Raw genomic sequence first — 288,358 nt, forward strand, 5'->3', positions numbered from 1 at the left:
TACATGAACATAGAAGCGTATGTTATAAAAAAAGTGTAATTTAACTGAATGATTTTCACATATTTATTATTTTGAATGTGAATAGTATGCGTTGTTTTATTGTTTGGTTAGTGTTTATAAAGCAGATGTTACGCCATTTCGGAATAGGACAGTCAGCTAGAAACGAAGCTTTATTTTCGGATATCTTAAGCTTCATGCTATTGCTTATCAAAAGATTTCGACACTCTTGAAAGTGTTTCATGAAGTGGTATGTTGTGTTTCAGTACCTGTGCCGAGCCCGAATCTCGTCCGACACAGAGCGGAATGAAACATCACTGTTTCGATACAATTAGTCCGTTGCAGGCGCAGGTGGACTGAAACAGTCTTATTTTGAAACAACGATACAGTTTCTGTGTCTAGCTCGAGATCCGAGACAGGGGCGGAATGAAACACCACTGTTTCGAAACAGTGAACCATAGCCGTTCCGAAACACTGAAACAGTTCCAGGTATCTATACACTGTATCGAAACATGAGAAACAGTGGCCAAGTCTATAGCGTACACACTGAAGTGCCACAGAAACTGGTATAGGCATGTGTATTCAAATACAGAGATGCGGAAGCAGACAATACGGCGCTGCGGTCGGCAACGCCTATATAAGACAAGTGTCTGGCGCTGTTGTTAGATCGGTTACTGCTGCTACAATGGCAGGTTATCAAGAGTTTGTCGGCGCACGAGCAATGGGACACAGCATCTCCGAGGTAGCGATGAAGTGGGGATTTCCCCACACGACCATTTTACGAGTGTACCGTGAATGTTAGGAATCCGGTAAAACATTAAATCTCCGACATCGCCGCGGCAAGGCAAGGCCAGGACCAACGACGACTGAAGAAAATAGTTCAACGTAACGGAAGTGCAACCCTTCCGCAAACTACTGCAGATTTCAATGTTGGGCGATCGGGCAGTTTCAGCGAGCGAACCATTCAGTTAAACATAATCGATATGGCCTTTCTGAGCCGAAGTCCAACTCGTGTACCCTCGACTAACCCCCTGTTATTTAATCCCTTCTCTGGCGGCCTTTAAGAGTACTGCTGTATCAGTGCTCAGGCGATTTCAGTTGTCTGTTTTTGTGTTTTTAAGATCGCTGAATTTTCTTGCGACAGTTGCTTTTGAAAATGGCAGCACAAGCAATAAGCAGATGGCGATTTTTAAATTTGGAAACATACATTGTCCCGCGCCGTTTTTGCAACTAAACACATTTCCCCAAAAACTTTCGACATCATCACCTGCAAGGCCATGTTGAGCAAAATCTGGCATAGCGTGAGCCCTCCACTCGTCATCGTTTTTGTATTTCCTCAAGCTTTTCGAGCACGGGAAATCGATTCACTATAGGCATCATTGTCCAATTTTTGAATTGTTGAGCTTCTGTGGGATCTACAACAGGTATGATAAATAGAGGATCTCAAAAGTCTTAACAATGCCCGACGTTGTATCAATACAAAAATATTGGCACGTTTTATAGAAATCTGTAATTGCTGAAAGGGGTCCATTTTCATCTTTTTTCAAACTTTCCATAGTCTCTGCAGCCTTCACACCAACTATATTCTCTATACCCACGAAATTTGCTGTATTTTTGAACTCAGCGTATAAAATGCTAATTTGCAGATAGCTTGCAATGTTTTCAAAAGCGTTTTTTTTTTTTTTGCTTAAATCTGCGAAGAAGTCAGGTTTCTGATTGAAACATGATATTGAAATCTGTTAGCAATGAAAGTACATAGGACATAAGTTACAAATATACCATAATAAAACGGTTGTTCTTTGTAGCCTGCATTTGGCAAATGGTTCAAATGGCTCTGAGCACTATGGGACTTAACATCTGTGGTCATCAGTCCCCTAGAACTTAGAACTACTTAAACCTAACTAACCTAAGGACATCACACACATCCATGCCCGAGGCAGGATTCGAACCTGCGACCGTAGCAGTCCCGCGGTTCCGGACTGAGCGCCTAGAACCGCTAGACCACCGAGCCTGCATTTCTTCGGCAGTTTTGAAGAATCGGCAAAGACAGATTCTGTCAGGTGGTCTTTTAATGGAATGCTCTAATACACGATACACACAAGCCTTCAACGTGAGTCATCGTGTGTGATCTGTTGCGAGAGTTTACTGTATATTCACTAGAAAAACAACTTCCAAAACTTCTTGAATTTCAGTTGTCGATGTGAACTTCTACTGAAGTGAGCTCCAATGGATCGCAAAAAATCTTCGACATTTCGTGGCAATTTGAGACAAGCTTTAAATCAAGATAGGTGCATCATATGACGTGCATTTTCGTTTGTAGTGGCTGAAGTAAATCCAACTATATTTTCAAAAGGTATGTGTTTTTTAAGGAGCATTTGTTTTAAACAATCATACAATCCAGATGCAGTTACTGATGACGCGCAACCGCCCATCCACTTTTAGGTTTTCCGTAATTTCCCTAAATCGCTTCAGGCAACTGATGGGATGCTTCCTTTGAAAGAATACGGCCGACTTCCTGTCCCATTCTTTCCTAATCCTATGGAACCGATGACCTCACTGTTCGCTTTTTTTTGCGCATGACGTCACTAAGGTACACTCGGCGCCGAAGCAGAGATTACGAGTGTCAACATTATCATTGCAAATACTTTAAATACAGTGTTCTGTTGCGTAATTTTAAGTAAGCGTTTGAAAATTCCTTATGCAGTGTCAAGGTATGCTATTAGAAGCTGTGGTTTCCACAATCGCTACCTAAGAATATTAAATAATGCTTCATGTCTTCACTTGCGATGCAAAAACTTGTGAAAGTTCAGTTCAATGTAGTCGCAACAAAAGTGCTTACGGCAAGGCAGACGCACATGCACTGCATACTTTCTCCTCGCAGTAATTCTTGTACCTTCAGAAATACCTGTTTCGACGGGACGTGAAACCATAACGTTCCTTTTCTCCCCAGAAATATGGTTTGAAACAGCGAGCAAATTCGAATTCATGTTGAAAAGATACATAAATGCAACAGTTAATTAGGAATATTTTTAAGAACTCGCGTACCTTACATATAGATCAGTTCCCCACAAATCACTGAGAAATAATAAAAAAAGGCGTCAAAATGCTAACATTCATCAATTTGTGTAACCTGTTGGAAAAAGAAAATGCGAAAAGCCGAGTAGCTCACTGTCAGTGAGCGAGGAAGTGATATTTTTCTTCGCAGTACTGAAGGGCTGAATAAAATTTGTAATATACGAAATGTGTGCGCGGTAATTTTGATTCATGATGCAATTGAATTGAAAGCTGTGTGTAATAGCGTTGTCAAAAGTATAATCTTCTACATTTCTCGGTATTATCTCATCTATACGAGTGGTTATGGCCAAGTTTTCCATAATTAACGCAGTGGATGTATGTTTACGAACAAGGAAAAATGGTATACGAACCAGCTTCGTTTCCTGGGAAGTAGCTTTCCACACAATGTTAAAGTCTTCTGCCGACCTTATTTCAATGTTAATAGTTGCCGTTTAAATGTAATTAGCTGTTTTGATTTTATGACTTTCATATTCTTCATACGTTCCGTGCTGTTTATTAGAGTAGTAACATGCGTTAAAAAACTTTTCAACACATGTGAAAAGCTGATGGTTTTCGTCGTGAACAACTATCGCAAACCATTGTCGCTGCAACATCGGAAATAAGCAGTACGATATCCTCAGTACACAGTGTACTGCTAATTAACTATACCATCTTAGGACAGTTGCCAAGTACTTTGAAAATGACACAATGAAAACGTGAACGTCTAAAAAGAAACTCGCGGCATTAAATGAAACCTAAATACCTGTGATTCCCAACAGTCCCACTTTTCAAATATGCCGACAAAGACCGAACATTGCCGTTTTAAAGGATGCCAGGATAGATTGTCTTCTGGTACATTACTGATGAGTGGGGCATAAACCTAAAATCTAATATGGCGTCCAGCAAAACAATAACAACAATAAACCTTTCACTGCCTTAATGAATAATGTAAAAATGGTTCAAATGGCTCTGAGCACTATGCGACTTAACTTCTGAGGTCATCAGTCGCCTAGAACTTAGAACTAATTAAACCTAACTAACCTAAGGACATCACACACATCCATGCCCAAGGCAGGATTCGAACCTGCGACGTAGCGGTCGCTCGGTTCCAGACTGTAGCGCCTAGAACCGCACAATGAATAATGTACCGTCACTTAATTGATACATGGTAAAAAGGCTGGCAGGAGTTGAAAAGTAGCAGACCAGAATACAGGCACAGGCGTTGTTAAAAAGTGAAGAAGCTGTATATGAGCTGCTAGAAGAACTCAGAAAAACTTAGTAATCTACCTAAGGCCGAGCGGTTCTAGGCGCTACAGTCCGGAACCGGACGACCGCTACGGTCGCAGGTTCGAATCCTGCCTCGGGCATGGATATGTGTGATGCCCTTGGGTTAAGTAGGTTTAAGTAGTTCTAAGTTCTAGGGGACTGATGACCTCAGAAGTTAAGTGCCATAGTGCTCTGAGCCATTTGAACCATTTTCTACCTAAGGATTAGTTTCTGCCTATGAAATCTACACCGTTTAAAATCATTTATCAATTTTTGCTCAAAATCATTATTATTTCCCAAGGAAAGAAAACAAAACATAAGCAGCTGAATTTATTAGAATACACATTATATGAGCTTAAATGTGGCGAGAGAGTACTGCCTATACTGTGTTCATCATAAGAGTAAACCTGCTGTAAACATTATGCCATGTATTCTTCCGCGTTTGCTTGAATTTTCATTGGATTTCGTTTCACGTGGAACGGAAGCCAAGCTGTGACCAGTACAGTTAAGTACGATCATAAGGATCTTTGTATGCTGTGATACATGGACATAGACTGCGCGATAATGCGGGACAACAGATTACCCGCGCATTAAACTTGGACAGTACTGGCCACCCCGCGGTCCAACTAACCTGAAATGATGTGAGCAGTTGCAGTTCAGAAGTAAAAACAGACGAGCAAAGAAACAATATAGCTTCTAACCTCATTTAATTTTTAAAGAGAGTGAAATAATATTCGGTAAAACTTCACCACTATGGCACGCTTCTTAGGTGACCAGAAAGCATAAAATGCTCTCGTTTCCACCTGAAATAGTATTCTAATTACGAACAAGAGTGGTGAGAAAATTCTTAACTTAAACATACAATAATTTTTCTCTGCAAGCTATGTGTCATGTAAAAGCATACACCAAGGATTTCACCGTCCTGTTAAATACTGAAGCCACTAAAGGTATTAATTACAGTCACTCGTCGTGTAATATGTTAGCTCCTTCCTTATCCGAATCCGAGAACTAAATTTGTTCTGGAACTGCCATCTGCTACGATGATAACGAGTTGATCAATAACAAAATCCACGAAGACAATCAGGCGCCGCATTTTCTCTTTTTATGAGGTGCCGTTCTATATCCCTCCAGCGTTACGCAGTGACATGTGAAAAAGCTGCGTGCGTTAGTTCCAGTACGTCTGGCAACTTAAGTCTGGTTGTTTCTCGGGCCAAATGCCCTAAATTGGCTCCAGATCAGTTCTGTTGGGTTCATCCTGTAATGGTACAGTGGAAAATGTAAAAATGCAGCATTTGTATAGTGTGCTCGATGCTGTGAAAATGATTGTTTTTCATGTTTCTACGCCATTAAATACATCTGTGTTACAAATTAATGGACATAGTCCACATAAAGAGTATTTGGTTTTTAATTTTTGCCTTAAAAATTAAGTTGTTGTGTTTTCTTAACTTAAACAACCCTTTTCATTAAATGTCTTTCATACATTATCGATAATTAAGACAGTGAAAACAGGAATTAAGCGTGTAATATGTAATTAGAAACAAGAAGACTTACATTATTCATAAAAATGATGATGAATTTTACAATTACGAGATGTAGGTATTTGAAATTGAACGAGGAAAAAAAATGACTCTCGGGAGACTTGAACCAGCGACCCAGCAGTTGGTTATCAATCTGACGCGATGCCGATTTTGTTATGCAGTTATAGCATGTATCTAAACTGCATGCAACACACTCTCTCGGAAAATTTCAAAGCCGATTATCTCTGTAAATTTAAGAAAAACATTAAGAACTCCTTATTTCTCGGCACTTTTTAACAGTGTTCCAGACGCATGTTTAACTAAGGAACATGAAGCAGCCTCAGCCATTTTCATACCGCGTATTAACAGCGCGACAATCAGAGCACAACAGTGCGGAGGCTGTGAATGTACACGATTTTTGAAATAAAAACTATTTATCTAAAGCGTGATTAAGAAACAGATTTGAATATCTTAAAGTTTCATATCACGTAACTTAGCAATAACGTATCAAATACCTAGGGTACTTCCAAGAGCGTAACAACACCAGTGTACGTGTGCCTATCGGTCGCGTTTGTGTTTGTTTATGTTGTTTGTTGTTGTGGTCTTCAGTCCTGAGACTGGTTTGATGCAGCTCTCCATGCTACTCTATCCTGTGCAAGCTTCTTCATCTCCCAGTATCTACTGCAACCTACATCCTTCTGAATCTGCTTAGTGTATTCATCTCTTGGTCTCCCTCTACGATTTTTACCCTCCACACTGCCCTCCAATGCTAAATTTGTGATCCCTTGATGCCTCAAAACATGTCCTACCAACCGATCCCTTCTTCTAGTCAAGTTGTGCCACAAACTTCTCTTCTCCCCAATCCTATTCAATACCTCCTCATTAGTTACGTGATCTACCCACCTATTTATATCAGGTTTATTCTTATGATGAACGGTGTGTAATAAACAGGGTGCAGAACGGGAACAATGCTTTGCTATACGCATGCGCTTGACAGGTTTTTTCACATGCGATCAACCATTGTTATGTTGTCATTTAAGTAACAGGTATCTGTATATAAAAGAGTATTTATCTACCCTCTTCATATGATATTGCTTGAAATCTTCTATTTGAAGCTCATTCTGATTTTAAGATCTTGAAAATCATTAGAATCAACACCTGCAACAAACTCACCAACCATCAAATTATCGCTGTTAATAAATAGCAAAGAGTTAAAATTCTTGCATATTCCTCACATAATGCCAATCCGCACAAAATCCCCAGTCGAATTGAAATCCCCCACAGATTGGTGAATTCCCCACAAATTGGCAACGCTGTGCTTGTGTGGGGCTCCTTGAGTTGCCAGCGGCAGTTAGTGGAGGGGGATGCGCAGAACGGGTGGAAAATGAGCAGCCATGCGACGCCACACCAACTGCAGTTACCAGCCGCAGTTATTGTGTTGATGTGATATGGGGTAGGTGGCCGTTTAAGCGTGAGAACGAACAGTGTGGCCGCTCCCGGTGATGCGCTCGCGATTGGCATTAAAAATGAATGTTTTGTGGTTTGTAATATAACCGAAGCAGCTTAAATGAATTGTTGTATATCTTTGCGTAAGTCTTTAATAACTAAAAGTGCCGCTGTGTTTCAATGATATCAAAATAACGGGGGTTAACAGCAACAAGTAGAGGAGGCATTGCCAACCTATCACTTATGAACCTACTACAGTGAGGTTGTGCGGACACCAGTTTGAAGTTGCAAAGACTGTACTGCATTTGGAGGCCGTCAGAAGATATTGTTCAGAAACTTCCACATTGTATCTGAGCAGTATGAAATGGTTAGGCCTGTTGCGTAAACGAAGTGTCACATCCTGTAAATTTTAGGCAAATGTAAAGGCAGTGTACGACATTTCCGTGGTAGTTGACTCACATTCCAATCAAAGTTTTCCTATCTTGTGTTTGTTCATCAACGAATCACATATGGAGTGGAAATTACTGTTGTGGTGGTAGGTTTCCAGATTGGTAGTGGATATCTTCCGCTTCGAAGGCCGTGTGTGGATATGTTAAAAGGAAATTTTAATGCCGCGTGATCAGGCTTGCGAGTTCTGGCCCCGCAATGAAACCTCGTCACTCTTGCTTGCACATGTGAGACCGCTACTTTTGTTCGCACATTTGCAGTTCCTCCATTGCGTGCAGTGTAATGTGTGTGAGAATCTACGTTTCATCTATTCACCACAGACCACTTTATGATGTTAAATTCTTCCGTAATAGCATTTGTACAGTTCTTCGTGAAAGCCTTTTTCTAACTACGTCCTCTCGTTCGCACGAGATAAAAACATTGATTCTCGCACATTTTTGTTCCATCTCTGGTAATTGGATAATACAGCATTCAATGGTTTTACGGGCGACTCAATGCCCCAAAGCTTTAGTTTGTAATTAATTGCAACATACTAAACGTTTCGTGTGAAAATCGGTTCATTGTTACGCAGTAACATACTTCCTGACATAAACACTTTTAGAGTAATTTAATGACGATTGTTAGTACACTGTGCATTTACAGAAACAAGATCACTAATTTCGTTTGTGTATAGTTCTAACATGTGACACCAGCTGTTTTCGCTCTCTGTCTTTAGCTGTAGAACACAAATGACCTTTTCCTTTCTTCTGCAGTATTATGGGTATCTGTTCTTGATTTTGAGGAACATTTGTTCCCTTGATTCCCAGAGGTGATGTTACGTTAACCGACAGATCCCATGGCAAATTTTTCTGTGGGCGTCGTTGCATGTGCGTTGAAGCAAGTATAAATCCAAGAATCTGTAGAAAATCTTCTCATCGATTGTTGTGATTTTTTACTCTGGGAAAAAAAGCGTCTGTCGCTCCTTGTACCCTTTGAAACGAAAGTATGCGTGTACCGTTCTGTCAACTTTTAAGTCTATGATCTCTGGTTTCTTTGTTGTCTGATCTACATAAATAGCACTATGCGTAATATTCGAAAGCACTACAGACTTTCCCTTATTAGGAGTGAAGGGCGCAAGTGTTTTTTCCTGGTGAAAAGTAAATTCCTGCAGTAGTATTTCCCTTCTTCTAGCGGGTAAGAAACTTTGTGGGATTTCTGCTGCCGTATTTTTACTCGTCATACCAACAGTAACTATTGCCAAGTAAAAATCTAGGAAAGGGCCAATGGCTACTTTCGTCTTTCATGCAGGAATGTCAGCGGATGCAGTGATTTATGATGGAAACTAGAGATCGCCAGAGTAGTTCCCTTTTAGAAAATTCTTCTTACTGAACTACTTCGAAGTAGTAGTTCAAGTGAATTACGTAGTTCATTTTTAACCCTCAAATACTAATAAATATGAACACATAGATAGTACCTGAACGTGTTGAATTAGAAGGCAAAATTTGATGACTTTTTTTTTTAAATGCAATATTTGGTAATTTCAAAGAGTGGTTGCCTATCGAAGCCACGGGACCCAACCATTTGGTATCCAACGAGCTATTCCAAGTAGGGATTGGCTACGATCGCGCTCGAGAAACACGCGACGCCAAGGTATTTTTCTCGAGAATGTCTCGGGTACGCTCGAGAAGTTGACAGAGCTGCGCTCTCTGAGAAATTGGCTAAACCTTCAGTACACGAAGCACTGAGCCGCAGCGGTCGTACTCGTACGTACGTGCACGGAAAACTTTGAAATTCTATGATTGATATCAACTGTACTACCGTTATTAATGTGTACTGAAGTATTAGTATATGTCTCATAAGACAAAAATCGTAGCATTGTTGTTTAAAACAAAAGCACAAAATTCGGATGAAACAGAAGCTTTATTCTTACAAAATAAATTACCTTGTACATTCTGCATGTATGCATGCATGCTTAAACGTAAAAGAGAAGTGCTATAGCCTTTTATATACAGAAACTGCGTACATGCGTTCACTTACTGAAGAAAGAAAGGAAACAAAAGCTGTTCAGCAAAAGGCATTTTTACATCCCATTGCTGCACTGCCGTCGATTTTTGTTTAGAAATATGATTTTATTAACCAATTGGCCTTTTAGTCTGCTTCTTTGTTTGTAAGTAGTCCTGTTTGCGAAAATATGCTTTCACTGGGAACAGAAGTTGCAGGTATTGCAAGATATTTTTTGGCGCGACAGCTAGACCTGGGTAACTGTTTTTTTCCGGTAGTGTAAAGGATTATCCGTTGTAGGTACGGTTCTTCCAAATGTCGTATCTCCAGGTCTATGTTATCACAACCGCTTTTCATTAGATTTTTATTGAAAACCCCTTCATCGAAAGAAGCCCATAAGGTAATACTGGCGTTTTGTACGAAATGCTACTCGTGGCTAGTGTCGTTAGCAGCCGAATGAGTAGATCGTACGGTCTCTACCACGTTTGTGCACTCTGCAATTAGGCTTGCAACGGCATTTTTTAAATGAATGGGATTCGTAAATGGTAACGTTTTGACTCTTGGGTCGAGAACTGTGGCAACGGCATGTATTTTGTTTCTATTAATCCTAGCCGGGCTATTAGTGAGTTGTGTAGATGTTGCTGTAGCTCTTGCGCTGTCGTGGTAGCCCACTTCCCACTGCATACGGTTAGGATTAGCTGTCTGATTATTGGAATAGCTTTCGAAAGAGAGGTATAGTTTTTAGTTGAGATTTCACTTGTTACCACCTCAGATGGCTCCAGTATACATAAATATTCGCTCAAAATTCGCCACTCGTCAGCTGTGAGGTTCTCTACCCCTTAATACAAAGATGATAAACAGGCTGCAATGCATTTTGCTGCACTAGACGTTGTAGCATATAAAACGTACTGTTCCATCGGGTTTCGGTTTCGTGAATCAATTTATGAACAGGTTTTTTCACTAGATCCTGGATCTCATGGAGTTTTTCATTAGCATTGCAACTTGTTTCAAAATAGCTAACAACTTTTCTGGCCTTTTCCCACATTATGCAGAGCTCACTGTTGCTGTTCAAAGAACTTTTCACAACTAAATTGATGGTGTGTGCTAAACAAGGCACACGTTGCATATCTATGTTGCCACTGTGAATAAGTTGTACGGCTGCTGTCATGTTAGTGGCGTTGTCAGTTGTGATGCTTACAACTTTATTTTTAATGTTCCGTTTTGAAATCACGTTATCTAACGCCTCACTAATATTTAGCGCCGTGTGCTTTTCCGGGAAACGGAATGTCTCGAGAGCTAAAGCTTTCAGACACCAATTAGTGTTAATGAAATGACCAGTTACAGCAATATATACCTCACTATTGAGTGAGATCCAAATATCGGCCGTTTAAGAAACACAAGTAGAGCCTTCCATGGCAAAGTTTACAGCCTCTTTCTGTTTATGGTAATCGTCCTCAATCATGAGGCGCAACTTTTCTCGATTTGGTATCTATTATTGTGGGTCCAACAGTGAAACAAAACTTCGAAAATCAGAGTCCTCGACGATTGAAAGCGGTTGAAAATCGTCTGTTGTCATGGCCACTAGTGCTTCATCTAGCTGCTGTTGCCGTTTACTTCCCTCTATGAAGAGGAACGTAAGATTTAGATCAGTGCTCCTGCAAGGGAATACGTTATGCTCGACAACGAGTCCAATAAAATGATATATCGTATCGTGCAAAAGCTAGGATAGTATAGGTTTGATTTTGGGGTATGTTTGTATATTATCGGAGTACGATTTAAAAAAATCAAATGTTTATTAAGCGTGGCGGACCGCTTCCGACACTATGAGAACTTTTGCACGGAATTCACCTTTTGTACGATATATACCTGGATATTTTGTCTGCCTCGTATTATTGGAAGAATGAGCCTCTGTATCCACGGACGTCACTGATTTATTGCTCCATAAATTGTGCCGTTTAAGATGTCTAATCATGCCCGTTGTATTTTTTGATACATTACGGAGATTTTTACGACAAATGTTGCAAGTAACGTTATCTCCATCCTCCGTAAAGTATTGCCAGCACCATGATGTTCATTTTCGAGTGTCCATATTGATTTGAATAACAACTTTACTCGAATGAAACCTGAGACATACTAGTTACGAGCACAGCGAGCGTGTTTGTCTAGTGGCGGCATTCAATTCATAAAACAGCGGCGCGACGTATGTTGCCGCAGCCAACTGGCGCGCAGCGGCACACGCGGCCGAATCTTTTCTCGTGAACTTCTCGAGAATTACTTGAGAAGTAGAGGCTCGAGGAATTCTCGGTGCGCTCGACTCTCCGCGCCTCGCCATTCTATCTCTGATTCCAAGTCGACCATGTGACTGCAGTGGTGGGAGTTATGAGCAGTGTTTACGGCATTCACTAAAGCAACAGAAAAAGAATGTTGCCTAAAATACTTGTAATTAGAAAGGAAATGAGTGACCTCACTCGTCATCGACGTTGTCGTCATTAGAAAGTCAGTCTGATGTTTTTGCCACAGAAACATTCTGGTTTGGCCTAACCTGGGTAGAATGCCCATGTCATGTAAAAATATAGGTAGAGGTCAGTTGCGTCAACCTTCCCTTGCAACCGCAAGTTTTGGAAATACAAATACTGAAACAAGTAGAGATGGTCTCTTTCTACTGGACGCCCTTCTGAATTAATGGAAGAGTTCACTGATATCCACAGGCGCTCGATGTTCTGCGTATGCACACTGGATTATCGGAAGACAAGAACTCTACCCAGTGGTTCATGAACTCATGATTGAATCCTTCTGTTTATAATGGCCTGTAGTATTGAGAGCCGTCTTTAATCACTTTGCTACCGGGCAGTATAAAGTGCTTTATGAAACCGACTAGTTAAACCGTCTCTCCGGAGAACACACTTGCCATAAAGCATTTCCGGGACTCTCGTTCTGTGCCACCGAATACCTAAGTGTGTTCAATTTCATTCTGTAAATGTCGTCCTCCTGGTTTTCCTTCCTGCTATGTGCAAATCGCCCACTTCAATAATTTTATTTGGTCAACCGATCTGTACACTGTCGTTCGTGAGTACTACATAAAGCTGGTATTACATGACGATCCGCCGCGAAAGGTACCGGTCTAGCGGTAGAACGGGCGAAACTATGAAAATTACCAGACCGTTATCCGTGCGCCAGAATAGAGTTGTTGTTGTGGTCTCCAGTCCAGAGACTGGTTTGATGCATCTCTCCATGCTACTCTATCCTGTGCAAGGTTCATCTCCCAGTACCTACTGCAACCAACATCCTTCTGAATCTGTTTTGTGTATTGGTCTCCCTCTACGATTCCTACCCTCTACGCTGCCCTCCAGTACTAAATTGGTGATCCCTCGATGTCTCAGAACATGTCCTACCAACCGATCCCTTCTTCTAGTCGAGTTGTGCCACAAATTTCTCTTCTCTCCAATTCCATTCAGTACCTCATCATTAGTTATGTGATCTACCCGTCTAATCTTGAGCATTCTTCTGTAGCGCCACATTTCGAAAGCTTCTATTCTCTTGTCTAAACTATTAATCGTCCATTTCACTTCCATACATGGCTACACTCCATACAAATACTTTCAGAAACGACTTCCTGACACTTAAATCTATACTCGATGTTAACAAATTTCTCTTCTTAAGAAACGCTTTCCTTGCCATTGCCAGTCTAAATTTTATATCCTCTCTACTCCGACCATCATCAGTTATTTTTCTCCCCAAATAGCAAAACCCCTTAACTACTTTAAGCGTCTCATTTCCTAATCTAATTCCCGCAACATCACCCGATTTTATTCGACTACATTCCATTATCCTCGTTTTGCTTTTGTTGATGTTCATCTTATATCCTCCTCTCAAGACACTGTGCATTCCGTTCAACTGCTCTTCCAGGTCCTTTGCTGTCTCTGACAGAATTACAATGTCATCGGCGAACCTCAACGTTTTTATTTCTTCTCCATGGATTTTAATTCCTACTCCGAATTTTTCTTTTGTTTCCTTTACTGCTTGCCCAATATACAGATTGAATAACATCGGGGAAAGGCTACAACTCTGTCTCGCTCCCCTCCCAACCACTACTTTCCTTTCATACCCTTCGACTCTTATAACTGCCATCTAGTTTCTGTACAAATTGGAAATAGCCTTTTGCTCCCTGTATTTTACCCCTGCCACCTTCAGAATTTGAAGGAGAGTGTTCCACTCAACATTGTGAAAAGCTTTCTCTAAGTCTACAAATGCTAGAAACGTAGGTTTGCCTTTCATTAATCGAAGATAAGTCGTAGGGTCAGTATTGCCTCACGTGTTCCAACATTAATACGGATTCCAAACTTATCTTCCCCGAGGACGGCTTCTACCAGTTTTTCCATTCGTCTGTAAAGAATTCGTGTTAGTATTTTGCAGCCTTGGCTTATTAAACAGATAGTTCAGTAATTTTCACATCTGTCAACACCTGCTTTATTTGGGATTGGAATTATTGTATTCTTCTTTAAGTCTGAGGGTATTTCGCCTGTCTCATACATCTTGCTCACCAGATGGTAGAGTTTCGGCAGGCTTGGCTCTCCCAAGGCTGTCAGTAGTCGTAATGGAATGTTGTCTACTCCCGGGGCCTTGTTTCGACTCAGGTCTTTCAGTGCTCTGTCAAACTCTTCACGCAGTATCATATCTCCTATTTCATCATCTACATTCTCTTCCACTTCTATAATATTGTCCTCAAGAACATATCCCTTGTATAGACCCTCTTCCACCTTTCTGCTTTCCCTTCTTTGCTTAGAACTGGGTTTCCATCTGAACACTTGATATTCATGCAAGTGGTCCTGTTTTCTCCAAAGGTCTCTTTAATTTTCCTGTAGAAGGTAATGCCTTAGCTTATGAATGTTCATGTTTGTTTTGATTGCATCTCTTGTTTAATTCAGCATCACAGAAAAGAAAAACTGGTAGTGATTGGCGAAAAAGTCCGTGTAGTTTCTCCCTGTGCGATAGACGAGGGCTGAAAAACTCTGAGTAGCACTTATATACCGTATATTCAAAACTTGGACAAATAACACAAGTACATCTTTAATTATTCGTCCTTTAAAGTGCTAGAAATTGCAGTGCATGCACCCACAACTTTTGAAATGGTGGGCAGTGCTACTCTGTGGCTAAAAGCCACTCTTACGATCCCCCATTCGCCAGGAAACGTAATATTGCAACCAATCTGCAACATAACAGGGCGTTTATCGGTATTTTATCTGTGATCTAGGCTGGCATGACAACAAAACGTGTAAACTTATAATTCTGACCTTTGAGAAGGTGAGACAATCTCCCGTATGACTGTGTCACTTTCTGATTCCATGTTGTATAATAGACTGCAGCTTCTCGGAACAGACCATGTCCATTCTAACGAAGTTCCGATATTCTTGTGGGTCTTGGGGCCTCAGTTCTTTCCTTAACTGTGAATATCCCTGCCTTCGTTCTTTCTTTTTAGCCTGGTTGGAACCCAACAACGTCTGGTTCAAATGGCTCTGAGCACTATGTGACTTAACATCTGAGGTCATCAGCCCCCTAGACTTAGAACTACTTAAACCTAACTAACCTAAGGACATTACACACAGCCATGCCCGAGGCACGATTCGAACCTGCGACCGTAGCAGTCATGCGGTTCCAGACTGAAGCGCCTAGAACCGCTCGGCCACCGCGGACGGCAACAACGTCTGGCTTCTCGTTTTCGTTGCCGTTCTGCCCTAATCCGAAGTTTTACTGTCACTGTCGGGGCAATAGATCCAAAAACAAGTCGATCCTCTTTGTACAACATGCTGTATAAATGTAAGTTTCGATATACATATACCTGTGTAAATAAGCGTCTCAATATAAAAGTGTTGAGTCTGTAATGCAGAACAGTACTAACCTACACAAGAGAAAAACAATTACTCAATAAATAATGGTAAAAAAATTCTTATGAAATAGGAACCTTGAATTCACAGAAATAATTTGAACGTTTGATGTTCCAGTGTCTCATACAGTCACCCTTGAGTTGTGCGAGGTAGAACGAACAACTTTACTAGACTTTCGTGTATTGTCAGCTGCTGCGCATGCGTGCTAGGTATATCCCGCGTGGATTGTGTAATAGGTCGGAGTGAACCAGTTTGTAGTTACAGGTATGCACGTTAGTGGCACTGGTGCATATGTGTACGGTTTAGGTGCATCGTGTAACACGAGCTTAAGACTTCCTTGCCAAACCCGAAGTAGTCGCACACGGTATAGGTAGATAAGTCAGTTTCTGATGCTGTCGCTTGCAGGGTGTACACTCTTAATGCAGCAGGGTACAAGAATTATGCTGGTCTGGATCGATAAGTTCGAATATTTTTCCTGATAGGCGTTCTTTTACCAGTGTTTCCACAAGGAAATTGGAAAGGTATTTCACTATCAGAACGCACTTTCATAGACTTCGCCCACCACAATCTACACAATCCCTCCTGTCGTCATCCGGTGTTAGCCCATACTTCGACAAAAATTCAAACAATTCCCTACATTAGATAAGGATAGAATTATTCTTCCACGTCAGGCAATCGACCGAATAAACGTCTTAAGACACCAAACATCTCAGTACCGAAAAATTTGTATAGATTTCCGTAGCAACACACAAATAATTTATCATAACTCCCGCCACCTCAGTCTCGTGGTCAATTTACAATCACAAGTTCGTTATCTATCGTCTGGGGTCCGAGCTGCGGTAGGCAGACACTCATGGAAATTACCCAATATGTTATTGAAAGGGGCAGCAGGAATCACTAAGAGCGTTTATCTGCTTCCTGCCTCTTTTTCATATCTGATGCAACCTGGAGGAAGGAATAATGGTTCAAATGGCTCTGAGCACTATGGGACTTAACATCTTAGGTCATCAGTCCCCTAGAACTTAGAACCACTTAAACCTAACTAACCTAAGGACTTCACACATATCCATGCTCGAGGCAGGATTCGAACCTGCGACCGTAGCAGTCCCACAGTTCCGGACTGCAGGGCCTAGAGCCGCACTTCCACAGCGGCCGGCAGGAAGGAATAACACGTTCGTATTTAATAGGTCACAAAAATTTATTCTTAAGATGGGAAAGAAATATTTATATATAAAGAGTAGCCTACACAACTGTGTTGGAAGGACAACAAATATTTATTCAGAATAATGTTTCAATTATAGTACTTTCTTTTAGTGAAATATCTAAACTCAAAGTATTAACCATTATATTGTAGAAAAATTATATAATTAGATATCTCGTTTGTGAGCAACCTATTCCTATTCTCCGTCATTATTTGATCAGCTTTTGAAAAAAAAACTATGGCAAGGAACTGAGGCAGCTGGTAAGCACAACCTTTTCATTGCAATTTGGTGCAAGTAAAGGTATATTAATTTTCTTTGTTCCCACCAAAACAACAGGTCACGCAATCTGTAACAGTAGTTCAGCTAAGTATCTGTTTATGCGATATTAGCGTCTTTTGGGTTTTGTTGTGGAGGAAGCCATTGTTCCTCTATAGAATTTCTCTCAGATCTTTGACGAGCTTAGTGCACGCAGGGATGACGAAATTTGAGGTTGGGTGGGGTATGGAATATCATTCTGTTTTTGTTACATATTATTTCTTGAACTTTGGCCCCTAAACGGGTGTAGACTGCTTCTTACTCTCTACTATGTTTGAAAGCATACTTTTTAAAATTTGGGTCAACGAACGTTGATTTAGGAATTAATTCATGTTCATTTGATGTCTGCTTATCAGTGATTTCCTTTAGCAACTTATCGCACACTTGTTTTAACACTTGAGGGAAATTTGGGGCTTTTGATACGTTGACAAAAGTCGCACAAATTTCTGGACAAAACCGTTGTTTTAGACGGCGTGACACTTCTTGCAGCGCCCATTTTCGTGGTTACGTAGTAAAAAATTTCTTATTTATTTATGGTGTGTTCTGTAATAATCGTCTGTTGTCAGTACATCGTGCTTTAAAAACTGTCGTATAACCTGAGAACTCTTTTGAGCTCCTTCACCCCGTTGGTGTTCCGGGCGCTAACATGCCATTTAACATCATTCAAACCTTAAATACTCACTGTAGCTCAGAAAGATAGCGAAGCTACCCCTCTGAAGGTTTTATTTCGCGGCAAATTTTTCTATGTTCAGATGCCTTATCTTAATGGTTCTTGGCCTGACGTGAAGATAAACCAGTTTGCGATGCATTTGGGGAAACTTGGACTTGGTTGTAGAAATCATAGCCGGCCGGTGTGGCCGTGCGGTTAAAGGCGCTTCAGTCTGGAACCGCGTGACCGCTCCGGTCGCAGGTTCGAATCCTACCTCGGGCATGGGTGTGTGTGATGTCCTTAGGTTAGTTAGGTTTAAGTAGTTCTAAGTTCTAGGGGACTGATGACCACAGATGTTAAGTCCCATAGTGCTCAGAGCCATTTGAACCATTAGAAATCATATTTTGCGTCACTCGGTCACACTTTGCAACATGTCGCCCATAAAAACTACAAAATGTCATTTCAATCACGTTTATTTTATTGAACCAGGCAACTGAAGGAAAATGAACCCACTTCTGGAGATTGCGGAGATACACTTATTACCCGTGATATAATCTGAATCCGGTTACGGAGATACAGTTATTACCTGAGATGTAATCTGAATCCAGAAGTTTGTCTGAGCCTGAACCCAAGGAAACTGTCAATGTAAGACAGGGGCGGGCAGGAATCCTGCATGTGTGCGGTGCACTTGCACGCGTGCAGTTAACAGGTGTTCTGCGTGCACAAAGGGGCAAGCTGGCCACCTGCTTACCTCCCCTCCCAACCATACCTTCTGTCCACTCCTTCCTCTGTAATGCGTTTTGTTTTTCTAGCTTGCGTTATTGAATGATGGAATAAGGTTAGCAGGAGTGCTTGAAATAAATCATTGTTTGAAAGAGTACCTATTAACTACGATGCGTTTTATTTAATTATCACAGGTGGAATTTACAATACGTTTAATATCTGGAACAAAATTTCTACATACAGACAAACGCAAACAGTTACGTAAATTTTCATCACTTATGTTTGCTCTTAACCGAGGCTTATTAATTCAGCAAATGATTTTCCAGCTCTCACTATATTAAGCGCAATTTTATAGCTTGCACGTACCGCTGGGCTATTATTGTTGTCGTCCTGAAAAATTGAAAACAGTGCTTCATAAAATGTTAAATCAGTTAGATGAGACATGACGAAAGAAAGTCGCATATCTCTCGTGACAACGGCAACTAGGACAGATGCATCTAATATCGTCAGGTCGCTCTTCTTAAGCTTAGTCAGTTTCCCCATCCGCTCAGAATCCGACAATAAATTGTACTCGTCCTTGTGAAATTTATTATAATGGCCTTCAATACTAAACTTCCGCTGACCAGCGAGAATACTGCCACATATTAAACATTTCGAATTTTCACGTTTTTGCACAAAGAAAAAATGATTCTCCCAGTACTTTTTAAAAGATAGCAAATCACGTCTCCGTTTCCTTGACTCACTCTGCATTTTCCGGTTCTTGAAATACAACGTTCACTACGTAGTGGTCGCTTCGCATCAACGTCCGCGGCATGGCCTTGTACTACACTGCCGCAACCTGCCGGCTGTCGCCACTGCCCCATTCGACGATTGCACGCGAGCAGCACACGTGGAGCGTTGTGCGCTCACGAGCCGCGTGCAACGTCTGCCCGCCCCTGATGTAAGAGAATATGGCGTAGTGTGAAACAGTCCAATTTGTTGTTTTATTGCAGTAGAAAACTGGCAATTGATTCTAAGTAATGAAAACGTGAAGTCAACCACATGAGCACTAAAAGGAATCTGTTAAATTTCGGTTTCACAATAAATCACACAAATCTGAAGGCTGCGGTTCCAATTAAATGCTTAGAAAAGGCAACAGCTCTACTAAAAACACAGCTTACACTACGTTTGTCTGCTCTGCTCTGCTCTGCTCTGGAGTACTGCTATGTTGTGTGCGATCCGCATCAGACAGGATTGACAGAGGACATCCAAAACTTCAAAGAACGGCAGCTCGTTTTCTATTATCGCGAAACAGAGGGGGGAGTGCCAAGAATATGATACGCGATTTAGGGTGGCAATGATTGAAAGAAAGGCGTTTTTCGTTGCGGTAGGATCTTCTCATGAAATGCAAATCACTATTTTTCTCTTTCGAACACGAAAATATTGTTTAGGGCGCACCTGCATAGGAAGAAATGATCATCCTAATGAAATAAGAGAAATGAGAACTGCAACGGAAAGATTTAAATGTTTGTCATTCCCGCACGCTGTTTCAAAGTCGGTCTCGTAAACTGACTTCCGGCCGGGAGAACTATGTGCTGAACACATGTCCCTCCAATCTTGGGCCTTCGTGGCCTATTCGGCCGGAGTTTAGTTTTTTTTGTTTGTTTGTTGGATAGTGGAATGGTAGAGAAATAGTTTGTAGGTGGTTCGACGAACCATTTACAGGGTACTTACATGCGAATGCAGAGTAGTCGTTGGACATAGAAGCAGCACATCTGTTTACTTCCACAACATATTTCGAGTACTTGGCTTGCAGGACCTGTGACTTTTCTTCAAAGCATAGTTTTGTCTCCTCAGCAGTTATATCTCGACTTTTAATCTGTACGTTTCCTGTCTAGTAGTAACATCTGGGTCAAGAACTACCTTTGTGCTCGTCGACTGATCTAATTCAATTTTCTTCGGAGATAAAAGCTTCTGAAGCAGACAGCGTACTCTTACCTTTTTTCATCGGCGATCTCTATAAAAACAATATGGGAATAATTCCAAATTCTTAGGAGGATGGATGTCTTGCAATTATATGTACTTTGTCGTTGCTGGTTCTCGTAATAACTGGATGTATCTCCATGTCAGTTTGGAACTTTGAGATGGCAGCAGTCTCCCTTTAAGTATCTTCTCAAAGTAAACCCCAAAAGTTCCTTGTTTAAGTCCCGCCCATAATCTTCTAAAAGGAAATTATCTCAACAAATCCTTGCATTGTCTACATTAACAGAATCAGTTCTTTCACAGCGTGACATCAATGTTCACTGTAGCTGTCCTGTCTTTTGGAAATCGATGGAAAACTACATCTGCAGTTTTATATCAAGAATTTTTGCATTCAGAAATAGCACAGTGATTTCTAATTTTGCTCATAGTATTACAGCTCGACCAGCAAGACGAATAGCTAATAGGCAGATGCATTTTATTTATTTCAACGCCGGGATTTGGGAATTTGCTTGAATTTGTGGGGGCATAATAAGTTAAATTGGCAATACTTAACTTTGCCTTCTTATAAAAAGGTTTCGAAAGCAATTGTCGACATGCAAATAATCAACGTCCTTCGAAATATAAAATTTCCATGCAAGCAGTCAGTCAAGTTCATAAGTCACTGCTATAGAGTTTGTATCACAGCTCCTCGTCTAGTGCGGCTGTGTGCGACCGAGGCTAGCTGGAGCGGCGCTTACACTGTCTTCGTATAGGTGCCGCTCCTGTCGTGCTGCGGTCCTGTAGTCAGTGTTCTATTGGCTGACGTCTCACAGCCTTCTCCGCGGTTACGTTCTGAGCCGACGTGCTGGCGCTTGATGTTACGCCCGAACAAAATTAACAGTGCACTTGTAGTGTTCTCGATTCTCGCTTCCTGTATTCTTAACGACGCCACGTCGTGTCATTAGCAATCACGTCGGGAAGCAAATATGGCATGCAGCGCGCACACCACCCTTTCCATGGGTGCGCTTTTGCCAACTCAACACAGGGGTACTTTCCTATAGCTCCTCCAGCACGTTTGTTAAAGTACGATCTATCGGTTCTATATGTTGACAAGTACCAACACAATAATTTCACAATTACATTATCCCCCTGCGGGTTCGGGGGTAAGAATAGGCCCGCGGTATTCCTGCCTGTCGTAAGAGGCGACAAAAAGGAGTCTCAAACGTTTCGGCGTTATGTGATGGTCCCCTGTTGGGTTTGACCTCCATATCTCAAAATTCTGCCGAAGAACGAGCCGAATGGGGAAGGGCGCCTTACTTGGTGCATTGTGTCCATCTTGTGATCAGACCTTTCACCAGCTTATTTGTCATTGCATTGCAGTTCTGCCCGCTCTCCATCTTTTGGGCGTGGGTACGTTCCTGCGTGCACTTTCCACCGTGCGCTGTGCAGTGCCACTTTTTGCACAGACGACGACCGTGGACCACATTTCACCTAACATCCAGCATGGTAGCCAGTCCGTTGTGGTGGGGCCACCATTTACCCTGTTGGTTGTAGCCCCCTGACAACACAGGGATCGCTCTACGGATGCCTGCGCCGTTAACTCCCCACGTATGTCAAGGAGTAGATGCCCATCTCCCTGGGGCATTGGGACTCCTGGCAATGGCCGTCCTGCTAGGTGGCCCTTGCTGAGCCTGGGTGGCGCCCATGGGTAGGGCCCTTGGTCGGAGTGGGTGGCATCAGGGAGGATGACCCACAATGAAGCATGGTATATCATCTCTCGCTGGCGGCCAGCCGCCAAGAATCTCTAAGCGTTCCAAAGCTCACTTTAAGGCTAATGTGTATGACCCCAAATAGTTTCCCTCCCTGGCCACACCATGGGAGGAACGAAAGGCTATGAATGACAGCGAAAGGTATTCGCCCCGGTATCTCGTCGGTACCAGAGCTGACGGGGAATCGTTTGTGTCTGTGAAGCCTCAGTTCTTCGTAGAACATTTAGAGGACAAGGTCGGGGAGGTGGAGGGCTTGTCCAAAATGCGGTCAGGGTCAGTCTTAATAAAAACAGCATCCTCTGTCAAGTCACCAGCCTTGCTCGCTTGTACGCAGCTGGGGGATGTTTCTGTTACTATCACCCTGCATAAAAGCTTAAATATGGTCCAGGGCATTATTTTACACAGAGATCTTCTTTTACAGTCCGATGACGAGCTGCGCGCCAACTTAGAGCGACGAGGTGTCCATTTCGTCAGGCGCGTCCGCCGGGGTCGGAGGGATCATCAAGTTGCCACCGGTGCCTTCATCTTGGCCTTACCTGAGAAGGTCAAGGTGATGGTCTACCATTGTGATGTGAAACCCTATATCCCTCCCCCGATGGGGTGCTTCAAGTGTTGGAAGTTTGGCCATATGTCTTCTCACTGTGCTTCCACCTTCATCTGTCGCGATTGTGGTCGACCATCCCATCCTGATACTCCATGTGCCCCGCCTTCCATCTGTGTCAACTGTGGAGACCACCATACCTCTTGCTCGCCGGACTGTAAGATTCTCCAGAAGGAGCGGAAAATAATGGAATACAAGACCCTGGATAGGCTGACTTACACTGAGGCTAAGTGTAAGTGAGAACGACTGCATGCAGTATGCATGGCGTCCACTTATGCCGCCACTGTCGCTCCTGGTACAGTTCCCATAGCTGCACCATACACCGTTAGCCCTCAGAGCCAGAGAACCACACCTGCCCCCTTGATGGTGGGGGGCACTTCCTGTTGCTCCTACTCCATCTACTTCAGGAGCAATGCCCCCCCCCCCCCTCCATCGGGGACATCAGTTCCCCCTTCCCAGCCAGAGAAGCGTAAGACTTCTTTGGCTCCTCTCGCCAGGAAGGGGTCCGTTGGGGACCTACCTTCGCAATTTCTGACCGGTACAACAGCGGACACCTGCAAGTGGCTCAAACGACAACCGGTCCCTGGTCGTAGCGCCTCACGGTCGTCGTCCGTCCCTGAGACTGAACCAATGAAGCCCTCCCAGCCTGAACCACCGAAGGCTCAGCGATAAAAGCTGAAAAAGAAAAAGGTACCCAAGAATCCCGACATTGCGGTGGCACCCATCCCACCGCTTCCTACAAGCTCAGTGTCTGAGGACGAGGTCGAGATTCTGGCGTCTGCTGAAGACATGGATCTCGCCGGTCCCTCAAACGCCATGGGTATCACTCACGCGGGTACTGAATCAGTGGCAGCGAGGGAACAAGCAGCGTAAATTGCCTTCCCAGACCCTTCACGCCTTTCTCAGCCATGGACACTATCATCCTCCAGAGGAACTGCAGCGGTTTCTTCCACCATCTAGCTGAGCTCTGACAATTTATCAGCCTTCACCCTTTCTTCTGCATTGCTCTTCAGCAAACTTGGTTTCCAGCAATGCGAACCCCCGCCCTCCGTGGCTATCGGGGCAGCTTATGAAAGGGTGTCTGGTGGCGTCTGCATCTATGTCCTTCAGTCTCTGCACAGCGAGTCTGTCCCTCTACGAACACCTTTAGAGGCTGTCGCTGTACGGGTGTGGACGCCACAGGCTGTTACCGTCTGCAATCTTTACCTTCCACCAGATGATGTCTCGCAGCATGTCCTGGCTGCGCTGATAGCCCAATTGCCGCAACCTTTCTTGTTACTGGGCGACTTCAACGCCCATAATCCTCTGTGGGTGGGTCAGTGGCAACAGGTCGAGGCGCCACCATTGAGCATTTATTGGACAAGCTTGATATTTCCATTTTAAATGATGGTGCCATCACACACTTCAGTGTGGCGCATGGCACGTACTCCGCCATCGACCTATCGATCTGCAGCCCTAGCCTCTTACCTTCTGTCCAATGGTGAGTGCATGTCGACCTTTGTGGTAGTGACCACTTTCCGATCTTTCTGTCACTGCCACAGCGTCACTCTTCTGGGCGCCCTAGCAGATGGGCTATGAATAAGGCTGACTGGGACTTGTTCTCCTCCATTGCCGCTATTGAGCCTCTCTCTCTCATGACGCCATTGATGGGGTGGTTCACTCGGTCACCACCAGCATCGTTACTGCCGCAGAATCTGCCATTCCCCGTTCTTCTGGGTCCTCTCGGCGGAGGACTGTGCCTTGGTGGTCGCCTGAGATCGCTGAGGCGATTTAAGATCGCCAGGCGCTACTGCGTCACAAGCGACATCCCTCCATTGAACACCTCATCACCTTCAAATGGCTGCGTGTGCCCGCCCGCCGCCTATTCCGCCAACGCAAGCAGGAGTTCTGGGAGCGGTATGTGTCCACCATTGGTCTCCATGTCTCTCCATCGCAGGTCTGGGCCAAGATCAGACGCCTCTATGGCTATCGGACCCCTGTCAGCGTCCCTGCACTCTCCTTGAATGGAGCAGTTTGTACAGACTCCGACGAAATTGCCAACAGCTTGGCAGAGCATTTTGCTCTTAGTTCCGCTTCTTCCAATTACCCACTGGCCTTCCGCTCCATTAAAGAGCGGATGGAACGTTGGCGCCTTTCTTTTCGCATCCACCAACCTGACTCCTAGAATGTTCCATTCAGTGAGTGGGAATTTCACAGTGCCCTCGCCGCTTGTCCTGATACCGCTCCTGGGCCAGATCGCGTCCACTGTCAAATGCTGAAACGCCTTTCAGTGGACTGCCAGTGACGTCTCCTCGACCTTTACAGCCGTATTTGGGTCGAGGGGGAGTTTCCGTCGCATTGGCGGGAAAGCGTTGTCATCCCCGTTTTGAAACCGGGCAAGAGCTCTTTGGAGGTGGACAGCAACCGTCCCATTAGCCTCACCAAAGTTTTTGCTGGTTGCTTGAACGGATGGTGAGCCGGCGCTTGAATTGGGTACTGGAGTCTCGGGGCCTTCTGGCTCTGTCTCAGGGTGGGTTCCGTAAAGGCCGCTCCGCTGCTGACAATCTGGTGAGCCTGGAATCAGCTGTCCGTACTGCCTTTGCCCGCCGTCAGCACCTGGTCGCTGTCATTTTCGACATGCGGAAGGCATACGATACGACATGGCATCATCACATCCTTTCTATACTTAATGAATTGGGTCTTTGGGGTCCACTGCCGATTTTCATCCGAAATGTTCTGTCGCATCGAACCTTCCGCATGCAAGTCGCGGCCTCATGTAGTTCCTCCCGTGTCCAGGAGAACAGGGTACCACAGGGATCTGTCCTAAGTGTCTGCCTGTTTTTAATTGCAATCAATGGGCTCGCTGCAGCAGTGGGAAATTCTGCCTCCGCTTCCCTGTATGCTGACGACTTCTGCCTCTACTATAGCTCCATTGGCATTGCAGCTGCTTAATGTCAGCTGCAGGGCGCTATCCACAAGGCGCATTCTTGGGCTGTAGCACATTGTTTCCAGTTTTCAGCTGCCAAGACCTGCATTATGCATTTGTGCCGGCGCCGAACAGTCCACCCTGACCCGCGGCTTTATCTTCCCAGCGAACTTCTTGCTGTGGTGGAGACACACAGATTTTTGGGAGTTGTTTTTGTTGCCCGTTTGACTTGGCTGCCTCATATTCGACAGCTTAAACAGACGTGTTGGCGGCATCTAAGTGCTCTGCGATGCTTGAGCCACACTAGCTGGGGCGCTGATCGATCTACCCTCTTACGGCTTAACCAGGCGTTAATCCAGTCCCGCCTGGATTATGGGAGTCTGGCTTATGGTTCAGCATCCCCATCTGCGTTGTGGGTGCTGGACCCAATACTACACAGCAGGATACGACTTGCCACTGTTGCCTTCCGGACCAGCCCCGTTGACAGCATACTTGTGGAGGCAGGTGTCCCTCCACTGTGGTTGTGGCGCCAACATTTACTGGCCGGTTATGTTGCCCATGTTTTTAGATTGCCCCGGCATCCAAATTATCTTCTAACCTAACCTAACCTAACCTAACCTAACCAAAGTTCCCGCAATCGGTCGTCCATCTGCCAGAACGTCGGCCCCGGTCAGGTTGTATGTGTCTAAGAGCTACTCTCTGGGCTTGGGATTTTCCCTGTTCCACCTCCTTTCCGGGCCACTTTGCGTACACCACCATGGTGTGTTCCTCGCCCTTGCCTTCGGCTGGACTTGGCACAGTGCCCGAAGGACTCAGTCCCTCCGGAGGACTTCCGCCGCTGCTTTTATTACATACTACCCACGTATCAGGGCTCTGGTGTTGTATACACTGATGGTTCGATGGTTGATGGTCGAGTCGGTTATGCTCTAACTCTAGGGGACCACTACGAACAACGATCCTTGCCGGCTGGCTGCAGCGTTTTTACTGCTGAGCTGGTCGCCATCTTTCGTGCCCTAGAGTATATCCGATCCTGCTTAGGTGAGGCCTTCGTTATCTGTGGCGATTCCTTGAGTGGTTTACAAGCTATCGACCAGTGTTTCCCTCGTTCACGTCTGGTGATGGCTATCCAGGCGTCCCTGCATACTCTTGCCCATTGCAGCCGCTCTGTGGTCTTTGTGTGGACCCTCGGTCATGTCGGTATCCCAGGCAATGAACATGTTGACCGCCTGGTGAAAGAGGCCACCAGTAAACCATCTCTGGACGTTGGCCTCCCGGAGACTGATTTGAGGGCAGTCTTATGCCACAAAGTTTTTGCGCTATGGGACGATGAATGGCGCGAACTGACCACACGTAATAAACTCCGTGCTGTCAAGGAGACGACAGCTGTGTGGCGGGCATCCCTGCGAGTCACTCACACGGACTCAGTAGTCCTTTGCCGGCTCCGCATTGGCCACTCTCGGCTGACACAGTTATTTACTGCGCTGGGAGGACCCTCCTCTATGTCGCTGCGGGGCAGCTTTGACAGTGGCCCACATTTTGTTGGCCTGCCCCCTTTTAGCTGTGGTCAGGCAGACACTTGCGCTGCCTGTTACGCTCCCTGCCCTTTTAACTGATGACCCTGCTATGGCTGACTTAGTTTTACGTTTTATTCGGGCGCGGGGTTTTTATCGTTTAATCCTAGTGTGTGTTATGTTATTTTGTTGATTCTGGCCTTTGGTCTAAGATTTTAGACTGAGTTTTTGATGTCTCTCGGTGGTTGGCTTTTCCCTTTTTTTTTCTCTATGGTCAGCCAACCATCGCCATACTCCGTGTGATTTTAATTTTTGTCTGTTCTTTGTCTGAATTTTTCTTGTCCTGTGTCTTGTGTTGTCTCTATTATTCGTTTTTTACTCTGTGTGGGTGTTTTTAAGTTTTGGAACAAAGGACCGATGACCGTAGCAGTCTGGTCCCTTTAATCCTACAAACCAACCAATCAACCAACAATTACATTACATGTACAGAAATGCCTCACATTTAACAGAGAATGAGAAATAAAGATAACCAGTAACGTAAATACATGAATGTAGGTAAAACATCTAGCACTTTAATCACTATTACAGAGCCGAGTACCGTCAGCGACCTGCATAACTAACGGCTTCTAGGGACAATAAAAATTTGATTTTCAATACTCGACCAAATTTAAAATGTCGGCATAATACATTAGTTAAGAGTATATTCTTATGTTAACAGTTCAACACAATCAGACAAGTGTGACAGGTAGACTGTGTGTTTGTCTTGAGGCTGCAAATGAGAGCAAGTCTTCCAGCAGACTTTAACACACACACCGAGTTGACACTCGGTGTATAGGCTAACGGGAGCCAAGGCAGCTACAGTCAGATATGCCATTCTGAGGGGTCACGCTGCTATTGTCTTACACATATGAGGTCATTGGCAATGCTTCTGACCTGAGACAGACGTTCCCACCGATAAAGTGAGCATGGTGTGGATATGATGGCGTCATGTCATATTGTACGTCTTCCACATGTCAAGAAAGATGGTAACCAGATGCTGACGGCAGGCAAAGGCTATACAGATTGCAGACTCCAGGCACACCAGATTACCAGTGGCAGACCTGCCCTTAGGACACCCACCTTGGGACGGAGCTAGAAGGCCCCAAGACTCAAGTATCCAACTCAGCCTCTGGCTCACCATGCATTCGAGCAACTAGCAAAGAACGTTGGTGAGGCTAATGGGATGGTAGCTCTCCACCTCCAGTGGGTTCTTGCCAGGTTTCAACATGGGGATTATGATGCTTTCCTGTTATTGAGACGGAAACTCACCCTCAACCCAGATACAGTTGAAAAGGTCTACGAGGCCTCGCTGGCAGGACCTGACGGTGGATGCAGGGTTATTATAAGAACCGGGCAACTTATGAAAGGGTGTCTGGTGGCGTCTGCATTTATGTTCTTCACTCTCTTCACAGCGAGTCTGTCCCTCTACAAACACCTTTAGAGGCTGTCCCTGTTCGGGTGTGGACGCCACAGGCTGTTACTGTCTGCAGTCTCTATCTTCCACCGGATGATTATGTCCCTCAGTGTGTCCTGGCGGCGCTGATAGCCCAATTGCCGCCACCTTTCTTGTTACTGGGCGACTTCAACGTCCATAACCCTCTGTGGGGTGGGTCAGTGGCAACAGGTCGAGGCGCCACTGTTGAGAACATATTGGCACAGTTCGACCTCTCCCTTTTAAACGACGCTGCCTTCATGCATTTCAGTGTGGCTCATGGCACGTACTCCACCATCGACCTTTCGATCTGTAGCCCTCGCCTCTTACCGTCTGTTCAATGGAGTGTGCATGACGACCTGTGTGGTAGTGACCACTTTCCGATCTTCCTGTCACTGCCACAGCGTCACTCTCCTGGGCGCCCTTGCAGGTGGGCTATGAATAAGGCTGACTGGGGTTTGTTCTCCTCTACTGCCGCTATTGAACCTGTTTCTCATAAAGCCATAGATGCCGTGGTTCAGTCTGTCACCGACGGCATCGTTACTGCCGCAGAATCTGCCATTCCACGTTCTTCTGGGTCCCCTCGGCGGAGGACTGTGCCGTGGTGGTCGCCTGAGATCGCTGAAGCTATTAAAGATCGCCGGCGGGCGCTCCAGAACACAAGCGACATCCGTCTTTCGAAAACCTCGTCCCCCCCCCCCCCTGCAGGTCCGGGGGTTAGAATAGGCCCGAGGTATTCCTGCCTGTCGTAAGAGGCGACTAAAAGGAGTCCCTCCCCTTCAAGGGGGTAGTTTGCGCCTGCATCCAGAGACGGATGGTTCCACGACTTCTATTTGTGGTCATTTTGGTTTTTCACTTATTCGTGTTTCTTCCTTCCTTTGTTTGGTTCCTTTCTTTGTCCTTCTCCCTCTCATTGTCTTCCTTTTTTTTTCCCTCGCCTTCGTCTCCTCGCCTTCGTCTCCTCGCCTTCGTCTCCTCGCCTTCGTCTCCTCGCCTTCGTCTCCTCGCCTTCGTCTCCTCGCCTTCGTCTCCTCGCCTTCGTCTCCTCGCCTTCGTCTCCTCGCCTTCGTCTCCTCGCCTTCGTCTCCTCGCCTTCGTCTCCTCGCCTTCGTCTCCTCGCCTTCGTCTCCTCGCCTTCGTCTCCTCGCCTTCGTCTCCTCGCCTTCGTCTCCTCGCCTTCGTCTCCTCGCCTTCGTCTCCTCGCCTTCGTCTCCTCGCCTTCGTCTCCTCGCCTTCGTCTCCTCGCCTTCGTCTCCTCGCCTTCGTCTCCTCGCCTTCGTCTCCTCGCCTTCGTCTCCTCGCCTTCGTCTCCTCGCCTTCGTCTCCTCGCCTTCGTCTCCTCGCCTTCGTCTCCTCGCCTTCGTCTCCTCGCCTTCGTCTCCTCGCCTTCGTCTCCTCGCCTTCGTCTCCTCGCCTTCGTCTCCTCGCCTTCGTCTCCTCGCCTTCGTCTCCTCGCCTTCGTCTCCTCGCCTTCGTCTCCTCGCCTTCGTCTCCTCGCCTTCGTCTCCTCGCCTTCGTCTCCTCGCCTTCGTCTCCTCGCCTTCGTCTCCTCGCCTTCGTCTCCTCGCCTTCGTCTCCTCGCCTTCGTCTCCTCGCCTTCGTCTCCTCGCCTTCGTCTCCTCGCCTTCGTCTCCTCGCCTTCGTCTCCTCGCCTTCGTCTCCTCGCCTTCGTCTCCTCGCCTTCGTCTCCTCGCCTTCGTCTCCTCGCCTTCGTCTCCTCGCCTTCGTCTCCTCGCCTTCGTCTCCTCGCCTTCGTCTCCTCGCCTTCGTCTCCTCGCCTTCGTCTCCTCGCCTTCGTCTCCTCGCCTTCGTCTCCTCGCCTTCGTCTCCTCGCCTTCGTCTCCTCGCCTTCGTCTCCTCGCCTTCGTCTCCTCGCCTTCGTCTCCTCGCCTTCGTCTCCTCGCCTTCGTCTCCTCGCCTTCGTCTCCTCGCCTTCGTCTCCTCGCCTTCGTCTCCTCGCCTTCGTCTCCTCGCCTTCGTCTCCTCGCCTTCGTCTCCTCGCCTTCGTCTCCTCGCCTTCGTCTCCTCGCCTTCGTCTCCTCGCCTTCGTCTCCTCGCCTTCGTCTCCTCGCCTTCGTCTCCTCGCCTTCGTCTCCTCGCCTTCGTCTCCTCGCCTTCGTCTCCTCGCCTTCGTCTCCTCGCCTTCGTCTCCTCGCCTTCGTCTCCTCGCCTTCGTCTCCTCGCCTTCGTCTCCTCGCCTTCGTCTCCTCGCCTTCGTCTCCTCGCCTTCGTCTCCTCGCCTTCGTCTCCTCGCCTTCGTCTCCTCGCCTTCGTCTCCTCGCCTTCGTCTCCTCGCCTTCGTCTCCTCGCCTTCGTCTCCTCGCCTTCGTCTCCTCGCCTTCGTCTCCTCGCCTTCGTCTCCTCGCCTTCGTCTCCTCGCCTTCGTCTCCTCGCCTTCGTCTCCTCGCCTTCGTCTCCTCGCCTTCGTCTCCTCGCCTTCGTCTCCTCGCCTTCGTCTCCTCGCCTTCGTCTCCTCGCCTTCGTCTCCTCGCCTTCGTCTCCTCGCCTTCGTCTCCTCGCCTTCGTCTCCTCGCCTTCGTCTCCTCGCCTTCGTCTCCTCGCCTTCGTCTCCTCGCCTTCGTCTCCTCGCCTTCGTCTCCTCGCCTTCGTCTCCTCGCCTTCGTCTCCTCGCCTTCGTCTCCTCGCCTTCGTCTCCTCGCCTTCGTCTCCTCGCCTTCGTCTCCTCGCCTTCGTCTCCTCGCCTTCGTCTCCTCGCCTTCGTCTCCTCGCCTTCGTCTCCTCGCCTTCGTCTCCTCGCCTTCGTCTCCTCGCCTTCGTCTCCTCGCCTTCGTCTCCTCGCCTTCGTCTCCTCGCCTTCGTCTCCTCGCCTTCGTCTCCTCGCCTTCGTCTCCTCGCCTTCGTCTCCTCGCCTTCGTCTCCTCGCCTTCGTCTCCTCGCCTTCGTCTCCTCGCCTTCGTCTCCTCGCCTTCGTCTCCTCGCCTTCGTCTCCTCGCCTTCGTCTCCTCGCCTTCGTCTCCTCGCCTTCGTCTCCTCGCCTTCGTCTCCTCGCCTTCGTCTCCTCGCCTTCGTCTCCTCGCCTTCGTCTCCTCGCCTTCGTCTCCTCGCCTTCGTCTCCTCGCCTTCGTCTCCTCGCCTTCGTCTCCTCGCCTTCGTCTCCTCGCCTTCGTCTCCTCGCCTTCGTCTCCTCGCCTTCGTCTCCTCGCCTTCGCGTTTGAGACAGTCTGTCCTTTCTCTCCCTATCTGCCTCCTTTTTCCTCTTCTTCTTTCCTCCGTGTGCGTGCCTGAAGGCCGACCCACGCGTTCGCACGCGTAGTTGGTGACGGGGTAACGCGTAATTCCCCGCCCTGGGTAGACAAGTAAGGCACACACGTACCCCCTGGTAAAGGCCAGGCCCAGGGAGGGGTGATTGCCTGAGCTGACGTCTTCCGACCATGCGGATTGGTCCCTCCGTCCGTTCCTCGGGAGGTGTGACCTGAGGTGTAAACATTCACCTAAGGCAGGAGTGCCCTCTGAGAGGGTCCCCACAAGGAAGGAGCGCGCCATCGGTGACGCTGGCAATCATGGGGGATTCCTCCGCAATGGATTTCTCTTCTTCTCTCTCAACTTCTGCCCAAAAACAGAAACTTGACCAGCCACCAGTGACAAAAGTACTGCCACCTGCCCCAAAGTTCCTCGTAGTTTCTCGATCTGAGGACGGAAAGGATTTTTCATCTGTCAACCCTTTAGTTATCCAGAAGGGCGTAGATGCCATAGCCAGATCTGTCAAGGCTTGTATCAGGATGCGTAACGGTACCTTGTTACTAGAAACTGGGAGTGCCTTTCAGGCAGAAAAACTGCTTCGGGCCACACTCCTGTACACGTTCCCTGTCCGGGTGGAGGCTCACCACACTTTGAATTCGTTGCGTGGTGTGGTATATACTAGAACACTCGACGGATTGACTGACGAGGAGATTCAGTCCTTCCTCGCTGAGCAGGGCATGACGGCTGTCCGTAGGGTCATGAAAAAGGTCAACAATGACCTTGTACCGACCCGGACACTTTTCTTAACCTTTGATAGTGTTCACTGCCGTCGCGGCATCAAAGCGGGCTACGCGGTTGTTTTTGTTCGCCCCTATGTCCCGTCACCTACGCGCTTCTACCAGTGTCAGCGTTTTAATCACACTCGCCAGTCTTGTTCTAATGCGGTTAAAGGTGTCACTTGTGGCAGAGATGCCCATGAGGGTGACTGTCCACCTCCGTCTCCTCATTGTGTGAGCTGTCAGGGTGACCATGCAGCGTCCTCCCACGACTGCCCCATCTACACGGAAGGCGCTGTATACAGGAAATTCGCGTCAAAGAGAAAGTGTCCACCTCGGCTGCTCGCAAGCTATTTGCTAGTAGGAAGCCCACGCTGCTCCCAGCGGGGAAATACAGTACTGTCCTCGACTCGACTCGCCTCGCCTCTCCTCGGACTACCAGGGAGGTGGCGACGCAGACATGCGATCTGACCTTCAGCACCACGGTCGTCCGTTCGGCCAGTGCTAAGATCGCGCGGTCGACGTCTCCTCTTCCTCCCATCACCCCACAGACACAAGCCCCTTCATCAGCTTCTGCTAAGACGAAGACCCAGAAGTCAGATGCACGGGCCTTGAAGAATGAACCGTCCCGTGCAAACTTCCTACGTACCTCGACCTCCCAGCCATCGACCAGTACTTCCACCAAACGACCTTCCAAGAAGGCTCATAGGAAGCACAGTTCTCCTTCTCCGCCACGGCGCATTTCTTCTCCTGCGCCACCCAGCGGTTGCCGCCCCAGGCCGTCATCCGTTTCGCCTGGCCGCACCGCTGGTAGCCGCACATCTGGCCGTTCACCGGCGGAGAAAGCGCCCCCTCCCGGCCATCTTAACGATATGGCCGATGAACCTATTGAACCAATGGACGATGACTCTCCGCCTATTGATAGCGGCGGCAGTGCTCGCTCGAAGCCAAGCCCTCGGCGGCCTTCGAGGTGACCGCTTCTTGCTTCTCCTTTTTCTTTTTCTTCTCCTGATGGCACTTCTTCTTAAGTTACTGCTTAAAGTTACTGCTACGCTTGTACTGTCCGCTCGTCGTAGCCCTCCAGGAAACGAAGCTACGCCCATGCGATCAAATTGACTAGGGACACTGTGCCCCTGTATGTTTTGACCTACCCCTGTGGCAGGTATTCCGGCTCATGGAGGGGTTATGTTGCTGGTCCGGGATGATATTTACTACGATCCCGTCACATTGCACACCGGCCTGCAGGCAGTTGCCGTCCGAAATACTTTCCCCACTTTTACATTTTCCATTTGTACCGTTTTCACTCCATCGTCATCAGCCGTTACCAGGGCAGACATGATGCAAATTATTGCTCAGCTACCTGCACCATTTTTGTTAACTGGAGAATTTAATGCCCACCACCCCCTTTGGGGCTCTTTAGCATACTGCCTGAGGGGCTCCCTGTTAGCAGACCTTTTCAACCAGCTCAATCTTGTCTGCCTCAATACTGGCGCCCCTACTTTTCTTTTGGACACATCTCACACCTATTCCCATTTAGACCTCTCTATATGTTCTACCCAACTTGCACGCCGGTTTGAGTGGTATGAACTTTCTGATACGTATTCAAGCAACCACTTCCCTGCGTCATACCCACTCTCCGTGCTCAACTAGTTGCAACATCTCCAAAGCACACTGGGGGCTCTTCTCTTCCAGGGCGACCTTTCAGGATCAAACCTTCGCAAGCTGCGATAGTCAGGTCGCACACCTCACGGAAGTCATTCTCACTGTTGCTGAATATTCCATCCCTTACACTACTTCTTCTCCACGTCGCGTACCGGTCCCCTGGTGGACCGCAGCATGTAGAGACGCTTTACGTGCTCGTCGACGTACTTTACGCACCTTTAAACGCCACCCTAAGGAGGCGAATTGTGTCAATTATAAATGATTACGTGCGCAGTGTCGTCGTGTTATTAAAGAAAGCAAGAAAGCCAGCTGGGCTGCTTTCACAAGCACCTTCAACAGTTTTACTCCTGTTGTCTGGGGTAGCCTGCGCCGGCTATCTGGCACTAAGGTCCACTCACCAGTTTCTGGCTTGACGGTCGCGAATGACGTCCTTGTGGCCTCTGAGGATGTCTCCAATGCCTTCGGCCGCTTTTTCGCAGAGGTTTCGAGCTCCGCTCATTACCACCCTGCCTTCGTCCCCCGAAAACAGGCAGAGGAGGCTAGGCCACCTAACTTCCGCTCCTCGAATCATGAAAGTTATAATGCACCATTCACCATGCGGGAACTCGAAAACGCACTTGCCTGGTCACGGTCCTCCGCTCCAGGGCCTGATTCTATTCATATTCAGATGCTGAAGAACCTTCCTCCTGCGGGTAAAGGTTTCCTTCTTCGTACTTACAATCGCATCTGGATTGAGGGACATGTTCCCACATGCTGGCGCGAGTCTATTGTCCCGATTCCTAAGCCGGGGAAGGACAAGCACTTGCCTTCCAGTTATCGACCCATCTCGCTTATCAGCTGTGTCTGTAAAGTGATGGAGCGAATGGTTCACTCTCGTTTGGTTTGGCTGCTCGAGTCTCGACACCTCCTTACCAATGTACAATGTGGATTTCGTAGGGGCCGCTCTGCTGTTGACCATGTGGTTACCTTGTCGACCTTCATTATGAATAACTTCTTGCGGAAGCGCCCGACCGCGGCTGTGTTCTTTGACTTGGAGAAGGCTTACGACACCTGTTGGAGGGCGGGCATTCTCCGCACCACCACCATGCTTAAGATCCTACTCGCCGGTCATCTTCAGTCTTCAGGAAACAAAGCTGCGTCCCCATGACCGCTTTGTTCTCCCTCATTTTCAGTCCGTCCGATATGATCTCCCCTCTGTTGAAGGCTCTCCAGCCCATGGAGGACTCATGATTCTTCTCCATGATACCCTCCATTATCACCCAATCCCCTTAAACACTTCCTTCCAAGCTGTCGCCGTCCGTCTTTCCCTTTCCGGATACACGTTCTCTCTTTGTACTGTATACATTCCATCGTCCACACCAATGGCACGAGCTGATCTCCTTCATCTTCTTGGTCAGCTTCCACCCCCCTATTTGCTGGTTGGGGACTTCAATGCCCACCACCCACTTTGGGGATCTCCACATCCTTGTCCACGTGGCTCCATATTGCTAGACGTCTTCCACCAAGCGGATCTAGTTTGCCTCAACACTGGGGTCCCCACATTTTTGTCTGCCTCCACGACAAATTTATCTCATTTGGACCTTGCGGTCGGTACTGTTCCGCTAGCTCGGCGCTTCGAATGGTTCGCCCTTGATGATACACACTCGAGTGACCACTTTCCATGTGTCCTTAGACTGCAGCCTCAACTGCCATATATGCGCCCGCGACGCTGGAAGTTTGCCCAAGCCGATTGGACACTTTTTTCGTCTCTCGCGACATTCGATGACCGTCGCTTTCCCAACGTCGACGATGAGGTCACACATATTACCGACGTTATCCTTACAGCTGCGGAACGTTCAATACCACGCACCTCCGAATTGCCCCGGCGCCCCCCAGTTCCTTGGTGGAACTAGGCATGCCGTGATGCAATACGTGAGCGGCGGCGTGCTCTTCGCATTTTCCGTCACCATCCTACTTTGGCCAACTGTATCCGCTATAAGCAGCTCCGTGCGCGATGCCGTCGCGTCATCCACGATAGCAAGAAGGGAAGCTGGAAATTCTTTATTAGCTCATTTAACACCTTCACTCCCTCCTCGGAAGTTTGGAGTCGGCTTCGACGGTTCTCAGGCGCGCCTAGTTTCTCCCCGGTCTCTGGGCTCACTGTCGCGCATGATACCTTAGTGGACCCCGTCGCAATTTCTAACTCGTTTGGTCAGCACTTTGCTGAGATTTCGAGCTCTTCAAATTACCCGCCAGCGTTTCTCCCGAAGAAACGTGCAGCGGAAGTGCGACCTCTTGCTTTCTCCTCTCAAAATCACGAAAGCTACAATACTGTTTTCTCCATGCGGGAACTCCAACATGCCCTCTCATCTTCTCGCTCCTCCGCCCCAGGACCGGATGGTATCCATGTCCAAATGTTGCTGCATTTATCAACCCCTAGTCTGCGTTACCTCCTTCGCCTATATAATCGAATTTGGACCGACAGTACCTTTCCCAAACGGTGGCGGAAAGCTATCGTCGTTCCTGTTCCAAAACCTGGAAAGGACAAACATCTCCCCTCTAGCTATCGCCCCATTTCTCTCACGAGTAGTGTCTGTAAGGTTTTGGAGCGTATGGTGAATTGCCGGTTAGCTTGGTGGCTGGAATCCCGCAGTCTTTCAACACCAGCCCAATGCGGATTTCGGAAGCATCGTTCTGCAGTTGACCATCTTGTTGCTCTCTCCACTTATATCATGAACAATTTTCTCCGGAAACGCCAAACGGTAGCAATATTTTTCGATCTGGAGAGAGCATACGATACCTGTTGGAGGACAGGCATCCTCCGCACACTGTTCTCTTGGGGCTTTCGAGGCCGGCTGCCCCTTTTTCTTCGCGAATTTATGGCAGAGCGCACTTTCAGGGTGCGGGTGAACACTACTCTCTCCCGTACTTTCTCCCAAGAAAACGGGGTACCCCAGGGATCCGTGCTGAGTGTTGTACTGTTTGCCATCGCCATAAATCCAATTATGGATTGTCTCCTTCCTGATGTCTCGGGCTCCCTCTTTGTGGACGATTTTGCGATCTACTACAGCTCTCAACGGACCAGCCTTCTTGAACGACGTCTTCAAGGATGTCTCGATCGCCTCCACTCGTGGAGCATCGAAACCGGCTTCCGTTTCTCACCCAGTAAGACCGTTTGTGTCAATTTTTGGCGACGTAAGGAGTTTCTTCCGCCCTCCTTACATCTAGGTCCTGTCAACCTTCCGTTTTCAGACGTCGCTAAATTCTTGGGTCTTATGTTTGACAGAAAACTGTGCTGGTCCTCCCACGTTTCCTATCTTTCGGCTCGCTGTCTGCGATCGCTTAACACCCTCCGTGTCCTGAATGGTACCTCCTGGGGAGCGGACCGAGTGGTCCTTCTCCGCCTCTATCGCGCCTTAGTGCGCTCAAAATTGGATTACGGAAGCATAGTCTACTCCTCTGCTCGGCCGTCTATTCTTCGGCGTCTCGACTCTATCCACCACCGTGGATTACGTTTAGTGTCTGGAGCTTTTTACACTAGCCCTGTGGAAAGCCTTTATGCTGAGGCTGCTGAACCTCCGCTGTCCAATCGGCGAGCAGTCCTCCTGAGTCGTTATGCTAGCCATCTGTCTTCCATGCCTGCTAATCCAGCCCATGACCTTTTTTTCGACGCCTCCTTTGATGTAGGGTATGCAGGCCGCTCCTCCTCCCTACTACCCCCGGGAGTCCGCTTCCGTCAATTGCTCCATTCTCTTTCCTGCCGCTTTCCGAAAACCTTCTTGACAACTTGGGGTACAGCACCGCCTTGGCTCCGTCCCCGGATCTGCCTGCTCCGTGACCTTTGTCAATTTCCCAAGGATGGTACCCCTACACTTGTTTATCGTCGGGCATTTGCTGCTCTATGTGCACAAATGACGGACGCCACGTTTATTTACACCGACGGCTCGAAAACATCATTAGGTGTAGGGAGTGCCTATATTGTTGGCGACACCCCAAATCGCTTTAGACTTCCCGACCAGTGTTCGGTTTATACTGCGGAGCTTTACGCTGTTCTCCAGGCTGTCCACTACATCCGCCGCCATCAGCGGATACAGTACGTTATCTGCTCAGATTCTCTCAGCTCTCTCCTCAGTCTCCAAGCTCTTTACCCTGTGCACCCTCTGGTCCACCGGATTCAGGACTGTCTGCGCTTGCTCCACCTGGGGGGCGTCTCGGTGGCGTTCCTCTGGCTCCCGGGACACGCTGGTATCTGTGGGAATGAGGCGGCCGATATGGCGGCCAAGGCTGCAGTCTCTCTTCCTCGGCCAGCTATTCAGTCGCTTCCCTTCACCGATCTACGGAGCGGTTTATGTCGCCAAGTTGCTCATTTATGGCATGCGCATTGGTCAACACTTCCCCGTAATAAATTGCGGGAAGTGAAAGCCCTTCCTTGCGCTTGGACCTCTTCCTCCCGAACGCGTCGTCGGGAGGAGGTAATTTTAGCTAGACTCCGGATAGGGCACTGTCTTTTTAGCCATAGACATCTTTTAAGCGGTGATCCTCCTCCACTCTGTCCCCACTGCTCTCAGCCGTGAACGGTCAGACACCTTTTAATTGAATGCCCCTATTTTAATCCGTTACGCTCCCGTCTACAGCTATCGCCTGATCTATCGTCGAGTTTAGCAGATGACACGCGCTCAGCCGACCGCGTTCTCCAGTTTATTAGTGACAGTGAAATGACGTCAGTCATTTGAAGTTTTTTTTTGGGGACAACCACCCCCTGTCTGTAGTGGATTTTTAAGCATTCTTTCTACTTTTAGTTTCTCCAATTTTATGAGTTTGTTCCCATTGCTGCTGGTTTTCAATTTCGGTTTTTTACTGTCTTAAGTCACGGGCTGGGCGCTAATGACCATAGAAGTTTTGCGCCCTAAAACCACAAAAAAAAAGAAAAGAAATCTCCGCACCATGCATACATGAGGCTTACGCGGTCGCCTCGCTCTTTTTATTCGTGCCTTTTTAATGGACCGACAGTTCAGAGTACGTGTGGGTTCTGTCCTGTCCGACGCCTTTCGCCAGGAAAATGGGGTGCCACAAGGCTCAGTTTTGAGCGTCGCTCTCTTCACCATAGCGATCAATCCAATAATGGATTGCCTTCCAGCTGATGTATCAGGCTCCCTTTTCGTGGACGATTTTACCATCTATGCAGCGCGCAGCGTACATGTTTCCTGGAGCGCTGTCTTCAGCGTTGTCTTGACAGTCTTTACTCCTGGAGTGTCGCCAATGGCTTCCGTTTTTCTGCCGAGAAGACAGTCTGTATTAACTTCTGGCGCTACAAAGAGTTTCTCCCACCGTCCTTACGACTCGGTCCCGTTGCTCTCCCATTCGTGGAGACAACAAAATTTTTAGGTCTTACATTTGACAGGAAACTTAGCTGGTCTCCACATGTCATATTTGGCTGCCCGTTGTACCCGTTCTCTAAATGTCCTCCGTGTTCTCAGTTGTATGTCGTGGGGAGCGGATCGAACCGTCCTACTTCGTCTATATCGGTCGATCGTCCGCTCCAAGCTGGATTATGGGAGCTTCGTATACTCCTCTGCACGGCCATCCATCTTACGCCGCCTCAACTCCATACAAAATCGGGGTTTACGTCTAGCGTTCGGAGCGTTTTATACTAGTCCCGTCGAGAGTCTTCATGCCGAAGCCGGTGAATTGTCACTAACCTACCGGCGCGATACACTGCTTTGTCGGTATGCCTGTCGGCTGTTGTCAATGCCCGACCACCCGTCCTATCGTTCCTTTTTTGACGACTCTCCCGACCGTCAATAAGGGTTGTATGTCTCTGCCCTGCTACCCCCTGGAGTCCGCTTTCGTCGCCTCCTTCAGCACCTTGATTTTTCACTGCCTCCAACCCTTCGAGTGGGCGACAGCCAAACGCCACCTTGGTTCCAGGCTCAGGTTCGCGTTCACCTTGACCTCAGCTCGCTCCCAAAGGAGGTTACCCCCAGTTCGGTATACCGCTCCCGTTTTGTCGAACTTCGTTCGAAGTTGATTAATATGACCTTCATTTATACAGACAGCTCTAAGACCAATGACGGTGTCGGGTGTTCTTTTATTGTTGGGGCACACAGTTTCAAATACCGGCCCCATGGCCATTGTTCGGTCTTCACAGCTGAGCTATTTGCCCTCTACCAGGCTGTTCTTTACATCTGCCGCCACCGACATTCTGCTTATGTCATCTGCTCCGATTCCCTGATCGCCATCCAGTGCCTCAGTGATCCGTATCCGGTTCACCCTTTCGTGCACTGGATCCAACGCTCTCTTCCCCCCCTGCGGGTTCGGGTGATAGAATAGGCCCGCGGTATTCCTGCCTGTCGTAAGAGGCGACTACAAGGAGTCCATCCCCCTCACGGGGGTAGTTAGCGCCTGCGTCCGGAGACGGACGGTTCCTTGACCTATAATTGTGGTCTTTTTGGTTTTTCACTTCTCGTCTCTTCCTTCCTTTGGTTGGTTGCTTTCTTTGTTCTTCTCCATCTCACTGTCTTCCTTACTCTTTCCCTTGCCTTCTTCTCCTTGCCTTCTTCTCCTTGCCTTCTCTGGTCTCCGCCTCGGCGTTTGAGACAGTCTGTCCTCTCTCTCTTCCTTTTCCTCTTCTTCCTTCCTCCCTGTGCGCGCCTGAAGGCCGACCCACGCGTTCGCACGCGTAGCCGGTGAGGGGGTAACGCGTAATTCCACGCCCTGGGTAGAAAAGTAAGGCACGCACGTACCCCCTGGTAAAGGCCAGGCCCAGGGAGGGGTGATTGCCTGAGCTGATACCTTCTAACCATGCCAATTGGTCCCTCCGTCTGTTTCTCGGGAGGTGTGACCTGAGGTGTAAACATTCACCTAAGGCGGGAGTGCCCTCTGAGAGGGTCCCCATAAGGAAGGAGTGCGCCATCGGAGACGCTGGCAATCATGGAGGATTCCTCCGCAATGGAATTCTCTTCTTCTCTCTCGACTTCTGCCCACAAACGGAAACATGACCAGCCACCAGTGACAAAGGTACTACCGCCTGCCCCACAGTTCCTCGTAGTTTCTCGATCTGAGGATGGAAAGGATTTTTCCTCTGTCAACCCTTTCGTTATCCAGAAGGGCGTAGATGCCATAGCTGGTACTGTTAAGTCTTGTACAAGGTTGCGTAATGGTACCTTGCTACTAGAAACTGAGAGCGCCTTTCAGGCACAGAAACTGCTTCGAGCCACACTCCTGTACACGTTCCCTGTCCGGGTGGAGGCTCACCGAACTTTGAATTCGTCTCGTGGTGTGGTCTATACTAGATCTCTCGACGGATTGACTGACGAGGAGATTCAGTCGTTCCTCGCTGAGCAGGGCGTGACGGCTGTCCGTAGGGTCATGAAAAAGGTCAACAATGACCTTGTACCGACCCGGACGCTTTTCTTGACCTTTGATAGTGTTCAGCTGCCATCGCGCATCAAAGCGGACTACGAGGTTATTTCTGTTCGCCCCTATGTCCCGACACCTACGCGCTGCTACCAGTGTCAGTGTTTTCCCCCCAGGGGGTCCACAACTCTTTTGTGGATACGTGCGTAGCGAGCACGGGACCCCGAGCTAATGTGGCCTTCCTTCCTTTCCGGGCTGCATACCTTCCCATTCCGCATCCTTCCCCATCCCTATCTTCGCCCCTCCTCCCCTCACCTCTGGCTCTTTCCTTCCCTTTCTCCCCATCTGGGAGTATGGTTTGTGCCTACGTCCGGAGACGGACGCTCGTAAATGTACTGCATTCTTCGTCTTTCTTGCTTTTATGTCTTCTTCCTTCCTTTGTCCTTCCCTTTGTCCTTCCCTTTTTCCTTACCTCTTCTCTTTCCCTTTTCTCCGCTGCGGCGTTTGAGACCTCTCTTCTTTCCTTTCCCTTTCTCTTTCTTCCTCCCTGTGCGTGTCTGAAGGCCGACCCACGCCCTTCGTGCGTAGCCGGTGACGGGGTAACGCGTAATTCCCCGCCCCGGGTAGACAGGTAGGACACGTACGTACCCCCTGGTAACGGCCAGGCCCAGGGAGGGGTGATTACCCGAGCTGATACCTTCCGAAAATGCCGATTGGTCCCTCCGTCCGTTTGTCGGGAGGTTTGACCTGAGGTGTGAACAATCACCTAAGGCGGGAGTGCCCTCAGAGAGGGCCCCCACAAGGGAGGAGCGCGCCATCGGAGACGCCGGTAATCATGGGGATTCTTCCGCAATGGTTTCCTCACCTTCCACTATGTCTGCTCACAAACGTAAGTATACTGAGTCTCAGCCACAGACGATTCTTCCATCGTTGCCACAGTTCCTTGTTGTTTCTCGGACTGATGAAGGTCACGACTTCTCCACGGTCAACCCTTTCATTATTCAGAAAGGTGTCGACGCAATTGCAGGTCCTGTAAAGTCTTGTCCCAGATTACGGAATGGCACCCTGTTGTTAGAAACACACAGTGCCCTCCAGGCACAAAAATTGCTGCGTACTTCTCTGCTCCACACCTTTCCTATCCGGGTGGAACCGCACCGAACCTTAAATTCCTCGCGTGGAGTCGTTTATACACGCTCCCTTGATGGATTGTCTGACGAAGAAATTCAGCACTATCTGTCTGACCAGGGCGTAACGGCAGTTCATAGAGTAATGAAACGGGTTGACACGAACATCATTCCAACCCGCACTGTCTTCTTGACATTTGACACAGTTCAACTCGCATCGAAAATCAAAGCTGGCTATGAGATAATTTCCGTTCGCCCTTACGTCCCAAACACTACGCGTTGCTATCGATGTCGGCGGTTCAATCACACCAGCCAGTCCTGTTCCAATCCAGCCAAATGTTACGTGTGGCAAGGATGCCCATGAGGGTGCTTGTCCACCTCCATCCCCTCGCTGCATCAACTGTATGGGTGACCACGCTGCTTCCTCTCGAGATTGCCCCGTTTTTAAGGACGAAAAGCTCATCCAGGAAATAAGAGTGAAGGAAAAGGTGTCGACCTTTGCTGCTCGAAAATTATTCGCCAGTCGCAAGCCCACCGTGCCTCAGACAGGAAAATATAGCACTGTCCTTGCTTCTCCTCGGCCAACAAAGGAGGCGGCCACGCAGACTTGCGACCTCACCTTTAGTGCCACGGTCGTCAGATCGGCCGCCCCCTGCGGGTTCGGGGGTTAGAATAGGCCCGCGGTATTCCTGCCTGTCGTAAGAGGCGACTAAAAGGAGTCTCACATGTTTCGGCCTTATGTGATGGTCCCCTTTCGGGTTTGACCTCCATCTTTCTAAATTATTCCGAAGAGCGAGCCAATTGGGGAAGGGCGCCTTACGTGGTGCACTGTATCCGTCGTGCATTGAGACCTTTAGCCGGCTTTTTCGTCGTTGCAATGGTGTCCCGCTCGTTTTCCATCTCTTGGGCGAGGATACGTCCCTGTGTGCGATTCCCACGCTGCACTCTGCAGTGTTTCTTTTAACTGCGACGACGACCTTGAACAGTTTTGCACCTAAGATCCAGCACGGTAGCCAGTCCGTTGTGGTGGGGCCGCCATGTACCCTCTTGGTTGTAGCCCCCTGACAACACAGGGATCGCTCTACTGATGCCTGCGCCGTTAACTCCCCACGTATGCCAAGGAGTAGATGCCCGTCTCCCTGGGGCATCAGGACTCCCGGCAATGGCCATCCTGCCAGGTGGCTATTGCTGCGGCTGGGTGGCGCCCGTGGGGAGGGCCCTTGGTCGGAGTAGGTGGCATCAGGGCGGATGACCCGCAATGAAGCGTGGTACATCATCTCTCGCTGGCGGCCAGCCGCCAGCAGTCTCTAAGCGTTCTCGGGCTCACTTTAATGCTGAAAAGTACAATCCGAAAACGTTCCCCTCTCTGGCCACGCCGTGGGAGGAGCGTAAATCTCAGGATGGAGGTAATAGTTATTCGCCCCGATTTTTAGTTTGTACGAGAGCCGATGGGGAGTCTTTCCTCTCCACAAAGCCTCAGTTCTTCGTCGAGCATTTAGAGGACAAGTTTGGGGAGGTGGAGGGCTTGTCAAAAATGCGCTCTGGATCGGTCCTGATCCAAACGGCATCCTCTGCCCAGTCACGACGGTTGCTTGCTTGTGACAAGCTGGGGGATGTTGCTGTTACGATCACGCCGCATAAGAGTTTAAATATGGTTCAGGGAGTTATTTACCATAAGGACCTTCTTTTGCAGTCTGATGACGAGCTGCGCGCCAACTTAGAGCGCAGGGGTGTACATTTCGTCCGGCGCGTTTATCGGGGTCCGAAGGAAAATCAGATAGCTACCGGTGCCTTCATCTTGGCCTTCGAGGGTGATACGTTACCGGAAAAGGTCAAGGTGATGGTCTACCGATGTGACGTCAGGCCCTATATTCCTCCCCCGATGCGGTGCTTCAAGTGCTGGAAGTTCGGCCATATGTCTTCCCGCTGCACTTCCAGCCTCACATGTCGAGATTGCGGACGCCCGTCTCATCCCGATACTCCATGTGCTCCGCCTCCCATCTGTGTCAACTGCGGGGAGCACCATTCACCTTGCTCGCCTGACTGCCAAGTCTTTCAGAAAGAGCGCAAAATTATGGAATATAAGACCCTGGACCGGCTGACCTATACTGAGGCCAAAAGGAAATATGACAGACTCCATCCTGTGAGAATGACATATTCTTATGCAGCTGCTACGACAACTGTGCCCCCTCCATTAGTTCCGAGACTTCCAGCCAGCTCGATAAGCAGTAAGACTCCTCCTGCCCCCTTGCCTGTGGGGGGCTCTACCCAACCGGTTGCTCCTGCACCACCTACCTCAGGAGCAACCTCCTCCCACCCGTCGGGGACGTCCGTCCCCGCTTCTCAGCCGGAGAAGCGTCTAACTTCTTCGGCTACTCTCGCCCGTAAGTGTTCCCTTGGGACCCTCCCTTCCCAGGGTTCCACCAGCGGGAAGGATGACGGCCGCCAGTGGCATAAGTCCGCACCAGCGGCCGGGCGTAGGGCTTCGCGATCCTCCTCTGTCCCAGAGACTGAATCGGTGAAGCCTTCCCAGCCAGTGCAACCCAAGGTTCAGCGAGAGAAGTCCAAGAGAAAGACCTCTAAGGCCAAAGAACTTGCGGTGGCGCCAACCCCACCGCCCCTTTCGCGCTCTGCGTCTGAGGATGCAGTCGAGATTCTAGCGTCCGCTGAGGACCTTGATCTCGCTGGTCCCTCAGACGCCATGGATGCCTCTCGTACGGGTACTGAATCGGTGGCAGTGAGTGAACAAGCGGCGTAAATTGCCTTCCCAGTCCTTTCACGCCTTTCTCAGCCATGGACAATATCATCCTCCAGTGGAACTGCGGCGGTTTTTTCCACCATCTAGCTGAGCTCCAACAACTTATCAGCCTTCACCCTTTCTTCTGCATTGCTCTTCAGGAAACTTGGTTTCCAGCAATGCGTACCCCCGCCCTCCGTGGCTATCGGGGTTATTATAAGAACCGGGCTGCATATGAAAGGGTGTCGGGTGGCGTCTGCCTCTATGTCCTTCACACCCTGCACAGCGAGTCTGTCCCTCTCCACACACCTTTAGAGGCTGTCGCTGTTCGGGTGTGGACGCCACAGGCTGTTACCGTCTGCAGTCTTTACCTTCCACCGGATGGTGATGTCTCGCAGCATGTCCTGGCTGCGCTGATAGCCCAATTGCCGCCACCTTTCTTGCTATTGGGCGACTTCAACGCCCATAACCCTCTGTGGGGTGGGTCAGTGGCAACAGGTCGAGGCGCCATCGTTGAGCATTTATTGTCGCACCTCGATCTCTCGATTTTAAATGATGGTGCCTTCACACACTTCAGTGTGGCGCATGGCACATACTCCGCCATTGACCTTTCAATATGTAGCCCTAGCCTCTTACCGTCTGTCCAATGGAGTGTGCATGACGACCTGTGTGGTAGTGACCACTTTCCGATCTTTCTGTCACTACCACAGCGTCACTCTTCTGGGCGCCCTAGCAGATGGGCTATGAATAAGGCTGACTGGGACTTGTTCTCCTCCACTGCCGCTCTTGAGTCTCTCTCTAATGCCGACATTGATGCGGTGGTTCAATCGGTCACCACCGGCATCGTTACTGCCGCCGAATCTGCCATTCCCCGTTCTTCTGGGTCCCCTCGGCGGAAGGCTGTCCCTTGGTGGTCGCCTGAGATCGCTGAAGCGATTAAAGATCGCCGGCGGGCGCTCCAGCGTCACAAGCGACATCCCTCCTTAGACCACCTTATCGCCTTCAAACGGCTGCGTGCGCGGGCCCGCCTCCTTATCCGCCAAGGTAAGAAGGAGTGCTGGGAGCGGTATGTGTCCACCATTGGCCTCCATGTCACTCCTTCGCAGGTCTGGGCCAAGATTCGACGCGTCTACGGCTATCGGACACCTGCCAGCGTCCCTGCGCTCTCACTGAATGGAGCAATTTGTACTGACTCCGACGTCATTGCCAATCGCTTAGCAGAGCATTTTGCTATGAGTTCCGCTTCTGCGAATTACCCCCAGGCCTTCCGCTCCGTTAAAGAGCGGATGGAACGTCGGAGCCTTTCGTTTCGCACCAACCACCCAGAATCTTACAATGCTCCATTCAGTGAGTGGGAATTTCGCAGTGCCCTAGCTGCTTGCCCTGATACCGCTCCTGGGCCAGATGGCATCCACTGTCAGATGCTGAAACACCTTTCAGTGGACTGCCAGCGGCGCCTTCTCGATCTTTACAACCGTCTTTGGGTCGAGGGGGAGTTTCCGTCGCAATGGCGGGAAGGTGTTGTCATCCCCGTTTTGAAACCTGGCAAGACCCCTTTGGAGGTGGACAGCTACCGCCCCATTAGCCTCACCAACGTTCTTTGTAAGCTTCTCGAACGGATGGTGAGCCGGCGCTTGAATTGGGTACTGGAGTCTCGGGGCCTTCTGGCTCCGTCTCAGGGTGGGTTCCGGAAAGGCCGCTCCGCCGCCGACAATCTGGTGAGCCTGGAGTCGGCCATCCGTACTGCCTTTGCCCGCCGTCAGCACCTGGTCGCTGTCTTTTTCGACATGCGGAAGGCGTACGATACGACATGGCGTCATCACATCCTTTCTACGCTTCATGGATGGGGTCTTCGGGGCCCTCTGCCGATCTTTATCCGCAATTTCCTGTCGTATCGTACCTTCCGCGTGCAAGTCGCAGCCTCCTATAGTTCCACCCACGTCCAGGAGAACGGTGTGCCACAGGGTTCTGTTTTAAGTGTCTGCCTGTTTTTAATAGCCATTAACGGGCTCGTTGCGGCCGTGGGAACTTCTGTCTCTGCTTCCCTGTATGCTGACGACTTCTGCCTTTATTACAGCTCTACTGGCATTGCAGCTGTTGAACGTCAGCTACAGGGAGCTATCCATAAGGCGCAGTCTTGGGCTGTAGCGCATGGGTTTCAGTTTTCGGCAGCCAAGACCCGCGTTATGCATTTCTGCCGGCGCCGAACAGTCCATCCTGAGCCGCGGCTTTATCTTGGCGACGAACTCCTTGCTGTGGTGGAGACCCACAGGTTTTTGGGGGTGGTTTTCGATGCCCGGTTGACTTGGCTGCCTCATATCCGGCAGCTTAAACAGACATGTTGGCGGCATCTAAACGCTCTGAGATGCTTGAGCCACACCCGCTGGGGCGCCGACCGCTCTACCCTGTTGCGGCTCTACCGGGCGTTAATCCAGTCCCGTCTGGATTATGGGAGCCTGGCTTATGGCTCAGCATCCCCATCTGTGTTACGGGTGCTGGACCCAATTCTCCACAGCGGGATACGCCTTGCCACTGGTGCTTTCCGCACCAGCCCTGTGGACAGCGTACTAGTGGAGGCAGGTGTACCTCCACTGCGGTTCCGGCGCCAACGTTTGCTGGCCGCTTATGCTGCCCATGTTCTAAGTCTGCCCGGGCATCCAAATTATCGTGTCCTGTTCCCGCAGTCAGTCGTCCATCTGCCAGACCGTCGGCCCCGGTCGGGTTGTCCGATCGCCGTACGCGTCAAGGAGCTTCTCTGCGGGCTTGGGTTTTTCCCTGTTCCACCTCCTTTCCGGGCGCCTCTGCGTACACCCCCGTGGTGTGTTCCTCGCCCTTGCCTTCGGCTCGACTTGGCACAGGGCTCGAAGGACTCGGTCCCTCCAGAGGCCTTCCGCCGCCGCTTTTATTCCATCCTGGCCACGTATCAGGGCTCTGGAATTGTTTACACCGACGGTTCGATGGTTGCTGGTCGTGTCGGGTATGCGCTAACTCTAGGGGACCATTCCGAACAACGGTCCTTGGCGGCTGGCTGCAGCGTTTACACTGCTGAGCTCGTCGCCATCTTTCGAGCCCTAGAGTATATCCGCTCCTGCCCAGGTGAGTCCTTCGTTATCTGTAGCGATTCCCTGAGCGGTTTACGAGCTCTCGACCAGTGTTTTCCTCGTTCTCGTCTGGTGATGGCTATCCATGAGTCCCTGCATACTCTGGCGCGTTGCGGCCGCTCTGTGGTCTTTGTGTGGACCCCCGGTCATGTCGGTATCCCGAGCAATGAACATGTTGACCGCCTGGCGAAAGAGGCCACGAGACAACCGTCTCTGGATGTTGGCCTCCCAGAGGCTGATTTGCGGGCAGTCCTCCGCCGAAAAGTTTTTGCGTTTTGGGACGCTGAATGGCGCGATCGGATTACACCCAATAAACTCCGTGCCATTAAGGAGACGACGACTGTGTGGCGGTCCTCCATGCGAGCCAACCGCAGGGACTCAGTCGTCCTTTGTCGGCTCCGCATTGGCCACTCCCGGCTAACACACAGTTATTTACTGCGCCGGGAGGACCCTCCTGTATGTCGCTGCGGGGCGGCTTTGACAGTGGCCCACATTCTGTTGGCCTGCCCCCTTTTAGCTGTGGTCAGGCAGACATTTGCGCTGCCTGATACGCTCCCTGCCGTTTTATCTGATGACCCTGTTATGGCTGCCTTAGTTTTACGTTTTATTAGGGCAGGGAGTTTTTATTCTTTCATCTGAGTGTTTGTTTTATTTTATTTTTTGTGCTGATTCTGGCCTTTGGCCTATGATTTTAAACTGATCTTTTAAGGTGTTTCTATGTGGTTGGCTTTTCCTTTTTTATTTCTATGGTCGGCCAACCACTGGCACACACTGTGTGGTTTTAGTTCGTTTTGTCTTGTCCCTGGCTCCGTTTCTTCTGTTCTGTATCGTCTGTGATCTATTCTGTTCCTTTTTTATTCTCTGTGTGTGCTCTTTGTCTTTGGAAAAAGGGACCGATGACCGTAGCAGTCTGGTCCCTTTCATCCCCCAAACCAACCAACCAACCGTCAGATCGGCCAGCGCAAAGATCGCTCGTTCAACCTCACCACTTTCGCCTGCCCACTCTATGGCTCACCCTTCGTCGGTTCTGCTAAATCTCGAGCCCAAAAGTCGGACGCCAAGTCTTCGAAAAAAGAGCATACTCGTGAAGAGTTTTTACGTACCGCAACTTCCCAACCATCGGTTCCTCCATCTAAACATCATTCTTCCAAGAAGGCTACAAAGAAACCCAGTTCCTCTCCTTCTCCGCCAAGGCGTGTCCCATCTACAGCACCACCTGGCGGAAATCGCCCTCGGCCGTCTTCTGTGTCGCCGAGGCGCACTGCTGGTGGCCGGTCAACCGGCCGATCGCTGGTGGCAGGAGCTGCTCCTGACCAACCTATGGATCAGGATCTTCTGCCTTCGGCTGACTGCCATTCCATGCTGTCGGTCGCTAGCTCTGAGCAGTCTTTGACTTGACAGCAACTTTGGTCACAGTCCTCCATTTTCTGTTCACCCCATGTCCATTATCCACTGGAATATCCGCGGCATTCGAGCCAATAGGGATGAATTGTCGATCCTCTTAAGATCCTACTCGCCGGTCATCTTCTGTCTTCAGGAAACGAAGCTGCGTCCCCATGACCGCTTTGTTCTCCCTCATTTTCAGTCCATCCGATATGATCTCCCCTCTGTTGAATGCTCTCCAGCCCATGGAGGACTCATGATTCTTCTCCATGATACTCTCCATTATCACCTAATCCCCTTAAACACTTCCTTCCAAGCTGTCGCCGTCCGTCTTTCCCTTTCCGGATACACGCTCTCTCTTTGTACTGTATACATTCCATCGTCCACACCAATGGCACGAGCTGATCTCCTTCATCTTCTTGGTCAGCTTCCACCCCCCTATTTGCTGGTTGGGGACTTCAATGCCCACCACCCGCTTTGGGGATCTCCACATCCTTGTCCACGTGGCTCCATATTGCTAGACGTCTTCCACCAAGCGGATCTAGTTTGCCTCAACACTGGGGTCCCCACATTTTTGTCTGCCTCCACTACAACCTTATCTCATTTGGACCTTGTGGTCGGTACTGTTCCGCTAGCTCGGCGCTTCGAATGGTTCGCCCTTGATGATACACACTCGAGTGACCACTTTCCATGTGTCCTTAGACTGCAGCCTCAACTGCCATATATGCGCCCGCGACGCTGGAAGTTTGCCCAAGCCGATTGGACACTTTTTTCGTCTCTCGCGACATTCGATGACCGTCGCTTTCCCAGCGTCGACGATGAGGACCACACATATTACCGACGTTATCCTTACAGCTGCGGAACGTTCAATACCACGCACCTCCGAATTGCCCCGGCGCCCCCCAGTTCCTTGGTGGAACGAGGCATGCCGTGATGCAATACGTGAGCGGCGACGTGCTCTTCGCATTTTCCGTCACCATCCTACTTTGGCCAACTGTATCCACTATAAGCAGCTCCGTGCGCGATGCCGTCGCGTCATCCGCGATAGCAAGAAGGCAAGCTGGAAATTCTTTATTAGCTCATTTAACACCTTCACTCCCTCCTCGGAAGTTTGGAGTCGGCTTCGACGGTTCTCAGGCGCGCCTAGTTTCTCCCCGGTCTCTGGGCTCACTGTCGCGCATGATACCTTAGTGGACCCCATCGCAATTTCTAACTCGTTGGGTCAGCACTTTGCTGAGATTTCGAGGTCTTCAAATTACCCGCCAGCGTTTCTCCCGAAGAAACGTGCAGCGGAAGTGCGACCTCTTGCTTTCTCCTCTCAAAATCACGAAAGCTACAATACTGTTTTCTCCATGCGGGAACTCCAACATGCCCTCTCATCTTCTCGCTCCTCCGCCCCAGGACCGGATGGTATCCATGTCCAAATGTTGCTGCATTTATCAACCCCTAGTCTGCGTTACCTCCTTCGCCTATATAATCGAATTTGGACCGACAGTACCTTTCCCAAACGGTGGCGGAAAGCTATCGTCGTTCCTGTTCCAAAACCTGGAAAGGACAAACATCTCCCCTCTAGCTATCGCCCCATTTCTCTCACGAGTAGTGTCTGTAAGGTTTTGGAGCGTATGGTGAATTGCCGTTTAGCTTGGTGGCTGGAATCCCGCAGTCTTTCAACACCAGCCCAATGCGGATTTCGGAAGCATCGTTCTGCAGTTGACCATCTTGTTGCTCTCTCCACTTATATCATGAACAATTTTCTCCGGAAACGCCAAACGGTAGCAATATTTTTCGATCTGGAGAGAGCATACGATACCTGTTGGAGGACAGGCATCCTCCGCACACTGTTCTCTTGGGGCTTTCGAGGCCGGCTGCCCCTTTTTCTTCGCGAATTTATGGCAGAGCGCACTTTTAGGGTGCGGGTGAACACTACTCTCTCCCGTACTTTCTTCCAAGAAAACGGGGTACCCCAGGGATCCGTGCTGAGTGTTTTACTGTTTGCCATCGCCATAAATCCAATTATGGATTGTCTCCTTCCTGATGTCTCGGGCTCCCTCTTTGTGGACGATTTTGCGATCTACTACAGCTCTCAACGGACCAGCCTTCTTGAACGACGTCTTCAAGGATGTCTCGATCGCCTCCACTCGTGGAGCATCGAAACCGGCTTCCGTTTCTCACCCAGTAAGACCGTTTGTGTCAATTTTTGGCGACGTAAGGAGTTTCTTCCGCCCTCCTTACATCTAGGTCCTGTCAACCTTCCGTTTTCAGACGTCGCTAAATTCTTGGGTCTTATGTTTGACAGAAAACTGTGCTGGTCCTCCCACGTTTCCTATCTTTCGGCTCGCTGTCTGCGATCGCTTAACACCCTCCGTGTCCTGAATGGTACCTCCTGGGGAGCGGACCGAGTGGTCCTTCTCCGCCTCTATCGCGCCTTAGTGCGCTCAAAATTGGATTACGGAAGCATAGTCTACTCCTCTGCTCGGCCGTCTATTCTTCGGCGTCTCGACTCTATCCACCACCGTGGATTACATTTAGTGTCTGGAGCTTTTTACACTAGCCCTGTGGAAAGCCTTTATGCTGAGACTGCTGAACCTCCGCTGTCCAATCGGCGAGCAGTCCTCCTGAGTCGTTATGCTAGCCATCTGTCTTCCATGCCTGCTAATCCAGCCCATGACCTTTTTTTCGACGCCTCCTTTGATGTAGGGTATGCAGGCCGCTCCTCCTCCCTACTACCCCCGGGAGTCCGCTTCCGTCAATTGCTCCATTCTCTTTCCTGCCGCTTTCCGAAAACCTTTTTGACAACTTGGGGTACAGCACCGCCTTGGCTCCGTCCCCGGACACGCTGGTATCTGTGGGAATGAGGCGGCCGATATGGCGGCCAAGGCTGCAGTCTCTCTTCCTCGGCCAGCTATTCAGTCGCTTCCCTTCACCGATCTACGGAGCGGTTTATGTCGCCATGTTGCTCATTTATGGCATGCGCATTGGTCAACACTTCCCCGTAATAAATTGCGGGAAGTGAAAGCCCTTCCTTGCGCTTGGACTTCTTCCTCCCGAACGCGTCGTCGGGAGGAGGTAATTTTAGCTAGACTCCGGATAGGGCACTGTCTTTTTAGCCATAGACATCTTTTAAGCGGTGATCCTCCTCCACTCTGTCCCCACTGCTCTCAGCCGTGGACGGTCAGACACCTTTTAATTGAATGCCCCTATTTTAATCCGTTACGCTCCCGTCTACAGCTATCGCCTGATCTATCGTCGAGTTTAGCAGATGACACGCGCTCAGCCGACCGCGTTCTCCAGTTTATTAGTGACAGTGAAATGACGTCAGTCATTTGAAGTTTTTTTTGGGGACAACCACCCCCTGTCTGTAGTGGATTTTTAAGCATTCTTTCTACTTTTAGTTTCTCCAATTTTATGAGTTTGTTTCCATTGCTGCTGGTTTTCAATTTCGGTTTTTTACTGTCTTAAGTCACGGGCTGGGCGCTAATGACCATAGCAGTTTTGCGCCCTAAAAAACCACAACAAAAAAAAAAAGTGTCAGCGTTTTAATCACACTCACCAGTCTTGTTCCAATGCGCCTAATGTGTCACTTGTGGCAGGGACGCCCATGAGGGTGACTGTCCACCTCCGTCTCCTCGTTGTGTGAACAGTCAGGGTGACCATGCAGCGTCCTCCCGCGACTGTCCCATCTATAAGGAAGAGCGATGTATCCAAGAAATTCGGGTCAAAGAGAAAGTGTCCACCTTGGCTGCTCGCAAGCTATTTGCTAGTAGGAAGCTCACGCTGCTCCCAGCGGGCAAATTTAGTACTGTCCTCGCCTCTCCGCGGACTACCAGGGAGGTGGCAACCCAGACGTGCGATCTGACCTTCAGCACCACGGTCGTCCGTTCGGCCAGTGCTAAGATCGCGCGGTCGACGTCTCCTCTTCCTCCCATCACCCCACAGACACAAGCCCCTTCATCAGCTTCTGCTAAGACGAAGACCCAGAAGTCAGATGCACGGGCCTTGAAGAATGAACCGTCCCGTGCAAACTTCCTACGTACCTCGACCTCCCAGCCATCGACCAGTACTTCCACCAAACGACCTTCCAAGAAGGCTCATAGGAAGCACAGTTCTCCTTCTCCGCCACGGCGCATTTCTTCTCCTGCGCCACCCAGCGGTTGCCGCCCCAGGCCGTCATCCGTTTCGCCTGGCCGCACCGCTGGTAGCCGCACATCTGGCCGTTCACCGGCGGAGAAAGCGCCCCCTCCCGGCCATCTTAACGATATGGCCGATGAACCTATTGAACCAATGGACGATGACTCTCCGCCTATTGATAGCGGCGGCAGTGCTCGCTCGAAGCCAAGCCCTCGGCGGCCTTCGAGGTGACCGCTTCTTGCTTCTCCTTTTTCTTTTTCTTCTCCTGATGGCACTTCTTCTTAAGTTACTGCTTAAAGTTACTGCTACGCTTGTACTGTCCGCTCGTCGTAGCCCTCCAGGAAACGAAGCTACGCCCATGCGATCAAATTGACTAGGGACACTGTGCCCCTGTATGTTTTGACCTACCCCTGTGGCAGGTATTCCGGCTCATGGAGGGGTTATGTTGCTGGTCCGGGATGATATTTACTACGATCCCGTCACATTGCACACCGGCCTGCAGGCAGTTGCCGTCCGAATTACTTTCCCCACTCTTACATTTTCCATTTGTACCGTTTTCACTCCATCGTCATCAGCCGTTACCAGGGCAGACATGATGCAAATTATTGCTCAGCTACCTGCACCATTTTTGTTAACTGGAGACTTCAATGCCCACCATCCCCTTTGGGGCTCTCCAGCATCCTGCCCGTGGGGCTCCCTGTTGGCAGACCTTTTCAACCACCTCAATCTTGTCTGCCTCAATACTGGCGCCCCTACTTTTCTTTCGGACACATCTCACACCTATTCCCATTTAGACCTCTCTATATGTACTACCGAACATGCACGCCGGTTTGAGTGGTATGCACTTTCTGATACATATTCGAGCGACCACTTCCCGTGTGTTATCCATCTCCTGCAGCATACCCTATCTCCGTGCTCATCTAGTTGGAACATCTCCAAAGCAGACTGGGGGCTCTTCTCTTCCAGGGCGACCTTTCAGGATCAAACCTTCACAAGCTGCGATCGTCAGGTCGCACACCTCACGGAAGTCATTCTCACTGCTGCTGAATATTCCATCCCTCACCCTACTCCTTCTCCACGTCGCGTACCGGTCCCCTGGTGGACCGCAGCATGTAGAGACGCTTTACGTGCTCGTCGACGTGCTTTACGCACCTTTAAACGCCACCCTAAGGAGGCGAATTGTATCAATTATAAACGATTACGTGCACAGTGTCGTCGTATTACTAAAGAAAGCAAGAAAGCCAGCTGGGCTGCTTTCACAAGCACCTTCAACAGTTTTACTCCTTCTGTTGTCTGGGGTAGCCTGCGCCGGCTATCTGGCACTAAGGTCCACTCACCAGTTTCTGGCTTGACGGTCGCGAATGACGTCCTTGTGGCCTCTGAGGATGTCTCCAATGCCTTCGGCCGCTTTTTCGCAGAGGTTTCGAGCTCCGCTCATTACCACCCTGCCTTCGTCCCCAGAAAACAGGCAGAGGAGGCTAGGCCACCTAACTTCCGCTCCTCGAATCATGAAAGTTATAATGCACCATTCACCATGCGGGAACTCGAAAACGCACTTGCCTGGTCACGGTCCTCCGCTCCAGGGCCTGATTCTATTCATATTCAGATGCTGAAGAACCTTCCTCCTGCGGGTAAAGGTTTCCTTCTTCGTACTTACAATCGCATCTGGATTGAGGGAAATGTTCCCGCATGCTGGCGCGAGTCTATTGTCCCGATTCCTAAGCCGGGGAAGGACAAGCACTTGCCTTCCAGTTATCGACCCATCTCGCTTATCAGCTGTGTCTGTAAAGTGATGGAGCGAATGGTTCACTCTCGTTTGGTTTGGCTGCTCGAGTCTCGACACCTCCTTACCAATGTACAATGTGGATTTCGTAGGCGCCGCTCTGCTGTAGAACATCTGGTTACCTTGTCGACCTTCATCATGAATAACTTCTTGCGGAAGCGCCCGACCGCGGCTGTGTTCTTTGACTTGGAGAAGGCTTAAGACACCTGTTGGAGGGCGGGCATTCTCCGCACCATGCATACATGGGGCCTTCGCGGTCGCCTTCCTCTTTTTATTCGTTCCTTTTTAATGGATCGGCAGTTCAGGGTACGTGTGGGTTCTGTCCTGTCAGACACCTTTCGCCAGGAGAATGGGGTGCCACAGGGCTCAGTTTTGTGCGTCGCTCTCTTCGCCATAGCGATCAATCCAATAATGGATTGCCTCCCAGCTGATGTATCGGGCTCCCTTTTCGTGGACGATTTTACCATCTATTGCAGCGCTCAGCGTACATGTATCCTGGAGCGCTGTCTTCAGCGTTCTCTTGACCGTCTTTACTCTTGGAGTGTCGCCAATGGCTTCCGTTTTTCTGCCGAGAAGACGGTCTGTAGTAACTTCTGGCGTTACAAAGAGTTTCTCCCACCGTCCTTACGACTCGGTCCCGTTGCTCTCCCAATCGTGGAGACAACAAAATTTTTAGGTCTTACATTTGACAGGAAACTTAGCTGGTCTCCACATGTCATATTTGGCTGCCCGTTGTACCCGTTCTCTAAATGTCCTCCGTGTTCTCAGTTGTATGTTGTGGGGAGCGGATCGAACCGTCCTACTTCGTCTATATCGGTCGATCGTCCGCTCCAAGCTGGATTATGGGAGCTTCGTATACTCCTCTGCACGGCCATCCATCTTACGCCGCCTCAACTCCATACAACATCGGGGTTTACGTTTTGCGATCGGAGCGTTTTATACTAGTCCCGTCGAGAGTCTTCATGCTGACGCTGGTGAATTGCCACTCACCTACCGGCGCGATATACTGCTTTGTCGGTATGCCTGTCGGCTGTTGTCAATGCCCGACCACCCGTCTTATCGTTCCTTTTTTGACGACTCGCTCGACCGTCAATACGGGTTGTATGTCTCTGCCCTGCTACCCCCTGGAGTTCGCTTTCGTCGCCTCCTTCAACACCTTAATTTTTCACTCCCTGCAACCTTTCGAGTGAGCCCCTCCAGGGGCTCAGCATTCATTTGCTGAGTACGGGCTTGGCGACCCTCGGGTCCTGAGCTGGGGACTGGTCAGCGCCGCCAGTTTCCTGTCACCGTAACCCCCGGACATGCTTCAGCGACCACCGTATGGCGCGGCGGTGGAATGTTGTGTGCTGCAGGGAATGCTAATCTTGGCTTGACCGCCTGGATTGCGATGAAGGACAACCTCTATAAAAACCCTTCAATCTTCCGGTGTGCTCCGCGCCTATGAGATGCATGGCTGTTGGGGTGGAACAGTCGCAAGCGGGCAACCTCTGGGGCACCTGCCGCACCCCAGTTGTGTAAGGCTTACTCAGGCACGCGGGGCTCTGTCTGAGCGGACCTTTAGTTCCCTAGCTGCTCGTGGGACGCACATGGCAACCACGTATTTCCCTTCACCAACTTCGCAATCAGTCAAGCGCATGAGGGAGGCTAGTCCTCCAGATATGCAGATGGAAAAGAGTAACAGGGCTCATGGAGTCGTAAATGACAATCTTTCATCGTGATTAAGAGGAAGGAGGGCTCATTTGAAAAAGTGTCTCCTTTCTACATACCTAAAGGTTTAGAAGGACTCGCAGGTACACTGAAATCTGTCAAACGCCTGCGGAATGGTACCCTGTTAGTTGAGACTACTAGGGCAAAGCAAGTGGAGCTGCTTCGAAAGTCAACCAAGTTAGGCGAGTATGATATTACTGTCGAGTTGCACAATTCCCTCAACTCCAGTAAAGGCGTTGTCACCTGCCGTGATTTAATGGATATCGATGTCGACGAGCTGAAGCAAGAATGGGCAACACAGGGGATTGTAGACGTGGAACAAAGGACACGTAGGAATAATGGAGTTACTGAGAAATCTGCCACCTTCATTGTGACTTTCAATTCGCCTGTCATACCTGAATACGTTCTGGCTGGTTTCCTCCGACTTAGGGTTCTGCCTTATATACCTAACCCTATGCGGTGTTTCAAATGTCAGCGATTTGGCAATACGACACTGAGTTGTGGGGGTGAACCAACCTGCGGTATATGTGGCAAGGCAGCTCATGAAGCTGGGACCAACTGCACATCTCCAGCGCTGTGTATCAACTGCTCTGGGAGCCATCCCGTCTGGAGCAGAGACTGCCCCGTCTTTGCGGAAGAACGAAAAATTTAGGAGATCAAGGTGACAAAGAGGCTACCTTATGTGGAAGCCAAAAAAGAGTGTAGGGCTACAAAACCCCCTGTCTTTGCTACATCCTATGCCTCCTTGGTGCACAACCGTGCGTCGCAAGTAGACGCTTCGACGCAGACCATGTCCAGTATCCTCCACCAATACCTGTACCTGCGTTTGTACCTGCCAGAGCCCTCCCAATAACGATATAGCTATTCAGGCTGCTCCGCCTGCACCAACCGCTATTGCAGAGAAAGCTACAGTGAAGCCTTCGAAGGCCTTCCAGAAACAGTGCCTCTCCACTTCCCCCATCCCCGACTTCCACAAAGAAAACGGGACCAGGGAAAGGGGCACGGCGTTTGACGTCAAACCTGCCAAAGGCACCATCGGATGTCGTCTTGACATCCCTGACTGATGAGGAGGAAATCGTCATGGATTTTGATACCTCTTCCCCAGAACCTGGCAGCCCCTCTGCTGCCACTCGCTCTACAAGTGCCTCACCAGCGCGGCGCAAAGACAGGGGGAAATCTAAACCGAAACGCTGATATAGCTCCCATACTTCAGTGGAATCTGAATGGAGTCAGACCTCGCTTTGCAGAATTGCGGCTGTTAGTACAGGAAAACCCCTTTTGCATCTCTTTGCAAGAGACACATTTTAAAGAGACTGACACGCCTGTACTTACAGGATATCACATGTACAGGAAAGACGACCTGACTGGTAATAGGGCTCAGGGTGGGGTGGCAGTGTTCATTAAGGACACATTCCACTCCTCACCTGTGACCTTAACCACAACGCTACAAGCGGCTGCAGCTCGGATCCTGGCCCAGGTTAATGTCACAGTGTGCTCCTTGTATTTACCACCCGCTGAGCTCATTGACAGTGAAGCCCTCGCACGGCTCATTGATCAGCTACCCCGTCCCTTTCTCATTTTAGGAGACTTTAATGCTCATAATGCATTATGGGGTTCCAACAAAACCTGCGCCAGAGGCCAGATGATTGAGCAGTTGATCAGGACTTCCGACATCATACTGCTGAACACATGTCGGGCCACGCATTTGAGCACCGCTTCAGGTTCGTCTTCTGCCATAGACATCTCTATTTGTTCGCCTGTGCTTGCGGACATTGCTCAGTGGGACCTTTATGGCAGCGACCATTATCCTATCTGGCTCCATCTGCCAGTTGAAATGGGTCGTGTCGCACGGCCGCCGAAATGGTTGTTCCGGAAGGGCAACTGGACGCTCTACCGGCAGTTGGCTATTTTTGAACGGTGTGAAGGCGTCTAGGATTGGGTGGATCACATTACGGCGGTGATGCACCATGCCGCTGATGTATCCATACCAAAGTCAAAGGGAACACCTGTGAGGCAGCCTTTCCCTTGGTGGAATGACGACTGTCGTGCCGCCATCAGAGACAGACGGGCGGCTTTGAGAAGATTCCGTCGGTGCCCCACTGCTGCGCATCTGACAACTTTCCGAATAGCACGGGCGCGGGCGAGAAGAATCGTTAGGGAGAGTAAACGGAGGTCTTGGCGTGAGTTCCTGAACTCCATCAATAGATCCACATCTTCAAGCAAAGTATGGGAAGCCGTTAGGAGGATCTCAAGGCGATACTCTCGACCGCCAATAGCAGCTATACGTGAGCGGGGGTGTCTCCTAACTTCTCCCAGAGACATCGCCCGGGCGTTGGCAGAATCTTTTCAAACTATTACGGCCGATTCTAGCCAGGCCCCAGAATTTATGCGCTATCGGGGTACACAGGAGAGGACTGGTTTTGATTTCCGTTCAAAGAACGCTGAGGAATACAACCAGCCTTCCTCTTTGTGGGAGTTGGACTCTGCACCGTCCGTATCTCGGGATACCGCACCTGGTCCAGACCTGATATCGTATAGCATGCTGCAGCAGTTGGACCTGCGGTCAAAGGAAGTCCTCCTTCAACTTATTAATGAAATTTGGAAGACAGGTGACTTTCCTAGTTCGTGGAAAGAATCGATTTTAATTCCCCTTTTAAAACCAGGGAAGGATCGGACCGAACCCAGTAGCTACCGTAGCATTAGTCTCACGAGCTGCGTCGGAAAGACATTTGAGCGTATGGTCAATAGGCGGCTGGTGTGGGTTCTCGAATCCAGATCCTTACTTACCCGCTGCCAGTGTGGGTTCAGGAGGTATCATTCCACCCTAGATAACCTGATCCTACTCGAAACAGCGATACAAGATGCTTTCCTACGTAAGCAACACCTTATCGGGGTTTTCTTCGACCTGGAGAAGGCGTACGATACTACCTGGAGGCATACCATTTTGCGGCAGCTTTATGAGTGGGGTTTCCGTGGGCGTTTACTCACACTCATCAGATCCTTTCTGTCGGACAGGTATTTTAAGTATAAGGTTGGGAATGTCCTGTCTGACCGTTTTAAGCAGGAGAACGGTGTCCCTCAAGGAAGTGTCCTTAGTGTGACAGCTTTCGCAATTGCCATCAATAGTATTGCGTCCACAGTACGACGGCCCGTGCAGTGCTCCTTGTTTGTGGACGATTTCTCCATTTTCTGTGCGTCTTCCTCCCTCACAGCTGCTACACGCCAATTACAGCTGACACTCGTGCGATTGGAGGAATGGTCTAAGACCACGGGCTTTAAATTCTGTTTGTAGAAGACCGTTTGTGTAGATTTTAACCGTTCCCGTTCTCTTTTTAATCTCCCTGTTTTAAAACTAGGAGACACTGTTCTCCCCTTTATGGAAAAAGTGAAATATCTCGGGCTTATTTTTGATGAGAGGCTCACATGGTTGCCACACTTAAAGGATCTAAAAGTCCGCTGTTTCAAGGCTTTAAACGTCCTTAAATGCGTCGGTCATAGATCCTGGGGCGCTGACAGGGCACGTCTGCTCCAACTTTATAAGGCCTTTGTGCGACCTCGACTGGAATACGGATGTCAAGCTTATGGATCTGCAAGATCTTCCTACCTCAAAATGTTGGATGTGATTCACCATGAGGGTATTAGGCTTTCAACGGGGGCTTATCGCACGAGTGCAGTTGCTAGTCTGTGTGTCGAGGCGGGAGAGCCTCCGCTGTCCATTCGGCGTCTTCTCCTCGTGGTACGTCACGCGTACAGGGCCAAGTCCACTCCTCTTTCATTGGCGTCCAACACTTTTTCCCAGCCTGCACTGGCAAGTCTCTTCCGCCACCGTCCGGCGGCAACAAAGCCGTTTGGCATCCGTGCAAAGGAGAGTCTTGAGTCAGTACACCTGGAGGGCATTAAGGTACTCCACCAGGGATGGAGTAGGGGATCTCCCTGGCGACTACAAAGGCCAAGATTACTTCTTGATCTGGCTGCTTACACTAAGTATTGTACCCCGGACCACCTTTTTAAAATTAAACTTACTGAGATTTTAGAACGCCATTCCGATTTTATTACTGTTTACACGGATGGGTCTAAACAGGGGGATTTGATGGGCTGCTCTGCTGTGTTTCCCGATATTGTTCATCGGATAGGGCTCCCAGAGCAGTTCTCAGTTTACTATGCAGAACTGTTTGCCATTCTGCAAGCATTAGAGCATATGCGCCGACATCATGGCACGAAATTCATCATCTGCTCTGATTCCCAAAGTGCTCTACACGCTCTTGAACAGATGTACCCAGCAGATCGGATGGTGCAAGAGGTGCAGGACGCACTCCTGCTCTTGCAACAGCAGGGTAAGGATGTAATTTTCTGCTGGGTTTCAGGGCACATAGGGATTCCTGGAAATGAACTTGCAGATGCGGCTGCCAAGGAGGCTTGCTCCATCCCACCTCCTGCTCGCTGTTCCGTCCCCCTGCAGGCCATTACGTCTTTCGTGACTCGGAAGGTCATGCGTTGGTGGGAGGCTCAGTGGCTGGACGTGAGGGATAATAAGTTGCGAGCGGTGAAGGATTCTGTCCGACCGTGGCTCACCTGCTTGCGACAACGACGCGCTGAGGAAGTAGCCCTTACACGGCTTAGAATAGGACATTGTCCTTTGACACATGGTTTTCTGTTACGTCGTGAGGAGCCACCAACGTGTCAGACATGTGGGACACAGCTGTCGATACGACATATTTTAACTGAGTGTGTTTTATATGTAGGTTTGAGGGAAGATTTAAATTTACCACCAGACCTGCCCTCTATTTTAACTAATAATGAGGCGAGTGTCGCTAGAGTTTTACGTTTTTGTGTGATGTCTGGCCTTCTTCCCAAAATATTGGGATTGAAGCCTTAATGTGCTGTCCAGTGGTTTGGTCACCCATTATTTGTAAGTGGTCACTCAGCCACCGTTAATTATTTTTACCTGTTTGTACTGCTATTTTATTTTTAGTTTTATCTCCCTGTTTTGATGTGCTGTGTCCAATCTTGCCATTGAACGATACCAATTCCCTCGCCATTTGGCTCTGAATTGAACTTTTGGGAACGGGCGCTGATAACCTCGCTGTTGTGCGCCCTAAAACACCAATCATCATCATCATCATCATCATCATCATCATCTTTCGAGTGGGCGAGAGCCACACGCCACCTTGGCTCCAGGCTCAGGTTCGCGTTCACCTTGACCTCAGCTCGCTCCCAAAGGAGGTTACCCCCAGTTCGGTATACCGCTCCCGTTTTGTCGAACTTCGTTCGAAGTTCATTAATATGACCTTCATTTATACAGACAGCTCTAAGACCAATGACGGTGTCGGGTGTTCTTTTATTGTTGGGGCACACAGTTTCAAATACCGGCCCCATGGCCATTGTTCGGTCTTCACAGCTGAGCTATTTGCCCTCTACCAGGCTGTTCTTTACATCTGCCGCCACCGACATTCTGCTTATGTCATCTGCTCCGATTCCCTGAGCGCCATCCAGAGCCTCAGTGATCCGTATCCGGTCCACCCTTTCGTGCACCGGATCCAACGCTCTCTTCAGCAGCTGGTGGACGTCGGTTCTCCGGTTAGCTTTATGTGGGTTCCTGGCCATGTCGGTATCTCTGGGAACGAAGCTGCAGATGCAGCGGCCAAGGCTGCGGTCCTCCAGCCTCGGACAGCTTCTTGTTGTGTCCCTTCGTCAGATTGTAGCAGGGTCATTTGTCGGCGCATTTTATCGCTGTGGCATGCCGATTGGGCTGCACTTACGGACAACAAGCTTCGGGCCTTAAACCTCTTCCCGCGGCTTGGACGACCTCTTCACGCCCTTCTCGGCGGGAGGAGGTCGTTTTGCCCGGTCACGAATTGGACACTGCCGGTTCAGCCATCACCATCTACTGACGGCTGCGCCGGCGCCGTTCTGCTAATGTGGGCAATTGCTGCCTGTACGCCACAGTTTAACGTCCTGTCCCTCTTTTAATAAACTGCGCGTTGATCTTGATCTGTCATGTACTCTGGATGCCATTTTAGTGGATGACCCAGGAGCAGCTGCTCGCATTCTTCGTTTTATAAACTTGACAAACCTGTCTAAGGACATTTGATTATGTGGTTCTTTTTTAATCCTTTGCCTGTTAATATGTCTTTTATAGTGTTGTCCCTTTTCGTTGCTGTTTTAACATTGTGCCTCGCTGTGCATTCCTAATTTAGTCTGGGCGCTAATGACCATTGTAGTTGTGCACCCTAAAAACCACAAAACAAAACAAGAAAACCTCATCGCCTTTAAACGGCTCCGTGCGCGGGCCCGCCGCATCGTTCGTCAACCCAAGCAGGAGTGCTGGGAGCGGTATGTTTCCACCATCGGCCTCCATGTCTCTCCATAGCAGGTCTGGGCAAAGATTAGACGCCTCTATGGCTATCGGCCCCTGTCGGCGTCCCTGCACTCTCACTGAATGGAGCAATTTGTACTGACTCCGACATCATTGCCAACCGCTTAGCAGACCATTTTGCTCTCAGTTCCGCATCTGTGAATTACCCACTGGCTTTCCGCTCCATTAAAGAGCGGTTGGAACATTGGAGCCTTTCATTTCATACGCGCCTTCCTGAATCCTACAATGTCCCATTCAATGAGTGGGAATTCCTCAGTGCCCTCACCGCTTGTCCTGATACAGCTTCCGGGCCAGATCGCATCCACTGTCAAATGCTGAAACACCTCTCAGTGGACTGCCAGCGGCGCCTCCTCGACCTTTACAACCGTATTTGGGTTGAGGGGGTGTTTCCGTCAAATGACGGGAAAGTATTGTTATCTCCGTTTTGAAACCTGGCAAGAACCCATTGGAGGTGGACAGCTACCGCCCCATTAGCCTCACCAACGTTCTTTGCAAGTTGCTCGAACGCATGGTGAGCCAGCGGTTGAGATGGGTACTCGAGTCTCGGGGCCTTCTAGCTCCGTATCAGGGTGGGTTCCGTAAAGGCCGCTTTGCCGCCGACAATCTAGTGAGCCTGGAGTCAGCTATCCGTACGGTCTTTGCCCGCCGTCAGCACCTCGTCGCTGTCTTTTTTGACATGCGGAAGGCATACGATACGACTTGGCGCCATCACATCCTCGCTACGCTTCATGTTTGGGGTCTTCGGGGTCGACTGCCGATTTTCATCCGAAATGTTCTGTCGCATCGAACCTACCGCGTGCGAGGGTACGTGGTGCCACAGGGACCTGTTTTAAGTGTCTACCTGTTTTTAATTGCAATTAACGGGCTCGTTGCGGCGGTGGGAACGTCTGTCTCAGCGTCCTTGTATGCTGACGACTTCTGCCTCTACTATAGCTCCATTGGCATTGCAGCTGCTGAACGCCAGCTGCAGGGCACTATCCGTAAGGCGCAGTCTTGGGCTGTCGCGCATGGCTTCCAATTTTCGTCTGCCAAGACCTGCGTTATGCATTTCTGCCGGCGACGAACAGTTCACCTTGAGCCGCAGCTTTATCTTGCCGACGAACTTCTTGCTGTGGTGGAGAGACATCGGTTTTTGGGTGTGGTTTTTGATGCCCGGTTGACTTGGCTCCCACATATTCTGCAGCTTAAGCAGATGTGTTGGCAGCATCTTAATGCTTTGCGATGCTTGAGCCACACTAGCTGGGGCGCAGACCGCTCTACCCTCTTACGGCTCTACCAGGCGTTAATCCAGTCCCGTCTGGATTATGGGAGCCTGGCTTATGGTCACCATCCCCATCTGCGTTGCGGATGCCGGATCCAATTTTTCACAGCGGGATCCGACTTGCCATCGTTGCTTTCCGGACCAGCCCTGTGAACAGCATACTTGTGGAGGCAGGTGTCCCACTGCGGTTACGGTGCCAACGTTTACTCTCCGCTTATGCTACGCATGTTTGTAGATTGCCTGGGCATCCTAACTATCGTCTTCTGTTCCCACATTCAGTCGTCTATCTCCCAGAACGTCGGCCCCGGTTGGGTTGTACGATCGCGGTCCGCGTCGGAGCGCTTCTCTCCGGGGTTGGGTTTTCCCTCTTCCACCTCCATTCCGGACCCCTCTGCGTACACCTCCGTGGTGTGTGCCCCGCCCTTGCCTTTGGCTGGAATTGGCACAGGGCCCGAAGGACTCAGTCCCTCCGGCGGCCTTCCGCCGCCGCTTTTATTCCATCCTAGCCACGTATCAGGGCTCTGGCGTGTTTTACACTGACAGTTCGATGGTAGCTGGTCGTGTCGATTATGCTCTAACTGTAGGGGACCATTCCGAACAACGCTCCTTCCCGGCTGGCTGTAGCGTTTTCACTACTGAGCTGGTCGCCATCTTTCGTGCCCTAGAGTATATCCGCTCTTGCTCAGGTTAGTTCTTCGTTATCTGTCTCGACTCCCTGAGCAAAGTACGAGTTATCAACCAGTGTTTCCCTCGCTCTCGTCTGGTGATGGCTGTCCAGGAGTCCCTTCTTGCTCCTGCCCGTTGCGGCCGCTTTGTGGTCTTTGTGTGGACCCCAGGCCATGTTGGGATACCCGGCAATGAAAATGTTGACCGCCTGGCCAAACAGGCCACCAATGTACTGGCTCTGGACATTGGCCTCCCGGAGACTGATTTGCGAGCAGTCATCTGCCGCAAAGTTTTTGCGCTTTGGGACGGTGAATGGCGCGATCTGACCACGCCCAATAAACTCCGGGCTAGCAAGGAGACGACGACTGTGTGGCGGTGATCCATGCGGGTCTCTCGCAAGGAGTCTGTTGTCCTCTTCTGGCTGCGCATTGGGCACATATGGATGACGCACGGCCACTTATTGCGCCGTGAGGACCCCTCTCTATGTTGCTGCGGCTCCGTTTTGCCTGTGGTCCACATTTTGTTGGAGTGTCGCCTTCTAGCTGTGCTCAGGCAGACGTTCGCGCCTCAGGCAGACGTTCGCGCTGCCTGGCACGCTCCCTGCCCTTTTAACTCTGCTATGGCAGGCTTAGTTTTGAGTTTTATTCGGGCAGGGGGCTTTTATCACTTAATGTGTTTATGTCCTTTTTGTTTTGAGTCTGGCGTTTGGCCTACGATTTTAGACCTAGTTTTAGTGTGTTTCTCGGTGGTTGGCGTTTCCTTTTTTATGTCTATGGTCGACCAACCACTGTCACACTCTGTGTGATTTTAATTCGTTTTGTCTGATCTGTGTCTGCGTCTTTCTTGTCCTGTGTCGTCTGTTGTCTCCGTTCTTCGTTTTTATTGTGTGTGGGTGTTTGCAGTTCTGGAAAAGGGGCCAATGACCGTAGCAGTCTGGTCCCTTTACAAAAAAAAATATTATTTACTATGAACACTTTAAGCCAAAGTTTTGAAAATAATTACTTTTGAGACTAACAGCAAATTGATTTAATGCCTGTCTTTATTATCTCAGTCATTTACTTTGAAACCAATGAGTAAATTTATGCTTTTGAAAGCCCACAGAACTTCAAAAAGAGCTTTTTCAATTACTGAGATACTTTCACAAAGCTGCATTTAATATCGCCCACAAGTTTTTCAAATTGTTATTGAATTTAGGTACTTTATGGTTACTGTATTTAAGTGGTATTATTCAATTAATGACTTTACTTTGATATTTTCACTTTCGCAACTAGGACACTCGGTAAGCATGGTTAATAAGGAAAGGACCCTGAGTGGTTATGTGATTTGGGATGATTCAAGGAGAGTTTTCAGAAATTGTTAAAAAATTTCCATTGCAGTGATTACACAATGTGGTGGCGAGTACATCTTGGCAGGTGGATTTGCAATCGGTAATGTTGAGCTTTATCATTTCTTGGTGGCGATGAACCTCAGATTATTAAATACATTTTCCAGAACAGAGCCAGCTAATTGATCCACCCATCCCAATGCTTTGGCACAGTGGAAAGTAGCACAAAAAGCCTCTCTCGGCACCAGCACAATACACTGTTTTAACAGAAGCTGTTGGCGGGTCGTTTAGCTCATCTACGACTAACTCTTGGTTCAACCTTTCTATCCCTGCCAATCACATTTTGTGCCCGCTGCAACTTTTAGTTCCAGAGGGGAACCACCTTGTCCTCTTACAATAAACTGAACGCCATCGGTGAAGGTCAGTAATTACATAGCAGCAACCAAACATTTTAAATATAACTGAACATTTGCACATACTGACATTTCTACAAAAATTTAACTAGTAAAGACAATACATTGCATAGGATTAAACCAGGACATCATAGTTTTTACAAAGAAAAACACTCTTACGATATCAATTCAATCAAACAATATTTACAATAGCTTAATGGCAGAATGTTCAATAAACAAAAGGCAAAATACACTCCTGGAAATTGAAATAAGAACACCGTGAATTCATTGTCCCAGGAAGGGGAAACTTTATTGACACATTTCTGGGGTCAGATACATCACATGATCACACTGACAGAACCACAGTGCAGGCTGCTATTCTCCCATGGAGACGATCGTAGAGATGCTGGATGTAGTCCTGTGGAACGGCTTGCCATGCCATTTCCACCTGGCGCCTCAGTTGGACCAGCGTTCGTGCTGGACGTGCAGACCGCGTGAGACGACGCTTCATCCAGTCCCAAACATGCTCAATGGGGACAGATCTGGAGATCTTGCTGGCCAGGGTAGTTGACTTACACCTTCTAGAGCACGTTGGGTGGCACGGGATACATGCGGACGTGCATTGTCCTGTTGGAACAGCAAGTTCCCTTGCCGGTCTAGGAATGGTAGAACGATGGGTTCGATGACGGTTTGGATGTACCGTGCACTATTCAGTGTCCCCTCGACGATCACCAGTGGTGTACGGCCAGTGTAGGAGATCGCTCCCCACACCATGATGCCGGGTGTTGGCCCTGTGTGCCTCGGTCGTATGAAGTCCTGATTGTGGCGCTCACCTGCACGGCGCCAAACACGCATACGACCATCATTGGCACCAAGCCAGAAGCGACTCTCATCGCTGAAGACGACACGTCTCCATTCGTCCCTCCATTCACGCCTGTCGCGACACCACTGGAGGCGGGCTGCACGATGTTGGGGCGTGAGCGGAAGACGGCCTAACGGTGTGCGGGACCGTAGCCCAGCTTCATGGAGACGGTTGCGAATGGTCCTCGCCGATACCCCAGGAGCAACAGTGTCCCTAATTTGCTGGGAAGTGGCGGTGCGGTCCCCTACGGCACTGCGTAGGATCCTACGGTCTTGGCGTGCATCCGTGCGTCGCTGCGGTCCGGTCCCAGGTCGACGGGCACGTGCACCTTCCGCCGACCACTGGCGACAACATCGATGTACTGTGGAGACCTCACGCCCCACGTGTTGAGCAATTCGGCGGTACGTCCACCCGGCCTCCCGCATGCCCACTATACGCCCTCGCTCAAAGTCCGTCAACTGCACATACGGTTCACGTCCACGCTGTCGCGGCATGCTACCAGTGTTAAAGACTGCGATGGAGCTCCGTATGCCACGGCAAACTGGCTGACACTGACGGCGGCGGTGCACAAATGCTGCGCAGCTTGCGCCATTCGACGGCCAACACCGCGGTTCCTGGTGTGTCCGCTGTGCCGTGCGTGTGATCATTGCTTGTACAGCCCTCTCGCAGTGTCCGGAGCAAGTATAGTGGGTCTGACACACCGGTGTCAATGTGTTCTTTTTTCCATTTCCAGGAGTGTAAATCGTTAGAGCCTTAGAGCTCTGGTGTTACACATGCCCTATGTTTCGTTGATGTTTACCATAAGGGATACTTCAAGGAATCATCTATAACACCTAAGTGATTTTGGCAAAAAAAAAAAAAAAATAATCAGCCAACGTCAGTTAGGAGGAAAAAAAATACACATTACAGACATACAATATATACATTACAAAAGAGAAACAATCTGTATATTTCTTTTACATTGTTTTTACAAAAGGTAACCATTTCTGTATTAACTCTCATACAAATAATATTCAGTATCCTTAAATTTTTTACACATGTTTTAAACAATTTTAAATCTACAAAGAAAAGCTTGCATCCAGTATTAGAACAACGATACTTACAAATTAATTCAAACTGGAAATTCAGGAACAAGAAAAATTTCATCATATTACTCATAAACATTCATTTCTCCTTATTTTTCTCCTTTCTGATTCTACTTGGATTTTATCTAAAAGGGAGTCAGTTCTGAATGAAAAAGAGGGAGGCTGACAACATGAAAAGAAATAGCAGTGTTGGCAACAACTGGGGTACCTGGTGCTCATCAAACACCTGACAATGCAAAGAGTTCATGTCCCCCGAGGGTTCAACATTTCATTAATTATTGGTTCCTGTGGACATACAAATTCAGGTTAACAGTATTTCTAACTCCCAAAGGTTTTCTTGATCTAGGGTATACAAGAAAATAAACATTTGCATATGGAGTTCCTTGCGCTTCATAAGGCCCATTGTAAATATATTTGCATTTAGAATTTTTTTTGTTAATCTCACTAGATTTTTCATGGGTTTTCACTAACACATAGGCACCAATTTTAAATTTATTTGTTTTGAGGTTCTTATCATGCCTTTCAGATCCAGCAGTCGCTTTGTCTTTCATCCTCTTCCTAACGAACTTTTTTTTTCTCACACAAATTCTTTCCTACAACAGGTGGGAATTACAAGATTTCTTTTACAATGCTTTTGCTTTTATGGTTGAACAGAATTTATTCAGGGGTAAAACCCGTGGTTTCATGGTATAGGGTGGTCATAGTTTTTACAAAGTCAGTCACAAATCTGCCCCAAGCCTTATGATTATCGTGACAGTAGGTTCTGCCCAACCTTCCTAATTCATGCATGTACCTTTCGACAGGGTTACTTGCCAGGTGGTAGGTTGAAATATATTTAACTTGTATATTATGTTTCCTGATGCCTTCCTTCGAAATTTTAGAAATAAATTGTGGTCCATTATTAGATAAACCAGGAAATCATAGTTTTTACAAAGAAAAAAAAACACTTATGATATCAATACAATCAAACAATATTTACAACAGCTTAACGACAGAATGTTGAAAACAAAAGGCAAAATAAATCGGTAGAGCCTTAGAGCTCTAATGTTACAAGCTCCCCATACGACTGCAAGAGGAGGTCACAATGGAAAATAAGACCCTAGACCATGTTAATGCTTTTATGGGAAGTAAATGAGACGAGGTTATCACGCAGCTTGTCACAGGCGAGCAGCTCTAGTGACTGGGCTGGGGAGGCCGCCTGGATCAAAAGCGCCCCGCTACGAAACTTAAACTTCGTCAAACCTATTAGTTGCCTGAAAGGTCTCTCCATCAGTCCTGCTGCAAACCAGGTACCGAGGCAAATACAGGTCTTGAGACCTGGTCGCCCTACGGTCCTCCCAAGGTGTAGCCAGGGAGGGGAACGATCGAGAATCATATGTCATGACATCAATATCATTTCTAAAACGCTTGGAGACTGCTGGAACCGAGCGACCTCCAGCCTGATTCGATTTAACCCGCTGCATTGAGGGTCATCCGCCGTGATGCCACCCACTCCGACCAGGGGCTCTCCCCTTCGGCGCCACTCAGCCTCGGCAAGGGCCACCTGGCGGGATGGCCATTGCCTGGAGTCCTGGTGCCCCAGAAGGATGGGCACCTACTCCTTAGTATACATGGGGAGATCTCAGCTCGGGCATCAGCAGTGCGATCCCTATGTTGTCATGGGGCTACAACCAAGAGGGTACATGACGACCCTACCATGATGGACTGGCTACTGCGCTGGACTTTTGGTGTCAAAATGGTCCAGAATTGTCGTGGGCGCTAAGGATGGGGCTTCGTAGGAGACGTTGGGTGCAAAGCCTGCCACACGACAATAAGTAGCATGCAAGATCTTGGTGCATGATCGACAAATTAATTTCTCTATGAAATTGGCTCTGAGCACTATGGGACTTAATCTCTATGAAATTCTTTAAGTGATTTGTCTAATGGATTTACAGTCACCTGCCTATCTTGGCAAAGTTTCAGAAAAGCAGAATAATTAAATTTTGCTTACTTTCCTGTTGTTCCCTAACATAACTTTACAAATAAATACAAGGTGTATCATTTAAAACCTTTTCATAAGCGTTCAATATGCCCCCCTCGAGATGCACGGCATATGTCAATGTGGTACTGAAATTGTTGCTATTATAGCAGCGAGCGAGTGAGCGGTGCACGGCAGAGAATGGAGAAGCGAAGCCGCCAGGCGGGATAGCTGCTGGAGGTATCGCTAACAACAAGCAGACAGGACAAACAAACGAGTAGGGGATGGCAGACACTATGACCGACCAGGACACAACGCGAGGCAAACAAGCAAGAGCTGAGGTGATGAACAAGTCGAGACAATAATGCAGCAACACTCCAAACGACGACAGTATCTCGACACACGTAACTGGAACGCAGTACGGCCGAGATGAACACGCGAACTACGGCGAGTACTAAACTGCCGTGGTAGCGCCGCACAGCCGCCTAAATCCGAGTGTCACTCCAAAAGAAATGAACACGATTTTTGTAAAAATACAGTTTTCATTCTGCATGTGTGAAAGTTTTACAGTGTATAGATACATCCTTCCCACTAGTTTTCAAACTTAGTTCAACCTGTTCCCGCGAGTGGCGCCGTCACAGCATGTCTTCAAGATGGCTGCTACACTTGACGATCGTCAGAAACAACGTGCTGTCATTGAATTCCTGTGCTGTGAAAACGAGACAGTGGGAGACATCCGCAAGAGGTTGAAAAAGGTGTATGAAGATGCTGCTGTCGATCGCAGTACAGTTACTCGGTGGGGAAGCAGGTTACGTGATGAAAGCGGGCACGGCAATATTGAGAATTGTCCTCGCAGCGGCAGGCCTCGTACTGCACTACACACACCCCAGACAATGTGCAGAGAGTTAACGAATTGGTGACTGCTGACAGACGCATCACAGTGAACGAATTGTCACGCTACGTTGGGATAGGGGAAGGAAGTGTTAGCAAAATACTGAAAGTATTGGCGTTAAAGTTTTGTGCCAGGTGGGTTCCCAGGATGTTGACAGTGGCTCACAAAGAAACAAGAAAAACGGTATGCAGCGAACTTTTGGAACAGTACGAGAATGGTGGAGATGAATTTCTTGGAAGAATTGTGACAGGTGGTGAAACGTGGTTCCATCATTTTTCACCAGAGACGAAGAGGCAATCAATGGAGTGGCATCATGCAAATTCACCCAAGAAAAAAAAAATTCAAAATCACACCTTCTGCTGGAAAAGTTATGGCTACGGTGTTTTTCAATTTCCGAACATGTGGACATGTGGACATCATGCCAAGTGGAACCGCCATAAATTCTGATGCATATGTGAGGACACTGAAGAAACTTCAAGCTCGAATGAGTCCTGTTCAATCACATCGGCAAAGGCAGGATGTTTTGCTGTTGCACGACAATGCACGGCTACATGTCAGTCAAAAAACCATGGAAGCGATCACAAAACTCGGATGGACAACACTGAAACACCTGCTTTATAGTCCTGACCTGGCTCCATGTGACTACCATCTCTTTGGGAAACTGAAAGACTCTCTCCGTGGAACGAGGTTTGAAGATGATGACTCCCTTGTGCACGCTGCCAAACAGTGGCTCCAACAGTTTGGTCCAGAATTTTACCGTGCGGGTATACAGGCGCTGGTTCCAAGATGGCGTAAGGAAGTTGAGAGGGATGGAAATTATGTGGAGAAATGAAAATATTGTTCCTAAAGGATGTATCTACACACTGCAAGACTTTCAAACATGTAGGATAAAAGGTGGATTTTTAAAAAAAATAGTGTGCATGTCTTTTGGAGTGACCCTCGTACATGACCGCGGGAAGCGCGATTGGCCACGGACTCCCCGTGGTACGATGAATGGCGCACTCCCATGGCGAGGCTCGTGGCGCAAGTGCGCGCCGGAGCACAGAAACCCCTAGTTGGTATCCAGGTCCATCACCTCAGGCGCGCATTCGACTTTTGCGCCTTCCGACACCAGAGTTCCCACACTGTAGCTGGCATGTCTTGAGTTACAGGTTCCACAGCTACTGATATGCGGTGTCTTAGTTCATTCATTGTTGTTGATAACGGAGACACACAAACAGAATCCCTTATAAACCCCCACAAGAATTAATCACATGCAGTCAGGTCCGATGACCTTGGAGGTCAGTAATGTCAAGCTGAATCATTTGGTCCAGTGCGGCTGATCCATCGTTCAGTAACATTTGATTTAAAAATTCCCGTACTGGCAGATGCCAGTGTGGCGGTGCCCCATCCTGATGGTAAATGAAGTCGTTCGAATCAATCTCCATCTGTGGCAGAAGAAAGTGCTCAAGCACATAGAGATATGTGTTTATTGTAAAAATGTTCTCGGCAAAGAAAAGTGGACCGTACACCTTTCCCCACGAAACCGCACGAAACAACTTAAATTTTGCAGAGTCCGTCTCATGTTGTACAACTTCATGTGGCTGTTCTGTACCTCGTATTCTCACATTAGGACAGTTCATTTTTCCATTTAAATGGAATGTTGCCTTGTCGCTAAACACTATGCATGGAAGAAAACTGACATCTCCATCCTACTAGAACTGAAGTGGGCGCACACTGCTGCTACCTAGCGGAACCATGTAAAACTCGAGAGTAGGCTGTTCACGCACGTAATTCAAATAACATCATTATATGATTTTGTAAACTCAGAAGATTCATTTTGCTACACCCTGTTCATAACTTTTCAGGATATGGCTTTGAGAAAGACAGGAATCTTTTAGCTAATGCACCCACATACATAGGAACTTTTGATCTAGAAAAGCCACGAATTTTTAGTCATCACTATGTGCTAAAAGAATTTGGCCAGGGGGGGGGTGCCGACTTCTATGTATCCAATTTTTTTTAGACACTAGCAAATTAAATATTTCAGTATTCTAATGGCGTCCGCAGCTCGTGGTTTTGTGATAACATTCTCGCTTCCCGTACACGGGGCCCCGGGTTCGATTCTCGGCGGGTCAGGGATTTTCCCTGCCTCGAGATGACTGGGTGTTCTGTCGTCTTCATCATCATCATTTATCCCCAGTACGGTTGGAGGAAGGCATGGCAAACCACCTGAAACTGAAGAATCAATTTATGTCCAAGTTGTAACAGGGAAATTGAGTACGTCGTACACACATTCGTTTGTCTAGAGGAAGGTCCAGAATAGGTTTTTCCGTCGGTTTGGTGGACATAGTTCATCACATATGCATTGAAAGTCCTCTACTGACTGTGGTATGGGGAGGTTTGTTGTTACAAGTGGCAGGTAGAAAGCGCTCTAAGTCACACAGAACACGCTACTGTATGAGAGTCGAACGCATGTTGCACCAAATAACGTAAACAGCCAGAGATTGCAACAAAAAATGGCTAAATGTGCGATAAATGACCCGCCACAGCTCCCTCTCTACAGAACGCTTCATCAGTGTACCACTAAATACTACCTCCTACAACCCTTCTCCATTCATTTTCGATCATCCTTCAACCCAGATCCATGCCAGTTCAGAGGCAAATTGTTCTCTTTTCTAGGAAAATATCCAAGACAGCAGTCAACTTTCATGTATTCCTATAACTTCATTTGACATATTCCAGAGCAGCAACTGTTCTGTAAGGTATTTGTTAGGTGGCACCGCATGGCTGTGGTTGGTGGCGAGTATAGAGAAGCACGTTGTAAATACTGTTTATTAGAGTTTGGAACATGTAAAGTCTTGCACAGGGTCAAACACGCGATCCATTCGATAATTGGACGCTACAGTCCCCAAGCTGGTAATACAGTGCTGTTTAGCTGAGGACGTAAGGTTTACCATAGACGCATGTCGGGGCACTTTATAAAAATCTATAACGTGGTTGTCGACAACTCAGGTCGCACCTGGGCCTGTGATCCGATATATACACTCCTGGAAATTGAAATAAGAACACCGTGAATTCATTGTCCCAGGAAGGGGAAACTTTATTGACACATTCCTGGGGTCAGATACATCACATGATCACACTGACAGAACCACAGGCACATAGACACAGGCAACAGAGCATGCACAATGTCGGCACTAGTACCGTGTATATCCACCTTTCGCAGCAATGCAGGCTGCTATTCTCCCATGGAGACGATCGTAGAGATGCTGGATGTAGTCCTGTGGCACGGCTTGCCATGCCATTTCCACCTGGCGCCTCAGTTGGACCAGCGTTCGTGCTGGACGTGCAGACCGCGTGAGACGACGCTTCATCCAGTCCCAAACATGCTCAATGGGGGACAGATCCGGTGATCTTGCTGGCCAGGGTAGTTGACTTACACCTTCTAGAGCACGTTGGGTGGCACGGGATACATGCGGACGTGCATTGTCCTGTTGGAACAGCAAGTTCCCTTGGCGGACTACGAATGATAGAACGATGGGTTCGATGACGGTTTGGATGTACCGTGCACTATTCAGTGTCCCCTCGACGATCACCAGTGGTGTACGGCCAGTGTAAGAGATCGCTCCCCACACCATGATGCCGGGTGTTGGCCCTGTGTGCCTCGGTCGTATGCAGTCCTGATTGCGGCGCTCACCTGCACGGCGCCAAACACGCATACGACCATCATCGGCACCAAGGCAGAAGCGACTCTCATCGCTGAAGACGACACGTCTCCATTCGTCCCTCCATTCACGCCTGTCGCGACACCACTGGAGGCGGGCTGCACGATGTTGGGGCGTGAGCGGAAGACGGCCTAACGGTGTGCGGGACCGTAGCCCAGCTTCATGGAGACGTTTGCGAATGGTCCTCGCCGATACCCCAGGAGCAACAGTGTCCCTAATTTGCTGGGAAGTGGCGGTGCGGTCCCCTACGGCACTGCGTAGGATCCTACGGTCTTGGCGTGCATCCGTGCGTCGCTGCGGTCCGGTCCCAGGTCGACGGGCACGTGCACCTTCCGCCGACCACTGGCGACAACATCGATGTACTGTGGAGACCTCACGCCCCACGTGTTGAGCAATTCGGCGGTACGTCCACCCGGCCTCCCGCATGCCCACTATACGCCCTCGCTCAAAGTCCGTCAACTGCACATACGGTTCACGTCCACGCTGTCGCGGCATGCTACCAGTGTTAAAGACTGCGATGGAGCTCCGTATGCCACGGCAAACTGGCTGACACTGACGGCGGCGGTGCACAAATGCTGCGCAGCTAGCGCCATTCGACGGCCAACACCGCGGTTCCTGGTGTGTCCGCTGTGCCGTGCGTGTGATCATTGCTTGTACAGCCCTCTCGCAGTGTCCGGAGCAAGTATGGTGGGTCTGACACACCGGTGTCAATGTGTTCTTTTTTCCATTTCCAGGAGTATATATATATATATATCGTACTCTGTTTTGAAAACAGTTTGTCCTACAGTAAGAAATCTACGTTTTGTAAAAGTTTTTGTACATCGTCTGGTAAATTTTTCGCACGCAGACTTCACTTCAGATACGTCTGTCTGAATAGTTACCACGTGAGCTAAGCTTTCATCTGCGTTTCGTAAACTATCGTGCGCCGTTGCAAGTTCCTGTCTTGATGTGCACTTTTACTTCGAACTTCACTCATACTTGAGTTTTATATCTAGCTGATTCTACATGTTATAAATTCTCACCTCTCAACAGTGTGTTCAATTTAGTAAGCGAATTTTCGGCGTCGTTCGAAAGTGTCGTAACTTTTTGGTCTAAGGTAATGAGAATTTGATCTAAATTGCTGAGATCAGTGGGCTCGTTTGTGATTTTTGTGCTCAATTTTTTTTTTTCCATTTTTGTACTAGCACTGTGAAGATCTTTCACGATCGGAACCGGTAGTGAATAAATGTGTTGTAAGACAGCACAGTGTGTGTCATGCATTTCTACAAGTTTTCTTGTTGGGTTGGATAAGAGTGCTCGCCAGCGGTCCACCAGATCCACTGGGAACGGGTTTAAAGATTTAATGGGGTCCATAGGAGTCTCACGAACAGCTGGGGTAACGGGTGTACCCAGACAGGGGCACGTTTGCGTGGTTAAGCCTTGTACATTTAAGGTGCGACACTTTGTCCAAAGGTCGCCCGTCAACGTCTGTTCCACCTCAACAGCCATGCACCCCGTCGGCGCGCAGCACACCTTAAAATTGATGAGTTTATTATAGAGGTACCGTCCTCGCGACCCAGATGGTTAAGCCGAGATCCCTCTTCCCTACGACACACAACGTTCCACCGCCGCGCTGTACAGTAGTCGCTGAAGTATGCCCAGAAGCTATGGTGACAGAGGACTGGCGGCGCTCACCAGTCCCCAGCTCAGGAAACACGGGTACACCAGTCTCGTACTCAACAAACGAATGCTGAGCTCCCTGAAGTGCTCGCCACGTGCTAGGACGTTGCGGGGCACACATGTGGCATGTCGAGTACCGGTACCACGGATGCAGCAATCTTAGTACGGCTAGCTGTCAGCTGTCACAGTTCCGCTGCTTCTCTGCTTAATTTCCTTCAACTCTCTAGATACCTTAAAATATCAGAGTATTAATATTTTGTTTCTGAACTTACTTCTCTCCGTCAGACAATAACAACGGCAGTAGCAGTTAATTAACATTGTATAATCTGATTGTAATAAGAAATGCAACACAAGTATTTATTCGTAATTCAGTTTCTGTTAACATAAAATTTTTCGTAGCTGGATTCTAAAATTGTAAAAAGTTCCTCTGAACTTCTTCTACAGAACAAGGAAACTTTAGTCCCATTTATTCCAGAAGCTCGTGTTTCTTTGTCTTGTCTCTCTATTCGCTTCCACAAGAATTTATTTTCCTCATAAAGTCGTATTAGTTCCATAATTTGTTCGCGTGTACATTGTTTCGACATCGTACACCGTACAACTATCAGACAGCGGTTCTCGGAATTCGAACGCTTCTCGTATTTGGCGAGCTGCTCTCAGACAGAGTAGGCGCGCCCTGTCCATCTGAGCTACTCGCGGTTCGGCCGTGTCTCTGGCAGCTGGACGTAAAATTGGGTGAGGTACTATAAAAAAAACCCTCACTGTCCCACTTGTGAATTTTTCCCGAGGAGGACTTTCGGGAGCATCTCGCCGAATTTTACTATCAAGTGGACACGCACCTTCCTGGGCCCATTGTCAGGAAATGAAACGGTAGTGACAGTGAATCGACTACCAATTGTGGCGCCGTGGAGAGCACCATTAGTTCCCCTGTAACATATGTACCAGGTTCTACAAAGAAAATAAGTAATTCTGTGTGTCAAAGGACTAGGAATTCATGTCCCCCTCTTTGCAACCAGTGATTGTGTTCAGAATGGTAACCTGCGATGAAATCATACATTACACCTTAAAAAGCACTGAGAGAGCAAATTTCCCAGAACTGTGTTGAGCAAGGTGAGAGCGCATGTGACGTAGAAAAATCAGATGAAGCACCGCTGCATTCCTTTTTGAAGGAGGTCAACAATGTTTTGTGCCAGATACAGGAGAGACTACAGAAAGTCTTATTGGCCGGCCGCTGTGACCGAGCGGTTATAGGCGCTTCAGTCCGAAACCACCCAGCAGGTTTGAATCCTGCCTCGGGCATGGATGTGTGTGATGTCCTTAGGTTAGTCAGGTTTAAGTAGTTCGAAGTCTAGGGGACTGATGACCTCAGATGTTAAGTCCCATAGTGCTTAGAGCCAAAGTCTTAGTGTAGGAAAAGGTTTCTGAAATGTGATGCGGCGTCTTGTGGAAATCAAGATACGGGCGATCATATGAACAAAAGAGACCAGAATTTAAAAAGCCAAGAAAGTATGTGCAAGACAGAATGCCAGAATGAAGCAGCAAAGTTGCCTGACCCAGATGTGGCGCAGGACAGTATGACAACCCGGGCGCTGATGACCACGATGTTGAGCGCCCCACAATCCAACATCATCATCAATATGACAACCAGTCAATGGAAGGAAGGATCTGATCATTAGAGGGAACTGAGTACGGGGGAACTCTAAGGGTGGGTTCTTTCACAACTGTGTGAGCTCCTCTGTTTACAATGTCGGCCTCTGATGAAATGAATTCGAGAAGGTAGAGAGCGAGTTGTTGACAGTGGAAGTAGCCAAACCAAGGAAAACTTACCGCAAAAGAACAAATTATTTTATTTTCGGCTCATTGTTGCGCAAAAACAATAAAATTTACACAATTTTACTGCCATCGTGAATAAGCACCAATACTTAAGAGTTAATTAAATGCTGCACCATTATTTATACAAATCTTATAAGAACGTGATTTATGTAGCCAATATACAATAAGGATCTGGCCGCTACCGCCAAGGTAGGACGTGTACACCGTCTGCCAAATGATGGAACAAATAAAATGTACACAATGAGAACATATGTAAACAGACAATAAAAACGCTTTGAAAAATCTAAATAAATTTTGTAGATCCATAAAGCTGGTAATAAGAAACAAAGAAATCATTACCTTTATATAGAAACATACGAGGGTAATCCCAAAAGTAAGGTCTATTTTTTTATAAGTACATAGATATGTTTATTTCTACAACTGTTTACATCAGTTTACATCTTGAAGATTTAGCTATTTTTCGACATTTTCACCATTTCTGTCGATGCATTTTTGCAAACGTTGTGGCAGATTTTGTATGCCCATGCCATACCAGCTCGCCGGAGCTGAATCGCTGGGACCACAATTAACGCTAACAGGTACTGTGAGACTCTGAAAAAACTCAAACGGGCAATTCAGACCTGGAGAAGAGGAATGTTGAGCAAGAGCGTACACATTCTTCGTGACAACGCTCGCCCACACATCGCTTGGCAAACCGTTGCTCTCCTGCAACAGTTTCAGTGGAACATAATCACCCACCCACCCACCCTATAGTCCTGACTTGGCGCCCAGTGAATATCACCTGTTCCCTAGGTTAAAAGAACATCTGGCCGGAAAGCGATTCAGCTCCGACGACGAGGTGAAAGAAGAGATTCATAACTTTCTGAACAGCATGGTGGTGAGCTGGTATGATGACATACAAAAACTGCCACAGCGTCTACAAAAATGGATCGACAGAAATGGTGATTATGTCGAAAAATAGCCAAATCTTCAAGCTGTAAACTGATGTAAACCATTGTAGAAATAAACAGGTCTATATACTTACAAAAAATAGGACACCTTAATTTTGGGATTACCCTCGTAGTTCTTACACCAAATGGTAGTGATTTACTGTATTTTCTCACTCTGGCAGGGAAGCTCTAATTCTTACTGAAAAACACAACCAGAGCCAGACTGCACTACCACGTCACTGAAGGGGCAAGTGAAGCTCGATACTCGTCTAGCAGCGAACGTACATGCAAATACACAATTTACCCTGCTGTGGTACACAGGAAAGCTGTAAGCGAGTTTTTTTAAAAGGAGCCGGCCGGTGTGGCCGAGCGGTTCCAGGCGCTACAGTCTGGAACCGCGCGACCGCTACGGTCGCAGGTTCGAATCCTGCCTCGGTCATGGGTGTGTGTGTGATGTCCTTAGGTTGGTTAGGTTTAAGTAGTTCTAAGTTCTAGGGGACTGATGACCTCAGATGTTAAGTCCCATAGTGCTCAGAGCTATTTGAACCACTTGATTTTTTAAAAGAATCCCCACCGAATTAATTTTCTTCGCTGCTCTGCTGGCGGTGCAGTAAACGGGCAACAGTTAGGTCTTACGTTAGGCGCAGCTGGCCTCGGTCTTACATTAGCTAGAACATGCAGATTATGATATATGCAGGCCGCAATCTTCTAAGACTCAACTGGCTGACTTCGTCTTCTCCAAAGGAGATAGCCTGGACAGTCCGGCGCACCGCAGCGGAACAGCATACTATTGAGAAAAATATTACTTACATGAACTGTATTGGAGTAAATATTGCATACAACAAATTGAGTGCATTATTGCAGCTTGCAGTAAATAAATTGCAAGTTGTGTAAACATTATAAAAAACTAAACGTAAAACTAAAATGTATGTTATTGTTTATAGGTGCTACTGTACAGTGACTTTTGTACGATTTAGGACAAAGGAGAAACGATGATGGCCAAAGTAGAGAGGATATAAAATGTAGTCTGGAGATGACAAGAGTATCGTTTCTGACGAAGCGAAATTTGTTAACATTAGAATATACACTGTAAAAGATACAAATTGAGATAATACGGAAAACATACATTGACATTAGATAAAGTAGATATTCTACTTCCAGAATGGTGATTTGCGTTTAGAGTTGGTTGACATCATAAAGATTGCCTTTATCGGCATATTCTTTCGTATTAGTAAGGTGTACGACACTTACTTGGATATACAGTATTGTCACACAACTGCATCAATGTTCATGGCCTTCCAACGTTTAAGTGTAACCCTCTTTGCCATAGTCATTAACAGTATCATATCAATTGTAATATGTCCTGTACAGTGCTCCTTATTTGTGGACTTTTTTTAAATAGTTCTTCTTGTATTTTTAATTTACTTGATTTGCCTGTGAGGGACACCATTCTACACTTTACACACTCAGTGAGGTTTATGGGCCTCATTTTTCACTCCAAATTGTCGTGGTTGCCATACCTGAGAGACCTGAAAGCTAGAACCCTCACGCACTGAACATCATTAAGTGCCTTAGCCAGAGGTCTTGGGGAGCGGACAGGTCGCGTCTGCTCCAGTTTTATAGGTCTTTCGTGCGGTTTGGTGAACGGTGTATGACTCAACGAGGCCTTTTAACCTGAAGATCATTGACGCTGTCCACCGTGAGGGTATTAGGCTGGCCACTGGTGCTTATAGGGCCAGCTCCATACCCAGCTGAGACTGGTGAACCGCCACTTACGATTCGACAGCAACTCCTCATGGTGACTGGCATATAAGTTGGTCACAGCACTGAATTAACCCACATACCATGCTGTTGCTCGTCCCCCTCTGGAACACCTCTTCTCCCATTGTCCTTGAGCAACAAGGCCATTTGGGATCCGTGTGCAGCTTTTGCTGTAATCATTTGTAGTGGAGCAGGTCCAACCTCTCCACGGTTTTAACCCTCTGCCACCCTGGTTGGCGCAGAGGCCCAGGGTTATTTTAGATTTAGTGCAGTACAGGAGACATTGCACTCCTGCTTCTGTGTCTGATGCGCTATTTTCTGGTATACTGTCTAAACATCACAACTATGTAGCTCTCTGCTGTCTTTACAGATGGGTCGAAAGTGGCGGACTCGGTTGGTCCCCCCCCCCCCCCCCCTCGTGGGTGTGGGGGTTAGAATAGGCCTGAGGTATTCCTGCCTGCCATAAGAGCCGACTAAAAGGAGTTTCATACATTTCAGCTCCTACGTGACGGTCCCCTGTAGGGTTTGACCTCCATTCTTCAAAATTTTCCCGAAAGATCGAGCCAATTGGGGAAGGGCGCCTTACATGGTGCATCATGTCCATCGTGCATTGAGATCTTTAGCACACTTTCTCGTCGTCGCATTGCAGTCTCGCCCATTCTCCATCTCTTGGGCGAGGATGCGTTTTCCACCATGCACTATGCAGTGTCGTATCTGCGTCGACGATGACCCAGCACGGTAGCCAGTCCATTGTGGGGCCACCATGTACCCTGTTGGTTGTAGCCCCCTGACCACACAGGGATCGCTCTGCTGATGCCTGCGCTGTCCACTCCCCACGTATGCCAAGAGGTAGATACCTATGGGGCATTGGGTCTCCTGGCAATCGTCATCCTGCCAGGTGGCCTTTGCTGTGGCTGGGTGGCACCCATGCGGAGGGCCCCTGGTCGGAGTGGGTGGCTTCAGGCTGGATGACACGTGATGAAGAGTATTCCATCATCTCTTGCTGGTGGTGAAACACCAGCAGTCTCTAAGCGATCACGATCTCAATTCAATGCACAGAAGTACGACCCCAAATCGTTACCCTCGCTGGCCACACTATGGGAGGAACGTCAGGCTAAGGATGGCAGCGGAGCATACTCGCCCCGGTACCTTGTATGTTCGAGAGCTGATGGGGAATCTTTCATGACGATGAAACCTCACTTAGAGAAAGTGTAAGGCTTGTCCAAAATGAGATCTGGGTCAGTCTTGATCAAAACAGCATCCTCTGCCCCGTCACAGGGCTTTAAGTTCGACCATATGGCTTCATGCTATACTTCAAGCGTCACATGCCGAGATTGTGGACGCCCATCACATCCATGTGCCCCGCCTCCCATCTGTATCAACTGTGGAGAGCACAATTCTCCTTGCTCGCCAGACTGCAGGATTCTCCAGAAAGCAAGCAAAATCATGGAGTACAAGATCCTGGACCAACTGACCTACACTGAGGCTACGAGAAAATTTGAACGCCTGCATCATGATATCTCTTACGCCGCCGCTACAACAGTTGTGGCACCATCAGCTCTGCCAGCCCAAGTCATCTCTCAGAACCGGAAGACTACATCTGCTACCTTGATTGGGGGCGGGCGGCATTTCCCTCCCTGTTGCTCCTCACCACCTACTTTGGGAGCAACACCCCCACAACCATTGGGGACGTCTGTCCCCACTTCTAAGCCAGATAAGCGTAAGTCTTCCTCGGATTCTCTCGCTAGGAAGGGATCCTTTGGGTCACTCCCTTCCCAGGTTTCTGTTAGTGGGAAAGGCGACACACGCCAGTGGCTGAAGAGCCCAAAAGCAACTGGTTGTAGGACTTCACGCTTATCTTCAGTCCCGGAGACAGCCAGTGAACCCCTCCCAGCTAGGGAAACCCAAGAAGCAGCTAGAGAAATCCAAAAATAAAACCCATAAGACCAAGGAAATTGCAGTGGCACGCACACCACCGCTACCTAAAAGCTCTGTGTCTGAGTGGATGAGGTGAAAATTTTGGCGTTCGCTGAGGACCTAGATCTCGCCAGACCCTCAGACACAATGGATGTAGACTGTTCAGGCAATAAGTCAGTGGCAGCAGGTGACTCTGAAGCGTAAACTACCTCAGGCGTAAATTGCGTCATTCAATGTTCTATGCCTTCCCAGTCTCAAGATGTCAGCCTCCAGTGGACTTCCGGCGGTTTTTTCCACCGACTGGCTGAGCTTCGGCAACTGCTAAGCTTTACACCTGCTATCTGCATTGCCCTCCAGGAAACCTGGTTCCAGCAACGCGGACCCCTGCCCTCCGTGGCTGAAAGCAATATTGCAGGAACCGTAGCGACTATAATCGAGTGTCAGGCGGAGTTTGCGTTAATGTCCTAAACTCAGTGTGTAGTGAACATGTGCCCCTTCAAACCCCTCTTGAAGCTGTGGCTGTCAGAATAAGGATGAGGCAGGAAATAACTGTCTGCAATGTATATCTTCCTCCAGATGGTGCAGTACCCCTACATGTATTAGCTGCACTGATTGATCAACTCCCTAAACCTTTCCTACTTTTGGGAGATTTTAATGCCTATAGCCCCTTGTGGGGTGGTACCATACTTAATGGCTGGGGCAGAGATGTCGAAACTTTACTATCACAGTTCGACCTCTTCCTCCTAAACACTGGGGCTGCCACGCATTTCAGTGTGGCTCATGGTAGTTTCTCGGCCATTGATGTATCAGTTTGCATCCCAGGATTTCTCCCATCTATCCACTGGAGAGCACATGACCTGTGTGGTAGTGACCACTTCCTCATCTTCCTGTCACTGCCCCAGCGTCAGGCCCACGGACGCCTGTCGAGATAGGCTTTAAACAAGGCGAACTGGGAAACTTGCACCTCTGCTGTCACCATTGAATCTCCCCCGACACGTAACATCGATGTGATGGTTGACAGGTGACTACAACAATTGTTTCTGCAGCAGAAAACGCGATCCCTCGCTCTTTAGGGTGCCTGAGGCATAAGGCAGTCCATTTGTGGTCGCCGGAAGTCGCTGAAGCAATTAAGGACCGCCGATGAACTCTACAGCGATATAAGCGGCACCCTTCCCTGGAGCACCTCATAGCATTTAAACAGCTCCGTGCCTGTGTTCGCCACCTTATCAAACGACGGAAACAGGAGTGGTGGGAGAGATATGTCTCGACTGTAGGGTGCCATACGTCACCTTCCCAAGTCTGGACGAAGATCAGACGTCTTTTTGGGTACCAGACCCCAACAGGTGTCGCTGGTGTTACCATCAATGGTGTGCTATATACTGACGCAAACGTGATTGCCAAGCAGTTTGCTGTACACTTTTCTCGAGCCTCTGCGTCGCAGAATTACCCCCCCCCCCCCCCCCAGCCTTTCACACACTCAAACGGCGGCTGGAATGGAAAATATTCTCATTCACTACATACCGCAGTGAATCCTAAAACGCCCCATTTACAGAGTGGGAGCTCCTCAGTGCCCTTGCACATATTGCCCCGACTCGACCTTACTAGCCCTCGTGGTCTAGTATTGGAGAGCCTGCTGACGTGTCAAGAGCTGTGCATTCTTAACACTGGTACTCTGACTCATTTCTGTGCTGCTACTGGGTTATTCCCGGCAATCGACCTATCTCTCTGCTCTCTAGCCCTCGCTAACTCTGTTCACTGGGAGGTCATTAAGACCTTCATTCTGGCAACTACTTCCCAATCCGCATTCACCTACTGGATGGTAAGTTGTTGGAACAGAAGCCACCAACATGGATGACTGGCCAGGCTAACTGGACGCTGTTCAACCAGTTGGCTGTGTTTGAGCAGCGTGACAGCGTCTAGGAATGAGTGGACTACATTATGCATGTGATCCATCATGCCGCTGACCTATCCATACCAAAGTCTTTCGGCCCTCTTAGGAGGCGATCTGTACCTTGGTGGACAGAAGAGTACCATTCAGCCAGATGGGACAACCACACAGCCTTTCGAATCGCGAGAGCCAAGGCTCGCCAGTTCATTAAGGAGAGCAAAAAACGGTCATGGCAAGAGTTCTGGACTCCATTAATCGTTCCACTTGTTCTACAAAAGTATGGGAAGCCATCCAAAGGATGTCCGGTAAATACAATCGCTTACCAATAGCAGCAGTGCTGAAACATGGGCATCTCTAAACGACGCCCAGAGCCATCGCTCAGATGCTGACCAAATATTTTGCAAATACTACAGTGGATGCATGCCAGGACCCGGCATTTAGTGCCTACCGTGCAACTGTCGAGAAGGACAAGTTCGACTTCAGATCCAACTGTTCTGAGGCCTACAACTCTCCTTTCTCCATGTGTTAGTTCAAATTGCCACTGTCTGAGACTCGTGATACTGCACCCACTCACGAGCGAATCCGGTACTGCATTCTTCGCCATTTGCCAGTGGCGTCAAAGGTAATCCTCCTCAACTGTTTTAATCTTATATGGCAGACATGCAACTTCTCAAACTCGTAGGGGGGGGGCGGTTCTGATATCTCTCCTAAACTCATTAAACGACCGTATGTGTCGCAGTAGTTACAGGAGTATTGCCTCAACGAGCTGCATAGGAAAGACCATAGAGCGAATGGTTAACCGTCGTCTGGTCTGGTTTTTAAGAGACCAGACAACTCCTTAGCCTTTCAGTGTGGCTTCCGAAGATTTCGGTGCACTGTCGACAACCTGAGCCTGCTAGAGGGGGCTATTCATTAGTCCTTCCTACGCAACCATCACTGTATCGGTAAATTCTTTAATATATGTAAGGCATATGATACTACTAGGAGATATTGCATTCTCACACAACTACATAATCTGGGCTTTCGTGCCCACCTCCCATCTTCGCACTTGTCTTTCCCGTCTCGCCAGTTTTTTAGGATCTGTGTTGGTGCCTCGCTGTCAGATTAATTTGAATAGGAGAATGGTGTCTCTCAGGGCAGTGTTACCCTCTTTGCCATAGCCGTCAACAGCATTTCGTCTACGTTAAGAAGTGCTGTACAGTGCCCCTTATTGGTGGAAGATGTTGCTGTTTTCAGTTCCTCCTCCAGTGTTACAGCAGCAAACCGCTAGTTGAAATTTACAGTGCGGCAGTTACAGGAATGGGCTGCAAAGAGGGTTTTCAGTTTTCTGCGGATATGTATGCCTGTGTTCATTTTAATCGTTCTCTTCGTATTTTTAATTTATCTGCCTTGTATATGGGGACTCAATGAGGTTTCTGTACCTCTTTTTTGACTCGAGGTTGTCGTGTTTGCCACACCCGAGAGACGTGAAAGACAGAACCCTGAAGGCACTGACCATCATAAAGTGCTTTGGCTAGCCACAAGTCTTGGGGAGTAGACAGAGTGCGTCTCCTCCAGTTTCATAGAGGTTTCGTGCATTCGCGGCTGGACTATGGGTGTATGGTGTATGGGCAAGCGAGGTCTTCTTAGTCCTGAGGTGGTGGAACTGCAACTTACCATCCGGCGCCAGCTCCTCGTGGTGCATCAGGCGTATAAGCTCCTCACAAATCAAATTTCAGCTGCACACCATACTGTTGTTCGTCCACCTCTGTAGCGCCTTTTTTCCAACCGTCCATGGGTCACACCCCTGCAGGTTTGGGGGTTAGAATTGGCGTGCAGTAAACCTGCCTATCGTAAGAGGCGACTAAAAGGAGTCTCCAACTTTTCTGCTTTTCTGTGATGGTCACCTCTCGGGTTTCACCTCCACGTTTTCCAAATTTCTGTTGATAGTGCATGCCAATTGGGGAAGGACGCCTTATGTGGTATTATTGTTTGTCCATCGTGCACTAATATCTTGTATGCTACTTATTGTTGTGTAGTGGGCTTTGCATCCACCATCTTCTGGGTTGCCCACTTCTTGTCTCCTGCTCCGTCCCATCCTTTGCGCCCACAGCAGTTCCGGACCATTTCAGCACCCAACATCCAGTGCGGTAGCCAGTCCGTCATGGTGGGGTTGTAATGTACCCTTTTGGTGTTAGCCCCATAACCACACAGGGATCGAACTGCTGATGCCAGAGCTGAGACCTCCCCACGCATGCCAAGGACTAGGTGCCCATCTTTTCTGGGGCACCAGGACTCCCGGCAGCAGTGGCCATCCCACCAGATGGCCCTTGCTGAGGCTGGGTGGTGCCCGTGGGGAGAGCCCCTGGTCGGAGTGGGTGGCACCAGGGTGGATAACCCGCAATGAAACGAGTTAAATTCAATCAAACTAGTGGTCGCTCGGACCCAGCAGTCTCCAAACATATAGAATGAGTTTGCTACTATGACCTATGATTCCTAATCGTTTCCCTCCCTGGCCACACCTTGGGAGGACTGTCGGGCGGCCAGGTCTCATGAGCCACATTCGCCTCAGTACCCCTCAGAGGATTCAGCATTCATTTGCTGGGTACGGGCTTGGCGACCCCGGGGTCCCCGAGCTGTCGACTGGTGTGCGCCACCAGTCCTCTGACACCGTAAGCTCTGGGCGTGTCGCAGGGACCTGGGATCTTGGCTTGATTGCCTGGAGCCGGCCGGTGTGGCCGTGCGGTTAAAAGCGCTTCAGTCTGGAACCGCGTGACCGCTACGGTCGCAGTGTGTGATGTCCTTAGGTTAGTTAGATTTAATTAGTTCTAAGTTCTAGGCGACTGATGACCTCAGAAGTTAAGTCGCATAGTGCTCAGAGCCATTTGAACCATTTGATTGCCTGGATCGCGAGGGTGGTACATACCTCTATAGAAAACCGTTCAATCTTAAGGTGTGCTGCGCGCCGTTAAGATGCATGGCCGTTGAGGTGGAACAGTCGCTAGCGGGCGACCTCTGAGGAACCTGCCGCACCTCAGTTGTATAAGGCTTACCCAGGCATGCGGAGCTCTGTCTGAGCGGACGTTTAGTTCCCTAGCTTCTCGTTGGACACACTTGGCAACCACGTATTTCCCTTCAGCAACTTCACAATCAGTGAAGCGCATGAGGGAGGCTAGTCCTCCAGATCAGCGGATAGAACTGAGTAACAGGGCTCATGGAGTCATAAATGACAATCTTTACATCGTGATTAAGAGGAAGGAGGACTCATTTGAAAAAGTGTCTCCTTTCTATATAGATAAAGGTTTAGAAGGACTCGCAGGTACACTGAAATCTATCAAACGCCTGAGGAATGGTACCCTGTTAGTTGAGACTACTAGGGCAAAGCAAGTGGAGCTGCTTCGAAAGTCAACCAAGTTAGGCGAGTATGATATTACTGCCGAGTTGCACAATTCCCTCAACTCCAGTAAAGGCGTTGTCATCTGCCATGATTTAATGGATATTGAGGTAGAAGAGCTGAAGCAAGAATGGGCAACACAGGGGATTGTAGACGTGGAACAATGAACACGTAGGAATAATGGAGTTGTTGAGAAATCTGCCACCTTCATTGTGACTTTCAATTCGCCTGTCTTGCCTGAATACGTTCTGGCTGGTTTCCTCCGACTTAGGGTTAGGCCTTATATACCTAACCCTATGCGATGTTTCAAATGTCAACGATTTGGCCATACAACGATGAGTTGTGGGGGTGAACCGACCTGCGGTATATGTGGCAAGGCAGCTCATGAAGCTGGGACCAACTGCACATCTCCAGCGCTGTGTATCAACTGCTCTGGGAGCCATCCTGTCTGGAGCAGAGACTGCCCCATCTTTGCGGAGGAAAGAAAAATTCAGGAGATCAAGGTGACAAAGAGGATACCTTATGTGGAAGCCAAAAAAGAGAATAAGGCGACAAAACCCGCCGTCTTTGCCACATCCTATGCATCCTTGGTGCAAAAAAGTGCGTCAAAAGTAGACGCTTCGACGCAGACCATGTCCAGCGTAGCAGTATCCTCTACCAATACCTGTACCTGCGTTTGTACCTGCCAGGGCACAACCAATAAAGATATAGCTATTCAGGCTGCTCTGACTGAACCAAACGCTATTGCGGAGAAAGCTACAGTGAAGAGTTCGAAGGCCCTCCAGAAACCGAGTGCCTCTCCACTTTCCCCATCCCCGACTTCCACCAAGAAAAAGGGACCAGCGGAAGGGGCACGAGTTCAGTGGAATCTGAATGGAGACAGAACTCACTTCGAATAATTGTGGCTGTTAGTACAAGAAAACCCCTTCTGCATCTCTTTGCAAGAGACACATTTTAAAGAGACTGACACGCCTGTACTTACAGGATATCACTTGTACAGGAAAGACGACCTGACTGGTAATAAAGCGCAGGGTGGGGTGGAAGTGTTCATTAAGGACACATTCCACTCCTCACCTGTGCCCTTAACCACAACGCTACAAGCGGTTGCAGCTCGGATCCTGGCCCATGTCAATGCCACAGTGTGTTCCTTGTATTTACCACCCGCTAAGCTCATTGACAGTGAAGCCCTCGCACAGCCCATTGATCAGCTACCCCGTCCCTTTCTCATTTTAGGGGATTTTAATGCTCATATTGCATTATGGGGTTCAAACAAAACCTGCCCCAGAGGCCAGATGATTGAGCAGTCGATCAGGACTTCCGACATCTTACTGCTTAACACAGGTCAGGCCACGCATTTTAGCACCGCTTCAGGTTCGTCCTCTGCCATAGACCTCTCTATTTGTTCTCCAGTGCTTGCAGACGACCTTCATGGCAGCGACCATTATGCTATCTGGCTCCATCTGCCAGTTGAAATGGGTCGTGTCGAAAAGCCGCCGAAATGGTTGTTCCGGAAGGGAAACTGGACGCTTTACAGGCAGTTGGCTGTTTTTGAACAGTGTGAAGGCGTCCAGAATTGGGTGGATCACATTACGGCAGTGATGCACCATGCCGCTGATGTATCCATACCAAAGTCAGAGGGAACACCTGTGAGGCAGCCTGTCCCTTGGTGGAATGACGACTGTCGTACCGCAATCAGAGACAGAAGGGCGGCTTTGAGAAGATTCCATGGGTGTCCTACTGATGCGAATCTGGCAACTTTCCGAATAGCACGGGCGCGGGCGAGAAGAATTATTAAAGTAAACGGAGGTCTTGGCGAGAGTTCCTGAACTCCATCAATAGGTCCACATCTTCAAGCAAAGTATGGGAAGCCATTAGGAGGATCTCGAGGCGATACTCTCGACCGCCAATAGCAGCTATATGTGAGCGGGGGTGTTTCCTAACATCTCCAAGAGACATCGCCCCGGCAATGGCAGAATCATGTCAAACTATTACGGCCGATTCTAGCCAGGACCCAGAATTGCATCGCTATCGGGGTACACAGGAGAGGGCTGGTTTTGATTTCCGTTCAAACAACACTGAGGAATACAACCAGCCTTTCTCTTTGTGGGAGTTGGGCTCTGCACTGTCAGTATCTCGGGATACTGCTCCTGGTACAGACCTGATATCGTATAGCATGCTGCAGCAGTTGGATCTGCGGTCAAAGGAAGTCCTCCTTCAACTTTTTAATGAAATTTGGAAGACAGGTGACTTTCCTAGTTCGTGGAAAGAATCGATTTTAATTCCACTTTTAAAACCAGGGAAGGATCAGACCGATCCCAGTAGTTATCGTAGCGTTAGTCTCACGAGCTGCGTAGGAAAGACATTTGAACGTATGGTCAATAGGCGCATGGTGTGGGTTCTCGAATCCAGATCCTTATTTACCGCTGCCAGTGTGGGTAGAAGAGGTATCATTCCACCATAGATAACCTGATCCTACTCGAAACAGCGATACAAGATGCTTTCCTACGTAAGCAACACCTTATCGGGGTTTTCTTCGACCTGGAGAAGGCGTACGATACTACCTGGAGGCATAACATTTTGCGGCATCTTTATGAGTGGAGTTTCCGTGGGCGTTTACCCACAGTCATCAGATCCTTTCTGTTGGACAGGTATTTTAGGTATAAGGTTGGGAATGTCCTGTCTGACCGTTTTAAGCAGGAGAACGGTGTCCCTCAAGGAAGTGTACTCAGTTTGACAGCTTTCGCAATTGCCATCAATAGTATTGTGCCCCCCCCCCCCCCCCCTGCGGGTCCGGGGGTTAGAATAAGCCCGCAGTATTCCTGCCTGTCGTAAGAGGCGACTAAAAGGAGTCTCACATGTTTCGGCCTTATGTGATGGTTCCCTCTCGGGTTTGACCTCCATCTTTCTAAATTATTCCGAAGAGCGAGCCAATTGGGGAAGGGCGCCTTACATGGTGCACTGCATCCGTCGTGCATTGAGACCTTTAGCCGGCTTTTTCGTCGTTGCAATGGTGTCCCGTTCGTTTTCCATCTCTTGGGCGAGGATACGTCCCTGGGTGCGATTACCACACTGCACTCTGCAGTGTTGATTTTAACTGCGACTACGACCTTGGACATTTTTGCACCTAAGATCCAGCACGGTAGCCAGTCCGTTGCGGTGGGGCCGCCATGTACCCTGTTGGTTGTGGTGGTGGTTGTAGCCCCCTGACAACACAGTGATCGCTCTACTGATGCCTGCGCCGTTAACTCCCCCGTATGCCAAGGAGTAGATGCCCATCTCCCTGGGGCATCGGGACTCCCGGCAATGGCCATCCTGCCAGGTGGCTATTGCTGCGGCTGGGTGGCGCCCGTGGGGAGGTCCCTTGGTCGGAGTAGGTGGCATCAGGGCGGATGACCCGCAATGAAGCGTGGTACATCTTCTCTCGCTGGTGGGCCTCCACCAGCAGTCTGTAAGCGATCGAGGTCTAACCTCAACGGCAGGAAATACGAACCACGATCATTTCCCTCCCTGGCCACTCCATGGGAGGAACGTATGGCAAAAGAAGGCAATGGAGAATATTCACCCCGGTTCCTTGTGTGTACGCGAGTTGATGGGGAATCGTTTATGTCAACCAAGCCCCAGTTTTTTGTGGAGCATTTAGAGGACAAGTTCGGGGAGGTGGAGGGCTTGTCCAAAATGCGCTCTGGTTCCGTACTCATCCAAACAGCATCCTCTGCCCAGTCACGGAGGTTGCTCAATTGTGACAAGTCCGACGATGAATTACGCGCCAACCTCGAACGACGAGGTGTTCACTTCGTCCGGCGCGTCCATTGGGGTCCGAGGGATAATCAGGTAGCCACCGGTGCCTTCATCTTGGCCTTCGAGGGTGATGTCTTACCCGAAAAGGTTAAGGTGATGGTTTACCGTTGTGATGTGAAGCCATATATCCCTCCTTCGATATGGTGTTTTAAATGCTGGAAGTTCGGACACATGTCATCCCACTGTACTTCCAGCATGACCTGTCGGGATTGTGGCCGTCCTACCCATCCCGATAGTCCATGTGCCCCACCTCCTATATGTGTTAACTGCGGAGAACACCATTCCCCCTGCTCACCGGACTGTAGGATCTTCCAGAAGGAAAGGAAGATAATGGAATATGACTCTGGACCACCTGACCTACACTGAGGCAAGGCGGAAATATGAGCGGCTACATCCTGTGCCCATGATATCAACCTATGCCGCTGCTGCAACAGCGGTCCGATTGTCTCCCATGTCGTCACGTACTGTTGCCTCTCAGCTATGTCAGGATGAACCAGCCCCCTTGGTTGTGGGGGGCACTTCCCCCTCTGTTGCTCCATCTACTCCAGGAGCACCACCACCCCAACCATCGGGGACATTCGTCCCCCCTTCCCAGCCGGAGAAGTGTGTGAGGCTTCTTCGACTACTCTAGCTAGGAAGGGGTCCCTTGGGGCCCTCCCTTCCCAGGCTTTGCCCAGTGCCAAAGCGGACACCCACACATTCATGAAACAACAACCGGTTGCTGGTCATAGGGCTTCCCGCTCGTCGTCAGTCCCTGAGACTGACCCAGTGGGGCCCTCCCAGCCAGACCCTCCAAAGGCACAGCGTGCAAAGCAGTTGAAGAAAAAGGCTCCCAAGCATCCTAACATTGCGGTGGCACCGGTCCCACCGCAACCTTCAAACACTGCGTCTGAGGATGAGGTGGAGATCCTGGCGTCCGCTGAGGACCACGATCTCGCCGGTCCCTCCGACGCCATGGGAAGCACTAGCACAGGTGCTCAATCGGAGGCAGCAGGTGACCCAGAGGCGTAATCTGCCTTCCCCATCCCGTCACGCCTTTCCCAGCCATGGACAACACCATCCTCCAGTGGAACTGCAGCGGTTTCTTCCACAATCTCGCTGAGCTCCGACAGCTTATCAGCCTTCACCCTTTCTTCTGCATAGCTCTTCAGGAAACTTGGTTTCCAGCAATGCGCACTCCCGCCCTCGGTGGCTATCGGGGTTATTATAAAAACCGGGTAGCTTATGAAAGGGTGTCTGTTGGCGTCTGCATCTATGTCCTTAACTCTCTCCACAGCGAGTCTGTGGCTGGCCGAAGTGGCCGCGCGGTTCTGGCGCTGCAGTCTGGAACCACGAGACCGCTACGGTCGCAGATTCGAATCCTGCCTCGGGCATGGATGTGTGTGATGTCCTTAGGTTAGTTACGTTTAACTAATTCTAAGTTCTAGGGGACTAATGACCTCAGCAGTTGAGTCCCGTAGTGCTCAGAGCTATTTGAACCATTTAAAAAATAAAAAAATAAAAAAAAAGCGAGTCTGTCCCTCTACATACAACTTTAGAGGCTGTCGCTGTTCGAGTGTGGACGCCACAGGCTGTTACTGTCTGCAGTCTTTACCTTCCACCGGAGGGTGATGTCCCGCAGCATGTCCTGGCTGCGCTGATAGCCCAATTGCCGCCACCTTTCTTGTTACTGGGCGACTTCAACGCCCATAACCCTCTGTGGGGTGGGTCAGTGGCAACAGGTCGAGGCGCCGCTATTGAGCATTTATTGGCGCAGCTCGATCTCTCGATCTTAAATGACGGTGCCTCCACACACTTCAGTGTGGCGCATGGCACATACTCCGCCATTGACCTATCGCTCTGTAGCCCTAGCCTCTTGCCGTCTGTCCAGTGGGGTGTGCATGACGACCTGTGTGGTAGTGACCATTTTCCAATCTTTCTGTCACTGCCACGGCGCCACTCTCCTGGGCGCCCCAGCAGATGGGCTATGAATAAGGCTGACTGGGACTTGTTTTCCTCCACTGCCGCTATTGAGCCTCTCTCTCGTGATGACATTGATGCGGTGGTTCAATCGGTCACCACCGGCATCGTTACTGCCGCCGAATCTGTCATTCCCCGTTCTTATGGGTCCCCTCGGCGGAGGGCTGTGCCTTGGTGGTCGCCTGAGATCGCTGAGGCGATTAAAGATCGCCGGCGGGCGCTGCAGCGTCACAAGGGACATCCCTCCATCGACCACCTTATCGCTTTCAAACGGCTGCGTGCGCGGGCCCGCCTCCTTATCCGCCAAGGCAAGAAGGAGTGCTGGGAGCGGTATGTGTCCACCATTGGCCTCCATGTCACTCCATCGCAGGTCTGGGCGAAGATTCGACGCGTCTACGGCTATCGGACCCCTGCCAGCGTCCCTGCGCTCTCACTGAATGGAGCAGTTTATACAGACTCCGACGTCTTTGCAAGCCGCTTGGCAGAGCATTTTGCTACGAGTTCCGCTTCTGCGAATTACCCCCTGGCCTTCCGCTCCATTAAAGAGCGGATGGAACGTCGGAGACTTTCGTTTCGTACCCACCATCCAGAATCGTACAATGTTCCATTCAGTGAGTGGGAATTCCGCAGTGCCCTTGCCGCTTGTCCTGATACCGCTCCTGGACCGGATAGCATCCACTGCCAGATGCTGAAACACCTCTCAGTGGACTGCCAGCGACGGCTCCTCGATCTTTACAACCGTATTTGGGTCGAGGGTGAGTTTCCGTCGCAATGGCGGGCAAGTATCGTTATCCCCATTCTGAAACCAGGCAAGAACCCTTTGGAGGTGGACAGCTACCGCCCCATTAGCCTCACCAACGTTCTTTGCAAGCTTCTCGAACGGATGGTGAGCCGGCGCTTGAATTGGGTACTGGAGTCTCGGGGCCTTCTGGCTCCGTCTCGGGGTGCTTTCCGGAGGGGCTGCTCCGCCGCCGACAATCTGGTGAGCCTGGAGTCGGCCATCCGTACTGCCTTTGCCCGCCGTCAGCACCTGGTCGCTGTCTTTTTCGACATGCGGAAGGCGTACGATACGACATGGCGTCATCACATCCTTTCTACGCTTCATGAATGGGGTCTTCGGGGCCCTCTGCCGATCTTTATGAGAAATTTTCTGTCGTATCGTACCTTCCGCGTGCAAGCCGCAGCTTCATATAGTTCCACCCACGTCCAGGAGAACGGTGTGCCACAGGGTTCTGTTTTAAGTGTCTGGCTGTTTTTAATAGCCATTAACTGGCTCGCTGCGGCCGTGGGAAATTCTGTCTCTGCTTCCCTGTATGCTGACGACTTCTGCCTTTATTACAGCTCTACTGGCATTGCAGCCGTTGAACGTCAGCTACAGGGTGCTATCCGCAAGGCGCAGTCTTGGGCTGTAGCTCATGGGTTCCAGTTTTCGGCAGCCAAGACCTGCGTTATGCATTTCTGCCGGCGACGCACTGTCCACCCGGAGCCGCGGCTTTATCTAGCCGGCGACCTTCTTTCAGTGGTGGAATCACACAGGTTTTTGGGGGTGGTTTTCAATGCCCGGTTGACTTGGCTGCCTCATATCCGGCAGCTCAAACAGGCGTGTTGGCGGCATCTCAATGCTCTGCGATGTTTGAGCCACACCCGCTGGGGCGCCGACCGATCTACCCTGTTGCGGCTCTACCAGGCGTTAATCCAGTCTCGCCTGGATTGTGGGAGCCTAGCCTATGGCTCAGCATCCCCATCTGCATTGCGGGTGCTGGACCCAATCCTCCATAGCGGGATACGCCTTGCCACTGGTGCTTTTCGGACCAGCCCTGTGGACAGCATACTGGTGGAGGCAGGTGTCCCTCCACTGCGTTTACGACGCAAACAATTACTGGCCGCTTATGCTGTCCATGTTTTTAGCTTGCCCGGGCATCCAAATTACCGTGTCTTGTTCCCGCAGTCTGTCGTCCATCTGCCAGACCGTCGGCCCCGGTCGGGTTGTCCGATCGCCATGCGCGTCAAAGAGCTTCTCTCCGGGATTAGGGTTTTCACTGTTCCACCTCCTTTCCGGGCCCCTTTGCGTACACCCCCATGGTGTGTTCCTCGCCCTTGTCTTCGGCTCGACTTGGCACATGGCCCGAAGGACTCAGTCCCTCCAGAGGCCTTCCGCCGCCGCTTTTCTTCTATCCTGGCCATGTATCAGGGCTCTGGCATTGTTTACACTGACGGTTCGATGGTTGCTGGTCGTGTCGGGTATGCATTAACTCTAGGGGACCATTTCGAACAACGTTCGTTGCCGGATGGCTGCAGCGTTTACACTGCTGAGCTGGTCGCCATCTTTCGTGCCCTAGAGTATATCCGCTCCTGCTCAGGTGAGTCCTTCGTTAACTGTAGCGATTCCCTGAGCGTTTTACGAGCTCTCGACCAGTGTGTTCCTCATTCTCGTCTGTTGATGGCTATCCATGAGTCCCTGCATACTCTTGCGCGTTGCGGCCGCTCTGTGGTCTTTGTGTGGACCCCCGGTCATGTCGGTATCCCGAGCAATGAACATGTTGACCGCCTGGCGAAAGAGGCCACGAGACAACCGTCTCTGGATGTTGGCCTCCCAGAGGCTGATTTGCGGGCAGTCCTCCGCCGAAAAGTTTTTGCGTTTTGGGACGCTGAATGGCGCGATCGGATTACACCCAATAAACTCTGTGCCATTAAGGAGACGACGACTGTGTGGCGGTCATCCATGCGAGCCAACCGCAGGAACTCAGTCGTCCTTTGTCGGCTCCGCATTGGCCACTCCCGGCTGACACAGTTATTTACTGCGCCGGGAGGACCCTCCTGTATGTCGCTGCAGGGTGGCTTTGACAGTGGCCCACATTTTGTTGGCCTGCCCCCTTTTGGCTGGTGTCAGGCAGACATTTGCGCTGCCTGATACGCTCCCTGCCCTTTTATCTGATGACCCTGTTGTGGCTGACTTAGTTTTACGTTTTATTTGGGCAGGGGGTTTTTATTCTTTAATCTGAGTGTTTCTGTTTTATTGTTTGGTGTTGATTCTGGCCTTTGGCCTACGGTTTTAAACTAAGTTTTTAATGTGTTTTCGGTGGTTGGCTTTTCCTTTTTTTGTTCCTCTGGTCGGCCAACTACTGTCACACTCCGTGTGATTTTATTTCGTTTTGTCTGGTCCTTGTCTCATACTTTTGTTCTGTGTCCTCTGTCTCCTATTCTGTTGAACTTTTTTTATTCTCTGTGGGTATTTTTTTAGTATTTTGGAAAAAGGGACCGATGACCTCTGCAGTTTGGTCCCTTTAATCCTTTAAGCAACCAACCAACCATCGAATGGGAACCGAAAGCATTTGATTGCAAGGTCATAGGTCAACCGATTCCTCCACAGGAAATCAAGTCTGATATATTCTATGCGACACTGGTGACGGCATGTGCGTCACATGACAGGAATATGTTGTCGACCCACCTAACTTGTACACGTGGCGAATGGGTAAAAAGATTCTTCTACCTTGCCCGATTTAGGTTTTCTTGTGGATGTGATAATCACTCCCAAAAAAGTGATGAAAACATGAGTTTGTCACATAAACTGCAACAAATGAATGCAACAGTTTCACAGTAGCACAGTTTTCTCTGTGCTCTGTCAAAACATATGTTTTTAACGTTTTCAAATTTTTCCGTGTGTAGACCGTCAAATCCTGCATATGTCCAAGCAAATCTGAACATGTCCTGGAATTTTGGAGAGCGAAGTTTATTATTTGTGAGTGCCTGAACTCTGATAATTATCTGAAAATAAAAATTTCATTCGAGGGAAGACTTGAACCAAGGACCTCTCGTTCTGCAGCTGCTAACTCTTAACCACGGGACCACGGCGCTCCTGATCTCACATCGTCCTTGATGTTGCCTATGTTGCCCGTAGACTACTCGACTACTCAGTTTGTATATTTTGCTTATTTTTTCATAGTTCCACACAACTTCTTCCTGTTTTCTCGATTGATCTGTGTTCAGTTTTTCAAGGCCTATCCACTGTGCCAAATTATAACTAAATCTGAGGGGGGTGCGATGGGGAGGTTCACTTGTGAGGATGAGGTGGAGATTCTGGCATCTGCTGAGGACCTAGATCTCGCCGGACCCTCAGACACAATGGATATCGATTCCTCAAGAAATCAGGTGGTGGCAGCAGGTGACCCTGAGACATAAACAACCTCATTGAATGGCCAGTGCCTTCCCAGCCTCACGATCATATTATCCTTCAGTGGAATTGCGGCGGCTTTTGTCACCACTTTGCAGAGCTCCGACAATTTACCAGCCTTCACCCTTTCTTCTGCATTGATCTCCAGGAAACTTGGTCTCCGGCGATGTGAACCCCCACCCTCTGTGGATATCGGGGTTATTGTAAGAATGAGGCAGCTAATGCGAAGGTATCAGGTGAAGTCTGCATCTACATCCTTAACTCTCTTTACACCGAGTGTGTACCTCTTCAAACACCATTAGAGGCAGTCGCTTTTAGGGTGTGGACACCTCAGGCTGTTACTGTGTGCAGTATCTATCTTCCACCGGATGGTGATGTCTCGCAGCATTTAGTGGCAGCGCTGATAGCTCAACTGCCGCCACCTTTTCTGTTACTGGGCGACTTTAACGACCATAACCCTTTGTGTGGTAGATTGATGGCAGCAGGCTGAGGCACTGTCATTGAGCTAGGGTTGGCACAGCTCTACCTTTCTCTTAAATAATGGTGCCTCCACACATTTCAGTGTGGCGCATGGTGCGTACTCACCTATCGACCTTTCAATTTGCAGCCCTGGCCTTCTACCATCTGTCCAATGGACAACTTGTGCGGTAGTGACCACTTTCCAATCTTTCTGTCACTGTCATAGCGTCAATCTTTTGGGCGCCTCCCCAGATAGGCGTTGAATAAGGCCTCCTTTGCCACTATTGAGCCTCTTTCTCATGAGGCCATTGATGTGGTGGTTCACACGATAACTACCAGCATAGTTTCTGGAGCGGAGTCTGCAATTCCCTGTTCTTCCGGGTCCCCTCGGCGGAAGACTGTGTTCTCTTGGTAGCCACGAGAGATAGCTGTGGCGGTTAGAGGTCACAAGTGGGCCCTCCAGCATCATAAGTGGCACCCATCCCTAGAATACCTCATTGCCTTTAAACGGCTCCATGCCCAAGCTCGACACCTTATTCGCTTACTGAAGCAGGAGCGCAGAAAAAGGTATATCTCCACCATTGGCATCTGTACCTCTCCATCGCAGGTTTGGGCAAAGATTAGGCGATTCTATGTATATCTGACCCCCGTCAGCGTACTTGGGCTTTCCTTTAACGGAGCACTCTGTACTGAATCAGATACAATTGTAGAACTTTAAGTAGCGCATTATGCTCAGAGTTCCGCTTGTGCAAATTACCTGCTGGCCTTCCACTCCCTGAAAGGGCGGTTGGAACGTCGAAACCTTTCATTCCATATGCTCCACCTCGAATCGTACAATATTCCATTCAGTGAGTTGGGATTCCAAAATGCCCTAGCTGCTTGCCTTAAACAGCTCCCTGGCCAGATCACATCCACTATCAGATGCTCAAATACCTGTTGGTGGCCAGCGACACCTCTTTGACCTTTTCAACTATATCTGGAATGAGGGTGAGTTCCCATCATAATGGCGGGAAAGCATTGTCATACCAGTGTTGAAACCTGGCAAGAACCCACTAGAGGTGGACACATACTGCCCCATTAGCCTCACTGACATTCTGTGCAAGTATATGCAACGCATGGTGAGCTGGAGGTTCAGTTGGCTACTTGAGTCTCGGGGCCTTCTGGGTCCGCCTCAAGGTGGGTTGCGTAAGGGTCGCTTTGCCACCGATAATCTGGTCTGCCATCCGTACAGCATTTGCCCGCCATCAGCATCTGGTTGCCATGTTTTTTGACTTGCAGCAGGCATACAATACAACATAGCGATATCACATCCTCACCACGCTTCATGGGAGGGGCATTATGAGCCCGCTCCCGATTTTTATTCAAAATTTTCTGTCTGTTCGTTCTTTCCGCATGCAAGTTGGTACCTCCCAAATTTCCTCCAGAGTCCAGGAGAATGGGATCCCGCAAGTATCTGTCTTGACTGTCTGCCTCTTTTTAGTTGCTATAAGTGAGCTAGCTGCATCTGTGGGAACGTACTTATCAGTTTCTTTGTATGCTGATGACTTTTGCCTGCACGTGGCTTCCAGTTTTCGGCTGCCAAGACTTGCTTTATGCATTTCTGTTGCGTCGCACAGTTCACCCTGAGCCACAGCTTTATCTTGACGGGAACCCCTTGCTGTGGTGGAGACACATCGGTTTTTGGAATTGCTTGTTGATACCCAGTTGACTTGGCTCCCTCATATATTCGGTGGCTTAAACGTGCTGGAGGCATCTTAATGCCCTTCGTTGCTTGGGTCACACCAGCTGGGATGCTGATCGGTCTACCCTCATAAGACAGTATCAGATGTTGATTCAGTCCTGTCTGGATTCTGGGAGCCTGGCTTATGGTTCAGCATCGCCTTCAACGTTGCATTTGCTTGCCCCATACTTCACTGTGGGATCCGACTCGCAAATGGAGCGTTCCGCACAAGCCCCGTAAACAGCCTATTTGTGGAGGCTAGTGTCCCTCCTTTGCGAATCTGGCGCCAACGACTACAGGCCACTTACGCTGCACATGTTTGTAGCTTGCCGGGGCATCCAGGTTACCATCTCCTGTTCCCCAACTTGGTCGTCCATCTTCCAGAATGGCAGCCTCGGTCAGGGTGTCTGATTGCGATTCGCGTCGAGTCTCTTCTCTCTGGGCTTGAGTTTTTTCCCTCTGCCACCTCTTTTCCAGGCACATTTACGAATACCCCCGTTGCGTGTGCCCTGCCCATGCCTTCAGCTGGATTTGGCACAAGGCCTGAAATACTCATTCTCTCCTGAGGCCCTCTGCTGATGCTTTCTTTCCATTCTTGCCGTGTTTTTACGGCTCTGGTCAATACCGACGGTTCGATGGTTGCTGGTCGACTTGGTTATGATTTTACTCTTGGGAATCGATGTGAGCAACGCTCAATGCTGGTTGGCTGCAGTGTTTTCACTGCAGAGCTGGTAGCCATCTCTCAGGCCCTAGAGTATATCCGCTCCTGTTCAGGTGAGTCCTTCATTAACTGTAGTGACTCCCTGAGCAGTTTACGAGCTATCAAACAGTGTTTTCCTCGCTCTCGCCTGGTAATGGCTATCCAGGTGGTCATCCATACTCTGCCTGTTGCGGCCGCTCTGTGGTTCTTACGTGGATCCCAGATCATGTCGACATCCCGGGTAATGAACGTGTTGACAGGCTGGCCAAACAGGCTATCAGTGAAGCTGCCCTTGAAATTAGCCTTTCGGAATGTGATCTCCAGTCTGTATTGCGGACGAAAGTCCGTGGTACCTGGGGTGATGAATGGCGCACACTGCCTTCACCTAACACACTTCAGGTCATCAAGGAGACTACACAGGTGTGTGGCGCTCCTCCATACGAGCATCTCGTAAGGACTCTGTTGTTCTCTGCCGGCTACACATTGGCCATAGCTGACGCACGGTCATCTATTCAGTCGCGAGAACCCACATTTATGTGCCTGTGATAGACTGTCAGGTGAAGTTTGTATCTTTGTCCTTACATCTCTCTGTAGTGAACCCATGCCTCTTCAAAGACATTTACAAGCTGTGGGTGTTATGGTGAAGACAATGCAGGAGATTACCATCTGTAACATCTCTCTCCTTCCAGATGGTGACACACCACCCTATATATTGACTGCACTCATTTCGCAATGTATTGGCTGCACTCATTTCGCAACTCCCCACACCTTTTCTATGTCTGGCTGATTTTAACGCCCATAACCCTCTGTGGGGTGGAACCTAGGTTACTGGCCGTGGCAGAGATGTTGAGGACCTTGGAACTCAACTCGACTTTGCCTCCTAAATACAGGTGCCCCCACACATATCAGTGTTGCACATGCCGCATACTCGGCCATTGATCTGTCGGTTTGCAGTCCTGGCCTCCTCCCATCTATCCACTGGAGAGCACTTGACAACGTGTGTGGTAGTGACCACTTTCCACTCGTCCTGTCCCTACCTCAGCATCCCTCATCTCGATGCTTGCCCAGGTGGGCTCTTCCCAAGGCTGACCCTTGTTCCTCCCAGCGGAAGTCAGTGCCTTGGAGATCCTCGGAAATTGCTGTGGACATTGGAAACTGTAGGTGGGCCTCCAACGTCATAAGCGCAACCTCTCTATGAAAAATCTTATTTCCTTCAAATGGCTGTGTGCCTAGGCTCGCCTCCTCATCAAACAGAGAAGCAGGGGTGTTGGGAATGCTATTCCTAAACCATTGGAACACGAACAGGAACCTCCCCCTCCCAGGTTTGGACCAAGCTCCGCTCGCTTTATGGCTGTCAGACCCCTGCAGGTGTCCCTGGAATTTTCACAAATGGAGCTGTATCTGCTGATCCAGATGTAATTGCAGAGCATTGTGCTTAGCATTATACTCGCATCTCTGCATCTGAGAATTATCACCCCACCTTTCGTCTCCTTAAAAAGATGGTGGAATGACAACACCTCTATTTTGCTCCATGCTACCATGGGCCACATAATGCTCCCTTCAGTGGGTGGGAATTTCTCAGTGCTCTTGCCAACTGTCCTGACACATCCCCTGGCCCAGACGGCTTCCATTAACAATTCCTGAAACATCTGTCAGTTGATTCCCAGCGCCATATCCTTGCCGTAGTCAACTGCATCTGGAGCGATGGCGAATTCCCGTCGCAATGGCGGGAAAGTATCATCGTCCCAGTGTAAAGCCTGCTAAGATCCCAGTAGATGCTGACAGCTATCGTCCTATCAGCCTCACCAATGATCTGTGCAAGCTACTCGGATGTATAGTCAGCCTGCATTTGTGTTGGCTCCTTGAGTCTTGGGGTCTGATGGCTGTATCCCATTGCAGTTTTCGCCACGGACGCTCCATCATCGGTAACTTGATGCATCTGGAGCCCTATTGTTTCTTTCCGCCATTTTGCTCATCCTCTCGGTACATGAGCGCACCGAACGGTCTTGGTTTCGAAGGAGAGCCCCTGAATTATTCAGTATGCATTTCGGAAGTGATACTGTATGGTCCTAGGGAACCGACGCACTTTTGATTGGCTTGCACTATGCTACCAGAATCGAGCAGCTGTTCCCCCCTGCGAGTTCGGGGGTAAGAATAGGCCCGTGGTATACCTGCCTGTCGCAAGAGGCTACTAAAAGTAGTCTCAACTGTTTCGATCTTTAATGAGATGGTCCCCTAAGGGGTTTGACCACTCCATTTGGGGAAGGACGCCTTACGTAGTGCATTATACACTCCTGGAAATTGAAATAAGAACACCGTGAATTCATTGTCCCAGGAAGGGGAAACTTTATTGACACATTCCTGGGGTCAGATACATCACATGATCACACTGACAGAACCACAGGCACATAGACACAGGCAACAGAGCATGCACAATGTCGGCACTAGTACAGTGTATATCCACCTTTCGCAGCAATGCAGGCTGCTATTCTCTCATGGAGACGATCGTAGAGATGCTGGATGTATGTAGTCCTGTGGAACGGCTTGCCATGCCATTTCCAACTGGCACCTCAGTTGGACCAGCGTTCGTGCTGGACGTGCAGACCGCGTGAGACGACGCTTCATCCAGTCCCAAACATGCTCAATGGGGGACAGATCCGGAGATCTTGCTGGCCAGGGTAGTTGACTTACACCTTCTACAGCACGTTGGGTGGCACGGGATACATGCGGACGTGCATTGTCCTGTTGGAACAGCAAGTTCCCTTGCCGGTCTAGGAATGGTAGAACGATGGGTTCGATGACGGTTTGGATGTACCGTGCACTATTCAGTGTCCCCTCGACGATCACCAGTGGTGTACGGCCAGTGTAGGAGATCGCTCCCCACACCATGATGCCGGGTGTTGGCCCTGTGTGCCTCGGTCGTATGCAGTCCTGATTGTGGCGCTCACCTGCACGGCGCCAAACACGCATACGACCATCATTGGCACCAAGGCAGAAGCGACTCTCATCGCTGAAGACGACACGTCTCCATTCGTCCCTCCATTCACGCCTGTCGCGACACCACTGGAGGCGGGCTGCACGATGTTGGGGCGTGAGCGGAAGACGGCCTAACGGTGTGCGGGACCGTAGCCCAGCTTCATGGAGACGGTTGCGAATGGTCCTCGCCGATACCCCAGGAGCAACAGTGTCCCTAATTTGCTGGGAAGTGGCGGTGCGGTCCCCTACAGCACTGCGTAGGATCCTACGGTCTTGGCGTGCATCCGTGCGTCGCTGCGGTCCGGTCCCAGGTCGACGGGCACGTGCACCTTCCGCCGACCACTGGCGACAACATCGATGTACTGTGGAGACCTCACGCCCCACGTGTTGAGCAATTCGGCGGTACGTCCACCCGGCCTCCCGCATGCCCACTATACGCCCTCGCTCAAAGTCCGTCAACTGCACATACGGTTCACGTCCACGCTGTCGCGGCATGCTACCAGTGTTAAAGACTGCGATGGAGCTCCGTATGCCACGGCAAACTGGCTGACACTGACGGCGGCGGTGCACAAATGCTGCGCAGCTAGCGCCATTCGACGGCCAACACCGCGGTTCCTGGTGTGTCCGCTGTGCCGTGCGTGTGATCATTGCTTGTACAGCCCTCTCGCAGTGTCTGGAGCAAGTATGGTGGGTCTGACACACCGGTGTCAATGTGTTCTTTTTTCCATTTCCAGGAGTGTATATGCATCTTGCCCTCAGATCTGGCACACCCAATATAGGCATGGAGTTGGACTTCCATCGAGCTTCCGGCCACATCAGCTGCAGTGTATTCCAGGTAGCATACATTGCCACCATTGTGCACTTCCATCATTGCCCTCATGATATCCATGGATATTCAACACCTGACATCCAGCACGGTAGCCAGTCTGTTGTGGTGGGGTCGTCATGTACCCTCTTGGTGGTAGCCCCCTGACCACACAGGGATTGCACAGCTGATGCCTGAGCTGCTACCTCCCCACGTATGCCGAGGAGTAGATGCCTATCCTTCTGGGGCATCAGGCCTCCCGGTAAAAGCCATCCTGCCAGGTGGTCTTTACTGTGGCTGGGTGGCGCCCGTGGAGAGAGGACCTGGTCGGAGTGGGTGGCATCAGGGCGGATGACCTGCAATGAAGCATGGTACATCATCTCTCGCTGGTGGGCGTCCACCAGCAGTCTCTAAGCGATCTCGGTCTAACCTCAACAGGAAGAAATTTGATCCGAGATCATTTCCCTCCCGGGCCACTCCATGGGATGTACGTATGGCTAAAGAAGGCACTGCAGATTATTCACCCTGGTACCTAGTCTGTACGTGAGTTGATGGTGAATCATTTATGTCAAACAAGCCCCAGTTTTTTGTGGAGCATATAGAGGACAAGTTCGGGGAGGTGGAAAGCTTGTCCAAAATGCGCTCTGGGTAAGTTCTAATGAAGACAGCATCCTCTGCCCAGTCACGGAGGTTGCTCACTTGCGATAAGTTAGGGGATGTTTCAGTCAGCATCACACCCGATAAGAGTTAAAACATGGTCCAGGGTATTATATTCCACAGGGATCTTCTTCTGCAGTCAGATGATGAACTACGCGCCAACCTGGAATGACGAGGTGTTCACTTAGTCCGGCGCGTCCATCAGGGTCCGAGGGATAATCAGGTAACCACCGGTGCCTTCATCTTGGCCTTAGAGGGTGATATCTTACTCGAAAAGGTCGAGGTGATGGTTTACCGCTGTGATGTGAAATCATATATCCCTCCTCCAATGCGGTGTTTTAAATGCTGTAAGTTTGGGCATATGTCTTCCCGATGTACTTCCGGCATCACGTGTCGAGATTGTGGACGTCCTTCGCATCCCAATACTCCATGTGCTCCCCATCCCATCTGTGTTACTTCGGAGAAAACCATTCCTCCTGCTCGCTGGACTGTATGATATTCCAGAAAGAAAAGAAGATAATGGAATGTATGACCCTGGACCACCTGACCTACTCCGAGGCTAGGCAGATATATGAGGGGCTCCATCCTATGCCAATGACGTCGACCTACGCCGCTGCTGCAATGACAGTTCTCCCTTCTCCCGTGTCGTCACGTACGATTAGCTCTATGATCGGACAGAATCCACCAGCCCCCTTGATTGTGGGGGGCACTTCACTCCCTGTTGCTCCTGCTCCATCTACTTAAGGAGCAACAACCCCCCCCCCCCCCAACCATCGGGGACATCAGTTCCCGCTTCCTAACTGGAGACGAGTAAGACTTGTTTGGCTACTCTCGCCAGTAAGGGGTCCCTTGGGGACTTCCCTTCGCAAGTTCCGACCAGCGGGAAAGCGGACACCTGCAAGTGGCTGAAACAGCTACCAGTCGCTGGTTGTAGGACCTCACAGTCGTCGTCCATATCTGAAACTGTCCCAGTGAAGCCCTCCCAGCCTGACCCACCGAAGACACAGCGAGTGAGGCAGAAAAAGAAGAAAGTCCCCAAGAATCGCGACATTACGGTGGCACCTGTCCCACCCCTTCCTACAAGCTCTGCGTCTCAGGACGAGGTGGAGATTCTGGCGTCCGCTGAGGACCTCGCTCTCGCCGGTCCCTCAGACACCATGGATAGCAGTAGCATAGGTGCTCAATCGGAGGCAGCAGGTGACCCAGCGGCATAATCTGCCTTCCCAGTCCCTTCACGCCTTTCTCAGCCATGGGCAGTATCATCCTCCAGTGGACTTCCATCATCTAGCTAAGCTCCGACAACTTACCAGCCTTCACCCCCGCCATCCGTGGCTATCGGGGTTACTATAAGAACCGGGCAGCTTATGAAAGGGTGTCTGGTGGCGTCTGCATCTATGTCCTCCACTCTCTTCACAGCGAGTCTGTCCCTCTATAGACAGCTTTAGAGGCTGTCACTGTTCGGGTGTGGACGCCACAGGCTGTTACCGTCTGCAGTCTTTACCTTCCATCGGATGGTGATGTCCCACAGCATGTCCTGGCTGCGCTGATAGCTCAATTGCCGCCACCTTTCTTGTCACTGGACGACTTTTAACGCCCATAACCCCCTGTGGGGTGGGTCAGTGGCAACAGGTCGAGGCGCCACCATAGATCATTTATTGGCACAACTCGATCTTAAGCTTTTAAATGATGGTGCCTTGCCGGCCGAAGTGGCCATGCGGTTAAAGGTGCTGCAGTCTGGAACCGCAAGACCGCTACGGTCGCAGGTTAGAATCCTGCCTTGGGCATGGATGTTTGTGATGTCCTTAGGTTAGTTCGGTTTACCTAGTTCTAAGTTCTAGGGGACTAATGACCTCAGCAGTTGAGTCCCATAGTGCTCAGAGCCATTTTTTTGATGGTGCCTTCACACACTTCAGTGTGGCACATGGCACGTGTTCCATTCAGTGACTGGGAATTTCGCAGTGCCCTCGCCGCTTGTCCCGATACCGCTCCTGGGCCAGATCTCATCCACTGTCAGATGGTTTCAGTGGACTGCATGCGACGCCTCCTCGACCTTTACAACTGTATTTGGGTTTAGGGTGAGATTCCGTCGCAATGGCGGGAAAGTATTGTTATCCCCGTTATGAAACCTAGCAAGAACCCTTTGGAGGTGGACAGCTACTGTCCCATTAGCCTCACCAACGTTCTTTGCAGTTTGCTTGAACGGATGGTGAGCTGGCGTTTGAATTGGGTACTGGAGTCTCGGGGCCTTCTGGCTCCGTCTCAGGTGGATCCGTAAAGGCCGCTCCGCCGCCGACAATCTGGTGAGCCTGGAGTCAGCCATCCGTACTGCCTTTGCCCGCCGTCAGCACCTGGTCGCTGCCTTTTTCGACATGCGGAAGGTGTACGATACGACATGGCGTCATCACATCCTTTCTACACTTCATGATTGGGGTCTTCGGGGTGCGCTGCCGATTTTTATACGCAATTTTCTGGTGCATCGTAGCTTCCGCAAGTCGCGGCCTCTCATAGTTCCTCCCGAGTTCAGGAGAATGGGGAGTCACAGGGATCTGTCCTAAGTGTCTGTTTTTAATAGCAATTAACGGGCTCGCTGCGGCGGTGGGAACGTCTGTCTCAGCGACCTTGTATGCTGACGACTTCTGCCTTTACTATAGCTCTCATGGCATTGCAGCAGCTGAACGTCAGCTGCAGGGTGCTATCCACAAGGCGCAGTCTTGGGCTGTAGCGCATGGCTTTCAGTTTTCGGCTGCCAAGACCTGCGTTATGCATTTCTGCCGGCGACGCACTGGTCATCCCGAGCCGCGGCTTTACCTTGATGGCGAACTTCTTGCTGTGGTGGAGACACATAGGTTTTTGGGTGTGGTTTTTGATGACCGGTTGACTTGGCTACCTCATTATTCGGCAGCTTGAACAGATGTGTTGGCGGCATCTAAATGTTCTGTGCTGCTTGAGCCAAACCAGGTGGGGCGCCGACCGATCTACCCTGTTACGGCTCTACCAGGCGTTAATCCAGTCCCGTCTGGATTATGGGAGCCTGGTTTATGGCTCAGCATCCCCATCTGTGTTGCGGGTGCTGGACCCAATCCTACACAGCGGGATACGCCTTGCCACTGGTGCTTTCCGGATCAGCCCTGTGGACAGCATACTTGTGGAGGCAAGTGTCCCTCTACTGCAGTTACAGCGCGAACGTTTACTGGCCGCTTATGCTGCCCACGTTTTTAGCTTGCCCGGGCATCCAAATTATCGTCTTTTGTTCCTGCAATCAGTCGTCCATCTGCCAGAACGTCAGCCCCGGTCAGGTTATACGATCGTGATCTGCGTCAAAGAGCTTCTGTCCGGGCTTGGGGTTTTCCCTGTTCCACCTCCTTTCTGGGCCCCTTTGCGTACACCCTCGAGGTGTGTGCCTCACCCTTGCCTTCGGCTCAAATTGGCACAGGGCCTGAAGGACTCAGTCCCTGTGGAGGCCTTCCACCGCCGCTTTTATTTCATCCTAGCCACGTATCAGAGCTCTGGCGTTGTATACACTGACGGTTCGATTGTTGCTGGTTGGCTTGGTTATGCTCTAACTCTAGGGGACCATTACGAACAACGATCCTTGCCGGCTGGCTGCAGCGTTTTCACTGCTGAGCTGGTCGCCATCTGTCGTGTCCTAGAGTATATCCGCTCCTGCTCAGGTGAGTCCTTCGTTATCTGTAGCGACTCCCTGGGCAGTTTACGAGCTCTTGACGAGTGTTTCCCTCGCTCTCGTCTGGTGATGGCTATCCAGGAGTCCCTACATATTCTTGCCCGTTGCAGCCACTCTGTGGTCTTTGTGTGGACCCTCAGTCATGTCGGTATCCCTGGCAATGAACATGTTGACTGCCTGGCCAAATAGGCCACCAGTGAACTAACCCTGGACATTGGCCTCCCGGAGACTGATTTGCGAGCAGTCTTACGCCGCAAAGTTTTTGCGCTATGGGACACTGAATGGCGCGGTCTGACCACCCCTAACAAACTCCGTGCCGTCAAGGAGACGACGACTGTGTGGCAGTCTTCCCTGCGAGCCATTCGCAGAGACCCTGTAGTCCTTTGCCGGCTCCGCATTGGCCACACCTGCTTGACACACAGGTTTATACTGCGGCATGAGGAACCGCCTCTATGTCGATGCGGGTCGGCTTTGACGGTGGTCCACGTTTTGTTGGACTGTCCACTTTTAAGTGTGCTGAGGCAGACGTCTGCGCTGCCTGACACGCTCTCTGCCCTTTTAACAGATGAATTTTCCATGGTGGACTTAGTTTTGCGTTTTATTCGGGCAGGGGGTTTTTATCATTTAATCTGAGTGTTTATTTTTTTTGTGTTGATTCTGGCCATTGGCCTACGATTTTAAACTGAGTTTTTAATGTGCTCTCGGTGGTTGGCTTTTCCTTTTTTATCTCTATGGTCGACCAACCACCGTCACACTCAGTGTCATTTTAATTTGTTTTGTCTGATCTCCGTCTGAGTCTCTCTTGTCCTGTGTCGTCTGCCGTCTTTTCTGTTGTTCGTTTTTAATTCTCTGTGGGTGATTTTAGTATTTGGAAAAAGGGACCGCTGACCGTCGCAGACTGGTCCCTTTAACCCCGACAAACCAACCAATCAAAGAAATAGACGAATATGGCTGAAACATGGTGGAGTCCTTTTCAAATACGCTACTAGGTAAACATGAACTCGATATGCGCCGGTGGTGCCATGTCTCAGACTTTGCATGGACTTCTCAAATCTCCCCCATATCCAGTACCTTCGCATAATGCGAAACCAATCTTCTCGTCTTTCGGGAATGGGGACGCCAACCCTCAAATCTGCAGGCACATTAAGAGCTTTCACGACTCCCTCAATGCACTTTGAAAAGCTTGGCTGACTCATGGGAGCTTAATTGTCAGCTGTGATGTCCTTCTGATCAGATCCATGTCCTAAGAAGTGAAGAGTTGTCAAAACCCAGAAAAAAATAATGATTGTATTTGATGACTGAAAGGACATGCTTAACTGATAATGATCATTTAAGGACTTGGTAAACAAATGTACCTTCAGGAGCAGAGGAATGGCTGTAGTTCTCTGTTACGCCCTCATGTACAGCCGCAATTCTTCAACCAAATTACGGGCCGCCTCCTTGTTTTTGATTTTATGTTTCGGAAAATGAGTTAGGAATAGTGTGTAGTACCACATTGTACTAAAACATCTATAAAAACTGCCGAAAAATTGTTTCTGAGAGTTTGAACAGACTCTGGTTGCAACTCGATCCTAGAGATCCAAATTATTTAAGTAACCTGCTTCTCTATATGATACATGAACGATTTATGTCTTAAAAACAAAATTAAAAACGCGTTTTCGAGAGCTCCTGCAGTTCGTCGAAGCTTATAACATGTGTCTCATGAATGAAAATGTTTCATACATGGTGGTAGTCTAAAAATATTATGGCGGAGATCTTTCGTTTCTGTCTACTATTGTTAAGGATTCGATCGCAAGTAAATACTTGTGACAAGCAAGATTATGAAGATGACTGCTGCTAGTTTCATTCACAGTAATGTGCTCTTAGAATCCTGTCTAACCGCATACTCGGAAATCGCTACATATTCGGAAAAAAATGTTGAATTGTTTCTGACAAGAAAAAAATGTAAATTTTAGTGTCGGTTGTTTCACTCACAGAAATTTCATCTTCAGGAATTTCATATTTCGTTTTTTAAACATACAGAAATCATGAAATTGTTACTGAGGAAGTGCGCTTTTACATATAATTAACAACGAATATTGCAGAAAAATACTTAACGTACACGAGTAACAGAGTCTCAGAATGTGTTGCTGACATCAAGAGGAAAAAAAAAAAAAATGCACCCATCCATGTGCGAACCTTCGTCCTTTCGCATCGCATTCCCGCCCGCTAACTACTTCTTTTTCACTCATTTTGTTCTTTATTGTTCGTTCGGGGTGGACGTCCCGTGACACTTGTTTAAGTTAATCATTGATCCATTAACTCAGTTTTTTATTACAGAGAGCAGCTAACCCCCTGACCGAACACGCAGAGCTACCGTAACGGCAATTTAATGATCTTTTAACTCTTAATTGCGTAAAAATAACCGTTATTTTGAGAGAATATTGACCGAAAAAGTTTTTTTATGTTGTAATCATTCACAGTAACAGCAATAAAAACTGTGCTTTTAAGAAAGGAGGTACGTCTATTATGAACTTACTTTCTAACTGGACGCGTCCTGTGGTGATTCTTTAGTAACACAGTCACTAAATCCGTTCTTTAGTAACACAGTCACTAAATCCGAAGCTAAAACCGCTCAATGTGTTTAAAATAACAAATTATAGGTGTAAATAAACCACAGCTCAGAAGCTTACTGAATAGGAACTCCGAATAAAGAACCGAAAATGACGTCACTACCGAGGCTAACCTACTGCGCCGGTCGGTGTGAACGGTACAGAATAGGGCCCCTGGAATCTGCAATTCGATCAGCCGTTTCCTGGTGACAACACGTTGTTGCTGTCTTTTTCGACCTGAAGAAGGCCTGCAGTACCACGCGGCGACACTACATCCTCGCTACTTTGCATGAATGGGTTCTCTGGGGCCCACTCCCGATTTTTATACAGAAGACTTTGTTGCTCCGCACTTAGAGTTCGCTCAGTGCTTCCTAAAGTGCACCCCATATGAAAGAGAATGAGGTCCCGCAGGGCCCAGTCTTCCTAATTACCATCAGTGGTCTCGCATTAGCAGTAGAGTCATCAGTATCTCCCATCCTATGTGATGACGATTTTTGTATTTCTTTCTGCTCCTCTTCTATTGTTGTGGCTGAGCGCCAGCTGCAGGGAGCTATAAGGAAGGCGCAGTCGTTGACCCACTCTCACGGCTTTCAGTTTTCGGCCGCCAAGACTTGCGTCGTGCACTTCTGTCGTCGCCGTACTGTCCATTCCCCTCCAGAACGTTACTTTGACGACAAACTACTAGATGTAATAGAGACTTACCGCTTTTTGTGACTCATATTCGACCCCCATTTTAACTTGGCTTCTCCATCTTCGTCAGCTTATGGACAAGTGCTGGCGGCACCTTAATATTATTCGATGCCTGAGCCACACTGACTGGGGTGCTGATCGTCCTACACGACTGGAGCTGTACAAAACCCTTGTACAGTCTTGTATTGAATATTGAAGCTTGGTGTATAGTTCAGCATCGCCCTGTGCACTTGTTTGCGTTAGGAAAAAGGGACTCATGACACTGTAGTTTGATTCCTTTATATCCCAAACCAACGAATCAACCAATTTCTTCACTGGATCTATCCACCACTGAGGAGTTTGGCTCACTACGGGAGCTTTCCAAACGATCCCAGTGAACAGCCTCCTCGTGGAAGCTGGCATTCCTCCATTGCGACTCCGGCGACGACTGTTGCTTGCAAATTATAACACCCACGTTCATAGTTCGCCTCGCCATCCAAACTACCGTCTCCTTTTCCCTAACATGGCGATCCATTTCCTGCAACAGCGGCCCATAACTGGGAATACCCTTGCCATCCATGTCTGGTCGCTTCTTACTGAACTCGACGCTTCCTCTCTTCCACCTGTCCTGTGGGTCCACTAACATAAACCTCCATGGTCCATACCTCGGCCACAGCTTTGGCTGGACCTATCACAAGGCTCAAAAGACTCAGTTCCACCTGAGGCCCTCTGTCGAAAATTTTTCTTTCTCGGGATTTCGAGGGCTCAGAAACAGTGTACACCGATAAGTCAATTGTCGATGGTCTTGTTGGCTTCACTTACGTTCACGTTGTGAACAGCACTCCTTGCAGGATGGCTGCAATGTTTTCACTGCAGAGTTGGTAGCCATCTATCGCACTCTTCAGCGCGGGCAGCCTACAAGCTCTCGACCAGTGCTTCCCTCGACATCCTCGGTTAATGACTATCCAGGAGTCTCTTTATGCCCTTGGTAACAGTGGACCGTCAGCGACCTTCATTTAGACACCAGGACCTGTTGCGATACCGGGCAATGAACTAGCTGACAGCCTGGCCAAACAGGCAACTGGTAAACCAACTCTGGAGATCGGCCTGTCTCAGAGACTGATCTCCAATCGGTCTTCCGCCGCAAAGTTTTCGCGATCTGAGGTACTGAATGGCGCACCCTTTGTACCCCAAACAAACTGCACGTTATCAAGGAAATTACGAATGTGTGACGGTCATCCATACGAGCCACTCTTCGGGGCTCTGTTGTCCTTTGCCGGCTCCACATCGGTCATACTTGGCTAACACACGGTCACCGCCTCTGTCGCGAGGACCCGCCTCGGTTTCACTGTTGCTCCTGTATGACTGTCGTCCACCTGTTGTCGGACTGCCCAATTTTAGCCGCTCTGCGACGGACTTTTTAATCTTCCCAGCACCCTACCTACGTTGTTGGGCGACAGTGCAACATCGGCTGGTTTAGTTTTACATTTTATTCGTGAGGGGGGGTTTTCACCACATATTCTAACGGTGGTCGTCTGATTTTTGTCTCCCAGGCGTCACCCTCCCTCCATTTGATCTTTTCGTCACTCTTTCTCCGCGTTTCGTTTTGCTTCGTGTTCGTCTTTTCTCTGTGTGTGTTCATCTGGCCTTGTCGTTTACGCTCATCCGTATTTATTCTTGTGATCAACTAGCCCAGGCCATCTGCTCCATGATTTTAATACCTTCCTCTGCTTTGCCTTTTACTGTAAGTTTCCCCATTTGGTTCTGTTCCTTCGTTTCCCCTTTCGATGAGGTTCCCTGTTAGTTTTATCCCCTTTACTTTCCGAAATTCCTTTTGAGAATTATTTTACCTTACAACTTGTTTGCATGAGGAGAAAGGAACTGATGACCCTGTAGTTTAGTCCAATTATATCGCACACCAACCAACCTCCATGGTCGACGCCTTGGCCTGGAACTGGCGCAGGATGTCTTTTGCGAATGTAGTCACTGTGATGCCGCTCCCCCAGTCTGCAGCGAACCAAAATGCGGCCATCATTTTCAAAGAACCAGAATCTGGATTCGTCCAGAAGCACTATCCTAAGCCATTCCAGTCCCAAGTAACGTCGTTCCATTCACAATTGTCACCTACCATGTTTCTGTACATTCGTCGACGGTAGGCGGAGAAGTGGACTAACGGCGACGGACCGTCACCAATGATAGTGTACCATGTGTTAAACTGTTCCAATGTTTCGCCAGAGCCAAGGAGAATGCAGATCTGTCCTGCAATGCCATTGGGATGAGGCCTCAGTCTCCTCAAGGTGTAATTTGAATGGTGCGACCTGACGGGTCTCGTAGTCGTCGTGCTCTAGTCTTCCGTGAACCATTCTGCACACACCCGCTGCACTGCCGAAACACTTCGTTCCGCACGAGCCGCAGTTTCCCGGATGGATGCATCACATTCTCTCACGCTAATAACGCGCCCTCTTTCAAACTCACTGATTTGACGGTAGGGTTCGTCCATTCTACACCTTCGGTTTATAGCGACAGTGAGAGCTGCAGGCACATTTTCACGATAGGTAGTGTTGCACTGCGATATCAACGTTGTTCTTGAACCCGCGGGCCGATATTTTTCAAATGTTAATCATTTTTGCGGAACATATTAATGTACATGTCCTGTCAATATGAACGTCCTATGCCTAGTCGTTCTAGGTGTTTTGTTTTTTCTGAACATGAATATGTATTGTGACGGAGGAAGAGAATAAAGTGCTGTATTGTTTGACGCTCAATTATTTGAAGAAGATAACATCGAAGGCGGCTGCACAAGTTCATTATTTCTACCTCCACTAATGACAGAGCTTGAAAAGGCTGACATCTGGTCCTATGCTGGTAACTATGAGGCATATTTTTAGTCAGCTGATAAATATTAACTAAAAAATTGTGAAACAAGTGTTAACTAAAAGTAAATCAGTACTTAACCATCATTCAAATTCAAATCCTTTGCCATATCAATCCAGACCCAATTCTTGAGTTTTACTGTCATGTAGTCTGCATGTTTAGCATCATAAAGCTCTGCGTTCCCTCACTGCCTCTATTGACTTTTCTTCTGCAAGTGTTGAAAGTAAACTATTCATTCACTGCACAATACGATGGTCTGTATACTGTCAGTAGTTGAGATCCATGCGGGTTACAGGAATGCCGAAGCTGGCCGGGTGACCTTTGACCCTATGCTTGTAACTATGAGGCATGTTTTTAGTCACCTGGTACATAGATATGAAAAAATTGTAAAGAGGGTCATCTGTGATAAAGTTTGACTCCAATGCTTTTCCTTCTTCTGCCCTTTGTCGTGCTCTTTTCTCAGGCTGTTGCACAGATTGTTTTAGTAAAACTACGGGAGCTGTAGTAGCGGCGTGATGTGTTATGCATTCTGTTCCTGTGCTCCTACTAGATGCATTGTTATCGTCGTCGTTATTAATAACCTGACAGTGCTTGCTCTCCCCGTTGTCGAGTGAGCTGTTATCTTCTACTTCCACGGTTTCCATTATACCACTTCTCACCAACGTTGTAGCTAGTGAGCTGTAATCGCTTTCATCACTTAGATTACCATCACATGGACAAGCTGACCTAAAAGATTCAAGAAATGACAACTCGGTTTGAAATCTTCATTGCTTGATACTCTCATCAGGAGCTCCGCTTTTCAGATACTTCAGCTGTCGTCGTCGTGTATCTGTACGGCTGCCTTTAACTTAAACCACAAAGTTTTTCTCTCTTCCCCTGCAATAATTAACTACGTATAGCTGATAAGGAATTAAAATTGTTCCATATAGACAGACATACTAAAAATAATCTATGTTAGAGTGTTTGGATTGGGACACACATTTGCAATTTCATGTTATCGTTCCACAGTCACAATTTAATTTCGTTTTGTTTCAGAAATTTAGCCTCTGGAGAAGCTACAAAACTATTACTTATAGCTACCTCTTGGGAGATCGAATCGTCTGTAGTACTGTAAAAGAAGTAGCTATTGCTGTATGGAAAAAAAAATGCAGCCTACGTATTTAAGCCATAGACACAACACACACAAGCCCCCAGGGGCTCAGCATTCATTTGCTGAGTACGGGCTTGGCGACCCCGGGGTCCAGAGCTGGGGACTGGTCAGCGCCGCCAGTCTCCTGTCACCGTAACCCCCGGACTTGCTTCAGCGACCACCGTATGGTGCGGCGGTGGAATGTTGTGTGCTGCGGGAAACGGTAATCTTGGCATGACCGCCTGGATTGCGAGGAAGGCCAATCTCTATAGAAACCCCTCAATCTTTCGTTGTGCTCCGCGCCTATAAGATGCATGGCTGTTGGGGTGGAACAGTCGCAAGCGGGTAACCTCTGGGGCTAAATGGACTACCACGGATAAAATTTAAAACGTTGTCAGCCATGGGGGCATCGTCGCATAAAACCAAAGGCAAAGTGTCCGGGAGATTAAAAGACTGCCGGAGGGTGCGCAGTCGGGGACACTCCAACAAAATGTGGGCGACCGTCAGCCGGGAATCACACCGAGATAGGGGGGGATCCTTCTAATGCAAAAGATGGTCGTGCGTCAGGTAGGTATGGCCGATGCGGAGCCGACTCAGGACGACAGTCCCTGCGAGAAGCCCGCAGGGAGGACCGCCACGCATCGGTCATCTCCTTAACAGTCCGCAGTTTATTCGGGGATGTCAGGCCATGCCGCTCATCATTCCACATCCCAAGCACAGACTCCTGAATAAAGGATACCAGACGAGAAGAGGTATAGCAGTGGTCTATAGCCTGGAGGCTGCTCAGGGAGTCACTGCAGATGACGAAGGACGTACCTGAGCAGGAACGCATATGCTCAAGAGCGCGCCATATGGCCACCAGCTCTGCAGTAAAAATACTGCAGCCAGCCAGCAAGGAGCGCTGTTCAACATGGGCAGCGTGAGCAAAAGCGTAGGCAGTGCGACCATCAACCAGGGAACCGTCAGTGTAGACAGGCTCACAGCCCGGAAATGATTCGAGGAGCGCAAGAAAACGGCGACGGAGGGCCACAGGCGGAACCGAGTCCTTAGATCCCTGTGCCAAATCCAGACGGACGGACGGCCGGGACAAACACCAGGGAGGCGTAGGTGTACAGACCCGGAAGGGAGGCAGAAGAGGGAACGACCCCAGTTCTGACAGCAGGGACTGGACACGGACAGCTACGGAAAGCCCAGACCTAGGTCGCCGTTCGGGCAGATGGAGGACCATGGCAGGGAAAAGCAGGCGACAATTGGGATGGCCCGGCGAGCAATACACGTGGACAGCATAGTCGGCGAGCAGACGATGGCGGCGAATCCGCAGCGGGGGAACCCCGGCCTCGACCAGGAGACTATCCACGGGGCTGGTGCGAAAAGCGCCAGTTGCAAGCCGAACCCCACAGTGGTGTATGGGGTCTAACAACTGCAACACTGAGGGTGACGCAGACCCATAGGCCAGGCTCCCATAATCAAGCCGGGACTGCACAAGGGCTCTGTACAATTGCAGCAACGTGCAGCGATCTGCACCCCAATATGTGTGGCTAAGGCAGCGGAGGGCGTTGAGGTGCCGCCAGCATTTTTGCTTCAGCTGAGTAACATGAGGAACCCATGTGAGCCGGGCATCAAACACGAGTCTCAAGAAGCGGCAAGTGTCCACCACGTCAAGCAGGTGGCCATCGAGGTAAAGTTTAGGATGAGGGTGGACCGTCCGACGCCTGCAGAAGTGCATAACTCGAGTCTTGGCAGCAGAGAACTGAAAACCATGAGTCAGGGCCCATGATGCTGCCTTGCGAACGGCAACTTGCAGCCTGCATTCGGCGACTCCCGTAGTCGTTGAGCTAAATGAGATGCAGAAGTCGTCGGCATACAAAGGAGACACCGACCACCCCACGGCTGCAGCCAGAACATTCATGGCCACTAGAAATAAGGAGACACTCAACACCGAGCCCTGTGGGACCCCATTTTCCTGTATATAAGATGAACTAGAGGTGGCACCGACTTGCACCTGGAAAGAGTGGCGCAATAAAAAGGTTTGAAGAAAAGCCGGGAGCTGACCACAAAGACCTCACTCATGCAACGTAGCAAGGATGTGATGCCTCCATGTGGTGTCATACGCCTTCCGCAGATCAAAAAATACAGCAACGAGATGCTGACGTCGGGCAAAGGCCGTACGGATAGCAGATTCCAGCCGCACCAAATTATCTGCAGCAGACCGGCCCCGACGGAAGCCACCCTGGGATGGAGCGAGGAGACCGCACTGCTCAAGGACCCAACACAAACGCCGTCCCACCATACGTTCGAGCAATTTGCGCGAAACGTTGGTGGGGGTAATGGGACGATAGCTGTTCACCGCCAGTGGGTCCGCACCGGGTTTCAAGATGGGGACAATAAAGACCCTCTCGCCATTGCGACGGGAAAATGCCCTCGCTCCAAATGCGGTTAAAGATGGTGAGGATGTGTCTCTGGCAGTCCCTGGAGAGATGCTTCAGCATCTGTGCGTGGATGCAGTTTGGTCCTGGTGCTGTATCAGGGAAATCGGCGAGGAATTCCCTCACACTGAAAGGTCAGAACGATGCGTGTGGAATGAGAACGGCGTCTGCTCAGCTCGCTCCTTTAGAGAGCGAAAGGCGAGGGGGGGGGTAAGTTGACCTCATAGCAAAGTGCGTGGCAAGGTGGTCAGCAATGGCGGCAGCGTCCGTGGAGACAGCGCCGTCCAGGGAGATCCCAGGGACACCCATAGGGTTCTGGTATCCATAAATCCGCCGGATCCGGGACCACACGAGCGAGGGGGAAACATGGGAGCCCAAGAATGAGACATACCTCTCCCAGCATTCCTGCTTACTCCGTGCAATAAGACGACGGGCCAAGGCACGGAGCCTCTTACAGGCGATGAGGGTCTCCAGAGACGAGTGCCGCCTATGACGCTGGAGAGCCCGCCTACGGTCGCGAATAGCCTCAGCAATCTCCGGCGAACACCAGGGGACAGCCTTCCTCCGAGGGAGTCCAGAAGAGCGGGGGATGGCAGCCTCGGCCGCAGAAATGATTCACGTGGTTAAGACACGGACAACCTTGTCAATGTCACCGTAAGGGGGAGACTCAGTGGTGGTAGCGGAAGTAAAAGCCGGCCAGTCAGCCCTGTTGAAAGCCCAGCAGGGCAGGCGCCCATAAGAATGACACTGGCGCAGTGACAAATAGATGGGAACATGGTCACTACCACACAGGTCAGGATGCACTCTCCAGTGGAGGGATGGGACAAGTCCGGGGCTGCAAAGAGAGAGATTGATGGCTGAGAACGAGCCATGGGCCACACTGAAATGCGTGAGAGCACCGGTGTTCAAGAGGCTAAAGTCGAGCCGAGCCAACACATGCTCCACGGCCCGACTGCGGTCATCGGAGACAGTCCCACCCATAGAGGGTTGTGGGCATTGAAATCGCCCAGAAGCAGCAATGGTGGTGGGAGTTGAGCCAGCAGCACAGCCAAGACATGTCGGGGGAGCTCCCCATCCAGAGGAATGTAAACAGAGCAAACAGTAACAGCCGGCGAGAGCTCAACCCTGACAGCGACTGCCTCTAAAGGCGTCAGAAGGGGTACTGGCGAGCTACAGACAGAGTGGTGAACAAAGAGGAAAACTCCACCCGACGCTCGTTGACAGGCAGCGCGGTTCTTATAGTATCCCCGATAACCGTGATGGGCGGGGGTCCGCAGTGCTGGAAACAGTTTCGTGAAGAGCAATGCAGAGAACAGGGGAAACACTCGGAAGCATCCGGAGCTCAGGCAGGTGGCAGAAATAACCGCCGCAATTCCACTGGAGAATGGAAGCAGGAAGGGACTGGGAGGGCGTGAAGGCGACTAAGAGGCAGACGGCACCTCAGAACCAACTGCTGCCACCGGGGGAGAGTCACCTGTGTCCATAGGAAAGGCCCCTGAGGGTTCCGTGAGGGCGAGATCCGCGGCAGAGGCGAGGTTCTCCACCTCATCCCCGGAGCCAGAACTATTTACAGCAGGCGGTACTGAAACCGCCGGAACGTCCTTCTTCTTGGACACATTCCGTTCCTTCTTCTCGCGTCTGTCCTTAGGGTTAGAGGGCTGGGAGAGCTTCTCTGAAGGAGTGTCGGATGCTGACGACGACGCAGAAGCCCTACGACCAGCAGGTGGCGGAACCTTCAGCCACTGGCTGACGTCCGGCTGGGTAGGAGAAGAAACGGAGGAAGGGAGAGCCCCGAGGGACCCCTTCCGCGAGAGAGGCAGACGCAACGCCGGCGGAGAAGGAGGGGGAGGGATCGAGCCCCCCGGTTTTTGAGCAGGTCACTCCCGAAGTAAGCGTGGGGGGAGCGACAGAAGAGGGTTTGCCCCCAACCGCTAAGGGGGCAACAGAGGAAGGCTTGGCCCCAGACACTAGGGGGGCAGACAGAGATGCACGGCCTCGAGGGCCCACTGAAGGCGGCACAGATGAGGCGACAACTGCCGCTAGCTAGGGCGACGAAAACGTGGCTGCAGGATAAGATGTTCGAAGGGAAACAGGATACAACCTTTCAAATTTCAGTTTTGCCTCTCGATAGGTAAGCCGGTCCAGGGTCTTAAATTCCATTATCTTCCACTCCTTATGAAGAACGGGGCAATCCGGCGAGCATGGAGAGTGGTGCTCCCCACAGTTGACACATACAGGCGGAGGCGCACATGGAGAATGGGGATGAGAGGGGCGTCCGCAATCTCGACATGTGGCGCTGGATGGGCAACGGGAGGACGTATGCCCAAACTTCCAGCACTGGAAGCACCGCATCGGGGGAGGGACGTATGGCTTGACGTCACAACGGTAAACCATTACCTTGACCACCTCGGGCAATACAGCACCCTCGAAGGCCAAGATAAAGGCACCGGTGGCCACCCTGTTAGTCTGGGGTCCTCTATGTACATGACGGACAAAATGTACACCACGTCGTTCCAAGTAGGCTCTCAGCTCGTCGTCGGATTGTAACAATAGGTCACGATGGTAAATAATCCCCTGGACCATATTTAAGCTACGAGTGACGGTAGCAGGGATGTCACCCAGCTTATCACACAAGAGCAATGCTCGTGACTGGGCTGGGGAGGACGTCTTGAGGAGGATGGACCCATTCCTCATTTTAGACAACCCCGCCACTTCCCCAAACTTATCCTCCAGGTGTTCCACAAAAAACAGAGGCTTCGTTGTAAGAAAGTAGTCACCATCAGTCCTGCTGCAGACAAGGTATTGTGGTACGTAAGGCTTTCGCTGGGCACTAGATCTGCATCCCTCCCATGGCGCAGCCAACGAGGGGAATGACTGAGGGTCATATTGCGCAGCATCAAAGTCAACTCTGCCTCGCTTAGAAACGCTGGTGGCCGTGCGACCACCACCTTGTTGTGATTTAATGCGCACATCCGCCCAGATGCCACCTACTCCGAACGAGGGCTCTCCCCAAGGGCGCCACCCAGCCAAAGCAACGGGTTCCTGGCAGACCCATTGCAAACCCATTGCCCGGAGTCCCCGTGCCACAGACAAGATGGGCACATACTCCTTGGCATGCATGGGGAGGAAACAGCTCTGGCATCTGTAGTGCAATCCCTGTGTGGTCAGGGGGCTACCACCAAAAGGGTACATGACGACCCCACCACAAAGGACTGGCTACCGTGCTGGATTTTAGGTGTTGAAAGGGTCCACAGTTGTCGTGGACGCTAAGAAGGGGATTGTGCACAAGACGAGGAGGAGGCAACTCAGAAGACGTTAGGTGTAAATTCCGCCACATGACAATAGGTAACATGCAAGATGGTGGTGCGTGATGGACCAATAGAAAAACACCACATAAGGCGTCCTTCCCCAAATGGCACGCACTAACAACGGAAATTTGGAAAAATGGAGGTCAGACCCAAGAGGGTACCATCACATAAGGCCAAAAAGTTTGAGACGCCTTTTAGTCGCCTCTGACGACAGGCAGGAATACCGTGGGCCTATTCTTACCCCCGAACCCGCAGGCGGTACATTCAGTTGCCCGAGACTCCCAGAGCATGTTAAAGCGGGAATCTTACGTTTACCAGTACGGCCATATTTCACTAACCCAATGCGCTGTTTTAAATGTCAGCGCTTTGGGCATACTACGTTGGGGTGCAATTGGATAGCCACTTGTGATAAACGTGGTCAGCCTGCCCATGAAGGAGCCGATTGTTCATCGCCTGTGAAGTGCGTGAATTGCTCTGGGAGTCACCCTGTCTGGAGCCGGGTCTGCCCCACCTATCTCGAAGAACAGAAGATACAGGAGATTAAAACATCTAAGGGCATCCCCTATGGTGAGGCCAAGAAACTCTTTAAGGCCATGCAACCTCCTGTGTTTACAACATCTTTCGCTACCGCTCTGAAAAAAACGGTACAAATGGCCACTGTTGCTACGCAAACGGAGGTTGTTAGTGTTAGCACTAATACCTGCGTTTGCCAGTGCACTTGCGCTGCTGCGGTTGTTTTGAAACCTGCAGCTCTCCCGTATCGTCGGACAAGGCTGTGGTTGCTGACATTGGGGTACTTCCTGCCTCTCCCCATATGGCGCCTTCTGCCCAGGCGAGTAAAGCTTCAACTGTTGACAAGGCTCTGCATTCTAAGCCCCCCAAGACAAAGACGCCGAAGGTGAAGGTTTTGCCGCATGAGGAGACTAGTCAGGGTTGGTCCAATGACGAGGCCATCGTACTGTCTTGAGATCTCCCGTGGCTCGTCATCTGAGCTGATGGACATTGATGTCGACAGAGGGCGATCTTCTCGTCCCAGGAATAAATCTTGGGCCAGTACGGGCTCTCCTCCAAAGCACAGAGGCAGGGTGAAAGTTGAGCCACCCTGATCACTGGCGCCCATATTACAGTGGAACCTGAATGGGTTCAGGACGCATGGGGCCGAATTGCAACTCCTTGTACGAGAGTGCCGTTTGTGCTTATGTCTCCAAGAGACGCATTTTCGGGCCGCTGATGCTCCTTCTTTACGGGGCTATACCGTATATCGAAGAGATTATCTGACGGGGGAAAGAGCAAAGGGTAGTGTTCCGGTTTTTGTCCATGACATGCACCATTCATCTGAGCTCCCTCTCGTTACAGACTTGCAAGCAGTTGCAGTTGACCTTCTTGTGGGTCGGAGGCTCACAGTCTGTTAAGTTTATTTACCGCCTCAGGATGAAATAGACTCTGAGGCTCTCACAGACCTTATTGGCTAACTCCCTCGCCCATTTCCTTTTGCTCTCCAGCACTCGCGGATTCTGCTCTGTGGGAGGTTGCTGCTGCCCTCCATTCTAGTGACTACTTCCCCCTTTGGATTCACCTCCTGGATGAGGCTGTGGCATTACCAGTGCCGCCCCGGTGGCACCTCTGCAGAGCTGACTGGACACTTTTCAGCCAACTGGCTGTTTTGGAACTCCGTGCCAGCGTCCACGAATGGGTAGACCATGTTACAGCCGTGATCTCCCATGCTGCTGAATTGTCAATCCCACAGTCATCCGGTCATCCCAAGAGGCGTCCTGTCCCTTGGTGGACCACTGAGTGCCGCTCAGCCATCCAAGCCCGCCGTGCAGCTCTACGCCGCTTCAAATGCTGTCCCTCAGCTGACAATCTTGCTGGCTTTTGGGTGACAAGGGCCAAAGCGCGGCGAGTGATTGAAGAGAGCAAACGACGGTCATGGCAATTGTTCTTGAACTCCATCTCCCGCTCCACAAGTTCTACGAAAGTATGGGAAGCCATGAGGAGGATTTCCGGGAAACTCAGCCGACTACCTGTCACGGCATTACTGCATCAGGGATGTCTCCTCATGGCGCCGAGAGACATTGCCCAGACACTGGCCATGCATTTTGCGGAATCTACCGCCACTATTAACTGTGATCCAGATTTCTGCCGCTACCGCACTGCCATCGAGAGGGGTCACTTGGACTTCCGGTCTCCAAATTCTGAACCCTACAACTGACCCTTCACAATGTGGGAACTGGATTCGGCGCTGTCTGTGGCTCATGATACTGCGCCTGGTCATGATCAAATCCGGTACAGCAGGCTGCAGCACTTGTTGCTGCCATCCAAGGAAGTTCTCCTGGATTGTTTTAATATGATATGGTTATCCGGTACATACCCTGACTCGTGGAGGGAGTCGATTTTGATTCCCCTCCTCAAACCGGGGAAGGACGGAACGCATCCCAGTAGTTATCGAAGTATTGCTTTGACGAGCTGTGTCGGAAAGACGTTGGAACGCATGGCCAACCGTCGCCTGGTTTGGCTGCTCGAGATCAGGCAGCTCCTTAGCCCCTCTCACTGTGGCTTTCGGAGATGTCGTTCAACTATAGACAACTTGACCCTGCTTGAGGCGGCCATCCAGCAGGCCTTCCTACGTAACCAGACTTGTCTAGGTGTATTCTTTGATATTAATAAGGCGTATGACACTACTTGGCGCCGCCTTATCGTCAATCACCTCCATCAGTACGGCTTTTGTGGCCGTCTCCCCATCTTCATTCGGTCCTTTCTTTCCCACCTCCTTGGTAATGTGCTATCTGATTTGTACGTGCAGGAGAATGGTGTTCCTCAGGGAAGCGTTTTTAGTGTCACCCTCTTTGCGTCGCCATTAACAGTATCACGTCCACTATCTGGAGTCCTGCCCAATGCTCCTTGTTTGTGGACGATTTTGCTGTTTTCTGTTCTGCCTCCAGTCTTGTCACTGCTAGTCGGCAGTTGCAGCTTACGATAAAGCGATTAGAGGCATGGACTGCGAAGACGGGTTTTACCTTTTCTGCAGACAAATGTGTGTGTGTTCATTTTAATCGTTCTCGACGTGATTTTACCTCCCCTGAATTGCGTCTGAGGGACACCATTCTTCCTTTTAGAGACTCTGTGAGGTTCCTGGGCCTCACTTTTGATTACAAGTTGTCGTGGTTGCCTCACCTTAAAGACCTCAAGGTGCGGGCCCTGAGGCACTGAATATTTTGAAGTGTCTGAGCCATCGGTCCTGGGGAGCAGATCGGGCGCGTCTGCTGCAGTTTTATAGGGCTTTCGTCCGGTCGCGTCTTGACTATGGATGCACCGTGTATGGGTCAGCGAGGCCTTCGTATCTGAAGATTCTTGACGCAGTACACCATGAGGGTATCAGGCTGGCCACTGGTGCCTTCCGTACCAGTCCCATCCCCAGCCTGTATGCTGAGGCAGGGGAACCGCCGCTCGCTATCCGGTGTGACGGATGTGTCAATTCCTTGGCTGTGGTACCTCCCCTGCGTACCCTACCGTTGCCCGACCACCTATGGAACGTCTCTTTTCCAGTCGTCCTAGGGCAACGATACCATTTGGGATTCGTGCCAAGCATTTGCTTGAGTCCCTTGGTGTGGAGCGTGTGGCCCCCCAACTCCAAGATTTTACCCACCTGCCTCCCTGGTTGCTCCAGAGGCCCAGCGTCCTTTTAGACTTGTCGGAGTACCGGAGGAGTTGCACTCCTGCATTTGTTTTTATCTCCTTATTTTATGATATTTTAAACCAGCATCCCGACCATGTACCAGTATTTACGGATGGCTCTAAACAGGGGGACTCTGTTGGTTGTGCTGTTGTTTTCCCTGATATAGTCGTCAAGTTACGGCTTCCTGCGGCGTTTACCATCTTTGATGCCGAATTGTTTGCGATCTTGCGGGCATTGGAGCAGATGAGGTGTGTTCCCAGTCTTAAGTTCCTCATCTGTTCTGACTCCCTGAGTGCCCTTCAGACCATGCAACACTTGTACCCAGCGGATACGGTCGTCCAGAACATCCATGATGCCCTACTCCACCTGCAACGGCAGGGGAAGGAGGTTTCTTTCTGCTGGGTGACGGGGCACGTGGGTATTAGGGGAAACGAACTGGCGGATGTGGCTGCCAAAGATGCTTGTTCCCTCCCTCACGTTGTTGAATGTGCCGTCCCCCTCCATGCTGTTTCCTCCCTCCTGCGTTTTCGTGTTATGCGTCAATGGGAAGAGGAGTGGCTGGCAGTTAGTGAAAATAAGCTGCGTTTGGTCAAGGCCACCACGTGGCCATGGCGTACGTCCTACCAGTCATGCGGGCGGGATGAGGTTCTCCTCACTCGCCTCCGCATCGGACACAGTCCCTTAACGCATGGTTTTTTACTCCGGCGGGAGGACCCCCCAATCTGCAGTGCGTGTGGCATCCAGATTACTGTCCGCCACATTTTACTTGACTGTCTTTTATTCTCTGACCAGAGGACAGTGGCTTCCTTGCCACCGGATTTGCCCTCTATTTTGCAAGACGACGCAACGACTGTGGTTAAGGTCTTACGGTTTTGTGTCCTGTCCAATTTGTAGCCCCAGATTTTAGGGAGAGGTTTTTAATGTGCTGCTGGGTGACTGGCTCACCCAGGGTTTAAGTAAGAGGTCCGCCAGTCACGATTACCTCCTTAGTTCCCTTAGGATTCTGTTCTCTTTTCCTTGTAGTTCCTTTCCTTTTTTAGTGCGTTTCTTCTCTCTTGTTTTGCCTCTGTATGTGAGGATTTGGAACTGCGTCAGGTCTGCGTGTTTTAGCCATTCTCCTTGTTCGCTGTCCGTCTTAGTCCCTTCACTGCATCTGTTACTGTTTTTATGCGTTTGGGCGCTAATGTTCACGCTGTTTAGCGCCCATAAACCTCAAACACACACACACACACACACACACACACACACACACACACACACACACACAAGGAAATCAGTCACTTGACGGTTTGAACATAGAAGGCAATTCACACACTGCATTGCTGTAGTAGACGGAAAACATGTTGTTATAAAACCAGGCAAAAGCGGATAATTGCACTTCAATTATAAACATAAATGCCCCATTGTTTTGATGACAACAGTTGACGCAATTTACAAATTTATCACCGTTGATGTTGGCACAGTGGGACCGTTCAGCGATGGACATGTGTTAGCTAGCAATGTTCAAGGTTCAAATATCTCTAAGCACAATGGGACTTAACATCTGAGGTCATCAGTCCCCTAGACTTCGAACTACTTAAACCTAACTAACCTAAGGACATTGCACAAATCCATGCTTGAGGCAGGATTCGGACTTGCGACCGTAACAGCAGCGCGGCTCCGGACTGAAAAGCCTAGAACCGCTAGGCCACTGCGGCTGGCAGCTAGCAAAGTGTTGGCCAAGAAAATGAGGAAAAACTCATTATTACTTTCCACTCGTGAACTAATGTCTTCAGCTGCTGATCCGATGCCGTACTTGTTTGTGGGAAATGAAACTTCCCCATTATCGGAAAATATTAAGAGTCCACATCCACGGAGGCAGGTTACCGTCGAAACTACGAACACCAAGTCTTCAATACCAGATTTTCGAGCACGGCAAACGGTGGAATGTGTTTTGGTATAATTTCTTGACTATTTCGTGTGTTCAGGAAACTGTTTGAAACTAAACCCGACGTAGTGAAAGATGTAAAAGCAGCTTGCTTTGTGCACGGTTATTTACGCTCTTCAGTAGTGGCTACAGAGGGTTTAAATGACATTGAACAGTTGGCACTATCTCGATTACCTCGTGTGCAATTGAACAGGAGGAGAACTTCATCAGCTGCCTTCAAAGTTTGAAAAAATTTCACTGAATATTTCAACGCCTGCAGAGCAGTTCGATGGCGACATCAGTCAGTTTTGCTTGATAATTACTGACCATTCAGTTGTTGTACGAGTATTGTGCTCCACAGGTTATGTACTCATGAGAAATACTCTTTGGTGATATGTATTAACTAAAAAATCGTGAAATAAATATTAACTAAAAGTAAAGCAGTACTTACCATCTTTCAAAATCAAATCCTTTGCTACATCGTTCACCCCCCTGCGGGTCCGGGGGTTAGAATAAGCCTGCGGAATTTCTGCCTGTCGTAAGAGGCGACTAAAAGGAGTCTCCAACGTTTCGATCTTTATGTGTTGGTCCCCTCTCGGGGTTGACCTCCATTTTTTCCAAATTTCTGTTGCTAGTGCGTGCCACTTGGGGGAGGACGCCTTAACTTGGTGTTTTTTGTTTGTCCATCATGCACCAAGACCTTGCATGCTACTTATTGTCTTGTGGCGGGCTTTTCACCCAACGTCTTCTGGGTTGCCTACCGTTCATCTTCTGTGCCGTACCATACTTTGCGCCCACGACAATTCTGGACCATTTCAACACCTGAAATCCATCGCAGTATCCACTCCGTCACGGAGGGTTGTTATTTACCCTCTTGGAGGTAGCCACCTGACAACAAACCTCCACATGTTCTCCAAAGATTATGTGCCCAATCCTTCTGGGGCACCAGGACTCCTGGCAATGGCCATCCCACCAGGTGGTCCTTGCTGAGGCTGGGTGGCGCCTGTGGGGAGAGCCCCTGGTCGGAATGGGTGGCATCAGGGTGGATGACGCAATGAAACGGGTTAAATCGAATCAAGTTGATGGTCGCTCGGCCCCAGCAGTCTCACAGTGTGTCAGGAATGATTTCGGTGCTGCAACCTATGATTCCCAATCGTTCCCCTCCCTGCCTACACCTTGGTAGGACTGTCGGGCGACCAGGTCTCGAGAGCTGTATTCGCCTCAGTACCTCATTTGCAGCAGGACTGATGAAGAGAACTTTCAGGCAACGAAGCCCCAGTTTTTCGTCGAGCATTTTGAGGATATGTTTGGGGAAGTGGCGGCGTTGTCCAAAATGTGTAGTGATTTTGATCCAGGTGGTCTCCCCAGCCCAGTTGCACTTCTTGACTGTGACAAACTGAGTGACATCCCTGTCTCGATTACGCCACATAGAAGCCTTAACATTGTCCAGGGTGCTATTTTCCATCGTGACCTCCTTTTGCAGTCAGATGAGGTGCTACACGCCAACTTAGAGCGATGGGGTGTCCACGGCACATACATAGGGGACCAAACAAAACAGGATTGCTACTGGTGCCTTCATCTTGGTTTTTGAAAGTGACTCATTACCTGGAAAGGTCAACGTGATGGTTTACCATTGTGATGTGAAACCTTACATCCCACCTCCTATGTGGTGCTTAAAGTGCTGGAGGTTTGGCCACATGTCATCCCACTGTAACTCCAGCGCCACCTGCAGGGATTGCAGTCGTCCTCTGCACCCGGGCACTCCACGTGTGCCTCCTCCCACTTGTATGTCAACTATGGGAAGCGCCACTCCCCCTGCTTGCCTGACCACTCCCCCTGCTTGCCTGACTAGTCCCCCTGCTTGCCTGACTGCCCTGTTCTCCATAAGGAGCGACGAATAATGGAAATCAAAACCCTGGTCAGGCTCGCCTATCAAGATGCAAAGAGGAAATATCAACGCCTTCATCCTGTTCCAACGACTGCATCTTATGCTGCGACTGCGACTTCATTGCCTCCATTGGCGTCAGCTGTCCCTGCTGTTGTTAAACCTCCAGTGGGCCCTCGGGGCCGCCCGGACTCTTCCCCCATGTCCGTGATGGGGGACACTGTTTCTTCTGGTGCTCCCAAGGTACCTCGCTTGGGAGCTGTGATGTTACAAAATAAAAGTGATGTTGTTATTCAATGGAAAGTTGGAAATTGAGATTTAGCTTACTGTTTTATCAATCACAATTGGCGTAAGAATCATGGATTGACCATTGTCATAAAATATTGCATTATGAGATTTGATTAGTTTTTACTTGCAGTTTCGCGTGGCTTGAGGCAGTCACAACTAGCGTGCTATTGATTAAGAAATCGCATTATCATCTTTCTAATTACTTCATGAACGTAGATACGATCATACCCGGTTGTGAAGTTATTGTTACGACAAAACAATTTCCTAAGGGACCAGAAAGTTCTTAAGGGCGCAAAAACAGCTGTAACATCACACAAAAGGGAAATTCAATATTAAAGCTGATGCAAGAAGACGATAAAACAGTTTTCTTTTTATCAATGTAACACGCACATTGGACTGCTGATCTTGGTGTCTGTAATATTAGCAAAATGCATAATTAAAATGAAAATAATACTGAGGATATAATAGGAATGAGCACTGCTAAATGATTCAGTATTCCCAGAACAAATATTTATTATAACTAAAACCTATATCGTACCTTAAGCTTAGTACTACAATGACGGTAGATTTCTATGTCCGTATCATGTCCATTGAGCGCTCTTTTATATAGCCTTTGTCTTCTTTGATTCGCTCGTGCGTCGTCACGGTAACTTATAACAGTTCTTTACACTTCACTCAAACTTAGACATAACACGTTTATATACATTTAGTAAAAATTAGATCAGACTACCACAAATCTGCGTCCGTCTTACTCGAGAAAAACAGTACAAGTCTTTTTAGCGCTCAAGGCTTCATTTGTTCTCCAGCGAACAAAATAGTGAAGGATCGCATATCTATCCGTATTTTTCTGTTTATATTGCCGCCCAAAGACGACGAATTACATTATTTAGAAAATTCCACCGTCGCCATGCGACGCCTCATTATACATTAATCATTATTTATAAACAAGTATTTGCCTTCTGACTGAAAATATTAACTACTCGTATTTGCTGTTTTAATGAAGTCAAAAATAGCGAATGTCACAGAGCCCATCCCGCCAAATTTACGGGGATATCGGACTCTGCCAATACGTAAGCCTCCTCCGGCTTTTCTCATGCGGAAAGGGTCCCTTGGAAGTCTACCTTCTAAGGCATCCTCCAGCGTGACAGCTGACATCAGTCAGTGGTTTAAGGAGCCACGAGCGGCAGATCGAAGAGTTCCTCGCTCTTCATCTGTCCCTTACCCTCCTTCTGTGATTCCCTCCCAGGTTGCTCCTAAGGAGCAGCAGGTGGAGGGGCAGACGAAGAAGAAGAAGGAAAAAGAAGAAGAAGAAGAAGAAGAAGAAGAAGAAGAAGAAGAAGAAGAAGAAAACTCTGGGTAGGAAGGAAGAGGTTCAGGTTGCATCTGTGCCACCTGTTAGTACCAGCTCTGCATCTGAGGACAGTTTGCATATTTTGGCGTCTACCTCAGACTCAATGCATCTCGATTGTGGCTCTCCTAGATGACCCAGCGGCGTATCTGCGTCCTCAGTCCCTTCATGCCTTTTTCGGCCAAGGATGATGTCATCCTCCAGTGGAATTTCAGCGGTTTTTTTTACCACCACCTTGCTGAGCTGCGGCAACTTCTCAGCCTCTATTCTTTCTTCTGCATTGCTCTCCAGGAAACTTGGTTTCCAGTGATGCGAACCCTCATCCTCTGTGGCTATCGGGGTTATTATACGAATCAGGCAGCTTATGAAGGGATGTGTGTTATAGTCTGCATCTACGTCCGTAACTCTCTTTACAGCGAGTGTGTCCCTCATCAAACAGCTTTAGAGGCTGTCGCTGTTAGGGTGTGAACGCCTCAGGCTATTACTGTCTGCAGTCTCTTGTCTTGCACCAGATGGTGATGTCCTGCATCATGTAGTGGTTGCGCTGATAACGCAACTGCCGCCGCCTTTTCTGTTATTGGGCGACTTTAACGCCCATCACCCTTTTTGGGGTGGATTGATGGCAACAGGCCAAGGCACTGTCCGTTGAGTAAGTGTTGGCACACCATACCTTTCTTAAATAACGATGCCTCCACACATTTCAGTGTGGCGCATGGCACATACTCAGCCATTGACCTTTCGGTCTGCAGCCCTGGCCTTCTACCATCCGTCCACTGACATGTGCATGACGACTTGTGCAGTAGTGACCACTTACTGATTTTTCTGTCACTGCCACAGCGTCACCCTTCTAGGTGTCTCCCCATATGGGCTTTGAATAAGGCTGATTGGGACTCGTTCGCCTACATTGCCACTATTGACCCCTCTTTCTCATGACGCCATTGGTGTGGTGGTTCACACGGTCTCCACTGGCATCGTTTCTGCAGCAGAATCTGCAATTCCCTGTTCATCTGGGTCCCTTCGGCGGAGGACTGTGCCTTGGTGGTCACCAGAGATCGCTTAGGCGATTTGCGATCGCAGGCGGGCCCTCGAACGTCATAAGCGGCAGCCGTCACTGGACCACCTCATTGCCTGTAAGCGGCTCCGTTCCCGAGCCCGGCGCCTTATTCGGCGACGGAAGCAGAAGTGCTGGGAAACGTATGTCTCCACCATTGGCATCCATACCTCTCCATCGCAGGTTTTGGCCAAGATTAGTCGCCTCTATGGCTATCGGACCCCCTTCGACGCACCTGGGCTTTCCCTACACGGAGCAGTCTGTACTGGCTCCGACACGATTGCAGAACTCTTAGTGGAGTATTATGCTCGGAGTTCTGCTTGTACGAATTACCCGCTGGCCTTCCGCTCCCTGAAAGAGCGGTTGGAACGTCGGAGCCTTTCATTCCATAACCACCACGCCGAATCGTACAATGCTCCATTCAGTGAGTGGGAATTCCAAAGTGCCCTAGCCGCTTGCCCTGATACGGCTCCCGGGCCTGATAGCATCCACTATCAGATGCCCAAAAACCTCTCGGTGAACTGCCAGCGACGCCTCCTAGACCTTTTCAACCGTATCTGGGTTGAGGCCTGGCCAGACAGAATGCGGCCTGGCCGTGCGGCCTGTGGCCTTGAACCGCAGCCAGCAGGCCGCACTGTTAAATCGCTCGTTACTGTATGGCGGCTGTCACACAGAGTGCGGCTGTGACGCACCGGCATGCGGCCTGCCGCACCGGCCGCCGCCGGGTTGTCACAGATTACAGATTCGCCGCAAGGCGGAGCGGCTGCCTGCCTCTGTTGGCGCATTCAACTGCTCTGTTGTCACACTGGAAGCAGCGGCGTGACTCGGTTTTTGTATTGCAACTCGTAGTGCACGCTTCATGGACACAGAAATACTTCTAGAGGAGGTGAGAGAATACAACTTTTTGTATGATACACGCGATCCTGAATACAAGAACGTTCTGAAGAAGGCTGAAGCTTGGAGGGATATAGGTGCTAAACTGGATCAAAATGATAAATATTTTTGCAAAATTTTAAGTTCCACAGAATCAAAAGTGTAGTAAAGTATATTGTTAAGTACTGGAATTTATCTAGTGTATATTACAACGTGAAGCATCTGGAAGTATGTAAGCAACAATGCCATCAAAATGGAAAACTGCACATAGAAAGTGGAAAGAGAGAAGAACCGTCACCTTTGCTAAAATCGATCTTGATGTACGGTAATTGTGTTCCATTTAAATGAAAATTTATTGTCTCTCCCCACGTCGCGTATATTTTGAGTTCGTGTCTTATTCTCATGCTTGTTTTTAACGCTAACAGCAGAAGATGATATTCCACGCAACGCTTTCATAATACAAATTAAAGTAATATTTCCCATATCATGAAAAATATATTTCACATAATTTTGCCAATGATCCAAAACATTGTTGTGTGCTTAACATTTACAGTCACTAAAGAATTTATCGACTGAGTTTTGTACGGATAACACAGAAACTGAATATTGTATATAGCTCCACAGAGGTGTCGCTTGGTTATCTTTCCTTTAAAGGCATTCTGTTACTCAGATGTGATATTATAGTAACAACGAAACTGCCTTTTAGTGAAAAATGCAACATGTCTTGCTCTGCAGTTAATTGCGTCATGAGGTACTGCAGTGTATGTCTCCATGGCTATGACAGGCTCAGCTTGTTATGGCTTCACATGGATCATACAATTGCTTATATAGGTCGATATTTTAATACCCATTTGTTTGACTGCCATGAAACGGTAGAATGTTCTACTTCGGGTGTAAATTCTACCGTTCTGGTTTTGTCAACTTGCCAAGTATGTGGAAAAAAATCTTTGATGACAAGGAAAATAATTACTGGCTAGAATAATTGAAAACTGTAACGGGACGAATACTCAATACTACGGGACCATACACGGAAAGAGAATTTCATATCTGAATGGGAATAGCACCATACCATAAGAGGCATTTTCATATGTTATAAACATTAGAGATCTCTTTGAATGTGATTGTTTCCAATTCAGACATCTGCCACAATAATTATTTTCTTTATATATTCTACAAGAATACATTACCGGTACATTTCTTCGTTTGCCGGCCGCGGTGGCCGTGCGGTTCTGGCGCTGCAGTCCGGAACCGCGAGGCTGCTACGGTCGCAGGTTCGAATCCTGCCTCGGGCATGGGTGTGTGTGATGTCCTTAGGTTAGTTAGGTTTAAGTAGTTCTAAGTTCTAGGGGACTTATGACCTAAGATGTTGAGTCCCATAGTGCTCAGAGCCATTTGAACCATTTCTTCGTTTGCAGCCGAGACCTTGAAAACGAAGTGGAGGAACTTGAGAGATGCCTACGTCAAACGCAAGAAGATGGTAAAAGTTACCACTGGCCAGAGCTTGAAACGGTACAGATCATGGCCGTGGAGTGAACACATGACGTTGATGGACTGTGCTCTGGAAGCACGACCCACAACATCAGACATTCCTTGCTCAAGAGAGGCAGTCACAAGTGACAGCGGAAGACACTCAGTCAGATGAACGCTCATCAGACTCCACAATTTTTTCTCAGCCAGAGTTGCTAACGCATGAGTATGAAGGAGAATCTCAGGAACAGTGCACAGAGGTTCTGGAACCATCTTCAGCACGAATGAAGCCAACCGCTAAAAAAAATGAGAAAGCAGAGATCAAGTGCTGATGTTGAGTGTATAATTAGTTACTTGCAAAAGAAACATCAGTACAAGGATAAGCATGACGAAGTTGATCATTTATTTTTAAGCTATGCAAAAACATACAAACGTATTACAGTTAGATCACAAGCGGAGGCTGAGCTCGCGGAGTTAGATGAGCAACAGCCAACACATGTCACTCAAAGTCTTTCAGTAGACTCGGGCCACGTTGATTTCCGTGACCCGCTGCATTTGTTGGTGCAAATACTGTCACACGAACTGACGATGTGCGTCTGGACATGAATCCTGATAAAATCACCCTCACACAACTTTGAGCACTTTCAGATGTTTCACACGTAAAAGCTCTGTACTTGTGTAATTTATACTTGTATGGAAATAATAATAATAATATTTTGTAAACCAATTGCTGTAGTAAGTGGAATACACAAAACATTGACCTTTTCTAAAGAATCTTCTGGTCTTTCTGTTCTCACATACTGGTCCTGTCGCAGTTTATCGTAACTTCATCGCTTTTGACACAAATACGTTGTGTTGACAAACTGGTCAAAACACTTGGTAGGTATTCAAAAGTAATCGTAAAATAATACGTTTATAACATAATTTGTAATTAAAATTTGAGGTAATTAAATTTATGTCCATGTCGTGTAGCTTATCTTCTGTTGGAATAATCAGAAAAATGTTCACGAACTTGAATTGCAGCAATAGGTGACCCTCGATTAGTTGATCCAATATCTACGAATGCCCGTATTGGCTTGCACTCTTCTTCACTTTCAGAAAGTGGGTATTCTTTGTTATTACTTGATATAACGTAATTGGGCAAGCCGCTTTAACAATATGTTCTGCAGTTTCAACATCGGTTTCTAGGGCTCTTAAAAATACGCGCCATTTCATTGCCAACATTCCAAAGGCATTTTCCACTTCACGACGTGATCGGCTGAGCCAGGCATTACATTGCTTATTCTTTGCATTGATGATTACTGCAGGTTTTGGGTATGGTCTCAGTAAATAAGTCTGAAGTGGAAAACCTTCATCACCAACGAAAACACGATTAACAGGGATGTCTGTACCCGGTAGTGGCTTTGGAGGTAGAATACTTTTGCCCTCGATATACTCTTGATAGAAAGAAGAATTCTCAAAGAATAGTGTTATCACTGTGACGTCCATAACTTCCAATATCAACTGCTGTAAACTCCGTAGTATGGATCAACGATTGCCAGGAGAACTGGCGACAACAATTATTTATAACAGAAGAACTGGAATCCACTATCCTTCGGGCATTTTAACCTGATATGCTTTCCATCTATGCTTCCAAGGCAGTTCGGAAACCCCCAAGGTTATAGAAATCCTTCTTCAAATTTCTTCCACATCTCTGCTGTAGAAGTAGATAAATACTTCGGCTGTAGAACAGTCCATATTGCCTGGCACACTTCTTTCACAACCCCCTGCGGGCTCGGGGGTAAGAATAGGTCCGCGGTATTCCCGCCTGTCGTAAGAGGCGACTAAAAGGAGTCTCAAACGTTTCGGCCTTATTTGATGGTCCCCTGCTGGGTTTGACCTCCATATCTCAAAATTCTTCCAAAGAGCGATCCGATTGGGGAAGGGCGCCTTACTTGGTGCATTGTGTTCATCTTGCGATCAGACCTTTCACCAGCTTATTTGTCGTTGAATTGCAGTCCTGCCCGCTCTCCATCTCTTGGGCATGGATACGTTCCTGTGTGCAGTTTCCACCTTGCGCTCTGCGGTGCCTCTTTCTGCACTGGCGGCGACCATGGACCACATGTTACCTAACATCCAGCATGGTAGCCAGTCCGTTGTGGTGGGGCCGCCATGTACCCTGTTGGTTGTAGCCCCCTGACAACACAGGGGTCGCTCTACTGGTGCCTGCACCGTTAACTCCCCACGTATGCCAAGGAGTGGATGCCTATCCTCCTGGGGTATCGGGACTCCCGGCAATGGCCATCCTGCCAGGTGGTCCTTGCTGAGGCTGGGTGGCGCCTGTGGGGAGGGCCCTTGGTAGGAGTAGGTGGCGTCAGAGCGGATGACCCGCAATGAAGCGTGGTACATCGTCTCTCGCTGGTGGCCAGCCGCCAGCAGTCTCTAAGCGTTCTCGGGCTCAATTTAATGCTCAGAAGTACGATCCGAAAACGTTCCCCTCCGTGGCCATGCCGTGGGAGGAACGTAAGTCTCAGGATGGCAGTAGCAGTTATTCGCCCTGATTCTTAGTTTGTACAAGAGTTGATGGGGAGTCTTTCCTCTCCACAAAGCCTCAGTTCTTCGTGGAGCATTTAGAGGACAAGTCTGGGGAGGTGGAGGGCTTGTCCAAAATGCGCTCTGGGTCAGTACTGATACAAACGCAGTCCTCTGCCCAGTCACGACGGTTACTTCCTTGTGACGAGTTGGGGGTTGTCATTACGATCACACCCTATAAGAGTTTAAATATAGTCCAGGGAGTTATTTACCATAAGGACCTTCTTTTGCAGTCTGATGACGAGCTTTGCGCCAATTTAGAGCGCCGAGGTGTACATTTCGTCCGGCGCGTTCATCGGGGTCCGAAGGAAAATCAGATTGCTACCGGTGCCTTCATCTTGGCCTTCGAGGGTGATACATTACCGGAAAAGGTCCAGGTGATGGTCTACCGATGTGACGTCAGGCCCTATATCCCTTCCCCGATGCAGTGCTTTAAGTGCTGGAAGTTCGGCCATATGTCTCTTTATTCTCTGTAGGTGTTTTTAGTATTTGGAAAAAGGGACCGATGACCATAGCAGTCTTCTGGTCCCTTTAATCTCTCAAACCAACCAACCAGCTTCTTTCACAATTTCTGAGACTGTTGAACGTCCGAACTGAAAAGAAAAAGCTATGGTCTGGTGCCTGTGGCCTGTAGCCAAGTATCTGAAAAAAATTAAAATAAATTATGCCGATAGAACGAAAAGATAAGTTAACGACCAAAGATATGTTTGTTTAAATTCAATGACAATGTTATGAATACAATGCAATAAAGCAATCTATTTAGTAGAAAGTTCTGTCTAGCGGGACATACAGAACTAGATGTTACTATCGTTTGCTGTATTCGTAAACACTGCCGATAAATTTATCACTCCACTCGTATTTACATTGTAGGATAGCACTTTCTTCCGCTGAACCTTTCATATGATACAGCAAAACTGAAATGGAATAATTTTATGACTTCTGTACGAAGCAGAAAGTGGCCACAAATGGTAAAACTTACCTCAAATAAATGGCTAGTCTTTGCCTTGTATCAATTGGCTTTCTCCAGTTCGTTGTGCACTTCGCGGTGTTCCCTTTTATCAGGAAATACAGTTCCTCGAAACATTCTCGCGACATAAGAAAATATTTGAAGAACCTGTCTTCGTCAGACTGTAGTTCAATACACAGGCGATGGCATTTTCTTAAGCTTTCTCTCTAGCTATTAATATAGTTGTGGTGTGCGTACTGTAAGACCTGCGGTACACACACCATCAGATTATTTGACTTGTCGCTCTAACGAAGTAGGCGAGTGTCAGCAATATGTCTCGTGGTCTTATCGTGGCATGTTTATCTTCTGCCGTTGGGTCAGACGATAGAAAAGCCACATGCAGCTTAGAGTAACAGATTGACGGTGACCAACTTTAAACAGAACTTGATTAATTTTCACACACATTTATTAAAATAATAAAGCATAGACATTACGTAACTTGATTCTGGATGCTGTTTACGATTGACAATCTGAAGTTCCTTTGGTCTTGGTACGTTAATCTGATTGTCACATATCTCTGATACTTGATAAAGTGTACAGGAATATGATAATCTTATTAGGCGCAGACTGAAACTTGACTATAGACTTTTACAGACTAATGTAGACTGGTACAGACTAATGCAGACTGACTAATCGGAGGTTCTACTTTAGCAGCTATCTCATTGGCTGCGTTACATATTAATACGCGGATCGGTGGAAGCAGAATTTGGTCCGTCTCTAAGGCAGCGCCATCTCGTAGTGCGGAGACAGACGAGCGCTGCGTCTGCACTGTTGTGCTTAGCGCGGCGCGCTCTAGTGGGTAAGTTGTGTATGCGCTGACTATGCAGAACTATGTACACAACAATCGTGCACCCAACATGTCCTCTTCTTGGTGGCATTTCGTATCGCTAATGCAGGGAGGAGTTCTTCCTTGTCCGAGCTACTCATTTCTGCACTTAAAAAACAAAAAAAAAAATGAACTCGTACAAAGATATCGTGTCCCGCATGAAGCTTCCAAATCATCTAACACGAAGACAATCGCGCTACGCATGCAAGCTTAATTATGGGCTTCGGCCCTTTCCACAGTGCAACAGCTGGTGCAGTAACAGTCGCTATGGCCGGCCGACCGTTGCCTGTGTGGCTTTCCTGGCTGCTGACGGGCCCGGCCACCCGCTGCGCCGTCCCTCGCAGCGGCAGACCAGATTCTGTCTGGCCAGGCCTTGGAGGGTGAGTTCCCATCACAATGGCGGAAAGCATCGTCATTCCCGTGTTGAAACCTGGCAAGAACCGCCCCATTAGCCTAACCAACGTTCCGTGCAAATTGCTCGAACGCATGGTGAGCCAGAGATAGAGTTGGCTACTAGAGTCTCATGGCCTTCTGGCTCTGTCCCAAGGTGGATTCCCTAAGGGCCGCTGTGCTACCGATAATCTGGTCTGCCTGGAGTCTGCCATCTGCACGGCATTTGCCCGCCATCAGCATCTGGTTGCTGTCTGTTTTGACATGCAGAAGGCATACAATACGACATGGGGGCATCACATCTGAGCCGTGGTGCGCCTTTTCTGGCACACCAGCTCCTTGGCGTGACACTATCGATTGCCCGTGTTGTGATCTCGCGAGGTTTTGGTGCTTGGGGCAGATGGTGTTGGTCTCGCTATACGGCGCAAGGACGTGCTTGCGTGGACGAAAGAGGAAAACACGCGGACTCGACCAGCAGCGGCGGGTCTACCTCGTAAGGCGGTCGCGAGTTTGTGGTGGACCTGCCTGATGTCAACTCCGGGCACTGTTCGTCGCTTTGCTTTGGTACCTACTTTCTCGGAGACACCCGTCCCTGGAGACCATCTCGAACAACGCTCTCCATCAAAGGTGTAAGCCGAGTGAGGAGAATCTCGTCCTGTCGACGGGGCTGAGAGGAAGTACACCAAACACGCGTTGTGGGCTTGACTAAACGGAGCTTATTGTCAGTCACTTCCAGGCACTCATCCTCCCACTGACGCATGACTCGTAAGCTCAAAAGTGAGGCGAGTGCGTGCAGTGGGAAAGCGCACTGAAACACTTGTGGATCAAGACATGCCTCCTTGGCTGCGAGATCTGCCCCTTCATTACCAGCAATGCCGACGTGCCCCGGAAACCAGAAGAAAGCCACCACCTTCCCCAGTCGCTGTAGTTGGAGGAGGGCATCCTGGATGGTCTGGACTATTTTATCTGCTGTATACAAACGTTGCAATAAGTGAAGGGTACTTAGTGAATTGGAACAGACAAGAACTTTAGGAGAGGAAGAATGTCTCATCTGCACCAGTGCCCGCAAGATCGCAGACAGTTCTGCATCAAAGACAGTAAAAGTCTGAGGCAGTCGAACCTTAGTCACGATCCGGAAAAACAACAGAGCAACCAACGGAATCCCCTTATTTCGACCCATCTTTAAAACCGGCTACATAGTAGTGGTGCTCAGATAAAATGGCAGAAAATGCTGCATTAAAAACGGTGGCAGGAGTGCAAACTCTCTTGTACTGCACCAAATCTAAAATCACTCTGGGCCTTTCCAGTAACCAGGGTGGCAGGCGGTTGAAACCCAGGATTTGGGGTTGTACAGGCTCCACGCTGAGGGACTCTAGCACACGTTGCATATGGATCCCAAACGGCTACGTAGTCCGGGGACGGTGGAGAAAAAAGGCGGTCCAGAGGTGGATGAGCAACAATATGGTGAGCAGGCGAGGTGGGAACTGCAAAAAACTTACAAGTCTGGTGCACAAGCAGGAGCTGCCGCCGGATGGGAAGTGGCGGTTCCCCAGCCTCAGCACAGATGTTGGGTATGGGACTGGTCCGATAAGCACCCGTGGCCAGCCGAATCCCTGCATGGTGAACAGCGTCAAGGATCCGCAAATAAGACGGCCTCGCTGACCCATACACTGTGCACCCGTAGTCCAGCTGTGAATGCACAAAAGCCCGATAAAACTGAAGGAGACGCGCCCCGTCGGCTCCCCAAGACCTGTGGCTGAGGCACTTGAGGATGTTCAGCGCCTTCAGGGTTCTGGCTTTAAAGTCTCGTAGGTGTGGCAGCCATGACAACCTGGAGTCAAAAATTAGGCCCAGAAACCGCACTATGTCTCTAAAATGTAAGGCAGTATCCCCCATATACAAGGCAGGCAAAGTAAAAAGATGACGAGAACGATTAAAATGAACACAAAACACACTTATCGTCAGAAAACCGAAAACCCGTCTTCGCAGCCCACTCCTCTTACCACCGCACTGTTAGCTGCAACTGACGGCTCACGGTCGCAACACTTAGAGGACGAACAGAAAACAGCAAAGTCGTCCACGGCCACAGCCCTAAGACGCATGGCTTCCTGCTCCGGCGAGAGGACTCTCCAATGTGTGGTGCTTGTGGCGTCCAGGTCACTGTGCGCCACGTTTTATTGGATTGCGTTTTATTTTCTGACCAGCGGGCCGCGGCTGACTTGCCAGCGGACCTGCCATCTCTTTTAGGCAACACTCGGACGAATGTGGTTAAAGTTTTAGAGTTCTGTGCCATGTCAAATGTTTTTGCAAAGATTTTAGGGAGAGGGTCTTAATTTGCTCACTGTGTGACAAGATCGCCCATGTTTTATGTAAGTGGCCAGCCATTGACAATTTCCTGTGGCTTTCTTGCTGCTACGTTTCCCTTTCCTTACGTTTTACTTTCTTATGTAGCATTTTCCTTCTTTTCCTGCTTTCTTTGCGTATGTGATTCAGTTTTATTAGGTCTGTCCACATTCGTTCATTTTAATATGTGTCAGGGCGCTGATGACCTCGACGTTGAGCGCCCATAAGCCCCATCACACACACACACACACACACACACACACACATCGAAGGTGTAAGTGATTTTGGTACCTTCGTTTCGTTGAACGATTTGCGTTGCAGCCAGTGTACTTGTTGCTTGGTTTCCCTAACGTGCGTGTTGTTGAAGTAAGTGCAGCCGGCAGAGTGTGTAACCGCATGGAGAACAGCAGTTACTATTTGTTTTTAAAAATCCGCTGGTCGGATTAATATTACGAAGCTGATTAGCTGGAAGGAGTGTGTGTTATATTTTGGTTTTTCCGAGACAGTATCCAGAAGTTTATGTATTGTCTGTATGAGATTTTCAGTGTGTTTTGATTGGCATCAAATCGACGTCCCTTGTGTATTGCTGTAAAATTTGTGTCACTCCTATTGAAAGCACTTACTCAGTTAATTAGTAACGACTCGTATTCTGTAAAGCTAGTCATTTGTACGTAGAATTTTATACGTGTGCATTTATTTGAATGCACTCAGTCAGTATTAGTACTGTTTATTAGTTATTATTATTATTATTATTATTATTATTATTATTATTATTTTCGATTATTCCTATTTAAAGAGAGCGTTTGAACTTTAATTCCTTTATGATGATTGTTTGTTTTTTTTCTGAGCCCAAATTTTCTTCCTGTGTTCACTGTGTTGTTTCTTTCGCTTCGCTGTCCATTTGCATCCTGGTCTCTTCTGTGTTGTGGTGTCAAATTTATGTTTTTTGATGATATTTACTGTTATGTGTGCTTGTCTGAGGTCCTCTTCAACTTCTTTTATCCATTTTGTTTTTCCCCTGCCTGAGTTGATGACTTTAAAAATTGGCTTTGAAATTCTGTTTTCATTCATCCTGTGGATATTTCCGTAGAACTGCATTCTTCTTTTGCTTATTGTATCCGTAATGTAGTCTGTATATTTATATAATTGTGATGTTGGTCTCTTCTTCCAGATTCCTTGCTCTTGTATCGGGCCAAAAATTTTCCTGAGAATTTTCCTATCTTGTTTCTTTATTTATTTGATTTTAGTTTGCACACCTATTTGTGTTGTTTCAGATGCATACAGTGCCTCCAGAAGTGCGACAATGTTGTAGTGCCTCAGTTTTGCGTTAATGGATATGGACTTTTTGTTATTATAGTTCCACGTGAGTTTATATGCTTTCTGTAGTTTTTTTTATTCTTTCCTCATTGGCCTTTAGGTTGATCCCTGATTGCTGGATGATTTCTCATAGGTACGTAAAATGTGGTACTTGTACGATTTTCCCATGGGTTGTCACAATAGGCAATTTGTCTTGTGGCACTCTTTCTATGTTCTGGGTTTTCTCATACGAGATTTGCAGGCCAGTTCTTTGTGCAATTTCGTGTAACTTCTCTATGAACGGCTCCATCCTGTGCACATGGCTTCCTCATATGCCGCCGCTACAAAAACAGTGATAGCCCCATCTTTCACACCAATTACAGTCAGCTCTCGGAGCCCTAAGACCACACCTGCCCCCTTGATGGTGGGTGCACTTCCCTCCCTGATGCTCCCACACCACCTATCTTGGGAGCAGCACCCCTCGAACCATCGGGGGCCATCCATCCCCACTTCTAAGACGGAGAAGCGTAAGTCTTCTTCGGCTTCTCTCGCTAGGAAGGGGTCCGAGGTTCCTACCAGTGGCAAAGCAGAACCCTGCCAGTGGCTGAAGCCCCAGGTAGCTGGTCATAGAGCTTCGCAGTCCTCTTCAGTCCCAGAGACTGAATCAAAGAAACCCTCCCAGCTAGAGCAACGCAAGGAACAGTGCGAGAAATCGAGAAAGACCCCTAAAAGACGAAGGAAATTGTGGTGACATTCCCACCACCATCGTTACCTACCAGCTCTGTGTCTGAGGATGAGGTATAGATCACGGCGTCTGCTGAGGACCTAGATCTCGCCGGTCCCTCAGACACGATGGATGTCGCTCCCACAGGTACTCAGTCGGTGGCAGCAGGTGACCCAGCAGCGTGATCTGCTTCCTCGGCCCCTTCACTCCATTTTCGGCCATGGACAGTGTCATTCTCCAGTGGAATTTCAGCGGTTTTTTCCACCACTTTGCTGAGCTTCAACAACTTCTCAGCCTTCACCCTTTCCTCTGCATTGCTCTTCAGGAAACTTCGTTTCCGGCGATGAGAACCCCCGCCCTCCGTGGCTATCAGGGTTATTATAAGAACTGGGCAGCTTATGAGAGGGTATCTGCTGGCGTCTGCATCTACGTCCTTTTTACAGCGAGTGTGTCCCTCTACAAACGCTTTTAGTGGCTGTCGCTGTTTGGGTGTGGACGCCTCAGGCTGTTACTGTCTGCAATCTCTATCATCCACAAGATGGTGATGTTCCTCATTCGTGGCTGCGCTGATAGCCCAATTGCCGCCACTTTTTCTGTTAATGGGCGACTACAATACCCATAACCCTCTGTGGGGTCGATCAGTAGCAACAGGTTGAGGCAGCGTTGTGGAGCAATTGTTGGCACAGCTCGACCTTTCTCTTTTAAGTAATTGCGCCTTCACACATTTCAGTGTGGCGTAAGGCACTTTCTCAGCCATCGACCTTTCGATCTGCAGCACTAGCCTATTACCATCGGTCCAATGGAGTGTGCATAACGACTTGTGCGGTAGTGGCTACTTTCCGATCTTTCTGTAACTGCCACAGCGTTATTCTTCTGGGCGCCCCTGCAGATGGGCTATGAATAAGGCTGACTGGGACTTGTTCACCTCCATTGCCACTATTGAGCCTCCTTCCAATGACGCCATTGATGTGGTGGTTCACTCGCTCACAACCGGCATCGTTACTGCAGCAGAATCTGCAATTCCCTGTTCTTCCGGGTACCCTCTGTGGAGAACTGTGCCTTGGGGGTCACCGAAGATCACTGAGGCGATTAGAGATCGCAGGCGTGCCCTCCAGCGTCATAAGCGTAATCCATCATTGTAACACCTCATCGCCTTTAAACGGCTCCTTGCGCAACCGTGCTGCCTCATTCGCCAACGCAAGCAGGAGTGCTGGGAAAGGTATGACTTCTATGTACCTCTCCATCGCAGGTTTGGGCCAAGATCAGGTTACTTTACGGCTATCAGACCCCTGTTAGCATGCCTGAGCTTTCCATGAATGGAGCAGCAGTCTGTACGGACGCCGACACGATAGCAAACCGTTTAGCAGAGTATTTTGCTCAGAGTTCGTTTCTGCGAATTACCCGCTGGCCTTCTGCTCCCTGAAAGAGTGGTTGGAATGTCGAAGCCTTTTTATTCCACACACGCCATCCTGAATTGTACAATGCTGTGTTCAGTGAGTGGGAATTCCAAAGTGCCCTAGCCACTTGCCCTGATACGGCTCCCAGGCCAGCTCGCATCCGCTGTCAGATGCTCTAACACCTCTCGGTGCACTGCTGGCGACGCCTCCTAGACCTTTTCATCCGTATCTGGGTTGAGGGTGAGTTCCCGTCACAGTGGTGGAAAAGCATCGTAATTTCCATATTGAAACCTGGAAAGAACCCACTGGAGGTGGACAGTTACCGCCCCATTAGCCTCACTAACGTTCTTTTCAAGTCGGTCGAACGCATGGTGAACTGGAGGTTGAGTTGGCTAATCTGGTGAGCCTGGGGTCTGCCATCCGTATGGCCTTTGCCCGCAATCAGCGTCTGGTTGCCGTATTTTTTGACATGCAGAAGGTGTACGATACGACATGGCGACGTCACATCCTCACCACGCTTCGTCGGTGGGGTCTTCGGGGCCTGCTCTCGATTTTCATACCAGATTTTCTTTCACTTCGTTCCTTCTGCGTACAAATTACAGCTTCACATAGTTCCTCCTGAGTTCAGGAGAATGGGGTCCCACAAGGATCTGTCTTGAGTGTCTGCTTCTTTTTAGTTGCAATTAATGGGCTTGCTGCAGCGGTGGGAACGTCTGTCTCAGCTTCCTTGTATGATGACGACTTCTGCCTATACCATAGCTCCACTGGCATTGCACTTGCTGAACGGCAGCTGCAGGGCACTATTCGCAAGGTGCAGCCTTCGGCTGTAGCGCATGGCTTCCGGTTTTTGGCTGCCAAGAGCTGCGTTATGCATTTCTGCCCTTGTCGCACTGTTCACCCTGAGCTGCGGCTATATTTTGACGGTGAACCTCTTGCTGTGGTGGAGACGCATTGGTTTTTGATACCCAGTGGGCTTGGCTCCCTCGCATTCAGCAGCTTAAACAAACGTGCTGGCAGCATCTTAATGCTCTTCATTGCATGACTCACACCAGCTGGGGTGCCGATTGGTCTAACCTTCTACGACTGTATCAGGCGTTGATTGAGTCCTGTCTAGATTGTGGAAGCCTAGCTTACCTTCTGCGTTGCGGTTGCTTGATCACATCCTTCACAGCGGGATCCGACTCGCCACTGGAGCTTTCCGCAAAAGCCCTGTCAACAGCATACTTGTGGAGGCTGGTGCCCCTCAATTGCGGATCCGGCGCCAACGATTTCTGGCCTCTTATGCTGCATACATTTGTAGCTTGCCCAGGCATCCCAATTACCATCTGCTGTTCCCAAACTTGGTCGTCCATCTGCCACAATGGCGGTCCAGTCGGGGTGTACGACCTTGGTTAGTGTCCGTTCTCTTCTCTCTAGGCTTGAGTTTTTCCCTCTCTCACCTGTTTTCTGGGCCCATATATGTTTACCCCCCTTGGTGTATGCTGCGCCCATATCTTCAGCTCGATTTGGCTAAGGGCCCGAAGGACTCAAACACTGGCGAGGCCCTGTGCGGCCACTTTGTTTCACTCCTTGCCGCGTTTGAAGGCTCTGACGTGGTCTATACCGACGTTTCGATGGTTGGTGATCCTGTTGGGAATGCTCTTACTATAGGGGATCATTCTGAACAATGCAGATTGCCGGCTGGCTGCAGTGTTTTCACTGCCATGCCGCTAGCCGTCTCTTGCGCTCTAGAGTGTATCCACTCCTGCTCAGGTGAGTCCTTTGTTATCTGTAGTGACTCCCTGCGCGATTTACGAGCTATCGACCAGTGTTTTCCTCACTCTCGTCTGGTGATGGGTATCCAGGAATCCCTCCATACTCTTGCCCATTGCGGCCGCTCCGTGGTCTTTGTGTGGATTCTGGGTCATGTCGTCATCCCGGTAAATAGGTCATGTCGGCATCGCAGTAAATATTTGTCAGTGCAGCGGCGTTGGAGACTGGCCTTTCGGAGTGTGATCTTGGGTCAGTTTTGTGACAGAAGGACTGCCTGAGCAGTTTACGAGGTATCAACCAGTGTTTTCCTCGCTCTTGTCTGGTGATGGATATCCAGGAGTCCATCCATATTCTTGCCTGTTCCGGTTGCTCCATGGTTTTTGTGTGGGTGCTGGGGCATGTTCGTGTTAACAGGCTGGCTAAACAGTCAATCAGCCCTGGAGTTTGACCTTTCGGAATGTGACCTTCAGTCCTTACTGTGGCAGAAAGTCCTTTGTACCTGGACTGATTGATGGCGCACCCTGCCTTCACCCAACAAACTTCGGGTCATCAACGAGACTACAGGTGTGTGGCACTCCTCCATGCGAGCCTCTCGTGAGGACTCAGTTGTTCTCTGCTGGCTATGCATTGGCCACACCTGGCTAACGCAAGATCATTTATTGTGCTGCAAGTACCCAGCTCTATGTCGCTGCAGGTCAGCGTTGACAGTGATCCACATCTTGTTGGACTGTCCGCTATTAACTGTGCTCAGGCAGACGTTTGCACTGCCTGATACGCTCCCCGCACTTTTAACGGATGACGCTGCAGTGGGAAGTTTAGTTTTGGATTTTATTCATGCAGGGGGCTTTATCGCTCAATCTGAGGGTTTGTCTCTTTTGTGTGTTGAGTCTGGCCTTTGGCCTACGGTTTTAGATTGGGGTTTTTGGTTGGGGTTTTTGGTGTGTCTCTTGGTGGTTGGCTTTTCCTTTTTGTTTCCATGGTTGGCCAATCACTGTAGCGCTCTGTGAGCTTTTATTTCCTCTTTTCTGGTATTTGTCTATGTCTTTCTTGTTCAGTGTCGTCCCTTGTCGTCTCTGTTGCTTGTTTTTCTTCCGTGTGGGTGTTTCATCGTCGTGGAATATGGGACCAGTCGTCTTTGTAGTCTGGTCCCTTGAGCCCCCCCACCCCCCACAAACCAACCATCGAACCAACCATCTCTGGGACGTCCACCTTCCCTCCATTTTAACTCTGTCACATTTTTCTTGCATTTGTTTGTCTTGGTGTTCGTGTTTGTCCCTTCATGTGTTCATCTCGCCTTGTCTGCTCTATGGTTTTTTAATACCTTCTTCTACTTTTGCTTATGGTGTACATTTTCCCTGTTTTTTGTTCGTTCCATTGGTTTTCTTTTTAGGTTTGGTTCCCCATTCATTTTTCCCCTTTTACTTTCCCAAAAAGACTTTGGGTGTTGTTTTACCCTGAGCCTTGTATCAGAAAAAAGGGACTAATGAGCCTTTAGTTTGGTCCCTTTATACCCCAAACCAACCAATCAACACTACAGATTTGCCCTGACACTGCTGAGATGACGACCACGACCCTAGAGGACGGCCAAATCGGGCGTGAACGTCGGTCAGAACACCAGCGATCAGAGGGAACCGTAGGAGCCGCGCCTGGCGGTCGCGGACCGCAAACGGAACACTCGACGCGACGCCGACCAGTTCCGAAGCGCTCAGGAAGAAACAGAAGTGGAGACCAAGGAAACAGGCAGTATACAGAGCACCAGACACTATAGATGACGACCGCGATCCCAGAGAGCGGCTGAGCCGGGTGCGGATGGCAGTGGGAACACCAGCGACCAGAGAGGACCATGCGAGCCGCTTGTGGTGTGCCCCCATCCGCCATCCTTAAGTCTTAAGGATAGGATAATGATACAGGACTTTACCTGACGGCATTGCCTGCTTCGTCAGAGCACAGAGGTGGCTATAAACTTCTTTATTTGTTGTGTGTCATCTGGTTATGTGGGATGGTAGGGTCGTATCTTCAAGTACAGAACTGCAAGCAGTGTCCGTTGGGTGCACCCTCCGTTACTCAGAAGATCGAGGAGTGCAATGGGCCGCTGCTAGTGGTCACGATCGTCTTGGGAAGCGCCAACTTCCTGGATGAGGGTATTTGCAGATGCATGCGATTGTCTGTAGAAATGGCTGGCATTCTTCTGGATGCGAAGCATCACTTCCGGTTCGTCGGCTTCTTGGTGGAGGTAGCGATGCGGGAATTGTGGGTGAACATGAAATACCCGGCAGAGGATCTTGTTCTGCTGCGCCTGGAGACATTGGATATGCGTGTGGTGGAGACACTGGATATGCGTGTGGGCTGCATTGCCCCAGGCCTCACACACCTAGACAACAATAGGTTGGATATATAAGTGGGAGATGAGGAGACCATTCCGGACAGAGAGGTGATGGCCTTTGTTGAGGAATGGGTATAGCACTCCCATCCTCTGGTGCACTTTAGCACCGACAGCATCGATGTGCTGCTTCCAGAGGAGTCGATCGTCCATGATGATGTGCAGGTACCAGACGGTCTTCTGCCATGGGAGGATGGTCGCATAAAGTTGGAGTCCCAGGGCCAGCATAGTCGTCTTCCGCATAAGGACAATGGCCTGCATCTTTATGGGGTTGAAACGGATGCACCAGCATGCCGCCCAGTGTTCCAGGTCGTCGCACACACGCTGCAGGCGGGAATGCATGGCTGCGTGCCACCAGCTCCTGGTGTAGAGCACAGTGTCATATGTGTAGACTGCTTTCTCCACCTGGGGCGACGTCGGAAGATCCGAGGTGAAAATGATATTAAGGACCGGGCCCAGGATGGAGCCTTGCAGCACCCCGGCGTTGATAAGTCTGGTTGTGGAGAGGGCTGCTTCAACGGGACGGCGAAGGTTCTATGCTGCAGATACGACACAAAGAGGCGCATGTACGCCCGGGGAAAGCCAAGGTGGTCCATCTTCCACAGTAGACCAGTGTGCCAGACACTGTCAAACAACTTTGTGACCGAGAAGGACCACGCCACAGTACTCACAGTTGTTAAAGGTTGGTTGGTTGGTTGGTTGGTTTGGGGGATTCAAGGGACCAGACTGCGATGGTCATCGGTCCCTTTTTCTAAATACTAAAAACACCCACAGAGAACAAAAAAAAAAATCTTTAACACAATAGGAGACAGACGACACAGAACAAAAGAAACGTAGACAAGGACCAGACAAAACGAAGTAGAATCACACAGTGTGTGACAGTGGTTGGCCGACCATAGAAACAAAAAAAGGAAAAGCCAACCACCGAGAACACATTAAAAACTCAGTTCAAAACCGGAGGCCAAAGGCCAGAATCAACACAAAACAATAAAAGAAAACACGATCACTCAGATTAAATGATAAAAACCCCCACCTGAAAAAACGCAAAACTAATCCAGCAATAGCAGGGTCATCTGTTAAAAGGGCAGGGAGTGTGTCAGGCAGTGCGAACGTCTGTCTGAGCACAGCTAAAAGCGGACGCTCCAATAAAATGTGGACCACAGATAAAACAGAGCCGCAGCGAGTTGGGTCCGCACGGCGCAATAAGTGGCTGTGTGTCAGCCGAGTGTGCCCAATGCGCAGCCGGCATAGGACAACAGACTCCTGGCGGGAGACCCGAAGGGACGACCGCCACACAGTCGTCGTCGCCTTGATAGGGCGAAGTTTGTTGGGCATGGGCAGGTTGCGCCATTCAGTGTCCCATAAATCGAAAAGTTTTCGGCGTAAGATTGCCCGCAAATCAGTTACCAGGAGGCCGATCTCCAGAGGTGGTTTACTGGTGGCCTCTTTCACCAGGCGGTCAACATTCTCATTGCCGGGTATCCCAACATGGCCTGGGATCCACACAAAGACCACAGAGCGGCCGCAACGTATAAGAGTATGCAGGGACTCATGGATAGCCATCACCAGACGAGAACGAGGGAAACACCGGTCGAGAGCTCGTAAACCGCTCAGGGAATCGCTACAGATAACGAAGGATACACCTAAGCAGGAGCGGATATACTCTAGGACACGAAAGATGGCGACCAGCACAGCAGCGTAGACGCTGCAGCCAGCCGGCAAGGAACGTTGTTCGGAATGGTCCCCTACAGTTAGCGCATAACCAACACGACCAGCAACCATCTAACCGTCAGTGTATACAACGCCAGAGCCCTGATACGTGGCCAAGATGGAATAAAAGCGGCGGCGGAAGGCCTCTGGAGGGACTGAGTCCTTCGGGCCCTGTGCCAAGTCGAGCCGAAGGCAAGGGTGAGGAACACACCATGGGGGTGTATGCAAAGTGGCCCAGAAAGGAGGTGGAACAGTGAAAACCCTAAGCCCAGAGAGTAGCTCTTTGACGCGGACCGCGAAGGAACAACCTGACTGGGGCCGACGTTCTGGTAGATGGACGACCGATTGCGGGAACAGGAGACCATAGACTGGATGCCCGGGCAAGCTGAAAACATGGGCAGCATAAGAAGCCAGCAAACTTTGGCGGCGTAATCGCAATTGAGGGACACCCGCCTCCACAAGTACGCTGTCCACCGGGCAAGTCCGGAAAGCACCAGTGGCAAGGCGTATCCCGCTATGGAGGATTGGGTACAGCACCTGCAACGCAGACGGGGATGCTGAGCCATAAGCCAGGCTCCCATAATCCAGATGGGACTGGATTAACGCCTGGTAGAGCCGTAACAGGGTAGATCGGTCGGCGCCCCAGCGGGTGTGGCTCAAGTATCTCAGAGCGTTGAGATGCCGCCAACACGCCCTTTTAAGCTGCCGAATATGAGGCAGCCAAGTCAACCGGGCATCAAAAACTACACCCAAAAACCTGTGGGTCTCCACCACAGCAAGGAGTTCGTCGGCAAGATAAAGCCGCAGCTCAGGATGGACTGTTCGGCGCTGGCAGAAATGCATAAAGTGGGTCTTGGCAGCCGAAAACTGAAAACCATGCGTTGCAGCCCAAGACTGCGCCTTGCGGATTGCGCCCTGTAGCTGACGTTCAACAGCTGCAATGCCAATAGAGCTGTAGTAAAGGCAGAAGTCGTCAGCGTACAGGGAAGCGGAGACAGAAGTTCCCACCGCTGCAGCGAGACCGTTTATTGCAATTAAAAACAGGCAGACACTGAGGACAGATCCGTGTGGTACCCTGTTCTCCTGGACTCTGGAGGAACTATGGTAGGCTGTGACTTGCACGTGGAAGGTACGATACGATAGAAAATTGCGGATAAAGAGCGCCAGAGGGCCCCGAAGACCCCATCCATGAAGCGTAGAATGGATGTGATGACGCCATGTCGTATTTTACGCCTTCCACATGTCGAAAAAGACAGCGACCAGGTGCTGACGACGGGCAAAGACAGTACGGATGGCCGACTCCAGGCTCACCAGATTGTCGGTGGCGGATCGGCTTTTACGAAACCCACCCTGAGACGGAGCCAGAAGGCCCCGTGACTCCAGTAACCAGTTCAACCACCGGCTCACCATCCATTCAAGCAACTTGCAAAGAACGTTGGTGAGAGTAATGGGACGGTAGCTGTCCACCTCCAAAGGGCTCTTGCCCGGTTTCAAAACGGCCATTGCGACGGAAACTCACCCTTGACCCAGAGACGGTTGTAACCGTCGTGGAGGCGTCGCTTGCAGTCCACTGAAAGGTGTTTCAGCATCTGACAGTGAATGCGATCTGGCCCAGGAGCAGTATCAGGGCAAGCGGCAAGGGCGCTGTGAAATTCCCACTCACTGAACGGAGCATTGTAGGATTCAGAATGGTGGGTGCGATAAGAAAGGCTCTGACGTTCCATCCGCTCTTTAATGGGACGGAAGGCCAGTGGGTAATTGGAAGAAACGGAACTAGAGCAAAATGCTCTGCCAAGCTGTAGGCAATTTCGTTGGAGTCTGTACAAACTGCTCCATTCAGTGAGAGCGCAGGACGCTGACAGGTGTCCGATAGCCATAGAGGCGTCGGATCTTGGTCCAGACCTGCGATGGAGAGACATGGAGGCCAATGGTGGACACATACCGCTCCCCGCTTTCCTGCTTACTTTGGCGGATAAGGCGGAGGGCCCGGGCACGCAGCCGTTTGAAGGTGATGAGGCGTTCAATGCAGGGATGTCGCTTGTGACGCTGTAGCGCCCGCCTGCGATCTTTAATCGCCTCAGCGATCTCAGGCGACCACCAAGGCACAGTCCGCCGCCGAGGGGACCCAGAAGAACTGGGAATGGCAGATTCTGAGGCAATAACGATGCTGGTGGTGACTGAGTGAACCACCGCATCAATGTCGTCTGTAGAGAGAGGCTCAATAGCGGAAATGGAGGAGAACAAGTCCCAGTCAGCCTTATTCATAGCCCATCTGCTGGGGCGCCCAGAAGAGTGACGCTGTGGCAGTGACAGAAAGATTGGAAAATGGTCACTACCACACAGGTCGTCATGCACACTCCATTGGACAGACGGTAAGAGGCTAGGGCTACAGATCGATAGGTCAATGGCGGAGTATGTGCCATACGCCACACTGAAGTGTGTGGAGGTACCATCATTTAAGATCGAGAAATCGAGCTGCGCCAATAAATGCTCAACGGTAGCGCCTCGACCAGTTGCCACTGACCCACCCCACATAGGGTTATGGGCGTTAAAGTCGCCCAGTAACAAGAAAAGTGGCGGCAATTGGGCTATCAGCGCAGCCAGGACATTCTGCGCGATATCACCATCCGGTGGAAGGTAAAGACTGCAGACAGTAACAGCCTGTGGCGTCCACACCCAAACAGCGACAGCTTCTAAAGCTGTCTGTAGAGGGACAGACTCGCTGTGAAGAGAGTTTAAGGACATATATGCAGACGCCACCAGACACCCTTTCATAAGCTACCTGGTTTTTATAATAACCCCGATAGCCACAAAGGGCGGGGGTTCGCATTGCTGGAAACCATGTTTCCTGAAGTGCAATGCAGAAGAAAGGGTGAAGGCTGATAAGTTGGCGGAGCTCAGCTAGATGGTGGAAGAGACCGCTGCAGTTGCAGTGGAGGATGGTATTGTCCATGTCTGAGAAAGGCTTGACGGGACGGGGAAGGCAGATTACGCCGCTGGGTCACCTGCTGCCTCCGATTGAGCACCTGTGCTAGTGCTTTCCATGGCGTCTGAAGGATTGGCGAGATCGAGGTCCTCAGCGGACGCCAGAATCTTCACCTCGTCCTCAGACGCAGAGCTTGTAGGAAGCGGTTGAACAGGTGCCACCTCCATGTTGTTATTCTTGGGGACTTTCTTCTGGTTCTGTTTCTGTTTCTCTCGTTGTGCCTTCGGTGGTTCGGGCTTGGAGGGCTTCACAGGGTCAGTCTCAGGGACGGACGACGACCGTGAGGCCCTACGACCAGGGACTGGTGGTTGTTTGAGCCACTTGCGGGTGTCTGCTGTGCCGCTGGTCGGAACTTGCGAAGGGAGGTCTCCAAGGGACCCCTTCCTTGCGAGAGTAGCCGAAGAAGTCTTACTCTTCTCTGGCTGGGAAAGGGAAACTGATGTCCTCGATTGTTTGGGGGGGGGGGGGGGGTGTTGCTCCTGAAGTAGATGAAGCAGGAGCAACAGGTTGTGAAGTGTCCCCCACAAGCAAGGGGGCTGGTGGATTCCAACCGATCTTAGAGCCGATTCGTGATGATGGGAGAACCGTCGTTGCAGCAGCAGCGGCGTAGTTTGATGTCGTTGCTACAGGATGGAACCGCTCATATTTCCGTCTACCCTCGGGGTAGGTCAGGCGGTCCAGGGTCTTTATTCCATTATCTTCCTTTCTTTCTGGAATATCCGACAGTCCGGCGAGCAGGGGGAATGGTGTTCTCCACAGTTAACACAGGAGTATTGGGATGCGAAGGACGTCCACAATCAGGACACGTCATGCTGGAAGTACAGCGAGATGACATGTGCCCGAACTTCCAGCATTTAAAACACCGCATCGGAGGAGGGATATATGGCATCACATCACAATGGTAAACCATTACCTTAACCTTTTCGGGTAAGACATCACCCTCAAAGGCCAAGATGAAGACACCGGTGGCTACCTGATTATCCCTCAGACCCCGATGGACGCGCCGGACGAAGTGAACACCTCGTCGTTCTCGGTTGGCGCGTAGTTCATCGTCGGACTGCAGAAGAAGATCCCTGTGGAATATAATACCCTGGACCATGTTGAGACTCTTATGGGGCGTGATGCTAACTGACAGATCCCACAACTTGTCACAAGCGAGCAACCTCCGTGACTGGGGAGAGGATGCTGTTTTGATGAGAACTGACCCTGAGCGCATTTTGGACAAGCCCTCCACCTCCCCGAACTTGTCCTCTAAATGCTCCACAAAAAACTGGGGCTTGGTTGACATAAACGATTCCCCATCAACTCGTGTACACACAAGGAACTGGGGTGAATATTCTCCACTGCCTTCTTTTGCCATACGTTCCTCCCATGGAGTGGCTTGGTGGCTTGGTGGGCATAAAAGATTCGCCATCAACCCGCGTACAGACAGGGTACTGGGGTGAATAATCTCCACTGCTGGAAATGATCTTGGATCGTATTGCTTGCCGTTGACGTTAGACCTCGATTGCTTAGAGACTGCGGGGGGGGGGGGGGGGTCCCCACCAGCGAGAGATGATGTACCACACTTCATTGCGGGTCATCCTCCCCGATGCCACCCACTACGACCAGGGGCTCTCCGCACAGGCGCCACCCAGCCGCAGCAAAGACCACCTGGCAGGATGGCCTTTGCCGGTAGTCCCGATGCCCTAGAGGGATAGGCGTCTACTCCTCGGCATACGTGGGGAGGTAGCAGCTCAGGCATCAGCAGTGCGATCCCTGTGTAGTTAGGGGGCTACCACCAAGAGGGTACATGACAACCCCACCACAACGGACTGGCTACCGTGCTGGATGTCAGGTGTCAAATATCCATATGTGTCATGAGTGCAACGATGGAAGTGCGTAATGGAGGGCATGTATGCCACCCGGAACACACTGCAGCTGATGTGGCTGGATGCTTGATGGAAGGCCAACTCCATGAGAATATCGGTTGTGCCAGATCTTAGGGCAAGATGGATGTAGAATGCACCATGTAAGGCGTCCTTCCCCAAATGGTACGCACTAACAGAAAATTTTGAAAGGTAGTGGTCAAACTCCTTAGGGGACCATCACATTAAGGCCGAAACGTTTGGGACTCCTTTTAGTCGCCTCTTACGACAGGCAGGAATACCACAGGCGTATTCTAACCCCTGAAACCGCAGTGGTGGTTTTTAAAGGCTCGAGTGATCTACTCAACAACGCGGACGATCTGCCATTTCATGGAATGGCCGCTGCGGAATCCAAATTGTTCTGGTGGGAGGATTTCCCAAATGGCTAGGATGGTCTGAAGTCAGAGAAGCAGAAGCCATTCGAACAGCTTGATAATATGCGGGAGCAAACTGATGGGTCGGTAGCTTTTTGGGTCCTTCCAGTCCTTTCCTCGTTTTGGTATGGCAACGAGGAGGAGTGCTTCCATGCAGACGGGTAGATATGAGTCCGCAGAACCCAACTGAAGATGGCTGTAATGTGGACAATCACCAGGATCAGCAGTTGCTTAAGGACCCGTCCAGTGATGTCGTCGACTCCCGAGCCTAGGATGCTGGGAGAACCTTGATGCCCATGCGTAATTCAGCAACGGAGATAGGTGGGATGTCGCCTCAGTCCTCCCCCTCGTCCCTGCGGAGGATGGCGTGCACTTCTCGTTCAGTCTGGTCGACGTGCAGTCGGTCCACACCATCCTGAAGAGGAGGAAAATTCTCCTGTAAGACGTCTGCTAGGAGATTCGCCTTGTCGTCATGGATATAGGCTGTCCCAGTCGGGGTCGTAAGTGGGGGTATCCACGTCTTCCATTTCGTAAAGAAGCAGACCGCATTCCAATGCATGGGGTGTTGGGTAAATGCCTGCAGTTTCTCAGCCCTACGTTGGTTCTTGTGCTGGACAATCGCTGCCTTGATGTTACGGCGCAGGCTGTTGATTCGCCACTTCAGCTGTGGGTCCTGGGTTACTTGCCAGTCCTTGCAGAGGCGGTTGCGAGTGCTAATGTCTTGCAGGATTTTCGCCAGGAGAGCGGAAGTCGGTACCATGCTGGGGCGCGGGCTGGGCGTCGCCCTCTCCAGGGCTGCAGTGATAGTATCAGCCAGTCGTTCCATGGAGGCCTCGTGACAGCAGGCGCCAGCCACCTGTTGCTACAGGGCTGTGGTAACTCGTTGCTGGAAGCAGTGCCAATCCGTTTGGTTGAGTTTGAGGCGGCCTGGTTTCTGTGCTGGGTTGACGTCCAGTTGGTAGAGAACACGCAAATGATCAGAGTTCGTGGTGTGGATTACGTCAGCCATCATGAACTTGTTAATCCCTTGGGCGATGGCGACATTGAGGATGTCGGACCTCCCTCTGCTTTGATAGCATGTCGGCTCCACGGTACCACAGACATATGCATTGACTTCTTCAGCTGCCTGGAGAAGAAGCCTGCCATTGGGGTTGGTGACCAGGAAATTCCATGAAGCATGCTTGCACTTGAGGCCACCAGCAATGTAATATTTTCCAGGAGTCCAGAGGATGAGGAGCTGCCATCTAGGGCTCCGGTAAACGGCCATGAACGTGACCAGTCCTGTGGCTGTGTCCACTTGTATGGCAGTGACTTCGAAAGTCCCAATGGCGGGCGGTTGGGCTTCACAGTGGTTGATGGAGGAGTGGAGGAAGATCGCTGTACAGCCTCTCTGCATCGGCCTGTCATTCCGGAAGCACCAGTAGTTGGCGATAATGGATCTGATGCCCAGTTCGAGGAAGGTCTCATTGACCAGGCATATGTCCACATCGTGTCGAACAAAAACTGCCGGACCTCCTCAAGATCGCATGTGAGGTTAACAGCGTTGTACACCACAATTCGGAGATCATCCAGGCGACAGCGTTGGTGGGCGACCGCAGTAACTTCAGTATGTGCCTGGAGGATTCGTATGATCTTGCGCCCCACAAACCAGTCATCTGATTCGTATGATCTTCCCACAACCGTGGCGGCGATGGTGGCAGGCAGGTCGGCGATGGAGGTTGGTTGGTTGGTTTGAAGTTTAAAGGGACCAAACTGCAAAGGTCATCGGTCCCTTGTTTCATAAAAACAAAGAGCACAGTGAAACCATCCACCAGTCAGGCGAAACACTAAAATAAAAATTCCGGGGGAAGAAAAGCCCCATGGTCAATGGTAAGACAACACGAAAAACGGAGCACAGCAACAAAAACAACATTGAGAACAAAGGCAGAAGGAATTAAAACTGCACAGCAGAGGACTGTGGCTGGCTGATCATGAAAATAATAGGATGAGCCAGCCACTGTGCAACGCGTTAAAACCTCCAGCCTAAAAGATTAGGGTGGAGTCGAATTACAACACAAAACAAAGTAAAAGATACAGCACAAAAGAGGGTGACGCAATAAAATTAGAGGGACCTATAAAAGCCACTTGCTCGAAGAAAACCTAAAACACGATCTTCCATAGAGACATCGTCACCTAAAAGAGATGATAAATCACCCAGGAGATTAAAAGTTCGCCTGAGGGCGGTTAAAAGAGGACATTCCAACAATATATGGGCCACCGTCATGGTTTCACCACAGCGACAATGAGGCGGGTCCTCTCGATGCAGCAGATGACCATGCGTCAGCCAAGAGTGACCAATGCGGAGCCTGCACAGAACAACAGATCCCTGCGAGAGGCCCGCATGGAGGAACCCCACACGGTCATGGTCTCCTTTACACGCCGCAGCTTGTTGGATACAGACAGAGTGCGCCATTCGTCTGCCCACATCCCAAAGACCCCACGGCGTAACACCGATCGGAGATCAGTTGCCGGGAGGCCGATCTCCAACGGCAGTTTGCGGGTGACTTCTTTAGCTAACTTGTCGGCTTGTTCGTTTCCCGCTATCCCAACGTGTCCCGGGGTCCATATGAACACCACTGAACGTCCACGCTGTTCAAGAGCATGAACGGACTCCTGGATGGCAACAACAATGGGATGGCGTGGGTAGCAGTGGTCAAGAGCCTGTAGACTACTGAGAGAGTCACTGTAAATGACAAAAGACTCGCCAGTGCTGGTACGAATACGCTCAAGGGCACGAAAAATGGCTGTTAGCTCTGCGGTGTAAACACTGCAGCTGTCCGGCAAGGAGCACTGGTCTACATACTCCGCATGAGCATAAGCGTACCCCACACGGCCATCAACCATCGAGCCATCTGTATAGATAGCCTCCGAGTCACGGGATGAGTCGAGGAGAGCAAGAAATTGGCGGCGCAAGAATGCAGGAGGAACTGAATCCTTTTGCCATTGTGAGAGGTCCAGCCGAAGCTGCGGCCGACGAATACACCAAGGTGGTGTATGTGGGTGGACCTGAAAAGTAGATGGAAGAGCCGAAGACTCGAGGTCACTATGGAGTGACCGAACACGGACCCCAATGGTATGGCCTGATCGAGGCCGCCGGTGTGGGGTATGGACTGCCGCATTAGCGAAAAGGAGACGGTAGTTAAAGTGACGAGGCGAACAACGAACGTGGGCAGCATAGTTGGCTAAGAGTTGTAGACGCCGAATGTGGAGCGGAGGAACCCCAGCCTCAGCAAGTAGGCTATTAACAGGACTGGTGTGGAATGCTCCTGTCGCCTGTCTAACCCCACAGTGGTGAATGGGGTCCAGCAGTTGCAACGCTGAGGGCGACGCTGAGCCACACGCCACACTCCCATAATCCAGTCAGGACAGCACAAGGGCTTTGTAGAGCTGCAGCAGCGTGTTACGATCTGCGCCCCAAGTTGTGTTGCTGAGGCAGCGGAGGGCATTCAGATGCTGCCAGCACTGACGTTTGAGCTGACGAATATGTGGAAGCCAAGTAATCCCAGAAAACGGTGTCAACAACCCTGAGCATGGCATCCTGAAGATAAAGCTAAGGGTGGGGATGGACAGTACGACGCCGACAAAAGTGCATAACACAAGTCTTCGCAGGAGAAAATTGAAACCCATGGGCAAGGGCCCACGTCTGCGCCTTGTGTATGGCTCCCTGCAACCTACGTTCTGCAACACTAATGGTGGAGGAGCTGAACAAGATGCAGAAATCGTCAGCATATAACGTGGGTGAGACAGACCATTAATGGCCATTAATGGCCACAAGGAAAAGGGGCACGCTCAGTACAGAGCCCTGTGGAACGCCGTTCTCCTGGATATGAAGTGAACTATGGGAGGTGCCAATTAAAACGCGGAATGTCCGAACAGATAAAAAATTCTGAATAAAAATGGGCAGAGAGCCCCGGAGACCCCACCCGTGCAACATGGCGAGAATATGGTGCCGCCACGTCGTGTCATATGCTCTGGAGAGGTCGAAAAAGACAGAGACGAGGTTTTGGCGCCTGGAAAAAGCAGTGCGGATTGCAGACACAAGGAAGACCAAAGTATCGGCGGTGGAACGGCCCTGACGGAAGCCGCTCTGGCACTGAGCCAGAAAACCCCGAGACTCGAGCAGCCAACACAGCCGTCGACTCACCATACGTTCCAGTAGCTTGCACAGAGTATTTGTCAAGGTGATGGGCCGATAGCTATCCACATTAACCGGGTCCTTACCAGGCTTCAGCACCGGAATGATGGTACTTTCACGCCACTGCGACGGAAAGACACCATCGCCCCATATGCGGTTGAAGATGGCAAGAACACATCGCTGACAGTCCGGGCAAAGGTGTTTGAGCATCTGATTGTGGACGCCATCTGGCCCAGAGGCTGTATCGGGGCACTGTGCCAGGGCGCTCTGGAGTTCCCACAAACTAAATGGGACGTTATACGCCTCAGGGTGGCGAGAAGCAAAAGAAATCCGTTTGCCTTCCTCCCGGCATTTGAGCGCACGAAACGCAGGTGGGTAATTCCCCGACGCAGAGGCCCGAACATAGTGCTGTGCGAAATGCTCGGCGATTGCATCGGCATCGGTGGATACCGCCCCGTTGATGGTAAGTCCTGGGACACCTGTAGAGTACTGCAATCCAAAGATGCGCCGAATCTTCATCCACACCTGGGAGGGGGAAGTACGGGAACCAATGTTGGAAACGTACCTCTCCCAGCACTCCTGTTTCCGGCGTTTGATAACCCTCCGGACCTGAGCACGGAGACGTTTGAATAAAATGAGGTTCTCCAGAGACGGGTGCCGCTTATGTCGCTGAAGAGCCCGCCGACATTATTTAATGGCGTCAGCGACCTCTGGAGACCACCAAGGCACTGACTTTCGCCGGGGGCACCCTAACGAACGAGGAATGGTACATTCCACAGCGGAAACAGTCGCTGCAGTCAGTGTCTCAACCGCCACATCGATGGTACCGTGGGGGACAGAGTCAACAGTGGCAGCAGAGGAGAACGTGTCCCAGTTTGCCTTGCTAAATGCCCATCTAGGCGAGCGTTCAAGGGAGCGACGCTGTGGTAGTGAAAGGAAGATGGGAAAATGGTCACTACCAGACAAGTCGTCATGGACTCTCCAGTGGACCGATGGTACAAGCCCTGGGCTGCACAACGACAGATCTATGGCCGAGAACGTGCCATGCGCCACACTGAAATGTGTGGCAGCGCCAGTGTTTAAGAGGCAGAGGTCGAGTTGGGAGATGAGATTCTCGACCTTTCTGCCTCGGCCAGTAACCTTCGTTCTACCCCACAGGGGATTGTGGACGTTAAAATGCCCCAGGAGAAGAAAAGGCGTGGGGAGTTGGGCGACAAGTGCAGCCAATTCGGTCAGGGAGACTGTACCACTGGGAGGGAGATAGACACTGCAGACGGTTATGTCCTGGGTAGTCCTTACGCGGACAGCCACAGCTTCCAATGATGTTTGAAGGGGCACAGGAGCACTATAGACAGAGGTAAGGACATACACGCAGGCTCCACCTGACACAATATTGTAAGTGCTACGGTTGCAGTAATAACCCCTGTATCCACGAAGGACAGGGGTTCGCATTGCTGGGAACCAGGTTCCCTGGAGGGCTATGCAGAAAGCCACGCCGTGGGAAGAATGTAAGTCTCAGGATGGCAGTAGCAGTTATTCGCCCTGATTCTTAGTTTGTACAAGAGCTAATGGGGAGTCTTTCCTCTCCACAAAGCCTCAGTTCTTCGTGGAGCATTTAGAGGACAAGTCTGGGGAGGTGGAGGGCTTGTGCAAAATGCGCTCTGGATCGGTCCTGATACAAACGGCATCCTCTGCCCAGTCATGACGGTTGCTTGCTTGTGACAAGTTGGGGGATGTTGCTGTTACGATCACGCCGCATCAGAGTTTAAATATGGTTCAGGGAGTTATTTACCATAAAGACGTTCTTTTGCAGTCTGATGACGAGCTGCGCGCCGACTTAGAGCGCAGGGGTGTACATTTCGTCCGGCGCGTTCATGGGGGTACGAAGGAAAATCAGATAGCTACCGGTGCCTTCATCTTGGGCTTCGAGGGTGATACATTACCGGAAAAGGTCAAGGTGATGGTCTACCGATGTGATGTCAGGCCCTATATTCCTCCCCCGACGCGGTGCTTCAAGTGCTGGAAGTTCGGCCATATGTCTTCCCGCTGCACTTCCAGCCTCACATGTCGAGATTGCGGACGCCCGTCTCATCCCGATACTCCATGTGCCCCGCCTCCCATCTGTGTCAACTGCGGGGAGCACCATTCACCTTGCTCGCCTGACTGCAAAGTCTTTCAGAAAGAGCGCAAAATTGTGGAATATAAGACCCTGGACCGGCTGACCTATACTGAGGCCAAAAGGAAATATGACAGACTCCATCCTGTGAGAATGACATCTTCTTATGCAGCTGCTACGACAACTGTGCTAGCCCCATCAGTTTCGAGACTTCCAGCCAGCTCGATAAGCAGTAAGACTCCTCCTGCCCCCTTGCCCGTGGGGGGCTCTACCCAACCGCTTGCTCCTGCACCACCTCCCTCAGGAGCAACCTCCTCCCACCCGTCGGGGACGTCCGTCCCCGCTTCTCAGCCGGACAAGCGTCTAACTTCTTCGGCTACTCTCGCCCGTAAGAGTTCCCTTGGGACCCTCCCTTCCCAGGGTTCCACCAGCGGGAAGGATGACGGCCGCCAGTGGCATAAGTCCTCACCAGCGGCCGGGCGTAGGGCTTCACGATCCTCCTCTATCCTGGAGACTGAATCGGTGAAGCCTTCCCAGCTGGTGCAACCCAAGGTTCAGCGAGAGAAGTCCAAGAGAAAGACCTCTAAGGCCAAAGAACTTGGTGGCACCAACCCCACCGCACCTTTCGCGCTCTGCGTCTGAGGATGAAGTCGAGATTCTAGCGTCCGCTGAGGACCTTGATCTCGCTGGTCCCTCAGACGCCATGGATGCCTCTCGTACGGGTACTGAATCGGTGGCAGTGAGTGAACAAGCGGCGTAAATTGCCTTCCCAGTCCTTTCACGCCTTTCTCAGCCATGGACAATATCATCCTCCAGTGGAACTGCGGCGGTTTTTTCCACCATCTAGCTGAGCTCCAACAACTTATCAGCCTTCACCCTTTCTTCTGCATTGCTCTTCAGGAAACTTGGTTTCCAGCAATGCGAACCCCCGCCCTCCGTGGCTATCGGTGTTATTATAAGAACTGGGCAGCGTATGAAAGGGTGTCGTGTGGCGTCTGCCTCTATGTCCTTCACACTCTGCACAGCGAGTCTGTCCCTCTCCAAACACCTTTAGAGGCTGTCGCTGTTCGGGTGTGGACGCCACAGGCTGTTACCGTCTGCAGTCTTTACCTTCCACCGGATGGTGATGTCTCGCAGCATGTCCTGGCTGCGCTGATAGCCCAATTGCCGCCACCTTTCTTGCTATTGGGCGACTTCAACGCCCATAACCCTCTGTGGGGTGGGTCATGGCAACAGGTCGAGGCGCCATCGTTGAGCATTTATTGTCGCAGCTCGATCTCTCGATTTTAAATGATGGTGCCTTCACACACTTCAGTGTGGCGCATGGCACATACTCCGCCATTGACCTTTCAATCTGTAGCCCTAGCCTCTTACCATCTGTCCAATGGAGTGTGCATGACGACCTGTGTGGTAGTGACCACTTTCCGATCTTTCTGTCACTACCACAGCGTCACTCTTCTGGGCGCCCTAGCAGATGGGCTATGAATAAGGCTGACTGGGACTTGTTCTCCTCCACTGCCGCTTTTGAGCCTCTCTCTACTGACGACATTGATGCGGTGGTTCAATCGGTCACCACCGGCATCGTTACTGCCGCCGAATCTGCCATTCCCCGATCTTCTGGGTCCCCTCGGCGGAAGGCTGTGCCTTGGTGGTCGCCTGAGATCGCTGAAGCGATTAAAGATCGCCGGCGGGCGCTCCAGCGTCACAAGCGACATCCCTCCTTAGACCACCTTGTCGCCTTCAAACGGCTGCGTGCGCGGGCCCGCCTCCTTATCCGCCAAGGCGAGAAGGAGTGCTGGGAGCGGTATGTGTCCACCATTGGCCTCCATGTCACTCCTTCGCAGGTCTGGGCCAAGATTCGACGCGTCTACGGCTATCGGACCCCTGCCAGCGTCCCTGCGCTCTCACTGAATGGAGCAGTTTGTACTGACTCCGACGTCATTGCCAATAGCTTAGCAGAGCATTTTGCTATGAGTTCCGCATCTGCGAATTACCCCCAGGCCTTCCGCTCCATTAAAGAGTGGATGGAACGTCGGAGCCTTTCGTTTCGCACCAACCACCCAGAATCTTAAAATGCTCCATTCAGTGAGTGGTAATTTCGCAGTGCCCTAGCTGCATGCCCTGATACCGCTCCTGGGCCAGATGGCATCCACTGTCAGATGCTGAAACACCTTTCAGTGGACTGCCAGCGGCGCCTTCTCGATCTTTACAACCGTCTTTGGGTCGAGGGTGTGTTTCCGTCGCAATGGCGGGAAGGCGTTGTCATCCCCGTTTTGAAACCTGGAAAGACCCCTCTGGAGGTGGACAGCTACCGCCCCATTAGCCCCACCAACGTTCTTTGTAAGCTTCTCGAACGGATGGTGAGCCGGCGCTTGAATTGGGTACTGGAGTCTCGGGGCCTTCTGGCTCTGTCTCAGGGTGCGTTCCGGAAAGGCCGCTCCGCCGCCGACAATCTGGTGAGCCTGGAGTCGGCCATCCGTACTGCCTTTGCCCGCCGTCGGCACCTGGTCGCTGTCTTTTTCGACATGCGGAAGGCGTACGATACCACATGGCGTCATCACATCCTTTCTACGCTTCATGGATGGGGTCTTCGGGGCCCTCTGCCGATCTTTATCCGCAATTTTCTGTCGTATCGTACCTTCCGCGTGCAAGTCGCAGCCTCCTATAGTTCCACCCACGTCCAGGAGAACGGTGTGCCACAGGGTTCTGTTTTAAGTGTCTGCCTGTTTTTAATAGCCATTAACGGGCTCGCTGCGGCCGTGGGAAATTCTGTCTCTGCTTCCCTGTATGCTGACGACTTCTGCCTTTATTACAGCTCTACTGGCATTGCAGCTGTTGAACGTCAGCTACAGGGCGCTATCCGTAAGGCGCAGTCTTGGGCTGTAGCGCATGGGTTTCAGTTTTCGGCAGCTAAGACCCGCGTTATGCATTTCTGCCGGCGCCGAACAGTCCATCCTGAGCCGCGGCTTTATCTTGCCGACGAACTCCTTGCTGTGGTGGAGACCCACAGGTTTTTGGTGGTGGTTTTCGATGCCCGGTTGACTTGGCTGCCTCATATCCGGCAGCTTAAACAGACGTGTTGGCGGCATCTAAACGCTCTGAGATGCTTGAGCCACACCCGCTGGGGCGCCGACCGCTCTACCCTGTTGCGGCTCTACCAGGCGTTAATCCAGTCCCGTCTGGATTATGGGAGCCTGGCTTATGGCTCAGCATCCCCATCTGCGTTACGGGTGCTGGACCCAATTCTCCACAGCGGGATACGCCTTGCCACTGGTGCTTTCCGCACCAGCCCTGTGGACAGCGTACTAGTGGAGGCAGGTGTACCTCCGGCGCCAACGTTTGCTGGCCGCTTATGCTGCCCATGTTCTAAGCTTGCCCGGGCATCCAAATTATCTTGTCCTGTTCCTGCAGTCAGTCGTCCATCTGCCAGACCGTCGGCCCCGGTCGGGTTGTCCGATCGCCGTACGCGTCAAGGAGCTTCTCTGCGGGCTTGAGTTTTTCCCTGTTCCACCTCCTTTCCAGGCGCCTCTGCGTACCGCCCCCCCCCCCCCCCCCCCCCGTGGTGTGTTCCTCGCCCTTGCCTTCGGCTCGACTTGGCACAGGGCTCGAAGGACTCGGTCCCTCCAGAGGCCTTCCGCCGCCGCTTTTATTCCATCCTGGCCACGTATCAGGGCACTGGAATTGTTTACACCGACGGTTCGATGGTTGCTTGTCGTGTCGGGTATGCGCTAACTCTAGGGGACCATTCCGAACAACGGTCCTTGGCGGCTGGCTGCAGCGTTTACACTGCTGAGCTAGTCGCCATCTTTCGAGCCCTACAGTATATCCGCTCCTGCTCAGGTGAGTCCTTCGTTATCTGTAGCGATTCCCTGAGCGGTTTACGAGTTCTCGACCAGTGTTTTCCTCGTTCTCGTCTGGTGATGGCTATCCATGTGTCCCTGCATTCTCTTGCGCGTTGCGGCCGCTCTGTGGTCTTTGTGTGGACCCCCGGTCATGTCGGTATCCCGGGCAATGAACATGTTGACCGCATGGCGAAAGAGGCCACGAGTAAACCATCTCTGGATGTTGGCCTCCCAGAGGCTGATTTGCGGGCAGTCCTACGCCGAAAGTTTTTGCGCTTTAGGACGCTGAATGGTGCGATCGGATCACGCCCAATAAACTCCGTGCCATTAAGGAGACGACGACTGTGTGGCGGTCCTCCATGCGAGCCAACCGCAGGGACTCAGTCGTCCTTTGTCGGTTCCGCATTGGCCACTCCCGGCTAACACACAGTTATTTACTGCACCGGGAGGACCCTCCTGTATGTCGCTGCGGGGCGGCTTTGACGGTGGCCCACATTCTGTTGGCCTGCCCCCTTTTAGCTGTGGTCAGGCAGACATTTGCGCTGCCTGATACGCGCCCTGCCGTTTTATCTGATGACCCTGTTATGGCTGCCTTAGTTTTACGTTTTATTAGGGCAGGGAGTTTTTATTCTTTCATCTGAGTGTTTCTGTTTTATTTTATTTTTTGTGTTGATTCTGGCCTTTGGCCTATGATTTTAAACTGATCTTGTAATGTGTTTCTAAGTGGTTGGCTTTTCCTTTTTTATTTCTATGGTCGGCCAACCACTGTCACACTCTGTGTGGTTTTAGTTCGTTTTGTCTTGTCCTTGTCTCCGTTTCTCTTGTTCTGTATCGTCTGTGATCTATTCTGTTCCTCGTTTTTATTCTCTGTGGGTGTATTTGGAAAAAGGGACCGATGACCGTAGCAGTCTGGTCCCTTTCATCCCCCAAACCAACCAACCAACCCATCTAGGCGAGCGTTCAAGGGAGTGACGCTGTGGTAGTGAAAGGAAGATGGTCACTACCACACAAGTCGTCGTGGACTCTTCAGTGGACCGATGGTACAAGCCCTGGGCTGCACAACGACAGATATATGGCCGAGAACGTGCCATGCGCCACACTGAAATGTGTGGCAGCGCCAGTGTTTAAGAGGCAGAGGTCGAGTTGGGAGATGAGATTCTCGACCTCTCTGCCTCGGCCAGTAACCTTCGTTCTACCCCACAGGGGATTGTGGGCGTTAAAATCCCCCAGGAGAAGAAAAGGCGTGGGGAGTTGGGCGACAGGCGACAAGTGCAGCCAATTCGGCCAGCGAGACTGTACCACCTGGAGGGAGATAGACGCTGCAGACGGTTATGTCCTGGGTAGTCCTTACGCGGACAGCCACAGCTTCCAATGATGTTTGAAGGGGCACAGGAGCACTATATACAGAGGTAAGGACATACACGCAGGCTCTACCTGACACACTATTGTAAATGCTACGGTTGCAGTTCCTGTATCCACGAAGGACACGGGTCCGCATTGCTGGGAACCAGGTTTCCTGGAGGGCTATGCAGAAAGCAGGTGTCATGCTTAGATGCTGTCGTAGCTCAGGGAGATGGCTAAAATAACCACCACATTTCCACTGGAGGATTGTACAAAGCGTGTCCTGTAAGGGCATTAAGGTACTGAAAAAGCAAATTACTTCACAGAGTCACATGCTGCCACGGACTGAGTGACTGACGTCGCAACTGCCATCGTTTCTGAGACGGCAAGATCGAGGTCATCATGGGACGCAAAGAGCTCGACCTCATCCTCAGAGGCTGAGCTGACAGGAAGCGTTTCTGCGGGAACCACTGGGTCCTTAGGCCTCTTAGAGAGCTTCCTCTTCTCTCTCTTGTCTTTGGGAGGAGGGTTCGCATGCTGGGAGGGCTTTCCTGATGCATTGTCAGGAACAGAGGAAGAGCGTGAAGCCCTTAGACCAGCAGCTGGTGGCTTACTCAGCCACTGGCTAGCGTCTTGCGAGACACTGGTAAAATCATTGGAAGGGACTCCCCCAAGGGACCCCTTCCGAACGAGTGAGGCCTAAGGAGGCTGTCCCCTCTCCGGCTGAGCAGCCGGAGGAGGCTGTTGCTTCTCCAGCTGAGCAGCCGGAGGAGGCTGTTGCTTCTCCAGCTGAGCAGCCGGAGGAGGCTGTTGCTTCTCCAGCTGAGCAGCCGGAGGAGGCTGTTGCTTCTCCAGCTGAGCAGCCGGAGGAGGCTGTTGCTTCTCCAGCTGAGCAGCCGGAGGAGGCTGTTGCTTCTCCAGCTGAGCAGCCGGAGGAGGCTGTTGCTTCTCCAGCTGAGCAGCCGGAGGAGGCTGTTGCTTCTCCAGCTGAGCAGCCGGAGGAGGCTGTTGCTTCTCCAGCTGAGCAGCCGGAGGAGGCTGTTGCTTCTCCAGCTGAGCAGCCGGAGGAGGCTGTTGCTTCTCCAGCTGAGCAGCCGGAGGAGGCTGTTGCTTCTCCGGCTGAGCAGCCGGAGGAGGCTGTTGCTTCTCCGGCTGAGGAGCCGGAAGAGGTTCTTGCCTCTCCGGCTGAGGAGCCGGAAGAGGTTCTTGCCTCTCCGGCTGAGGAGCCGGAAGAGGTTCTTGCCTCTCCGGCTGAGCAGCCAGAGGAGGCTGGTGGCTACCCGGCTGAGAGGTGGGGATGGATGTCCCCAGTTATTCGGGGTCCACTGCTCCCAAAACGGGTGTTTTTGGAACAGTGGAAGAGAGTGTGGCCCCTACCAGCGTTGGGGCAGGCGTAACTTTACTGTTTTGTGAGCCAACTGAGAAGGGAGCCTTTGCAGGAACTGGTGGCGGCAGAGTTGCAGCAGCGTAACTCCTCAACATAGATGTGGGGTTGAGCCGTTCTAGCTTCTTCCTTGCCTCTTGGTAAGTTAAACGGTCCAGGGTCTTAATTTCTTGTATCTTCCGCACTCTTTGGTAGACTGCACAGTCTGGCGAGCAGGGAGAATGATGCTCGACACAGTTAACGCAGGTGGGAGGCGGAGCACATGGAACATGAGGATGTGAAGGTCGTCCACAATCACGACACGTGGGGCTGGCAGTGCATCTGGAGGACATATGTCCGAACTTCGAGCACTGGAAGCATCGCATAGGGGGCAGGACATAGGGCTTGACATCGCACCGGTAGATCATGACCTTGACCTTCTCAGGCAAGCAGTCACCCTCAAAGGCCAGGATGAAGGCACCAGTAGCGACTCTATTATCCTTGGGCCCCCTAAAAACACGACGGACAAAGTGCACACCTCGTCGTGCCAGGTTCTCCCGTAGCTGGTCATCAGACTGTAGCAGAAGATCTTTATGAAAGATAATCTCCTGGACCAAATTACGGACTTATGGGGAGTGACGTGAACGGGGATGTCACCGAGCTTCTCACAGGCGAGTAACGCCCGTGACTGTGCAGGTGAAACTGCTTGTATCAAAATAGCCCCGCTCCTCATTTTGGAAACAGACGCCACTTACCCAAACTTATCTTGAAGATGGTGAACAAAGAAGAGAGGCTTAGTCCCCAAAAACGAATCCCCATCGGTTCTGCTGCACACAAGGTATCGCGGTGAATACGGCTACTGTCTGTCCGCAGCCCTACGTTCCTCCAATGGCGTGGCTAGGGAAGGGAACGATTTGGGGTTATATGTCACAGCATTAAATTCTGTCTTACCGCGCTTAGAGACGTTGGCGGTCGTTGCGACCACCGGATTGAGACTTCAGCCGCTTCATTGCGGGGCATCCGCCCCGATGCCACCCACTCTGACCAGGGGCTCTCCCCACGGGCGCCACCCAGCCACAGCAGGATGGCCGTTGCCGGGAGTCCTGATGCCCTAGAGAGACGAGCATCGACTCCTTGGCTTACGTGGGGAGGTGTCAGCTCAGGCATCGGCAGTATGATCCCTGTGTCGTCAGGGGGCTACAACCTAGAGGGTACATGACGACCCCACCACAACGGGCTGGCTACCGTGCTGGATTTTGGGTGCCATGGGTAGTCCATAGTGATCGTGGGTGCAGATGATGACGCACTAAAGGCGTAACTTACACAATCCATCAGCTGTGTAAGCCCAAAATGAGGGATGGAGGGTGCAGTGTCGACGCAAAGGCGATCAAGAGTGCCAAGGTCTTAGGGCACAGAGGACTCATGGTGCACCACGTAAGGTGTCCTTCCCCAAAAGGCTCATACTTCTGTTGAATTTGGAAAAATGGAGGTCAAACCCCAATGGGGACCATCACATTAAAGGCCGAAACAGTTGAGACTCTTTTAGCCACGTCTTACAACAGGCAGGAATACCGCGGGCCTATTCTAACCCCCGAACCCGCAGGGGGTGACGATGGCAGTGGTCAGCTCAGTCTTCATCGTGGTCAAGTGTTGCATAAGCTGGCAGATGTCCTGAAGCCCAACCGAAGGTGCTGCTGTGGTCAGAGGAGAAGTTGGCTGATGGCTCTGGCGTTGTGGAGGCGGTGGCATGCTTTGCACCTCTACAGCTGAAGTTGCCTGTGGGTGGGAGACGCCCTTCAGTGCATCTGCCACAGAGACACCTGGCTGGATCCTCACCGACCGGCATTCCATCAGGAAGGGCCACGTGAGCTTGTCGTTGGCCGGTCGTGTGGGCGGTGTTTGACGTCTCTGGCGGGTATCTGCACGTCTGGAGGGCTGGACAGGCGGAAGTCCCTGTTGCCGACGGCTAGCCTCCTTGTGTTGACACAGGAGTGAAAACTGTCAGGATGGCTGCCTCCGCACAGGCCACAGACAGGCGGCTCATGCCAGCTCCTCGGACATTGCGGCTGTCGTGGTCGGCACCACACTTGACGCACATACGCGGCATAGTGCAGTGGCATGCCACATGGTTAAACCCTTGGCACCAGAAGCATTGGACCGGACTGCGGGTTTTCCTCAGACATTCCACCATACTAGAGAGATCGTAGAAGTGGGTGAGCTGGAAGATTTCCCAGTGCTTGGGTGTATCCTGCAGGACGACGACGCGATGTCCGGTGAGCTTGTTGGTTCCAGGCATGCGATTGTAGTCTACCACCGTCACCACGAAGCCAACGTCCTCCAATTCTTCCTTCAGTTCCTCATGCGTTAAGGACGTCGGAACATGCTTGAAGAGTGCCTTCAGGGTTGGCGGACGGACTGCTGGATAGGTATATATTGGTATACCCTCCCACCCAATCATATCCATGACTGCCACATAATCCTCGGTGCAGGAGAGCTGAGTTTGAGGGTGTCACCCCACGTGTGTGTGGCAGTGAACGACTGCTTGCAATTTTCCTTTAGCCATGTGTGCAGTTGCTTTTAAGAATTTTTGAACTGCAACACAATTGGCGGCACCTTCCGCTGTATTTGGCGCTGGGACAGTTGCTGCTGTGCCCCCTGCTGCTGCTGTGCCCCCTGCTGCTGCTGTGGTGGCAGTTGACCGTCGTCCGCGCCATCCTGGATGACGTCATAGCGGTTGGACGTTGGCACCGCGTCCGCGTCTGGCCGCTGCTTCGAAATTTTTTTCTTCAGCGGCTTCCGAAAGCCCTCGTCCGCCCCGGAGGTGGCTTCGCCAGTCCGCTTACGTCGATTCTGCTGGTGGCCGTCGTCGTCTTCGCCGGACGAGTCAGGTGTACAATCCATACCGATGTCCAGTGTCCGTGCAGTGGTCGTCAACAGGTCATTCCCGCGTTGTCTCTGCCTGGTCATCATAGGTGGGGGGCCGGATGTGGCCGCCAACGATGTATTCTCCGCCGAACGGCGATCCGCCACACCCTCAGCCGAAGTAGTATCCGTTGATATCAGGAGCTCGCGCGCGACAAGTCCGCTTTCGACGGAAGACTAACTCCGAATGCGTGTGGCGTGCGCGCGCGCGGCCTCATCCTTCTGGACTGGGTGTGGAATAGCCCAGTCCATCTGGAACGTAGGGTTTACCGAATGGGCATTTCTTACCACTGCTGTGGGTTGAAGGTGGTGGTGGACATCTTGTGTGATAGCGTAAGTCTCGGAGAGGAGTCATTGGTGGTGAAGCTTCGATGCTGACCTGACTATTCAATCAGGGCAACAGGCCGCCTATAGTGGTCTTGATTTTCATTTGGTCGTCCTAGCTGCTGGACGAGTGGGTTGTCGGAAGTGCGGGTGGTATTATAAAACCGGCGCGCCGCTTCTTGAAATCGCTCCCTTTCTAGGGGTCCTTCTCCTGCCTGGTGTAGGAGATGGTAAGGAAAGTCGTTTGGTACATGGTGAATGCGTCGCAATATCTTGTTTTGAAGTTGTAGCTTCTGAATGTGCGAGGGGGAAGTGTTGCCCCAGACTTCACATGCGTAGTCCATGACTGGATGGATGCGGGTGCGGTAGAGACGCAGACTGTTGTCGACTGGGAGCGAGGAGGTTGCGTTGAGCATGGGGTATAATGCTCCGGCCCTCTGAGACGTCTGCCACAGCGGACAGCGGTGATGTGAGCCTTCCAGGTTAGCTGGCGATCGAGGAGGACTGCAAGGTACGTGGCAGTCGTTGTCCAGGTGATGGGCTGGTTACAAAAAACCTGTGGTTGCGCATCAGGTGAGCGATGGCGGGTAAAAATCATCCCCTGCGTTTTGGTGGCGTTGAAGCCGATCCTCCAGTCGGCAGCCCAATGCTCAAGGTCTTGCAGTGCAGTTTGTAAACGTCGGAGGACGGCGTCGATCTTTCGGTGTCGCGAGAAGAGGGCCGTGTCATCTGTGTAGATGGCGCGACTGACTCTCGGGGAAACTGGCAGATTGGGCCAAGAACGCTCCCTTGTGGTACTCCAGCAAGGACTTGGCGAACAAATGAAGTGCCAACCCGGATGACAAAAGTACGCTCCTAGAGGTAGCTGGCAAGTAGGCGGACGAGGCTCGAAGGGCTGCCGAGGTGGAACAGCTTGTAGAATAGGCCTTGGTGCCATACAGTGTCAAAAGCCTATGACACATCAAGCAGGACAAGACCGCAAAACTCCCGGTTGTTGAAGGCCAGTGTTCCCTCCTCGACATCGCGGAGTAACTGCTGAGTGGTTCAATGATGCTGACGGAATCCAAACTGCTCCCGTGGGATGATGTTGTCCTGGTGGAGCAGCCAGCAGAATCTGGAGAGTAGGATTCCCTCGAACACTTCGCTCAACGTCGGGAGGAGGCTAATGGGGCGATAATTCGCCGGTAAGGTCTTGTTTTTTGCCTGGCTGTGGGACTGCCTCAACGACAGCCTTCTTCCAACCTTCTGGGAACTGCATTTGTTCAAAGATGGCGTTGAAGAGAGCTACTACATACAAGATGGCTAGCCTGGACAGCATGCGGAGGACTCTCCCATCAACGTTGTCATGCCCTGGGGCCTTCTTCTGGGGCAGTCGTCTAATGTGTTCAGTGACCTCCCGTTCCGACGTCGGTACAATGGTGCATCACCATGGTCTCCATCGAGGAAGGCAGCAAGTCTGGTCTCAACAGTATGGACGTTCTCCAGGTTGACGGTGTGGGGCGGCAGGTGGAATAATTGTTAATGTTCCTATTATTTATTTAATGCTGTTGTTTGCTGTTCTCAACACTGGCTCTCTAACTACAATATTGGCAACCAGAAAGTGAGTAGCAAAACGTGAAGCCTGTAATTAGAATTCCAAGTGCCCACTTCATCTGAGAAATACATTTATAGCTACAGCTTATAGCTATGAGGAATTAGGAGATTGTCTGGGATTCATAATCAAAAACCATTCTCTCTAAAATGTTCACTATATTCTGAAAGTCACAGACCAAAAAGAATCCACACAATCCAACTACCAGAGCAGTTCAGAGTCTAATGCGCTGATGCCACTATAACTGTTCAAATTAAATGTTTAAGTGAATGCTCGCCGTAATTTGATGATAATGTTCATCAAACGCCACGCTAATAATGGTAGAATGTCTGTCCTGCGGCGGCACGTGAAAATACGACATACGTAAACTAAAGATAGATCATTAACGTCATCCTAAAATTAACACTTCACTCGAAAACGATTTCATGGTTACGCGTATCCCGAGTAACTTATTACTGCATCCGAGGCTGTTTATGTGGTGTCACCGCCAGACACCACACTTGCTAGGTGGTAGCCTTTAAATCGGCCGCGGTCCGTTAGTATACGCCGGACCCGCGTGTCGCCACTATCAGTGATTGCAGACCGAGCGCCGCCACACGGCAGGTCTAGAGAGACTTCCTAGCACTCGCCCCAGTGGTACAGCCGACTTTGCTAGCGATGGGTCACTGACAAATTACGCTCTCATTTGCCGAGACGATAGTTAGCATAGCCTTCAGCTACGTCATTTGCTACGACCTAGCAAGGCGCCATTACGTTACTATTGATGCTGTAAAACATGTACCGTCAAGAGCGATGTTCGCCAATTATGGATTAAAGTTAAGTATTCCAGCAGCTACGTACTTATTTTACTAGTCTCATTTCCGTGTCCTGTTCCAGACCTCACGCCAGCCTGCGTGAGCTTAAACGTGTGCATTTCGGCTTCCTGTCATAGTGGGTTGGCTGTCTTGCCAATCCACAACAGTTTATATCAACGATACCGACGCGACGCGACTCCCGGCACAGGTGGTGCGCTAATCAGCGTCTGGAGAGAACTGGGGCCATCCTTCTCTCACGCAGCGTTCTTACATATAAAGCCACGGTGCGGACGGCTAAGGGAACGCCTGATCAAATCTGCTCTCCCGACTAGCCGCTGGGTTAGTAATGCACCACTTTAAGTTATCGAATAAATCATTGCTTCCTTTGCTGATGGCCGATGAAGCTTTCAATTTAATTGTGCAATCAGCACACAAGTAAGTAATCATAATAAAAGTCTGACGTGGCTGAGTCAAATATTTTGGGCGAGAGGTGGCACAACTTGACTAGAAGAAGGGATCGGTTGGTAGGACATGTTCTGAGGCATCGAGGGATCACAAATTTAGCATTGGAGGGCAGCGTGGAGGGTAAAAATCGTAGAGGGAGACCAAGAGATCAATACACTAAGCAGATTCAGAAGGATGTAGGTTGCAGTAGGTACTGGGAGATGAAGAAGCTTGCACAGGATAGAGTAGCATGGAGAGCTGCATCAAACCAGTCTCAGGACTGAAGACCACAACAACAACAACACTACACACAGTAGACGAGCTCTGAACTTGCTCTTTGGAGATACGCTATCGCTATAGTTTTATAGTTATTCAGTTGAAACTTCTCACATCTTTATGATTATAGCGGATCTCCCATCTACGTAAATTCAAATATACTAGCTTTATTTATTCGCCTACTTAATCTATCTTGCTTCCTTAATTTTTAAGATAAAAACCAGAAAATCATGAATTTCAACTAAAATTTTAATTTGTGAGATCCAGAATACTGTTTCTACTAAATTATTATGCAAAAGGAATCTAAATATAAATTTTTAAGTTTCTAGCTCTTTTCTGTTGCGCCAATGATTTTTACAGAAAAACGTCCAAATTTCGAAAATGGTTAAAGTTATTGAACTGATATTCAACACATATTGATTTAGTATTACTCCTGTCATGCTAGAAACGTTTCAGGTTATTTAATTGATTTTTGAAGTATTGCGCAACATTTATGACGTCAGAGCTAGTTGCAGCGGACTGGCTGGCACACAATGGAAAGACTGATGTGAATTTTATAAGGCGTGAGTAGGCTGCTTCCCTACAACAGGTTCCACAAGTGGCCGGAAGTTTGCCTCAAAAGTCGTCGCCAGGGCCTCTGCTTTAGCGGCAGACATGTAGGCAGGTCCGTCTGTGGTTGTGAGTGGTGGCAGTTGTGGGCGATGCCGAGTGAGGGAGCGGACAATCTCCCACGTGTCAGCCCCAGGATTAATCTGACGACTGTCCCTGTACTTGGTCTGTATGATGAGAGACATTTGATGAACACATAAAAAGACTGAGGGCCGTTCTTAAGTGTCTCTAACAAGGTGGACTGAAACTTAATCCAAGAAGGTGTCTTTTTGGAGCAAAAGTGGCCCCACAAAGAGTGAGCAAGTGACAGTTTTCGTGGACCCCTTGCCAATAAGTGCACCCTTGGTGGTGCGGCGTAGATGATTGATGTGACGTTTCAGATGAGGCTGGTGTGTTTCGTGCCAAACTCTGTTGAGAAAGTTGCGTTCCTGGATAAGATACTGGATGTCTGCAGGGAGAGCTGGAGCTGGCACAGTGGAAGTCCTTGGAGATGGAGTGGAGTCAACGACAGCTGTGGTGAGAGCCGCGGTCAGGGTGTCGAGAGCAGCATAGACATCTGTGTCCAGCGATGGTGGCTCTTCTGGGAGGTGATCCAGAAAAAGCTGCCGGAAATGTGGCTAGTCGGTCTTCCGGGTGTCGAGCTTAGCTGCTTGAGGAAGTGGATTGACGTGCAGTCAAAAGAGGACCGGCAGGTGGTCGCAGTTCATGTTATGGAGAACTTCTGGTGTGACAAACCAGTTTACACCTTTGACAAGAGAAATGTCCAAGACGTCTGGAGCGTTGCCGTTTGGAGGATAGTGCGTCGGCTCGTCAGGTCCATGGAGGAAAGCTTGTGCCCTCTCAGCAGCATGATAAAGTCGCCTCCCACCGATGTTCTGTGTCCGCGAATTCCAGATCTGGTGCTTGGCATTCATATCTCCAGCGAGGAAGAGCTTGTCTCCAACGTGGAGAAGAGTGTCAGCGTCATGAACGGTGCTTGGCGGTCTGTACATGGAGAGAAAGATGAGGGACGTCTCCACTGCAATGGCTGTGGCTTCACAGGAATCTAGTCGTGGTAGGGGGACACGATAGTGCTGGAGTGTCCACTTAACATATATGGCTGTCCCACCACCAGCCGTCAGCCTGTCGTTGCGATAGCAGACATAGTTGGGGGCGTTTGCTCGAAGGCCAGGTTTGAGGTGAGTCTCTGTGAGAAGACACACGTCCACATTGTTATCCTGAAGAAACTGCCGCAATTCGAGAAGCGCAGCCGTGAAGTTCTGGAGGCGTCTACAGTTATGGGCCATGTCCAGTGGTGGTGATCGCCGTGGTGGTGGGGAAGCTTCTGAGGGCTGGACTGCAGCAGTGATTGCGTTCGGCAGCTGGGCCAGAGCGGCGGAGACAGCCACAAGGGTGGCCTGTACTACTTTTAATACTGTGATGAAGTCATACGCTGCAGCAGGAGGAGCAGGTCTGTCTTCAGTGTGTCTCGTAGGCTGGGCAGCAGGGGCAGGAGGAGGCATTTTCCGGCCCTGGAGGACGTCTGCGTAGCCGAGGTCTGCCCTAGCAGCACGCAGTCGCCGTTGGGCAGGTTGTCGCTGAGTAGCAGCAGTGGGAGCAGGTGGTGGCGCAGCTCGGCGCCGCATCTGCTGGCCGTCGGAGCGTGACATCTGGCGCAAGGGAGGTAATCCTTACTTTGGCTTTGCTGGCTGCTTTGTGAACAGCACAACCACGGTAGCTTGCAGGATGAGCCCGCTTGCACAGGGCGCAGGTGGGCGGTTCTTCCTGTTTCCGGGTGCACTGCTGGCTGAGGTGACCTTCGCCGCATTTTACACATCGTGGCTTCATGCGACACAGGCGAGAAGTGTGGTCTGGCTCTTGACAATTAAAGCATCTTTCGTGCACGTAATTTCTCGACAGTCACTGAGAGGTCGGCGAACCGGGTGACTTGGTATATTTGCGTGTTGTCAGGTGTATCAGGCAACTCTGTCTCCATCAAGGGAATGGGTCGCTGCGTACCAGGCATCTTCATCCGTGTGGTAGCAGTAGGTGCAAAACCCATGTTGATGAGTCCGTCCTGAAAGACTTCAGCGGTCATCTTCAGTGGCATGCCTCTCATGGCAACCTTGGGAACTTTTGGGCGCACTGTAGGGAAGGTGTAGTTAGGTATACCACGTGCCCCAACCATGTCCATGACAGCCACGTAATTCTCAGTGGTGGTGACTGTTAACTTCAAACGATCTCCACAGTGTTTGGCTGTAATGGCATTCTTCAGGTTGTTTTTCAGCCATTCTCGAAGCGTCATATAATCTTCGGGATATACGACGACAATCGGTGGCAGTTTAGGCTCAAAAATGGTTCAAATGGCTCTGAGCACTATGGGACTCAACATCGTAGGTCATAAGTCCCCTAGAACTTAGAACTACTTAAACCTAACTAACCTAAGGACATCACACACACCCATGCCCGAGGCAGGATTCGAACCTGCGACCGTAGCAGACCCGCGGTTCCGGACTGCAGCGCCAGAACCGCTAGACCACCGCGGCCGGCCGGCAGTTTAGGGCCAGAGCGTTGTGTATTGTCGTCTGTGGCCATTGGCGTAGGCTCATCTGCATCTTCGGAGTCGGCGCCATCTTGTAGTGCGTCGTACTGGTTAGGCCGGTATTACACTATCAAATTTCTTTGTCAAATATCTTTGTCCAAAATCTTTGTCAAAGATATTTGATTGTGTAATAGGAACTTTGTCAAATGTCGTCCAATATTTGATCAAATCTAGGGCCTCGCTCTAGATTCGATCAAAGAAATCGCTTGTCTTCTGGTCACTGCAATGTGACATGTTACCACATGGAGCGCTAGCATCGCTGCAGCGTTCTTTCGTTTGTAGTGTTTTTATAAACATTGCCGGTAAATACAATTGGTGTGTGTCGACAACCACAAAATTAAGAGAGACGTATGAAGCTGATGAGGCGCTTTACAACGTGAGGCACCCTGAATACAAAAATAAAATAAGAAGATTGGAGACGAGACGAGACGAGACCTGACCTGACCTAACCTAACATAACATAACATAACATAACCCTCTCCTGTAGCAAGGAATCGGAGTGTTACAGTGAGCCTGTCTTGTGAAGATGTAGCAGTTCTTAAGTGAATATTGTGCTTTGTGATATGAGGATACACTTCACTGAGCACATACAGGAATGTATGCTCATCCATTCTTAAGTAATTGATGTACCACTTGACGTCTTCCACTGTAAGCTCATGTAAGAAGTTTTGTTGAATACTTTTATCGTGTCGTCGTAAAACCCACGGCTTCACCCAGATTAGATTAGTTTTTCGTTCAATAGATACGTGCTGAGGAGATCCTCGTGGATGTGGAACATGTCAATTTTTTAAAGCTGAAATAGCAATACTAATAGTATGAATAAATACAATACATAATTTGTTTCTATTAAAAATTTCGTCAATGGAGTAGGAGTTGGCCACTAGTAAGTCTTTCAGGATCCTTTTAAACTGATCTTTATTTGTAACTAAATTTTTTATGTTTGCTGACAAATTATTGAAGATGAGTGTTCCTGAGCAGTGGACCTCTATTGAACTAAAGTAAGTGCTTTTAAGTCCTTGTGTAGATCATTTTTGTTGATTGGTGACTCCATGTTGTCTTGTGCACTACGACCAGATAACAGGTATACTTGAAAAAAGAGACAGCATTGGTCGTATATTTTTTACTATCACAAAATCGATTTTCTGTCACTGAGTGACCATCTTCAGTGCTAGAAGTTAACATTTTTTTCACATTACGATCAGAGAGTATAACATAGAAGATCACAATTACATCTGCATATGAACATTACACTTGTTAGAAACAAACCTATATTGTATAACTTAAATTAGGATGCACTGTTGTCACTAAGCTTACGGCAATCACATAGACTGAGGTCGCTGTTTACCTGCACTTGTTCAGCAGACCTCGCTGTGACGGGGCTTGACACTCCCTCTATGTGACATGTGTCACGTGAAGACATAGTATTACTGGTTTTGCGAATTATTAACACTAAATAACTCTTGTACTTTTGTGAATGGTGTAGTAATTCAAATTTGAAATGTACGTACAACACATAGCAGACGCAGGGGGAAGGAAATATCTAAAATACATTGGCGTATTGTTTTTTATAAACTATAAAACATTAAATAGATCGATGATAAGTTGTAGAGTGCAGAACATACAAAAAGCAAAAGATAATGCAAAAGAATAATAAATGAATAACATAAAATGAGGTGTAACACAGTTTTTTAAAAAACATATACCCACCATCTGGCGTGGGAAGTCAGAAGTACAACGTTCGTAATTTATGTAACAAACGTTAACACCAAGGAGTCAAATATATAAAAATAATAACAGTACGAAACTGCCGTTACTTAATAATTAAAATGCCGTGCAAATACACTCCTGGAAATTGAAATAAGAACACCGTGAATTCATTGTCCCAGGAAGGGCAAACTTTATTGACACATTCCTGGGGTCAGATACATCACATGATCACACTGACAGAACCACAGGCACATAGACACAGGCAACAGAGCATGCACAATGTCGGCACTAGTACAGTGTATATCCACCTTTCGCAGCAATGCAGGCTGCTATTCTCCCATGGAGACGATCGTAGAGATGCTGGATGTAGTCCTGTGGAACGGCTTGCCATGCCATTTCCACCTGGCGCCTCAGTTGGACCAGCGTTCGTGCTGGACGTGCAGACCGCGTGAGACGACGCTTCATCCAGTCCCAAACATGCTCAGTGGGGGACAGATCCGGAGATCGTGCTGGCCAGGGTAGTTGACTTACACCTTCTAGAGCATGTTGGGTGGCACGGGATACATGCGGACGTGCATTGTCCTGTTGGAACAGCAAGTTCCCTTGCCGGTCTAGGAATGGTAGAACGATGGGTTCGATGACGGTTTGGATGTACCGTGCACTATTCAGTGTCCCCTCGACGATCACCAGTGGTGTACGGCCAGTGTAGGAGATCGCTCCCCACACCATGATGCCGGGTGTTGGCCCTGTGTGCCTCGGTCGTATGCAGTCCTGATTGTGGCGCTCACCTGCACGGCGCCAAACACGCATACGACCATCATTGGCACCAAGGCAGAAGCGACTCTCATCGCTGAAGACGACACGTCTCCATTCGTCCCTCCATTCACGCCTGTCGCGACACCACTGGAGGCGGGCTGCACGATGTTGGGGCGTGAGCGGAAGACGGCCTAACGGTGTGCGGGACCGTAGCCCAGCTTCATGGAGACGGTTGCGAATGGTCCTCGCCGATACCCCAGGAGCAACAGTGTCCCTAATTTGCTGGGAAGTGGCGGTGCGGTCCCCTACGGCACTACGTAGGATCCTACGGTCTTGGCGTGCATCCGTGCGTCGCTGCGGTCCGGTCCCAGGTCGACGGGCACGTGCACCTTCCGCCGACCACTGGCGACAACATCGATGTACTGTGGAGACCTCACGCCCCACGTGTTGAGCAATTCGGCGGTACGTCCACCCGGCCTCCCGCATGCCCACTATACGCCCTCGCTCAAAGTCCGTCAACTGCACATACGGTTCACGTCCACGCTGTCGCGGCATGCTACCAGTGTTAAAGACTGCGATGGAGCTCCGTATGCCACGGCAAACTGGCTGACACTGACGGCGGCGGTGCACAAATGCTGCGCAGCTAGCGCCATTCGACGGCCAACACCGCGGTTCCTGGTGTGTCCGCTGTGCCGTGCGTGTGATCATTGCTTGTACAGCCCTCTCGCAGTGTCCGGAGCAAGTATGGTGGGTCTGACACACCGGTGTCAATGTGTTCTTTTTTCCATTTCCAGGAGTGTATAAGGTGCGAACAAGTAGTATACATCAATCATCGAGAAACCATCATGAGGAAGGACAAGTAATAGTGTCACTTATACCAAAATATACATCGTACTTTAGAGAAATTAAACATAGACTATGCACGATATCCAGCACTTATTCAAATAGCAAAGGAATTGTTAACATACATTAAAAATAATTACGTAAAGTGATAACCGGTTTGTATTACTTTGTGTCAACGCCTACGAGATGTCGACTGTAGTAAAATTATGTTCAGTAGGCGTCCATGAGTTCTGCAAATTACAGAACAAAAAAAGGAAGAAGCATCTTTTTAAAAAACCGACATTAGTAATGTTATTAAAACAAACTGAAAACATGTGTGTCAATGTGTTGAGGTAGTTGAAATAGTGGCCATTATACGTGTTCTCGTAGCGACTATGGCTGAGGCGTTGTATATAAGGGATAACAAGCAGCTGACTATGAATTGCTAATTGTGATAATTGACCACAAGTTGACTTTATTTCATAGGAAATCGGAGAAGCATTCCCAAAAATGTGTGCTTCTCGATATCGTTTGCTCGTTAAGTAGCGCGATATCTGGAGCTTTATTATGACAAAAGATCTCCATCTCTTCCATAAGGTCGAGGAGGCGACCTTTTTTACCCTTGTGCAACAACTTCAATTGCGATGTCAAATCTGGAGTTGTATGACCAGTTGCTACCAGATGGGCTGCGAAATTCGATTTTTCAGCAATATCTTTCCTCTCAAGTGCAACGTGCTCACGGAACCTTGTTTCTAATTTTCGTCCGGTTTGCCCTATGTAACCTGCATTACACGTGGCACACATAAGTTTGTAAACACCTGATTCATGTAAGACTTTGCGTTCATGAATATTATTCCTTAAAACCACGCCCAGTCTGTTCGCCGTCGAGAAACCTACATTAATATTTCTCTTCTTGAATACACGGGCAATTTTATTGCTAATGGGACCATAGAAAGGCAATGTGATAAATTTTTGATTTTTAGTTTCGCTTGTCTCATTCTGCCTTAAATTGTCTTTACTATATTTTTTGGATGTCATCTCATAAATGTTCATGACGTATTTCAACGGGCAATTATTATTTCTTGCAATTTGTTTAACTATGTTTAACTCTTTCTCATGGTTTTCATTAGATAATGGTAATCGGAACATACGATGAAATGCAAAGTGGAAAAACGCTTTTTTGTGTTGGTCTGGGTGTTGTGAACCATAATCTAAGATGATATCTGTGAATGTTGATTTTCTGTATATGTCAAATGTATGTTTTCCATTTTCCCTTCCAATGGTTAGGTCTAAAAAATTAATGACTCCATTATGTTCTTTTTCAACTGTGAAAGCAATTTTGTTGTGTAAGCTATTAAATGTACTGACGACTTCGTCAATATCAGATTGACTACCATTAATAAGCAATAGCGTGTCGTCTACGTATCTATAGTAGTATACGATCTTTTTAGCTAATGTTGGAAGATCTTTTAGTAATTTCAATTCAATATAGTTAATAAAGATGTCTGCCATAATCCCTGATACAGAGTTTCCCATGCTGAGTCCGTCTTTTTGGACATAAATTTTATCGTTAAATGTGAAGTAGTTATATTTTAAGCAGAATGATAATAATTCTATGAACTCGTTTATTTCCACGCTGGACATATTACTGTGGTTTCTGAGATTAGCGTCAATAATTTGTATTGTTTCATCAATCGGGATATTCGTATATAAATTGACAATGTCCAGCGAAAGAAACGTCATGGTGTCTGTAATAGGTATATCTTTTATTTTCTCTACTAATTGGGTACTATTTTTAATCGAGAACTGTTGCACAAATTTATAACGTTTATTCAAAATAGTTAGGCATTTTTTCGCAATATTCACCAACGGGCCCCCTCTCCCATCAACTATCGGTCTAACGGGATTAGATTGCTTATGAACCTTGAATTGTGATCGTAGCTTAGGAATTTTTGGATTCATTATCTTGAGATACTGTATCTCACGAGGGGTTATTATATTTGAAAGTGATTTAAGTTTATTTAACTTTCTTTGGATCTCATTCGTTAGATCTCTCGCAATTGATGTAATACCGTTTTCTTGAAAAAATTGTAAAGTTTTTTCTACATATTTTCTTTTGTAACAATAATAACAGAATTCCCTTTGTCTGCCTTTGTGACAATTGCATTACTTTCTTGTAATTTATTATTCAAGCTTTTCACTGTCAAATGGTCCCTCCTGTTTTGGTTATTTTCTTTTTCTACCTCGTTCTTTAATAGCTTTTCTACCGCTACAGCCATTTTATTCTGTTCTACCTTATTTATTTTACAACTATCCATCGCGAATTTTACCTGCACTAGTGTATTCTTAATTGCCCTCCTATCTAATTGTTTATGTATGTTGTACTTTAAACACTTATTCAAAAGTTCCTTTCCTTCCTGATTAAATACTATATCCGTTAAATTTTTAACTCTAGGCCCCCCAGGGGCTCAGCATTCATTTGCTGGGTACGGGCTTGGCGACCCCGGGGTTCCTGAGCTGGGGACTGGTAAGCGCCACGTGTCCCCCGTCACCGTAAGCTCTGAGTACACTTCAGCGACCACCGTGCGGCGCGGCGGTGGAACGTTGTGTGTCTCAGGGAATGGGGATCTTGGCTTGACCGCCCGGATCGCGAGGATGGAACAAACCTCTATAAAAAACCCCTCAATCTTCCGGTGTGCTCCGCGCCTATGAGATGCATGGCTGTTGAGGTGGAACAGTCGCAAGCGGGCAACCTCTGGGGCACCTGCCACACCCCAGTTGTATAGGGCTTACTCAGGCATGCGGGGCTCTGTCTGAGCGGACCTTTAGTTCCCTAGCTGCTCGTGGGATCGAGATGGAACCCTCGAACTTTTCTTCTTTTCCTCCCAGCGGAAAGGGTGGGCCGCTGGTAGGTTCTAACACCCAATCTAACAAGAGGGCTCGTGTAGCCAGTCCTCCTAATTCAGGTACTAGTAACAGAACGCATTCTGCTTCTCAGAATGTGTTTCTCATAATTAAAAGAAAAGATGGGAGTTTTGAAAAAGTTTCGCCATTTTATATACAGAAGGGCTTAGAGGGTATTGCTGGCACGTTAAAGTCTGTAAAGCGCTTGCGCAATGGCACCTTGCTGGTTGAAACATCTAGCTTCCAGCAAGTCCAGAACCTTCAGAAGGCACAATTCCTTGGGGATTTTGCGATAGAGACTGAATTTCACAACACCTTTAACTACAGCAAGGGTGTTGTGACTTGCAGAGATCTTGTCGACATCCCCCAAGACGAACTGAAGTCTGAATAGTCCCGGGAAGGAATTGTCGACGTGCAACACGTTATGAAACGGGTGGATGGTGCTCTCATAAAAACTGACTCATTTCTTCTTACATTTAACAGCACCAAATTGCCAGAGCATGTGAAGGCAGGTTTCCTACGTCTCAGTGTACGGCCTTATTACCCCAATCCCATGCGGTGTTTTAAATGCCAACACTTTGGCCACACTACTCTCGGCTGTAAAGGAGAAGCCACTTGCGGGAAATGTGGTAAAGCCGCTCATGAGGGAGTTGATTGCTCCTCTCCTCCCAAGTGTGTCAACTGCTCTGGGGATCACCCTGTGTGGAGTAGGGAATGTAGAGTTTTCCTTGAGGAACGGAAGATCCAGGAACTTAAAACCACCAAACGCATCCCGTACGGTGAGGCAAAAAAAATTTACCAGTCCCTGCAGCCGCCCACGTTCGCTGCTTCCTTTTCTTCCGTTCTGAAACAGCCAGTCTTGAAAACTGATGCCGCTACACAAACGGAGGTTGCTACTGTCAGCACTAGCACCTGTGTTTGTCAATGTACATGTGCTGCTGCTGTTCCTGTGAAGCCTCCTGCTCCTCCCCGGCCTTCTGACCAGGCCGTGGTAGCTGACGTCATGGAACTTCCTGCCCCTTCCCAGGTCCAGTCTTGTGCCATGCCTAGCGCTTCTACACCCCCTACTGCTTCTGAGGTTTTGGCTCCAATGCCACCTCAGGCCAGAAAATCGAAGCACAAGCCAAAGGTGAAGACTCGCCCGCTAAAGGAGACTGAAGCTGTACAGTCTGCTGAAGTGGATGTCATTCTCTCTGACGTCTCTCTCGACTCCTCTTCTGAGGCGATGGAGGTAGATGCCAGACTGGGGCAATCGTCTCGCCCCAAAACTGAGCCTCCACCTGTTGTGGGTTCTCCTCCCCGACAGAAAGTGCGACTGAAGGTACTCTCGCCCCGATAGATGGCTCCCATTATTCAGTGGAACATGAATGGATTCCGGGCACATGTGGAGGAACTGCACCTCCTAGCACGGCAACGCCCTCTGTGCTTGTGTTTACAGGAAACACATCTAAAACAATCTGATGCTCCTGTACTCAGGGGCTATAGGTTGTATCGCAAAGATGACCTGACTGGAGACAGGGCCAAAGGCGGAGTCGCCGTGTTTGTCGATAATGACCACCACTCCTCTGCTCTCCCCCTGGATACTGACCTGCAAGCAGTTGCAGTTGCAATTTATTCCGGTCTGAGGCTTACCGTTTGCTCCCTTTATTTACCCCCTCTGGATGCAGTGAACTTAGAGGCTCTCACAAACCTTATCGACCACCTCCCCCGCCCGTTTCTCCTCCTGGGAGACTTCAATGCCCATCATGTCCTGTGGGGCTCCGCTTCTATTTGCGCTCGAGGTCGAATTTTGGAGAGCCTCCTAACATCTCAAGTGTTGTGCATCCTCAACACAGGTACTCCGACTCATTTCTCTAGTGCTACAGGGTCATTCTCAGCCATTGACCTATCTTTCTGCTCTCCAACCCTCACTGACTCCGTTCACTGGGAGGTCATTGACGATCTACATTCCAGCGATCACTTCCCTATCCGCATTCATCTCCTGGATGGTGTATTGCTGGAGCAGCGGCCACCATCGTGGATGATTGGCAGGGCTAACTGGCCACTGTTCACTCGGTTGGCTGTCTTTGACCGCCACAACAGCGTACAGGAATGGGTGGATCACATCACGCTTGTGATCCACCATGCTGCTGACCTGTCCATACCACAGTCTTCTGGCACTCGTAAGCGGCACCTTGTGCCTTGGTGGACAGAAGAGTGCCGTTCAGCCATCCGGGACAGGCGTGCGGCTCTTCGCCGATTTAAATGCCGCCCAACAGCGGTCAATCTTACCGCCTTTCGTATCGCGAGAGCCAGGGTACGCAGTGTCATTAAAGAGAGCAAGAAAAGGTCATGGCAGGAGTTTCTGGACTCCATCAACCGTTCCACTTGTTCCACAAAGGTATGGGAAGCCATCCGGAGGATTTCCGGTAAACGCAGCCGTTTACCAATAGCTGCAGTCCTGAACCAGGGATGCCTCCAGACGACACCCAGCGCCATAGCTCAGTCGCTGGCAGAGCATTTTGCACAAAGTACTGCCACTGCAACCCAGGATCCAGCGTTTCGTCGCTACCGTGCGACTGTCGAAAGAGCGAATTTGAACTTTCGGTCGAACGGTTCTGAGGCCTACAACTCCCCTTTCTCCATGTGGGAACTTGAGTCGGCTCTTACTGAGACTTCTGACACTGCACCAGGTTGCGACCGCATCCGGTACTCCATGCTTAGACATCTGCCAGCGGCGTCAAAGGAAATCCTCCTTGAATGTTTTAATCTCATATGGCACACAGGAGTGTTCCCAACCTCGTGGAGGGAGGCAATCCTCATTCCTCTCCTCAAACCAGGAAAGGACCGCACATGTCCCAGTAGTTATCGTAGTATCGCCTTGACAAGCTGTGTCGGAAAGACACTGGAACGGATGGTTAACCGTCGTCTGGTCTGGCTGCTAGAGACCAGACAGCTCCTTAGCCGCTTTCAGTGTGGATTCCGAAAATTTCGATCCACAGTCGACAACCTGACCCTCCTCGAGGCGGCTATTCAGCAGGCTTTCCTCCGTCAGCATCACTGTATCGGTATCTTCTTTGATATCAGTAAGGCATATGATAATACTTGGAGACACTGTATTCTTGCACAACTGCATCAATGGGGCTTTCGTGGCCGCCTCCCTATTTTCATTCGGTCTTTCCTGTCTCAGCGGTTTTTTCGGACCCGCGTTGGTAACACACTGTCTGATCACTTTGAGCAAGAGAACGGTGTCCCCCAGGGCAGTGTTTACCCTCTTTGCCATAGCAACCAACAGTATAACGTCTACAGTGAGGAGTCCAGTACAGTGCTCCTTGTTTGTGGACGACTTTGCTGTTTTCTGTTCCTCCTCTAGTGTTGCATCCGCGAGCCGTCAATTGCAACTAACGGTGCGGCGGTTAGAGGAGTGGGCTGCAAAGACGGGTTTTAGGTTTTCTGCCGATAAGTGTGTTTGTGTTCATTTTAATCGTTCTCGTCGTCTTTTTACGTTGCCTGCCTTGCATATGGGGGATACTGTCCTACAGTTTGGAGACACGGTGCGGTTTCTGGGCCTCATTTTTGACTCCAGGTTGTCATGGTTGCCACACCTACGTGACTTGAAAGTCAGAACGCTGAAGGCACTGAACATCCTCAAGTGCCTCAGCCACAGGTCTTGGGGAGCGGACAGGGCGCGTCTCCTTCAGTTTTATCGAGCTTTCGTGCGCTCACGGCTGGACTATGACTGCACAGTATATGGGTCAGCGAGGCCGTCTTATTTGCGGATCCTTGACGCTGTTCACCATGCTGGGATTCGACTGGCTACGGGTGCTTATCGGACCAGTCCCGTACCCAGCCTCTGTGCTGAGGCTGGCGAACCGCCACTTACCATCCGGCGGCAGCTCCTGCTGGTGCGCTAAGCTTGTAAGTTTCTTGCAGCTCCCAGCTCGCCTGCTCACCATCTTGTTGCCCTTCCACCTCTGGATCGCCTTTTTTCCCGCCGTCCCCGGGCTACGTTGCCGTTTGGGATCAGAGTGCACCGTGTGCTTGAGTCCCTCGGTGTGGAGTCTGTCCAACCCCAAATCCTGGGTTTTAACCGCCTGCCACCCTGGTTACTAATGAGGCCACGTGTGATTTTAGATTTATTGCAGTACAAGAGAGATTGCACTCCTGCCACCGTTTTTACTGCAGCATTTTCTGCTATTTTATCTGAGCACCACGACTATGTAGCTGTTTTTACGGATGGGTCGAAACAAGGGGATTCCGTGGGTTGCTCAAGGTCCGCCTGCCTCAGACTTTTACTGTCTTTGATGCAGAATTGTCTGCGATCTTGCGGGCACTGGAGCCGATGAGACTTTCTTCCTCTCTTAAATTTCTTGCCTGTTCCGATTCACTCAGTGCCCTTCAATCATTGCACCATTTGTATCCGGCGGATAAAGTAGTCCAGACCATCCAGGATGCCTTCCTCCGGCTACAGCGACTGGGGAAGGTTGTAGCTTTCTGCTGGGTTCCGGGGCATGTCGGCATTGCTGGGAATGAAAGGGCAGATCTCGCAGCCAAGGAGGCGTGTCTTGATCCACACGTATCTCAGTGTGCCATCCCGTTGCACGCACTCACCTCGCTGTTGAGCTCCCGAGTCATGTGTCGGTGGGAGGATGAGTGGCTGGAAGTGACTGACAATAAGCTCCGTCTAGTCAAGCCCACAACGCGTGTGTGGTGTACTTCCTTTCAGCCCCGTCGACGGGACGAGGTTCTCCTCACTCGGCTTCGAATAGGCCACAGCCCTTTGACGCATGGCTTCCTGCTCCGGCGAGAAGACCCTCCATTGTGTGGTGCTTGCGGCGTCCAGGTCACTGTGAGCCACATTTTACTGGATTGTGTTTTATTTTCTGACCAGCGGGCCTCGGCTGATTTGCCAGCGGACCTGCCAACTCTTTTAGGCAACACTCGGACGAATGTGGTTAAAGTTTTAAAGTTCTGTGCCTTGTCAAATGTTTTTGCAAAGATTTTAGGGTGAGGATTTTAATTTGCTCACTGTGTGACAAGCTCGCCCATCTTTTATGTAAGTGGCCAACCAATGACACTTTCCTGTGTCATTCTTGTTGCTATGTTTTTCCCTTCCCTTAGGTTTTACTTTCTTATGTAGTATTTTCCCTCTTTTTCCTGCTTTCTTTGAATGTGTTTTTCAGTTTTATTAGGTCTCTCCACATTCGTTCCTTTTAATGTGTGTCAGGGCGCTGATGACCTCGATGTTGAGCGCCCATAAACCCCAACACACACACACTTTTAACTCTAGGATAGAAGTTATATTTATGTTCGCCATTTAACATTTGTCTTTTCCCTTGTCCCATTAGCTTAGCTATTTTTTGACATGTTTAGCTCTTACTTTACTAACTACATTATACACAATCTCATTTACTCTTGAGAGTACCAAATCTAAGGTTAAAGGAGAGACAAGTTCACCTAAATTGGCGTGTGCTTCGAACAGTTGAGAATTAATAACACTTTTTTTAAAAAACTGTTTCCTAATTTCACTTCTCATCAAAACCAGTTCGCATTTTTTCATTGTCACTGCGCACATTTGTCTTCGTATATTAAAATAACTCTGTACATACCGTGGGGTAACATTTTTCTTAATACACTCTTTGTTGAACTGGATATGTTGACTTGTGATCGCCAGCTTGATTTTTAACTTCTTGTATTTAAAATACGCTGCACAAGCCCAGCTAGGCAAAATTTTATTGATTGGCGACTCCATGTTGTCTTGTGCACTACGACCAGATAACAGGTATACTTGAAAAAAGAGACAGCATTGGTCGTATATTTTTTACAATCGCAAAATCGATTTTCTGTCACTGAGTGGCCATCTTCAGTGCTAGAAGTTAATTTTTTTTTTTTTTTTTTCACATTACGATCAGAGAGTATAACATAGAAGATCACAATTACATCTGCATATGAACATAACACTTGTTAGAAACAAACCTATATTGTATAACTTAAATTAGGATGCACTGTTGTCACTAAGCTTACGGCAATCACATAGACTGAGGTCGCTGTTTACCTGCACTTGTTCAGCAGACCTCGCTGTGACGGGGCTTGACACGCCCTCTATGTGACATGTGTCACGTGAAGACATAGTATTACTGGTTTTGCGAATTATTAACACTAAATAACTCTTGTACTTTTGTGAATGGTGTAGTAATTCAAATTTAAAATGTACGTACAACACATAGCAGACGCAGGGGGAAGGAAATATCTAAAATACATTGGCGTATTGTTTTCTATAAACTATAAAACATTAAATAGATCGATGATAAGTTGTAGAGTGCAGAACATACAAAAAGCAAAAGATAATGCAAAAGAATAATAAATGAATAACATAAAATGAGGTGTAACACAGTTTTTTAAAAAACATAATACCCGCCATCTGGCGTGGGAAGTCAGAAGTACAACGTTCGTAATTTATGTAACAAACGTTAATACCAAGGAGTCAAATATATAAAAATAATAATAGTACGAAACTGCCGTTTCTTAATAATTAAAATGCCGTGCAAATATAAGGTGCGAACAAGTAGTATACATCAATCATCGAGAAACCATCATGAGGAAGGACAAGTAATAGTGTCACTTATACCAAAATATACATCGTACTTTAGAGAAATTAAACATAGACTATGCACGATATCCAGCACTTATTCAAATACCAAAGGAATTGTTAACATACATTAAAAATAATTACGTAAAGTGATAACCGGTTACTTTGTGTCAACGCCTACGAGATGTCGACTGTAGTAAAATTATGTTTAGTAGGCGTCCATGAGATGACATCAAAAAAATATGGTAAAGACAATTTAAGGCAGAATGAGACAAGCGAAACTAAAAATCAAAAATTTATCACATTGCCTTTCTATGGTCCCATTAGCAATAAAATTGCCCGTGTATTCAAGAAGAGAAATATTAATGTAGGTTTCTCGACGGCGAACAGACTGGGCGTGGTTTTAAGGAATAATATTCATGAACGCAAAGTCTTACATGAATCAGGTGTTTACAAACTTATGTGTGCCACGTGTAATGCAGGTTACATAGGGCAAACCGGACGAAAATTAGAAACAAGGTTCCGTGAGCACGTTGCACTTGAGAGGAAAGATATTGCTGAAAAATCGAATTTCGCAGCCCATCTGGTAGCAACTGGTCATACAACTCCAGATTTGACATCGCAATTGAAGTTGTTGCACAAGGGTAAAAAAGGTCGCCTCCTCGACCTTATGGAAGAGATGGAGATCTTTTGTCATAATAAAGCTCCAGATATCGCGCTACTTAACGAGCAAACGATATCGAGAAGCACACATTTTTGGGAATGCTTCTCCGATTTCCTATGAAATAAAGTCAACTTGTGGTCAATTATCACAATTAGCAATTCATAGTCAGCTGCTTGTTATCCCTTATATACAACGCCTCAGCCATAGTCGCTACGAGAACACGTATAATGGCCACTATTTCAACTACCTCAACACATTGACACACATGTTTTCAGTTTGTTTTAATAACATTACTAATGTCGGTTTTTTAAAAAGATGCTTCTTCCTTTTTTTGTTCTGTAATTTGCAGAACTCATGGACGCCTACTGAACATAATTTTACTACAGTCGACATCTCGTAGGCGTTGACACAAAGTAATACAAACCGGTTATCACTTTACGTAATTATTTTTAATGTATGTTAACAATTCCTTTGCTATTTGAATAAGTGCTGGATATCGTGCATAGTCTATGTTTAATTTCTCTAAAGTACGATGTATATTTTGGTATAAGTGACACTATTACTTGTCCTTCCTCATGATGGTTTCTCGATGATTGATGTATACTACTTGTTCGCACCTTATATTTGCACGGCATTTTAATTATTAAGTAACGGCAGTTTCGTACTGTTATTATTTTTATATATTTGACTCCTTGGTATTAACGTTTGTTACATAAATTACGAACGTTGTACTTCTGACTTCCCACGCCAGATGGCGGGTATTATGTTTTTTAAAAAACTGTGTTACACCTCATTTTATGTTATTCATTTATTATTCTTTTGCATTATCTTTTGCTTTTTGTATGTTCTGCACTCTAACAACTTATCATCGATCTATTTAATGTTTTATAGTTTATAAAAAACAATACGCCAATGTATTTTAGATATTTCCTTCCCCCTGCGTCTGCTATGTGTTGTACGCACATTTCAAATTTGAATTACTGCACCATTCACAAAAGTACAAGAGTTACTTAGTGTTAATAATTCGCAAAACCAGTAATACTATGTCTTCACATGACACATGTCACATAGAGGGCGTGTCAAGCCCCATCACAGCGAGGTCTGCTGAACAAGTGCAGGTAAACAGCGACCTCAGTCTCTGTGATTGCCGTAAGCTTAGTGACAACAGTGCATCCTAATTTAAGTTACACAATATAGGTTCAAGAATCATAAAAGAAGGTTGTATACCTGGAAGAATCCTGGAGATACTAAAAGGTATCAGATAGATTATATAATGGTAAGACAGAGATTTAGGAACCAGGTTTTAAATTGTAAGACATTTCCTGGGGCAGATGCGGATTCTGACCACAATCTATTGGTTATGAACTGCAGATTGAAACTGAAGAAACTGCAACAAGGTGGGAATTTAAGGAAATGGGACCTGGATAAACTGAAAGAACCAGAGGTTGTAGAGACTTTCAGGGAGAGCATAAGGGAACAATTGACAGGAATGGGGGAAAGAAATACAGTAGAAGAAGAATGGGTAGCTCTGAGGGAAGAAGTAGTGAAGGCAGCAGAGGATCAAGTAGGTAAAAAGACGAGGGCTAATAGAAATCCTTGGGTAACAGAAGAAATATTGAATTTAATTGATGAAAGGAGAAAATATAAAAATGCAGTAAATGAAGCAGGCAAAAAGGAATACAAACGTCTCAAAAATGAAATCGACAGGAAGTGCAAAATGGCTAAGCAGGGATGGCTAGAGGACAAATGTAAGGATGTAGAGGCTTGTCTCACTAGAGGTGAGATAGATACTGCCTACAGGAAAATTAAAGAGACCTTTGGAGAGAAGAGAACCACTTGTATGAATATCAAGAACTCAGATGGCAACCCAGTTCTAAGCAAAGAAGGGAAGGCAGAAAGGTGGAAGGAGTATATAGAGGGTTTATACAAGGGCGATGTACTTGAGGACAATATTATGGAAATGGAAGAGGATGTAGATGAAGACGAAATGGGAGGTACGATACTGCGTGAAGAGTTTGACAGAGCACTGAAAGACCTGAGTCGAAACAAGGCCCCGGGAGTAGACAACATTCCATTTGAACTACTGATGGCCTCGGGAGAGCCAGTCATGACAAAACTCTACCATCTGGTGAGCTCGATGTATGAGACAGGCGAAATACCCTCAGACTTCAAGAAGAATATAATAATTCCAATCCCAAAGAAAGCAGGTGTTGACAGATGTGAAAATTACCGAACTATCAGTTTAATAAGTCACAGCTGCAAAATACTAACGCGAATTCTTTACAGACGAATGGAAAAACTGGTAGAAGCCGACCTCGGGGAAGATCAGTTTGGATTCCGTAGAAATGTTGGAACACGTGAGGCAATACTGACCTTACGACTTATCTTAGAAGAAAGATTAAGAAAAGGCAAACCTACGTTTCTAGCATTTGTAGACTTAGAGAAAGCTTTTGACAATGTTAACTGGAATACTCTCTTTCACATTCTGAAGGTGGCAGGGGTAAAATACAGGGAGCGAAAGGCTATTTACATTTTGTACAGAAACCAGATGGCAGTTATAAGAGTCGAGGGGTATGAAAGGGAAGCAGTGGTTGGGAAGGGAGTAAGACAGGGTTGTAGCCTCTCCCCGATGTTATTCAATCTGTATATTGAGCAAGCAGTAAAGGAAACAAAAGAAAAATTCGGAGTAGGTATTAAAATTCATGGAGAAGAAGTAAAAACTTTGAGATTCGCCGATGACATTGTAATTCTGTCAGAGACAGCAAAGGACTTGGAAGAGCAGTTGAACGGAATGGACAGTGTCTTGAAAGGAGGATATAAGATGAATATCAACAAAAGTAAAACGAGGATAATGGAATGTAGTCAAATTAAGTCGGGTGATGCTGAGGGAATTAGATTAGGAAATGAGACACTTAAAGTAGTAAAGGAGTTTCGCTATTTGGGGAGCAAAATAACCGATGATGGTCGAAGTAGAGAGGATATAAAATGTAGACTGGCAATGGCAAGGAAAGCGTTTCTCAAGAAGAGGAATTTTTTAACGTCGAGTATAGATTTAAGTGTCAGGAAGTCGTTTCTGAAAGTATTTGTATGGAGCGTAGCCATGTATGGAAGTGAAACATGGACGATAACTAGTTTGGACAAGAAGAGAATAGAAGCTTTCGAAATGTGGTGCTACAGAAGAATGCTGAAGATAAGGTGGGTAGATCACGTAACTAATGAGGAGGTATTGAATAGGATTGGGGAGAAGAGAAGTTTGTGGCACAACTTGACTAGAAGAAGGGATCGGTTGGTAGGACATGTTTTGAGGCATCAAGGGATCACAAATTTAGCATTGGAGGGCAGTGTGGAGGGTAAAAATCGTAGAGGGAGAGCAAGAGATGAATACACTAAGCAGATTCAGAAGGATGTAGGTTGCAGTAGATACTGGGAGATGAAGAAGCTTGCACAGGATAGAGTAGCATGGAGAGCTGCATCAAACCAGTCTCAGGACTGAAGACCACAACAACAACAACAACAATATAGGTTTGTTTCTAACAAGTGTTATGTTCATATGCAGGTGTAATTGTGATCTGCTATGTTATACTCTCTGATCGTAATGTGAAAAAAAAAATGTTAACTTCTAGCACTGAAGATGGTCACTCAGTGACAGAAAATCGATTTTGTGATAGTAAAAAATATACGACCAATGCTGTCTCTTTTTTCAAGTATACCCGATCATTTTTGTTCCTGGTATTGTATGTGTGAACTGAGTTGTTTGTTGGAAAAAGAGATATATTATTTACGACAAATTTAATTAAGGAGTAAATATACTGAGAGGCAGTAGTTGGTTTACCCAGATCTTTGAAGAGGTTTCTACAGGACGTCCGTGAATTTACTCCACAAATAATACGTATTACACGCTTTTGGACTCTGAAAACTTTTGTTTGACTTGAAGATTTACCCCAAAATATTATACCATATGACATTATGGAATGAAAGTGTGCAAGATTTTTCATTTTTATGTCGCCTATGTCTGCTAACACTCGAATTGCAAACAGATTTGTTAAGGCGTTTCTGCAGTTCTGGGATGTGCTCCTCCCAACTGAATTTATTATCAAGTTGTAATCCCAGGACTTTTAAGACTGTCAACCTCGTATGTATGGTTCCATTTTTCCCCCCACTTCTTTTCCGCATGTGCACACAATGCAATTGGGGTACGTACAACTGCTGCGGTTAATAACAAGTTGTTGTTAGCCATCTTGAACTTTGACGAAAAATTTGATGACAGTGTAATACCCCTTCTAGCGCTACGTCAAAGACCTTTGTCAAATATATTTGACGGAATATTTGATCACATCTTTGATCGAATCTTTGACAAAGAAATTTGATAGTGTAATACCGGCCTTAGCAGTAGGTACAGGTGCAGCGGTTGCGCGCTGTCGTGGAGTCGCCCTCTTCTTTGGCGGCGGTTTCTTAAATCGAGCATCACTCGCAGCAGAAGTTTGGTGTTCGTCACTGGCTGATGTGACAGCCGATCTCTTGCGTTGAAGCACCCTCTGCGGTGCACCGTCAGTGGTGTATTCTTCACTAGGTGGGTCCGTAGTGTATTCCATTTCATCGTCCTGTTCATGCGTGGTCTCATTATATTCTCGTAGTCCACCTGGGATTGCCGGGTCGTCATAGGTGGCGCGTCTAATGGGGCCGCCGGCGGCTCATGCGCCGCCGTAAGGCGATCAGACTGCTCTGGCGCGGCGGTAGTAGCTGCCACAGCCGCGCTCGCTTGATATACAGTCGTGTGAAGTTAGCACCCCTTTTTCAAGAAATATACATTTTTTTCACAGTTCTTGAGAGATGTAGCATAGTTCTAGAGTTCTTTGTACAAATTTTCAATAGTTCTGCAGAATTTTGCGACGAAAACAACAATACTCGAAAAATTTTCGTATCGAAAACATTCTTTGTCAATTTTCGCAAAAAGTAAATTCGTACAACAGTTCTGAACAGAACACCAAGAGCTCTATCGAAAATCCTAATAATATCTTTTTGTGGCGATGATAATTTATACGATAACTGCTTTGATGTTAGACCCACTTTCTCCACAGAAAAAGTAAATTCGTTCAACAGTTTTGATGAAGAGTTCTGGTTAACACCTCAAGACTTCTATCGATAATCATAATAACATTTTTTGTGGTTATAATAGTTTGTATGGTAATTGATTAATTGTGGGGCACACTTACTCAAAAAAAAATTGTGTCTGTTCGTATGTTCTCATGCCAGCTCTGGATAGCATTGTAAGAGTTCTATCGAAAATATTAGTAACATATTCTGTGCAGGTAATTGTTTACGTAGTAACTGCCTTTATTAAGGAATGCTTATGTGCATTTCCCGTGAAGTTTGAACCCCTTTTACGATAAATATACATTTTTTTCATAGTTCTTGATATATATGCAATAGTTCTAGATTTCCCTGCTCAAAACACGAATAGTTCTGCAGAATTTCGGGAAGAAAACAATAACTCGGCAAAATTTTGGTATGGTAAAAAATTATTTGTCAGTTTGGAAAAAATAAATTTGTATAACAGTTCTGTTGGCAGTTCTGGATAGCACCGGAAGAGTTGCATTGAAAATGATAAAAACGTTTTTGTGGCGATAATAGTTTATACAATAATTGTTTTAATCTGATACTCACTTTCTCTACTATAGCAAAATTCGTAGAATAGTTCTGATGACAGTTTTGAATATCACCCACAGAGTTCTACCAAAAACTATAATAACGTTATTTGTGACGATGACAAATGAGATAATTAATGTGGGACTCACTTTTGTCATGTGAAAGTAAGAAATTTGTACAAAAGGTTTGATGGCATTTCCTAATACGACCCTAAGAGTTCTACCGAAAACTGCAATAACATTTTTTGTGGGGATAACAGTTAATGAGATAATAGCATCTTGGAGACACCCACTTGGTCTACATTATAATAAATTGGCACAACCCTTTTGCTGACAGTTCTGGATAGCACCGAAAGAGTTATTTTAAAAACCCTCATAACATTTTTATGGTGCCAGTAGATTATGAAATAGATTGTGTGTTCACTCTGCAGTGGGTGTGCGCCGATGTGAAACTTACTGGCAAATAAAAACTGTGTGCCGAACCGGGTCTCTAACCCCAGGCTATGACGAAGGAATATCGTCACAAATCCTTTCGTCCAGAAGTGCTTCTTCTGCAATTTTCGTAGGACAACTTCTACGAAATTGGGAACGCAGGAGATGAAGTACTGCTGGAAGTACAGCTATGAGGACGATCGTAAATTCTCACTTTTATTTTGGAAAACCGAAAATCGAAAACCCGGATGTATATTCTACTAAATACAAAAAGTCTAAATGTTCAGCACTATACAAATGCCAGTACACCTTCTTAAGACTGAATGTAGTAACTGTAGGTGGAAGCGTGGGATGTGCACGCTTAGATGAATCAACGAGAGAAGGCTCGTCAGCGCAAAACAAACAGATGGCTGAGAGAGCAGATACATTCACACGCGCCACTAACCAGATGGTGTCACACCTGTCGAGAATCGCACCAGAGGTACAATGAGCTGTGGTGGAGTGCTGTTGGCGTGGTTACTACGCAACTTACTTGATGGGCATCAATACACCGTTATATTAATGTACAATACTTGAGAAACAATGTCATTCACAAACTACGAGTTCCTTATCACTCAGTACTAGACTAAATTACCGGCCTAGTGATAAGCAGCCTATGTACCTCACCGACTACACATCTTCGTGTTATAAGAAAAATACCAAGGGACACAAAATATGAATCCGGATAAACCGGAAATCCGGATTACTGAGGACCAAATAAACGAGGTTCTTATTTACATATTTGTAACTTCTTATTAACTTTAAAACTGTATCCCCTCAACATAACACATCTATCAGTCATGTATTGAATTAGGATTTAAACATACTACTTAGTTCGCTTGTACAATATATTTAGTAAATATACTTACATTTCTATACACTGTAAAGACTTTTAACTCTCATTGTAGTGTAACTCATCAAACTTCCACACTTCCTTTCTAACTAGAACAAATGATTGCAACAATATTAACGACAGCAATTTCTAATTTATTCGTTACACACAGCACATGTTTTTATGTATCCTAGCGTCTGGTGATGTTGCCACATAACTTTCATCCATGAGGGTCCTGGGCATATTTTTAGCTGTTAGTGGTTCCTGGATGTCATGAGAGCTCAAAACAATCACTGTTTTACGTAATAAAATTCATCTGGCTCTTCCTGATTCTAAAAATATACACTTCATGTACAGTACCTCGTAATTCTCGTGCTTAAATGTCATTTTGTTTAATTTCGCGTGCCGCGCCGTATTAGCCGAGCGGCCTAAGGCGCTGCACTCATGTACAGTAAGGCTGGTCCTGACGGAGGTTCGAGTCCGCCCTCGGGCGTGTGTGTGTGTGTGTGTGTGTGTGTGTGTGTGTGTGTGTGTGTGTGTGTGTGTGTCCTTAGGATAATTTAGGTTAAGTAGTGTGTAAGCTTAGGGACTGATGACCTTACCAGTTAAGTCCCATAAGATTTCACACACATTTGAACATTTAATTTGGGCGCCGCAGTTTCCGTAGAACCTCGTTTATGTAATACCTTTGAAGAACCTGTCGACTGTTGTATGTGCAGGAAAAATTTTTACATGGCATAAAACAAAATCAGAATGCGTTTCAACAGTTGCAATACGTTTTAATGGTGGAGTAAAAATGGTTCAAATGGCTCTGAGCACTATGGCACTTAACTTCTGAGGTCATCAGTCCACTAGAACTTAGAACTACTTAAACCTAACTAACCTAAGGACATCACACTCATCCATGCCCGAGGCAGGAATCGAACCTGCGACCGGAGCGGTCGCGCGGTTCCAGACTGTAGCGCCTAGAACCGCTCGGCCACTCCGGCCAGCCTGATGGAGTAAAGATTAAAAACAATGAGCAGAACAGGCATCAAAACTAGGAACAACATGAAAATTGTGCTGGTATGGGCGGACAGGCAACATGTTACATAAACTGAAAAAGCTGCTAAAAGCATGAAAAAGGAGGCCAGAATAACAAAGAAAAGAAGCAAAACTAAAGAAAATGAAAAGGACATGAAAGGTATCAACAAGATTATGGAGCAGGAATGGTTTTCAATGACGTCATTGAGAAGAAAATGACATACAAATCTTTAGTTTCAATTTTCTGCAATCAACGTGTTTGCATACAGAGATACTGTTACCGGTATCTCATCCACTATTAAAGCTACATATACAAACTTATGGATGAATAATAATATAGTGCTTGCCTACACACTGAAACACATTATTCAAGAATGGATTAAGTATTTTAAGCTGTGGTATGTCATATTATGTTCTTTAATTATTAGGAGAAAAAAATTTCTCTTAAAATACATTGTTTTTAAAATAATCAAAACATGAAACTGAAAAATACTACTGGTTTGCTGTTTCAACAAGGTAATAATTCAAAGAATAAAATTTGTTTTTTATCTTTTATTTGGAATAGCTTGTAAGTACATTGAACCTAAAATAACAATTACGTGTAATTCTGTATGTAAGAAAAACATCAATATTCACTCCACAATGTATTCCACAGACTTACAATGTATTTCACCTAGAGCTCACAATATACCAATTCTTTGATAAAAGGTTTCATTCCTGAATCTATTGACAGTCTTGCATTATTAAATTTCAAAGTACCAGGAAAAACTACAGGCCGTGATATACAGGTCCCCTTAACAGCTCTTCTTCAGGATACACTAAAACCCAGAAGGAAATACATATGTAGGGAATTCAGTAATAAATAAGCATAGAATTTATGAGGTGTGAAACAACTATGAAAAATAAGTACAAAAAATATATAAGTGACATTTAGGGCATAAAATGCTCTTATTCTAGTAACTAAAACAGGAGTGTTGTGGTTCCAGAAACAAAGATACGAAGAACTAACATAAGAGCTGTATTTGTAATATTTAGATATCAACTTTTAGCAATTGCTTACCTTATAAAGCAAAGTTCCTATGTAGGAATTACTTGTTTCGTCTCGTCGGTCTTGTAGCTGCCATTTGAAAATTTTCCTGTCTTGACATACATTAACAGGTGTGGAGAAATTATCGTTTCTTTTGAAACTCTCTGTACTTCTTTATACAGGTCATCGTACTGCTTCCAGTAGGTTCCATCGAAGACATATGCCGTGTAGTGTTTGATGGAGCTATTATAATGAATGGCACCAACGAGAGTGTACTGTTGATTGTCGACTACGATTTCTTTCGTGACCGTTTGCAACACACATTTCTTCCTTTGATTCGGTGGAAACTGATCTTCAGTTAGTGGACAAGTTGTTACTAGTATCTATCATCAAGTAGCATCCGAATTTCTTTTCTTCGACTGCTTCTCTTTTACATTTCTTGCATTTTATAATAGTCTTTAGACCTCCGTTTGTTGCATCTACAGCCTCTTGCATGAAATTATAACCAAGTCTGAAAAGCAAATACGTATCAACTGAAATATAGTTTCACATAGCGTGAATTTAGGCACGTCAGACACGATATCTTTTTGTTGCAAATCGGGTTATCTTTTAATATTGTCTCGTATAATTCCCCAACATTCGACTCTACATGCAGAGGCAATATTTTTCGAGAGATTACTCCTTTTTTTAGGAACGGTATCACATATAAAATATCATATCTCTGCTTAAAATGCTGGGAGTTTACAATTTTTTTGTCCAAAACATCCAAAGCCAGATCCAAAAATGGATGGCTCACCATTTGAATGTTACTTTTGAAATCATCACTGAGTGATATTGCTTGCATGAATAAGGTTATCAAAGAATCGAAACCGCACGTTCCCTTCAAGTTGTAGGTAGCAGATTTGAATTTGCTTGAGGACCTATTTGGGAAAAGTGGCAAATTAATGTCTATGAATTTCTTAGTCGAATTCCAGTTTGGGCAATCATCTAAGTAGTTTTTCTTGCTCTTAGTTTGCATGCTCGATGTGACAATGATTTCATTTTGAAGCTTTTTCAGCATTGCACTTTCCTCCATTTTATTGTTACAGGTCTCTCGATTTTCTTCTGTTTTCGAACCACAGGATGAAATTTCATTGACATCCCTGGTGAAGCATGATTCTCGTAATTCTTTTGTGGAATGACATATCTCTTTAGAGTCAAAATTCGGCAGTAAATTATTATCTGAAGAGCGCTGAAAACACACACTCTCACTATTGATTGAGAGACAGTTGTTCTCCGCATTCATAACAAGTGCGCTCGAAGTAGGAGAAAATATGCGTTCAAAACTATTAAAAATTTTGTTTAACTCTGTCTTATTGGCATCATCGAGTTGGGTCTCACTTCTTAAGGTATTGTTCAGTGTGCTCTCAGAATTATCAAGGATATGATTGCTTTTGGGGTTTGTTATCTTCAGCTTCTTATTTTTCCTCTCCAGTTTTCTTCTTCATGGTAAGGCAACGATGCTTCAGTTGGTTTGTGCTTCACAGCTTGTTTTGAATCTTGTTTTTCCATCATAAGTGGCGCTAACAGTTTTGTTTCCTCACGCAGCCACTTCAAATGTTGAAAAATGAATTTGTCTACTCGTAAAGGGAGGTTGTCAAAGCCCATTGTCTTTAATTTTGAAAATTGTCCTTCAGTCGCTGCTGACGAACGAATAGATAAAGGAATATGGAAAGAAGGATACATCACAGCTGTCCACAGTGGTATATAGTACATCAACTCTTTCAGCATCTCTGCAGCATTAGGAATGTTGTACGGATTCACATCAAATAGATTGTCATCCTTAGTCTGATTCGCGATGACTTCAGCTTCATTGTAGATACGTTTTGCCCTATCAATCCACGCGTTTGCAGTAGATTCCTTAGAGTTCAAAACTGATTCCAAAAGACAGTCATCATTGTTTTCAACATCATCAGTTTTCTTGTCATCATCTTTCTTTTCGTCAATATATGAATGACGTGGACCACCTCTGATAATGTTATCAAGGTGGCGCTGATGTTCCATTGATGCATATTCTTGACCGCACTCACCAATACCAAGATGTTCACTTAACGCAACAACCAAAAGTGAGCGCAAAGAACTTTCAATATCACGAAAATCTGTCATCATGTAAATATGGGCCAAAACTCGAAGATAAAGTTGTTTGACTTGTGATTTAACTCTCGAGAAGCATTTCCACCTCGAAATCATGACCATAAAATGGTTTAAATCTATTCTCAAACAACACGAGGGTAGAATTAATCTTTCATGCAAAACAATATGACTATAACACCTATTCAAATAATCTGTTAAGTCCGAGCAATTGGCTATTGCTCTAGAAATGGCAACCAACAAAGCCTTACCAAAATCAGTTACCTTGATTTTTGGTCTGGGAGCTCCAGATCTGACGATTTCCATAAAGAAAAATGACAAGAATGATGTGTCATGCCTAGAGGATATCATCTGCTAAGTTGGGCAACTGATTGATGATCGATTGACGATATTTGGATCTTTACTAGTGACGTTTACTTCGCGGATGCACATGTACTGATACAGGTATATGTACTTTGACGTAATTTCCACACAGTCAGCCCTGTTTGACAGATCCCCAAATCGTGAAATAACTCGAAATGCAACGCCACCTGTAGCATCTACTGAATCGTTTACACTGCTATTGATTTGATGACAATATTTGTGCAACTGACTTTGATCTTTCAGCCAATATATACAGAAGAATGGGTCCAATCCGATTGCGTGAATTTCATCCCGATGGGTTGTATGTTTTGCAATTTGCAGGTTTTCAACAGGATTACTGGTTGTTATACCAAAACGTTTGTCCCTTTCCTCTTCTTTAGCCTTTCTCAAGACATCAGCATTTGGTAAATTTGGGGGAATCATGTCTCCAAAAGACATATTTTTCGCTTCATAATTTCGCCAAAGAGCTGCAGGCATCCTGTTATCAACCAATTTAGCAGCTGCCTGATGTCTTCTCGTGCCACGAAGTTGTCTTCTTTTAAGGTGAATACTATCGTCTGAAAAGTTTGAAAGTCTGCAGTTTATAATAATATCGTTGTCCTTTTTTGGCTTCTTCAGAGCAATCCCTTCGAAAGTGGCTCCGCATTCTGTGCATCTTCCTTTGATCTTCAAGAAATACTTTGAACTTGAACTTTCACATACTTTCGCGTATTTGAAAGAAAAGGCACATGGAATTTTGTGATGTTCATAAATTTTATCAGCCATCAAATCGGTCCATTTCCCTATTTCCAGTCTTGAAGGCTTTCCAAGTTTCCTCTTTGTTGGTTTTATGGTAGACCATTTTTCTGCTGACAGTAGTAAGTCGAATTGCTTTGTCATGTCCTTGTTGCACGAAGAACCAAAAACATTCCACGACTCATCTTTACAGTCGTCGTCTTTTTCTTCAACGAAACATTCCAGCCTGAAAGTGTTTCTAACAAAAGCAAGCAGATCGTGACGATCTTCTTTAATTGTTGTGTAAATATGTTTTGAAGACATTTTCGAGCCGATGTCGGCCATGGTATCGGACAGTTTTTGGAAGACCGGATGAGACGGAGTGAATTGAATGCCTCTATCATCGATTGCTTTAAATTCCTCCATGCTGAGAAGACGTTTCAATTCTGGTAGATTGTACATTTTTATGGGTGTTCTGGTTCATAAATATCACTTACACAACGGCACCGACTGCACAACAGGCAACGACTGCACAAGAGCTCTGACTGAACGAGCATAACGATTATTCGCATGAGAGTGAGCAGTATTGTTACTTTTAGTCATTAGGGGCAGGTCAAGGAGCGAAATGCAGCGCTGGCGGGCGGCTTCACACGACGCGGCGCGCGCCACCCAAAAAGTGCAGCTGTTGTCATTAGCTTTGATGCTACCGTGAGCAGCTTTGATGCTACCTCTATTGTAACTACTACACTGACGTCATTTTCCGATTGTTTAAAAGACGCAGTTCACGTGTTCATTGTTTCCAGATGTAGTGCCACGACTTTTGCATTGTTGCTGTGCTTTGTTTATTATTTTTTGGTCTTGAGAGGTCTCAGGGACGTATCATAGTTTTCATTATCCTTTCATCGGGCGCAGCTGTTCAGATTGACACGTGTCGAAATTTTCTGTAAATTACTTTTCAGCAATTTGCAGTATTGGCGCTGCTTCGTTAAGAGCTTCCCTTCTCGGTATGCTTTTCATTGTTGTATGTTGTGAAATACGAAAGGGCGCAGTGGATAAAAACGAGCAATCGGCTCATATCTCATGAAGAGAGCATTAGCGTCGATACTGAATGATACAACAATGAAAGGTATACAGAGAAAGGAAGCTATAACGAGAAGGCGCCAGTGCTGCCAATTGTTGACAAGTAATTTTACTTGTCAACAATTGGCAGCACTGGCGCCTTCTCGTTATAGCTTCCTTTCTCTGTATGCCTTTCATTGTTGTATGATTCAGTATCGACGCTAATGCTCTCTTCATGAGATATGAGCCGATTGCTCGTTTTTATCCACTGTGCCCTTTCGTATTTCATTTCAGCGATTAATTTATTTGTTTATCAACGTAGTAAGTAGTACAAAGCTAATCCAGAATGTAAACTGCACTTAAATTCTGTTTGAAATGTTTAACCGTCAGTGTCCGGTGTCTGAACGTCAAGTATCAGATTAATACACTGCGCCTGGTTGCGTTATTTTATAGGAATTTTATTATTTTAAGTGGGAAGTACTAGATAATGTTGAAGAAATCCAAAGCATATTGTTCGAAGAGCATAATATTATTCGAAATTTACCTGTACCACTAGGTGAAGCCAAAACAGCCTTTGTGATGCTGTAATTACCTCATAGATAACGATATTCGTCTATTGTAGTTTTGTATTCCAATCAGAATTTTGAGAGCATCAAAGCCTCATTTCAGCGTGAGAGAGGGGTAAAATCAATAGGTGATATTGAATTGAAAGCCTTCATCAGTCTCTTGTTTTTAATTGTTGTTAACAAAAGTAACAGATAAAGCCTGGAAGATCTGTGTGGAATTGATGGGGATGGAACTGAAAAATTTCACCTCGCAAATGAACATAAAACGTTTCAAATTTATTCTGGAGAGCCGTAGATTTTACAGTCGCGCTGTTTGTGATGAAAGGAGACAATTAGACAAGCTAACAGCTATTCGGGAAATATTTACTGTGTTTGTACGCAACTACCATAAATCTTACACCCTTGGAGAAAATGTTCCAGTAGACAAGAAGCTGGAAGGATTCTGTGGAAGGTACAGTTTTCGCCAATATGTATCAATCAAAACAAACGAGTATGGATTCTTAAGTGTGAATTCTTAAGTATTTTACCTGTACAATTTGGAAATATACGCTGTGTTGCAACCAGAAGGATTTACCAACTGAGCAATAAACGTTTTGATGTTGTTCTGTGACTGCGTAAACCTATATATCAGTCAGGTCGAAATGTGAAAGCGGACAACTGGTTTAATAGTACTGGAATGATAATAGAGCTATGAAGGGAGAATTTTTCTTTTGTTGGCATGATGAAGAAAAATAAGCGTGGAGATTTCTCTAGAGTTTGCTATCAGTAAAAGAAGGGCTGCCCACATTTCCTTTTTTGGCTTCCACAAGACTGAACTCTAGTTTCCTCCGTACCTAAAAAGGGGAAGTGAGTGATCCAGGCATCACGTTTGTATGAAGATAATTCGATAGATGCTGACATTGTAGATAAACGGAAGCCATCCACTGTAAATTTTACAATAGCGTTAAGTGTGGTATTTTCACAGCGGATCAGCTGAATGCTTTGTACAACGCTGCAAGAAATGTGCGCCGCTGGTCAATGGTTATATTTTTGTAATGATCAGTACAGTTGGAATCTATGCACAAGTGATTTAGTGTGACAACAGTAAGAATTTTATCAGAAGGAAGGGTTCCTGAATCTGCTATGTTATACAATGTTGTTTTCTTCTCTAAATTCTGCAGAACTATTGAAATTTTGTACAGAGAACTCTAGAACTATGACTTATCTACAAGAACTCTGAAAAAAATACATATTTCTGAAAAAAGGGTGCCAGCTTCACAGTAGGAGCTCTTATGAGGTTCTTAATTAAGTTGCAATTACCTCTTAAACTATCACCTGCACAAAAAAATTGTACTAGGATTTTCGATAGAACTCTTCACGTGGTGTCCAGAACTGTCATCAGAACTGTTGTACGAATATATTTATATTTTCTGTAGAGAAAGTGTCCCACATTAAATCAATTTATCACAAACTATTATCGCCATAGAAAAATGTTATTAGGATTTTCGATAGAGATCTTGGGGTTCTGTTCAGAACTGTCCTCAGAACTGTTGTACAAGTTTAATTTTTGCGAAAATTGACAAAAAATGTTTTTGATACGAAATTTTTTTCGAGTATTGTTGTTTTCTTCGCTAAATTCTGGAGAACTATTGAAATTTTGTACAAAGAACTCTAGAACTATGGCATACCTGTCAAGAACTGTGAAAAAAATATACATTTCTGAAAAAAAGGGTGCCAACTTCACAGTAAGTGAAAAGATTTTCTCCTTAAATTGCAGTTATCTCCTCTACTATTAGCTGCACAAAAAAGTGTTACTTGGGTTTTCGATAGAACTCTTGGAGTTCTGTTCAGAACTGTGCTCAGAACTGTTGTACTTATTTACAATTTGCGAAAATTGCCAAAGAATGTTTTCGATACGAAAATTTTTCGAATATTGTGGTTTTCCTCGCTAAATTCTGCAGAACTATTCAAATTTTGCACAAAGAACTCTAGAACTATGGCATATCTATCAATAACTCTGAAAATAATATACATTTCTGAAAAAAAGGGTGCCAACTTCACAGTAAATGAATAGATTTTCTCCTTAACTTGCAATTATCTCGTAAACTATTAGCTGCACAAAAAAATATTACTTGGATTTTCGAAAGAATTCTTGGAGCTCTGTTCAGAACTGAGCTCAGAACTGTTGTACTTATTTACATTTTGCGGAAATTGCCAAAGAATGTTTTCGATACGAAAATTTTTTCGAGTATTGTTATTTTCTTCGTTACATTTTGCAGAACTATTGAAATTTTGTGCAAAGAACTCTAGAACTAAGGCACATCTAACAAGAACTGTGAAAAAAATGTATATTTCGCGAAAAAGGGGTGCTAACTTCACACGACTTTGATATACGTCTTGCTTGCTCGCCATCTCTAACTCGAATGCGTGTGTGTGGCGTGCGCGGACCACGGAGGGAACACCCGATGCGGCGCGGACCGACCAGGGAGCGCCCGGCACCTTACAGGCATAAATACAGGACTCGACCGCCCAAGAACCATTCTCGGGTAGCACCTGAAGAAGACAGCGAGTTATGCCGTCGAAACATCGTGCGAGAACGACGCGAAGAACCGGCAGGTCCCGTTTCTTCGAAGTGTCAACAGATCGCCGGGAAAGCCTGAAGAATTACTAAGATATTGTTTCCTTCATTACCAAATTTTAAGTTGTTTTTCTCTGTAATGCTTGACGAATGCAGATGCTGAAGACATGCAGCCATTGCACATTTTAATCTCTTTTATTTTTGTATATTTTGTTGTGAACCTTGTTTATCTTGTTTACACTATCAAATTTCGTAACTGCTTTATACGGTTAGTATGTGCTTCGCCAGAACCTGCTCAGTTTTTCCCAGAATGGATTGTGGATTTAGAACTTACTTGTTCTTACATTTAAAACACTTTTGTGTGTGTTCTTATTTGCACACTTAACTGCACAAAGAAATGATATGCGAATAGAAGTATACTATTTTTCTAGTGCTTTGTAAGGAAGCAAATGTTGTGTCAGTACGCCACGGTGGCGTTCGGACAAAAACACGTAAGGACGTGTTAGATTAACTAACCTTTGTAACTGAGATACAAGGCTAAAATGAAGCCCTGTATGTAATGATTGAGCTCCTACCAATTTTTAATACCATACTGTAAATTGATCAAGGTACACAATTTAGGAAGGAGGTAGTTCGGAGATGGTGGTATACCGTCGGTTCCGTTTGAAAAGTTCTGGAAGTCTGTGTTTAAGACTTATGGAGCTGTGAATGTTATAAAACATAAGCAGAGTACAGTTTTGCACAGAGAATTGTGAACGTTGTTTGCCTTCAGCTAAAAATGGTATAAATATTTTGTAGTAAAATGTGTGTTCTGTGAGCACTGGTGCTGACGCTTAATACTTACTGTTGCAGGTGTTCCATTTCCCATCCGTACCGACTGTATAGAATAACCCAGTCGTCTCACGTAGGAGGTCTTCCGATCGTCGTCAGTCGTACGCCTTGTGTCTTGCACCACTACAGAATGTGGCATGATTCTGCCGGCGATCGTGTCTGATAAGCTTGAGATGGCGTTAAAGAAGAATGACGTGACAGCGTTTCACTATATCAAGTTATTGCACAGATTTTGTGCAACTGTGTAAATGAACTTGTTAGGAGTAATAATTTCGGTCAGTCGCGAAGCTGATTGGAGATCGGTGCGCAGACGTTGCGTGATCGTTGCCGTGTCATGTGCTGGTGACTTAAGGGCGCGAAAAGGATTAATTGATTGTTTGAGGGAGGCGGGGGGGGGGGGGTCATAGGACCAATTGGCGACATTATCAGTTCCGCGATTCAAAAGTTACATGCATAATATATAGGTGTCCGCTAAAAGTGGGCAGATCCAGTCAGAAGGGTCAAACCATGTAGAGAGGAAGCTAAAAACACACGGAGTAGAAGGCAGAAGGATAGGCCAAATCTAAAAACTGGAAAAACAGAGCGATAAAAGATCGGTCTTTGCAAGGGCGAGTGGTCATGGTTTCCAAGCCCAGAAAACACGAAGAGAGGCCACAACCACCCTGCCCCTGCTCCCGGTGTAAACCAAAACCTTATAACTGAAAATAAAAACCACTTTCAAGTAGGGAACTGAGGACTGGTTCAACCATCCGTGAACCTTCTGCTAATATTAAAGACAAGGAATGTGGAAGGCTGTACTTAGTACGAAGTGCCAAAGAAGGGGACTTTCCACCACTAGTGCAACAGAGAGGACTGTTTGGAGAGTTTCAGCCATTGTGTGAAAGTTTACGATTATTGAACCGTAAAATTACTACTGGTTCACCAAAGGTTACTAATCTTCATCAATACACAAAATGTAAAGTGGAAGTAGGTGCCAAGGAATAACTGGTGAAACTACACACAATTTTGAGTAACACTTTTTATTCAAATTTGGTGCAAGACTTTACGATATTTAAAAAAACAACAATCATTTAACAAATAAGTCACAATTTACGATAGAAAAGGACTATTAAATTATTATAAAAAAATTTCACGCCAGTAAAAGGCAAATACAGGCAAGCAATTTAACATATACAACGCGACGCTGTATAATATTTCAAGTTCAGCTAAATTACAGGTGAATTTCACTCCATTCATTAAATGGCACAGGATCTAACTTGTCTGCAACATATAAAGACAATCCTGTTTACTAAAGTTCTCAGAATAGAAAAACCAAAATGCATCAGTCATGCACACGGAGGGGGGGGGGGGGGGAATCTCACAGTTAATAACATTAACATTTCGAAAATACATAAAAAAACAAATTTTACAAATTTCTGCCAGTTAACTTACGGCAAACACGCACGCCGCCAGGTAGGACTTGCGAACTTTTACAACATTCTCCTTTCAAGCCAACAATTTCTACCCGTAATGAAATGGCGAAATTTTGCATGGCAAGTAAACACACTAATAACCGACTACCTGTATAAAACACATAAGTACGTTGAGTAAAAGCCTTAAAAGGTACTGAATTGGAAAAACACACAAGTTTTTGCTGACTAGAAATATAAAAAAATCCATTACGGCGTACATTAACAACCTTGCTTACCTATAGCCAAATATACATAAACACAAATTTACGTAGTTACAGCTTCCAGATGAGCAGGAATTCGTTATGCAATTGACTAGTTGTTACCACGAGGCAAAAGGAATTTTTCTTTCTTTCTTAGAGTACCTTTTACACGTGAGTCTAGTAATACTAGTTATGGCAGGCGAGAGAATGGATCAGGTCTTAGTGCCTTGCATTTTAAACAGTACAGTCATCGGTGCCTTAGACATGGCAGAGGCTAACAGTCGAATAAACCCGTAGGTAAGCTGGGAGGGGAAAGAAGCAATCCGAACCACAGATTTCTTCTGACTCCTCCTCCCCCCCCCCCCTCTTTCGTCCTCAAAAGGGGACAAACGGACCACCCTTTCCAATATTACCTCCTTCCCGCGGGTGGGCAGACGAGAATGAGTGGCGGGAAACCCCGCAAAAAATACGGCTGGTATTATTAACAAGAATAAGTAAATTGAATTCAATTAAACTTCATAAAATCGGTTAACAATCGATACTCAACTTCTGGTCTTCTGGTGCGTTACAACCCCCAGGACTGAACCGCCGGCCGTGGTGGCCGAGCGGTTCTAGGCGCTTCAGTCCGGAACCGCGCGACTGCTACGGTCGCAGGTTCGAATCCTACCTAGGGCATGGATGTGTGTGATGTCCTTAGGTTAGTTAGTTTTCAATAGTTCTAAGTTCTAGGGGACTGATGACCCCAGATGTTAAGTCCTAGTGCTCAGAGCCATTTTGAACTGAACCAACGCAGCACCTCCAAATGCCCTGTCGTGCTGCCCGCTGCCATCCGTTTCAACGGACGCAGGAAGGCGCGCCGGTCTACAGCATACTGCCGAACTGCAGATTAGGCCCCTTGCGGACCTACGCTCAGGAAGATTCCTTTCGCGACGAGCAGTTAACGCCCCATACCACGGAGCCGCTGCTCGCGTCGCTTACGCTGATGCCGCGGTCTGCGTGCTGTCCCTCTAGCCCCGGCAGAGAAGTCGCTTCTTGATGCCCCGACTGCCAACTCTCTACGAGAGCCCATACAGCCACTTCTTAAACCCACACGAACAGCCCACTTTTCCCCTTTCCTGCTAGAGGGAGACACCGAAGACTTCAATTGCGACAAAGGCGCCACCGCCAGAAAACGGAGGGCGACTGCTTCACGCTACGCGCTGCGGCGCGCTTTTCAAAACTAAATTTACTACGGTTCAATTATATCTTGACAAATTCCATGAATGCAGTGGAATGTCTATGTCTGCATTTGATTACGTTTTGAAATAAATCGATGCACGCTTGAGAGTACTCTGCGCTAATTTCCATTCAATTATGCCGCCAGGGGAAACCTGGTGTTTGTAGAAGTCAGTTCAACAACTTTTTGCTTTTTAAAATTTTACTTCATCTGGAAACAACGTTACACAATTTAAAAAACTGGATGTAACATCACTAGTGATAAGAAATATGAGAGACCCGTTTCTGAATTAATTTTGCCAGAACAGCATGACAGAATAAAAATAATTACTTGCCATCAATATTTAGCTTCTTTGCTATTTTACTTCATATCGTCCTTCCAGTCGATCTATTGTTACGCCGAGAATGACCTAGACTGCCAAATTTCCGGCGTTTCCTGTACCGGTGTGATAATTTCTGCACGCTCGAGAAACACAAAGTGGTTTGTGGGTACACACGGACGTCCCGCTGCGCGCTGTTACCTGCCAGCTTCACATGCCTCCCAATACGCTCCGGCAGTGTATAGACAAAAGTTTTTTTCAGATTATTATTGGTTGAAAATGCTACCCATGATTCTTAAGCATTGGGCCTAATCTGTAAGAAACTCTGCCTATGAAGGGAGTAGATAAAATGGCAGCAGGTTCACTAATGTGGATGACGCGTTATTTCTTTTATTTAGTTTCTTGTTGTACATTTGCCTCACTAAGTCAGCCTTATAACCATTAATTCTAGCAATTTCTTCAAGCGTTACTAATTCTGATTCTAAAGCATCTGGAGACAGGGGAACTGTCAGGGCACGATGTATACTGGAATGAAAACAAGCTAACTTATGAAGTTGCGGATGGGCGGAATCGGCCGGTATGATATTATCAGAGTATGTACTTTAACAAAAAGTGCTGAACGTAATGTGGCTATCTACTATAGTGAGGGTAAGATCTAAATAATTTAAAGATCTGTTAGAGGATTCATTTTCAAGTGTAAAATTAATCTTCTCATGGAGCTCGTTAAATGTTAGGAAAACTTTGTCTATGTCGTTTTGGTTACCGTCAGTAATAAGAAGTATATTGTCTACGTATCTTGCGTAAAGGGGTATATTATCCATGATGTCTACGTTTCTGGCGAAAAAACCACATTCTAAATAATTTTGAAAAATTTCAGACAGAATGCCAGCCAGCGGGCTTCCCAATTGCCAGTCCACACGGTTGGGACTACATTTTTCCGTTAAATGTGAAATAATTATGTTTCAACACAATACACAGAATATTCATTAATTCATCTATTTCATTGTCCGACATTTTCTTATATTGATGCAAGTTACCATCTAAAATCTGTAGGGTTTGGTCTACCAGAACATTGGTGTATGGACTTATTATATCGAAAGACAGAGCACGTTACGCGTTACAACCGACTGGCTAACTCAGTAGAATTTGTAGCGGCGTAATTCTTTGCAAATACAAAATTATCTTTTATTTTATGATGCAGAAATCTACCTAACTCGTGGTAGGCACTCCCGGTACTATCTACGATCGGGCGGATCGGATGATTACATTTGTGAATCTTAAGCTGACTTCTCATCTTAGCTGGATTGGGATTCATATTGATGAGCCACTTTTTGCGGAACTCGCCTATTAACTTTTTAGTGTTCTGAAACTCAACCCTTGTTTCTTTCTACACCACGGGAGTGGGATCAGTATCAAGTGTGACAATCCCATTTTCATCGAAGAACGCTTCTGTTTTATTTATATATTCCGTTTTAGTGGAAATAACTATAGAATTCCCTTTATCGGCCTTCGTAACTATGGCATCGTTCTGTATTAACTTCTGATCGATACTTTTTATGGTCTTATGTATGTTACCATCCTTTTGATTGTACTTTATATTATGTTCTAAAATTTTACAAAACTCGGGCTATGCGGTTTGCGTATTTCTGGCAGTTTTCGACCCCTCTAAACCGACTTTAAGATCTACTGTTAGATTTTCCATGATTTTTGTTTCTGTAATCCTAGGTTTAACATTATATTTAAGCCCTTTGGCTGATAGTGCACTTTCAGAAGGTGAAAAAATAATATTTGTTTTATTAATGACCCGTTCATAAATTTTTTTGGCTCGGTTGTTGCTCTATTGTAACTAGTTGACTTGTTGTCTACATTACTCTTACGCGTCGAGCTAGAAACCTTCTTGTCATGCTTATTCGCAATTTCTTCTTTACGTCGAGTAAGCCAATCGTTGGCCGTTACCCAGAATGAATCGGTTTGGAAATTATAAAAGGTTGAACGAAAGTTTGAAATCTGAAGGTACAAATTGTAAGCTTCTTCATTTAACCTACCTTTTTTTGCGTAAAGATCTCCTATTCTACTTTTGAAAACCTCCATGGTAAGCTTCTTTTTTCAAGTGGGAGATTTATCGCCAGATGTACCTAAATAACCGTCAATAAACTTCGGGGACACATTTCGCTGTTTACATCGTTTAATAAAATTGTCATGCTCGTTTTGACCACCTTATGCCTAACATCTAAATATTTGTCAGCTGCGCTAAACACCTCGGCAGGTAAAAATTTTTGTACTTTCAACATTGCAACCCTGTCAGCAATCGTAATAATCTAATGTATAAGAAACTATTTAGGAAATGAACGAATCTAATATCTTACCATGGAGAATAGATCTATTCTCCTTGAGTATTACATTTCACCGGTCTTCAATTGCTGAGTAACAATCTGTTGCGCAAGTGTCATTTCCATGAAAATTAGAAGTATAAATTATAATACGCATGGGTATGGGCCACTATTCCTTGTAAAGTTTTTCAAGTATCCTGTGGTGAGGGGGAAGCGCGGCTAGAAGGAACAAAAGCAAAAGTCAAAGCGGAACAGCGGAATGTCTTATTCGCAGTATTGCCAACGGACAGGCAGTCCTGGCTAATTGTGGTGCAAACAGCACGGAAGTAATCACATTTGCTGAAAGAGCATACTTGTGCAAGTTTATATTAAGTTACGGTACTTTTTCATATAATATGAAATATAGAAAAAAGTAAATCATAATTTGACATAGTTATTGAATGAATGAGACATGAATCACATTGAAAACCATGTAAAAATTTATTTTCATACTCAGAACGGATATAATCATTAGCAAGCCAGTCGCAGCCACTGCATTCTCCTGGACTCAAGATTTTAGTGTCACCACCACCACCACCACCACCACCACCACCATCGTCGTCATGAACACTATCACGCCCACTGCACACATCGTAGTGCCGCACATTGCAAATCGCAGCGGTGCATAAAACTACTGGACAATCCGGACTCTGCCGACGGCCTCCGAGGAAAACTGAGGCGGCTAAAGGAACTAGGAAAACTGTAAAACGTACATTAAAATGAAAAAAATCCACGAACATACCCAATGTGTCTACTTTTCATTTAAAACACCCAATGCAGCCAAAGTGTAAAGACCCATTTACACTATAAATTGTTGCCCACAATAAGAAATTATTTTATAAAATTTCCTATGTTGGAATCTCGTACATAATTATACGAGCCTGACCGTGTCCTCGTACCTCGTGCAACAGCCACAAATCTCGTGTTTGTACGAGGAACCTCGTACGTTTGGCAACCCTGGTCTCTTACCACCATGGGCTGCTAGCGGCAGTGTGGTTGGAAAGGGGGGGGGGGGATGCGCAGAACGGCTGCAAACTAGGCCGCCTTTCGACGCGACAGGTGGTGTTAGCACGCAGAGGTGGTGCAGTTCGCCAGTTCACCAGTTGATGTGGTAACGTGAGGATGGTTGTTCCAACAAAACAGCAACGTTAAGACCTATTCGTATTAGGCTGGTGAAGCGTTCGCCATAGGCACCAAACTAAACCCTTTGTCATTTATATTAGAACGGAATCAGCTTACGGGAATTATTGGCGATCTCTCATAAAGTCTTAATTAAAGGTACCTACGTGTTTGAGTGATCTTAAAATATCCTGGCTGATGGCAACAAGAGTAGATTGTTGTAAGGGTTGATCACAGAGCAACGATTATAAGGTTGTACGAACATCGTTGTGAAGCCACATGAACTTTACTTGCTTCAGGAGACAAAATGAAGTCTCTGGTCTGATATCTCCACGTCCTTCTTTCGTAATAGAATAAGCAATACGAAGTGGTTCCGGTCTGTTACATAAATCAGTGTCATGTTTCGAAGTACTGTACGTGTTACGCCTATACGATAACGGAATATTATCTGCTAAATTCTGTCCAATGTAATCGTGTGTACGATCGATATTGTACGGATATACGCACGGAATGAAGCGTGGTGTAAATACAGCGATTCTAAGTGTTGTATAGTATCATGGTAGTTCACCCCCGAAACTCAGTTGTTGCAATGGTTGTCCATACAGCAAGATTGACAACGGAGCATGTGTCGAGCGGAATGTATTACTGCAGCTATAGGGTTGAAAGTTGACAGTGAATGCCTTACACTTGGCATCCGTTTACGTAGCCCAGCGTTGTCAACTATACAGCGTTAGTGGATTGCATAATTGCATCGAAATTACCGTATATTTCGTTAAGGGATCGTACATATCTACAGTATAAAATCTGTTTGTGCGTGGTTGCCCTGGACTTTTTGTTGCAGATGGTTTATCTAACGGCTTGCAGGGGCAACAAACAGTGCAGTTTCAATACTTTGCGAAATTATTGACCGAATTTAACAATCTAACGTGCTGTCGTAGTCTGATCATTAAGAGTTACACCGATTTGTATTGCAATTAGAAACTAAATATTTGATTTGGTGATGATGGCGCTTAAATATTCTAGCTTTTGTTTTTCCGGAACTCGAAAATAACACTAAGCGATTCCCTTAGACATCACACATAACTTCAAACGTGTACGAAACTTTTTGTCTCTGACAACTTCCACAAAATTTAGAAGGAAAAAAGTTTATCGCTTCTTCTGCTTACATTGGCTTCCAGTAAAACCTTAAAATAACATCGGGCGTGACAATTTATTACTTCTTTATTAATAACATTCGCAACACATTTAGCATATAGTATCTGCAATACTTCACTGAATGCACCTGCAACGTGTCACTGTGCAGCAAATCGTTCAGGAGATACGACGAGATGCGTAAAAAACGCGCTTTGCTTTAAATGCTTACCTATCCTAAAATCATCCAGTGTTTGATAATGAAAGCACTCAGCGATTTCCAACAAACTTGGAGAATAATTCAGTTCGTTTCTAAACGGTTGCTCACATTGTTGTCGAGAATAACGGAATTAGAGCACTATTGTGATTGTTGCAGTACATTGAGAACCCGTGGTCGGCGGGGGCCGAGGCTCTATACCGGTAACGACGTAAAAATAGGCGTGTCCGGTTAATTCACGTTAACTTTTCGACATTTTTATGCTATCGATTTTTAATTTTTTATTAGGAAACAATTTATAAGAAATATATGATTAATAAAATTATATAAAATAATACTTCATTATTTGCGTACCTTGGAAGAAGATTAAAAAAAGGAATGTATCATCTTCCTCCTCTGGAGGGTCAGGAACAGAAGAACTGGAAGTGGATGACCGCGAATATACTGCATTTTCTTCATGATACTGATTGTGAGTCAGTCTGGAACCGCGCGACCACTACGGTCGCAGGTTCGAATCCTGCCTCGGGCATAGATGTGTGTGATGTCCTTAGGTTAGTTAGGTTTAAGTAGTTCTAAGTTCTGGGGGACTGATGACTTCAAAAGTTAAGTCCCATAGTGCTCAGAACCGTTGGAACACTGCCATGGCAGGCTTAATTTTGCCTTTTATTCGTGCAGGGGGCTTTCATCACTTGATCTAAGTGTTCGTCCTTATTTTGTGTTGAGTCTAGCCTTTGGCCTACGATTTTAGACTCAGTTCTGTAATGTGTTTCTTGGTGATTGGCTTTTCCTTTTTTGTCTCTATGGTCGGCCAATCACTCTCACACTCCGTGTGATTTTAATTCCTTTTGTTATGTCTCTGTCTGAGTCTCTGTTGTCCTGTGTCTTAAAACTAGAGAGGCAAAGCATTCCACTGTTCTAAAATTCTCACCACAATGGCCCGCAAAGTTAGCTATCTCGTCTGTGGTGGATGCAACAATTTATGAATTTTGATATCTAAAAATTTTTGAAATTCATGAAGTTGTGCCTGTCTCATAGCACTCGCTTTAAAATAGTTAAGAGTGTTCCTAGCTAGGTCTTTACAGCGTGCAGGAAGACATTTACAAGCTCAACTAGCACATACGTGATGTGGGCGACATGAATAAGAATTAATGAGTCCTTGAAATTTTTCAGCTAACCGAGTCGCAACAGAGTTTCTTGACCCCTTCATAAACTTACTACATCATAAACTAATCTTACATTATTGTAGTCAGAAAGTGTGCTCAGAAAATGAAAGAATTAGATTGGAACAAAGGGTTTTACTTGTTGCACCGTCGTTTGCCTTATCATACCTACTGAGAAATGTCACAACGATTCCAAAATTTACTTTCCATTTTATTTGTGCGTCTTTCTAAATATTTAACATTTTTTATGTCGCAGTTTCTCAGCAAGTTAGTTCCTCACGACCTGGGAACGTGGTGCGACGCATATGTGTCGGCGATTTTACAATTGGAAAAAGCAATGCTTAACTCCGCCCTGCAGGTGGGCAACATTGAAAGGAAAATTGTGTTCTTCCTCGAATCCTTCCAATTTAATTTCAGCAATGTGAGCGTAATTATTTCAAGACGCATGAGATGTAGGATTTCACAAATGTAATGAAAGTTGTCTAGATTCAAGATGGCACTCCCTTCACTTTTTTTGACATGATTTTCACTTTCAGAATTTTTTTGACACATCCCAATGAAGACACAAACATTAACGTTACAGATTCTACATCTACTTTTTCCAGAGTTCGGTTCGTGAGCACTCAACCAACCTTTAACTTCAGAATTAGTTTCTCAGACTTTGCTATACTTTTGTCTTCGCCTGTTACGGTTAAATACGTCCGCTGCAGATTTCTTGGCAGTACTACGACCACTACCACTTCTGTTACCACTGGCATGATTTTGCACCACTTAACGTCTTATAAATCTCTCACTGTCCTCACCTGAGCCAATAAGTTAACTGTATTCGTATGCAGGATGCAAGGCAGTAAATGCGGTGAATTCCCCACGGGATTTATCTTGGGGACTAACGTAATGTTGACTTTAACGCAGCTGCAGCGGAAGGAAATTGGGGAATCCTCCAGGTAGGCTGCTCAAAATCGTATTTGTGAAATAAATTCTCAAAAATTAAATAAACCACAAAAATTAAAACAATAAAGTAGATCAAATCTTGACTATAGTAAGCGTTTCAAAAGATAGTGCAACCCGGAATGAAATACAGCAGTGTTTGCATGCGCGACAATAGAACGTCGACCGCCACGAAGGAGACTGGCGGTACTCTCAACAATTATGGTCGGGAGCAATGACCACAGCTAGTAGGGTTGCCAACTATTATTCATGGATATGCTGGCAGCCAGAAATGCGGGACTTGACAAAAAAAGGCGGGACCTGCCTTCAAATGCACAGAAACGAGACCAAAAATTGGAAAAAAATTTTAACACCTTTATTTTAAATTTGAAGCAAAAATAACGAAGCAAACACTCCGCTATTACAAAGTAATCATCACAAAGAATTTTAACACAAATCATTAAATAAATCACTTGGTTCAATCAATTAGTTTTCTTTGTGAAGGAGTAGATGTTAATTATCACATTTTAGCAATTACAAGCGTTTTCAGAAAGTGAAAATACGCTCAGAGCAGCGGCGTTACGGCATGGAACGGACACTTTAAACTGGAAAATCTTTGAGTTCGGCTTATTCGGATGCTGAAATAGTTCATGCCTAGTTTCATAGACAGATTTTTAAAATTTGACAGTGATGTTTGTTTAGGCTCGTTAGTAATTTTACTTACAATTTCCTTAACATTGCAGGACTCATAAAGTTTGCCCATATGTATGAGTTTTTTCACACCAAATAGGCGGATCGTTGTAAGTAAACACATTTTTCAAAGCAAATATTCGCAATGTTGCCAAATTACGAAAAATCAAAGTGATCGTCCAGGTATTTCAATGCATTTTTCCCATACAATCAAAATAATTTTGATAGACTTCATCAGTTGTGTAACTGGTGAGGGCATTTGAGCTAATGAATGTAAGGAATATGTCGTTAATTCTTTGCTCTATTTTAGGCATAAATCTGCTAGTATGTTTTAGGTTTCACAAGATAAAGCATTATGTTTTTCCAAATACCGAGCGAGGTGGCGCAGTGGTTAACACACTGGACTCGCATTCGGGAGGACGACGGTTCAATCCCGTCTCCGGCGATCCTGATTTAGGTTTTCCGTGATTTCCCTAAATCGCTTCAGGCAAATGCCGGGATGGTTTCTTCGAAAGGGCACGGCCAATTTCCTTCCCCATCCTTCCCTCACCCGAGCTTGCGCTCCGTCTCTAATGACCTCGTTGTCGACGGGACGTTAAACACTAATCTCCTCCTCCTCCTCCTTTTCCAAAAACATGATGGCGCTCAGAAATATTTTTAAAGCATTATCTAGAAATGCAAGTATTTTCGCTTCCTTTGTGGTGGTTTTCATCAAAATATTTTCTTAACCCCCCGCTACACGCGCGATTTTTTTACCTCCCCTACACGCGCGCGGACTGAGAGTTCGCATTGCGTTTTATACCATTTTCATGAACAATTCTGACATTACAGTTGGAAAATATAATATATTCTCGTCTGGATAACATAAATAAAGCAATGAATTCGTAAACACAATGTATTTCAGCATCAGTAGTGTACATAAAATATTTTAACTCATAATTTACCCGTAAACCAATAAGAACATTTCTTGTACTCGCTGAAATTTACGTTCATTCCGTTTTTTCACTGTTTTTCCAAATGAATATTAACCAACACTTATCTTAAGTAAATTAGTTCAGAAACTTTTTCAGAAAACTATAATTTACAGCCTCACTGTCAATACGAGTAAATCACTCGTGGTGGTTGCCATTTTCACTGCACTCACATGCACCGACATGTTCCAGGCATACAAATTTATTGCACACATTGCAGGAAAATCTCGTCGGTCTGTTTTTTTTTTTTTCGTATCATAGAAGTTGCATCTTCCTCGAGCTGTTGTTTGTGGAGGTCTAGGAAGAGCTTGAGCTGTTGGTAACCCCAAAATTTCCTTGATACGATTCTTGATGTTCACCAGTGTACTTAGATGATTGACCTTCATTGTCATATAATCATGCAACAGTTCTTTGGCAAGAACTTTTAGATAGTCTTTTCTGGGAATTGTTGAATCCGAATTGGTCTTGTAAATTATGTATCCATTGATTCCAGCAGTATTTAGAAGAGAGGAAAAAATCATAAATGGCCATCTTCTGGTAATTCTTGTCACAGAGTATGTACATTTCATCTCATCAACTGTATCCACACCAGATGTAGTGGATGGATGGATATGGTGTTATGGGCGCTCAACAGTGTAGTCTTTAGCGCCCGAACGGAAACAACAACGGACGAGAGTCACTAAAAAGCAGCAAGTGCAAAAATAGGAGTAAAATTATAGGGGAAAGTCTAGGGAGTCAGTTGGCTCGTCAACAGTAGCAAAAGGAAAGCAGCACATAATGAGGAGAACTGCAAGAGAACGGAGGGGAAGGGGTTAAAATGAAACACATAGCACATGTTTGGAACTGGCCTATTACAAGAATAAAAAGGAGTGGTAAGCTACTCGGCAACACACTAAAAATTCCAACCTAAAATTTTTGGCTGAAGCCCAGAAATATCACAGTACCTTAAAACTTTCTTGACACTCGCCTCGTCATCGGCTAAAATCGAGGGCAGATCCTCACTAATACACTCCTGGAAATTGAAATAAGAACACTGTGAATTCATTGTCCCAGGAAGGGGAAACTATTGACACATTCCTGGGGTCAGATACATCACATGATCACACTGACAGAACCACAGGCACATAGACACAGGCAACAGCATGCACAATGTCGGCACTAGTACAGTGTATATCCACCTTTCGCAGGCAATGCAGGCTGCTATTCTCCCATGGAGACGATCGTAGAGATGCTGGATGTAGTCCTGTGGAACGGCTTGCCATGCCATTTCCACCTGGCGCCTCAGTTGGACCAGCGTTCGTGCTGGACGTGCAGACCGCGTGAGACGACGCTTCATCCAGTCCCAAACATGCTCAATGGGGGACAGATCCGGAGATCTTGCTGGCCAGGGTAGTTGACTTACACCTTCTAGAGCACGTTGGGTGGCACGGGATACATGCGGACGTGCATTGTCCTGTTGGAACAGCAAGTTCCCTTGCCGGTCTAGGAATGGTAGAACGATGGGTTCGATGACGGTTTGGATGTACCGTGCACTATTCAGTGTCCCCTCGACGATCACCAGTGGTGTACGGCCAGTGTAGGAGATCGCTCCCCACACCATGATGCCGGGTGTTGGCCCTGTGTGCCTCGGTCGTATGCAGTCCTGATTGTGCCGCTCACCTGCACGGCGCCAAACACGCATACGACCATCATTGGCACCAAGGCAGAAGCGACTCTCATCGCTGAAGACGACACGTCTCCATTCGTCCCTCCATTCACGCCTGTCGCGACACCACTGGAGGCGGGCTGCACGATGTTGGGGCGTGAGCGGAAGACGGCCTAACGGTGTGCGGCACCGTAGCCCAGCTTCATGGAGACGGTTGCGAATGGTCCTCGCCGATACCCCAGGAGCAACAGTGTCCCTAATTTGCTGGGAAGGGGCGGTGCGGTCCCCTACGGCACTGCGTAGGATCCTACGGTCTTGGCGTGCATCCGTGCGTCGCTGCGGTCCGGTCCCAGGTCGACGGGCACGTGCACCTTCCGCCGACCACTGGCGACAACATCGATGTACTGTGGAGATCTCACGCCCCACGTGTTGAGCAATTCGGCGGTACGTCCACCCGGCCTCCCGCATGCCCACTATACGCCCTCGCTCAAAGTCCGTCAACTGCACATACGGTTCACGTCCACGCTGTCGCGGCATGCTACCAGTGTTAAAGACTGCGATGGAGTTCCGTATGCCACGGCAAACTGGCTGACACTGACGGCGGCGGTGCACAAATGCTGCGCAGCTAGCGCCATTCGACGGCCAACACCGCGGTTCCTGGTGTGTCCGCTGTGCCGTGCGTGTGATCATTGCTTGTACAGCCCTCTCGCAGTGTCCGGAGCAAGTATGGTGGGTCTGACACACCGGTGTCAATGTGTTCTTTTTTCCATTTCCAGGAGTGTATTAACTTCCGCCCTGACAAAACGATATAAATCACACTCAACTAAAATGTGGCGTACAGACACCAGATGTAGTCTCGCTGTAAAATGTTATTATTTCCGGCTTGCACTTTTCCGAATCACTGTCAATACAGTCATCATCATGTGAAGTAGACTACCAGAACAACCTTGTCTTAAGATTATATGAAACCAGTGTCATATTCTTCCTATATGCAAAAAATGCTGGATTTCACAGGAAGATCTTTTGCTACTGTCATAAATGGAGGAATTTCACGTTTATTTTTTCGAATTGTTCCAACCATTGTCAGCTTGTCATTTTCCAACAAGTCAGCCGCAAGTAGAATTGATGTGAACCAATTATCACATGTTACATTTCTGCCAGATTTTGATATGCATTTCACCATTCGTTTGACAATATCATGAGGTGTGTTATCACAGAGATAAGGCTCATCCATTTAATTTCTACAGTATATTTCTAAATGGTTGGTATATGACATCCTTGCATCTGTAAGTGCAAACATTTTTATACCATGTCAGCATGTCAGCAAGAAACGAAAACGGTTTATGCCCATTGAAATTCTGAAGTACTCCACTCCAGTACCATCTGCAGCCCAGAGAACTAGTAAATTAGTGTGTGATGTTCGTAGCACACCCGCCAAGAAAAGGAGTCCTAAACAAGCTTTAAACAAGCTTTGAGTTCTGTAATGTTAGCGTCTGCAGCATCTCTTTTTCTGGAATATTTAGAACGGATGGTAGCAATGTAAATTTTAGTGCAGCGAACAATTTCTTCTAAAATGTCATCTTTGAAGAAAAGTTGTTAACAATCAATTGGATGCTTGGCATTTTTTGCTTCGCCCATGACTCCCAGTAAATTCTTGACAATACTATCTTCTTACTCTTCTGTTTTGGATTAGATGATGATGATTATTAGTGTTTTAGGGCGCACAACAGCGAGGTTATCAGCGCCCGTTCCCAAAAGTTCAATTCAGAGCCGAATTGTGAGAGAATTGGTATTGTTCAAATTGCAAGATTGGACACAGCACATCAAAACAGGGAGATAAAACTAAAAATAAAATAGCAGTACAAACAGTTAAAAATAATTAACGGTGGCTGAGTAACCACTTACAATTAAGGGTGACCAAACCACTGGACAGCACATTAAGACTTCAATCCCAATAATTTGGGAAGAAGGCCAGACATCACACAAAAACGTAAAACTCTAGCGACACTCGCCTCATTATTAGTTAAAAGAGAGGGCAGGTCTGGTGGGAAACTGAAATCTTCCCTCAAACCCGCATATAAAACACACTCAGTTAAAATATGTCGTATCGACAGCTGTGTCCCACATGTCTGACACGTTGGTGGCTCCTCACGACGTAACAGAAAACCATGTGTCAAAGGACAATGTCCTATTCTAAGCCGTGTAAGGGCTACTTCCTCAGCGCGTTGTTGTCGGAAGGAGGTGAGCCACGGTCGGACAGAATCCTTCACCGTTCGCAACTTATTATCCCTCACGTCCAGCCACTGAGCCTCCCACCAGTGCATGACCTTCCGAGTCACGAAAGACGTAATGGCCTGCAGGGGGACGGAGCAGCGAGCAGGAGATGGGATGGAGCAAGCCTCCTTGGCAGCCGCATCTGCAAGTTCATTTCCAGGAATCCCTATGTGCCCTGAAACCCAGCAGAAAATTACATCCTTACCCTGCTGTTGCAAGAGCAGGAGTGCGTCCTACACCTCTTGCACCATCCGATCTGCTGGGTACATCTGTTCAAGAGCGTGTAGAGCACTTTGGGAATCAGAGCAGATGATGAATTTCGTGCCACGATGTCGGCGCATATGCTCTAATGCTTGCAGAATGGCAAACAGTTCTGCATAGTAAACTGAGAACTGCTCTGGGAGCCCTATCCGATGGACAGTATCGGGAAACACAGCAGAGCAGCCCATAAAATCCCCCTGTTTAGACCCATCCGTGTAAACAGTAATAAAATCGGAATGGCGTTCTAAAATGTCAGTAAGTTTAATTTTAAAAAGGTGGTCCGGGGTACAATACTTCCTGTAAGCAGCCAGATCAAGAAGTAATCTTGGCCTTTGTAGTCGCCAGGGATATCCCCTACTCCATCCCTGGTGGAGTACCTTAATGTCCTCCAGGTGTACTGACTCGAGACTCTCCTTTGCACGGATGCCAAACGGCGGAAGAGACGTGCCAGTGCCGGCTGGGAAAAAGTGTTGGACGCCAATGAAAGAGGAGTGGACTTGGCCCTGTACGCGTGCCGTACCACGAGGAGAAGACGCCGAACGGACAGCGGAGGCTCTCCCGCCTCGACACACAGATTAGCAACTGGACTCGTGCGATAAGCCCCCGTTGAAAGCCTAATACCCTCATGGTGAATCACATCCAACATTTTGAGGTAGGAAGGTCTTGCAGAGACATAAGCTTGACATCCGTATTCCAGTCGAGGTCGCACAAAGGCCTTATAAAGTTGGAGCAGACGTGCCTTGTCAGCGCCCCAGGATCTATGACTGACGCATTTAAGGACGTGGAAAGCCTTGAAGCAGCGGACTTTTAGATCCTTTAAGTGTGGCAACCATGTGAGCTTCTCATCAAAAATAAGCCCGAGATACTTCACTTTTTCCGTAAAGGGGCGAACAGTGTCTCCCAGTTTTAAAACAGGGAGATTAAAAAGAGAACGGGAACGGTTAAAATCTACACAAACAGTCTTCTCCAAAGAGAATTTAAAGCCCGTGGTCTTAGACCATTTCTCCAATCGCACGAGTGTCAGCTGTAATTGGCGTGTAGCAGCTGTGAGGGAGGAAGACGCACAGAAAATGGAGAAATCGTCCACAAACAAGGAGCACTGCACGGGCCGTCGTACTGTGGACGCAATACTATTGATGTCAATTGCGAAAGCTGTCACACTGAGGACACTTCCTTGAGGGACACCGTTCTCCTGCTTAAAACGGTCAGACAGGACATTCCCAACCTTATACTTAAAATACCTGTCCGACAGAAAGGATCTGATGAGTGTGGGTAAACGCCCACGGAAATCCCACTCATAAAGCTGCCGCAAAATGGTATGCCTCCAGGTAGTATCGTACGCCTTCTCCAGGTCGAAGAAAACCCCGATAAGGTGTTGCTTACGTAGGAAAGCATCTTGTATCGCTGTTTCGAGTAGGATCAGGTTATCTAGGGTGGAGTGATACCTCATGAACCCACACTGGCAGCGGGGAAGTAAGGATCTGGATTCGAGAACCCACACCAGGCGCCTATTGACCATATGCTCAAATGTCTTTCCGACGCAGCTCGTGAGACTAATGCTACGGTAGCTACCGGGTTCGGTCCGATCCTTCCCTGGTTTTAAAAGGGGAATTAAAATCGATTCTTTCCACGAACTAGGAAAGTCGCCTGTCTGCCAAATTTCATTAAGAAGTTGGAGGACTTCCTTTGACCGCAGATCCAACTGCTGCAGCATGCTATACGATATCAGGTCTGGACCAGGTGCGGTATCCCGAGAGACGGACAGTGCAGAGTCCAACTCCCACAAAGAGAAAGGCTGGTTGTATTCCTCAGCGTTCTTTGAACGGAAATCAAAACCAGCCCTCTCCTGTGTACCCCGATAGCGCAGAAATTCGGGGTCCTGGCTAGAATCGGCCGTAACAGTTTGAAAAGATTCTGCCAACGCCCGGGCGATGTCTCTTGGAGATGTTAGGAGACACCCCCGCTCACGTATAGCTGCTATTGGCGGTCGAGAGTATCGCCTTGAGATCCTCCTAATGGCTTCCCATACTTTGCTTGAAGATGTGGACCTATTGATGGAGTTCAGGAACTCACGCCAAGACCTCCGTTGACTCTCCCGAACGATTTGTCTCGCCCGCGCCCGTGCTATTCGGAAAGTTGTCAGATGCGCAGCAGTGGGACACCGACGGAATCTTCCCAAAGCCGCCCGTCTGTCTCTGACGGCGGTACGACAGTCGTCATTCCACCAAGGGACAGGCTGCCTCACAGGTGTTCCCTTTGACTTTGGTATGGATACGTCAGCGGCATGGTGCATCACCGCCGTAATGTCATCCACCCAATCCTGGACGCCTTCACACCGTTCAAAAACAGCCAACTGCCGGTAGAGCGTCCAGTTTCCCTTCCGGAACAACCATTTCGGCGGCTGTGCGACACGACCCATTTCAACTGGCAGATGGAGCCAGATAGGATAATGGTCGCTGCCATGAAGGTCGTCGTCTACGACCCACTGAGCAATGTCCGCAAGCACAGGCGAACAAATAGAGAGGTCTACGGCAGAAGACGAACCTGAAGCGGTGCTAAAATGCGTGGCCCGACCTGTGTTCAGCAGTATGATGTCGGAAGTCCTGATCAACTGCTTAATCATCTGGCCTCTGGGGCAGGTTTTGTTGGAACCCCATAATGCATTATGAGCATTAAAGTCTCCTAAAATGAGAAAGGGATGGGGTAGCTGATCAATGAGCCGTGCGAGGGCTTCACTGTCAATGAGCTCAGCGGGTGGTAAATACAAGGAGCACACTGTGACATTAACCTGGGCCAGGATCCGAGCTGCAGCCGCTTGTAGCGTTGTGGTTAAGGTCACAGGTGAGGAGTGGAATGTGTCCTTAATGAACACTGCCACCCCACCCTGAGCCCTATTACCAGTCAGGTCGTCTTTCCTGTACATGTGATATCCTGTAAGTACAAGCGTGTCAGTCTCTTTAAAATGTGTCTCTTGCAAAGAGATGCAGAAGGGGTTTTCCTGTACTAACAGCCGCAATTCTGCAAAGCGAGGTCTGACTGCATTCAGATTCCACTGAAGTATGGGAGACATATCAACGTTTCGGTTTAGATTTCCCCCTGTCTTTGCGCCGCGCTGGTGAGGCACTTGTAGAGCGAGTGGCAGCAGAGGGGCTGTCAGGTTCTGGGGAAGAGGTATCAAAATCCATGACGATTTCCTCCTCATCAGTCAGGGATGCCATGACGACATCCGATGGTGCCTTTGGCAGGTTTGACATCAAACGCCGTGCCCCTTTCCCTGGTCCCGTTTTCTTTGTGGAAGTCGGGGATGGGGGAAGTGGAGAGGCACTCTGTTTCTGGAGGGCCTTCGAAAGCTTCACTGTAGCTTTCTCTGCAATAGCGGTTGGTGCAGGCGGAGCAGCCTGAATAGCTATATCGTTATTGGGAGTGCTCTGGCAGGTACAAACGCAGGTACAGGTATTGGTGGAGGATACTGCTACGCTGGACATGGTCTGCGTCGAAGCGTCTACTTGCGACGCACGGTTGTGCACCAAGGAGGCATAGGATGTGGCAAAGACAGGGGGTTTTGTAGCCCTATACTCTTTTTTGGCTTCCACATAAGGTAGCCTCTTTGTCACCTTGATCTCCTGAATTTTTCGTTCTTCCGCAAAGACGGGGCACTCTCTGCTCCAGACAGGATGGCTCCCAGAGCAGTTGATACACAGCGCTGGAGATGCGCAGTTGGTCCCAGCTTCATGAGCTGCCTTGCCACATATACCGCAGGTTGGTTCACCCCCACAACTCATTGTCGTATGGCCAAATCGCTGACATTTGAAACAGCGCATAGGGTTAGGTATATAAGGCCGAACCCTAAGTCGGAGGAAACCAGCCAGAACGTATTCAGGTAAGACAGGCGAATTGAAAGTCACAATGAAGGTGGCAGATTTCTCAATAACTCCATTATTCCTACGTGTCCTTTGTTCCACGTCTACAATCCCCTGTGTTGCCCATTCTTGCTTCAGCTCGTCGACATCGATATCCATTAAATCACGGCAGGTGGCAACGCCTTTACTGGAGTTGAGGGAATTGTGCAACTCGACAGTAATATCATGCTCGCCTAACTTGGTTGACTTTCGAAGCAGCTCCACTTGCTTTGCCCTAGAAGTCTCAACTAACAGGGTACCATTCCTCAGGTGTTTGATAGATTTCAGTGTACCTGCGAGTCCTTCTAAACCTTTATTTATGTAGAAAGGAGACACTTTTTCAAATGAGCCCTCCTTCCTCTTAATCACGATGAAAACATCGTCATTTATGACTCCATGGGCCCTGTTACTCTTTTCTATCTGCATATCTGGAGGACTAGCCTCCCTCATGCGCTTGACTGATTGCGAAGTTGGTGAAGGGAAATACGTGGTTGCCATGTGCGTCCCACGAGCAGCTAGGGAACTAAAGGTCCGCTCAGACAGAACCCCACGTGCCTGAGTAAGCCTTATACAACTGGAGTGCGGCAGGTGCCCCAGAGGTTGCCCGCTTGCGACTGTTCCACCCCAACAGCCATGCATCTCGTAGGCGCGGAGCACACCGGAAGATTGAATGCTGAGCCCCTGGGGGCTTTGGATTAGAGGTCGATGGCTCCATTGCATACCATCTTTCCCAAAATACAAGTCAGCGACTGTTCACTATCTGAATAGTGATCACTTTCGAATATTGACTCCAGATCACTACATTGTTCATTACCCAGCTCTTCGTCCAACCACTGCAAAACCTGATCGTCATCCACCGTTCTTCTGAAAAAAAAAAAGTGTGTAACTTATTTCACTAATCGGTGTTGTTAAATGAAAAGGCTCATAATTGTATGACAGTTTGGATAATAAATAAAAAAAGTTCCTAAACGTAACTGTCTATGTTTTGTAATATTATAAAGGAAGAAACGTCCTCACATGCAAGACATCGTAAAAGAACTGAAGATAGAACCGCGCCACACGAATGCACACACGCCGACTGACACTCCGCACCTCACGAGACTGCTGCTTCTGGCAATAATGACTAACTTCTTCTGAAATTTTCCCGGCGTATTTCTTCTTCTAATAATTTCCGGGTATGCAGCCGGATCCCGTCGACATTCTGCCACGATATTTCGGCCCAGAGACGTCCGGCCATCATCAGGTGAGTACACAACTACTGAAGAGCCCAGGTGCAGTCGCGGTATTTATGCCGAATCTCGCGCATGTGAAATGTACTGGCATCCTACAGCGCATGCGTCAGGTGTTGACATGCGCAGCATAGCCGAGTTGTACGTGCTGCCCTCGGTGGTGGAAATAAAGGTTCATCTAGTCATTGAGTATCGAATGACACTGTCGATTCCGCTGTGATTGTATAATTTTAATAACAGGATTCCAATTTTTATCCAGCTGAAAGCCGTTGTCACGATTTATAAGATTATTGGCAAGACGTATTTCCACTGATTCCTTGATTACGGAATCCCAAAAACCGGAAACCGGGGATAAAATTTTTGTTACATTGTATTCCATTGAATGTCCCAAAGAAATACAGTGCTCTGCTACTGCCGATTTTGACGGTTGCCGCAGACGGGTGTATCTTTCATGTTCTATACATCGTTCATGGACAGTTCTTGTCGTCTGGCCAATATATGCAGCGCCACATTCACAGGGAATTTTGTAGACGCCTGCCTTCTTCAGTTGTAAATCGTCTTTAACGGATCCAACCAGGGCCCGGTTCTTAGCTGGTGGACGAAAGATAACCTTGATTTTATTTTTCGTCAGTAATCGGCCTATTTTCGACGACACATTCCCGGCGTATGGAAGGAACGCAGTTGATTTAAAGTCATCATCTGCGTCCTCAGTGCGTTGCTTCTTGTTATGATAGTTGCGCATGGCCTTCCGTATTTGGCGAGAAGTGTAGCCATTCTCTTTGAAAACCTTCTCCAAGTGTTCTAATTCTGCGTGGAGATTTTCATCATCCGATATTATATGCGCTCGATGTATTAAGGTACTGAGAACACCGGCTGTTTGTGCTGGGTGATGGCAGCTTGACGCCTGGAGATACAGATCTGTGTGAGTCGCTTTCCTGTACACAGAATGTCCTAATGACCCATCATTTTTACGGCGTACTAGCACGTCTAGAAATGGTAAAGTGCCCTCTTTTTCAATCTCCATCGTAAATTTGATGTTCTCATGTAATGAGTTTAAGTGATGAAGGAATTTCTCCAGTTCCTGTCTGCCATGAGGCCATACAGCAAAAGTATCATCTACGTACCGCCAGAAGACCGTAGGCTTTGAGGAGAAAGCACTTGAGTCTGCTGTTTTAAAGCCTACGGTCTTCTGGCGGTACGTAGATGATACTTTTGCTGTATGGCCTCATGGCAGACAGGAACTGGAGAAATTCCTTCATCACTTAAACTCATTACATGAGAACATCAAATTTACGATGGAGATCGAAAAAGAGGGCACTTTACCATTTCTAGACGTGCTAGTACGCCGTAAAAATGATGGGTCATTAGGACATTCTGTGTACAGGAAAGCGACTCACACAGATCTGTATCTCCAGGCGTCAAGCTGCCATCACCCAGCACAAACAGCCGGTGTTCTCAGTACCTTAATACATCGAGCGCATATAATATCGGATGATGAAAATCTCCACGCAGAATTAGAACACTTGGAGAAGGTTTTCAAAGAGAATGGCTACACTTCTCGCCAAATACGGAAGGCCATGCGCAACTATCATAACAAGAAGCAACGCACTGAGGACGCAGATGATGACTTTAAATCAACTGCGTTCCTTCCATACGCCGGGAATGTGTCGTCGAAAATAGGCCGATTACTGAAGAAAAATAAAATCAAGGTTATCTTTCGTCCACCAGCTAAGAACCGGGCCCTGGTTGGATCCGTTAAAGACGATTTACAACTGAAGAAGGCAGGCGTCTACAAAATTCCCTGTGAATGTGGCGCTGCATATATTGGCCAGACGACAAGAACTGTCCATGAACGATGTATAGAACATGAAAGATACACCCGTCTGCGGCAACCGTCAAAATCGGCAGTAGCAGAGCACTGTATTTCTTTGGGACATTCAATGGAATACAATGTAACAAAAATTTTATCCCCGGTTTCCGGTTTTTGGGATTCCGTAATCAAGGAATCAGTGGAAATACGTCTTGCCAATAATCTTATAAATCGTGACAACGGCTTTCAGCTGGATAAAAATTGGAATCCTGTTATTAAAATTATACAATCACAGCGGAATCGACAGTGTCATTCGATACTCAATGACTAGATGAACCTTTATTTCCACCACCGAGGGCAGCACGTACAACTCGGCTATGCTGCGCATGTCAACACCTGACGCATGCGCTGTAGGATGCCAGTACATTTCACATGCGCGAGATTCGGCATAAATACCGCGACTGCACCTGGGCTCTTCAGTAGTTGTGTACTCACCTGATGATGGCCGGACGTCTCTGGGCCGAAATATCGTGGCAGAATGTCGACGGGATCCGGCTGCATACCCGGAAATTATTAGAAGAAGAAATACGCCGGGAAAATTTCAGAAGAAGTTAGTCATTATTGCCAGAAGCAGCAGTCTCGTGAGGTGCGGAGTGTCAGTCGGCGTGTGTGCATTCGTGTGGCGCGGTTCTATCTTCAGTTCTTTTACGATGTCTTGCATGTGAGGACGTTTCTTCCTTTATAAGTGATTGTTGATGAAAGATATAACTGCGGACTCACAGTCCGCGGTGCGTGTAACAGAGGGTTAACACAATTGGACAGTTATCTCGTAAGTTATAAAATATTATTTCAACGCTGGAAACCCGCATAGAATTATCCCAATAGCAGGATGCATTGTCAGCCACCTTGTTTTGACGTGTCTTAAATATTTTGGTATTCTGCTCCAGCATCAGCAAAATGTTCTAAACCTTAGACTCTATGGGCATGATAGAAGTGTCCATACACTTTAAGTATCAAATTCTCCACGTCCAATTCGCACTAATCCATAACTTGACAGACGATATTGTGTGCCACGTACGCTGAACACCCTGCAGGAAAGATGTTAGCATTATTTGAGAAAGTAGATTGTAAACTGAATTATTTTCGCCAGAATTAACTTCGGCGTTGTCGGTTGAGTAAGCAGATACTTTGTGAAACCTAAATCCAGAGCTTTGAGACTATTTTCTTATGTTATTATACATATCGATCGCTTTTTCATCCGGGTTCTCTTAAAAATCAAACAGGCAGGTGCCGATTCCATTCTTGAAGAGTAAAGTCTGACAATTATTGGAAATAATTTTATATCCGTGATTAGACGCATGTGTCCTGAAAAACACGCCTGACCTTAGTTTTTGCACCCAATTTTCGATAGATGCTGGAGCCAGAACATTGTAAATTAAATAGAACGCCGCCGCCGTTTTTGATGCGATTTGGGAACCATTAAATAGCACGGGGCATAACTTTGAATCGCTGTCAATAGAAATTGTACATGTTACGCTATGGAAAACATTTGTCAGCTCTGCAGCTATCGCATTTTCCTCGTGTGTCGTCAATACATCACGCTTTAAAAACTTTTGTAAAGCCTCAGTATTCTTTCTAGCTCTTTTACCCTGTTGAAGTTCGGGAACGCTAACATGCCATTTAACAGCCTTGAAACCTCCGAGCCATATCATAAATGATTTCATACACACGTTGCAAAAAGCTTTATGCACGTTTGTATCAACTTTGAAAAACGATATGAATTCTCTCATTACGCTGATTACACTTTTTGTACTTTGTTTTCACTGTCGCAGTCAATTGTTACTGAATCACATGACTCAAATCCAAACAAACTTTTGAAAAATAACAATAGCTAAGTGTCAACAACACAGTAAACACTATCTATTTTATGAATCGCATCAAAACACAGAAACCCTGTGACAAGTAGTGAGTACTAACTGCACGGCGCAGGCGTAACGTGAGGCAGCGAGGGAGGAGAGCGACCGACCGATCGCCTGGACACTTACTTGTTTCTTTCCAGGGGCGGCGCGGACGCAGCAGTCGGTCATTGCCTCCGCACCTGCGATGGGCCATCTCGAGTTGACATCAAACCCAGATGAAAGTTTGCGTAAACCTGTGATAACATTCAACGTCGTTCTCTCTTTTGCGTCTGCACAGATAACCAACCCACGATTCGCTGTCACCCAAGTGGTAATTATGTATGCAGTCACGAGCGTGATTGCTACAACATTTTTGGTCTGTGCTGTGAAATTCTGAAGATAGGCTTGTGAAACACATGAAACATACTGTACCGATTGTAACGGGTATAGGGTGATAGTAAGTTAGCTAATTGCCTATTAACGAACATGACTACGTACCGCGCTTCAGGCTGAAATTTGGGTCTGTGTGTGTAAATTCCTAAGGTACCGAACTGTTTAGGTCATCGGTCCCTAGACGTACACACTACTTAAACTAACTTACGCTAAGAACAACACACACACACCCATGCCCGAGGGAGGACTCGAAATGTGGGTCTGTTGTTTTGAAATTTTGAAAATAAGACGTTACAAACTGCCGCGAAGCGCCTGGTCTCTACCTCGTAATTCGTAAATATCAAACCAAAAGACCCAAAGTTGCTGCGTGTAACGCGGTATAAATGACAATTTGGGCTTCTTTCCGCATTAGTTGCACCGTTACCTCTTACACATCTGTTGATTTCTATACTTTTAGGAAAATAAACACCTCCAAATGCATTTGTTTGGTACATTTATTACCAACTCCGGGTTGTATCAGCATTCACATAACTGCAGATGCATGTAAAACTGAACGGAATGAGCCATGCCGAATTTTAATTGTAAGCAGTGTTAAGTGCAGATGTATTTCTAGAACTCGATTGTAAACTCTTTAAGAAAATCATCTGATGCTGTATATTTTCATAAAAATATTTATAAACGACAACAGGCAAATGAACAAATTACATGTAACACTGCCTGTCACCTCAAGAACAAATTCATCTGGTTTAGGCTCCGTTCACCTTTTTAGTGTGGCGTCGAAGAGATTTTACAGGTCTATTTTACGGGACCAAATTTTCTCTCATCACAACCCACCGGGGCCGCTAGATGTTTATGCCTGGCGGAATGGTTTGAGTCTACTTCGATTGGTTCATCAACGGAGGCTATATATGTTATCGATATTTCTACATTTCTAGGATTACAACTTTGCAGCTTTACTGACAGCAATCACCAGAAAGCCACATGTGCATTTAATATCAGTGGATGATTTATCAGCCTCCGCTTTCATTTTGGTCATCTATGCCAATTTCTTCGTATCTGCTGCCTTAACAGTTCTATTTTTGTGAGATTTTCCCCCCTGCAGGTTCGGGGGTTAGAATAGGACCCCGGTATTCCTGCCTGTCGTAAGAGGCGACTAAAAGGAGTCTCAAAAGTTTCGGCCTTCTGTGATGGTCCCCTGTCGGGTTTGACCACCATATCTCAAAATTCTTCCGAAGAGCGAGCTGATTCGGGAAGGGCGCCTTACTTGGTGCATTGTGTCCATCTTGCGATCAGACCTTTCGCCAGCTTATTTGTCATTGCATTGCAGTCCTGCCCGCTCTCCATCTCTTGGGCATGGATACGTTCCTGCGAGCACTTTCCACCTTGCGCTGTGCAGTGCCACTTTTTGCACTGACAGCGACCATGGAGCACATGTCACCTAACATCCAGCATGGTAGCCAGTTCGTTGTGGTGGGGCCGCCATATATCCTGTTAGTTGTAGCCCTCTGACAACACAGGGATCGCTCTACTGATGCCTGCGCCGTTAACTCCCCACGTATGACAAGGAGTAGATGCCTATCCTCCTGGGGTATCGGGACTCCCGGCAACGGCCATCCTGCCAGGTGGCTCTTGCTGAGGCTGGGTGGCGCCCGTGGGGAGGGCCCTTGGTCGGAGTAGGTGGCATCAGGGCGGATGACCCGCAGTGAAGGGTGGTACATCGTCTCTCGCTGGTGGCCAGCCGCCAGCAGTGTCTAAGCGTTCTCGGGCGCAATTTAATGCTCAGAAGTACGATCCGTAAACGTTCCCCTCCCTGGCCACACCGTGGGAGGAACGTAAGTCTCAGGATGGTAGTAGCAGTTATTCGCCCCGATTCTTAGTTTGTAAGAGAGCTGATGGGGAGTCTTTTCTCTCCACAAAGCCTCAGTTCTTCGTCGAGCATTTAGAGGACAAGTTTGGGGAGGTGGAGGGCTTGTCCGAAATGCGCTCTGGGTCAGTACTGATACAAACGGCATCCTCCGCCCAGTCACACAGGTTACTTGCTTGTGACAAGTTGGGGGATGTTAATGTTACCATCACACCACATAAGAGTTTAAATATGGTACAGGGTATTATTTTCCATAGGGACCTACTTTTGCAGTCTGATGATGAGCTGCGCGCCAACTTAGAGCGTAGAGGTGTTCATTTCGTCAGGCGCGTTCATTGGGGTCCGAGGGACAATCAGGTTGCTACCGGTGCCTTCATCTTGGCCTTCGAGGGTGATACATTACCGGAGAAGGTCAAGGTGACGGTCTATTGTTGTGACGTCAAGCCTTATATCCCTCCCCCAATGGGGTGACTTAAGCGCTGGAAGTTCAGCCATATGTCTTCCCGCTGCGCTTCCAGCCTCACATGTCGAGATTGCGGACACGAATCAGATACCAATACACCATGTGCCCCGCCTCCCATCTGTGTCAACTGAGGAGAGCATCATTCACCTTGTTCGCCAGACTGCAAAGTCTTTCAAAATCATGGAATATAAGACCCTGGACCGCCTGACCTATACTGAGACCAAAAGGAAGTATGACAGACTACATCCTATTGAGAATGACATCTTCTTACGCCGCTGCTGCAACAACTGTGCTAGCCCCATCCGTTTCGAGACTTCCTGCTGGCTCGATGAGCAGTAAAACTCCTCCTGCCCCCTTGCCCGTGGGGGGCTCTACCCACCCGGTTGCTCCTGCACGACCTACCTCAGGAGCAACATCCTCCCACCTATCGGGGACGTCCATCCCCAGTTCTCAGCCGGAGAAGCGTCCAACTTCTTCGGCTACTCTCGCTCGTAAGGGTTCCCTTGGGTCCCTCCCTTCCCAGGCTCCCCCCAGGGGCTCAGCATTCATTTGCTCAGTAAGGGCTTGGCGACCCCGGGGTCCTGAGCTGGGGACTGGTCAGCGCCGCCAGTCTCCTGTCACTGTAACCCCCGGGCATGCTTCTGCGACCACTGTATGGCGCGGCGGTGGAATGTTGTGTGCTGCGGGGAATGGTAATCTTGGCTTGACCACCTGGATTGCGAGGAAGGCCAATCTCTATAAAAAACCCTCAATCTTACGGTGTGCTCCACACCTATAAGATGTGTGGCTGTTGGGGTGGAACAGTCGCAAGCGGGCAACCTCTGGGGCACCTACCGCACCCCAGTTGTATAAGGCTTACTCAGGCACGTGGGGCTCTGTCTGGACGGACCTTTAGTTCCCTAGCTGCTAGTGGGACCGCAATGGACCCTTTGACCTCTACATTTCCCCCCTACCAGTGGATAGGGTGGGCCACTGGTAGGAAAACACACCCCATCGAAAAAGCGACTTCGTGCTGCGAGTCCTCCGGCGCCAGGTGTTGCTAGAGATTTATCAGACTGTCGTAACAGAGCACATGCTGATAATCAGAATGTGTTTTTGATTGTTAAACGGAAGGAGGGTAGCTTTGAGAGGGTTTCCCCCTTTTACATCCACAAGGGTCTTGAGGGAATTGCAGGAACACTGAAATCTGTGAAGCGACTGCGCAATGGGACTCTGTTAGTTGAGACTTCTAGTTCTCGTCAAGTCGCTTCTCTTCGGAAGGCAACCTGTCTCGGAGAGTACGCTATCGAGACCGAGCTCCAGTCCACTTTGAACTATAGTAAGGGTGTTAGTGAATTGGTGGATATCCCCACAGACGAGTTAAAATCTGAGTGGACTGACGAAGGTATTATTGACGTGCAGCATATTATGAAACGAGTCGATGGGGACCTAGTCAAATCCGACTCGTTTATTCTCACGTTCAGTTGCCCGAGACTCCCAGAGCATGTCAAAGCGGATTTCTTACGTTTGCCAGTACGGCCATATTTCCCCAACCCATTGCACTGTTTTAAATGTCAGCGCTTTGGGCATACTACGTTGGGGTGCAATGGGATAGCCACTTGTGGTAAATGTGGTCAGCCTGCCCATTAAGGAGCCGATTGTTCATCGCCTGTGGAGTGCATGAATTGCTCTGGGAGTCACCCTGTCTGGAGCCGGGTCTGCCCCATCTATCTCGAAGAACGGAAGATACAGGAGATTAAAATATCTAAGCGCATCTCCTATGGTGAGGCCAAGAAGCTCTTTAAGGCCATGCAGCCCCCTGTGTTTACAACGTTTTTCGCTTCCGCTCTGAAAAAACCGGTACAGTTGGCCACTGTTGCTACGCAAATGGAGGTTGCTAGTGTTAGCACTAATACCTGCGTTTGCCAGTGCACTTGTGCTGCTGCGGTTGTTTTGAAACCTGCACTTCTCCCCGCAACGTCGGACAAGGCCATGGTTGCTGACATTGGGGTACTTCCTGCCCTTCCCCATATGGCGCCTTCTGCCCAGACGAGTAAATCTCCAACTGTTGACAAGGCTCTGCATTCTAAGCCCCGCAAGACAAAGACGCCGAAGGTGAAGGTTTTGCCACCTGAGGAGACTAGTCAGGGTCAGTCCGATGACGAGGCCATCGTACTGTCTGACATCTCCCGTGGCTCGTCATCGGAGCGGATGGACATTGATGTCGACCGGGGGCGATCTTCTCGCCCCAGAAATAAATCTCCGGCCAGCACGGGCTCTCCTCCAAAGCACAGAGGCAGGGTAAAAGTTCAGCCACCCTGATCACTGGCTACCATATTACAGTGGAACGTGAATGGGTTCAGGACGCATGTGGCCGAATTACAACTCCTTGTACGATAGTGCCCTTTGTGCTTATGTCTCCAAGAGACACATTTTCGGGCCACTGATGCTCCTTCTTTACGGGGCTATACCGTATATCGAAGAGATTATCTGACGGGGGAAAGGGCAAAGGGTGGTGTTGCGGTTTTTGTCCGTGACATGCACCACTCATCTGAGCTCCCTCTCGTTCCAGACTTACAAGCAGTTGCAGTTGACCTTCTTGTGGGTTGGAGGTTCACAGTCTGTTCAGTTTACTTACCGCCTCAGGATGCAATAGACTCTGAGGCTCTCACAGACCTTATTAGCCAACTCCCCTGCCCATTTCTTCTTCTGGCGGACTTCAATGCTCGCTTTTCAGCCAACTGGCTGTCTTGGAACACGTGCCAGCGTCCACGAATGGGTCGACCATGTTACAGCCGTGATCTCCCATGCTCCTGAATTGTCAATCACACGGTCATCCGGTCATCCCAAGAGGCGTCCTGTCCCTTGGTGGACCACTGAGTGCCGCTCAGCCATTCGAACCCGCCGTGCAGATCTGCGCCGCTTCAAGTGCCGTCCCTCAACTGACAATCTTGCGGCCTTTCGGGTGGCAAGGGCCAAGGCGCGGCGAGTGTTGAAAGAGAGCAAACGACGGTCATGGCAATCGTTCTTGAACTCCAACTTCCGCTCCACTAGTTCTACGAAAGTATGGGAAGCCATCAGGAGGATTTCTGGGAAACTCAGCCGACTACCTGTCACGGCATTGCTGCATCAGGGATGTCTCCTCACGGCGCCGAGAGACATTGCCCAGACACTGGCCATGCATTTTGCGGAATATACTGCCACTATTAACTGTGATCCAGATTTCTGCCGCTACCGCACTGCCATCGAGAGGGGTCATTTGGACTTCCGGTCTCCAAATTCTGAACCCTACAACTGCCCCTTCACAATGTGGGAACTGGATTCGGCGCTGTCTGTGGCTAATGATACTGCGCCTGGTCATGATCAAATCCGGTACAGCATGCTGCAGCTCTTGTTGCTGCCTTCCAAGCAAGTTCTCATGAAATGTTTTAATATGATATGGTTATCCGGCACATTCCCTGACTCGTGGAGGGAGGCGATTTTGATTCCCCTCCTCAAACCGGGGAAGGACCGAACGCATCCCAGTAGTTATCGAAGTATTGCTTTGACGAGCTGTGTCTGGAAGACGTTGGAATGCATGGTCAACCGTCGCCTGGTTTGGCTGCTCGAGACCAGGCAGCTCCTTAGCCCCTCTCAGTGTGGCTTTTGGAGATGTCGGTCAACTATAGACAACTTGACCCTGCTTGAGCCGGGCATCCAGCAGGCCTTCCCCCGTAATCACCATTGTCTAGGTGTATTCTTTGACATTAATAAGGCGTATGATACTACTTGGCGCCGCCTTATCCTCAATCAACTCCATCAGTGGGGCTTTTGTGGCCGTCTCCCCATCTTCATTCAGTCATTTCTTTCCCACCGCCTCTTTCGATATCGGGTTGGTAATGTGCTATCTGATTTGTACGTGCAGGAGAATGGTGTTCCTCAGGGAAGCGTTTTAAGTGTCACCCTCTTTGCCGTCGCCATTAACAGTATCACGTCCACTATCCGGAGTCCTGCCCAATGCTCCTTGTTTGTGGACGATTTTGCTGTTTTCTGTTCTTCCTCCAGTCTTGTCACTGCTAGTCGGCAGTTGCAGCTTACTATAAAGCGATTACAGGCATGAACTGCGAAGACGGGTTTTACCTTTTCTGCAGACAAATGTGTGTGTGTTCATTTTAAATGTTCTCGACGTCTTTTTACCTCCTTTGAATTGCGTCTGAGGGACACCATTCTTCCTTTTAGCGACACTGTGAGGTTCCTGGGCCTCACTTTTGATTCCAAGTTGTCGTGGTTGCCTCACCTTAAAGACATCAAGGTGCGGTCCCTGAAGGCACTGCATATTTTGAAGTGTCTGAGCCACCGGTCCTGGGGAGCAGATCGGGCGCGTCTGCTGCAGTTTTATAGGGCTTTCATCCGATTGCGTCTTGACTATGGTTGCACCGTGTATGGGTCAGCGAGGCCTTCGTATCTGAAGATTCTCGACGCAGTACACCATGAGGGTATCAGGCTGGCCACTGGTGCCTTCCGTACCAGTCCCATCCCCAGCCTGTGTGCTGAGGCAGGGGAACCGCCGCTCACCATCCGGCGGAAACTCCTCATGGTGCGACGGGTGTGTCAATTCCTTGCCTGTCCTACTTCCCCTGCATACCCTACTGTTGCCCGACCGCCTATGGAACGTCTCTTTTCCAGTCGTCCCAGGGCAATGAGAGCATTTGGGATTCGTGCCAAGCATTTGCTTGAGTCCCTTGGTGTGGAGCGTGTGGCCCCCCAACGACAAGGTTTTACTCGCCTGCCTCCCTGGTTGCTCCAGAGGCCCAGCGTCCTTTTAGACTTGTCGGTGTAACGGAGGAGCTGCACTCCTGCGTTTGTTTGTACCTCCTTATTTTATGATATTTTAAACCAGTATCCCGACCATGTACCAGTATTTACGGCTCTAAACGGGAGGACTCTGTTGGTTGTGCTGTTGTTTTCCCTGATCGAGTCGTCAAGTTACGGCTTCCTGCGGCGTTTACCATCTTTGATGCCGAATTGTTTGCGTTCTTGCGGGCATTGGAGCAGATGATGTGTTCCCAGTCTTAAATTTCTAATCTGTTCTGACTCCCTGAGTGCCCTTCAGACCATGCAACACTTGTACCCAGCGGATACGGTCGTCCAGAACATCCATGATGCCCTACTCCACCTGCAACGGCAGGGGAAGGAGGTTTCTTTCTGCTGGGTGCCGGAGCACGTGGGTACTAGGGGAAATGAACTGGCGGATGTTGCTGCCAAAGATGCATGTTCCCTCCCTCACGTTGTTGAATGTGCCGTCCCCCTCCATGCTGTTATCTCCCTCCTGCGTTTTCGTGTTATGTGTCAATGGGAAGAGGAGTGGCTGGCAGTCGGTGCAAATAAGCTGCGTCTGGTCAAGGCCACCACGTGGCCATGGCGTACGTCCTACCAGTCCTGAAGGCGGGATGAGGTTCTCCTCACTCGCCTCCACATCGGGCACAGTCTCTTAACGCATGGTGTTTTACTCCAGCGGGAGGACCCCCCCCCCCCAATCTGCAGTGCGTGTGTCGTCCAGATTACTGTCCGCCACATTTTAGTTGACTGTCTTTTATTCTCTCACCAGAGGGCGGTGGTTTCTTTGCAACCGGATTTGCCCTCTATTTTGCAAGGCGACGCAACGACTGTGGTTAAGATCTTACGGTTTTGTGTCCTGTCCAATTTGTTGTTCCGGATTTTAGGGAGAGGTTTTTAATGTGCTGCTGGGTGACTGGCTCACCCAGGTTTTAGGTAAGAGGTCCACCAGTCACGATTACCTCCTTTGTTCCGTTAGGTTTCTGTTCTCTTTTCCATGTATTTCCTTTCGCTTTTATTGCGTTTCTTCTCTCTTGTTTTGCCTCTGTATGTGAGGATTTGGCACTGCGTCAGGTATGTGTCTTTTAGCCGTTCTCCTTGTTCGCTCTCTGTCTTAGTCCCTTCACTGCATGTGTTCTTGTTTTTATGCGTTCGGGCGCTGATGACCACGCTGTTTAGCGCCCGTAGACCTTAAACACACACACACACACACACACACACACACACACACACACACACACACACACACACACACACATCTTCCCAGGCTTCCACCAGCGGGAAGGATGTCGCCAGACAGTGCCATAACTCCCCACCAGCAGCTGGTCGTAGGGCTTCGCGATCCTCCTCAGTCCCGGAGACAGAATCGGTGAAGCCTTCCCAGCCGGTGAAACCCAAGGTTCAGCAAGAGAAGTCCAAGAGAAAGACCACTAAGGCCCAAGAACTTGCAGTGGCACTGACCCCACCGCACCCTTCGAACTCTGCGTCTGAGGATAGGTCGAGATCCTGGCGTCTGCTGAGGACTTTGATCTCGCCGGTCCCTCAGACGCCATGGATGTCACTTGCGCAGGTGCTGAAACGGTGGCAGCGCGTGAACACATGGCGTAAACGGCCTCCCCAGTCCCTTCATGCCTTTCTTAGCCATGGACAATACCATCGTCCAGTGGAACTGTTTCTTCCACCATCTAGCTGAGCTCCAACAACTTATCAGCCTTCACCCTTTCTTCTGCATTGCTCTTCAGGAAATCTGGTTTCCATCAATGCGAATCCCCGCCCTCCGTGGCTATCAGGGTTATTATAAGAACCGGGTAGCTTATGAAAGGGTGTCTGGTGGCGTCTGCATCTATGTCCTTCACTCTCTTCACAGCGAGTCTGTCCCTGTACAAACAGCTTTAGAGGCTGTCGCTGTTCGGATGTAAACGCCACAGGCTGTTACCGTCTGCAGTCTTTACCTTCCACGGGAGGGTGATGTCGCGCAGCATGTCCTGGCTGCTCTGATAGCCCAGTTGCCGCCACCTTTCTTTTTACTGGGCAGGGTGGGTCAGCGGCAACAGGTCGAGGCGCCAGCATTGAGCATTTATTGGCACAGCTCGATCTTTCGATTTTAAATGATGGTGCCTTCACCCACTTCAGTGTGGTGCATGGCACGTACTCCACCATTGACCTTTCGATCTGCAGACCTAGCGTCTTTCCGTCTGACCAATGGAGTGTGCATGACGACCTGTCTGGTAGTGACCACTTTCCGATCTTTCTGTCACTGCCATGGCGTCACTCTTCTGGGCGCCCCAGCAGATGGGCTATGAATAAGGCTGACTGGGACTCATTCTCCTCCATTGCCGCTTTTGAGCCTCTCTCTATTGATGACATTGATGTGGTGGTTCACTCAGTCACCACCAGCATCGTTACTGCCGCAGAATCTGCCATTCCCCGTTCATCTGTGTCCCCTCGGCGGAGGACTGTGCCTTGGTGGTCGCCTGAGATCTCTGAAGCGATTAAAGATCACCGGCGGGCGCTCCAGCGTCACAAGCGACATCCCTGCATTGAACACCTCATCGCCTTCAAACGGCTGCGTGCGCGGGCCCGCCGCCTTATCCGCCAACGCAAGCAGGAGTGCTGGGAGCGGTATGTTTCCACCATTGGCGTCCATGTCTCTCCATCGCAGGTCTGGGCCAAGATTCGACGCCTCTCTGGCTATCGAACGCCTGTCAGCGTCCCAGCGCTGTGACTGAATGGAGCAGTTTGTACTGACTCCGACGTTCCGCTTCTGCGAATTACCCCCTGGTCTTCCGCTCCAGTAAAGAGCGGATGGAACGCGGAGCCTTTCGTTTCACACCCACCATCCAGAACCGTACAATGTTCCATTCAGTGAGTGGGAATTTCGCAGTGTCCTAGCCGCTTGCCCTGATACCGCTCCTGGGCCAGATCGCATCTGCTGTCAGATGCTGAAACGCCTTTCAGTGGACTGCCAGCGACGGCTCCTCGACCTTTACAACCGTCTCTGGGTCGAGGATGAGTGTCCGTTGCAATGGCAGGAAATCCCCATTCTGAAACCTGGCGAGAACCCTTTGGAGGTGGACAGCTACCGTCCCATTAGCCTCACCAATGTTCTTTGCAAGTTGCATGAACGGATGGTGAGCCGGCGGTTGAATTTGGTACTGGAGTCTTGGGGCGCTCTGGTTCCGTCTCAGGGTGGGTTCCGTAAAGGCCTCTCCGCCGCCGACAATCTGGTGAGCCTAGAGTTAGCAATCCGTACTGCCTTTACCCGCCGTCACCACCTGGTTGCTGTCTTTTTCGACATGCAGAAGGCTTACGATACGACATGGCGTCATCACATCCTTTCTACGCTTCATGGATGGGGTCTTCGGGGCCCTCTGCCAATCTTTATCCGAAATTTTCTGTCGTATCGCACCTTCCCCGTGTAAGTCGCGGCCTCCCATGGTTCCTCCTGCGTAAGGGAGAACAGTGTGCCACAGGGATCTGTTTTAAGTTTCTGCCTGTTTTTAATAGCCATTAACGGGCTCGCTGCGGTAGTGGGAAAGTCTGCCTCAGCGTCCTTGTATGCTGACGACTTCTGTCTTTACTACAGCTCTTCCCCCTGCGGGTTCGGGGGTAAGAATAGGCCCGCGGTATTCCTGCCTGTCGTAAAAGGCGACTAAAAGGAGTCTCACATGTTTCGGCCTTATGTGATGGTCCCCTCTCGGGTTTGACCTCCATCTTTATAAATTATTCGGAAGAGCGAGCCAATTGGGGAAGGGAGCCTTACTTGGTGCACTGTATCCGTCGTGCAATTAGACCTTTAGCCGGCTTTCTCGTCGTTGCAATGGTGTCCCGCTCGTTTTCGATCTCTTGGGCGGGGATACGTCCCCGGGTGCGATTACCATGCTGCACCCTGCAGTGTTTCTTTTAACTGTGATGACGACCTTGGACAGTTTTGCACCTAAGATCCAGCACGGTAGCCAGTCCGTTGTGGTGGGGCCGCCATGTACCCTCTTGGTTGTAGCCCCCTGACAACACAGAGATCGCTCTACTGATGCCTGCGCCGTTAACTCCCCACGTATGCCAAGGAGTAGATGCCCATCTCCCTGGGGCATCAGGACTCCCGGCAATGGCCATCCTGCCAGGTGGCTATTGCTGAGGCTGGGTGGCGCCCGTGGGGAGGGCCCTTGGTCGGAGTAGGTGGCATCAGGGCGGATGACCCGCAATGAAGCGTGGTACATCTTCTCTCGCTGGTGGGCCTCCACCAGCAGTCTCTAAGCGATCGAGGTCTAACCTCAACGGCAGGAAATACGAACCACGATCATTTCCCTCCCTGGCCACTCCATGGGAGGAACGTATGGCAAAAGACGGCAGTGGAGAATATTCACCCCGTTTCCTTGTGTGTACGCGAGTTGATGGGGAATCGTTTATGTCAACCAAGCCCCAGTTTTTTGTGAAGCATTTAGAGGACAAGTTCGGGGAGGTGGAGGGCTTGTCCAAAATGCGCTCTGGTTCCGTACTCATCCAAACAGCATCCTCTGCCCAGTCACGGAGGTTGCTCAATTGTGACAAGTTGGGGGATGTTTCTGTTAACATCACGCCGCATAAGAGTCTCAACATGGTCCAGGGTATTATATTCCACAGGGATCTTCTTCTGCAGTCCGACGATGAATTACGCGCCAACCTCGAACGACGAGGTGTTCACTTCGTCCGGCGCGTCCATCGGGGTCCGAGGGATAATCAGGTAGCCACCGGTGCCTTCATTTTGGCCTTCGAGGGTGATGTCTTACCCGAAAAGGTTAAGGTGATGGTTTACCGTTGTGATGTGAAGCCATATATCCCTCCTCCGATGCGGTGTTTTAAGTGCTGGAACGTCGGGCACATGTCATCTCGCTGTACTTCCAGCATCACCTGTCGGGATTGTGGCCGTCCTACCCATCCCGATAGTCCATGTGCCCCACCTCCTATATGTGTTAACTGCGGAGAACACCATTCCCCCTGCTCACCGGACTGTAGGATCTTCCAGAAGGAAAGGAAGATAATGGAATATAAGACTCTGGACCGCCTGACCTACACCAAGGCAAGGCGGAAATATGAGCGGCTACATCCTGTGCCCGTGATATCCACCTATGCCGCTGCTGCAACAGCGGTCCGATCCTCTCCCATGTCGTCACGTACTGTTGCCTCTCAGCTATGTCAGGATGAACCAGCCCCCTTGGTTGTGGGGGGCACTTCCCCCTCTGTTGCTCCATCTACTCCAGGAGCAACACCACCCCAACCATCGGGGACATTCGTCCCCCCTTCCCAGCCGGAGAAGCGTGAGGCTTCTTCGGCTACTCTAGCTAGGAAGGGGTCCCTTGGGGCCCTCCCTTCCCAGGCTTTGCCCAGTGCCAAAGCGGACACCCGCAAATTTATGAAACAACAACCAGTCGCTGGTCATAGGGCTTCCCGCTCGTCGTCAGTCCCTGAGACTGACCCAGTGGGGCCCTCCCAGCCAGACCCTCCAAAGGCACAACGTGCAAAGCAGTTGAAGAAAAAGGCTCCCAAGCATCCTTACATTGCGGTGGCACCTGTCCCACTGCAACCTTCAAACTCTGCGTCTGAGGATGAGGTGGAGATTCTGGCGTCCGCTGAGGACCTCGATCTCGCCGGTCCCTCCGACGCCATGGAAAGCACTAGCACAGGTGCTCAATCGGAGGCAGCAGATGACCCAGAGGCGTAATCTGCCTTCCCCATCCCGTCACGCCTTTCTCAGCCATGGACAACACCATCCTCCAGTGGAACTGCAGCGGTTTCTTCCACCATCTCGCTGAGCTCCGACAGCTTATCAGCCTTCACCCTTTCTTCTGCATAGCTCTTCAGAAAACTTGGTTTCCAGCAATGCGCACCCCCGCCCTCCGTGGCTATCGGGGTTATTATAAAAACCGGGTAGCTTATGAAAGGGTGTCTGGTGGCGTCTGCATCTATGTCCTTAACTCTCTCCACAGCGAGTCTGTCCCTCTACATACAACTTTAGAGGCTGTCGCTCTTCGGGTGTGGACGCCACAGGCTGTTACTGTCTGCAGTCTTTACCTTCCACCGGAGGGTGATGTCGCGGAGCATGTCCTGGCTGCGCTGATAGCCCAATTGGAGCCACCTTTCTTGTTACTGGGCGACTTTAACGCCCAGAACCCTCTTTGGGGTGGGTCAGTGGCAACAGGTCGAGGCGCCGCTATTGAGCATTTATTGGCGCAGCTCGATCTCTCGATCTTAAATGATGGTGCCTCCACACACTTCAGTGTGGCGCATGGCACATACTCCGCCATTGACCTATCGCTCTGTAGCCCTAACCTCTTGCCGTCTGTCCAGTGGGGTGTGCATGACGACCTGTGTGGTAGTGACCGTTTTCCAATCTTTCTGTCACTGCCACGGCGCCACTCTTCTGGGCGCCCCAGCAGATGGGCTATGAATAAGGCTGACTGGGACTTGTTCTCCTCCACTGCCGCTATTGAGCCTCTCTCTCGTGATAACATTGATGCGGTGGTTCAATCCGTCACCACCGGCATCGTTACTGCCGCCGAATCTGCCATTCCCCGTTCTTCTGGGTCCCCTCGGTGGAGGGCTGTGCCTTGGTGGTCGCCTGAGATCGCTGAAGCGATTAAAGATCGCCGGCGGGCGCTCCAGCGTCACAGGCGACATCCCTCCATCGACCACCTTATCGCCTTCAAACGGCTGCGTGCGCGGGCCCGCCTCCTTATCCGCCAAGGCAAGAAGGAGTGCTGGGAGCGGTATGTGTCTACTGTTGGCCTCCATGTCACTCCATCGCAGGTCTGGGCGAAGATTCGACGCGTCTATGGCTATCGGTCCTCTGCCAGCGTCCCTGCACTCTCACTGAATGGAGCGGTTTGTACAGACTCCGACGTCATTGCAAGCCGCTTGGCAGAACATTTTGCTAGCAGTTCCGCTTCTGCGAATTACCCCCTGGCCTTCCGCTCCATTAAAGAGCGCATGGAACGTCAGAGCCTTTCGTTTCGCACCCACCATCCAGAATCGTACAATGTTCCATTCAGTGAGTGGGAATTCCGCAGTGCCCTTGCCGCTTGTCCTGATACCGCTCCTGGACCGGATAGCATCCACTGCCAGATGCTGAAACACCTCTCAGTGGACTGCCAGCGACGGCTCCTCGACCTTTACAACCGTATTTGGGTCGAGGGTGAGTTTCCGTCGCAATGGCGGGCAAGTATCCTTATCCCCATTCTGAAACCAGGCAAGAACCCTTTGGAGGTGGACAGCTACCGCCCCATTAGCCTCACCAACGTTCTTTGGAAGCTTCTCGAACGGATGGTGAGTCGGCGCTTGGATTGGGTACTGGAAACTCGGGGCCTTCTGGCTCCGTCTCAGGGTGGGTTCTGTAAAGGCCGCTCCGCCGCCGACAATCTGGTGAGCCTGGAGTCGGCCATCCATACTGCCTATGCCCGCCGTCAGCACCTGGTCGCTGTCTTCTTCGACATGTGGAAGGCGTACGATACGACATGGCGTCATCACATCCTTTCTACGCTTCATGAATGGGGTCTTCGGGGCCCTATGCCGATCTTTATCAGAAATTTTCTGTCGTATCGTACCTTCCGCGTGCAAGTCGCAGCCTCATATAGTTCCACCCACGTCCAGGAGAACGGTGTGCCACAGGGTTCTGTTTTAAGTGTCTGCCTGTTTTTAATTGCAATAAACGGTCTCGCTGCGGCAGTAGGAAATTCTGTCTCCGCTTCCCTGTATGCTGACGACTTCTGCCTTTATATAGTTCTATTAGCATAGCAGCAGCTGAACGTCAGCTACAGGGCGCAATCCGTAAGGCGCAGTCTTGGGCTGTAGCGCGTGGTTTTCAGTTTTCGGCTGCCAAGACCCGTGTTATGCATTTCTGCCGGCGCCGAACGGTCCATCCTGAGCCGCGGCTTTACCTTGCCGACAAACTTCTTGCTCTGGTGGAGACCCAGAGGTTTTTGGGTGTACTTTTTGATGCCCGGTTGACTTGGCTGCCTCATATCCGGCAGCTCAAACAGGCGTGTTGGCGGCATCTCAACGCTCTGAGATGTTTGAGCCACACCCGCTGGGGCGCCGACCGCTCTACCCTGTGGCGGCTCTACCAGGCATTAATCCAGTCCCGTCTGGATTATGGGAGCCTGGTTTATGGTTCAGCATCCCCATCTGCCCTGCGGGCACTGGACCCAATCCTCCATAGCGGGATCCGCCTTGCCACTGGTGCTTTCCGGACCAGCCCAGTGGAGAGCATTCTTGTGGAGGCGGGTGTCCCTCCACTGCGATTACGCCGCCAACGTTTGCTGGCTTCTTATGCTGCCCATGTTTTCAGCTTGCCGGAGCATCCTAATTATCGGCTACTCTTCCCACAGTCGCACGTCCATCTTCCAGAACTCAGGCCCAGGGCTGGATCTCCGATCGCGGTCCGCGTCCGAGAGCTTCTCTCCGGGCTTGGGGCTTTCCCTCTTCCGCCTCCTTTCCGGGCACCTCTGCATACACCCCCGTGGTGTGTGCCTCGCCCTCGCCTTCAGCTGGACTTGGCACAGGGCCCGAAGGACTCAGTACCTCCGGAGGCTTTCCGCCGCCGCTTTCTTTCCATCCTCGCCACGTATCAGGGCTCTGGCATTGTTTACACTGACGGTTCGATATTTGCTTGTCGTGTCGGTTATGCGCTCACTCTAGGGGACCATTGCGAACAATGTTCGTTGCCGCCTGGCTGCAGCGTTTATACTGCTGAGCTGGTCGCCATCTTTCGTACCCTAGAGTATATCCGCTTCTGCTCAGGTGAGTCCTTCGTTATCTGTAGCGATTCCCTGAGCAGTTTACGAGCTCTCGACCAGTGTTTCCCTCGTTCCCGTCTGGTGATGGCTATCCAGGAGTCCCTGCATACTCTTGCCCATTGCGGCCGCTCTGTGGTCTTCGTGTGGACCCCAGGCCATGTCGGGATACCCGGCAATGAGAATGTTGACCGCCTGGCGAAAGAGGCCACCAGTACACCATCTCTGGACATTGGCCTCCCGGAGACAGATTTGCGAGCGTTCCTATGCCGCAAAATTCTCGACATTTGGGACGCTGAATGGCGCGCCCTGCCCTCATGAAATAAACTTCGGGCCATCAAGGAGCCTATTGGTGTGTGGCCCTCCTCCTTGCGGGTCTCTCGCAAGGAGTCTGTTGTCCTCTGCCGGCTGCGCATTGGGCACACATGGATGACACACGGCCACCTACTGCGACGTGAGGCCCCACCTTTATGTCGCTGCGGCGCCGTTTTGACAGTGGCCCACATTTTATTGGACTGTCCACTTTTAGCTGTGCTCAGGCAGTCGTTCGCCCTGCCTGACTCGCTCCCTGCCCTTTTAACAGATGACTCTGCTACGGCTGACTTAGTTTTACGTTTTATTCGGGCAGGGGGTTTTTATCATTTAATCTGAGTGTTTGTTTTATTTTATTGTTTTGTGTTGATTCTGGCATTTGGCCTACGGTTTTAAACTAAGTTTTTAATGTGTTTTCGGTGGTTGGCTTTTCCTTTTTTTGTTCCTATGGTCGGCCACCCACCGTCACACTCTGTGTGGTTTTAGTTCGTCTTGTCTTGTCTTTGTCTCAGTTTCTCTTGTTCTGTATCGTATGTGTTCTGTTCTGTTCCTCGTTTTTATTCTCTGTGGGTGTTCTTTGTATTTGGAAAAAGGGACCGATGACCGTAGTAGTCAGGTCCCTTTCATCCCCCAAACCAACCAACTACAGCTCTATTGGCATTGCAGCTGCTGAACGTCCGCTACAGGGCGCTATTGGTAAGGCGCACTCTTGGGCTGTAGCTCATTGGTTCCAGTTTTCGGCAGCCAAGACCTGCGTTTTGCATTTCTGCTGGCGACACACTTTCCACCCGTAGCCGCAGCTTTATCTTGACAGTGATCTTCTTGCAGTCGTGGAGTCACATAGCTTTTTGGGGGTGGTTTTTGATGCCCGGTTGACTTGGCTGCCTCATATTCGGCAGCTTAATCGGATGTGTTGGCGGCATCTAAATGCTGTGTGATGCTTGAGCCACACCAGCTGGGGCGCCGACCGATCTACCCTGTTACGGCTCTACCAGGCGTTAATCCAGTCCCGTCTGGATTATGGGAGCCTGGCTTATGGCTCAGCATCCCCATCTACGTTGCAGGTGCTGGACCTAATCCTCCTCAGCGGGATACGCCTTGCCATGGGTGCTTTCCGGACCAGCCCTGTGTACAGCAGACTTGTGGAGGCAGGTCTCCTTCCACTGCAGTTACGACGCCAACAATTACTGGCTGCTTATGCTGCCCCTCTGCATACACCATCATGGTGTGTGCCTCGCCCTTGCCTTCGACTCGAATTGGCACAAGGCCGGAAGGACTCAGTCCCTTTGGAGGCTTTCCGCGCCGCCTTTATTCCATCCTGGCCACGTGTCAGGGTTCTGGCGTTGTTTACACTGACGGCTCGATGGTTGCTAGTCATGTTGGTTATGCTCTGACACTAGGGGACCACTATGAACAACATTCATTGCCAGCTGCGGCGTTTTTACTGCTGAGCTGGTCGCCATCTTTCGTGCCCAAGAGTATATCCGCTCCTGCTCAGGTGAATCCTTCGTTATCTGTAGCGATTCCCTGAGCGGTTTACGAGCTCTCGACCAGTGTTTCCCTCGTTGTCATCTGGTGATGGCTATCCATGAGTCCCTGCATACTCTTGCCCGTTGCGGCCGCTCTGTGGTCTTTGTGTGGGCCCCTGGTCATGTCAGTATCCCGTCAATGAACATGTTGACCACCTGGCCAAACAGGCCACCAGTGAAGCCACCCTGGACATTGGCCTCCCGGAGACTGATTTGCGAGCAGTCTTCCGCCGCAAAATTTTCGCGCTTTGGGACGCGGAATGGCGCGGTATGACCACCCCGAACAAACTCCGTGCCGTCAAGGAGACAACGACTGTGTGGCGGTCATCCCTGCGAGCCACCCACTGGGACTCAGTAATCCTTTGCCGGCTCCGCATTGGCCAAACCCACTTGACACACAGCTTTCTAGTGAGGCATGAGGACCCACCTCTATGTCGTTGTGGGTCGGCTTTGATAGTGGTCCACATTTTGTTGGACTGCCCACTTTTAACAATGCTCAGGCAGACGTTTGGGCTGCCTGATACGCTCCCTGCCCTTTTAACTGACGACAATGCTATGTCTAGCTTAGTTTTACGTCTTATTCGAGCAGGGGGTTTTTATTATTTAATCTGAGTGTTTGTTTTTAATGTTGATTCTGGCCTTTGGCCACTGATTTTAGACTGAGTTTTTAATGTGTCTCTCGGTGGTTGGCTTTTCCTTTTTTTCTCTATGGTCGGCCAACCACCGTCACAGTCAGTGTCATTTTAATTTATTTTGTCTGATCTCTGTCAGAGTATTTCTTGTCAGAGTATTTCTTGTCCTGTGTCGTCTGCCGTCTTTTCTGTTTTTATTCTCGGTGGGTGATTTTAGTTTTTTTTTTTCGGAAAAAGGGACCGATGACCGTTGCTGTCTTGTCCCTTTAATCCCACAAACCAGCCAACCTTCCGGACCAGCCCTGTGGACAGCATACTTGTGGAGGCAGGTGTCCCTCCACGGCGATTGAGGCGCCAAAATTTACTGGCCACTTATGCTGCCCTTGTTTTTATCTTGCCCGGACATCCTAACTATCGTCTGCTATTCCCAGAGTCGCACGTCCATCTTCCAGAACGTCGACCCAGGGCTGGAAGTACGATTGCGGTCCGCGTCCGAGAGCTTCTCTCCGGGCTTGGGGCTTTACCTATTCCGCCTCCCTTCAGGGCACCTCATCGTACACCCCCGTGGTGTGTGCCTCGCCCTCGCCTTCAGTTGCAATTGGCACAGGCCTCCGGAGGCCTTCCGCCGCCGCTTTCTTTCCCTCCTTGCAATGTATCAGGGCTCTGGCATTGTGTACACTGACGGCTCGATGGTTGCTGGTCATGTCTGTTATGCGCTAACTCTAGGGGACCATTCCGAACAACGTTCATTGCCGGCTGGCTGCAGCGTTTACACTGCTGAGCTGGTCGCCATCTTTTGTACCCTAGAGTGTATCCGCTCCTGCTCAGGTGAGTCCTTCGTCATCTGTAGCGATTCCCTGAGCAGTTTACGAGCTCTCGACCAGTGTTTCCCTCGTTCTCGTCTGGTGATGCCTATCCAGGAGTCCCTGCATACTCTTGCCCGTTGCGGCCGCTCTGTGGTCTTTGTGTTTACCCCAGGCCATGTTGGGATGCCCAGCAATGAGAATGTTGACCGCCTGGCGAAAGAGGCCACCAGTAAACCATCTCTGGACGTTGGCCTCCCGGAGACTGATTTGCGAGCAGTCCTCCGCCGAAATGTTTTTGCACTCTGGGACGCTGAATGGCGCGATCTAACCACGGCCAATAAACTCCGTACTGTAACGGACACGACGACTGTGTGGCGTTCCTCCATGCGAGACAACCGCAGCGACTCCATTGTCCTTTGTCGGCTCCGTATTGGCCACACCCGGGTGACACACGGTTATTTATTGTGTCGTGAGGACCCGCCTCTCTTGCTGCGGGGCGGTTTTGACGGTGGTGCACATTTTATTGTGTTGTCCGCTTTTAGCTGTGCTCAGGCAGACATTTGTGCTGCCTGATACGCTCCCTGCCTTTTTAACTGATGACCCTGCTATGGCTGACTTAGTTTTACGTTTTATTCGGCCAGGGGGTTTTTATCATTTAACCTGAGTGTTTCTGTTTTATTTTATTGTTTTGTGTTGATTCTGGCCTTTGGGCCTACGATTTTCAACTGAGTTTTTAATGTGTTCTCGGTGGTTGGCTTTTCCTTTTTTATCTCTATGGTCGGCCAACCACCGTCACACACTGTGTGATATTCTTTCGTTTTGTCTGGTCTTTGTCTCAGTTTCTCTTGTTCTGTGTTGTCGGTCTACGTTTCTCTTGTTCTGTGTCGTCTGTCTATTATTCTGTTGCACGTTTTTTTATTCACTGTGTGTATTTTTAGTATTTGGAAAAAGGGACCGATGACCGTCGCAGTCTGGTTTCTTTAACCCCCACAAACCAACCAACCATAGGTAAGGGTAAGTTCCAACATGGGTTAGGACAATGGGTGAAGTATCACAGGTTACATTTGAACGTGTCAAAAGTTAGGAAAAAAATGGTTACGCCAGCCATTCCAAGGGTATGATTTATACTTTTCCTTATCAGGTAAGGGATAATGATTAATGTAGACTCCATTTGAAAATAGATGTCTGCAAGGACAACAGATTTACTGTGAATAGAAATCCTTATGCCATAGCTTTGCCTTTGCTACTCATTACATAGGAATTGCTTATGACCATCAGAATTCGAGTGATATAATAACATAAAATTGAACTGTTTTTCTTTAAGCACATCACATTCGATAAAAACCTAAGTCCCTGAGATATTTCAGTTAGAGGAAATATTTGCAAGTTTCTAGATTGGTGTCATACAAGAATTTAACAATTTAAAATCCTATAATCTATTAATATGTTATGATTGACAATTTTTATTTCAAACTATAGACCAACACTTGCCTGTGGAAATCTCAAGTTAAAGTATTTGGAAACCTAATGGGTATATTATACAGAGTGTTACAAAAAGGTACAGCCAAAGTTTCAGGAAACATTCCTCACACACAAAGAAAGAAAATACGTTATGTGGAAATGTGTCCAGAAACGCTTACTTTCCATGTTAGAGCTCATTTTATTACTTCTCTTCAAATCACATTAATCATTGAATGGAAACACACAGCAACAGAACGTACCAGCGTGACTTCAAACACTTTGTTACAGGAAATGTTCAAAATGTCCTCCGTTAGCGAGGATACATGCATCCACCCTCTGTCGCATGGAATCCCTGATGCGCTGATGCAGTCCTGGAGAATGGCGTATTGTATCGCAGCCATCCACAATACGAGCATGAAGAGTGTCTACATTTGGTACCGGGGTTGCGTGGACAAGAGCTTTCAAATGCCCCCATAAATGAAAGTCAGGAGGGTTGAGGTCAGGAGAGCGTGGAGGCTATGGAATTGGTCCGCCTCTACCAATCCATTGCCCACCGTATCTGTTATTGAGAAGCGTACAAACACTTCGACTGAAATGTGCAGGAGGTCCATCGTGCGTGAACCAACAATGCCTGCCCAAATGTTCACAGAAAATCTGTGTTGATGACGTGATTGCACAATTGCGTGCGGATTCTCGTCATCCCACACATGTTGATTGTGAAGGTTTACAATTTGATCACGCTGGAATGAAGCCTCATCGGTACAGAGAACATTTGCACTGAAATGAGGATTTACACATTGTTGAATGAACCATTCGCAGAAGTGTACCCGTGGAGGCCAATCAGCTGCTGATAGTGCCTGCACACGCTGTACATGGTATGGAAACAACTGGTTCTCCCGTAGCATTCTCCATACAGTGACGTGGTCAACGTTACCTTGTACATCAGCAACTTCTCTGACGCTGACATTAGGGTTATCGTCAACTGCACGAAGAATTGCCTCGTCCATTGATGGTGTCCTCGTCGTTCTAGGTCTTCCCCAGTCGCGAGTCATAGCCTGGAATGTTCCGTGCTCCCTAAGAGGACGATCAATTGCTTCGAACATCTTCCTGTCGGGACACCTTCATTCTGGAAATGGTTGGTTGGTTTGTGGGATTAAAGGGACCAGACTGCTCTGGTCATCGGTCCCTTTTTCCAAATACTAAAAACACCCACAGAGAATAAAAACGAGTAACAGAACAGATCACAGACGACAGAGAAACTTAGTCAAAGACCAGACAAGATGAACTAAAATCACAAAGATGTGTGACGGTGGTTGGCCGACCATAGAAACAAAAAATGAAAAGCCAACCAACGAGAAACGCATTAAAAACTCAGATTAAAATCGTAGGCCAATGGCCAGAATCAACACAAAAGAACATAACAAACACTCAGAGTAAACGATAAAAAACCCCTGCCCGAATAAAACGTAAAACTAAGCCAGCCATAGCAGGGTCATCAGATAAAAGGGCAGGGAGCGTATCAGGCAGCGCAATGGTCTGCCTGAGCACAGCTAAAAGGGGGCAGGCTACTGTCAAAGCCGCCCCGCAGCGACATAGAGGAGGGTCCTCCCGGCGCAATAAGTGGCCGTGGGTCATCCGCGTGTGCCCAATACCCAGTCGGCAGAGGACGACAGACTCATTGCGAGAGACTCGCAAGGAGGAGTGCCACACAGTCGTCGTCTCCTCGATACGACGGAGTTTGTTTGGCACAGGCAGGTTGTGTCCCAGAAATCGAAAACTTTGCGGCGTAATAGTGCCCGCAAATCAGTCGCCGGGAGGCCAATCGCCAGAGGTGGTTTACTGGTGGCCTCTTTCGCCAATCAACATTCTCATTGCCGGGTATCCCAACATGGCCTGGGGTCCACACAAAGACCACAGAGCGGCCGGAACGGGCAAGAGTATGCAAGGACTCATGGATAGCCACCACCAGACGAGAACGAGGGAAACACTGGTCGAGAGCTCGTAAACCGCTCAGGGAATCGCTACAGATGACGAAGGACTCACCTGAGCAGGAGCGTATATACTCTAGGGTACGAAAGATGGCAACAAGCTCAGCAGTGTAAACGCTGCAGCCATCCTGCAAGGAACGTTGTTCGGAGTGGTCCCCTAGAGTTAGCGCATACCCAACACGACCAGCAACTATCGAACCGTCAGTGTAAACAATGCCAGAGCCCTGATACGTGGCCAGGATGGAATAAAAGCGGCGGCGGAAGGCCTATGGGGGACTGAGTCCTTTGGGCCCTGTGCCCAGTCGAGCTGAGGGCAAGGGCGAGGAACATACCTCGGCGGTGTACGCAAAGTGGCCCAGAAAGGAGGTGGAACAGTGAAAACCCTAAGCGTGGAGAGAAGCTCTTTGATGTGGACCGCGATCGTACAACCTGACCGGTGCCGACGTTCTGGCAGATGGACGACCGATTGCGGGAACAGGAGACGATAGTTTGGATGCCCGGGCAAGCTAAAAACACGGGCAGCACATGCGGCCAGCAACGTTGGCGCAGTAACCGCAGGGGAGGGACACCAGCCTCCACTAGTATGCTGTCCACAGGGCTGGTGCGGATGGCACCAGTGGCAAGTCGTATCCCGCTGTGTATTATTGGGTCCAGTACCCGCAACGCAGATGGGGAAGCGGAGTCATAAGCAAGGCTCTCATAATCCAGACGGGACTGGATTAACGCTCGCTAGGGCCGTAACAGGATAGACCTGACGGCGCCCTAGCTGGTGTGGCTCAAACATGTCACAGCATTTAGATGCCGCCAACACGCCTGTTGAAGCTGCCGAATATGAGGCAGCCAAGTCAACCGGGCGTCAAAAAGTAAACCCAAAAACCTGTGGGTCTCAACCACAGCAAGAAGTTCGCCGCCAAGATAAAGCCACGGCTCAGGATGGACCGTTCGGCGCCGGCAGAAATGCATAACGCGGGTCTTGGCAGCCGAAAACTGAAAACCACGCGCTACAGCTTTAGCTGACGTTCAGCAGCTGCAATGCTAATAGAGCTATAGTAAAGGCAGAAGTCTTCAGCACACAGGGAAGCGGACGCAGAATTTCCTACCGCTGCAGAAAGACCGTATATGGCAATTAAAAACAGGCAGACGCTGAGGACAGAGCCCTGTGGTACCCCGTTCTCCTGGACGCGGGAGGAACTATGGAACGCTGCGACTTGCACGCGGAAGGTACGATACGACAGAAAATTGCGGATAAAGATCGGCAGAGGGCCCCAAAGACCCCATCCATGAAGCGTAGAAAGTATGTGATGACGCCATGTCGTATCGTACGCCTTCCGCATGTCGAAAAAGACAGCGACCAGGTGCTGACGGCGGGCAAAGGCAGTACGGAGGGCCGACTCAAGACTCACCAGATTGTCGGCGGCGGAGCGTCCTTTACAGAACCCACCCTGAGACGGAGCCAGAAGGCCCCGAGACTCCAGTACCCAATTCAAGCGCCGGCTCACCATCCGTTCGAGAAGCTTGCAAAGAACGTTGGTGAGGCTAATGGGGCGGTAGCCGTCCACCTCCAAAGAGCTCTTGCCCAGTTTCAAAACGGGGATGACAATGCTTTCCCGCCATTGCGACGGAAACTCACCCTCGACCCAGAGACGGTTGTAATGGTCGAGGAGGCGTCGCTTGCAGTCCACTGAAAGGTGTTTCAGCATCTGACAGTGGATGTGATCTGGCCCGGGAGCGGTATCGGGGCAAGCGGCAAGCGCACTCTGAAATTCCCACTCACTGAATGGAGCATTGTAGGATTCAGAATGGTGGGTGCGAAAAGAAAGGCTCCGACGTTCGATCCGCCCTTTAATGGAGCGGAAGGCCAGTGGGTAATTGGAAGAAGCGGAACTAAGAGCAAAATTCTCTGCCAAGCTGTTGGCAATTTCGTCAGAGTCCGTACAAACTGCTCCATTGAGTGAGAGCGCAGGGACGCTGACAGGGGTCCGACAGCCATAGAGTCGTCGGATCTTGGCCCAGACCTGCGATGGAGAGACATGGAGGCCAATGGTGGACACATACCGCCCCCAGCAGTCTGCTTGCTTTGGCGGTTAACGCGGCGGGCCCGCGCACACAGCCGTTTGAAGGTGATGAGGTGTTCAATGCAATGATGTCGCTTGTCACGCTGGAGCGCCCGCCGGCGATCTTTAATCGCTTCAGCGATCTCAGGCGACCACCAAGACACAGTCTGCCGCCGAGGGGACCCAGAAGAACGGGGAATGTCAGTTTTGGCGGCAGTAACGATGCCGGTGGTGACCGATTGAACCACCGCATCAATGTCATCACTAGAGAGAGGCTCAATAACAGCAGTGGAGGAAACCATGTCCCAGTCTACCTTATTCATGGCCCACCTGCAAGGCCGCCCAGAAGACTCACGCTGTGGCAGTGACTGAAAGATCGGAAAGTGGTCACTACCAGACAGGTCGTCATGCACACTCCAGGCAACAGACGGTAAGAGGCTAGGGCTGCAAATCGAATGGTCGATGGCGGGGTACATGCCATGCGCCATGCTGAATTGTGTGAAGGAACCATCATTTAAAAGCGAAAAATCGAGCTGTGCCAATAGATGCTCAATGGTGGCGCCTCGACTTGTCGCCACCGACCCACCCCACAGAGGGTAATGGGCGTTGAAGTCGCCCAGTAAGAGGAAAGAGGGCGGCAATTGGGCTATCAGCGCAGCCAGGACATGCTGCGCAACATCATTATCCGGTGGAAGGTAAAGACTGCAGACGGTAACAGCCTGTGGCGTCCACACCCGAACAGCGACAGCCTCTAAAGGTGTTCGTAGAGGGACAGACTCGCTGTGAAGAGAGTTAAGGACATATATGCAGACGTTACCAGACACCCTTTCATAAGCTGGCCGGTTCTTATAATAACCCCGATAGCCACGGAGGGAGGGAAACCAAGTTTCCTGAATAGCAATGCAGAAGAAAGGGTGAAGGCTGATAAGTTGTCGGAGCTCAGCTAGATGGTGGAAAAAACCGCTGCAGTTCCACTGGAGTATGAAATTGTCCATGGCTGAGAAGGCGTGAAGGGACTAGGAGGGCAATTTACTCCGCTTGTTCACTCGCTGCCACCGAGTCAGCACCCGCACGAGTGACATCCATGGCGTCTGAGGGACCGGCGAGATCCAGGTCTTTAGCAGACGCCAGAATCTCGATCTCGTCCTCAGACGCAGAGCTTGTAGGAAGTGGTGGGACGGGTGCCACTGCAATGTCGTTGGTCTTGGGGACTTTCCTCTTTTTCGGCTTCTCCCGCTGTGCCTTCAGTGGTTCAGGCTTCGTGGGCTTCACTGGGTCAGTCTCAGGGACAGACGACGACCGTGAGGCCCTACGACCAGGGACTGGTGGTTCGCTTTTCCACTGGTCAGAAATTGCGAAGGGAGGTCCCCAAGGGACCCCTTCCTGGTGAGAGAAGCCGAAGAAGTCTTACGCTTCTCCGGCTGGGAAGAAGGAACTGATGTCCCCGATGGTTTGGGGGGTGTTGCTCCTGAAGTAGATGGAACAGGAGCAACAGAGAGTGAAGTACCCCCTACAACCAAGGGGGCCGGTGAATTCTGACAGAGCTGAGGTCGAACTGTAGGTGATGACACGGTAGAGGTGCAAACCGGTGTTGCAGCCACGGCATAGGTGGATGTCATTTGCACAGGATGTAACCGCTCATATTTCCGTCTAGCCTCGGGGTAGGTCAGGCGGTCCAGGGTCTTATATTCCATTACCTTCCTTTCTTTCTGGAATATCCTACAGTCCGGCGAGCAAGGGGAATGGTGTTCTCCACCGTTAACACAGATAGGAGGTGGGGCACATGGAGTATTGGGATATGAAGGACGTCCACAATCTCTACACGTGTGTTGGAAAAACAGCGAGACGACATGTGTCCGAACTTCCAGCATTTAAAACACCGCTCTGGAGGAGGGATATATGGTTTCACATCACATTGGTAAACCATCACCTTGACCTTTTCGGGTAAAACATCACCCTCGAAGATGAAGGCACCGGTGGCCACCTGATCATCCCTCGGAACCCGATAGACGCGCCGGACGAAGTGAACACCTCGTCGTTCTAGTTTGGCGCGTAGTTCATCGTCAGACTGTAGAAGAAGATCCCTGTGGAAGATAATACCCTGAACCATGTTTAAACTTTTATGGGGAGTGATGTTAACGGATACGTCCCCCAACTTGTCGCAAGTGAGCAACCTCTGTGACTGGGGAGAGGATGCTGTTTTGATGAGAACTGACCCAGAGCGCATTTTGGACAAGCCCTCCACCTCCCCGAATTGTCCTCTAAATGCTCCACAAAAAACTGAGGCTTGGTTGGCATAAAAGATTCACCATCAACCCGCGTACAGACAAGGTACTGGGGTGAAGAATCTCCACTGCTGTCTTTAGCCATGCGTTCCTCCCATGGAGTGGCCAGGGAGGGAAATGGTCTCTGATCGTATTTCTTCCTGTTGAGGTTAGATCTCGATCGCTTAGAGACTGCTGGGGGAGGCCCACCAGCGAGAGATGATGTACCACACTTCATTGGGGGTCATCCGCCCTGATGCCACCCACTCCGAGCAGGGGCTCTCCCCACGGGCGCCACCCAGCTGCAGCAAAGACCACCTGGCAGGATGGTCTTTGCCGGGAGTCCCGATGCTCAAGAGGGATAGGCATCTTCTCCTTGGCATATGTGGGGAAGTAGCAGCTCAGGCATCAGCAGTGCGATCCCTGTGTAGTCAGGGGGCTACCACCAAGAGGGTACATGACAACCCCACCACAACAGACTGGCTACCGTGCTGGATGTCGGGTGTCCAAATATCCATGTACATCGCGAGGGCAAGGATGGAAGTGCACAATGGAGGGAGTATATGTTACCTGGAACCCCCCCCTGCGGGTTCAAGGGTAAGAATAGGCCCGCAGTATTCCTGCCTGTCGTAAGAGGCGACTAAAAGGAGTCTCAACTGTTTCGGCCTTTAATGTGGGTCCCCATTGGGGTTTGACCTCCATTTTTCCAAATTCAACAGAAGTACGAGCCTTTTGGGGAAGACCACCTTTTAAGCAGGAGAACGGTGTCCCTCAAGGAAGTGTCCTCAGTGTGACAGCTTTCGCAATTGCCATCAATAGTATTGCGTCCACAGTACGACGGCCCGTGCAGTGCTCCTTGTTTGTCGACGATTTCTCCATTTTCTGTGCGTCTTCTTCCCTCACAGCTGCTACACGCCAATTACAGCTGACACTCGTGCGATTGGAGGAATGGTCTAAGACCAAGGGCTTTAAATTCTCTTTGGAGAAGACCGTTTGTGTAGATTTTAACCATTCCCGTTCTCTTTTTAATCTCCCTGTTTTAAAACTAGGAGACACTGTTCTCCCCTTTATGGCAAAAGTGAAATATCTCGGGCTTATTTTTCATGAGAAGCTCACATGGTTGCCACACTTAAAGGATCTAAAAGTCCGCTGTTTCAAGGCTTTAAACCCCCCTGCGGGTTCGGGGGTTAGAATAGGCCCGCGGTATTCCTGCCTGTCGTACGAGGCGACTAAAAGGAGTCTCAAACGTTTCGGCATTATGTGATGGTCCCCTGTCGGGTTTGACCTCCATATCTCAAAATTTTTCCGAAGAGCGAGCTGATTGGGGAAGGGCGCCTTACTTGGTGCATTGTGTCCATGTTGTGTTGAGAACTTTCGCCATCTTCTTCGTCGTTGCATTGCAGTCCTGCCCGCTCTCCATCGCTTGGGCATGGATACCCTCCTGCGTACACTTTCTGCCAAACACTGTGCAGGGCCCTTTTCTGCACTGATGGCGACCATGGATCACATGTCACCTAACATCCAGCACGGTAGCCAGTCCGTTGTGGTGGGGCCGCCATGTACCCTCTTGGTTGTAGCCCCCTGACAACACAGGGATCGCTCTACTGATGCCTGCGCCGTTAACTCCCCACGTATGCCAAGGAGTAGATGCCCATCTGCCTGGGGCATCGGGACTGCCGGCAATGGCCCTCCTGCCAGGTGGCTATTGCTGCGGCTGGGTGGCTCCCGTGGGGAGGCCCCCTGGTCAGAGTGGGTGGCATCAGGATGGATGACCCGCAATGATGCGTGGTACATCATCTCTCGCTGGTGGGCCTCCCCCAGCAGTCTCTAAGCGATTGAGGTCTAACCTCAACGGCAAGCAATTCAATCCAAGATCATTTCCCTCCCTGGCCACTCCATGGGAGGAACGCATGGCTAAAGACAGCAATGGAGATTATTCACCCCGGTACCTTGTCTGTTCGTAGGTCGATGGTGAATCTTTTATGCAAACCAAGCCTCAGTATTTTGTGGAGCATTTGGAGGACAAGTTCGGGGAGGTGGAGGGCTTGTGCAAAATGCGCTCTGGGGCAGTTCTCATCAAAACAGCATCCTCTGCCCAATCACGGAGGTTGCTTGCTTGTGACAAGTTGGGGGATGTTTCAGTTAGCATCACGCCCCATAAGAGTCTCAACATGGTCCAGGGTATTATTTTCCACAGGGATCTTCTTCTGCAGTCTGACGATGAACTACGCGCCATTCTAGAACGACGAGGTGTTCACTTCGTCCGGCGCGTCCATCGGGGTCCGAGGGATAATCAGGTAGCCACCGGTGCCTTCATCTTCGCCTTTGAGGGTGATGTCTTACCCGAAAAGGTCAAGGTGATGGTTTACCGTTGTGATGTGAAGCCATATATCCCTACTCTGATGCGATGTTTTAAATGCTGGAAGTTCGGGCACATGTCATCTCGCTATACTTCCAGCATCACGTGTCGGGATTGTGGACGTCCTTTGCATCCCGATACTCCATGTGCCCCGCCTCCTATCTGTGTTAACTGCGGAGAACACCATTCCCCCTGCTCGCCAGACTGTAGGATATTGCAGAAAGAAAGGAAGATAATGGAATATAAGACCCTGGACCGCCTGACCTACCCTGAGATTAGACGGAAATATGAGAGGCTCCATCCTGTGGCAATGACGTCAACCTACGCCGCTGCTGCAACGACAGTTCTCCCGTCATCACGAATCGGCTCTCAGATCGGTCAGCATCCACCAGCCCCCTTGCTTGTGGGGGGCACTTCCCAACCTGTTGCTCCTGCTCCATCTACTTCAGGAGCAACACCCCCAAACCATTGGGGACATCAGTTCCCCCTTCCCAGCCGGAGAAGCGTCCGACTTCTTTGGCTACTCTCGCAAGGAAGGGGTCCCTTGGGGACCTCCCTTCGCAAGTTCCGACCAGCGGCACAGTGGCAAGTGGCTCAAACAACCACCAGTCCCTGGTCGTCGGGCCTCCCGGTCGTCCTCCGTCCCTGAGACTGACCCTGTGAAGCCCTCTAAGCCCTCCAAGCCTGACCCACCGAAGGCACAATGAGAGAAACAGAAGCAGCACCAGAAGAAAGTCCCCAAGAATACCAACATTGCGGTGGCACCCGTCCCACCGCTTACTACAAGCTCTGCCTCGGAGGACGCGGTGGAGATTCTGGCGTCCGCTGAGGACATGGATCTCGCCAGTCCCTCAGACGCCATAGATGGCTGTTGTCCAGGTGGTGACTCAGTGGCAGCAGGGGCCTCGGAGGCGTAATCTGCCTCCCCAGTCCCTTCACGCCTTTCCCATCCATGGCCAATACCATCCTCCAGTGGAACTGCAGCGGTTTCTTCCACCATCTAGCCGAGCTCCGCCAGCTTATCAGCCTTCATCCTTTCCTTTGCATTGCTCTGCAGGAATTTTCTCGCCATGCTAGGAGATTTGCCAACAGTCTTCGAAACAAACATACCCTAACGAGTAACAATTGCAACAGCAAACAGCAGCACAAAAGAATTGATTAATCTCTTATATCCAAGTGAGCTTTATTTGACCTTAGTCAATAATTGTGACCTCATGCGGTCCGCAAAGCAAACAGAACAAATTAAATTAAGCGTGATATTCTACGCTAACATCATGTCATCTGACCTACTACGACCACAACCATGAGATATTATTTTAAAATTGCTTTAACCAATTATCAAAAGTTAACATAGAGACATAGATGAACAGGTACATAATATATATAAATATATAAACAAATACAATGATGCAAAATCATTATCACGAACCAAAGCAGTATCAGCTGGTGCTGACATATATAAAAACATGCAAGTGAAAGTGCAAAATACAATATTCACAACAAATACAGTGATACAAAATCATTAATGAACCAAATGGAATGACAGCTGGTAAAAAATCACCTATGGAAAATAAGACATGAGTGCAAAAACACATCCAAAAAATCAACTCGTTGACATGCTGTCATTTTTCAGTTTCGTCATATGGTTGTTTCACTGGGTATTCTCTTTAGGTGCTGGGGTGGGCGTCTCTTCTAAAGCGACTTGGAGGATAAGCTACTAGGGGACCACAACACTGAACTTGGGAGTTCGCAGCGGCGTTGATTGTAACGTCCGTTGTAACCCAGGTTGTTCATCCTAGACAGCACCCCGCGACGTTGCCTCATGCCCGTTTCCACCCTCTGCGTCCATAATGTGGGATGGTTCGACGTTGCAGATTTGCAAGACATCGTCGCCTGTGGGCCCTGCCTCATCATCGAGAAGGCAGCTTGGCGGTCGTCGTCCGTGTGTTGCGGAGGAAGGTGTTTTACGACACACGCCCCTGTCTCCTGTCGTGTCAATGGAGAGACACGTGCTCTTCTCCGTCACATCGAGGTCGACGTAAACTCGTGCGGGTGTCGGGCTTGAGACCCGCTTATCGCCTCTTTGCACCGTCTCAGCTGATGCGTCAGTGGTGGGACACGCGTCCCTCCGGGCAGTGGGCGTTACCTCACCGCAGCGGCCGTCTGGACTAGCGGCGCTCAGGGATCGGCGGCCTCGCCTGGCGTGCGTCATACTTTCCCTTTCGCTTGTCAGATGACTAGCGCATGGAGTGGAACGCCGGCCATCAGCTGGCGCTGCCGTGGTGACACGCCCGCGGGCCCCGGTGTGAGCCTGGGCTTGGTGGAAGACCAGCATCCCTCTGATGGGTAAACAGCTGTGACCGCTCGCCGCACCACTGCCTCGCCGTTGATAGCAGCGTTCTGCAACGCCTGCCGGTGGACCAAGCCCTGTGCTTTATGATGCGGAGGCTCCCTAGGCGGCCTTGCACCCACTTAAGAACTGCGCTCACAGAGATCGTTACAAAATATCATGTGTACAGATTACCACAAAATCAGCGGAGTTTCTTACTCCTGATCAATACGTGGAATATTGCCCAAAATTAACTTGACAAGAAGGGCCTTGTTAACAATACCAATTAAAAAAAATAATGAGGAAAATTACATAACCAATATTCAAACAAACAAAAAATCGTTTATAGTTCCAGCATTACATCTGCTGTCAATCATTCAGGGTAGATCTTGCACAAGGTTTGGTCAGGATTTTGATAGGATTTGGCGCCGCTGCTAACTACAGACACAAAACTCTACCTACTCCTAACTACGCTCTCACACACAATCTACACAGCTCGTAGTATTCACCATCACCATATAGCCAGACTACAATTCCCACATATAAACAAAATATTCCTTTCAACACCAATACCCATATCGTTGTTCATTGACTGCTCCTCCAAGGTTTGCAGCACACGTTTGCTGATCTGTGAAAAATTTCCGAGACTTCTTTTCTATGGACATTGCATAATAAAAGGTATGATTAATGAGACACAGAAGGTTCATTCAAGTCACATGTGGAATGGTAAATGTTTCAACATCTATTTATCAGACTAATGCAAAAGGTCAGTGGGCATAAAAATGAAAATAAAAATCATCCTATCCTATTAGCAAACACATAAACACTTCGTCCTATAAGTGCATAAAAAAGAACTGTCAAAAGAAATCCATTGTCCAGGACTATGAGTACCCGACATACTGCTGTCATAAGATACTCATAATGGTTACACAATTACTCACCACATGTCCCCAGGGGTCCTCACCTACCGTCATGTTATTTCAGCTTGGAGGTAGTCGCATTGATTCTCTATTAAATATCAAGCTGCTTGAGTTTATAAGCTGTTTGCATATACGTCTTCTGGGGTTTCACATCCTGGTGTCCTCAACCGTACCTAGTAGTATGTGGCGGCAAGTTACACTTTCCAAATATCTTATAAGATGGCAACTCTGAAAATCAAACACTATTAATCTCCCTACGTACACAAATCCTTCACCTACAAGTCACCAAGTCGCTTCATCAACATCGCAGTACATTTGAAAAATCTCACTGAATCATGCTCACCTAAGGGGAATAAGAACATTACAACTGTAATTTATCATCAAGAATTACCTTACGTCCAATGACTCGCCACGTCAATACGCCCGATACCTTTTTAGTCATCAAAAAACAAAAGCCATCTTACTGTAATAGGAAACGCTTCATCTGAGCCTCATAATCATTCACATTCATACGTTATGAAGCTGCACAACACTACTCTTTTCTGCTCAGAAGAAGAAATAACTACGCATATATTGGGGGACCCTTTACAATTCACAGAAAATATACACTGTAATTTTAATCACACCAGAGTGAATCAAAACATTGGAAAATATGCACTGTAATTTTACTCACGAAAGAATGAATGCGAGAAAAACATATGGGCAATACGTCATTCCGACCTCCGAGGCGCAAGATCGTCTGCTTCTTATTCAATATAAGGTTTTGCGTTGGAGATGTGGTGCAGGCCCTTCGACTTTCGAGAGCGGAGTGTTTCTACTTCAAGCGCATTCGGATGTGGAATCCGCTTGATTCTGTATGGCCCGTTGAATAAGAACTTCTTTGACAAGCCAGCCCGTTTATTAGACAGCTTGTGCGAGCGTACAAGTACTTTCTGGCCTACGTGAAATGTTATGTTCCGCACCTTCTTTTTGTAGGCTCTTATCCGAGCCTTGGCGGCACTCTTTATATTTTTCAGGGCCAGCTCCACAATTGCAGATCTTCGTAACCTGGGTTCTGCTGGCCAGGGAACCACCTCTTTTATTTTACTCGGAGGCTCCTTGTTTTTCAGGACCAGAATCGGTGGCAACATCGTCGAGGCATTTGGCAACTCATTTAATATGTTCTGGAAACCGGCTAGTTTCGTGTCCCACGTCCGGTGGTCATGGTGGCAGTATAACCTACACAATTTTCCAATCTCCTTCATCCACCTTTCACAAGGATTTGCTGAAGGGCAGAAAAGGGAGATAAAGATCGGTTTCACTCGTTTTCTCCGAAGCATAAGCTCCCAGTGACGTGACCTGAATTGTGGCCCGTTGTCCGAAATCACACGCTTCACAGTGCCAACCTCCCGTAAGAAGTGATTTGCGAACGCGGCAGCTACTGCCTTCCCGGTGGCCCTACGCAGCGGGGTGAGGCAGACGAATTTTGACGTTAGCTCTACTGCCACAAAAATGTACGCAAATCCGTTCCTAGAACGCACTAGCGGACCGAATAGATTACTGCTGCGAGATCCCTGAGTTTATTGGGAACGATCGGGTGTATTGATGCGGCAAACGACACAGTGGGCGGCTTGGTTTGCTGACAGGGCTTGGATACCCTAATTACTTTACGTATACGCCGAAGCATATTATTAAAGTAACAGGTTTCCCGCAGCTTCTCCAAGCATTTCCTCGCACCAAAGTGACCGTAGCTCAAATGCACGTACCACACGAGCTTGTTCACCAGTTCCTCCGGAATCGTTAACAGCCATCTGGAGTCATCCAGAGCTCGCCTCTTAAATAGGATGCCATTCCGGATGATATAATACTGCCTGATGGCCGCGTGGGATTTATCATGCCATTTCTCTTTGATGTCACGCAAGACTTCGTCCTTGTCTTGTTCCGCCCCGATATTGCCTAGTGACGTAGTGACATAATTCTCGAATGCCACATTTTGAAGGTATAACACACTGAAATTGTTTTCATCAATAGCGTTATGCTCAGCATGGGTCAGCCCGATAGGCATCCGAGATAGAGCATCAGCAATGATGTTCTTGTGCCCCGGAATGTACTCTATCGTGAAGTGGTATTCCTGGAGGCACACCGTCCACCGTCCGAGTCTACCGTGATTGATTTTGGCGCTCATTAGGAATTGTAGTGCTCGGTGGTCGCTGTACACCCTGGTCGTGCGCCCGAACAAATAGTAACGGAATTGCTTGAATGCCCAGACAATCGCCAGGGCTTCAAGCTCCGTGACAGAGTAGTTCCGTTCACTCCGCGAGAGCACACGGCTGGCGAACGAGATAGTTTTCCAGGTGGACGGGTCCTTTCCACCATCCGTCTGGAACAACACCGCTCCCAGCCCCGTCAGTGAACTATCTGTCATCAGGCCAAACTCCTGATTCAAATCCGGATGGGCGAGCAATGGAGCGTTAACCAGTGCATTCTTTAATTCGTCAAATTCGCTCTGTGCTTGTTCGTCCCACATCCAAACAGTGTTCTTACCCGTCAGTGCACATAAACGAGGGGTGGACAAAACATTGAGATTTTTAAATCTCTTGTAGAAATTGCAAAGCCCCAAATAACCCCTGAGCTGACGCTTTGACGTGGGCGTTGCGCACTCCGCAATCGCTGAAATTTTTTCGGGATCCGGATGAATTCCATCCGCCGACACAATATGACCCAGAAACTTTATGCTTTCGCGCCCGAACTGGGATTTGTCCAGATTCACGGTCACCCCCGCTTTCTCGAATACTTCGAGCAATCGATTTAGAACCCGGTTGTGTTCCTCCCATGACTTCTCTGCAATTAGAATGTCGTCCACATATACAGTTACGCGCGCTCTTAGGTCGTCAGGTAGTATGCTATTCAGGCCTCTTATGAAGGCGGCTGAAGAAACATTCAACCCGAAAGGGAGGCGTTTAAACTGGTAGCAGCTCCCATAGCAGAGGAAGGCAGTGTATTGCCTGCAAGCAGTTACGCGCGCTCTTAGGTCGTCAGGTAGTATGCTATTCAGGCCTCTTATGAAGGCGGCTGAAGAAACATTCAACCCGAAAGGGAGGCGTTTAAACTGGTAGCAGCTCCCATAGCAGAGGAAGGCAGTGTATTGCCTGCAAGACGAAATCGAGCATAATTTGCCAATAGCTGTTTCGGAGGTCAACGGATGTGACAAAACTTTAACGCCATGAAACCTTTGCAGCAGTTCCTCCAATCCTTCTGGCCTATCTGTCTCAGACATGATTACCGTATTTATTTGCCGCGAGTCCAACACCAAACGCACGGACTTGTCCCGCTTTGGCACAACGAGTAATGGCGAGTTATATGAACTCCTAGCTCGCTCTATTATACCCTGCTCCAGCATCCTACTTATTTCGGCTTCCACACTGCTCTTGTGCACCAGTGGGATGGGGTAGGGCTTAACAAAGAAAGGAAGATGCTCGCGCACCGTAAAGCGGTACAGAAATCCATCAATTGCCCCCGGTGAATCCGAAAATACTCGGGAATGTCTTCTCAGAACGCGACACAGTTCCATACGATTCGCTTCCGAGGCTCCCGCACCAGCAATACACCTTTTCACCGCGCTCGTGAAAACATCGTTCCTACCATACTCATTAGGTTGTGAATCTAGGTCACTAATCAGATTGACCAAAACCTCCTGCCCAGGTCGCGACTCAGTCCTAACGTGAAATTTCAGACAGCTCACCTCAGACTCCTTGCGCAAAACACATTCCTCGAAAATTAGACTGACCGGGTTGCTCCTGGCAACGATAGTCATAACACCGCCAGCCACGTCGATTACGGCGCGGTGGGCATTCATGAAGTCAGTCCCCAATATCATCGCCACGCTTATCAGCGGCATCACAAAAAAATTGAATTCAAACTCATGTCCTTGACAGACGAAGTTTACTCGAGTCTGAACTTTAATTTTAACACTTTTTCCATATATCGCGCCCCTGACTGTGGTTCCTCTCACCTGGAAAGTTGGCCAACTCCCCGTTTCCTCAGACTTCCGAAACACCGCCTCACTAATCAGCGAAAAGGGGCTGCCTGTATCGAGTACACATCTAAGACTGACTCCCCGAATGTAAACAGACACGACTGGGTTTACCGCGGGCACACCAATATTGTGGTCCTCCCTCAACAAATCTTTCCTAATATCGTCTTCTTCTATCAAATGCACATCAATAGCACTGGTCCTCATTAAGCTGACGCCAACCGAGTCAGCCGCTAGTCATTGATCCCTTTGATTAGGGTCATGTGGCGGATTGTGACGCGGGTTTGCGGGACGAATTTCAACACCCACTGGCGGACCACCCGTACTGTTTACGGCACCCCTGTTGTTGCTTGTTCGATAATTATTCTGTGGTCGATCACGACTACCGTTCCTAGGTCCACTATAATTGCGCCTAAATCTCTGCTCATTACCGTATCTTCTAAACTCCCCGGGGTGTCTCTGATTTACTCTCGGCGAATGATGACCATTGGCATCGTTTGCTCTGCCCGCGTTCCGTGAGGAGTCGCGACGCTGCCACCGCTCGCGCGCTAAAGGCCGGTTCCCACTAGAGCGCGGCGTGCGGCAGCGGCAGCGGTAAGCGTTTTCCGCGTTGACGCGGCGGCTCGCGGAATTGGCGTTCCCATCTGGAAGCGGCAGACGTTAGCGGTAGCCAATGACGGACAGCCACTGAGGTACGGGGCAGGACCCACTGAAACGCGCGGTGCGTTTGATTAACTATATCTTACACCTACATGAAGGAAAGACGAAGTTGGGTGAAGACATACCAATTTTTCATTTTCTGTACAATGTACTCTTTCACATATTTCATTATTCATGTTTTCTCATTTCACCATGAACAGATTTCATGACTACCGTTCACGATTGTTCACTATCTCCTAGCACATTGAAACAATGTACGACAAAAGAAATTATTCAGATAGTTAAGCGAGACAAAAATTTAAAGTGTGATACGGTAGCAGGTACACGAAACAGTAAGAACACAAAGGCTAGGTGGAAGGGATGAAAGTGGAAGCCACCTGATAGAACTTCGCACAGAGCATCATTTAATCATCGCCAGCACCTTGCTTAAGAATCACGAAAGAATAATATATATTTGGAACAGTTTTCGAAACCAGATTTTAAATTGTAAGGCATTTCCTGGTGCAGACGCAAACCTGACTGAAGACTGTCAATTTCAAGAAAAGCTTGCTGAAAAAGAAAATTTGTTCACGCCGAATATAAATTCTAATGGTTGGATACTATTTTACAAAGGTATTTGTGTGGAGTGCAGCCTTGTATGTAAGTGAAACTTGGATGATGAACAGTTCTGTCAAAAAGACAATAGACGCTTTCAAAACGTGGTGATTCATAAGAATGCTGAACATTAGATACGAGGATCGTGTGACTAGAGAAGAGGTACGGAATTAAATAGAGGAGGAAGAGGAAATTACGGCACAACTTTGACCACAATAGGGGTTAGTTGACAGGACGTATTATGGGGCGTCAAAGAGTGAGGACAAAAGGGTTGGGTGATACTATTCTGATAATAATCATCTGTTGAAATACTATTCTAGTATTTTATCTATTAATGTAAGCAGTGAATTTACTCTTCCATGCACTCCTCCACAAAACATTTAAACCGAAACTGAAATCAGCTGAACACCAAATCTTTCAACCACTGTCTGACAACTACTGGATTCACTTTCAACTTTCTATAACTATCACCGGCTAGCCACACACACATACAGATATAAGGAGAACAAAAATAAACAAACATTAGTTTTCAGCATATAATTCTGCTGTTTGGCAACATGTACATAAACAAACCAGACAGGAAGGGACATGAGGCCAACACACTGTAGTTACGACTTCAAATCAGAGTTTTCAGTAAAACGTCTACTGCTAGAGTGACAGAAGAAAAAAGAGCGAACATGAAAATTTGCTTATGTTCCATAATCTAAGTTTTAGTTCAACCTCCAGCATGTGACCAGGTGAGGGGAAACGTATATGTCCGCCAAAAACTCGATTCACTGTAAGTAGTCAGTCATTCACGTAAAAAAAGATGTGAACTGTTTTATAATCTGCAAGTATCACATATCAAAACAAAACTGAATCATTCTAGATTCCACCGAAGATGCCTTAAAGTAAAAGGCGAAACGCGTCTTGAATCAGTAAAGTACACTGGATAAAGAAAAAAGAAAGGAAATAATCAATATCTCTACATATTTAGTAAATTACATCTTATGACATACCAGCAAATTAGTTTCGGTTTAACTTCTCATTCGACATGCTATTAATGCCGTTTAAAAAAATTCATCTATCCCTTCTGAAAAACTGTAGTTACTTTCATATCTCGGTAGATAAACAGATTTAGGATATTTATCATGCGACGCAATACATGACTTTTCACAAGTTATCGTTTGCAAAAAAACACGTTTCGATTTCTTGAAACGTTTACGAAATTTGCGGTTGATACAACCACATGGTTTACGACGAGCAGGACGAAGTATCGGTCGCGTCGCGAGCGAGCCGCCTGCGGTCACGGCACAGCCCGTCCGCCGACATATCATCCAATATCTCGAGAACGGTGATAGCTATCGATCTGCTCTCAGCTTTAAAAACAATTTCGATATGTTGACTAAATTTCATACGCAATAATGTATAACCTAAAATGAACTGTACGCAAAGTCCACGCAATGCGTTTTCACCTCTGCACACTCATTAAAATTTCGTGTAAAGGTTTACGTAAATGCGATACAGCAAGTAACCACTACGAATAACGAAAAGAAATTCGGTCCTTTATCGAGAGAAGATATCAGGCTATAACATGCCCAAGAATCAAATTTTTCTACCGAATAGTTTCCTTGGAATCGGATGATATGTTTTTCATAGCTGCCGCCGCGTCCGCGCCAGCGCTTCGGCGGAAGTTCGTGTGGCCCGGGGTGCCGTACCTGACGTCACGCTCAGCGCGTTCTGTGATTGGCGGCGCGCACCTGGAGCGCGTCACGCGGCAGCGGAAGCGGTTCGACATGGGCAAACCGCGACGCAGAGCCCGCCGCGCCTTGCCGCTGACGCCGTTTCCATGGCAACCACGCCGCTGACGCGCGGTTTTGACGCGCGGCAGCCCTAGTGGGAACCGGCCTTAACTCTCAGGCGCCCCGTTACGTCTGGAGTGCCACCTGTCTCTACCGCTGCAGCTTCGCTCGCGCGGCCGCTGCTCGTAGGCGCTCTGACCGTAATTCTGCGTGGTGCCATTCGCATCGCACTCAAGCTCTAAAAGGAAATTGCGAAACCCCTCTACGTCATCCTTACATCGCCCTGCAAGGATAACGTGCCGCAACTGCATTGGAAACTTTCCCAGGCAAATACGAATAATTTCCGCAGGTCCATAAGGATCGTCAAGATGTTCATTCGCCTGCAGCATGTGCTCGAACATCTGCACAGGGCTGGAGAATTTTTACCTGTTTAACTCTGGTAGCATAATGAGTCCGTGTTTTACACGACTTTGCGCTGCCACTGACCAATAGATCGACAGGAAGTGTTGTCGAAACTCCCCAACAGTGTAGCAATTGCGTGCAATTGACCTCATCCGCGCCGCTGGCTCACCTTCGAGGTAGCCGCACATATACTCCATCTTGTGCGCACTGGGCCACGTAGGAGGAAGGGAGAACTCGAACTGCTGTAACCAGGCCCGCGGGCGAATCCCTGTAGCCGAGTTACGGAAGACTTCAAACTTCCTCACCGTCAGAAAATGTTTAAAGTCAAATTCGTGAGTTTCCCTTGGTGAACGTTCCTTAGGGGATCCGCGCCGTTCCCACCTGGTACGAGATCCGTGATCATGACGATGATCAAATTCGCCATCGTTCCCGGAATCATCGTCGGAATAATGGCCCTTTCGTTCATTTCTTTCAACTTCATGGGCCTTTAACCCTTTTAGGTGAAGTTCTAAACGGGCCATGCGCTCACATATTCCCTCGGTAACCCCTCTTTGTTGTATTTTTATTTCACACTGTCCACGCGGACATTTCGTTATCGACCGTATTTCGTCTGCATCCGCTGATGACGAGGTAATCGTTTCCCTATTATTGTCAGACTTACGCGCCACTGCGTCTGAGATCCTGGCTATTTCTTCTCGCATCTCTCGGTGGGCCGTGTCTTGTTTTGTTTGCATAAGCCCTTGCTCTCGCTCGAGATCTATTATCGCCTGGCTGAGGGTTTCTACCTGCCACTTAGCCGCAGTGTCCTCTATTCGGGACACAAGAGCCGCGTGGTCACTCTGGCATTGTTCTGCTAACGCGCGGAGATCCCTGGCGGAATTTTGTCCTACTCGGGACTCAAGAGCCGCTTGTTCACTCTGACATTGTTCTCCTAGCATACGTATATTCCCAGCGAACCTTTCTTCTTGCTCCATCACCTGCTTACTAATAACTTGCTGCCCCTCTTCTAAGGCGGAGATGCTTTGGTCAATGATAGCCAGTTTCTCCCCAATACCATGTACTATTTCGCTAGTCAATCTTTTATTTCCATCTTCGATATGCCTCCTATTTTCTTCCGCTTGTTTTTTATTCCCTTCCTCGATATGTCTCCTATTACTGTATAGTAATTGTCGTAGCATAGTCTGTAATGAATTTGCATCTATCGAATGATTCGAAATCACTACAGCGGGCTCAGGATGGACAACACTTGAACTTGCGTTTTCCGCATTTCGTTCATGGTCGGACTCGATGTTTTGACCTCGTCCTTGTTCAGGTTTATTGTCTGGCAGGTTTTTCCGATCGCGGCTCCCTGAACAGCTACGCGTCTCCATCATAAGGATAGTTACTCCGTGCTCCAAAATACAACAAGAATAATGCCAAAGTCTCCTAATGGACTCACAGTCCCCACAAAGCACCCAAGATTTACTATATGACACCGATACACGCCACAGGACAAGAATCAACCCACACTTGTAACACAATTCAATACTAAATCACAATGTCTATACAGTAATACATTTAGAAGACAAAACATGTAAGAAAATGCACACCTATATCATAAATTCACGTAAATTCTGTATCACAGAAAGACAATATACCAATTAGCACATCCAACCGAAAATAACTAATCCTCACTGCGCATCAGAAGATCTCTGGTTTGCCGAAATCCGTGAGCAGGGTAAGCCATGTGTAACTAACCTGTTACTACGGGTTATTCCTTATTATCGGGAATGGAAATACTTATTGCTTATGAAATTAACTTGAGAAGATTAGGGTCGCCACCGACTCTAACCATACAACTAATCGAAGGTTTGGTCGAGTCGGAAAATAAATTAATTTGATCACAGACCAAAAACTCACAAAAATGCATACGTTGTGAGGTCGCTCACAGTGGATACGACGTAATTAATAGTATTGCCTGTGCACTGTTCACGACAATCAAACATTTAAAATAAAATAGAAAATGCATGAACACTGCATAAGATCAGCTCCCTGCAACACACCTGAAAATATGACTTAATCTAAAGCATTTGTTATAAAATACAAGAGGAGACTAATCACTGGACCTATGCATAAGGAAACGCATTGGATGTGCTAACGGGAAAGCTACGAGGTGAGTGGCTTAGGTGCAAAACGTAATCTAGGAACACAAGAGAAAATTGTAGGTAAAATCATTTATTCCTAAGATAAGGACGTGAGGCATATACACGATTCCTGATAACACGTGGTTTGTGGAGACGCAATTTCTAGGTATAGTGCCCAAATTGCAACAATATCACATCACACAATCATGTTAACATTATCTAAAACAAACATGCGATCGGACAGTTAGTGATGCCGGTAGCCCAACAACTATAATGTTCTACCACGTGGTTGGCTCCCCACGGACGAAAGACACATAAAGCAAGGAAAATTTACGAGAAGGCAAGGCTCTAAATATTTAGAAAAATGAAAGCTTATGCAGGCACAGCTGAAGGCAGACAGACATTCATACAGAAGCGAGTGCTCACTTCTTATCGACACCTTTGTGTGGCGCTCTTCCGGCGGATCCAAGTCTGCTACAGAAATTTGCTAAAAGAAAAATTTGCCAAAGTTTTGCATTCCTTGCTGCGACAAGGCAAAGCAATCTTCCAGATTTGAAAAGCGAGACCAAAAGCTAACAGCTCTCCCCTCGCCAAGTAACAGCGCGCCACGCGGTCAGTCTAACTCACCCTTCTTCGACTGGAGCACAGCTGTGGACGCTTCCCGTACCGGCGGCAGACTCTCCCCTTTTTCCTCTCCAGCCTCCTCCACGCTCCGCGTGGACCGGAAAGCCCAAAGATGCCATTTCCGCCACCAACCTAACGCAGGTGGATTTCTCACAAGTAGCGCAAACCTCTTTGCCTACTTGACCACTACGAGAGTTGGCTATTCTGTATCAGTGCTGCTGAATCTGTACGACTATCGCAGACTTTCTGCAGCAGACTACGCCACCGTGTAGCAACGTGACACACAACCACATTCATTCAATCACGCTACTATGAGAGTAAAGAGAAAAGAGAAACAAGGAAAAGAAAGAGAAATACTTGTGAATTGGGCTACCGGACTAATGAAAGGTGGCTACAGGACCCTTTCAACACAGCATCACTCTTCTAGGCGCCTCCCCAGATGGGCTTTGAATATGGCTGACTAGGACTTGTTCATCTCCATTGCCACTATTTATCCTCTTTCCAATGACGCCATTGATGCGGTGGTTCACTTGGTCACCACCAGCATAATTACTGCTGTAGAATCCGCCATTCCCTGTTCATCTGGGTCCCCTCGACGGCGGACTGTACCTAGGTGGTAGCCTCAGATCCCTGAGGCGATTAAAGCTCACAGGCTGGCCCTCCAGCGTTATCCCTCATTGGAACACGTCATCACCTTTAAACGGCTCCATGCTCAAGCCCACCGACGCAAGCAGGAGTGCTGGGAAAGGTATATCTCCACCATTGGGCTCTGTACCTCTCCATCAGAGGTTTGGGCCAAGATTGGGCGACTCTATGGTTATCGCACCTCCGTCAGTGTCCCTCCGCTTTTACTGAGTGGAGTGGTCTGTACTGACACCGACACAATTGCAAACCACTTAATGGAGCATTTTGCTCAGAGTTCTGCTTCTGCGAATTACCCACTGGCCTTCCGCTCAATGAAAGAGCGGCTGGAATGTCGGAGCCTTTCATTTCACATGCGCCACACTCAATCGTACAATGCTCCATTCAGTGAGTGATAATTCCAAAGTGCCCTAATTGCTTGCCCTGATACGGCTCCCGGGCCAGATCGCATCCACTGTCAGATACTCAAACATCTCTTGATGGACTGCCAGCGGCGACTCCTCGACCTTTTCAACCGTATCTAGGTTGAGGGTGAGTTCCCGTCGGAATGGTTGGAAAGCATCGTAATCCTCGTATTGAAACCTGGCAAGAACCTACTGGAGGTAGACAGCTACTCTCCCATTAGCCTCTCAAAAGTTCTTTGCAAGTTGCTCGAACGCCGGAGGTTTAGTTGGCTACTTGAGTCTTGGGGCCTTCTGGCTCTGTTTCAGGGTGGGTTCCATAAGGGCTGCTCTGCCACCGATAATCTGGTGTGCCTGGAGTCTGCCACACATATGGCCTTTGCCCGTCGTGCCCCCAGGGGCTCAGCATTCATTTGCTGGGTACGGGCTTGGCGACCCCGGGGTTCCTGAGCTGGGGACTGGTAAGCGCCGCCAGTCCTCTGTCACCGTAAGCTCTGGGCGTACTTCAACGACCACCGTGCGGCGCGGCGGTGGAAAATTGTGTGTTTCAGGGTGTGGGGATCTTGGCTTGACCGCCCGGATCGTGAGGATGGAATAAACCTTTATAAACAACCCCTCAATCTCAAGGTGTGCTGTGCGCTGATGAGATGCATGGCCGTTGAGGTGGAACAGTCGTTAGCGGGCTACCTCTGGGGAACCTGCCGCACCTCAGTTGTATAAGGCTTACCTAGGCACGCGGGGCTCTGTCTAGGTGGACTTGTAGTTCCCTAGCTGCTCGTGGGACCGAGATGGATCCTTCGAAATTCTCTTTTCTTCCTCCCAGCGGAAAGGGTGGGCCGCTGGAAGGTTCTAACACCCAGTCTCTTAAGAGGGCTCGTGCAGTCAGTCCCCCTGACTCCGGCACTTCTTTGACAAGTCCAGTCATAGGTAACAGAATGCATTCTGGTAATCCGAATGTGTTTCTCATTGTCAAACGGAAGGAGGGTAGTTTCGAGAAGGTTTCGCCCTTTTATATACAAAAGGGACTGGAGGGAATCTGTGGCTCCTTAAAATCGGTGAAGCGCTTATGTAATGGGACCTTGCTAGTGGAAACTTCCACTTCCCAGCAAGCAACTAATCTCCAAGCTGCTAAATGCCTTGGAGAGTATGCCATAGACATTGAACTGCACAGCACCTTGAACTACAGCAAAGGAGTTGTGACATGCCGGGATCTAGTTGACATTCCCAAGGAAGAACTGCAATGTGAGTGGGCTCCAGAAGGTATCGTTGATGTCCAACACATCATGAAGAGGGTTGATGGCAATCTTGTCAAATCCAACTCCTTTATTCTGACCTTCAGTAGCACAAAACTTCCTGAACATGTTAAAGCTGGATTCCTTCGCCTTAGTGTGAGACCTTATTTCCCGATCCCAATGCGCTGTTTTAAATGCCAGCGTTTTGGGCATACCACCTTAGGATGTAAAGGCGAAGCGACCTGTGGAAACTGTGGTCAGGCTGCTCATGAAGGAGTTGGTTGCTCTTTCCCGGCTAAATGTATTAATTGCTCTGGGAACCACCCTGTTTGGAGTAGGGACTGCCGAATATTTTTAGAGGAACGCAAAGTCCAGGAAATAAAAACAACCAAGCGTATCCCCTATGGTGAGGCCAAGAAGATCTATAAGTCGATGCAACCTCCCACATTTGCTACATATTTTGCATCCCTGGTTCAGAAGCCTACTCCATTGTGTGTGTGTGTGTGTGTGTGTGTGTGTGTGTGTGTGTTGGGGTTTATGGGCGATCAACATCGAGGTCATCAGCGCCCTGACACACATTAAAAGGAACGAATGTGGAGAGACCTAATAAAACTGAAAAACACATTCAAAGAAAGCAGGAAAAGAGGGAAAATACTACATAAGAAAGTAAAACCTAAGGGAAGGGAAAAACATAGCAACAAGAATGACACAGGAAAGTGTCATTGGCTGGCCACTTACATAAAAGATGGGCGAGCTTGTCACACAGTGAGCAAATTAAAATCCTCTCCCTAAAATCTTTGTAAAAACATTTGACAAGGCACAGAACTTTAAAACTTTAACCACATTCGTCCGAGTGTTGCCTAAAAGAGTTGGCAGGTCCGCTGCAAATCAGCCGAGGCCCGCTGGTCAGAAAATAAAACACAATCCAGTAAAATGTGGCTCACAGTGACCTGGACGCCGCGAGCACCACACAATGGAGGGTCTTCTCGCCGGAGCAGGAAGCCATGCGTCATAGGGCTGTGGCCTATTCGAAGCCGAGTGAGGAGAACCTCGTCCCATCGATGGGGCTGAAAGGAAGTACACCACACACGCGTTGTGGGCTTGACTAGACGGAGCTTATTGTCAGTCACTTCCAGCCACTCATCCTCCCACCGACACATGACTCGGGAGCTCAACAGCGAGGTGAGTGCGTGCAACGGGATAGCACACTGAGATACGTGTGGATCAAGACACGCCTCCTTGGCTGCGAGATCTGCCCTTTCATTCCCAGCAATGCCGACATGCCCCGGAACCCAGCAGAAAGCTACAACCTTCCCCAGTCGCTGTAGTCGGAGGAGGGCATCCTGGATGGTCTGGACTACTTTATCCGCCGGATACAAATGGTGCAATGATTGAAGGGCAGTGTGTGAATCGGAACAGACAAGAAACTTAAGAGAGGAAGAAAGTCTCATCGGCTCCAGTGCCCGTAAGATCGCAGACAATTTTGCATCAAAGACAGTAAAAGTCTGAGGCAGGCGGTCCGTGAGGACATGATCCGGAGAAACAACTGAGCAACCCACGGAATCCCCTTGTTTCGACCCATCCGTAAAAACAGCTACATAGTCGTGGTGCTCAGATAAAATAGCAGAAAATGCTGCATTAAAACGGTGGCAGGAGTGCAATCTCCTCTTCAGTAACCAGGGTGGCAGGCGGTTAAAACCCAGGATTTGGGGTTGTACAGACTCCACACCGAGGGACTCAAGCACACGGCGCACTCTGATCCCAAACGGCAACGTAGCCCGGGGACGGCGGGAAAAAAGGCGATCCAGAGGTGGATGGGCAACAAGATGGTGAGCAGGCGAGCTGGGAGCTGCAAGAAACTTACAAGCTTGGCGCACCAGCAGGAGCTGCCGCCGTATGGTAAGTGGCGGTTCGCCAGCCTCAGCACAGAGGCTGGGTACGGGACTGGTCCGATAAGCACCCGTAGCCAGTCGAATCCCAGCATGGTGAACAGCGTCAAGGATCCGCAAATAAGACGGCCTCGCTAACCCATATACTGGGCAGCCATAGTCCAGCCGTGAGCGCACGAAAGCTCGATAAAACTGAAGGAGACGCGCCCTGTCCGCTCCCCAAGACCTGTGGCTGAGGCACTTGAGGATGTTCAGTGCCTTCAGCGTTCTGGCTTTCAAGTCACGTAGGTGTGGCAACCATGACAACCTCGAGTCAAAAATTAGGCCCAGAAACCGCACTGTGTCTCCAAACTGTAGGACAGTATCCCCCATATGCAAGGCAGGCAACGTAAAAAGACGACGAGAACGATTAAAATGAACACAAACACACTTACCGGCAGAAAACCTAAAACCCGTCTTTGCAGCCCACTCCTCTAACCGCCGCACCGTTAGTTGCAATTGACGGCTCGCGGATGCAACACTAGAGGAGGAACAGAAAACAGCAAAGTCGTCCACATACAAGGAGCACTGTACTGGACTCCTCACTGTAGACGTTATACTGTTGATTGCTATGGCAAAGAGGGTAACGCTTAAAACACTGCCCTGGGGGACACCGTTCTCTTGCTCAAAGCGATCAGACAGTGTGTTACCAACGCGGGTCCGAAAAAACCGCTGAGACCGGAAAGACCGAATGAAAATAGGGAGGCGGCCACGAAAGCCCCATTGATGCAGTTGTCTTGTCTCCAAGTAGTATCATATGCCTTACTGATATCAAAGAAGATACCGATACAGTGATGCTGACGGAGGAAAGCCTGCTGAATAGCCGCCTCGAGGAGGGTCAGGTTGTCGACTGTGGATCGAAATTTTCGGAATCCACACTGAAAGCGGCTAAGGAGCTGTCTGGTCTCTAGCAGCCAGACCAGACGACGGTTAACCATCCGTTCCAGGGTCTTTCCGACACAGCTTGTCAAGGCGATACTACGATAACTACTGGGACATGTGCGGTCCTTTCCTGGTTTGAGGAGAGGGATGAGGATTGCATCCCTTCACGAGGTTGGGAACACTCCTGTGTGCCATATGAGATTAAAACATTCAAGGAGGATTTCCTTTGACGCCGCTGGCAGATGTCGACGCATGGAGTACCGGATGCGGTCGTAACCTGGTGCAGTGTCAGAAGTCTCAGTAAGAGCCGACTCAAGTTCCCACATGGAGAAAGGGGAGTTGTAGGCCTCAGAACCGTTCGACCGAAAGTTCAAATTCGCTCTTTCGACAGTCGCACGGTAGCGACGAAACGCTGGATCCTGGGTTGCAGTGGCAGTACTTTGTGCAAAATGCTCTGCCAGCGACTGAGCTATGGTGCTGGGTGTCGTTTGGAGGCATCCCTGGTTTAGGACTGCAGCTATTGGTAAACGGCGGCGTTTACCGGAAATCCTCCGGATGGCTTCCCATACCTTTGTGGAACAAGTGGAACGGTTGATGGAGTCCAGAAACTCCTGCCATGACCTTTTCTTGCTCTCTTTAATGACACGGCGTGCCCTGGCTCTCGCGATACGAAAGGCGGTAAGATTGACCGCTGTTGGGCGGCATTTAAATCGGCGAAGAGCCGCACGCCTGTCACGGATGGCTGAACGGCACTCTTCTGTCCACCAAGGCACAAGGCGCCGCTTAAGAGTGCCAGAAGACTGTGGTATGGACAGGTCAGCAGCATGGTGGATCACAAGCGTGATGTGATCCACCCATTCCTGTATGCTGTTGTGGCGGTCAAAGACAGCCAACCGAGTGAACAGTGGCCAGTTAGCCCTGCCAATCATCCACGATGGTGGCCGCTGCTCCAGCAATACACCATCCAGGAGATGAATGCGGATAGGGAAGTGATCGCTGGAATGTAGGTCGTCAATACCCTCCCAGTGAACGGAGTCAGTGAGGGTGGGAGAGCAGAAAGATAGGTCAATGGCGGAGAATGACCCTGTAGCACTAGAGAAATGAGTCGGAGTACCTGTGTTGAGGATGCACAACACTTGAGATGTTAGGAGGCTCTCCAAAATTCGACCCCGAGCGCAAATAGAAGTGGAGCCCCACAGGACATGATGGGCATTGAAGTCTCCCAGGAGGAGAAACGGGCGGGGGAGTTGGTCGATAAGGTTTGTGAGAGCCTCTAAGTTCACTGCATCCAGAGGGGGTAAATAAAGGGAGCAAACGGTAAGCCTCCGACCGGAATAAATTGCAACTGCAACTGCTTGCAGGTCAGTATCCAGGGGGAGAGCAGAGGAGTGGTGGTCATTATCGACAAACACAGCGACTCCGCCTTTGGCTCTGTCTCCAGACAGGTCATCTTTGCGATACAACGTATAGCCCATGAGTACAGGAGCATCAGATTGTTTTAGATGTGTTTCATGTAAACACAAGCACAGGGGGCGTTGCCGTGCTAGGAGGTGCAGTTCCTCCACATGTGCCCGGAATCCATTCATGTTCCACTGAATAATGGGAGCCATCTATCAGGGCGGGAGTACCTTCAGTCGCACTTTCTGTCGGGGAGGAGAGCCCACAACAGGTGGAGGCTCAGTTTTGGGGCGAGATGATTGCCCCAGTCTGACATCTACCTCCATCGCTTCAGAAGAGGAGTCGAGAGAGACGTCAGAGAGAATGACATCCACATCAGCAGACTGTAGAACTTCAGTCTCCTTTAGTGGGCAAGTCTTCACCTTTGTCTTTGGCTTCGATTTTCTGGCCTGAGGTGGCATTGGAGCCAAAACCTCAGAAGCAGTAGGGGGTGTAGCAGCACTGGGCAGTACACAAGACTGGACCCGGAAAGGGGCTGGAAGTTCCATGATGTCAGCTACCACAGCCTGGTCAGATGGCCGGGGGGGAGCAGCAGGCTTCACAGGAATGGCAGCAGCACATGTACACTGACAAACGCAGGTGCTAGTGCTGACAGTAGCAACCTCCGTTTGGGTAGCGGCATCGGTTTTCAAGACAAGCTGTTTCAGAACGGAAGAAAAGGAGGCAGCGAACGTGGGCGGCTGCATGGACTTGTAGATTTTCTTTGCCTCACCATACGGGATGCGTTTAGTGGTTTTAAGTTCCTGGATCTTCCGTTCCTCAAGGAAAACTCTGCATTCCCTACTCCACACAGGGTGATCCCCAGAGCAGTTGACACACTTGGGAGGAGAGGAACAATCAACTCCCTCATGAGCGGCTTTACCACATTTCCCGCAAGTGGCTTCCCCTTTACAGCCGAGAGTAGTGTGGCCAAAGTGTTGGCATTTAAAACACCGCATGGGGTTGGGGTAATAAGGCCGTACACTGAGACGTAGGAAACCTGCCTTCACATGCTCTGGCAATTTGGTGCTGTTAAACGTAAGAATAAATGAGTCAGTTTTCATGAGAGCACCATCCACCCGTTTCATAACGTGTTGCACGTCGACAATTCCTTCCCGGGATCATTCAGACTTTAGTTCGTCTTGGGGAATGTCGACGAGATCTCTGCAAGTCACAACACCCATGCTGTAGTTCAAGGTGTTGTGAAATTCAGTCTCTGTTGCAAACTCCCCAAGAAATTGTGCCTTCTGAAGGTTCTGGACTTGCTGGACGCTAGATGTTTCAACCAGCAAGGTGCCATTGCGCAAGCGCTTTACAGACTTTAACGTGCCAGCAATACCCTCTAACCCCTTCTGTATATAAAATGGCGAAACTTTTTCAAAACTCCCATCTTTTCTTTTAATTATGAGAAACACATTCTGAGAAGCAGAATGCGTTCTGTTACTAGTACCTGAATCAGGAGGACTGGCTACACGAGCCCTCTTGTTAGATTGGGTGTTAGAACCTACCAGCAGCCCATCCTTTCCGCTGGGAGGAAAAGAAGAAAAGTTCGAGGGTTCCATCTCGATCCCACGAGCAGCTAGGGAACTAAAGGTCCGCTCAGACAGAGCCCCGCGTGCCTGAGTAAGCCTTATACAACTGGGGTGTGGCAGGTGCCCCAGAGGTTGCCCGCTTGCGACTGTTCCACCTCAACAGCCATGCATCTCATAGGCGCGGAGCGCACCGGAAGATTGAGGTTTTTTTTATAGAGGTTTGTTCCATCCTCGCGACCCGGGCGGTCAAGCCAAGATCCCCTTTCCCTGAGACACACAACATTCCACCGCCGCGCCGCATGGTGGTCGCTGAAGTGTACTCAGAGCTTACGGTGACGGGGGACTGGTGGCGCTTACCAGTCCCCAGCTCAGGAACCCCGGGGTCGCCAAGCCCGTACCCAGCAAATGAATGCTGAGCCCCTGGGGGCGCCTACTCCAAAAGTCGATGCCTCAACACAGACCGAGTTGGTGAGTGTTGGCTCTAACACCTGCAGCTGTCAGTGCACTTGCAACGCAGCCAGTGTTTCAGAGCCTGTAGCCCCTCCTCGACCGACAGACAAAGGTACAGTGGCGAACTTGGGCCAGCCCCTAGCGCCTCCAACAGCTGAGGCTGTTCCCAAGCCCAGTGCGCCAGTTACCACTCCTACATCAGCTCCCCCAAAGCCCACTAAACCACAGAAAGCTCCTGTACAGAAGCAACAGCGGGTCAAATCCCGTGGTAAACCATCTGACCATGCGGATGTTATTTTACGTGGGCTTCATCTGACTCTCCCCCAGAGTTAATGGAATACGATGTATGCGTGGGGCAATCATCTCGTCCCACGCCTGCCCCTCCACCTGCTGCGGTCTCAAATGGTTCAAATGGCTCTGAGCACTATCGGACTCAACTGCGGAGGTCATTAGTCCCCTAGAACTGAGAACTAGTTAAACCTAACTAACCTAAGGACATCACAAACATCCATGCCCGAGGCAGGATTTGAATCTGCGACCGTAGCGGTCTTGCAGTTCCAGACTGCAACACCTTTAACCGCATAGCCACTTCGGCCGGCGCTGCGGTCTCCCCACCCCATCGGAGAGACAGTATGAAGGTGCTACCCCCAACATAGATGGCTCCCATACTTCAGTGGAACTTGCAAGGGTTCAGGACACATGTGGAGGAACTTCGTCTACTCTCTCAGGGTAGACCACTGTGCCTATGTCTCCAGGAGACGTATTTCCACCCATCATACTCCCCTGAGATAGTGGCTATACACTCCACAAAAAGGACGACGTGCGTGGGGAGAGAGCTAGAGGCGCATAGGTATTTTCGTCAGGACGGACTACCACTCCTCGCCTCTCTCACTTACGACGACTTTACAGGCCGTCCCTGTGTCCGTTCACGTGCGTCATCCATTAACTGTATGTTCGCTTTACTTGCCCCCACATGATGCACTTGATGAAGCGGCCCTCACCGACCTTCTTACACAGCTCTCCCAGCCATTCATTATTTGTGGTGATTTTAATGCCCACAATGTGCTTTGGGGCTCTGCAATTACCTGCCCCAGGGGTAGAGCAATTGAGAGGCTTCTCCTGTCATTTTGTGCCTACTTGCTCAATGGAGGACAGAGTACTCATTTCTGCACAGCGACTGGGTCGTTCTCTGCCATTGATCTCTCGCTTTGCTCTCCAGCTCTTGCCGCCAGTGCTCACAGGGAAGTGGTCGCTGACTTGCACGGCAGTGATCATTTCCCAATCTGGATTCACCTGCCAGATGGCGTGGGCCCCGAAAGGAGACCACCACGATGGGTGCTCAGTGGAGCTG

At 48.6% G+C, this 288,358-nt stretch overlaps 1 protein-coding gene across 1 annotated transcript; it reads right to left on the bottom strand.

Moving 5' to 3' along the window:
* Positions 1-3,103: 3,103 nt before the first annotated feature.
* On the bottom strand, positions 3,104-173,309 carry LOC126156501 (trichohyalin-like). The gene is made up of 4 exons (XM_049916315.1): positions 173,061-173,309; positions 169,770-170,263; positions 29,671-31,720; positions 3,104-3,127 (listed from the first exon to the last, which is right to left on the bottom strand). Exons 1-4 carry the CDS (start codon positions 173,307-173,309, stop codon positions 3,104-3,106), a joined length of 2,817 nt encoding a protein of 938 aa, XP_049772272.1.
* Between the last annotated feature and the right edge of the window lie 115,049 nt (positions 173,310-288,358).

Source organism: Schistocerca cancellata, chromosome 2, assembly GCF_023864275.1.
Source record: "Schistocerca cancellata isolate TAMUIC-IGC-003103 chromosome 2, iqSchCanc2.1, whole genome shotgun sequence".
Taxonomy (NCBI): Eukaryota; Metazoa; Arthropoda; class Insecta; order Orthoptera; family Acrididae; genus Schistocerca; species Schistocerca cancellata.

Excerpts from the sequence above, each read along its gene's own strand:
- LOC126156501 (XM_049916315.1), bottom strand. The coding sequence starts at position 173,309 with ATGGATTGTACACCTGACTCGTCCGGCGAAGACGACGACGGCCACCAG. Across the intron at positions 170,264-173,060 it reads GGGCACAGCAGCAGCAGGGG|CCGGAGAGGCAAGAACCTCT; the intron begins GCACAGCAGCAA and ends CCGGCTCCTCAG. Across the intron at positions 3,128-29,670 it reads ACGAAGGCGAGGAGACGAAG|GTTACACAAATTGATGAATG; the intron begins GCGAGGAGACGA and ends TTTTTCCAACAG.